Genomic DNA, 243,793 nt, shown 5'->3' on the forward strand with positions numbered 1-243,793 from the left:
ACCCAATAATTGTAAGGCACAGAGGAATGTCGGAGTACAGTTGTTCGATCTGCAAGGTACTCCTTCAGCATCTGGGCAAACTTAGGATTTCTTGTGGCACTACCCCGCACCTCAGGGGCTGTGGTACGTGAGGGGCTGAGAAAACTGTCACACATCTTAAAGACTGTTCCCCTACCTCTGGCGGATTGGACTTGTGCCTCTCTCGGCTGTACGCCTCGGTTGTCCACTGATTCATGACCTATGCCGCTAGCGTTTTGTGAGGGGAATGCTTTGCCTACTTCCGTGACTATGGCCTTCTGGAACTGCTGCATTTTGCCTGACCTCTCCGCCTCGGGAATAAGAGACATAAAGTTCTCCTTTTAGCGTGGGTCTAACAGTGTTACCAACCAGTAATGATTGTCGGCCAAGATGTTCTTAACGCGAGGGTCACGAGACAGGCAGCTTACCATAAAGTCAGCCATGTGTGCCAGACTCTTAACAGCCATCACTTCAGTATCCTGACCGACACGATGACTGAACATGCTGTCCTCCTCCTCCTCATCATCTACCCTGTCCTCTGGCCAGCCACGCTGAACCGAGGATATGACTGCATGTCATATCCTCAATTTGGCCAGAGAGTTGCTCCATGTCTTCATCCTCCTCCTCGTCATAGTCCTCCACTGCACGTTGTGATGAGACGAGGCTGGGCTGTGTGTTATCATCACCCACACCCACTACTGTTTCTTGCTGAAACTCATCGCGCTCCGCCTGCAATGCATCATGTTTGTTTTCTGAGCAGAGACCATTTTAGAAGGCAGAGAAGCGGTATGGTGACGCTAATAATGTCGTCATCGCCGCTCACCATCTTGTTGTAGTCCTCAAAGTTTTGGCGGATGGTGCATAGGTCGGACATCCATCTCCACTCCTCAGGTGTTATGTGTGGAGTTTGACCCATTTCCTGACGGCTTAGGTGATGCAGGTACTCAACAACTGCCCTCTTCTGCTCACATATCCTGACCAACATGTGCAGAGTTGAATTCCAACGCGTGGGGACATCACACACCAGTCTGTGTGCCGGAAGATGCAAACGGCGTCTTAAGGCGGCAAGGCCGGCTGAAGCAGTAGGTGACTTTCGAAAATGTGCAGACAGGCGGCGAACTTTTACCAGCAGATCAGACAGCTCTGACTATGACTTTAGAAACCGCTGAACCTCGAGGTTGAGCACATGGGCCAAGCATGGAACATGTGTCAGCTGGCCTCGCCTCAAAGCCGCCACCAGGTTCCGGCCATTGTCACACACCACCTTTCCTGGCTTTAGGTTCAGAGTTGTGAGCCAGTGATCTGCCTGCTGTTTCAGAGCTGTCCACACCTCTTCTGCATTGTGGGGTTTGTCACCTATGCAGATTAGCTTCAGCACTGCCTGTTGCCGCTTCGCCGAGGCAGTGCTGCAGTGCTTCTGTGTCGCCCTGGACAAGCCAGGGGCCACAGAGCACAACACTTAAACACCCCACACTCCCTGCAGGCATATCATAGTCAAAACACAAAATCCTTGTTGCCTTCCCCAGGGGCTGTTGTCCACACCAGGGTGTGGAGCCAGGCGGTTGGTCTCCACCCACCGAGGAGGAGGGAAAACACAGGCAGTGAGAGTTAAGCTAAGGAAGTGGAAGGAGGAAAGTAGTAGAGAGGAGAAAAGTGACAGCAAAGAGCCTGAAGTTGGTCCGGGTGTGTGGCCTGGACAGGACAGCAAGGTTGGCAGGATGTGCTGACCGTCTGCAGTGGAGGCCGATTGGAGTCTGCCGTAAGGACCGTGGACGGGTGGTGACCCGGCCGTACCGGACCGGTATACAAAGCGAAGCCAGCACCATTGGCAGAGGACTTTCGGATCCCGGCAAGGCTTGGTGTCGCCGTGAATTTGCCAAATCCGTTATTGAAGGGGACCTCAGGGTTTCCAAACAGCCAAGTCCAGATAGAAGGCAACCGTACAACCGTGAAGGGGAGACACAGCCACCGGCAAGGGCAACCGTCTCCCAGGGCCAGCGCCTGTGGGCAAAAGGGGCTCCTCCGGCCCATATCCAGGTCAGGGAGCGGGTTACCGTTGGGAAACCATCACTACCAACACTTAACTTCGGTGCAGGGAGAGACAGTCATCACTAACCTGCAGGGAGGAACAACCGCAGCCGTCCGAGTGACCTGTCCATCCAGCCACTTGTTTTACCCTGAACTGTGTCATCATCATTGGGCTGAGTGAGTACCTCCGTGCCGTGCGGCACAGCGCTGCCCCTGCGACCATGCACTTCATCAGGCCCCGCAACCCGCCTGTCATCCATCTCTACCCCATCACCAGGCCCCGGGACAACCAACCCCCCTACCCACGTAGGGGAGAAATAACAACAAAGCTGCTCCCTGTCACAGGCTCCCGGGATCCCCGTCCAGAGCAGCGGTGGTGTCCACACAATCACCACAACCGTGGGTGGCGTCACGGACAATATCCCCAAAACCCAAACCACCCCTTTTCACTCACGGGCGAGTAGCGCCGCTCGAGTCCCCGGGATCCGGCCATCGCTCGAGCCAACGAGCAGCAGCAGCCGTAGAGCTGCGTCAGCCGGACCCGAGCAGTGGGAGAGCGCACCGTCCCCTCCTCCGCCAGCGACACTTACAGCTTGGGACTGGTGTGGAGGGTAAAGTGGATCAGGATGCGCAGGAGGAGGAGGAGGCTGAGGAGCATGACATTCCGGAGCTGTAGAGTGTGTGTGAAACCCTGACTGAGGTAGGGCCTGCAAAACTTGGTGTGTGAAGGACGTATTCCGTCCCTCGCTCAGACTGGGTCCCAGCTTGCACAATATTAACCCAGTGTGACGTCAACGAGATGTAGCGGCCTTGCCCACATGCACTTGTCCACGTGTCTGTGGTTAGGTGGACTTTGGCTGAAACAGCGTTGTTCCGGGCACGTGTGATGTTTTGTGACACGTGGTTAGTTATGCAATGCGGGGACGGCACACAGGGAGAAATAGTGGCGGCTGTGGACCGAGTAACGTGGGACAGCTGCCACCATCAGTTCGCGGAATGCTTCTGTCTCAACCAGCCTAAAAGGCAACATTTCCAGCGCAAGCAGTCGCGAAATGTTAGCATTTAGAACTGTGGCATGTGGGGTGTTGGCAGTGTATTTGCGCCTGCGCTCAAAGGTTTCCTGAATGGATAACTGAACGTTGCGCTGGGACAAGGACGTGCTTGATGATGGTGTTCTTTCTGCGTAGGCAACTGCAGGTGCAGGAGTGGAGGAGGCTTGTTCGCAGGCAGCATGGACAGGGGATTGGCTCGCATGCACAACCAGCGAAGACGTAGCAGTGACATCAGCAAGCACTGCTCCTCGACTCTGTTGTACTTCCCACAAAGTCGGGTGCTTGGCTGACATGTGCCTGATCATGCTGGTGGTGGTCAGGCTGCTAGTTTTGGTACCCCTGGTGATGCTGGCATGGCAGGTGTTGCAAATGGCCTTTTTAGAATCATCTGGAGCCAACTTAAAAAACTGCCAGTGTCAGAGTTCCTGGTTTTCCAGTTTTCTTTTGAAAGAGCTTGCCCTTTGTTAACATGGAGTTTTCTGTTATGTTGCCCTACTTCCTGTCCATCTGTTTAAAAGCCGCCCCTAAAGCTTAGTCCAGTGCCTGAGTATACTGCTTCCTGTGTGCTCCTGCCCTGCTGCTTTTGGTTCCTGATTGTTATTCGGATCCTCTTGGAAAACAACCGACACCGACTCTGGACTTCATCTGGTATCATCTAGCTGTACCTGGACTCCGTTTGCCGTCTTTGGTCGGAACTTCTGCCCGGTTCCTTCCGTTTAATACCACTCTGGACTCACATCACGTACAGACATTTTTCGACTTACCTATTGCCCTTTTGTGTCCCGGCTGCTGCGCATTTAGGGCTTCTGGGGTGATTGCCAGACAGTCCCTGTATAGGGGTTTGCTGTTGGTGGTCTCCCTGGGGGAGTCCGGTGCGCGGTACCGGGAATTCCCTTTCGCTCAGTCCCTGGAAGGTATTTCCTGTATTTATGTTCTACTGTGTTTTTGTTCCGTTTATGTACATATTTGCTGGTTGCATATTATAAATGTCTTGCACCAAGAACTCGTCTCTGGTTGTCATTGCCCTAACGCAATCGAAATCCTCAATACATACAATAGTATTACAGCCAGACTCGGGAAGACCTAACATTTGTACAGGCACCTTGTGTCGTGTTGTTCCGGGGAACAGTTGACTGACGTCTGCCTGGGGCCACCACTCTGCTTCTTACTGCCTGTTGTGATGCTACGCCTCCCTCCCCCTGTGCACTGCTGTCCTCGCTCTGCATATCCTCCTGCCAGGTTGGGTCAGTTACTGGATCATCCACCACGTCGTCTTCCTCTTCCGCACCCTGCTCCTCCTCCTGACTTCCTGACAATTGTGTCTCATCATCGGCCACCCCTTGTTGAGACACGTTGCCAACTTCGTGAGAACGTGGCTGCTCAAATATTTGTGCATCTGTACATACAATCTCGTCATGGCCCACTTCAACAGGAGCTGGCGAGAGGCCAGAATTTGTGAATGGAAACGTGAACGAACAGCTATTCCGAGTGTCCAAGTGTGGGATCAGTAATGTCCGTGGACGTGTACTCGGCCTGGTGGTAGGAAGGAGGATCAGGTTCTGAAATGTGCGGTGCAGTATCACGGCTACTGACACTTGACCGTGTGGAAGACAGAGTGTTTGTGGTGGTGCCAATCTGACTGGAAGCATTATCCGCTATCCAACTAACAACCTGTTGACACTGGTCTTGGTTCAAGAGGGGTGTACTGCTGCGGTCCCCAAGAATTTGGGACAGGACGTGCGAGCGACTAGATGTGGCCCTTTGTTGTGGCGAAATTAGAGCTTGCACACAACCTCGGTGTCTGCCTGCACCACCATCACGTCCACTTCCTTGTTCGTTGACAACGCCCTTGCGCATTTTGCAATGCTGTGCTGATGTGTATTCACTAGACTTGTGTGTTATATCCAAGTTTGTGCAAAACTCACACAAATGCAGCGGAAAGCTGCCACCAACAGGCACACACGTGCAATTTTTAAATGCAAGCACGGAGGCACTAAGAACCTAACAGGTCTCTATCCAGGGACAACGTAGAGCCTCCCAATGTTTGGCTTCCCTGCCTAAGGGCTATACTATAATACACCCACTTCCTTCCAATGGGCACTTCAGGTTTACAGGCCTTCATGCACGTCTCTATCCAGGGACAACGTGGAGCCTCCCAATGTTTGGCTTCCCTGCCTAAGGGCTATACTATAATACACCCACTTCCTTCCAATGGGCACTTCAGGTTTACAGGCCTTCATGCACGTCTCTATCCAGGGACAACGTGGAGCCTCCCAATGTTTGGCTTCCCTGCCTAAGGGCTATACTATAATACACCCACTTCCTTCCAATGGGCACTTCAGGTTTACAGGCCTTCATGCACGTCTCTATCCAGGGACAACGTGGAGCCTCCCAATGTTTGGCTTCCCTGCCTAAGGGCTATACTATAATACACCCACTTCCTTCCAATGGGCACTTCAGGTTTACAGGCCTTCATGCACGTCTCTATCCAGGGACAACGTGGAGCCTCCCAATGTTTGGCTTCCCTGCCTAAGGGCTATACTATAATACACCCACTTCCTTCCAATGGGCACTTCAGGTTTACAGGCCTTCATGCACGTCTCTATCCAGGGACAACGTGGAGCCTCCCAATGTTTGGCTTCCCTGCCTAAGGGCTATACTATAATACACCCACTTCCTTCCAATGGGCACTTCAGGTTTACAGGCCTTCATGCACGTCTCTATCCAGGGACAACGTGGAGCCTCCCAATGTTTGGCTTCCCTGCCTAAGGGCTATACTATAATACACCCACTTCCTTCCAATGGGCACTTCAGGTTTACAGGCCTTCATGCACGTCTCTATCCAGGGACAACGTGGAGCCTCCCAATGTTTGGCTTCCCTGCCTAAGGGCTATACTATAATACACCCACTTCCTTCCAATGGGCACTTCAGGTTTACAGGCCCTCATGCACGTCTGTATGCAGGGGCATTGGTGAACCTCACAATTTAGGACTGCCCTGGCAAAGGAAAATACTACAAAGACTCACTTCCTCAAAATGGGCACATTAGACTCAAGAGGCCTTCATGTACGTCTCTTCTCAGGGACATCGGAGTGCCACACAATGTTTTCACGTAAAATCTTTCATGTATTGATCTCAAAAAGTAACATACACCAGCTCTATCTCACTATTGGGTATGTGCCCTTAACATTTCCGCCATGAAAAATCATTTTGGGGTCATTTTGGAAGGTTTTCTGGTGAGTCCGTAAAAATGGCGTAAAACGCGGACAAAATTGTTCACAGCTGTGACTTTTGAGTGATAAATGCTTCAAGGGGTCTTCCCCATGCTGTTGCCATGTCATTTGAGCACTCTTCTGAGACTTTTGTGACATTTTTAGGGTTTCTCCATGCTGCCGGGAGGTCATTTCACAAAAATACTCGGGTCTCCCATAGGATAACATTGGGCTCGTTGCTCGGGCCGAGTACACGAGTATCTTGGGAGGCTCGGCCCGAGCTTCGAGCACCCGAGCTTTTTAGTACTCGCTCATCACTAGTGTTTGTATGACAGAGCAGTTTTCTCAAAAATCTGCAAAGTTTGGCTTTGTTCGGTAACTGTTCGCAATTGCACCAATCCTTTTCTTCTACTTTATAATCACTTTCGCTAGGATAGTGGTGCTGTATGACAGGGGGACGTATTTGATGAGAGGAGGAGGTGTGGAGAGGTCAGAGGAGTGGCGGATTGTTCTTTTCTCTTAACTTTGTGTGGATGTTTCGGCAGCCAATCAGGGCGCAGAAAACATCCACAACGTTCAGACACAAGGGCTTGTGTCAATGAATGCCTAAGTTGCATTTCCCTCTGCATATAAAAAGCGCACATGCGGCATTGACGCCATTTTGTGATTGCTACAGCTTAGGGACGGTGCTGCTGCTAGATAGATAGTTAGCTTAGCTAGGGGGTTTAATTTCAGCTAGTTCAGATTGATAGGATCGAGATAGTGCAGAATATGGACGTCCAATGTAGGGAAAGTTGTGTGCTCAAAATCGACATTTCATCAGTGATTGCCAATTATGTGGGCCAGCCCAAAATTGCCATTTCATCATCAAAACAGAAATTGCAAAATCTGTAGTCCAGCCAAAAACTGCCATTTCATCATCTAAATAGAGATTGCTACTTTGTGGTCCAGAAACAAATTGTCATTTCATCATCTAAATATAGATTGCAAAATCTGTGGTCCTAGCAAAAACTGTCATTTCATCATCTAAATATACATTGCTGCTTATGTGGTCCTCTCAGCAATTGAAATTTCAGCATCTAAATTCTAATAGCTAAATCTGTGGTCCTGCTGCCTGCCACAAATAGACATTTCAGCATAAAAATACTGATTGATAATTCTGGGCTCCTACCACAGTATCTCAGGAGAGATAAAAAGATTGGATACTTGTGTGGGCATCCAGCACATATGTACAGTGCTGGCCAAAAGTATTGGCACCCCTGCAATTCTGTCAGATAATACTCAGTTTCTTCTTGAAAATGATGGCAATCACAAATTCTTTGATATTCTTATCTTCATTTAATTTGACTTCAATGAAAAAAAAATTGTCATAAAGCCAAATTGGATATAATTCCACACCAAACATAAAAAGGGGGTGGACAAAAGTATTGGCACTGTTTGAAAAATCATGTGATGCTTCTCTAATTTGTGTAAACAGCACCTGTAACTTACCTGTGGCACCTAACATGTGTTGGCAATAACTAAATCACACTTGCAGCCAGTTGACATGGATTAAAGTTGACTCAACCTCTATCCTGTGTCCTTGTGTGTACCACATTTCTCCATGCTCAAAGAAAGAAGACCAAAGAACTGTCTGAGGACTTGAGAATCCAAATTGTGAGGAAGCATGAGCAATCTCAAGGCTGCAAGTCCATCTCCAAAGACCTCAAAGTTCCTGTGTCTATGGTGCGCAGTGTCATCAAGAAGTTTAAAGCCCATGGCACTGTGGCTAACCTCCCTAGATGTGGAAGGAAAAGAAAAATGTATGAGAGATTTCAACGCACGATTGTGCGGATGGTGGATAAAGAACCTCGACTAACATCCAAACAAGTTCAAGCTGCCCTGCAGTCCAAGGATACAACAGTGTCAACCCGTACTATCCGTCGGCGTCTGAATGAAAAGGGACTGTATGGTAGAATACCCAGGAAGACCCTACTTCTTACCCCGAGACATAAAAAAGCCAGGCTGGAGTTTGCCAAAACTTACCTGAGAAAGCCTAAAACGTTTTGGAAGAATGTTCTCTGGTCAGATGAGAAAAAAGTAGAGCTTTTTGGGAAAAGCCATCAACATAGGGTTTACAGGAAAACAAAAGAGGCATTCAAAGAAAAGAACACGGTCCCTACAGTCAAACATGGCGGAGGTTCCCTGATGTTTTGGGGTTGCTTTGCGGCCTCTGGCACTGGACTGCTTAACCGTGTGCATGGCATTATGAAGTCTGAAGACTACCAACAAATTTTGTAGCATAATGTAGGGCCCAGTGTTTTTTGTTTCATTTTTGTTTCATTCTCTTTTGTGTTTTTTCATTGCAAGCAAAATAAATGAAGATAATAATACCAAAGAATTTGTGATTGCAATCATTTTCAAGAAGAAACTGAGTATCATCTGACAGAATTGCAGGGGTGCCAATACTTTTGGCCAGCACTGTATGTAAACTTCTGACGCAGCGCTCCGCGGTATTTTTGATTCTCAGCGCACGTAAAGCAGCCAGCTAGGGGCTGCCACCCCCATCTACCTGGCTTTACCTTGGCTAGCAATCAAAATATAGGGATGCCCATTTTTTATTTTTTTTTTTTTAGTTATTTAAAAAAATAATTTAAAAAAAATGCGCGGGCTCCCGCTGCATTTTCTATTGCTAGCTAAGGGTAATCGAAGCAGCCACTAGCTGCTAACCCCTACTGCTTGGTGTTACCTTCACTGGCAATGGTAAATCTAGGGAAGCCCTTTTTTTTCATTTTAATTTTTTTGCCAAAAAAAGAAAGAAAAAAAAAAGATGTGCACTTCGCCATATTTTTGTATGCTAGCCAGGTACAGCAGGCAGGTACGGGCTGCCTCCAACACCCAGCTGCCTATTTGTACCCGACTGGGAACCAAAAATATAGGGAAGCCCTTTTTTTAATTATTTCATGAATTTCATGAAATAATTAAAAAAAAATGACGTGGGTCTCGCCCAATTTTTGTGTCCAGCCAGTTACAACTAGGCAGCTGGGGTTTGGAATCCGCAGCGCAGTGTGGTCTAAGCTTTCTGGTACCCCCGCTGTGAATCGCAGTCTGCAGCTGCCCCAGAAAATGGCGTTTTGATAGAAGCACCATCTTCTGGCGCTGTACCCAACTCTTCTAGCGGCCCTGGTGCTTGGTGGCACGCTGGGTGATAAGGGGTTAATACCAGCTTTGTTGCACCAGCTGGTATTCAGCCCAAGATTCTTAATCAAGTTTGACCCAGCCATTAAGAATCTCCAATAAAGGGTTAAAAAAAGACACCACATAGAGAAAAAATACTTTATTAGAAGTTAATACACAGACGCACTTAGGGACTCCCCATCTTTATTACTCCCTCTCACCCCTCCATGATCCTGGTCTTCTGTCTTCTGTCACCGATCTAGCTCTGCTATATCAGAAAGCATGAGAGTAGGAAGAACTCTTCTCCTCCCCGTGCTGTCTAATCACTGAATGAGTGAGCAGAGACTGTGGGTTGGTAAGCGGTGACGTCACCGCTGCCACCGTTGCCATAGTAACCTGACGAGTGGGTTACTATAACAACGGTGATCTCCGATCACCTGATTCCCGGCGCCACTATTCACCGGCTGTTAGCATTACAGTGTGTGGCAGCTAATCCCTGCCTGTGGCTGACTCTGTAAAGAGCGCCAACATGTAGAGAGGGGGAGCCAAGCATGTACTCGAGCATCTCGCCGGTACTTGGCACTCGCTGAGTATCTCGAGTACTGAGATGCTCGGGCGAGCACCGCGTACCGGCGAGCATGCATGCCCATCCCTATCCACTGACACTACAGGACCATGCATGACGTCATAGCCATGTGACCAGTCAGTAACCAACGAGATAATACAAAATTCACATCTTACTGGTCACATGGCTATGATGTCATGGAAGGTTCTTTAGGCAGTGGTGCTTACCGGGAGGGTACAGCGATGATTGGACTCAGAAGCAAAAGCGGCGGGAGACAGAGTCTGCAGGACTTGTCGTGGGACCTGTAAGTATAATGACAATGTTTATTATTAACTGTATTCTTTATTTTACAGCCCTCCCCCCGCCCCATCACATAACTGTAAAGTCCAAGATCGGTGATCGGACGCAAGATCATGGTATCTCGATCCCGATCTCGATCTTTACAAAACGATCGGGCGAGTCTCCCAGATCCCAACCATTGGGGGGAATCACCCATCACTACTCTTGGTCCCAGAAGACTGGCACTACCCACAAGACGCAACTTGGAGACCTATCTTTTAGTCTTCACATTTAAAAACCTTTCAGGCAGATAGTAGTACAGTAGCATCCACTACACCCCTCCCCAATGCGGCTTTAAAATAGCAGGGAGGTATGGTCCATGCAACACACAGGCTGTGGGCCAGAATTAGGATTTGAAAAAGGAAAAAATGCTACAGTGACTGGTGTAGGCCTCTTGGTCCCAGAAGAATTGAAGAAGACCTTGCGTCACCTCGCGTAGGTGCTCAGGAGAAAAATATTTTTAAGAGTTTATGTAGGAACTCCGGCACACTGACTATTACCCATAGAGACTTAGAAAAGCAGAGGACACAATGGTTGATGTCAAAATCCTTTTCTTTTTCTTTTGTGAGTGAAAAAACGTGCAATGAGTGCTGTACAAAAAGTCCGCCAAATAACGTTTCGGCCTATTTGGCCTTCTTCAGGTCAGACAGGCTAGATACAATATTTACAGAAAGGAAAACAAAACAAAAATAAAGGACATCCATCAGTATGGGATATTGGAACACATTAAAGTATAACATGACACATCAGATACAAGGTAATTCATGAGAGACAATAATGCAGTATCGTAGGTGTAAGGACATAGATACAAAAGACGTGGGAACACGTTGTCGTACGAGGATTCAAGGGAGACAAAGGAGAGTTGCACTAGGAATGGTGCCTACTGTGAAGGAGTATTCACTAGTATCCATTTATGATAAAGCTTATACGTGTGTGTGTGTTATAAGCACCGTGTGGCTAACAAGGTAAAGAGGCTCACCTCTTTATGACAGGACACGAAGTAGGTAGATGTGTGCAGTGCACTGTTGCTCGACCTGTTGTATAGTAAAGTTAGTCATGTGTTAGAGGGTGCCAAGATGCTGTGATAAATTGACTGGATGCTATGGGAACATACCATATGTTGGATTGCTGCATGGGTCAACATATGTGGAATGTCAAGCTTCGGGTTCCACTATGAGTGGCGAGTGGTACTAGAGATAAAAAGAGTTTTGTTATATATAGACTGAGGGTCGAGAGTTAGTGTGAATGGTTGTGTAAAAGTATACCTGTTATAAGAAAACGCATCCACTCAAGTATTTAAATGCACATGATAGTGTGATGAGTCAAGGGCATATAGGGAGGGTCAGGGTTTCATCGGAGTCAATCTCCAAGGTGCGTGTCCTGTGTACAATGGTACAGTATAGTCCATAGGGAAGTGGAGATCGTAAAAGTAAAATAGATTGGATTATGGGTTACCTCAATGATATTCAGCATATGGATGAACCTCTGGCGTGGTTAAGGATCAAGGAGTCCCTGAAGACATGTAATAATGCCTAATAAAGGGTATAAAGAGAAGGAACCTAAGTTGGGAAATCCTGTGTCCTGCTGAAATAAAGTGGGGAGGGATGGGCAACAGAGTGCGTCCGCATCTGATATCGGACTTTATACATAACGATCTCCTTTCTCCTACTCTCACTCTGCCAGCCACCTGGATTCCTACCATCATACTCTATGGGGTATATCTTTTCTTTTCTTCCCTTCCTATTACATTTCTATTCTCTTACTCTCTCCCTTCCTCCTTACTATACAGTCAGGTAGTTACCTGGACCAGCACCTGTTTGCTCCATTATCCTCTATGCTCCTGGCCATATTTTTGGCTCCTAGCCCCTGGCTTCTACACATCATTCCAGGTACACCACAACTATTTGTTTGCTCTCCCTCTATTAATCTGTTCCGTTTTCTTATGCCATGTCGTTCATTAATTGTCACATATGTACACATACTCTTTTTTTCTTTTCTCTACCCTTATCTCTCCTTCCTCTTCCCTTTCCTCTCCTCCTTTCCTCCTCTCCTCCTCTCCTTTTCTCCTCTCCTCCTTTCCTCCTCTCCTCTTATCCTCCTCACCTCCTCTCCTCCTCTCCTTTTCTTCCTCTTCTTCCTCTTCTTCCTCTTCTTCCTCTTCTTCCTCTTCTTCCTCTTTTTCCTCTTTTTCCTCTTCTTCCTCTTTTTCCTCTTTTTCCTCTTTTTCCTCTTTTTCCTCTTTTTCCTCTTTTTCCTCTTCTTCCTCCTCTTCCTTCTCTTCTCCTCTCCTCTCCTTTTCCCCCTTTTTTCACCTTCTTCTCTCCTTCTTTCTCTCCTTCTCCACCTTCCTTTTTCCTACTTTCTTTTATACCCTTTATTAGGCGTTATTACATGTCTTCAGGGACTCCTTGATCCTTAACCACGCCAGAGGTTCATCCATATGCTGAATATCATTGAGGTAACCCATAATCCAATCTATTTTACTTTTACGATCTCCACTTCCCTATGGACTATACTGTACCATTGTACACAGGACACGCACCTTGGAGATTGACTCCGATGAAACCCTGACCCTCCCTATATGCCCTTGACTCATCACACTATCATGTGTATTTAAATACTAGATTGGATGCATTTTCTTATAACAGGTATACTTTTACACAACCATTCACACTAACTCTCGACCCTCAGTCTATATATACCAAAACTCTTTTTATCTCTAGTACCACTCGCCACTCATAGTGGAACCCGAAGCTTGACATTCCACATATGTTGACCCACGCAGCAATCCAACATATGGTATGTTCCCATAGCATCCAGTCAATTTATCACAGCATTTTGGCACCCTCTAACACATGACTAACTTTACTATACAACAGGTCGAGCAACAGTGCACTGCACACATCTACCTACTTCGTGTCCTGTCATTCTTAAGGTGAGCCTCTTTACCCTGTTAGCCACACGGTGCTTATAACACACACACACGTATAAGCTTTATCATAAATGGATACTAGTGAATACTCCTTCACAGTAGGCACCATTCCTAGTGCAACTCTCCTTTGTCTCCCTTGAATCCTCGTACGACAACGTGTTCCCACGTCTTTTGTATCTATGTCCTTACACCTACGATACTGCATTATTGTCTCTCATGAATTACCTTGTATCTGATGTGTCATGTTATACTTTAATGTGTTCCAATATCCCATACTGATGGATGTCCTTTATTTTTGTTTTGTTTTCCTTTCTGTAAATATTGTATCTAGCCTGTCCGACCTGAAGAAGGCCAAATAGGCCGAAACGTTATTTGGCGAACTTTTTGTACAGCACTCATTGCACGTTTTTTCACTCACAAAATAAAAAGAAAAGGATTTTGACATCAACCATTGTGTCCTCTGCTTTTTTAAGTCTCTATGGGTAATAGTCAGTGTGCCGGAGTTCCTACATAAACTATTGGTCCCAGAAGACTGGCATTACCTACAAGACACAACATTGACACCTATCTTGTAATCTTGGCATTTAAAAACCTTTCAGGCAGACATTAGCATCAATTGGTCCCCTCCCCATAGGGCTTTCAAAGAGCAGGGAGGTACGGTCCATGCAACACACAGGCTGTGGGCTGGCATTAGAATTGGCAAAATGAAGACATGCTACAGTGACCGGTGTGGGCCTCTTGGTCCCAGAAGACTGGCACTAATCACAAGACACAACTTAGAGACCTATCTTGTAGTCTTGACATTTAAAACCCTTTCAGGCAGACAGCAGTACAGTAGCATCAATTGCCCCCTCCCCATATGGCTTTTAAGGAGTAGGAAGGTACGGTCCATGCAACACACAGGCTGTGGTCTGGCATTTGAATTTTAAAAATGAAGACATGCCTTCGTGGCAGGTGTAGACCTGCTCCTCCCAGAAGCCTGGCACTACCCACAAAACATAACTTTGAGACCCATTTTGGAGTCTCGACATTCAAAATACTTTCAGGCAGAGAGCAGTACAGTGTAGCGGGTACACAAGAGGAGGTTCTGCGGTCAGAGTCCTGTGTTAGAATATTTTTGCTGGTGATGCAGGAGGAGGAAGAAGCAGCAGACGATGTTAATTTGACGGCCGGTGGTATGTTAGGCCTGTTAGTCTGCATTTTATCGCAGTCAGATTCCCACAGTAATGCATGTTGTTTGCGCATGTGCCTGTTCATGAATGTAGTAGTTAACGTATTTGAATTTTTGCTTCTACTCAGTTGTTGTTTACAACGCTGGCAGATAACGGAGGTTGGTTCATTTTTTGCGGTCTCACAAAAGGCCCAGGCTAGGCAACCCTTTCTGTGAGCTACAGACCCGCAACCGCTTGCGGCCACAGCCAGAATTGTGGCAGGGGATGTAGTTCTTCTCATGGTTGCATCACTACATGTTTGTCAGGGAATTGCCACCGTAACATCAGTCGTCATCTGCTGAGCTACTCAGCTATGTGCCTCTGGGTTCACACCAAGTGGGATCTACATCTTAATTGTCATGCTCTATGTTGTCCCCCTCTTCCACTTTCTGACATCACAGCATAGTATGCATGCGCCTCAGGTATCAGAGTCTATTCATCATCACCTCCACTCTGGGGCTTAACGTAAGTTGACGAGGGTTGGGATCCTTCTGGGACTCTATTTTGTCTGAGTCCGGATCCAACTGACAAAGATTTTGGGCATCAGTGCAGATGCTTTCCTTCTCTTCAGTTAGGGAATCTTTGCAACAGACCTCTGATGCACATGGGATAGAATGTGTGAACAGCTCTGCAGACTCGCCCATGTGTGGTTCCCCTAACTCAGTTTGCCGGTTGGAGATTTGTGACATGGGCGCAAATAACTGTAATTGGTTTGCACCTCTGAGGTATGAACTATGTGTGATGTTGAGGTGGAAGAAGAGGAGGAGAGGCCACTTGATGCAGCGCTTGCCATCCACTCTAGCACCTGCTGTTTATCATCCTCATTTCGAAGTTGAAGAGCTGTGCGGCTGCCAAAGAAATCTAGTGGAGTAGGCTGTCCGGTAACAGAAGTTGTTCTCATTGCTATGGGGATAGGATGAGCCGGTGTTTGCTCACTATTCCTTTAATTAACAGAACTGCCCACATGTACACTTCCAACACCCCACCTATTCCCCCTTCCAAGACAACCTTGTTGTGATTTAACACTCATGGTTAATGTACCCTTCCCCTTTCAAGCAGATGTTTTGGAATCCTATGCCCACACCTGTCAGACACCTGAAAGAAAATATAAATTATTTATTTCCTGCCTGAGTTGGCAATATTGTGAAGGCACTAAAAAGTACCACTACCTACCAATGCGGTTAACTTCGTAATCTGGAACAGACACGGTAAAGTGACAAGAAGACCTTTGTAGCTTGTTCAATAGCAAATTTTCAGCAGGCACCCCTAACAATACCTATAAATGTATTTCACTGCGCAATTTTGAGCAGGCAATTAAAGTTGCCATGGAACACTTTTTAGATACTTCCTTAGCACCTTTTTAAGGCCAGGCACTAACAAGTAACAATACCTATAACTGTGTTTGCGGAATTTTGACCAGGCAATTAAAACTGCCAAAAACCACTTTTGAGATAATTCCCTAGCTATGGTTTTAGGGCAGGCACTAACATGTAACAAAACCTATAACTGTATTTTTTAGAATTTTGACCTGGTATTTAAAATTGCCAAGAAACACTTCTTAGATACTTACTTTTTTAGGCTAGGCACTAACAAGTAAGCATACCTATAACTGTGTTGAAAGAATTTTGAGCAGGCAGTAATACGTAGCAATACTTATTTACATGCTTCACTGGCAACTCTTTAGCTGGCACTACAAGTACCAATCCGTATTTCAATGATGAAATGTGCCAATTTGTGGCACGCACACACCTTTCGCTACCCTGCATGTCCTAATTTTAAACCATTGCTCTCCTATCTATCTCAACTACCTAGCATTAAACCCCTAACTATGCTAACTATCTAGCAGCACCTTCCTAAAAATCTGACATTCACAAAATGGTGACGACGCAACATGTCCATGATTTATATGCACCTGTGACTTAGGCAGCCAATGACATAAGTTCTTCTGTCTAAATGTTTTTGGATGTTGGCAGTCCTGTGATTGGCTGCCACAACATCCACAAATAAAATTAAGGAAAAAAAAAAAGCGCCAAGCTCCAAAAGCCTTCTCCCAGTCCACAGTCCCCGCCTCCTCCACTGATTTTACACATCCCACATCACACAGCACCACAATCCTATACAAAAGCTGAAAATGCTATTAAAAAAGCATTTTTAGAAACGCGGCCAGTGTTCGGGGGCAGAAAATGAACAAAAATGGACATTACAGACTTTTGGAGAAAGTCCTCGAGGGTTACCGAGCCCAAACGAACAAACTTAGGTTTGTACCAACTTTGAAATCGGCGAACCTTTACCGAATAGGTTCGCTCATCTCTAAATTGCAACATTTTGCAACTATCCACAAAAATACTTTTAACAATTATGTTTCTCTTCTTTCTAGCACTGTCAGCAGATTTGCAGGATCAAAAGACAGACCGTGATCAAGTCAAACAAATAAAAACTTTAATTTGATGGTAAAATAAATGAAAATGGGATATTTATAGTGGACAAGATTCCTCTAAAAGGGTCAGAGTTTGTCAGTAATGTTGAAGTACCAAGCAACGGGATTTAACCTGCCGGCATACAAGTTTACATACAGTATCTAAAAAGACACATGCATGTTTTTCTCAGTATCTGACATGAAATCAAAATAAACCTTTTCCATTTTAGCTCAATTAGAAACCAAAATTATTTATATTTGCCAAATGTCAGAATAATGATAGAAGTAGAATGTTTTAAAACATTTTTATTACTTTCTGCAAATTCAAAAGTTTACATACATTTCAGTAGTATTTGGTACCATTACTCTTAAACTGTATGACTTGGGTCAATTGTTTTGGATCTCCTTCCACAAGCTTCTGACAATAGTTGGTAGGAATTTGGGCCCATTGCTCCTTACAGAACTGGTGTACCCGAGCAATGTTTGTAGGTCGCCTTGGTCTCACCTGTCCTTTCAGCTTTGAACATAAATTTTCAATAGGATTGAGATCAGGGCTTTGTGATGGCCACTCCAAAACATTGACTTTGTTATCCTTAAGCCATTTTGAAACCAGTTTGACAGCATGCTTTTGGTCATTGTCCATTTGGAAGACCCATTTCTGCCCAAGCTTTAAGTTCCTGGCTGATGCCTTGAGATGTTGCTTCAGTATTTGTCACGGCCAGGTGTACGGGCAGGCCCAGGAGGTGGATCCACTGGACCGAACTCCTAGATGGTAGGAAAGAGTCCGGCAGCTGGAACACTAGAAACAGCAGAACAGTCCTTGCACACGGGAATAGCGGAGAAGTCCCTGGGACCACGGAGTTATGGGTGGTAGTCCGGGTGACGCAGCTCAGGTTCGGAAGCCGAGATGATGTCAGGCGGGGTCCGGAACCTTGGGAGCAAGATGACGGGTCACCGCAGGGAACCGAGATGGTGCGGACTGTCAGGATGGCAGAAGGACAGCGTTCGGGGTTCAGGATACGGCAGACTGGATGGCGAGGCAAGCACGGCTCTACAAAGAGAGATAGGTGAGTACATGCACTGAAACACCAGGAGACCTGACTCCTAGCTTAGGGAACACGAAGATCAGGCCCCGCCCCCTTGGACAATACACCCCTTTATACCCTGTACCTGATTAGCCTCATTACCTGTTAATGGACGCTGGCCCTTTAAGAAAGGGTCAGTGACCGCGCGCGCGCCCTAATGCGCATGCGCGCAGCCCGGGTGCCAGAAGCCAGGGAAGGAGGCTGAGAAGAGGACGCAGGGGAGCTGGCCAGGGCCTGGGAAGCCGTCGGGCGCCGCGATCGGGGACCAGGGGGCCTGGGAAGGACGGGGACCGGAGGCTGGAGAGCGGGGAGCGTGGCAGGTGAGCCGGGGAGCGGGGCTGAGGACCCGGGGAGCGGAGCAGAGGACCCGGGGAGGGAAGCCAAGGACCCGGGGAGCGTGACAGTACCCCCCCCCCCACGCCCCCCTCCCCGCAACCGGGACATGAAGGCACGGATCAGAGGAGTGCCCACGTTCTCCCTGGGCTCCCAGGACCTATCCTCAGGACCATACCCCTCCCAGTCCACCAGGAAGAACTGACGACCTCGAACGGTCTTCATGGCCACGATATCCCTTACCGCATAGATGTCGTCATCGGCAATAGGTGGAGGAGCCGGACAGGCAGCAGCGGAGAAGGGACCAAGGACGACCGGCTTGAGCAGGGAGACGTGGAAAGAGTTGGGAATCCTCATCGTGGCCGGGAGCTGTAGCTTGTAGGAAGGTATCTTCAATCGGATGTACTGGGAAGCAAGCCAGACCAGGTCACCAGGAGAGAAACACGGAGGGTCCAGACGCCTCTTGTCAGCGTGTTTCTTCATCCGCTGGGAAGCGCGTCCAAGGGACGCCTTGACAGAGTCCCAAATGGTAGCGAAGTCACGGGCTACAGTATCAGCCGCAGGGACATCCGAAGAAGGGGATATAGGCAATGGAACGGAGGGCTGAAGTCCGTAAACGACATGGAAGGGAGATTTGGAGGACGACTCACTGATATGGTGGTTATGTGAGAATTCAGCCCAAGGCAGAAGCGTGGACCAGTCGTCGTGATGGGCGTTGACATAGTGACGTAAGAAGGATGTCAAGATTTGATTGACCCTCTCCACTTGGCCATTAGACTGAGGATGGTAAGCAGAAGAAAAGTCCAGAGTCACTCCCAGATGCTTGCAGAGCGCCCTCCAGAAGCGGGAGGTGAACTGAGTTCCTCTGTCGGACACGATGTGGGATGGAAAGCCATGCAAGCGGAAGATGTGATGTATATAGGCTTCCGCGAGTTCCTGAGCAGAGGGCAGTCCGGCCATAGGGACGAAGTGAGCCATTTTGGAGAACCGGTCCACCACGACCCATATGACTGTGTGTCCGGAGGATAATGGCAAGTCCGTAATAAAATCCATCGCTATGTGTTGCCACGGAACTGAGGGTATAGGCAGAGGCAGAAGACGGCCATAGGGCAGGTGTTTGGGCGTCTTGTTCCTGGCACAAGAGGAGCAGGCAGAGACATAAGCAGCGACGTCCGTGCGAAGGGATGGCCACCAGTAATGGCGTACAATCGCACCCCATGTTCTCTTCTGGCCTGCATGACCGGCTGTTTTGGAGGCATGACCCCAGTGTAACACTTTTTGCCTGTCAGTCTCAGAGACATAGGTCTTCCCGGGCGGTATCTGGGCCAGAGTGACAGGGGCCACCGGAATAATCTTGCTAGGAGGGATGATAGGTTGGGTAGTCTCTTCCTCCTGCTCCATGGGCACGAAAGACCTAGACAAGGCATCAGCGCGTACATTCTTGTCCGCGGGTCTGAAATGGAGCTGGAAGTCAAACCTGGCAAAGAATAAGGACCACCTGGCTTGCCGTGGGTTCAGTCGCTGAGCGGACCGCAGGTATTCCAGGTTCTTGTGGTCCGTGTAGATAATCACGGGGTACACTGCTCCTTCCAGGAGGTAGCGCCACTCCTCCAGAGCCAGTTTGACCGCCAATAGTTCTCGGTCACCGATGGTGTAATTACGTTCCGGCGCTGAGAAGCTCTTGGAGAAGAAACCGCAAGTCACCATCTTGCCGGAGGAGGATTTCTGCATGAGCACTGCTCCAGCCCCCGAGGAGGAGGCATCCACTTCCAAGGTGAACTGGCGGTTTAACTCCGGACGGTGGAGTACAGGAGCGGAGGCAAATGCTCGCTTCAGGGAGCAAAACGCGGCGTCGGCCGCAGGTGACCAGTCCTTTGGATTAGCCTCCTTTTTGGTCAAAGCGGAGAGAGGAGCAGTCAGGGCAGAGAAGTGAGGGATAAACTGGCGGTAGTAGTTGGCGAATCCCAGGAACCGTTGGATTGCCTTCAGTCCAGAAGGAGGAGGCCAGTTGAGTATGGAGGAGACCTTCTTTGGATCCATCTGCAGTCCAGTGCCCGAGATGATGTATCCCAGGAAAGGGAGAGAAGACTGCTCAAAGACGCACTTCTCATATTTGGCGTAAAGACGATTCTCCCTCAGTCTTTGCAGAACCAGCTGTACGTTCTCTCTATGGGTCTGGAGGTCCGGAGAGAAGATAAGGATGTCATCCAGATAAACTACGACACAGACGTAGAGGAGGTCCCGGAATATGTCGTTCACCAATTCTTGGAAGACTGCTGGTGCGTTACACAGGCCGAAGGGCATCACGCAGTATTCATAGTGCCCATCGCGAGTATTAAACGCGGTCTTCCATTCGTCCCCAGAGCGGATACGAACTAGGTTGTAGGCACCCCGAAGATCCAGCTTGGTGAACACACGGGCTCCTCTGAGCCGGTCGAACAATTCGGGGATGAGCGGCAGAGGGTACTTGTTTTTGACGGTGATCTGATTTAGACCCCGGTAGTCGATGCATGGGCGTAGGTCACCCTCTTTCTTCTTCACGAAGAAGAAGCCTGCTCCCGCAGGAGAGGAGGATCTCCGGATGAATCCTTTTGCCAGGCTCTCTGTGATGTAGGTAGACATGGCCCTGGTTTCGGCCGGAGACAACGGATATATCCGTCCTCGAGGTGGTGTTGTTCCTGGGAGCAGGTCGATGGCACAATCGTAGGGACGGTGTGGCGGAAGTACCTCAGACTCCTTCTTGTCAAAAACGTCTGCGAAGGACCAATAGGCCGAGGGCAGTTCCGGTAGGTTCTCTGGAACCGGAGGTCGTCGGATAGGTTGTATGGACTTCAGACACTTCTCATGACAAGCAGAACCCCATCGGGTGATTTCGCCAGTACCCCAGCTGACTGATGGTTCGTGTGTCCTCAACCAGGGAAGTCCCAGCAGGATCTGGTGGGACATGTGTGGTAGGACGTAGAGAGCGATGTTCTCGGTGTGCAGGGCACCGATACGCAGTTCGACCGGTCTGGTGACCCAGGAGATGGTATCAGAGAGGGGTCTCCCATCCACAGAGGCAATCACTAGGGGCTTCTCGAGTAGAGTAACAGGCAGCTGGTACTTGTCCACCGTGGCCTGCTGGATGAAATTGCCTGCTGCTCCAGAGTCGAGGTATGCCTCAGCCGTGAAGCGCGTCTCTCCCGTTGACACTTGCACAGTCCACATAACCGGGTCTGAGAGAGTCCCAGCACCTAGGGTGGCCTCTCCTACCAACCCTAGGCTTTGGAGTTTCCCGGCCTTTCCGGACAGGAGCGTAGGAGGTGAGTGTCCTCTCCGCAGTAAAAGCAGAGGCCCTTGGCGAGCCGCTCTGCTCGACGTTGTTCAGATTGCCGTACTCGGTCGATCTGCATGGGCTCGTGGACGGGAATCCCAGCTGTTGATGACTGCGATACGGAGGGCTTCTGTGGAGGAGGGGAATGTCGTACCGGACGTCTCTCCCGAGACAGCTCTTTGGAGCGCTCCTGAAAACGAATGTCCACTCGAGTTGCTAGGGCAATCAGGGCATCTAGGGTGGAGGGCACGTCACGACCCGCCAACTCATCTTTGATGCGACTCGAGAGTCCTTCCCAGAAGGCGGCTGTTAGGGCCTCATTATTCCACCCGAGTTCAGAAGCCAACGTGCGGAAACGGATGGCGTATTGGCCCACCGTCAGTGTTCCTTGACGTAAGCGGAGGAGGGATGAAGCAGACGCAGAGGCGCGTCCCGGCTCGTCAAAGGTGCTGCGGAAGGCCTGCAGGAACTCTTGAAGATCCTTGGTCATAGGGTCCTCCTTCTCCCACAACGGGTTCATCCATGCCAGTGCCTCGCCCTCCAGGTGAGACATGATGAAGGCGACCTTGGCTTGGTCGGAGGCAAACAGATGTGGCAGCTGCGTGAAGTGGAGGGAGCATTGGTTTATAAACCCCCTGCAAGTCTTGGGATCTCCGGCGTACCGGGGTGGTGAGGCCAAACGCAGTCTGGAAGCATCCGAAGAAGCGGCCACGGGAGCGGGGGACGTGGCTTGACTAGTGGCGGCTTGGGATGTTGTAGACGTGACTGCCGCTTGTAGCATGGTCAGGCGGGTGTCCACGGAAGTCATGAAGATCAGCATGCGGGTCTGGACTTCACGCTGGCGTTGGAGTTCCTCTTGCAAGGCCGCTAGTGCTGCAGCGGGATCCATGGCCTGATCTTACTGTCACGGCCAGGTGTACGGGCAGGCCCAGGAGGTGGATCCACTGGACCGAACTCCTAGATGGTAGGAAAGAGTCCGGCAGCTGGAACACTAGAAACAGCAGAACAGTCCTTGCACACGGGAATAGCGGAGAAGTCCCTGGGACCACGGAGTTATGGGTGGTAGTCCGGGTGACGCAGCTCAGGTTCGGAAGCCGAGATGATGTCAGGCGGGGTCCGGAACCTTGGGAGCAAGATGACGGGTCACCGCAGGGATCCGAGATGGTGCGGACTGTCAGGATGGCAGAAGGACAGCGTTCGGGGTTCAGGATACGGCAGACTGGATGGCGAGGCAAGCACGGCTCTACAAAGAGAGATAGGTGAGTACATGCACTGAAACACCAGGAGACCTGACTCCTAGCTTAGGGAACACGAAGATCAGGCCCCGCCCCCTTGGACAATACACCCCTTTATACCCTGTACCTGATTAGCCTCATTACCTGTTAATGGACGCTGGCCCTTTAAGAAAGGGTCAGTGACCGCGCGCGCGCCCTAATGCGCATGCGCGCAGCCCGGGTGCCAGAAGCCAGGGAAGGAGGCTGAGAAGAGGACGCAGGGGAGCTGGCCAGGGCCTGGGAAGCCGTCGGGCGCCGCGATCGGGGACCAGGGGGCCTGGGAAGGACGGGGACCGGAGGCTGGAGAGCGGGGAGCGTGGCAGGTGAGCCGGGGAGCGGGGCTGAGGACCCGGGGAGCGGAGCAGAGGACCCGGGGAGGGAAGCCAAGGACCCGGGGAGCGTGACAGTATTGCCACATAATCTTATTTTGTTATTATGCCATCTATTTTGTGAAGTGCACCAGTCCCTCCTGCAGCAAAACAACCTCACAACATGATGCTAGCTCCCCATGTTTCACAGTTGAGATGATGTTCTTAGACTTCAAAGCGTATCCTTTTTATCTCCAAACGTAGCGATGGTGATTATGGCCAAACAGTTCAATTTTACTCCAAAAATTAAGGTTTGTGTTCTTGTGTACATTTTTAAACACTAATGTGGCTTTTTTATGTTTCTTTTGGAGTAAGGGTATGTGCGCACGTTGCTTTTTACCTGCTTTTTTGCTGCTTTTTCTTCTGCGCTGTTTAATGCCAAAATGGATGTGTTCTTCTATTCAAGCAAAGTCTATGGGAATTTGGGTTTCTTGTTCACACTATGTTGTTCAAAATGCTGCCTTTTTGTGGCAGAACTTTGGTCAAAAACTCAGCTTTGCAGTTCAAAACGCAAATGGCAAAAACAATTGACATGTTGCTTCTTTGAAAAGCTGAGTTTTTGACCAAAGTTCTGCCTCAAAAAGGCAGCATTTTGAACAACATAGTGTGAACAAGAAACCCAAATTCCCATAGACTTTGCTTGAATAGAAGAACACATCCATTTTGGCATTAAACAGCGCAGAAGAAAAAGCAGCAAAAAAGCAGGTAAAAAGCAGGTAAAAAGCAACGTGCGCACATACCCTAATGCCTTCTCTCTGGCAGGATGGCCAATCAGCCCGTGTTGATACAGTACTCATTTCACTGTGGATAATGACACAGTCTTACCAGCTTCTGCCAGCATCTTCACAAGGGACTGTGCTCTCCCTAAGGAGCAATCTCACCCTAACCATGGCCTGAAGTGGTAGCTATACTAAGAGTGTATGTGTGTACAATGGCCTGTGACCTCCTCCTTACCAGGGAATGGGGTACCACACTTCTGGCTGGGGTGCAGTACCTCTGTGTCGACTGGACCCTCAGGGGTGCTGCATGTGCGATCTGTTGGGTCTGCCTGGATGCTGACAGGTGTGTGCTGCTTCCTGAGTCTGCCTGGATGCTGACAGGTGTGTGCTGCCGGCTGGGTCTGCCCGGACCCACTGACAGGTGTGTGCTGCCTGCTCGGTCTGCCTGGACCTGCTGACAGGTGTGTGCAGCTCGGACCCGCTGACAGGTGTGTGCTGCTTCCTGGCTCTGCCCGGACGCTGACAGGTTTGTGCTGCCTGCTGAGTCTGCCCAGACCCGCTAACAGGTGTGTCCTGCCTGCTGGGTCTACCAGATCCCACTGACAGGTGTGTGCTGCCTCCTGGGTCTGCCTGGACCCGCAGACAGATGTGTGCTGCCTGCTGACTCTGCCCAGGCAGCTGACAGGTGTGTACGGCCGGCTGGGTCTTCCTTGACCCACGGACAGGTATGTGTTGCTTCCTGGCTCTGCCTGGACGCTGACAAATGTGTGTGCTGCCTGCTGAGTCTGCCCAGACCAGCTAACAGGTGTGTCCTGCCTGCTGGGTCTGCCCGGTCTCACTGACAGGTGTGTGCTACCTCCTGAGTCTGTCCGGACCCACTGACAGGTGTGTGCTGCCTCCTGACTCTGTCCGGACCCACTGACAGGTGTGTGCTACCTCCTGAGTCTGTCCGGACCCACTGACAGGTGTGTGCTGCCTCCTGGGTCTGCTTGGACCCGCTGACTAGTGTGTGCTGCCTCCTGGGTCTGCCTGGACAGCTGACAGGTGTGTGCTGCGCAATATATCGCACAATTTTCCTTTTGTAGCAGCTCACTAGAGAAGCTCGAATCCTGCAGAATGTCATCATTGCTGGGGTAATGCGCTCACCTGTGCCTGTGCACCCCGGGGAGGACATAGGACGTACCACAAGCCTACGGCAGCCTGCCTCAGCTAGGAAGACTCGGTCCTGGCACCACACGTGTACACAGCTGGATAATTAACCGCCGGCACCGCTGCTGCGCATGCATGGCACCGGGAGCGGAGACTGGGCGCAGATCCAGCTCATCATGGCAGCTGCGGGCAAATGGCACTGTCAGGCAAAACATTCCTCAGAAGGGCCGGGCGCGGCTACTATCTGCGGCCGGGGACGGTCCCGTGCTGCACATTGACCATTGCCCCGCAGCTGCTGTGTAGCAGATAACTCCCTCAATAAGAAGCCGGAGGCGGTGGGCGCCGGGTGAGTGGCTGCAGCCAGGTCTCCATCTATGGAGGATATTAAATACTTTGTTCCACAAACTTTAGCTGTAATGGAGGAGTCTGAACATCAGGGAGTAGTCCGGAGCGCACAGGGCTCCTGCTGTATACAGGCTGGAGCCCAGAGGGTCAGTGAGGAGCGGAAGCCCCCAATCTCCCTGCTCAGGCTGTATACAGGAGATGGTGCCCCAGTGTATAGAGGGTCAGTGAGGAGCGGAAGCCCCCAATCTCCCTCCTCAGGCTGTATACAGGAGAGGGTGCCCCAGTGTATAGAGGGTCAGTGAGGAGCAGAATCCCCCAATCTCCCTCCTCAGGCTGTATACAGGAGAGGGTGCCCCAGTGTATAGAGGGTCAGTGAGGAGCGGAAGCCCCCAATCTCCCTCCTCAGGCTGTATACAGGAGATGGTGCCCCAGTGTATAGAGGGTCAGTGAGGAGCAGAATCCCCCAATCTCCCTCCTCAGGCTGTATACAGGAGATGGTGCCCCAGTGTATAGAGGGTCAGTGAGGAGCGGAAGCCCCCAATCTCCCTCCTCAGGCTGTATACAGGAGATGGTGCCCCAGTGTATAGAGGGTCAGTGAGGAGCAGAATCCCCCAATCTCCCTCCTCAGGCTGTATACAGGAGAGGGGTGCCCCAGTGTATAGAGGGTCAGTGAGGAGCGGAAGCCCCCAATCTCCCTCCTCAGGCTGTATACAGGAGATGGTGCCCCAGTGTACAGAGGGTCAGTGAGGAGCAGAATCCCCCTATCTCCCTCCTCAGGCTGTATACAGGAGATGGTGCCCCAGTGTATAGAGGGTCAGTGAGGAGCGGAAGCCCCCTATCTCCCTGCTCAGGCTGTATACAGGAGATGGTGCCCCAGTGTATAGAGGGTCAGTGAGGAGCGGAAGCCCCCAATCTCCCTGCTCAGGCTGTATACAGGAGAGGGTGCCCCAGTGTATAGAGGGTCAGTGAGGAGCGGAAGCCCCCAATCTCCCTGCTCAGGCTGTATACAGGAGATGGTGCCCCAGTGTATAGAGGGTCAGTGAGGAGCAGAAGCCCCCAATCTCCCTCCTCAGGCTGTATACAGGAGAGGGGTGCCCCAGTGTATAGAGGGTCAGTGAGGAGCGGAAGCCCCCAATCTCCCTCCTCAGGCTGTATACAGGAGATGGTGCCCCAGTGTACAGAGGGTCAGTGAGGAGCAGAATCCCCCTATCTCCCTCCTCAGGCTGTATACAGGAGATGGTGCCCCAGTGTATAGAGGGTCAGTGAGGAGCAGAATCCCCCAATCTCCCTCCTCAGGCTGTATACAGGAGATAGTGCCCCAGTGTATAGAGGGTCAGTGAGGAGCAGAATCCCCCAATCTCCCTGCTCAGGCTGTATACAGGAGATGGTGCCCCAGTGTATAGAGGGTCAGTGAGGAGCAGAATCCCCCTATCTCCCTGCTCAGGCTGTATACAGGAGATGGTGCCCCAGTGTACAGAGGGTCAGTGAGGAGCAGAATCCCCCAATCTCCCTCCTCAGGCTGTATACAGGAGATGGTGCCCCAGTGTATAGAGGGTCAGTGAGGAGCAGAATCCCCCTATCTCCCTGCTCAGGCTGTATACAGGAGATGGTGCCCCAGTGTATAGAGGGTCAGTGAGGAGCAGAATCCCCCTATCTCCCTCCTCAGGCTGTATACAGGAGATGGTGCCCCAGTGTATAGAGGGTCAGTGAGGAGCGGAAGCCCCCTATCTCCCTGCTCAGGCTGTATACAGGAGATGGTGCCCCAGTGTATAGAGGGTCAGTGAGGAGCGGAAGCCCCCAATCTCCCTCCTCAGGCTGTATACAGGAGATGGTGCCCCAGTGTACAGAGGGTCAGTGAGGAGCAGAATCCCCCAATCTCCCTGCTCAGGCTGTATACAGGAGATGGTGCCCCAGTGTATAGAGGGTCAGTGAGGAGCGGAAGCCCCCTATCTCCCTCCTCAGGCTGTATACAGGAGATGGTGCCCCAGTGTATAGAGGGTCAGTGAGGAGCGGAAGCCCCCTATCTCCCTGCTCAGGCTGTATACAGGAGATGGTGCCCCAGTGTATAGAGGGTCAGTGAGGAGCGGAAGCCCCCTATCTCCCTGCTCAGGCTGTATACAGGAGATGGTGCCCCAGTGTATAGAGGGTCAGTGAGGAGCGGAAGCCCCCAATCTCCCTCCTCAGGCTGTATACAGGAGATGGTGCCCCAGTGTATAGAGGGTCAGTGAGGAGCAGAATCCCCCTATCTCCCTCCTCAGGCTGTATACAGGAGAGGGTGCCCCAGTGTATAGAGGGTCAGTGAGGAGCGGAAGCCCCCTATCTCCCTGCTCAGGCTGTATACAGGAGATGGTGCCCCAGTGTATAGAGGGTCAGTGAGGAGCGGAAGCCCCCAATCTCCCTCCTCAGGCTGTATACAGGAGATAGTGCCCCAGTGTATAGAGGGTCAGTGAGGAGCGGAAGCCCCCAATCTCCCTCCTCAGGCTGTATACAGGAGATAGTGCCCCAGTGTATAGAGGGTCAGTGAGGAGCGGAAGCCCCCAATCTCCCTCCTCAGGCTGTATACAGGAGATAGTGCCCCAGTGTATAGAGGGTCAGTGAGGAGCGGAAGCCCCCTATCTCCCTGCTCAGGCTGTATACAGGAGATGGTGCCCCAGTGTATAGAGGGTCAGTGAGGAGCGGAAGCCCCCAATCTCCCTCCTCAGGCTGTATACAGGAGATAGTGCCCCAGTGTATAGAGGGTCAGTGAGGAGCGGAAGCCCCCAATCTCCCTCCTCAGGCTGTATACAGGAGATAGTGCCCCAGTGTATAGAGGGTCAGTGAGGAGCAGAATCCCCCAATCTCCCTCCTCAGGCTGTATACAGGAGATGGTGCCCCAGTGTATAGAGGGTCAGTGAGGAGCAGAATCCCCCAATCTCCCTCCTCAGGCTGTATACAGGAGAAAGGTGCCCCAGTGTATAGAGGGTCAGTGAGGAGCAGAATCCCCCTATCTCCCTCCTCAGGCTGTATACAGGAGAGGGTGCCCCAGTGTATAGAGGGTCAGTGAGGAGCAGAATCCCCCAATCTCCCTCCTCAGGCTGTATACAGGAGAGGGGTGCCCCAGTGTATAGAGGGTCAGTGAGGAGCAGAATCCCCCAATCTCCCTCCTCAGGCTGTATACAGGAGAGGGTGCCCCAGTGTATAGAGGGTCAGTGAGGAGCAGAAGCCCCCAATCTCCCTCCTCAGGCTGTATACAGGAGAGGGGTGCCCCAGTGTATAGAGGGTCAGTGAGGAGCGGAAGCCCCCAATCTCCCTCCTCAGGCTGTATACAGGAGATGGTGCCCCAGTGTACAGAGGGTCAGTGAGGAGCAGAATCCCCCTATCTCCCTCCTCAGGCTGTATACAGGAGATGGTGCCCCAGTGTATAGAGGGTCAGTGAGGAGCAGAATCCCCCTATCTCCCTCCTCAGGCTGTATACAGGAGATGGTGCCCCAGTGTATAGAGGGTCAGTGAGGAGCGGAAGCCCCCAATCTCCCTCCTCAGGCTGTATACAGGAGATGGTGCCCCAGTGTATAGAGGGTCAGTGAGGAGCGGAAGCCCCCTATCTCCCTGCTCAGGCTGTATACAGGAGATGGTGCCCCAGTGTATAGAGGGTCAGTGAGGAGCGGAAGCCCCCAATCTCCCTCCTCAGGCTGTATACAGGAGATAGTGCCCCAGTGTATAGAGGGTCAGTGAGGAGCGGAAGCCCCCTATCTCCCTGCTCAGGCTGTATACAGGAGATGGTGCCCCAGTGTATAGAGGGTCAGTGAGGAGCGGAAGCCCCCAATCTCCCTCCTCAGGCTGTATACAGGAGATAGTGCCCCAGTGTATAGAGGGTCAGTGAGGAGCGGAAGCCCCCAATCTCCCTCCTCAGGCTGTATACAGGAGATAGTGCCCCAGTGTATAGAGGGTCAGTGAGGAGCAGAATCCCCCAATCTCCCTCCTCAGGCTGTATACAGGAGATGGTGCCCCAGTGTATAGAGGGTCAGTGAGGAGCAGAATCCCCCAATCTCCCTCCTCAGGCTGTATACAGGAGATGGTGCCCCAGTGTATAGAGGGTCAGTGAGGAGCGGAAGCCCCCAATCTCCCTCCTCAGGCTGTATACAGGAGAAAGGTGCCCCAGTGTATAGAGGGTCAGTGAGGAGCAGAATCCCCCTATCTCCCTCCTCAGGCTGTATACAGGAGAGGGTGCCCCAGTGTATAGAGGGTCAGTGAGGAGCAGAATCCCCCAATCTCCCTCCTCAGGCTGTATACAGGAGAAAGGTGCCCCAGTGTATAGAGGGTCAGTGAGGAGCAGAATCCCCCTATCTCCCTCCTCAGGCTGTATACAGGAGAGGGTGCCCCAGTGTATAGAGGGTCAGTGAGGAGCAGAATCCCCCAATCTCCCTCCTCAGGCTGTATACAGGAGAGGGGTGCCCCAGTGTATAGAGGGTCAGTGAGGAGCAGAATCCCCCAATCTCCCTCCTCAGGCTGTATACAGGAGAGGGTGCCCCAGTGTATAGAGGGTCAGTGAGGAGCAGAATCCCCCAATCTCCCTCCTCAGGCTGTATACAGGAGAGGGGTGCCCCAGTGTATAGAGGGTCAGTGAGGAGCAGAATCCCCCTATCTCCCTCCTCAGGCTGTATACAGGAGAGGGTGCCCCAGTGTATAGAGGGTCAGTGAGGAGCAGAATCCCCCAATCTCCCTCCTCAGGCTGTATACAGGAGATGGTGCCCCAGTGTATAGAGGGTCAGTGAGGAGCGGAAGCCCCCAATCTCCCTCCTCAGGCTGTATACAGGAGAGGGGTGCCCCAGTGTATAGAGGGTCAGTGAGGAGCAGAATCCCCCAATCTCCCTCCTCAGGCTGTATACAGGAGAGGGGTGCCCCAGTGTATAGAGGGTCAGTGAGGAGCAGAATCCCCCAATCTCCCTGCTCAGGCTGTATACAGGAGAGGGGTGCCCCAGTGTATAGAGGGTCAGTGAGGAGCAGAATCCCCCAATCTCCCTCCTCAGGCTGTATACAGGAGAGGGTGCCCCAGTGTATAGAGGGTCAGTGAGGAGCAGAATCCCCCAATCTCCCTCCTCAGGCTGTATACAGGAGAGGGGTGCCCCAGTGTATAGAGGGTCAGTGAGGAGCAGAATCCCCCAATCTCCCTCCTCAGGCTGTATACAGGAGAGGGGTGCCCCAGTGTATAGAGGGTCAGTGAGGAGCAGAATCCCCCAATCTCCCTCCTCAGGCTGTATACAGGAGAGGGTGCCCCAGTGTATAGAGGGTCAGTGAGGAGCAGAATCCCCCTATCTCCCTCCTCAGGCTGTATACAGGAGAGGGGTGCCCCAGTGTATAGAGGGTCAGTGAGGAGCAGAATCCCCCAATCTCCCTCCTCAGGCTGTATACAGGAGAGGGGTGCCCCAGTGTATAGAGGGTCAGTGAGGAGTGGAAGCCCCCAATCTCCCTTCTCAGGCTGTATACAGGAGAGGGTGCCCCAGTGTATAGAGGGTCAGTGAGGAGCGGAAGCCCCCAATCTCCCTGCTCAGGCTGTATACAGGAGATGGTGCCCCAGTGTATAGAGGGTCAGTGAGGAGCGGAAGCCCCCAATCTCCCTTCTCAGGCTGTATACAGGAGAGGGTGCCCCAGTGTATAGAGGGTCAGTGAGGAGCAGAATCCCCCAATCTCCCTCCTCAGGCTGTATACAGGAGAGGGGTGCTCCAGTGTACAGAGGGTCAGTGAGGAGCGGAAGCCCCCAATCTCCCTCCTCAGGCTGTATACAGGAGAGGGGTGCCCCAGTGTATAGAGGGTCAGTGAGGAGCAGAATCCCCCTATCTCCCTCCTCAGGCTGTATACAGGAGAGGGTGCCCCAGTGTATAGAGGGTCAGTGAGGAGCGGAAGCCCCCAATCTCCCTCCTCAGGCTGTATACAGGAGAGGGGTGCCCCAGTGTATAGAGGGTCAGTGAGGAGCGGAAGCCCCCAATCTCCCTCCTCAGGCTGTATACAGGAGATGGTGCCCCAGTGTACAGAGGGTCAGTGAGGAGCAGAATCCCCCAATCTCCCTCCTCAGGCTGTATACAGGAGAGGGTGCCCCAGTGTATAGAGGGTCAGTGAGGAGCAGAATCCCCCAATCTCCCTCCTCAGGCTGTATACAGGAGAGGGTGCCCCAGTGTATAGAGGGTCAGTGAGGAGCAGAATCCCCCAATCTCCCTCCTCAGGCTGTATACAGGAGATGGTGCCCCAGTGTATAGAGGGTCAGTGAGGAGCAGAATCCCCCAATCTCCCTCCTCAGGCTGTATACAGGAGAGGGTGCCCCAGTGTATAGAGGGTCAGTGAGGAGCAGAATCCCCCAATCTCCCTCCTCAGGCTGTATACAGGAGATGGTGCCCCAGTGTATAGAGGGTCAGTGAGGAGCAGAATCCCCCAATCTCCCTCCTCAGGCTGTATACAGGAGAGGGTGCCCCAGTGTATAGAGGGTCAGTGAGGAGCGGAAGCCCCCAATCTCCCTCCTCAGGCTGTATACAGGAGAGGGGTGCCCCAGTGTATAGAGGGTCAGTGAGGAGCAGAATCCCCCTATCTCCCTCCTCAGGCTGTATACAGGAGAGGGTGCCCCAGTGTATAGAGGGTCAGTGAGGAGCGGAAGCCCCCAATCTCTCTCCTCAGGCTGTATACAGGAGAGGGTGCCCCAGTGTACAGAGGGTCAGTGAGGAGCAGAATCCCCCAATCTCCCTCCTCAGGCTGTATACAGGAGAGGGTGCCCCAGTGTATAGAGGGTCAGTGAGGAGCGGAAGCCCCCTATCTCCCTCCTCAGGCTGTATACAGGAGAGGGTGCCCCAGTGTACAGAGGGTCAGTGAGGAGCAGAATCCCCCAATCTCCCTCCTCAGGCTGTATACAGGAGATGGTGCCCCAGTGTATAGAGTGTCAGTGAGGAGCGGAATCCCCCAATCTCCCTCCTCAGGCTGTATACAGGAGAGGGTGCCCCAGTGTATAGAGGGTCAGTGAGGAGCAGAATCCCCCTATCTCCCTGCTAAGGCTGTATACAGGAGATGGTGCCCCAGTGTATAGAGGGTCAGTGAGGAGCGGAAGCCCCCAATCTCCCTCCTCAGGCTGTATACAGGAGAGGGGTGCCCCAGTGTATAGAGGGTCAGTGAGGAGCGGAATCCCCCAATCTCCCTCCTCAGGCTGTATACAGGAGAGGGGTGCCCCAGTGTATAGAGGGTCAGTGAGGAGCAGAATCCCCCAATCTCCCTCCTCAGGCTGTATACAGGAGATGGTGCCCCAGTGTATAGAGGGTCAATGAGGAGCAGAATCCCCCAATCTCCCTGCTCAGGCTGTATACAGGAGAGGGTGCCCCAGTGTATAGAGGGTCAATGAGGAGCAGAAGCCCCCAATCTCCCTCCTCAGGCTGTATACAGGAGATGGTGCCCCAGTGTATAAAGGGTCAGTGAGGAGCAGAAGCCCCCAATCTCCCTCCTCAGACTGTATACAGGAAAGGGGTGCCCCAGTGTATAGAGGGTCAGTGAGGAGCAGAATCCCCCTATCTCCCTCCTCAGGCTGTATACAGGAGAGGGTGCCCCAGTGTATAGAGGGTCAGTGAGGAGCAGAATCCCCCTATCTCCCTCCTCAGGCTGTATACAGGAGAGGGGTGCCCCAGTGTATAGAGGGTCAGTGAGGAGCAGAATCCCCCAATCTCCCTGCTCAGGCTGTATACAGGAGAGGGTGCCCCAGTGTACAGAGGGTCAGTGAGGAGCAGAATCCCCCAATCTCCCTGCTCAGGCTGTATACAGGAGAGGGTGCCCCAGTGTATAGAGGGTCAATGAGGAGCAGAAGCCCCCAATCTCCCTCCTCAGGCTGTATACAGGAGATGGTGCCCCAGTGTATAAAGGGTCAGTGAGGAGCAGAAGCCCCCAATCTCCCTCCTCAGACTGTATACAGGAGAGGGTGCCCCAGTGTATAGAGGGTCAGTGAGGAGCAGAATCCCCCAATCTCCCTCCTCAGGCTGTATACAGGAGATGGTGCCCCAGTGTATAGAGGGTCAGTGAGGAGCAGAATCCCCCAATCTCCCTGCTCAGACTGTATACAGGAGAGGGTGCCCCAGTGTACAGAGGGTCAGTGAGGAGCAGAATCCCCCAATCTCCCTGCTCAGGCTGTATACAGGAGAGGGTGCCCCAGTGTATAGAGGGTCAATGAGGAGCAGAAGCCCCCAATCTCCCTCCTCAGGCTGTATACAGGAGATGGTGCCCCAGTGTATAAAGGGTCAGTGAGGAGCAGAAGCCCCCAATCTCCCTCCTCAGACTGTATACAGGAGAGGGTGCCCCAGTGTATAGAGGGTCAGTGAGGAGCAGAATCCCCCAATCTCCCTCCTCAGGCTGTATACAGGAGATGGTGCCCCAGTGTATAGAGGGTCAATGAGGAGCAGAATCCCCCAATCTCCCTGCTCAGGCTGTATACAGGAGATGGTGCCCCAGTGTATAGAGGGTCAATGAGGAGCAGAATCCCCCAATCTCCCTGCTCAGGCTGTATACAGGAGAGGGTGCCCCAGTGTACAGAGGGTCAGTGAGGAGCAGAATCCCCCTATCTCCCTCCTCAGGCTGTATACAGGAGAGGGTGCCCCAGTGTATAGAGGGTCAGTGAGGAGCAGAATCCCCCTATCTCCCTCCTCAGGCTGTATACAGGAGAGGGTGCCCCAGTGTATAGAGGGTCAGTGAGGAGCAGAATCCCCCAATCTCCCTCCTCAGGCTGTATACAGGAGAGGGTGCCCCAGTGTATAGAGGGTCAGTGAGGAGCAGAATCCCCCAATCTTCCTCCTCAGGCTGTATACAGGAGATGGTGCTCCAGTGTATAGAGGGTCAGTGAGGAGCGGAAGCCCCCAATCTCCCTCCTCAGGCTGTATACAGGAGATGGTGCTCCAGTGTATAGAGGGTCAGTGAGGAGCAGAATCCCCCAATCTCCCTCCTCAGGCTGTATACAGGAGAGGGTGCCCCAGTGTATAGAGGGTCAGTGAGGAGCAGAATCCCCCAATCTCCCTCCTCAGGCTGTATACAGGAGAGGGTGCCCCAGTGTATAGAGGGTCAGTGAGGAGCAGAATCCCTTAATCTCCCTCCTCAGGCTGTATACAGGAGATAGTGCCCCAGTGTATAGAGGGTCAGTGAGGAGCAGAATCCCCCTATCTCCCTGCTCAGGCTGTATATGACTCGCCCACCCCAGGGCTATGGGACACCCGGTGCCGGGCCGGACTAGTCCGGTGGTAGTCAGTGGTGGCTGGGCCCGGCTCCGTGGCCCTGGTGGGTGTCAGTTGAATGTGTGGCTTGGTTGTTAAAGGGTGTTCGTGACGCCACCTGTGGTATGCGGCTATTAAGCCGCCGCTGCTGTGTGAGGCCTCCGGGATGATGTTATGGCAGCAGTGTTGGTACTGCTCCCCACAGGTGGAGCAATGCCCGGGGCACAGTTGGTGCTTGTAAGTGTCTATGTAGGTGGAATAACAGAGACGAGTCCAAGGTGCAGTTCCAGTTCTTTTACTCACTGTTTCTGTCACACTTGCAAGGACCCTCAGACTGCTGGGACCACTGTCAGGGACCTCCGCCTTCTGGGTGATTCCGAGCGTGAAATCCGGTTCCCTCTCTTTAGTGTCCCTTTTCCTGCTGACTTCACTAGCCTTGCCTTAGGTAGATGGACTTGGCTTGGCCTCCATTACAGCCTCCAGGCTGGGGGGTCACCTGTCGGCTGATTTCCCCTTTTCTGAAGATCTGCTCTGGGTTCTGGCCCTGGGATCTTGCAATTCCCTGGGCCTCGGTTTTTACTGTCTGGAGACTGTCTTTTCACTCCTTCAGTGTCTAGGGACCGTCCCCCTGTCGCAGCTAGTCGCTCCACCGATGTCACTGTGGAACGGGCCACCGCAGCCTGCAGCTACCCGTAGCGCCTCTGGGCCCTCGGCAGCGGTACCCAACAAGGACTGCTCGTGGCACCTTACAGGACTACCCGTGGCCCTGCGACTCCTTCTTCTCTTCTCGTCCTACATGCTCACTCCTCACTCTCCCACTCCCTGAGCGAACTGACTAAACTTCACCTTCCTGTCTCTGTCTGCTCTCTGGCGGCTCCTCCCACCTCCCCAGTTGCTAAGCTACCACCCTATGGGAGCAGGGATGGGTCTTACAGCCCCTCTCAGCATGCAGCATGGGAGGGTTGCCTGCCACTTTCCCTGGTCCTGTGTGTCCCTAGCAATGGGTGTAGTGTGAATTTACCAGGAAACCGGAGTTCACCCTCTTCCTCTCCCAGAATGGGGCATCACACCGCAGATGGGGTGCAATGACCTGTGGCGACGGAAGCCTCAGGGGCGCCACACTCCCCCACAGCAAATCCCAGCACGTCCTCGGGCTGAAAAACAACAAAAACAAATGGGAGACACTGCAAAAACATTTTTGTATGCAATAACATAAACAGTAAAACATTTCTTCCCTTCATGGGAGGCACATATCATGAACGTTGCAAACTTCTTATAAAGAAAACTCTAAGTGTGCACTTCCAGTCCGTTGCACGGTTCAGGCAAATCCCCCATAATTCTGGTAGGGGGCACAACGGGTGCAACTAATTACATTCTTGGCTACTACAAGTCCAGTAGCCCGTCAGTTCGTTTCAAACAAACAAAAGTGACATCACCAACCAGCCATTAAGTCCAATGGCCTGGTTACATAGGACATATCAACAACATACCAGCCATTAAGTCCAATGGCCTGGTAGGACATAAAACACATACACCACACACCAGCCACTAAGTCCAGTGGCCTGGTATGTCAGGACACCTAAACATCACCGGGGCCCACATTCCAGTTCAGTGGCCCGGTAGCACATAACATGGGGGGGGGTGACGTCTTCGCAAAGAATCAGGGGCAGCACAGTAGGAAAGGGTGTCATCTTCGAAAAGAATAAGGGGCAAAACACAAGGGACTTCTTCAAAAAGAATTAGGGGCTATGTACAGTTCAGCAGCTCTTCATCTTTACTCTTCATTGCAGGGGTCCTTCTTTGGCAGGGCCCTGGGCAGCATGTAGGCCATGGAGATCCTGGTCTGCGTTTCTTGCGTGGCTGTCACAGGACCTCTGCTCAGTTCTGTGACCTGGGTCTGCCTTGAGGTAGTGCTGCGGCTGCTGCTGACAGGAGAGACGCCGCACGCTGGCATAGTGCGGCGCCACTCCGGTTCTTCTGAGGCCGTCTCCTCCCGGGCCTCCCGCTCCTGCTGGTACTCCTGCACCAATCTCCGGCAGGTCAGCTCGTTTGCCAGTGCGGTTTCCTTGGGGCGCAGGGGCTTTTGCAGTCCCCTACTCTCTATGGGCGCTGCGTCCCAGTGCACTCCCGGGGATGTCGCTCCCAGGAGACTCACAGGGGGACTCGGTAGGGGGCCCACTAGCTGGTCGGGGTCCACCCCTCCCCAGGCTCCGTCTGCGGGGGTTTCGGGCAGGCCTCCGGTGCCCCACCGAGCATTTGCGGGGCTGGCGGGGAAGGCCTGCGGGACAGTGGAGGGACAGGGCGGTGGCGCTTGGTGGGTCAGTGGGTCCGGACGGGTCGGGGCTTCACATTGCTCACCCGGTCGCTGCTCCGCGGCCTCCATCCTGTGGCCCACACTCTCCGGCACCATCGGTGTTTCACTCCGCCGGTCCACCTCTGCTTGCAGGTTATGCAGTCTCCGAGCCAGGATTCGCATTTCCTCCCGGAGCAGGTCCAGCTCGGGATCCATCTTCCCGGTCCCAGGTGTACACTCCTGCAGCCTCTCTGCCATGCTGCCGACCTGGGGAACGCTTGCTGGATTACTGCTCGGGTGCTCGACCACGCCACTCGGCTTCTCCCTTTCCCTTCTCGGCGGCGGGGCCGGAGGCTGCACTTGCATCTGGCGCCAGACTGGCGCCCAGCCCACCACGACCGGCATCACTCCGCTTGCGATAAGGTACATTTTCGTTGTCTGCTGGTCTGGCTTTTTAAACTCTGTCTGCCAGCCGGCCAGCTTATTTGGTCACCACTTCTTTTTCTTCCGCTTTCTATGGCGGGCACCGCTTCGCGCGCTTTTCTTGGACAAGGGGGCGGGGCTTCTCTTCGCGCCCTTTCTTCTTGCACGCCCCCCTTCTTCTCGCTTTCAGCAGCGCTAATGGCGGCGGTTTCTCGACAAAGTACACAGTTCTTCAGGCGCACAGTACCCGGTTAGACCGGGCACGAAATCCTGTTCGTGACGCCAAAAGTTGACTCGCCCACCCCAGGGCTATGGGACACCCGGTGCCGGGCCGGACTAGTCCGGTGGTAGTCAGTGGTGGCTGGGCCCGGCTCCGTGGCCCTGGTGGGTGTCAGTTGAATGTGTGGCTTGGTTGTTAAAGGGTGTTCGTGACGCCACCTGTGGTATGCGGCTATTAAGCCGCCGCTGCTGTGTGAGGCCTCCGGGATGATGTTATGGCAGCAGTGTTGGTACTGCTCCCCACAGGTGGAGCAATGCCCGGGGCACAGTTGGTGCTTGTAAGTGTCTATGTAGGTGGAATAACAGAGACGAGTCCAAGGTGCAGTTCCAGTTCTTTTACTCACTGTTTCTGTCACACTTGCAAGGACCCTCAGACTGCTGGGACCACTGTCAGGGACCTCCGCCTTCTGGGTGATTCCGAGCGTGAAATCCGGTTCCCTCTCTTTAGTGTCCCTTTTCCTGCTGACTTCACTAGCCTTGCCTTAGGTAGATGGACTTGGCTTGGCCTCCATTACAGCCTCCAGGCTGGGGGGTCACCTGTCGGCTGATTTCCCCTTTTCTGAAGATCTGCTCTGGGTTCTGGCCCTGGGATCTTGCAATTCCCTGGGCCTCGGTTTTTACTGTCTGGAGACTGTCTTTTCACTCCTTCAGTGTCTAGGGACCGTCCCCCTGTCGCAGCTAGTCGCTCCACCGATGTCACTGTGGAACGGGCCACCGCAGCCTGCAGCTACCCGTAGCGCCTCTGGGCCCTCGGCAGCGGTACCCAACAAGGACTGCTCGTGGCACCTTACAGGACTACCCGTGGCCCTGCGACTCCTTCTTCTCTTCTCGTCCTACATGCTCACTCCTCACTCTCCCACTCCCTGAGCGAACTGACTAAACTTCACCTTCCTGTCTCTGTCTGCTCTCTGGCGGCTCCTCCCACCTCCCCAGTTGCTAAGCTACCACCCTATGGGAGCAGGGATGGGTCTTACAGCCCCTCTCAGCATGCAGCATGGGAGGGTTGCCTGCCACTTTCCCTGGTCCTGTGTGTCCCTAGCAATGGGTGTAGTGTGAATTTACCAGGAAACCGGAGTTCACCCTCTTCCTCTCCCAGAATGGGGCATCACACCGCAGATGGGGTGCAATGACCTGTGGCGACGGAAGCCTCAGGGGCGCCACATATACAGGAGATGGTGCCCCAGTGTATAGAGGGTCAGTGAGGAGCAGAATCCCCCTATCTCCCTGCTCAGGCTGTATACAGGAGAGGGTGCCCCAGTGTATAGAGGGTCAGTGAGGAGCAGAATCCCCCAATCTCCCTCCTCAGGCTGTATACAGGAGAGGGGTGCCCCAGTGTATAGAGGGTCAGTGAGGAGCGGAAGCCCCCAATCTTCCTCCTCAGGCTGTATACAGGAGAGGGGTGCCCCAGTGTATAGAGGGTCAGTGAGGAGCGGAAGCCCCCAATCTCCCTCCTCAGGCTGTATACAGGAGATGGTGCCCCAGTGTATAGAGGGTCAGTGAGGAGCAGAATCCCTTAATCTCCCTCCTCAGGCTGTATACAGGAGATAGTGCCCCAGTGTATAGAGGGTCAGTGAGGAGCAGAATCCCCCTATCTCCCTGCTCAGGCTGTATACAGGAGATGGTGCCCCAGTGTATAGAGGGTCAGTGAGGAGCAGAATCCCCCAATCTCCCTCCTCAGGCTGTATACAGGAGAGGGGTGCCCCAGTGTATAGAGGGTCAGTGAGGAGCAGAATCCCCCAATCTCCCTCCTCAGGCTGTATACAGGAGAGGGTGCCCCAGTGTATAGAGGGTCAGTGAGGAGCAGAATCCCCCTATCTCCCTGCTCAGGCTGTATACAGGAGATGGTGCCCCAGTGTATAGAGGGTCAGTGAGGAGCAGAATCCCCCAATCTCCCTCCTCAGGCTGTATACAGGAGAGGGGTGCCCCAGTGTATAGAGGGTCAGTGAGGAGCGGAAGCCCCCAATCTTCCTCCTCAGGCTGTATACAGGAGAGGGGTGCCCCAGTGTATAGAGGGTCAGTGAGGAGCAGAATCCCCCAATCTCCCTCCTCAGGCTGTATACAGGAGAGGGGTGCCCCAGTGTATAGAGGGTCAGTGAGGAGCAGAATCCCCCAATCTCCCTGCTCAGGCTGTATACAGGAGATGGTGCCCCAGTGTACAGAGGGTCAGTGAGGAGCAGAATCCCCCAATCTCCCTCCTCAGGCTGTATACAGGAGAGGGTGCCCCAGTGTATAGAGGGTCAGTGAGGAGCAGAATCCCCCAATCTCCCTGCTCAGGCTGTATACAGGAGATGGTGCCCCAGTGTATAGAGGGTCAGTGAGGAGCAGAATCCCCCAATCTCCCTCCTCAGGCTGTATACAGGAGAGGGTGCCCCAGTGTATAGAGGGTCAGTGAGGAGCGGAAGCCCCCAATCTCCCTCCTCAGGCTGTATACAGGAGAGGGTGCCCCAGTGTATAGAGGGTCAGTGAGGAGCGGAAGCCCCCAATCTCCCTCCTCAGGCTGTATACAGGAGAGGGGTGCCCCAGTGTATAGAGGGTCAGTGAGGAGCAGAATCCCCCAATCTCCCTCCTCAGGCTGTATACAGGAGAGGGTGCCCCAGTGTATAGAGGGTCAGTGAGGAGCAGAATCCCCCAATCTCCCTCCTCAGGCTGTATACAGGAGAGGGTGCCCCAGTGTACAGAGGGTCAGTGAGGAGCAGAATCCCCCAATCTCCCTCCTCAGGCTGTATACAGGAGAGGGTGCCCCAGTGTACAGAGGGTCAGTGAGGAGCAGAATCCCCCAATCTCCCTCCTCAGGCTGTGATCCCACAGTGAGGATTTACTGAGGTTTGGATGGGGCAGATCTGTGTTTTTTCATGCATTTTTAGTGGTTTTGACGCTGCAGTTGTCTCTTCTTGGTATGTCATGTTTTAACCCTTTCACCATCAGGCCATTTTCCTTTTTTCCTCTCTCTTTTCCAAGAGCCATAACTTTTATTTTTCTGTCAATATAGCCATATGAGTTTTATGTGGGAAGACTTGTAGTTTTGAAAGACACCATTGATTCTGCTCCATATTGTTCTAGAAAATGGAAAAAATATTCCATGTGCTGTGAAATTGAAAAAAAAAAGTGCAATTGCACGATAGTTTGGTTTTTTTTATTTACCATGGTCACTATGTGGTTACACTGACATGTCAGTATGATTCCCCAGGTCAGTACGAGTTTGTAGACACCAAACATGTACAGTATAGTTTTACTGTCATCTAAGTGGTGAATAAACATTCAGAACAGAGACCCGCAGCGTTCTCATTTATTCAGATCTGGGGCTCAGTGGTGGCTTATGTTTTGCGTCTTGAACTGGAATTTTTATTTACACCATTTTTGCGTAGATACAATGTTTTGATCGTCTGTTATCGCATTTTATCGCAATGTTGTGGCGACCAAATATAATGTAATTCTGACGTTTTTTTCTCAATATGTCCTTCAATGAACAGATTAATTGATTTGATATTTTGATAGATCAGGCATTTCTGAGTCATCGATACCAAATATATGTATTTTTTATTTTTTTAATTGATTTATTTTCAATGCTGCACAAGGGGGTGACTAAACTTTTACATTTCTTTTTTCATATTTTTAACATTTTTTGTTGATTTTATTAGCTCACAGTGTCCGATCGCTTCTGCTGTACAGAGTGATGCCAGCATTAAAGGGCCAGAAACAACCTTGGGCGAACAGATATGTCCAAGGTCGTAAAGCAAACCTGTCAGATAATTCATGCTGCCCAAACCGAGGGCAGTATGTTACAGCCACTGGCTGTACAATGACAGTCATGTATGTTTAACTCTGAAATGCTGCAGCATCTCAGAGAAAAACATACTTTTAGCTGTTGGGGACTGAGCTACGCTATTGACTTGTCATTCTGGTGGGTCCCTGGCAGCTTCTTCCCTATACACGCATATAGGCAGAAACTTACTGTCAGCAGTCAGGGAGAAGCCGCCAGGGACCCACATGTATGACAAGTCAATAGCGCGGCTCAGTCCCCAGCAGCTACTAAAAGCATACTTTTCTCTGACATGCCTCAGCATTCCAGACTGACACATACCTGGCAGTGATGATACAGCGTGTAACTGATACAAGCCGCCATGACTGTGATGATACAATGTCTGGCTGATACATGCCGCCCTCCTGGCTGTGATGATACAGCATGTGGTTGATACGTGCCACCCTCCTGGCTGTGATGATACAGCCCATGGCTGATACACGCCGCCCTCCTGGCTGTGATGATACAGCCCACGGCTGATACTTGCCGTCCTCCTGGCTGTGATGATACAGCATGTAAGTGATACAAGCCGCCCTGACTGTGATGATACAACATGTGGCTGATACATGCCGCCCTCTTGGCTGTGATGATACAGCGTGTGGCTGATACATGCCGCCCTCCTGGCTGTGATGATACATTGTGTGGCTGATACATGCTGCCCTCCTGGCTCTGATGATGCAGCATGTGGCTGATACATGCCGCCCTCCTGGCTGTGATGATACATTGTGTGGCTGATACATGCTGCCCTCCTGGCTCTGATGATACAACATGTGGCTGATACATGCCGCCCTCATGGCTGTGATGATACAGCCCGTGGATCATGCATGCCGCCCTCCTGGCTGTGATGATACATCTTGTGGCTGATACATGACGCCCTCATGGCTGTGATGATACAGCATGTAACTGATACATGCCACCCTCCTCACTGTGATGATACAACGTGTGGCTGATACATGCCGCCCTCATGGCTGTGATGATACAGCCCTTGGCTCATACATGCCACCCTCTTGGCTGTGATGATACAGCCCGTGGCTCATACACACTGCCCTCGGTTTTGGCAGCGTGTATCAACTGATAGGTTACCTTTAAACTAAGCTGATATTTTTCTTTACTTCCTGACAAGGTTGCCAACTTAGATTTTTTTTTCTGGACGGCTTATCAAAAAATGACTGGCGGACTATAATTTTTACAGATACATTGGAAAGACAGAATAAATCATTATGATTATAAGTGATGCATGACCCCAGCCCATAACTCTGATATGAAGATGTCAGCGGCAATCACTGTAAAATACAGATTATTTTCACTGTAAATGTGGCGCCCTGGACAACCCAGGACGTCACAGGTACTGCAACAACACACCCCACACCCCAGCTAGGCACACTAAAATCAGACAAAAATCCTTGTTGCCTCCCTCCAGGGGCTGATGTCCACACCAGGGGGTGGAGCCAGGTGGTTGGCCCCACCCACCGAGGAGTACACAGTCCTGGAGGCGGGAAAAGGAAGAGAGAGCAGTCAGTGAGTTGAGTTGAGTGGAGTTGAGTGGAGTGGAGCAGACTGACCGTGTCCGGGTACATGGCCCGGGCACATACAGCAAGGTTGGCAGACATTGGTGACCGTCTGCAGGAGAGGCTGATTGACGTGAACCGTAAGGACCGGGGACGGGCCGGTACCGGATCGGGGAGCGAAGAGAAGCCAGCACCATTCGGCAGGGCCTACGGACCCCGACCAGGCTTGGAGTCGCCGTAAAACCGGTCAAATCCGTTAGCGAAGGGAACCTCCAGGGTTTCCCAGAAGCCAAGATCCGATTGAAGGCAACCGCTCAAACCGTGAAGGGAAATACAGTCACCGCCAAGGCTACAGTTCCCAGGGCCAGATCCTGCGGGCAAAAGGGGCTCCCTCAGCATCCATCCAAGCTGGGGAGCGGGTTACCGGTGGGAAGCCATCAGAACCAAGAACATAACACAGGTGCAGGGAAAGGCAGTCACCGCCAACCTACCGGGAGAAAAACCACCGCAGCCGTCTGTGGGACCCGTCCATCCAGCCGTTTGTTTTACCGGAGACTTTGCATTCATCATTGGCTGAGTGAGTACCACTGTGCCGAGCGGCACCGCACTGCCCCCGCGACCCTGCACCTCACCAGGTCCCGTAACCCACCTGCCATTTCCTCCCTCACCGGGCCCCGGGACAACCAACCCCCCTACCCATGGAGGGGAAAACAACATCTAAGCTGCTCCCCGTCATCGCTCCCGGGATCCCCGTCTTGAGCAGCGGTGGTGTCACAACCTCACCACAACGGTGGGTGGCGTCACGGACAATAAATCCCCCAAACCATTCCCCTTTTCACTCACGGGCGAGGAGCGCCGCTCGAGTCCTCGGATCCGGCCCACAGCTCGAGCCACCGAGCAGCAAGCGAAGCAACCCCGAGCCGGACCCGAGCGTGGTGAGCGCAGCGTCCTCCTCCCCGCCCGCGACATAATTTTCATCATAACTTTCTTCAGCTTCAAAAAAATCACAGACGCCTTCAATTGTTTTATAGTCATGGTAAAAAATGTCCTGGAGTTTTTGGACGGTTAGGAACCAGCTTCCTGATATTTGTGTTTGACAAAACGTAATTGATACAGTGACATGTGGATCGCATGCGTTTTTGATGCTTTTCCACCAGGGAAACATTTTCTGCATCTCATGCAGTTCTATGGGGAATTCAGCTGTGTGTCCACAATGAGCGGTTAGTGAGGTTTTCATGTTGCAGAAGTTCTGCAGCATTTCTTTACCTATATTGTAAAATAGGTCACTTGCGTTTTTTTTACGTGCATTTTATTTATTGCATTTTTGTCTCTTGTTCGCGTGTTATGCCTGTTTTTAATTACTTTCTGGTATTTGGCTTTGACAACACTTTACTGATACTGATACTATAATATGTGCAGATTACACATATTTTTATATGTTTATGCGTGTGCTTTTTTTTTAGCTGCAAATTTTCCACCTCTAATGCAAGTCTATGAGAAAAATCTGCACATAAAACTGTGTACCTGCAAGAAATTGACATGCTGTTGATTTCCTTCCTAAAATTTGGGATGTGCGGGCTCTCTGGCGGCTGGTGCTGGGGCAGCTGTGCGGGGTCTCTGGCAGCCGGTGCTGGGGCAGCTGTGCGGAGTCTCTGGCGGCCGGTGCTGGGGCAGCTGTGCGGAGTCTCTGGCGGCTGGTGCTGGGGTGGCTATGCGGGGTCTCTGGCGGCTGGTGCTGGACCGGCTGTACAGGGTCTCCAGCAACTGGTACTGGGGCAGGTGTGCAGGGTCATCGACAGCTGGTGCTGGGGTGGCTGTGCGGGGACAGAGGACCTAAGGAAAATGGCGCCCGAAGAGCTCAATCTGCGCTGACTCCAGACTCCATTTCGTTGAAGCCCTCGCACTGCCACAGCCTGAGCCCCAGCATTGGTGCCGCAGAGCTAGCACAGCTAACCCAGCTGCCGTAGCCTGAGCCCCGACCTCCACCGTAGCCCCAGCACAGCCTATAGTTTCTGGGACACCAACCCCCCTGCCTCCTGTGACTCCGCTCCACCACTGCTGCTGCCCCCTCCGGTAAGACACCACCAGATTATAAAACGGACCCCATTTTTTTTATTCACATTATTTTGCTCTGAATTTGGGGTACGTCTTATAATCCGGTGCATCTTATAAACAGAAAAATACGGTGTTTGATGAGTTTTTTTTACCTCAATATTTGTAGCCAGGAGTGAACAATTAGAGGAAAAGTATAATAGAAACACGGGCACCACTGCTGTATTTTTCACCCACTCCTGGATGTCTCTTAAAAATAATGATGTAAAAACTCACCAAATACTCAACGTGTGACCGTGAACATTTTTCAGGCACATTTTGATTGATGGAAAACTGATGGTAGAAACTGAGACAAATCCAAAACACTGATGAACAATAATCCAAGTTTTTACTGAAAATCATGGATGTCTGAATGAGGCCTTCCAGTAGTAGTAATGTATCTAGGATTTAAAAAAAAAAAAAAAAATCTGTTGAAGAATCCTGCAGCAAAAAATTGCCTCAAATTTTCAATGTTTACATCAAAATATAAAGAACAGATTCTTTGGAGGGCAATTTATTATTAGAGTAATTTGTAAAGTTAGTTTTGCTTGTGACTGTGTTCAGTGGCGTAACTAGAGTTCGATGGACCTGGCCCTTCTCACATGTTGGTCAGATGTATGTATATGCACCTATACAGTAAAGCGGGCTTTACGCGCTACGATATTGCTAGCAATTTCTAGCGATATCAAGCGTGTAAGTACCCGCCCCCGTCGCACATGCTATATCGTGTGATCGCTGCCGCAGCGAACATTATCGCTACGGCAGCGTGACACGCACTTACCTGGTCGTCGTCGTCGCTGTGATTGCCGAACAATCCCTCCCTCAAGGGGGAGGGACGTTCGGCGTCACCGCGACGTCACCGCGACGTCACTAAGCGGCCGGCCAATCAAAGTGGAGGGGCGGAGATGAGCGGAACGTAACATCCTGCCCACCTCCTTCGTTCCGCATTATGGCCGGCGGCAGGTAAGGAGACGTTCCTCGCTCCTGCGGTGTTACACATAGCGATGTGTGTTGCCGCATGAGCGATGAACAACATAGATAAACAACCCTTACCGATTTTTGAGTTTGGGACAACCTCTCCATGGTGAACGATTTTCACCATTTTTGAGGTCGCTAAAGGACGCTGGTAAGTGTCACACGCTGCAATATCGTTAATGACGCTGGATGTGCGTCACTAACAACGTGACCCCGACGATAAAACATTAACGATATCGTAGCGTGTAAAGCCCCCTTTAGCGTTCTAAATCCTATAAAGACATATGAGTTTCTCTCTCCACCATTATGTAGTAATATCCCCCATCCTGGGCTTCTTCCTGGTAAATATTAAAAAGGAAAATTCCAGCACATTTCTCGTAGAGAAAAAGTAAATTTCTTTATTCAAAACTGCATTAAAACATGGTGTTGGGTCACAGACAACTCCTGGTTTATGAGGATGTGCCGGAATTTTCCTTTTTCCTACTTTGTATGATACATCTTGGTGGCTGAATGCATCTGAGCACTCTTAGATGAAGAGAGCGATCTGCAGCAACAGAAACATCAGTAAGCTCAATTTTCCTTGTTTGTACTTTACCTCTTGGTAAATATGTTCTCCATCCAGGTATATATGCTCCCTTTCATGGGTTACTTCCTGGTAAATGCTGATATATGTTCCCCCATGCTGATATATATTCCCTCCATCCTGGCAGATATGTCTCCCATTATGATAAATACATCTCCCATCCTGGTATATGTAGCACCCATCATAGGTGCATCCTCGTAAATATGTCTCTTATCCTATTAGATATGTCCCCCCATCTTGGTATATATGTCTCCATCCTCGGCCACATCCTGGTATATATGCCCCCCATCCTGCTACAAATGTCCCCATCCTAGAATATATGTTCCCATCCTGGTAAATGTTCAACTCCTTGTATATATGTTCTCATCCTGAGCCCCTTCTGGTATATATGTCCCCTCCTAGTATACATATCCACTCAAAACTGCGGAGACGTGTTCGATATTGATCTAAGTGTCTGATCAAAATTGGCAATGCAAGTCTATGGAAAAAAATTGGGCAGCATTCAAATGTCATGCGAGTGGTAGATAGACGGGGGAGACATTTTTATTTGTTGATTCTCACTTGAGAAAAACTGATGAAACTCAACACAGATTCGGTCAACGCTCTAATGAATATCTAATGAAACGCTAAACAAAATCACTGATGAAATTAGAACCCTTTTGTTCATATGTGAAAAAACGGCTGTCTGAATGAGCCCTTAAGGATCATTGAAATTTAATTTTTTTTCTCATATGAGAAAAATAGATGGAATTTCATCAGAGTGTCATTCAAGCTTTGCCTGAGATTCATCTGACATTGGTGTTATTTTCATTAGTTTTTCTCTCATGTGAAAAAAAAGTTTCTAAACATTCTTCTAACAGTTTGTGAAAATCAGATGATGGGATCTGAGTGAAGTTCAATTTTCAGGATTTTGCTTTGTTTTTTGGTTTTGCCAAAAAATTACTAACATATTAATAGCCCCATTCATTATTATAGGTATAATGCTATTCGTGAAAAACATGGATAGCCCTCATAATCAAAAAATGACGTGAATGAGCCCTTGACATAACACTTCTGTCTTTTCTGTGAGACGTTTTTCATTTTTTATGACATTGCATCCTAGAGCAAGAGGTGAGACTTTTTTTGCAGCTGTAGAAAATTTACAATTCATAAATCAGGCTTAAATAAAATAACATAGCTAACAACGCCCAATATAGCGGCAACATTTCTAAGGCTATGTTCCCACATTGCGCTTTTAGTAAATTTTTGAAGCTGAGCATTTTCTCTGCGTCAAAGTTGCATTGTCTTACAGTTTCAGCAATGTGGATGGGATTTATAGAAATCGTAGACCCAAACTCGGCACTGTCTGCTATACGTTGGACCTGCAACACACATCCGTTTAATTTGTACGTGTGCGGTACGTATTTGCACGTACCGGAGACACGTACACACGGAGACCTATGTTAATCAATGGTAGATGGCACACACACGTAAAATCGCACGGAACGTGTGTCCGTGAGGTAAGTACGTGTGTGTGCTTTTCTACATGGACAACATGTCCGTTTTTGGCTGGCAGCATGCAGGCACGGACCCGTTTAGTCTATGGGTCCGTGCCTGCACGTACCGCACACGGAGTATGTCCGTCTTCAGCACGTTTCGTGCGTGTACGTTTTTACACTAGCGATCTTTTTTTTTTTAATTAAATTCAGTATACTTACCTTTTTTTCTGCTGTTCTCAGTCATACTTACATTGGCGCTCGTTTTTTTTCTTCCCCCGGCTCATACCGCTCCCCGATCACCAGCGCGGCGAGGAACAGCTGTGCAGAGAATACGCGGCAACAATTACTTTGAATATGCCGACCGCTTATTAATCAATCTCGTATTCCCTGCTTTCCCCACCCACCGGCGCCTATGATTGGTTGCAGTCAGACACGCCCCCCACGCTGAGTGACAGGTGTCTCACTGCACCCAATCACAGCAGCCGGTGGGCGTGTCTATACTGTGCAGTAAAATACATAAATAAATAATTTAAAAAAACGGCGTGCGGTCCCCCCCCATTTTAATACCAGCCAGATAAAGCCATACGGCTGAAGGCTGGTATTCTCAGGATGGGGAGCCCCACGTTATGGGGAGCCCCCCAGCCTAACAATATCAGTCAGCAGCCGCCCAGAATTGCCGCATACATTATATGCGACAGTTCTGGGACTGTACCCGGCTCTTCCCGATTTGCCCTGGTGCGTTGGCAAATCGGGGTAATAAGGAGTTATTGGCAGCCCATAGCTGCCAATAAGTCCTAGATTAATCATGTCAGGCGTCTCCCCGAGATTCCCTCCATGATTAATCTGTAAATTACAGTAAATAAACACACACACCCGAAAAAATCCTTTATTAGAAATAAAAAACACAAACATATACCCTGGTTTACCACTTTAATAAGCCCGGAAAAGCCCTCCATGTCCGGTGTAATCCACGGACCTCCAGCGTCGCATCCAGCTCTGCTGCATGGAGGTGACCGGAGCTGCAGCAGACACCGCCGCTCCTGTCACCTCCACGCAGCTAATGAAGGCAATAGCGCGATCAGCTGAGCTGTCACTGAGGTTACTCGCGGCCAACGCTGAATAAAGCTGATCGCGCTATTGCCTTCATTAGCTGCGTGGAGCTGACAGGAGCGGCGGTGTCCTCTGCAGCTCCAGTCACCTCCATGCAGCAGAGCTGGAAGTGACGCTGGATCATCCTGGATTACGCCGGACATGGAGGGCTTTTTCGGGCTTATTAAAGTGGTAAACCAGGGTATATGTTTGTGTTTTTTATTTCTAATAAAGGATTTTTTCGTGTGTGTGTGTTTATTTACTGTAATTTACAGATTAATCACGGAAGGAATCTCGGGGAGACTCCTGACATGATTAATCTAGGACTTATTGGCAGCTATGGGCTGCCAATAACTCCTTATTACCCCGATTTGCCAACGCACCAGGGCAAATCGGGAAGAGCTGGGTACAATCCCAGAACTGTCGCATATAATGTATGCAGCAAGTCTGGGCGGCTGCTGACTGATATTGTTAGGCTGGGGGGCTCCCCATAACGTGGAGCTCCCCATCCTGAGAATACCAGCCTTCAGCCGTATGGCTTTATCTGGCTGGTATTAAAATAGGGGGGGGACCGCACGCCGGTTTTTTTAATTATTTATTTATTTATTTTACTGCACAGTATAGACACGCCCACCGGCTGCTGTGATTGGGTGCAGTGAGATAGCTGTCACTCAGCGTGGGGGGCGTGTCTGACTGCAACCAGTCATAGGTGCCGGTGGGCGGGGAAAGCAGGGAATACGAGATTGATTAATGAGCGGCCGGCATGTTCAAAGTAATTGTTGCCGCGTATTCTCTGCACAGCTGTTCCTCGCCGCGCTGGTGATCGGGGAGCGGTAAGTATGAGAGAGGGCTACTAACTTCAGTCACTCGGGGGATTAGCGGTCACTGGTGAATCCTTCACAGGTGACCGCTAATCAGTACGCGGCACACAGACAGAGCCGCGGCATGACAATGAAGTCGGGTGAAGTTCACCCGAGTTCATTCTCATCGCGCAACTCTGTCTGCTGTCAGCCGACATGTATCAACGACATTGTGCAACACACAAACGGACATTCCACACGGACATTCCACGTACACATACACGGGCATTTTACACACAAACACGGACATTTTACACGTACACACGGCTCGCATACGCCATCACACGGATGCCATACGTACCGGAGAAACGCCCCAAATAAACGGAACACAGACCCGAAAAACGGACCGTGTCATACGGATGTTTTTTTTGCGGAAGTGTGTTTTAGGCCTTAGAGATGAGTGGATTGATCCAGCGTCCAGATCAATGATATCTGGTGACTAGATGGAAGGCCCGCAAATCCCTTACCTTCATGTGTCCCCAGTGAAGCTTTTAATTATTCGGGGCTGACGTAACATCATCTGTGCATCAATTTCATCTCTACTTGGAACTTATGGATTTAATTTTTTCTTATTCATAGTTGTAGCAGCCAGAACTTTCTAATTTTATGTAGCTTCACTATACAGTGTGTCCACCCATATACTGTCCACCGCCATTAACTTGAGAAACGGCGGCAGCTATAGGCATAGAAGTGGTGTCTAGGTATAGTAAAGTAGCCATGCGCTATGCAATGAAACCACCTATAGCGCCACCTGGTGGAAAACAACGGAGTTAGCATTTTTATCTCGAAAACGGAACGAGATAGAGAAAAAAAATGAAGTACAAAGTTGCAGAGCATCATCAATTCAATACGAATCAACACCTTAGAATTAGAAGCAGAGGCGTAGTCACACAGCCATATAACTTGTCCGAGGATCACATTGCAGTGCTCAGACTGGCAGGCGGCTCTACATGATGTCTGTCACAGTGTACTAAGGAATACGCTGAAGCTACAAGCAGTGTAGCTTCAGAGTGCAGTTAGCAGCCAAACCACCAGAGGGCAGTAGAGTAGTCAGTAAACCAGGTCAGCAGCGGGAGGTCTCATCAATAGCACAACAATAATCAAATCGTGGTCAGGTGATAGCCGAGGGTTGGAAGCTGGGAAGTCACGTATGCAACAGAGGGAAAGACGAAGCCGAAGTTAGGAACGAGGATACAGGTCAGATGCCGAGAAGTCCAAGTACAAACAATGGAAGAGGACAAACATGTCGGGACTGGAATAAGACAGATAGGTAAGGGTACACAGTAGACAGGAGCGGGTAGTCAGGGACTGAGACAGACAGTCGAACAGAGGAAAGAACAGGGTAGCTGAGAGGAAGGAAAGATCAGGTAACTCACCAGAAAGAGCCAGTTAGGCTATGTGCCCACGGGACATTGTACCTGCGGATATATCCACAGGATATATCCACAGGATATATCCACTACTCAGGTCCCGCTCACCTGCGTGGCTAGCAGGGTGAGCTTGCTTTCAGGGTTCACGCTTGGGATTTTCTGGGCGGTTGTGGGAAGTCCTATCCCCCTCATTGCGCAAGTACCCCGATTCTGGAGCGGGTGGGGAACGGTTCCTGAAGACTCTGTTCCCGTCGGGTGAATTACTGGGCTGCGTGAAGCTTCTTCCAAGCCTAGGGTTCGCGTGCCCCACCGTGCCCTTTGTCACTACCCCTTACGACTGGGGTTCCAGCTCCTTCTGGCCAGGCCAACGTCTGGCACCTGGGACGGGTACAGGAGCCCAGCTCCACAGCGTGACCTGTCTTGTCACCGCTGTCTCACTGCTCAACTACTACTCAACTGACATCTCTGCCCTCTCTCTTTAATCCCTCCATCTGGGTGGCCCTATTCCCTCAGGCTGCCCAATGGGTGTTTGATGGGTGTGGTGCAGAGTGTTCCTCAGGAGTTAGGTATACCTGTTGGTAGCAAAACCAAATTGACAGGAAACGTAACCAAGGAGGAGTGGGTACCATGCAGAAGGGCAGATTGCACGACACCCTTGTGACGACCTGATAGGCCAGGGCGTCACATTCCCCCTTGGTTAAACGTAGCTCGTCCGCGAGCTACAGAACACCAAGCATTTATTTTTTTTGTAAGGAAGAAGGGTTAACATGGACATTTATGTGAACAGGTTCATACCACACAGGGAGGCATTTTCTTAAACCGTTGCTAACTTTTGTACTTTAGGGTTCATCTGCCACAGGGGATGCCACCGGTTTTAGTGGCAGCGGGGACCCAACCTTCCTCGTTGCGGTCCCTCCCTGCGACAGTCCAGTTCCAACTTCCAGGATCCTAACAACTCCCCACCCAAACAACCTGGTTCCCCTGGAAACCTAGATGGGTCTTTGGGCCGGGTTAAGATCCCGGGGTATGTCAGACGACTCTGGTAAGCACAACAGGTGCAGTTTTTTTTACAAGACACAAGTTTGTGTTGGTCACGCCAGTCCTGTGACCGTGGTCCATTTTTAATTAACTATGAATACATGGAAGTCTTTGTAAAACATATCAAGAGTCCCTGTACCGTAGTACAACTGCTGTCAATCTAGGAGAAAATCAGGTTACCTTCCCATGCAATTAGATTTTCATTAATTCTCTCATTTTCTAACATTTTCTATATGGAAAATAAACTGTGGAAAATAACAAACGGAAAACACAGATACCTAACAGTTTTACGGTATCCCATTTTTGCTATGTCAACATTCTTCTTAGTAATATATGGTCGGGTCCCGTAGCCACGCTTCTTTCTAACAGCGTGCTACCTCTGTGTACACGTACCCTTTTTCGTACATGACATGTTTGGTCACTTCCAGGGCATACCAGCCCCTCTCCCCACAATGCCGGGTGTAGTTGACCATTTCTTCAGGCTCCAGGTTGCGGCCAGGATGCTTCCAAGGAAGGTGTGGGGACACGTCCCTCCGGGTCACAAATACCCCCGCTGTGAGGTCTGCTTCACAGATGAAACCCCATCCCTGCTCGGGGTCAAAGCCATCCACCAGACCGCGGCACCGTGGCCCTTTGACACGTGAAGCAGTGCTCCTCACCTGCTCCTTGTCCGCCCTGTTATGAGCAGCCAGCTCCTGCCGTCGCTGTTTTCTGGTGGCAATTTCTTGTTGAGATTCCTGACTGTGTGGCTCCCAGTAGGGGGCGTCGGCGTCCGGCCTCAGCTCCCTAGCTGGTTCTGGTTTGAATTGGACCCGTGCAGCCCCAACAGCCGCCCAGATGCCGCGCAGTAATGGAACCGGAGAATTGGAAGGTTCCACTCCCGCTGCTGGAAGTGGTGGGCCCGACTGCTCCGCAGCCGGGGTTGCAGAGTCTGGGTGCTCCGCCTCTAAGGATGGACCCAGTGATGCGGGTCTGTTCTGGCCGGTGTCCTGATGACCGCTGTTATGACCGGGATGATGATGGACCTTGGGGCTGCCGCTGGAGCTTCATAAAAACAGACTGCAGGTTCCGCTGTCGGGATGGATAATGGCAGCTCGGCGTCCGCCAAGGACGGGGTAGGTGACAGTGGAGTGGTTGCCGCAAGCGGTGGTGGACCAGATCCCTCAGTTGCCATTGCCGGATTATGGTAATCAATAGGGACTTGTTAACCGCTTACCCTTTCTTCACGTGGGATTTCAATGTCACGGGCTCGCACCACCACCGCCAGACTCCTCATCTCTTCCCTCCAGTGGTTTTGTATGAACATGAACTGCATCCGCATTCTCTTTCACAACTGCTCGGTTTCTTCTTCAATCCAGGTCGTGGTCCCGGGAACAGCACGTTCCGATGACCAGCTCCGCTCCACCATCTTGCCTCTGCATTGTCCAGGAACAGTATCGCAGACTCCTGGCATCCCTGCTTCTTTTCCACTTTCGCTACATTCGGGCACGCCCCCTCAATTTTCTCCCAGCACTCTTTCACGCGCTGTGGCCCTCTGGGAACATCCGGTTCCTGTTTCAGGCTGAAGATGAAGGGCGGGGCTTCGGCTTCGCACCCTTTTCCAAGAGGATAGCGTTTTTGGCGCGAAAACAGCGGAAAAATGGCGGACATCGCAGAAAACGGGATTTTGGATTGCGGTTTTCACTTCTCAAGGCGCACGTCACCCAGGTTAGTGGGTCCTGCTCGCATCCTGTTCGTGACGCCAAGTTTTTCCTAAGGTGTGCCGTCCCCGCTACGGGCTGCTCAGACCTGGATCCACAGTGGCTCGAGGGGTCTCCGGATCTGATCTGAGGCGGGGTCGCGCGGCTACCCGGAATAAAAAGGGGGGATGTTTTGGGTGGTGAATGGGATAATGTTCGTGACGCCACCCACGGTGTGTGGTAACGTGAGGGACCATCGCTGCCGTTTATGGGGGAGCCCGTGGACGATGGCGTGGAAGCTCGAGATGTTAACCCCTCTGTGGGCAGGGAGAGTGGTGTCCCGGGACTCGGTGATGGATGGAGTGGGGAACCCGTTGGGGGTGAAGCGATATCGGGTACTCACACAGTCCAAAGTCACTGACGCTGACACCAGGTAAACCAAACTCTTGAATGCTCCGTCTCCATTGATCGAGCACGCTGGGTCTGTGCCCCTTTGGTGTTGCTGGTTGGTCTGAAGCCTTGTCCTTTGGCACTGTGTGTCCTTCGTATGGATCCCTTTCGTCTAAAATTACTCGGGTACCGCTCACCTGCGTGGCTAGCAGGGTGAGCTTGCTCTCAGGGTTCATGCTTGGGATTTTCTGGACGGTTGTGGGAAGTCCTATCCCCCTCGTTGCGCTAGTAAACCGATTCTTGAGCGAGTGGGGAACGGTTCCTGAAGACTCTGTTCCTGTTGGGTGAATTACTGGGCTGCGTGAATCTTCTTCCCAGCCTAGGGTCCGCGTACCCCGTCGTGCCCTGGCCCCTGCCCGGTTGTAACACAAGGCAGCCGGCCCGCTCTCTGTAGCAGCACCGTGCCCTTTGTCTCTACCCCCTGCGACCGGGGTTCCAGCTCCTTCTGGCCAGGCCAACGTCTGGCACCTGGGACGGGTACAGGAGCCCAGCTCCACAGCGTGACCTGTCCTGTCACCGCTGTCTCACTGCTCAACTACTACTCAACTGACATCTCTGCCCTCTCTCTTCCATCCCTCCATCTGGGTGGTCCTATTCCCCTCAGGCTGCCCAATGGGCGTTTGGTGGGTGTGGTGCAGAGTGTTCGTCAGGATTTAGGTATACCTGTTGGTAGCAACAGCAAATTGACAGGGTCCATAACCAAGGAGGAGCGGGTAGCATGCAGAAGGACAGATTGCACGGCACCCTTGTGACGACCTGATAGGCCAGGGCGTCACATTGTCACATTTCCATTTGCAATAAAAATGCATCAAACAAGGGGAAAATGGATAAAAAAGCTTTTCCGTCATACATAGAAAAACAGCAAATAAGCTCTAATTCACAGAAGATTGTGATTGCATTGTGTGAACGGAGACCTGCAGGAAAAAAGCAGTAGAAGACACACAGCATCTACGCTACATATAGACGGCCTGAGCAGTACATTTGTGTTATAGTGCTGCGATATCGATACAGTTGATGCTAATGGTAGCTCTGGGTGGGCTCCTCTGACAGTGGGGCCCCATCTGCCTCCACTACAGTGTACACTACTGGTGCATTGCAAAGATATGCCGCTTTAGGAGGTGGAGCCATGGAGCGATGAAGGCACCGAGTGAAAACATCACAGAGAGTGAGTGAAAGTCAGTGTCCTGACCTGCCGGGACAGTGGGACTGCCTCCTCATATTGCTAGCTATGCACTAACTGAAATATAGTTAGATTCAAGCAGGGCCGGCCTTAGCCTGAATGGTGCCCTGTGCAAAACTGCCCCCCCCTACAGATTTTTTTACCCAGTCTCCAGGAAACAAATGAGGACCAGAGGCCATTTTTTTTTATATCCTAAGAAGATTGATTTCTTCAAATGTACAATAAAGTCCTCCAGATTTGTGCTGGAGAATCTGCTTCTCAAATCCACATTAATTCCACCACATCTTGTACATGCTGTATGCTTGGATATTACATTATGGATGGTACATATGGATCCCCCCAATGGGGCGCACATGTATCTGCACAATGAGGCACTGCCGCTCTTCGTGGAGAGATGTTATAAATTCCTATTCACTTAGGCGGGCTTTGCACACTACGACATCGCAGGTGCGATGTCGGTGGGGTCAAATTGAAAGTGACGCACATCCGGCATCGCATGCGACATCGTAGTGTGTAAAGCCTAGATGATACGATTAACGAGCGCAAAATCGTCGTAATCGTATCATCGGTGCAGCGTCGGCGTAATCCATAATTACGCTGACGCGACGGCCTGATGCTGTTCCTCGCTCCTGCGGCAGCACACATCGCTGTGTGTGAAGTCGCAGGAGCGAGGAACATCTCCTACCGGCGTCACTGCGGCTTCCGTAGGATATGCGGAAGGAAGGAGGTGGGCGGGATGTTTACATCCTGCTCATCTCCGCCCCTCCGCCGCTATTGGCCGCCTGCCGTGTGACGTCGCTATGACGCTGCACGACTCGCCCCCTTAGGAAGGAGGCGGGTCGCCGGCCAGAGCGACGGTCGCAGGGCAGGTGAGTGCATGTGAAGCTGGCGTAGCGATAATGTTTGCTACGCCAGCTATCACACGATATCGTACCTGCGACGGGGGCGGGGACTATCGCGTGCGACATCGCAGCATCGGCTTGCGATGTCGCAATGTGCAAAGCCGCCCTTAGAGCGGCGCAGGTCGTGGTCCCATTGGTGGGATCCTGAGGATAAATGTACCAGATGATACCAGACAAGACACCATGGAGCAGGCAGGCGATGCTGCGTGTACTCTGGACCAAAAAGTCCAAAATACAGATGTTAAAGGGGAATGTAAGAAATTAGAAAAAAACTCTGCTTTATACATAATAAAGAGTCCTCAGGTTATATGTGTCACTGCCTCTCAGCTCCACTGACCAGAACACACTGAGGTGCAGCACCACATACACACCATAAGGACGGGGGGCACTATGCATGGAAGAACTATGACATATATACTGTAATCCCTTTATTAACCAGTCTGGGCTCACCCCATTTGGTAATGCTGCAAATACTTTTGTTGGAAAATTTGTAAGATAAATCCACACCGAGAAATGTAATATTCTGCAGAACTTCAGAACCTCATCATACCTCAGATGCTACAGAACCTCATCATTCACACCTCAGCTGCTGCAGAACCCCATAATATACATCTCAGCTGCTGCATAACCCCATAATACACACCTCAGCTGCCGCAGGACCTCATCATACAAACCTCAGCTGCTGCAGAATCTCATAATACACCTCAGCTGCTGCAGAACCGCATCTCTGCTGATGTAGAATCTCATAATACACCTCAGCTGCTGCAGAACCTCATAATACACCTCAGCTGCTGCAGAACCCCATAATACACCTCAGCTGTTGAGAAACCTCATAATACACCACAGCTGCTGCAGAACCTCATAATACACCTCAGCTGCTGCAGAACCCCATAATATACTTCACCTGCTGCAGAACCCCATAATACACCTCAGCTGCTGACGATGCATCACACTGATAGAATGGCCTTCATAACGACACTAAGGCTAAGTTCACACAGTGCATCTTTTGTTGCATTTTTGAGGTCACAAAGATGCCCCTGCATGCATTTCCTCCTCCCAGCAAAGTCTATGGGATTTTGATTTTGCTGTCCACACTGGGCATCTTTTGTTGCCTGCATCTTGGCTGCGTTTTTCAATATGCAGCAGGTCAATTCTTTTTTCGTTTTTGAACCCTTCCAGTCAATAGATTAGACTTAAAAACCGCATTGGGCAAAACGCGGTAAAAACGCGTCAAAAACACATTGCGGTTTTTTATGCGTTTTTGCCGGGGTGCAGTTTTGGTGCATTCTTGGGACAAAACTGCTGCATATTTGTGGTTAAAAAGATGCCCCTGTGTGAACATCCCCTAAACCATTCCATGTGATGTGCAGACGGCAGTGACGCCATGTAACATATGAGACTCCAATGGTTTTTTGCTACAAGGTGAGGAATTTGACAGCTGATTCCTCCTGCACGACCCCCGAGTGGAAGGAATCAGACACCGCCTCCGTTATTGCAGTCGTGTATATTTTACTCTGATGCTTCCACATTTCAGATAAAACACATATTATCTCTGCCGAGGACGATGCAGTCAGGATGAGGAGCCCGGAGGCTGGTGCCCAATGGCTTCTCCCTGCTCTGCTGCCCTAGACTGACCGGTATCTCCTCTGTGTGACATTCTGCACATTGGCTGGTCGAACCCCAAAAATGTGTAATATACACGGTTAGGATTTTATTTGCCAATTTGAGTGGTCATGTGGTCGCTCACAAGTGATTTGCAGACTCGGGGTCATCTGCAGAATGACGTCTCCTCCTGCTTCTCTCATTGTTATCATTTTCTCATTGTTATAATTTTCAATTTGAGAGAAAAAAGGAGGAGACGTCATTCTGTAGCTGACCACACATTGCAAATCACAAGTGAGTGATCAGGTGACAACTACTCGGCAAGTGAAATCCTAACAGAGTGCACATTACACACCTTTAGGATATGGCAGGTCAATATTCAGAATTACATTATACACTATATGTGACATGTACAGGGCATATGTAGGGTGTATAATCTAATATATAAAGCTGAATGTATATATGTGTGTATGTATGTGAGTATGTCTATTAAAGGAATCCGCACCGTCGCATTTACAATCACAAAATTTTGCACTGACGCCTCATGTGACTCAGGGAACGTCATAGACTATGTTTTGAGGGGAAAATTTAACCCCGCACTTTACAGCTATTTGCCGAAAAACCTGCTTACATTAAAATCAATAGAGCTGGGAGCTACAGGTCATTAATAGGAGCTGTGATTGGTTGCTATGGGCTACAAAGGGCATTCTTAGTATAAGACAGGTAATGTGTCAGATAATGTAATGTTGATAGAGAAACACAGAGACACAGACACACAGACGCAGAGAGACTGATATGGAGACAGAGACACACAGACTGATATAGAGACACAATAGAGATCCATCAAGGAAAAAACATAATCTCAATTAAAGAGAAGGAGGGACCACGGAAAAAAACATCCAAGGCGAACCGTGGAAATGGATGCAAACCACAAAATTGAATTAAAAAACAGGAGGACAAAGTGGATCATATGCAAAGTATTAAGTGTATTTAATAGGTAGTTCAAAAGTTTAAATACAAAAAGGTACCATGGAGAAGATAAAAGGCATGAGGGTTAGCCGACACAAAACACCTTATGGAGATTAATATTAGTACATGGTAACAAACATGGAAGGCTGCACAGGCAGATAGAGTGGTACAGAGCAGTACAATAACGGTAAGTAGTAAACACAAAAACATACCCAGTACAGCCAAAATACCAAAAAATCAAAACATAAAGTGCCAGCAGTGCAAAGGACAAAGGTCTGGAGACCCCCCTAGGAAGGGTAACGCACGTTTCGCGTCTTTGGAGTAACACGCTACATCAGACCGTGAGGGGTAAAGATTCCACTGTTACCGGAACTTATGAATGGACCAGGAGATCGGTCACATGGTGTTCACCAGCAAATGGATGGTGAGAATAGCGGCGCATGCGCAGTCAGCGCGGGCGGCCAGGAGAGCGCGCACGGCGTCAGGCAGAGTGCGCACGAGAGGGGGCGTAGCTCCCAGTCGTGCACGCCGCTACCTTGGAGACGCCGCCAAGCAAACCAGGATGCCAAGCGCAGACCGCGCATGCGCACAGCACACCATACATGTCAGAAAGGTATAAACTGGAGATGTGTACTATACACGTCACTAATTTAAGAGCAGCCGGACATAAGCAGTAAGCCATAAAAAGGTATCATATAGAAAGATAAAGGAAAGTATGAATCCAGTAATAGGCATCATAGTGAATATCCATGGCAATTGTATTCAGAGTCCAAGGCGTTCAAAAATGTTGCTCTCAGGCTGACAATGATGGCTGCATACCGGTCAAGAAAACGGAGGAAATAGACTGTAAAGAAAAAGACAATATGAAAGAATTAATGAAAAATAAGAACAATTAAAAACATGAAATTTTGGGACACATGCCAGTCCTAAAAAAATATATAAAAAATATAAAAAAGGTGAGGGACGGGCATGCGTACCAAAAAGAGGGGGGGGGGGAGGGGAGAACTACAGGAAAGGGGCGAAACTCAGGGACTCATTCAAACCAGCCGGAGTCATAGAGCCCAAAATGGTAATCCATTTCGTTTCTCTTTGAGCAAGAATTTTTCTGATGTTACCACCTCTACTACCGACATGAATTACGTCTATGCCCTTAATCTTAAGGGACTTACTATTACAGTCATGATGGCTACGAAAATGTCGAGGTAACGTTTTGAGAGTAGCAATGTCCACCACTGCCTTGGCCGCACCAATGTCTCTCACATGTTCACGGACCCTGACTCGAAGTTCCCGTGAAGTCAAACCTATATATACCCTGGGACAGCCGCAAGTGGCATAATAGACCACATTAGAGGTCGCACAGGAAATGAAGCACCTGATGTCAAAAGTGCGGCTGCCATCCACAGTTGTAAAAGTCTTGCTGCGAGAGACATTGGTGCATGCGAGGCAGTGGCCACATGGAAAACATCTGCGTAGAGGGGCAATTTGACCGAAAGGATGGGACATAGCTGGAACATAATGACTACGCACGAGATAGTCCTTGAGATTTTTAGAACGCCGTGCCGTCATGAGGGGATAATCAGACAAATGGGAATTCAAGGTAGGGTCACTCTTCAGGATTGGCCAATATTTATTGAGAATATTACGCATAGTTTGCCATTCGTGGTTATATGTGGAGATGAATCGAACCTCTCCAAATCCCCCATCCCCTCGACCGGAAGGCTGCAGGAGCTCCCGTCTATGGGTACCCCGAGCCCGGTTGTAACCCTTCTTAATGGAACGGTGACTATAGCCCCTAGCAACCAATCTAGAGGTGAGATCATCAGCCTGGGCCTGGAAGTTCTCAGGAGTCGAGCATATCCGTTTCACCCTGAGAAACTGACCAACCGGGATAGCCTGAATGGTACTGGGAGTATGAGAAGATGAAGCGTGTAAAAGGGAGTTGACCGAAGTTGGTTTCTTGTAAACATTAGTCTGTAGTTGCCGACACCGGTCAACTCTAATGGAAATATCAAGAAAATCAATCTGCTGTAAATCAAATTTAAATGTGAGTTTGATATTAATGGAATTATTGTTGAGTGTGTCCATGAAAGAAATGAGCTGCTCCGCTGTACCTTGCCACAAAATAAACACATCGTCGATATATCTAACCCAGCACTGCGCATGGGCAGCGGCCTGGATGCCCTCGTCGCCAAAGATGCCCCTCTCCCAAAAGCCGAGGAACAGGTTGGCGTACGAGGGCGCGCAGGCCGCGCCCATCGCAGTGCCGCGTGTCTGTAAATAAAAACAATCTTTAAAAATAAAAAAATTGTGAGTAAGAATGAAGCGGAGCAGCTCAAGAATAAGTTCACATAAATGACTATCCCGGTTGGTGTTGCCCAGAAAGAAGCGGGCCGCTTCCAGGCCATCCTCATGGTTAATGCTGGTATAGAGGGCTTCGATATCTGCTGTCACCAAAAGGGTATCAGAATCCACAAAAATCCCGTCGACCCTGTTCAGGACGCCCGTCGTGTCCTTGGCATAAGATGGTAAGATCTCAACAAGTGGTTTTAAATAATAGTCGATAAAACGACATACTGGATCACAGAAACCATCAATGCCGGACACGATAGGACGTCCTGGAGGGTTTTCGGGATTCTTGTGGATTTTGGGCAGTAAATAAAATGTCGGGATTTTGGGAAAATTTACACTTAAACCATCAAAAAATTTTTTGGTAATGATACCCTCCTCAAAAGCCCCATGCAGTATTCGGTGGAGTGTATCGGAATAGGGGACCAGAGGGCTCGACTCAAGTCTACGATAGGTATGTCTGTCACGTAACTGGCGATATGCCTCCTTCTCATAAAGGCTATTGGGCCAGATCACAATATTACCCCCCTTGTCCGCCGGTTTTATCTGGACGTCATCCAGACGTTGCAGATCCCTAAGTGCTCTCCTCTGTGCATGGTTGAGATTATCATATCTATGTCTCGTCGATAAAACTTTAAATTCATCAGAGACTAGTCTGGTGAAGATCTCAACAGAGGGACAAGGGAGGAAACCGTGTCGATCTTGGTATAATGGAAGGTGGAAACCCACCTTGTTGGTCTACCTGTTGTTCAATGAGGAGGTCTTCCAGAGCCTGGAGAGCTTCCCTGTCTGCCCGATCAGTAGAAGTAAAAGACGAAGGGTTTTTAGAATGTAGCTTTTTCAATAGGACCTTGGGAGAAAAAATATGGAGATAGAGACACACAGGGACACAGAGTCTGATACATAGACAGACACACAGAATCACAGAGACACAAAGAGAAACACACAAAGAGACTGATGCAGAGACACACACATAGAGAGACAGAGACACACAGAGACAGAGACACACAGAGACAGAGACACACAGATAGAGATAGATAGACATATACATAGAATCACAGAGACTGATATAGAGACAGAGAGAGACACAGAGACATACACAGACTGATACAGAGACACACAGAGAGACATAGACACAAAGACTGATACAGAGACACACAAACACATACACACAGAGACTGATACAAAGACACACACACAGAGACATAGACACAAAGACTGATACAGAGACACACAGAAACACAGACACACAGAGGCTGATACAGAGAGACACAAAGACACACACAGAGACAGACTAATACAGAGACTGATACAGAGACATAGACACACAAAGACTGATAACTGATACAGAGACACAGAGGCACAGAGAAAGACACGGAGACACACAGAGACACAGACAGAGACACACAGACATGCAGAGACAGACACACATACAGAGACACGGACACACACAGAAACAGATGCACACAGAGACACATTCACACACAGAGACACACAGACAGAGACACACAGACAGAGACACACAGACAGGGACACACAGACAGGGACACACAGACAGAGACACACAGACAGAGACACACAGACAGAGACACAGAGACAGACAGAGGCAGAGACAGGCACATAGACAGAGATACACAGAAACAGACACACAAAGAGACCCACAAAGACAGAGACACGCAGAGACACAAAGAGACACAGATATAGACACAGAGACACACATAGATAGAGATAGACAGAGACACAGACACACAGACAGAAACACACAGAGACAGAGAGATGGAGACAGACAGACCGAGAGGGACACAGAGGGTGGGAGAGAGTGAGAGAGACAATTACTATCCTGAGCACCGCCAGGTACTACAGCTAGTAAATATATATATATCTATTACCCCCTACACATGCTCTGCACCCACTCTGGCCGCAGCTGCTGGTCCCACTGGCATCACGTCACAGGCTTCCCCTGATGTCATTACACTTATCCAGGACCCCCAGCAGTGCAGAGCAAGGGCTAAACAGAGAGCCAGTGGCCAACTGCTCCTCAATGGTTTTCAACCATGCATCCGAGAAAATAGCAATGGTCCCCATCACCGACAGGCCCAGTCATTTTGCCACTGCATAAATTACACCATATACATGATACACACATAGATACTATTGAAAAGATAGATGGGTTGGACTGGGGTGTCTGGGGTCCATAGGAGCAGTTAACTCTAGAGGTCACACAACAACTATATGCAAATAGCTGCAGGAGCCCCCACACAGCCTGCTACACACAGCAGAAGCCCTCACACAGCCTCCTGCACACAGCAGGAGCCCCCACACAGCCTCCTGCACATAGCAGGATCCCCCACACAGCCTGCTGCACACAGCAGGAGCCCCCACACAGCCTCCTGCACACAGCAGGAGCCCTCACACAGCCTCCTGCACACAGCAGGTGCCCTCACACAGCCTCCTATGCACAGCAGGAGCCCTCACACAGCCTCCTGCACACAGAAGGAGCCCTCACACAGCCTCCTGCACACAGCAGGAGCCCCCACACAGCCTCCTGCACACAGCAGGAGCCCCCACACAGCCTCCTGCACACAGCAAATGCCCCCACACAGCCTCCTGCACACAGCAGGAGCCCCCAGACAGCCTCTTGCACACAGCAGGAGCCCCCACACAGCCTCCTGCACACAGCAGGAGCCCCCACACAGCCTCCTGCACACAGCAGGTGCCCCCACACATCCTTTTACACAGAGAAGGAGCCCTCACACAGCCGTACCCCCACAGAGCCTCCTATGCACAACAGGAGCCCTCACACAGCCTCCTATACACAGCAGGAGCCCCCACATAGCCTCTTATATACAACATGAGCCCCCACAGATCCCATATAGACATAAAAGAAAATTATACTCACCTAATCCTGATTCCCAGCACTGCAGCCTCCGTATTCTCTTCTATGGTGGCCTGCAGAGGCAGCGCTATGCAATGATGTCACTGCACTGCCCTTGTGGATATACGGTCTCCTAAGACACAGGTCTGCAGCGGTCTGTGGCTTAGGAGATAGGCAGTGATAGGGCATGGAGCTCTGTGCTCTGTCACAGGATTGAACTGTATCGCGGTGACACCGACATAGTTCAGTGCGGTAGTTGCAGAAGATTCGGGGCTCTGGCCAAGAAGTTCTGGGCCGGAGCTCCGGATCTTTGATGCCAGTGGTGCCCCTGCTGGCGGGTCCCCTCTATGTCCAGTTAGAGAGCCCTCTGGGGCATTGACTGGTGTCTGTGTGCCAGACCGACGCTGGATAGATGATAGACAAATAGATATCAGATAGATAGATAGATGATAGATAGATAGGTAGATAGATAGGGAGATAGAAATATGATAGCTAGATAGATAGAGGGATAGATAGATAGATGATAGATAGAAAGATAGACAGATAGGGAGATAGATATATGATAGATAGATAGATAGATAGATAGATAGATAGATAGATAGAGGGATACATAGATAGATAGATGATAGATAGATAGATAGGGAGATAGAAATATGATAGCTAGATAGATAGACAGATAGAGGGATAGATAGATAGGTAGATAGAGGGATAGATAGATAGATGATAGAGAGATAGACAGGGAGATAGATATATGATAGATAGATATATGATAGATCGATATATGATAGATAGATAGAGGGATAGAGATACATAGATATAGACAGATATATAATAGATAGGCAGACAGAAAGATAATAGATAGACAGACAGACATTGCACAGTATACAGGACACACATGTTATACATAACACATACAGACAGCACATAATACATTACAGATGACACACACAGCATGTTATACCCACATACAGTCACTTCCTGGGCTGCAGGATTTCAGTGTGGCTGTTGTACCAGCATCTCCGGCAGTGCTGCTGCCCCTCCCCCCTCCCTCTCTCTGGTAAAGACGGAAGGAGAGAGGACACAGAGCCGAGGTCAGGTGAGGGCGCCCCCTGCTGAAGCCTGTGCAGGGAGCCGACAGTGCAGAGCCGAGAGTAGGTGAGGGCGCCCCCTGCTGGAGCCTCTGCAGGGAGCCGACAGTACGCAGAGCAGAGGGGAGGGGAGGCGGCTGTGCAGGGAGCCGACAGTACGCGGAGGGGAGGGGTTGAGGTGGCTGTGCAGGGAGCCGACAGTACGCGGAGGGGAGGGGAAGCGGCTGTGCAGGGAGCCAACAGTACGCAGAGCAGAGCGGAGGGGAGGGGAGGCGGCTAAGCAGGGAGCCGACAGTACGCAGAGCAGAGCGGAGGGGGCGCTCCCTGCTGGAGCCTGTGCAGGGAGCAGTCAGTACGCAGAGCAGATGGGAGGAGAGCAGAGGGGAGGAGAGCAGAGGGGCGGGGAGGGGGGCGCTCCCTGCTGGAGCCTATGCATTAGGAGCAGCAAAGTGAAAGTAAACAGCTGCTCCCTGCGGCGCCCCCTCTGCTGTCGGCCTGCCGACGCCCTGTGCGACCGCACAACTCGCACATGGCTAAAGCCGGCTATGGATTCAAGTCTTCTATCCCTATATCATGTTCAACTCACTAGTTAATAGGTATGTATTTCCCTCTCTCTTCTGTGCACCAAGTCACATTATTTACATGAATTGTATTTTTTTACCTTTTAAAATTATCATTAAATGTTTAGTTTTAGTTAGGGATTGATGCTTTTGCCTATATCATGTTCCTCTGACATTCCATAGGAAAAACCTGCTGACATGGCAGCAGTATTATTGCCGTGCTGTTTAGGATACGTGTTTCTGCAGGTGACAAGGTTACATGTACCTGCAATAACATTTACGACCCACCTTTCCCTCATTACATAACAGGGCAGTGAAAAGGAATTTACCGTTCATTTAGCTCTGGAAAAGCATTGGAACAATCTTGCTTATGAATTGGAATATTTAGGGAAATGTGAATCTGCGGTAACCACATTTATGTCCAATAATCATTCTCTTGCTAGTATATTCTCATAATTTTTGTAACAGCAAACGATATAATACAAACTACACCTACAGTCAAACTTTAAAGTTTGATTACAGTGAGTCCTAACTTTCCCTTCATCTCTCCATGTCATCTAGTGAAATGGTTAATCATCTGCAGAAAAGGAATAAATAGCCATTTATATCCATGCAGATATGTTACAGCTTTTCTACAAATATCCACAATTATGTCAAGTATAAATTTAGTCTTAAAGCGCCCCAATCACTAGGACTTTCCTATATAACCTAATGCCAGTGCTATACTGGCACTATCAGGCTGATTCTATACATATCTTTAGTGGTCAGCTCGGATGTATAGGTTTTAAAATCCAAGAAAGTAAAGTTTGTAAAATCATCAGCTTGTTGAGTGACAGCAGCTGATGATCAGATAATATCTGGGGGGGGGTATTCATAGTTCTCCCCACCCCAGGTTACTTATGCTAATCTAATATATAAATCTCAGTGTATGTATGTATGTGTGTGTGTGTATGTCCGCTAAAGGAATTTGCACCGTGGCATGTACAATCACAAAATTGTGCACAGACACCCCACGTCATAGACTATGTTTTGAGGGGAAATTTTAACCTCGTGCTTTACAGTTATTCGCCAAAAAAAAGTGCCTCCATTAAAGTCAATGTAGCTGGGAACCACAATGCAGCCAGAACTTCAGAAGAATACGCAGTCACGCCCTTGAATGGAATGTTGGTGTGTCACAATCTTTCTCCTTCACTTATACTACCTATAAATAAAATACATATTTTTTGGCAAAGCAAAAAAACGAATCTGCTGATATTTTTTCTACCTCATCTGAATGAGAGTGTAGTGTCTTGTATGTATACCCTGGTGTGTCACAATGCAGCAGGGGAAAAAGACAGACAGACAGAAACAGAGACAGACAGACAGACACAGACAAAGAGACAGACAGGGAAATAGACAGACAGAGACGGCAGAAACAGACAAAGAAAGTGACAGACACAAATAGACAGAAACAAAGATACAGATAAAGAGACAGACAGGGAAAGAGACAGACATGCAAAGAAAGGGAAAGAAAGAGACAGACAGAGAAAGAGATAGAGAGAGAGACAGACAGATAGGAAAGGAGACAGACAGGGAAAGAGACAGACAGACAAAGAGATAGAGAGAGAGACAGACAGACAGACAGAGAGGGAGACAGACCGAGACTGGGAGAAAAACAGACAGTTACTATCATGGGCAACGCCGGGTACTACAGCTAGTTCTATTATACAATCGTTTTAGTTTGTGACTAACAGGACCTGTGCTAATTTCCTACCCATGTGACCAGAAGAGGCGGGGCGTCATCCAACAGAAAAATGTTGCTTCTTGTCAATCAATAAGCTGATCATTTTACAAACTTTACTTTCTTGACTTTCAAAACCTATACATCTGAGCTGACAACTAAAGGTATATATAAAATCAGCAAGATAGTGCTAGTATAGTACTGGCTTTAGGTTGTATAGCAAAATCTTGGTGATTGATGCGCTTTAAGCCATCTTTTTAGTGTTTAGGTCTGTTTTAGAATTTCTTTTCCAGACATGCTATTGAGTCTGGCTAAAATAAATTGAACACTTCCAGAAAAAGGCCAAAAGCTTTAAGGTTTAGACTCCACTCCATTTGCCTAATTTACAGTAAGTGCTCCATTAAGGCATGTTTGAATTACATTATTTTCAGATATATTTTGAATATGGCCTTATTATTTATTAATGTCTTAAAATATTTCTAAAAACTACAAACTGTAATAAACTTTTAGTTGCTTCAAATGTGAAAATATTTGCATCAATTAATCACAGAACAACGTTTGCAAAATAATGAAAAGTTCTAAATGATATCAGAATGGTAACTGCATAACCCATGTGTCCCTCCCTAATTCTTTCTGTGTTTATTCATACAAATCAACACATCTCTTATCTCTTATCTCTTATATGACAACCATTCACACATTGTTTGGCTAAGCTTTGAAAATAGCTCCGCAGCATACTCATTGTGCTGTGTTCGCCTGGATTTTCATAGTATGCAAAAAGGAAATGGTAAAAATAAATATTTGGATATCCCTAATTCTGTATTCAGACCTGGTATATTATTATACTAACAAAATACCCGCGGCTTCGCTCATGGAAAATATGTTAAATTGTAGCTTATGTTTGCTAATGTTAAATTTTCAGTTTCTCCCTGAAGTTGACATCTTCAGCGTTTAACATTTGTTTTTTTTAACTCTTCTTTTTGATTAGTTTGACGTTAAAATTTGTGTATTTTTAAAAATTTGTCATAACACTGAGGCGAATAAAAACTAGTTTTTTAAAAAATATTTATTAAAAAAATTAATTTTTACTCTCCTTTCACAAACACATAAAAAAATTGAAGCTCGGGAAGACAGCATAGTGCAACCCTTCACCCCTTCCCCCAGTGTAACATATGTGGTTAACGGACAAAAGAGTAAAGGCTGCTTTACACGGTACGACCGATTGTGCAATTTCACAATCGATGGTACCCGCCCCCGTCCTTTTTGCGTCACGGGCAAATCGCTGCCCGTGTCGCACAAAGTCAGTAACCCCCGTCACATATACCTCTCGTGCGACCTCGCTGTGGGCGGCGAACATCCACTTCCTGGAGTGGGAGGGACGTTCGGCGTCACAGCGACGTCACACGGCCGCCGGCCAATGGAAGCGGAGGGGCGGAGATGAGCGGGCCGTAAACATCCCGCCCACCTCCTTCCTTCACATAGCCGGTGGCGGCCGCGTGACGCAGGTGAGCTGCTGTTCTTCGTTCCCGGGGTGTCACACGGAGCGACATGTGCTACCCCGGAAACGATGAACAACTAAATTAAATGATATTATGGAGCCTAGCGAGCAGTACACGACTCACGATTTGTGAGCGATAATGCGTCGCTAGGAGGTGTCACACAGGCCGGCATCGCCAGCGATGCTGGATGTGCGTCACAAAAAACGTGACCCTGACGATCTATCGCACGATAGATTGTCTGGTGTAAAGCAGCCTTAAGGCTGCTTTCACACATCCGGTTTTTCCTGTGCGGCACAATCCGGCGCTTTGCAGAAAAACCGCAACCGTTTTTTTGCCGCCGGTTGCGGTTTTTTTGCATAGACTTTCATTAGTGCCGTATTGTGCCGCATGGGCTTGAGTTCCATCCGGTTTTTGCCGCATGCGGTAGATTTAGCTGATGCGGCGGCCGGATGGAACGTTGCCTGGCACGTTTTTTTGTCCGGCAATAAAAACCGCATTGCGCCGCATCGGAGGATGCGGCACGATTTGCCATGCATGCCTATGGATGCCGCATGCGGCGTCCTGCGGCAAACACCGCATCCGGCCGCCGCATGCGTTTTTTTCCACTGTGCATGCTCAGTAGCCTGCCGCAAGCGGCAAAAACCGGTCGGGTCGCTTGTAAAAAACTTCTGCAAAGGATGCGGTTTTGTCGCCGCATCCGTTAAATAGGTTTTAGAGCCGGATTGGCCGGCTCTGCTAAAACCGGAGGTGTGAAAGCAGCCTAAGATAGATTTACAAATACACAGCTGTTTATTGTAGTGCTTTTTGGTAACTGTTTTTCGTTTCACCTTCAGGTGCATACAGTGGGGAAAATAAGTATTTGATACACTGCCATTTCCCCCCCTTCCGAGAAGCATAACTTTTTTTTATTTTTCAATGGACATATCCTAATATTTTGTGGGATGAATTGTACTTTTGAATTAAAACATTAATTTTACCATATAAAGTGGGAAAAATACCATATTTTTCGGACTATAAGACGCACCTGACCATAAGATGCACCCTGGTTTTAGAGGAGGAAAATAGGAAAATAAAATTTTAACCAAAAAATGTGGTCATGACACACTGTTATGGGGCGACGATCTGCTGCTGACACTGTTATGGGGTAATGTCCCCAAATTCTCTACTAAGGTACCCCATTCTGGTAACGATCCTCCTGTCTTGTATATGATCCTGCTCATATACCCCCATCCTGCTCATATAGCCCCATCCATCCTGCTCATATACCCCCATGCTGCTCATATACCCCCATCCATCCTGCTCATACACCCCCATCCTGCTCATATACCCCCATCCATCCTGCTCATATATCCCCATCCATCCTGCTCATATACCCCCATATTGTTATATACCCCTTATCCTGCTCATATACCCCCATCCTGCTTATATACCTCCATCCATCCTGCTCATATACCCCCATCCATCCTGCTCATATACCCCCATCCTGCTCATATACCCCCATCCATCCTGCTCATATACCCCCATCCTGCTCATATACCCCCATCCTGCTATATACCCCCCATCCTGCTCATATACCCCCATCCATCCTGCTCATATACCCCCATCCATCCTGCTCATATACCCCCATCCATCCTGCTCATATACCCCCATCCATCCTGCTCATATACCCCCATCCTGCTCATATACCCCCCTCTATCCTGCTCATATACCCCCCATCCTGCTATATACCCCCATCCATCCTGCTCATATACCCTCATCCATCCTGCTCATATACCCCCATCCATCCTGCTCATATACCCCCATCCATCCTGCTCATATACCCCCATCCTGCTCATTTACCCCCATCCATCCTGCTCATATACCCCCATCCTGCTCATATACCCCCATCCTGCTATATACCCCCATCCTGCTCATATACCCCCATCCATCCTGCTCATATACCCCATCCATCCTGCTCATATACCCCCATCCATCCTGCTCATATACCCCCATCCTGCTCATATACCCCCCTCCATCCTGCTCATATACCCCCATCCTGCTATATACCCCCATCCATCCTGCTCATATACCCCCATCCATCCTGCTCATATACCCCCATCCATCCTGCTCATATACCCCCATCCATCCTGCTCATATACCCCCCATCCTGCTCATATACCCCATCCTGCTCATATACCCCATCCTGCTCATATACCCCCCATGCTGCTCATATACCCCATCCTGCTCATATACCCCCATCCTGCTCATAATATACCCCCATCCTGCTCATAAAATACCCCCACCCTGGTATATGGCCTCTATCCTGTGGCACAGAAAAAAAAATAAACGTTTATACTCACCTTTCCTCACTCCCTGCAGCACTGATCATCTTCCTCTCTGTCTCAGCTGCAGCGCCGCTGTGTGGAGCCGTCACCGTTGTCTGCAGCATCGCGATGTCTTCCTGTCTGTGCCGTTCAGCTGATCTGTGTGGACACTAGTGGTGCGCACAGCGATGACGTCATCGCTGTGCTCACCGCTCTCGACACAGATCAGCTGACCGGCACAGACAGGAAGACATCGCGATGCTGCAGGGGGATGGCTCCACACACGGTGACGGGTGAGTACACTGATTCACTGTCCCCCGCTGTGATAATGATGCACGGGGGCAGTAAATACAGCCGCACATGATCACTCCAGGCTGTAGTTGCCAGGGGTGATCATGCGGCCGGCTGTTAATTATGCGCGCACCCCCCGCCCATCATCCCGCCCACCTGTCAGCGCTGACTTCAGCGCTGAGAGATGATGGGCAGGAGGATGGGCACACGTATATCTAATGAGCGGGCCCATGTGGTCACGGCAGGCGCTGCTGCAGTCTGCTCGGGCCCCCAATGACCCGCTCCACCGCAGCACCCTCATTCCCCGCAGCCACATTATTATTATTATTATTATTTATTTATAGAGCACCATTAGTTCCATGGTGCTGTACATGAGAAGGGGGTTACATACAAAATACATATACAAGTTACAGTAGACAGACTAGTACAGAGGGAAGAGGGCCCTGCCCTTGCGGGCTTACATTCTATAGGATTATGGGGAGAAGACAGTAGGTGGGGTGTAGATGGGGCGGCAGCTCCGCACGGTGGTGGGGCGGCAGCTCCGCACGGTGGTGGGGCGGCAGCTCCGCACGGTGGTGGGGCGGCAGCTCCGCACGGTGGTGGGGCGGCAGCTCCGCACGGTGGTGAAGCAGTGAGGTCATTGAAGGTTATAGGCATTTCTGAACAGATGAGTCTTTAGGTTCCGTTTGAAGTTTGCAAGTGTAGTAGATAGTCTGACGTGTTGAGGCAGTGAGTTCCAGAAGACTGGGGATGTTCGGGAGAAGTCTTGGAGGCGATTGCATGAGGAGCGAATGAGAGAGGAGGAGAGAAGGAGATCTTGGGAGGACCGGAGATTACGTTTTGGAGTGTAGCGAGATATTAGTTCAGAGATATATGGAGGAGACAATTTGTGGATGGCTTTGTAAGTCAGTATTAGTAGTTTGAATTGGATACAATTAAAGATTGGGAGCCAGTGGAGGGACATGCAGAGAGGAGAAGCGGGGTGGTAGTGAGGCGAGAGGTGGATCAGTCGGGCAGCAGCATTAAGGATGGACTGAAGAGGGGCGAGCGTGTTAGCAGGGAGACCACATAGGAGGATGTTGCAGTAGTCGAGGCGGGAGATTATGAGAGCATGCACTAGCATTTTTGTAGATTGAGAATTGATGAAGGGGCGGATTCTGGAAATATTTTTGAGTTGAAGACGACAGGAGGTGGTGAGGGATTGAATGTGTGGTATGAAGGACAAGGACATTCAGACCATAAGACGCACCCCCCACTTTCCCCCAACATTTGGGCGGAAAAGTGCGTCTTATGGTCCGAAAAATACGGTAAGTATTTGATACACTGCAGATTTTGCAAGTTTTCCCATTTACAAAGAATGGAAAGGTCTGTAATTTTTATAGTAGGTACACTTCAACTGTGACAGACAGAATTAAAAAAATCCAGAAAATCACATTGTATGATTTTCAAATAATTAATTTGCATTATAATGCATAAAAAAAATCATTTGATCACCCACCAACCAGCAAGAAGTCTGGCTGTCACAGACCTGTTATTTTTTCTTTAAGAAGCTCTCCTACTCTGCACTCATTACCTGTATTAATTGGACCTGCTTGAACCTGTTACCTGTATAAACCTGTCCACATATTCAAGCAATCACACGCTAACCTCTCCACCATGGCCAAGACCAAAGAGCTGTCTAAGGACATAGGGACAAAATTGTAGACCTGCACAAGGCAGGGATGGGCTACAGGACAATAGGCAAGCAGCTTGTTGAGAAGGCAACAACTTTTAGCGCTAATATTATAAAATGGAAGAAACAAAAGATGACTCAATCTTACTTGGTCTGGGGCTCCATGCAAAATCTCGCCTCTTAGGGTAAGAATGATTCTAAATAAGGTCAGGAATCAGCCCAGAACTACATGGGAGAATCTGGTCAATGACCTGAAGAGAGCTGGGATCACATTGTCAAAATTACAGTTAATAACACACTTCGCCGTTATGGATTAAAATCCTGAAAGGCACATAAGGTTCTCCTGCTGATGCCAGCATATGTCCAGACTTGTTTGAAATTTGCCATTGACCATCTGGATGATCCAGAGGAGGTATGGGAGAAGGCCAGATGAGACCAAAATAGAACTTTTTGGTATCAACTCCACTCCTCGTGTTTGGAGGAACAAGAAGAATGAGTACATCCCCAAGACCACCATCCCAACCATGAAGCATGGGGGTGGAAACATCATACTTTGGGGGTGCATTTCTGCAATGGAGACAGGAGAAGTGAATCGTATTGAAAAGAGGATGGATGGGGTCATGTATCACAAGATTTTGGCCAACCTCCTTCCCTCAGTAAGAGCATTGAAGATGGGTCGTGGCTGGAACTTCCAGCGTGACAATAACCTGCAACACACAACCAGGGCAACTAAGGAGTGGCTCCGTAAGAAGCATTTCAAGGTCCTGGAGCGGCCTAGCCAGTCTCCAGACCTGAATCCAATAGAAAATCTTTGGAGGGAGCAGCAACTCAATGTTTCCCAGTGACAACCGCAAAACCTGAAACATCTAGTGATCTTTATGGAGGATTGGGCCAAAATCCCTGCTGCAGTTTGTGCAAATCTGGTCAAGAAGTACAGGAAACGTCTAACCTCTGTAATTGCAAACAAAGGTTTTTGTACCAAACATTAAGTTCTGTTTTTCTATTGTATCAAGTACTTATTTCATGCAATAAAATGCAAATTAATTATTTAAAAATCATACAATGTGATTTTCTGGATTTTTGGGAGGGATTCTGTCTGTCACAGTTGAAGTGTATCTACGATAAAAATGACAGACCTTTTCATTCTTTGTAGGTTGGAAAACTTGCAAAATTGGCAGTTTATCAAATACTTATTTTCCTCCCTTGCAAAAGGAGATCCAGCACTCGTCAAGATAAAATCAATTCCTTTATTTCAAAAAATCATTAAAAACATGGCCATAAAATAGAACAAGGTACTGGCACCAATACGCACACAGCGGTGTGTTTGGACCTCTAGCCTTGTGTATATGGGCCCCAGCATGTTGTATTTGGACCCCATCCTGGTATATATGAGCCCCCAGCAGTATATGGGCCTCCAGCCTGGGCCCCATGCTGGTATATATGGCCTTTGAGCTGGTATATATGGGCTCCCAGTCTTGGTTTATATGCCCCCCATTCTGCATTAAAAAAAAAAAAAATCACATACTCAAATAATCCAGTAGGTCTTGATTGGTGCAGCGTAGGCAGCGGGCAGGAAATAGCACGCCCTAGACATCAGAGTTCCCGCGCTTAGCGCTTATGTCACCACGCTGGGACTCTGATGTCCTGCTCGTGCACTGTCATCAGCGGCAGTGCAGGGAGATCATGCTTCCAAGCACTATTCCTGTGCACGCCGATATAGTTAACAGTAGTGCAGCTCCGGATGGGCCCCTAATGAACACGTGGCCCAGGGCGGCCACACCCTCTGCCCCCCTGGTAGCTACACTACTGCATAGAGTTGATCAGGTTGTTGATTGTACCCTGTGGAATATTGGTACACTCCTCTTCAATTGCTGTTGTACACGACGATCCAGATCATCCCAAGCATGCTCAATCGGTGACATGTTTCGTGAGTATTTTGGCAATGCAAGAACTGTTTTCAGCTTCCAGAAATTGTGTACAGGCCCTTGTGTGACGCCCTGGCTTATCAGGTCGTCACAGGGTATTGTGTAATCTGCCCTTCTGCACAGTATCCACCTCCTCTTTGTTTACGGGTCCCTGACCTTTGGTGTTGCCAAGAGCAAGCTAATCAAAATCCTAAGAACACTCTGCACCACACCCACCAGACACACCAGTGGCTGACCTGAAGGGAATAGGGTCGCCCACTTGGGGGGTTGGTAAGGGGAGGTAAAGAGTGTCAGGAGACAGTCAGTGTAGTGTTGGAGGTGAAAGTGAGAGGAGGTCAGGAGCTGTGCTCCTTGGTTAACTAGGTGGCAGACGTTGGTCTGGGCCTGGTAGGAGCTGGACCCTGGTCGCAGGGGGATCGTGACAAGGGGCACGGACTGTCAAGGAGGACAGCCGGCAGCCTTGTGCCATCACCGGGCAGGGGACAGGGCATGACGGGGTACGTGGACCCTAGGTCGAGAAGGAGGTTCAAGCGTCTTGACAATTTTCCCGACGAGGACGGAGCCTTCAAGATCCATTCTCCACCCACTCCAAAATCGGGGTACTAGTGCAACGAGGGGGATAGGACTTTCCCACCACATATCCCAGAAAATCACAAGCGTGAATCCTGAAAGCAAGCTCACCCAGTTAGCCATACTGTTGAGCGGGACCCGATAGTTCTATGTTAGAGGGACCAGTTAGAAGTGAAGTGCCACGGAAAAGGCCACAGGCTAACAGGCAACACCAATGGGCACGGGATCCAGGCGTGCTCCCTCCCTGCTGCAGCAGTACTAAGATCTTTGGATTACCACGGTTGTCGGTGTCAGCGTTATTGGAGTGAGTACTACAGTGATCCCTGACCATCCCAACGGCACCTCCCTGTGTCCAACACCGAGTCCCGGGGCATTCCCCCTACCCGTGGAGGGGTTAAACATCTGGCTGCCCTCACCATTGCCTCTGGGTACTCCCCATTGCAGCGGTGGTACTACACCTTACCACGCACCACGGGTGGGCGTCACAAACTGTCCATACAATTCCCCTGTAAATAACCCCCCTTTTAATTCCGAGTGGCCGCGCGACCCCGACCCCCGGGTCTGGAGACCCCTCAAGCCGCGGATCCGGATCCGAGCAGCGGCGGCAGGCTGCTTACGTGGGGGCGGAAAACGTGCAACAAGGAGCCATGCATTATCATGCTGCAACATGAGGTGATGGTTGGGATGAATGGCAAACAATGGGCCTGAGGATCTCATCATGGTGTTTCTGTGCATTCAAAATGTCATCAATAAAATGCACCTGTATTCACTGTCCGTACCTAGGGATATGCTAACCCGAACTGTAAAGTTTGGGGACCGTACTGAAGACAGTGTTCGTGCACATGATCCTGAGCATGAGCTTCCCTGGGAAACTAGTGTTACAGTTCGGGTCCAAGGGCTATAAAAATAAGCATATTATTAAAAAAACATTATAATTATACTTACAGGTCCAGCAACCCGTCCTGCAGACCCGCTCAGCCGCTGTCTCCTGACCGCTTCTGCTTCTGGGTCCGATCATTAACTTTCGGGGGTATTCACTGCACTGCTTTCACTCGGCTGTCTACGGCTTTTCTCGGCGGTGTTTGTGGTGGCGTTAGGGTTCACCCGAGTCCATGGCTCATGGACTATTGAACTTTGACTGTCACTGCGAGTCTTGCATCGATATCCCCCAGCACGGCGCGCAATCTCCTGACAGGAGCTGGTCGGCTGCATGTTTTTTCATGCAACTGAGGCGCTCCTGTCAGGAGAGTGTGTGCCGTGCGGGGTTATGCAACGCGAGACTCGCATGAGTCATACGCAAGTGGAATCATACGCTCAGTGTCAGCCTGCTTCTCGCTCTGTATAGACACTTGTCTGTACAAAGCGATGAAGCAAAGCTGACATTGCACTACCTGTGGAATACGTTACACTAAGGATTTTTTTTATAATAAAGATGGAGTCTCTAAATGTTTGTTTTTGTTTTATTTCTAAGAAAAAAAGTTTTCTGTGTTGTGTTTTTTTACTATTTACTAGAAATTCATACCGTCATGTCTAATTTGTCATGACACCATGAATTTTGGACTTAGTATTAGCTGAGAATACACAGCTGGTATTAACCCCTTTATTACCCAGCGTGCCACTGCCATCAGGGCTGCTGGACGAGCCGGGTAAAGCTCCTGTAAATGGCGCTAAGATACAATGTGCCATTTCCAGGGATGGTTGCAAGCTGTGGTGTTTAGCGTGGGGAGCCCAGAAAGCTTGGGTCTCACCATGCTGAGAATCCCAGTCCCCAACTGCCTGGTTTTACCTGACTGGTGATCAAAATACAGCAGGAGCCCACGCATTTTTTTTTTTAATTATTTTTTTAAATGATTAAAAAAAAAAAAGAATGGGCTTCCCATTTTATCGGGTAAATTGTCAGGTTGCCTGAAGCTACTCCCTGACCTAGGGTCCACGTACCCCATCATGCCTTGGTCCCAGCCCGGTGATGGTGTCAGGCCGCCGGCTGCCCTCCACGACAGATCCGTGCCCCTTGCCACGATCCCCTGCGACCGGGGATCCAGCTCCTCTAGGCCCAGACCACAGTCTGCCACCTAGATAGCTTCCTAGGAGCCCTGCTCCTGACCTCTCTTTTTCACTTCCTAAACACAGCTCCACACTTCTGACACTCCTGACCTCCCCTCCCCAACCCCCCCAGGTGGGCGACTCTATTCCACTCAAGCCGTCTACTGGTGTGTTTGGTGGATGTGGTGCAGAGTGTACCTAGGATTTGATTAGCTGATGTAGGCAACACCATAAAGTTAGGGACCCAAAACCAAGAAGGAGGTGGATACTGCATGGGAGGGCAGATTGTGTAATACCCTGTGACGACCTGATAGTCCAGGGGCGTCACACATACATTTTAGATGCTAGAATGTATGGGCTGGTTTCAGGTTACTGCTCCATCCAATCACAGACACCCACTCTGTGACAGCATCTGTGATTGTCTGTTATTTTAACAGTAAATTAAAACAACAACACAGAGAAAAAATATTTTATTAGAAATAAAACAGAAGACATTTAAGACTCCATCTTTATTACTCAAAAAAACCCCTCCAACGTAGTCCAAATACGGGAGAGCATCTTCAGCTCTGCTACATCTGTGTGAGGAGCAGGGCCGGATTATAGGCGGGGCTCCAGCCCCGGGGCCCCCACCAAAAGAGCTTCTAAGGGGGCCCCCACCACCAGGGTCATACTTGCCACTAGGCACCTGTCAGCATTTTTTTTTCTTCACACCCACTCCCCCTCCGTAAAGACAGTCCAATAAATCAGCTGTGTTTTCAGGGGGACGGCGCACCACCATTTATTTGTATCTGCGTCTTTAAGACGCAAAAACAAACTGCGGGCACAGGACACTGATTGAATCCGGAAGTACCAGTGCTTGCACTTCCGGGGTCAGAGGTGTGCCAATGAGCTCCCTGCTATGTGCTGCAGCCATCATGGGCACACCCAGCGAAGGGCAGGGGGGGAAGCTGCCCCCCCCTAGAAGCGGGGGCACGGTATAGTGGGCCGCTGTATATGCTGTCACCGCCGCGTTCCTCCGCAATGTGTGCATGCATGCCCGACACACTAGCTGCAGCAGGAGGCAGCGCGCTGTGCTGTGGCGGCTCTGCTGTTTGCCCGGCATGTACATACACACTGCAGTATTGATGGGGGGGTGCATTGTATTGTGTGTGTGTGTGTAGGGGGTGATGGGGGGTGCATTGTGTGTGTGTGTGTGTAGGGGGTGATGGGTGGGTGCATTGTGTGTGTGTATGTGTGGGGAGTAATGGCGGGTGCATTATATTTGTGTGTGTGTGTGTGTAGGGGGTGATGGGGGGTGTATTGTATTGTGTGTTTGTGTATGGAGTAATGGGGGTGCATTGTATTTGTGTGTGTGTCAGAGCTGTTTGTGTCAGAGCTGTGTGTGTAAGAAGTAGTACTGTGTGTGTGTTTATATATATGAATTAGAGCAGTCTGTGCGCCCCCCCAGAACTATATGGGTCCCCCAGAGCGCTATGTCACCCATCCCAGTACTATTTAAAAGAAATTCATACCGTCATGTCTAATTTGTCATGACACCGTGAATTTTCTACTTCGTACTAGCTGAGAATACACAGCTGGTATTAACCCCTTTATTACCCAGTGTGCCACTGCCATCAGGGCTGCTGGACGAGCTGGGTAAAGCTCCTGTAAATGGCGCTAAGATACAATGTGCCATTTCCAGGGATGGCTGCAAGCCGTGGTGTTTAGCGTGGGGAACCCAGAACGCTTGGGTCTCACCACGCTGAGAATCCCAGCCCCCAGCTGCCTGGTTTTACCTGACTGGTAATCAAAATACAGCGGGAGCCCACACATTTTTTTTTTAATTATTTTTCTAAATAATTAAAAAAAAAAAGAATGGGATTCCCTGTATTTTGATTGCCAGCCAAGGTAAAGCCAAGTAGCTGGGGGTGGCAGCCCATAGCTGTCCGCTTTATCTGCGCTAAGAATCAAAAATACTGCGGAGTGCTACATCATTTTATTTTAATTATTTATTTTTTACACTACTATATGTGTGAGGGATCCAACAGCCAATCACAGATGCTGTCACGCAGAGTGGGCGTTTGTGATTGGCTGTTGGAGTAACCTTAAATCTGCCCATATGTGTCGCCCCTGTGCCAGCAGCCGAGCTGCTCGGATATGGATCCGCGGTGGCTCGAGGATCTCCGGACCCGGGTCGTGTGGCCACTCAAATGAAGGGGGTATTTACAGGGGGATGTATTAGAGTTCGTGACGCCACCCGTGGTATGTGGTAATTAGGAGTTCCACTGCTGCAGTTGGGAGTACCGGGGGATGATGGAATAGGGCAGCCATTTGTTGTGACCCTCCATGGGTAGGGGGGAAACCCCGGGGCTCGGTGATGGTGGAGGAGTGCCGTTGGATGCAAAGGGGTGACTTGCGTACTCACTCAGTCCTCTCAGGGTTCACGCTTGGGATCTTCTGGTCCGTTTTGAGTGGAAAGTCCTATCCCCCTTGTTGCGATAGTACCAGTATTTTGGAGTGGGTGGAGAGCGAATCTTGAAGGCTCCATTCTTATCGGGTAAATTGTCAGGTTGCCTGAAGCTACTCCCTGACCTAGGGTCCACGTACCCCGTCATGCCTTGGTCCCAGCCCGGTGATGGTGCCAGGCCGCCGGCTGTCCTCCACGACAGATCCGTGCCCCTTGCCACGATCCCCTATGACCGGGGGTCCAGCTCCTCTAGGCCCAGACCACAGTCTGCCACCTAGATAGCTTCCTAGGAGCCCTGCTCCTGACCTCCTCTCTTTCACTTTCTAAACACAACTCCACACTCCTGACACTCCTGACCTCCTCTCCCCAACCCCCCCAGGTGGGCGACTCTATTCCACTCAAGCCGTCCACTGGTGTGTTTTGTGGATGTGGTGCAGAGTGTACCTAGGATTTGATTAGCTGATGTAGGCAACACCATAAAGTTAGGGACCCAAAACCAAGAAGGAGGTGGATACTGCATGGGAGGGCAGATTGTGCAATACCCTGTGACGACCTGATAGTCCAGGGGCGTCACACATACATTCTAGATGCTAGAATGTATGGGCTGGTTTCAGGTCACTGCACCATCCAATCACAGACACCCACTCTGTGACAGTATCTGTGATTGTCTGTTATTTTAACAGTAAATTAAAACAACAACACAGAGAAAAAAATATTTTATTAGAAATAAAACAGAAGACATTTAAGACTCCATCCTTGTTACTCAAAAAAAACCCTCCGACGTAGTCCAAATACGGGAGAGCATTTTCAGCTCTGCTACATCTGTGTGAGGAGCAGGGCCGGATTATAGGCAGGGCAGGCGGGACTCCAGCCCCGGGGCCCCCCACCAAAAGAGCTTCTAAGGGGGCCCCCACCACCAGGGCCATACTTGCCACTAGGCACCTGTCAGCATTTTTTTTTTCTTCACACCCACTCCCCCTCCGTAAAGATAGTCTAATAAATCAGCTGTGTTTTCAGGGGGACGGCACACCGCCATTTATTTGTATCTGCGTCTTTAAGACACAAAAACAAACTGCGGGCACAGGACGCTGATTGACCAGCGCTTGCACTTCCGGGGTCAGAGGTGTGCCAATGAGCTCCCTGCTATATGCTGCGGCCATCATGGGCGTACCCAGCGAGGGGCAGGGGGGGGCAGCTGCCCCCCCCTAGAAGCGGGGGCACGGTGTAGTGGGCCGCTGTATCTGCTGTCACCGCCGCGTTCCTCCGCAGTGTGTGCATGCATGCCCGACACACTAGCTGCAGCAGGAGGCAGCGCGCTGTGCTGTGGCGGCTCTGCTGTTTGCCCGGCATGTACATACACACTGCAGTATTGATGGGGGTGCATTGTATTGTGAGTGTGTGTGTGTAGGGGGTGATGGGTGGGTGCATTGTATTGTGTGTTTGTCTATCGAGTAATGGGGGGTGCATTGTATTTGTGTGTGTGTGTGTGTGTGTGTAGGGGGTGATGGGGGGTGCATTTTATTGTGTGTTTGTCTATGGAGTAATGGGGGTGCATTATATTTGTGTGTGTGTCAGAGCTGTGTGTGTGTGTGTGTTTGTGTGTGTGTCAGAGCTGTGTGTGTAAGAAGTAGTACTCTGTGTGTGTGTATATATGAATTAGAGCAGTCTGTATGCCCCCCCCAGAACTATATGGGTCCCCCAGAGCGCTATGTCACCCATCCCAGTAATGAGTACACCACCAGAGCTGTTTGCCACTCCAGTAACGTTTATGCCCCCTGCCCCTTCTGTAATGTATATATTGTAGCCCCCAGCCCCTCCTGTGATGTATATACAGCAGTGCTGTTAGTGTGCAGTCATGTCTGTTAGTGACAGCCATCGTGAAAAACAGACACATGTCCTGAAGGAGCTGGACGGAAACAAGCAGGAGAGGTGAGTGAGGCTGCTGGCGACTTCCCCATATTAATACCTGTAAGGGCTCATGCGCACGTAACTGCTGAATATTCTGCAGCGATTTGACAGCACATGTGCGCGACAAATCGCTGCAGAAACACTGCATTATGGATGCAGTTTTTCTGTACAAAAAAAGCCAATTTCATGCGCTATGGCTGCTGCCCCCACCATAGACAGAGTGGAAGCTGCATCCATAGCGCAAGGAATAATTGTCATGCTCATTTTATGAACGCACAGATTTGGGTCAACATTTTAGCACCCAAATCGCTGCATTCATAAAAGCAACGTGCACACGTATCATGCACAATCTTCATAGATTGTGCAGGGGACGCAGAATGCATGCATTTACACTGCAGTGCTATACGCAGCTTAAATGCATAGAATTACGCAATGTGCGCACGAGCCTTAATGCGTCTGTGTCTGCATGTATGTCAGTGTATATGACTGTGCATATATTTGTCTGTTTATATGTATTTTTCTGAATTTGTCTTCAAATATGTATATGTACGTATGCCTGTATGTGAATGTGTGTGTCTGTGTGTGGATGGGGTCCACTGAGACTCTTTCACCCGGAGGCCACAAAAACCTGGAGCCAGCCCTGGCTGCCTTAACATTGGGAGCAATAAAAAATATGTGAGTAAAGCCAGCTTTACACGTTGCCATTTCGCATACGATATCGTATGCGATTTGCAACGCAACCATCGTATGTGTGGCACGTTCAATTTGTTGAACGTGCCGCACAAACGATTAACCCCCGTCACACGTACTTACCCGTCCATACGACCTCGATGTGGGCGGCGAACGTCCACTTCCTGGAGTGGGAGGGACGTTCGGCGTCACATCGACGTCACGCGGCAGCCGGCCAATAGAAGCGGAGGGGCGGAGATGAGCGGGACGTAAACATCCCGCCCACCTCTTTCCTTCCGCATTGGCGGCTGGAGCCGAGGGACGCAGGTAAGATCTGTTCAATGTTCCCGGGGTGTCACACACTGCGATGTGTGCTGCCTCGGGAACATTGCACAACCTCACGTTCAATTTATGAGGAATGAACGACGTGTATGCGATGAACGGATTTTCGTTCAATCGCAATCACACGTACCTGTCACACACTACAATGTACCTTACGATGCCGGATGTGCGTCACTTACGACGTGACCCCGCCGACACATCGTAAGATATACTGTTGTGTGTAAAGCGGGCTTAACTCTACTTTTTGTGTGTATGTGACTGCTGTGAGTTATCCTGGACTGTGTCTGTATTGTAGTACTGTAAATCTGAATGGCAGAACGTGATAAGATAAATGTTCATTGGATTTATATCTAAATGCTACAGTTCGCGCTCTACTGTTATGGCTGAAAATGTTAATGTTATGGGGCCGCCACCAGATTTTCTGCCCAGGGGCCCCCAACAACCTTAATCTGGCCCTGGTGAGGAGATAAACACAGGTCTGCTCACATAGACTTAGGGGTGCTTCACACACAGTGAGCTCACTGCCGAGATCGCTGCTGAGTCACGCTTTTTGTGACGCAGCAGTGACCTCATTAGCGATCTCGCTGTGTGTGACAATGAGCAGCGATCTGGCCCCTGCTGCGAGATCGCTGCTCGTTACACACAGCCCTGGTTCGTTTTCTTCAAAGGCGCTCTCCCACTGTGACACACAGATCGCTGTGTGTGACAGCGAGAGAGCGACAAATGAAGCGAGCAGGGAGCAGGAGCCGGCGTCTGACAGCTGAGGTAAGCTTGTAACCAAGATAAACATCGGGTAACCAAGATAAACATCGGGTAACCAAGGTGGTTACCCGATATTTACCTTAGTTACCAGCCTCTGCAGCTCTCACGCTGCCTGTGCTGCCGGCTCCGGCTCTCTGCACATGTAGCTGCTGTACACATCGGGTTAATTAACCCGATGTGTACAGCAGCTAGGAGAGCAAGGAGCCAGCGCTCAGTGTGCGCGGCTCCCTACTGCCTGCACACACAGCTAAGCGGTGTGCGCTGGTAACTAATGTAAACATCGGGTAACCATACCCGATGTTTACCTTAGTTACCAGTCTCCGCAGCTTCCAGACGGCGGCTCCGTGCAAGCGCAGCGTCGCTTGCACGTCGCTGCTGGCTGGGGGCTGTTCACTGGTCGCTGGTGAGATCTGCCTGTTTGACAGCTCACCAGCGACCATGTAGCGATGCAGCAGCGATCCTGACCAGGTCAGATCGCTGGTCGGATCGCTGCTGCATCGCTAAGTGTGAAGGTACCCTTAGCTGAGAGCAGTGAGAGACTTCACCCGAGTGCATAGCTGTGTCCCCAGATAACCATCACTGACTACAGGACCTTCCATGATGTCATAACCATGTGACCAGTCTGTAGCCCATGAGGTAATACAACATTCACACCAGACTGGTCACATGGCTATGACTTCATGGAAGATCCTGTAGTCAATGTTGGTTACCCTGTAGCACAGCAATGATCGAAGTAAAAGTGGCCAGGAGACAGAGTCTGCAGGACGCGTGTAAGTATAATAATAATGTTTATTAATAACTATATTCTTTATTTTACAACCCCCACCACCCTATCACATAACTGTAAAGTCCTAATTCGGGGTTCCAGCACACGTTCGTGTTATCTTCAGCCCCGAACTCGAACTTTACAAAATGTTCGGATGAGGCTCCCGATCATCGTGTCGGTTCGCCCATCACTGTCCATAATATATGCATGCCCATACCATAACCCCACCACCACCATAGACCACTTGATTCACAACATTGACATCAGCAAACTGCTCACCCACACAATGCCATACACACAGTCTGCCATATGCCCTGTACGTTAAAAACTGGGATTCATTCTTGAAGAGAACACCTCTCCAACGTGACAGACACCATCGAATATGAGCATTTGCCCACTAAAATTAGTTATGATGACAAACTGCAGTCAGGTGGAGACCTCAATGATAACGATGAGCATGCAGAGGTGCTTCTCTGAGATGGTTTCTGACACTTTGTGCAGAGATGATTTGGTTATGAAAACCAATTGTTGTGTGGCGCCCTGGACTAGCCAGGTCATCACAGGTAACACACAAAGACCCCCACCCCCACTAGACAGTAACATTAGCGAAACAAAAACCCTTGTTGCCTCCCTCCAGGGTCTGATGTCCACACCCGGTGGGGCGGAGCCAAGCGGTTGGCCCCACCCACCGAGGAGTTCACAGGCCTGGAGGTGGGAATAGTGTCAGATAGAGTTTGGAGTTTGAAGTGTGAGGAGTAAACACTTGGGTGTCTGGGTTTGTGGCCCAGGCACTGACAGCAAGGTTGGCAGACGGTGGTGGCCGTCTGCAGGAGTGGTGAAGCAACACGGAACCGTAGGACCGGGGTCGGGCGTTGGCCCGCCGGTACCGACCGGGGAGCGGAGTGAAGCCAGCACACACAGGCAGGGCCATCGGACCCCGACTAGGCTTGAAGCCGCCAACAATAGTCAAATCCGAGTGTGACCGGAACCCCAGGGGTTTCCTAACAGCCAAAGACCCGATAGAAGGCAACCGCCCACACCGTGAGGGTATACAGCTACCGCCTAAGGCTAGAGACCCAAGGGCCAGCGCCTGCGGGCAAACGGGCTCCTCCGGCATCCATACACCGGGGAGCGTAATACCGTTGGGGATCCATAGTAGTCAAACAAGTAGATCAAGGTGCAGGGAAAGACAGCCGCCATCACCTGTTCGGGGAGAGAGACATTGCAGCCGCCTGCGGGACCCGTCCATCCAGCCGTTTGGTTTACCGAGGACTTTGTGCCGCGCTGTCCCTGCAACCCTGCACCTCACCAACCCTGCCTCCCCGTCACACCACCGGGCCCCGGGACCATCGACCCCTACCCATGGAGGGGGAAAACAACATCCCAGCTGCTCCCTACCATCACTCCCGGGATCCCCGTCACCAGCAGCGGTGGTGCCCATCTTCACCATGACCTGTGGGTGGCGTCACGGACTAAATCCCCCAAACCAACCACCCTTTTCACTCACGGGCGATGGGCGCCGCTCGAGTCCCCGGATCCGGCCCACCGCTTGAGCCACCGAGCAGCAGCAGCAGCGCCGGACCCGAGTGTTAGCGAGCGCGCAGCGGCGGTGGCGTCCTCCCTGCCCGTGAAAGTTGCAGCAGCTGTCCAGGTGACTGGTCTCAGACAATCTTGGAGGTGAAGATGCTGGATGTTGAATTCCTGAGCTGGTGTGGTTACACGCATACCTCCCAACCATCCCGGATACAGTGGGACTGTACCGGATTTGAGCAGGTGTCCCGGTCTCACGATCGTGAGCCATGTGTCCCGTGGCTCCGCCCACCCGCTCTCTCCCCATCTGACTTTCTCCCCCTCCTATCCACATGAGCAGAGCTGAGCGCTACTTCACTGCTCTGGCTCTGTATGCTGCCGCTGTTATGGGTCGGCAGCAGCAGCACTTTCCTGGCTGCCGGCGCTTTAAATCCGGCACCTGCAGCCCAGTGCATTGCTCACTGCTGGGCTGCTTGTGTACAGAAGTGCATGTGTGGGCAGAGCTATCGAGCAACATGCTGAGCTCTGTCCACAGATGAAGAGACTGGAGGGAAAGGAGCTGCAGAACCAAGGAACGCTGTATGTGACCCCCCCCCACCTACCCAGAGCTGTATGCCCCAGTCCCCTCCTCACCAGAGCTATATGCCTCCAGTCACCCCCCTCACCAGATCTGTATGGCCCCCTCACCAGATTTGTATGCCCCCCAGCCCCCATACCAGATTTGTATGCCCCCCAGCCCCCATACCAGATTTGTATGCCCCCCAGCCCCCACACCAGATTTGTATGCCCCCCAGCCCCCCCACCAGATCTATATGCCCCCCAGCACCCCCCAGCTCTGTATGCCTCCAGCTCCATCTAACCAGATCTATATCCCCCAGCCCCCCCTCACCAGATCTGTATGCCCTTGCCCCCCTCACCAGATCTGTATGCCCCAGCCCTATCCTCACCAAAGCTATATGCCTCCAGCCACCCCCCTCAAAAGATCTGTATGCCCCCAGCCCCCCCACCAGATCTATATGCTCCCCAGCACCCCCCAGCTCTGTATGTCTCCAGCCCCCTCCTCACCAGAGCTATATGCGTCCAGTCACCCCCCTCTCCAGATCTGTCTGGCCCCCTCACCAGATTTGTATGCCTCCCAGCCCCCACACCAGATTTGTATGCCCCCCATTTGTATGCCCCCCAGCCCCCACACCAGATTATGCCCCCCAGCTCTGTATGCCTCCAGCCCCCTTCCACCAGATCTATATCCCCCAGCCCCCCCTCACCAGATCTGTATGCCCCAGCCCTCTCCTGACCAGAGCTATTTGCCTCCAGCCACCACCACCCCTCACCAGATCTGTATGCCCCCAGCACCCCCCAGCTCTGTATGCCTCCACCCCCTCCTCACCAGAGCTATATGCCTCCAGTCACCCCCTCACCAGATCTGTATGCCCCCCAGCCCTCACACCAGATTTGTATGCCCACCAGATCTATATACCCCCCAGCTCTGTATGCCTCCAGCCCCTTCCTCACCAGAGCTATATGCCTCCAGTCACCCCCCTCACCAGATCTGTATGGCCCCCTCACCAGATTTGTATGCCCCCCAGCACCCACACCAGATTTGTATGCCCCCCAGCCCCCACACCAGATGTCTATGCCCCCCAGCCCCCCCACCAGATCTAAATGCCCCCCAGCACCCCCCCAGCTCTGTATGTCTCCAGCCCCCTCCTCACCAGAGCTATATGCGTCCAGTCACCCCCCTCTCCAGATCTGTCTGGCCCCCTCACCAGATTTGTATGCCTCCCAGCCCCCACACCAGATTTGTATGCCCCCCATTTGTATGCCCCCCAGCCCCCACACCAGATTATGCCCCCCAGCTCTGTATGCCTCCAGCCCCCTTCCACCAGATCTATATCCCCCAGCCCCCCCTCACAAGATCTGTATGCCCCAGCCCTCTCCTGACCAGAGCTATTTGCCTCCAGCCACCACCACCCCTCACCAGATCTGTATGCCCCCAGCACCCCCCAGCTCTGTATGCCTCCACCCCCTCCTCACCAGAGCTATATGCCTCCAGTCACCCCCTCACCAGATCTGTATGCCCCCCAGCCCTCACACCAGATTTGTATGCCCACCAGATCTATATACCCCCCAGCTCTGTATGCCTCCAGCCCCTTCCTCACCAGAGCTATATGCCTCCAGTCACCCCCCTCACCAGATCTGTATGGCCCCCTCACCAGATTTGTATGCCCCCCAGCACCCACACCAGATTTGTATGCCCCCCAGCCCCCACACCAGATGTCTATGCCCCCCAGCCCCCCCACCAGATCTAAATGCCCCCCAGCACCCCCCAGCTCTGTATGCATCCAGCCCCCTCCCACCCGATCTATATCCCCCAGCCCCCCCGCACCAGATCTGTATGCCCTAGCCCCCCCTCACCAGATCTGTATGCCCCAGCCCTCTCCTCACCAGAGCTATATGCCTCCAGCCACTCCCCCTCACCAGATCTGTATGCCCCCAACCCCCTCCCACCAGATCTGTATGCCCCCAGTCCCTTCTCATCAGATCTGTATGCCCCCAGTCCCCTCCCACCAGATCTGTATGCCCCCAGCCCCCCCATCGGAGCTGTATGTGCCCCCAGAGCTGTATAAGCCCCAACACCAGAGCTATATGGCCCTTAGTAATATCTATGCTACCAGTAATTTGTATGACCCGCAGTAAAGTGTATTTCCCCCAGTAATGTGTATGCCCCTCAGTGAAAAACACAGACATTCTTCACTGACGTGTTAAACATGCATATGTCCCTTCATACTCCGTGATTCACGGCACACAGTGGTTGTCCATGTGCAATCCGTGATACGTGATCCGTACTCCGTGATTGCACATGGACATATACTCACCTGCCCCCACTCCTGCTCTCCGTGGTGCTGAAGAATCCTACGATTCAGCATCCAGCCACCGCTCTCTCACCTCTGCAGCTACTTCCGGGTCGGCTCTGGCTGCATAAATGAATATGCATGCCATAATGAACCAGGCAGGAAGAAGCAGAGAGCAGCTGCCGAACTCAGCATCGCTGGAGAAGGTGAGGTGAAAAAGCTTTTTATTTTAAATGTCCGTGTTTTTCTGGTACGTGTTTCACGGATCACACCATAGTGTGGTCTGTGGGACATCAGTGATGCCAGAAAAAAACGGACATGTTTCTGTGCGGCAATCATGGATACACATGTACGCTGCATGGAGACACGGTCAGTGAAAAATCACTGATGTGTGCGTAGACCCATTGATTATAATGGGTCTGCATAGGTAAGTGATTCTGGACGGAAAAAACTAGCACATACATACCAGAATCACTGACATCTGAAACAGGCCTAATATGTATGCCCCCTCAAGTACTGTCTATGCCCCAAGACCCTCCTGTGATGTATATACTATAACCCCAGCCCCTCCTGTGCTGTATATACAGTAGCCCCAAGCCCCTCCTGTGCTGTATATACTGTAGCCCCCAGCCCCTCCTGTGCTGTATATACTGTAGCCCCCAGCCCCTCCTGTGATGTATATACTGTAAGCCCCAGCCCCTCCTGTGATATATACTGTATATATACAGTGTAATATATATATATATATATATATATATATATATATATAAAAAAATATATATATACAGTTAGGTCCAGAAATATTTGGACAGTGACACAAGTTTTGTTATTTTAGCTGTTTACAAAAACATGTTCAGAAATACAATTATATATATAATATGGGCTGAAAGTGCACACTCCCAGCTGCAATATGAGAGTTTTCACATCCAAATCGGAGAAAGGGTTTAGGAATCATAGCTCTGTAATGCATAGCCTCCTCTTTTTCAAGGGACCAAAAGTAATTGGACAAGGGACTCTAAGGGCTGCAATTAACTCTGAAGGCGTCTCCCTCATTAACCTGTAATCAATTAAGTAGTTAAAAGGTCTGGGGTTGATTACAGGTGTGTGGTTTTGCATTTGGAAGCTGTTGCTGTGACCAGACAACATGCGGTCTAAGGAACTCTCAATTGAGGTGAAGCAGAACATCCTGAGGCTGAAAAAAAAGAAAAAATCCATCAGAGAGATAGCAGACATGCTTGGAGTAGCAAAATCAACAGTCGGGTACATTCTGAGAAAAAAGGAATTGACTGGTGAGCTTGGGAACTCAAAAAGGCCTGGGCTTCCACGGATGACAACAGTGGTGGATGATCGCCGCATACTTTCTTTGGTGAAGAAGAACCCGTTCACAACATCAACTGAAGTCCAGAACACTCTCAGTGAAGTAGGTGTATCTGTCTCTAAGTCAACAGTAAAGAGAAGACTCCATGAAAGTAAATACAAAGGGTTCACATCTAGATGCAAACCATTCATCAATTCCAAAAATAGACAGGCCAGAGTTAAATTTGCTGAAAAACACCTCATGAAGCCAGCTCAGTTCTGGAAAAGTATTCTATGGACAGATGAGACAAAGATCAACCTGTACCAGAATGATGGGAAGAAAAAAGTTTGGAGAAGAAAGGGAACGGCACATGATCCAAGGCACACCACATCCTCTGTAAAACATGATGGAGGCAACGTGATGGCATGGGCATGCATGGCTTTCAATGGCACTGGGTCACTTGTGTTTATTGATGACAAAACAGCAGACAAGAGTAACCGGATGAATTCTGAAGTGTATCGGGATATACTTTCAGCCCAGATTCAGCCAAATGCCGCAAAGTTGATCGGACGGCGCTTCATAGTACAGATGGAGAATGACCCCAAGCATACAGCCAAAGCTACCCAGGAATTCATGAGTGCAAAAAAGTGGAACATTCTGCAATGGCCAAGTCAATCACCAGATCTTAACCCAATTGAGCATGCATTTCACTTGCTCAAATCCAGACTTAAGACGGAAAGACCCACAAACAAGCAAGACCTGAAGGCTGCGGCTGTAAAGGCCTGGCAAAGCATTAAGAAGGAGGAAACCCAGCGTTTGGTGATGTCCATGGGTTCCAGACTTAAGGCAGTGATTGCCTCCAAACGATTCGCAACAAAATATTGAAAATAAAAATATTTTGTTTGGGTTTGGTTTATTTGTCCAATTACTTTTGACCTCCTAAAATGTGGAGTGTTTGTAAAGAAATGTGTACAATTCCTACAATTTCTATCAGATATTTTTGTTCAAACCTTCAAATTAAACGTTACAATCTGCACTTGAATTCTGTTGTAGAAGTTTCATTTCAAATCCAATGTGGTGGCATGCAGAGCCCAACTCGCGATAATTGTGTCACTGTCCAAATATTTCTGGACCTAACTGTATATATATATAAAGCCCCCATCCTCCCTTTTGATACATACACAGCGGTGTCAGTGTGCACTGTGCGTGGCTAGGTCTGTAAAAGTGTTCCCAAGTGATCACATGCTGGAGGAGGAGCTGGACAGAGACAAGCGGGGTAGGTGAGTGTGGCTGCTGCCGGCTTCCCCATGTTATTACCTCCAATGTGTGAATATGTATGATGTATAGATCTATGTATGTCAGTGTAGATGACTGTGTATAGATTTGTCTGTTTATATGTATTTTAAGGAATTTGTCTTCAAATATGTACTGTATATGTGCGTATGCTTGTGCCCACGATCAGGACTCACTGTGTCATGGAGGCAGCGGGTCCAGACCTGCGGGGCTGCACGTCTCCTCCGCAGGAGACCGCAGCTGCCTGTGCCCACGATCAGTACTCGCTGTGTCCTGGAGGCAGTGGGTCCTGACCTGCGGGGCTGCACGTCTCCTCCGCAGGAGAACGCAGGAGAACGCAGCTGCCTGTGCCCACGATCAGGACTCACTGTGTCCTGGAGGCAGCAGGTCCTGACCTGCGGGGCTGCAAGTCTCCTCTGCAGGAGAACGCAGCTGCCTGTGCCCACGATCAGGGTTCAGTGCGCTGCGGTCTCCTGCTGTGTTCTCCCTACGGAGGATGCATGCAACTGCAGCAAACAATTGATATGCTGCAGTCTGGAAAGACGCTCCGCAGGTCAGTGTTTGCTGCAGAAAAAACAAGCACAGTGGGCACAGGATTTCTAGAAATCCCTCTACTGTGCTTGTACTGTTCAACGCAGCGTTTTGGACACAGCAAAAGCACGCTACATCCAAAATGCTGCAAACACTGATCGTGGGCACGCAGCCTTAAACAATGTGATCAGCAGTGCTGAAAAGGATTGGATGTGGGCGTGACAGATTGCAAAATGGGTGTGGTTAGGGGCGTGTCCTAAAATTATTGCGGCGCACTGCGCTCGCCGCAGACTTTGTCCCTCTTTCTCATCTTTAAATGTTGGGAGGTATGGTTACACGTGTTCTGTGGTTGTGAGGCCAGATGGATGTACTGCCAAACTCTCTGAATTGCCTTTGGAGATGGCTTATGCTAAAGAAATAAACATTCAGTTCATGGGTAACAGTTCTGGTAGACACTCCTATAGTCATCATGCCAAATGCACGCTCCCTCAAAACCTGTGACATCTATGGCATTGTGCTGTGTGATAAAACTGCAGATTGTATTGTTGCATTTTATTGTGGCAAGCCTAAGGGCAGCTTTGCACACTACGACATCGCAGGTGCGATGTCGGTGGGGTCAAATTGAAAGTGACGCACATCCGGCATCGCATGCGACATCGTATTGTGTAAAGCCTAGATGATACGATTTACGAGCGCAAAAATCGTCGTAATCGTATCATCGCTGCAGCGTCGGCGTAATCCATAATTACGCTGACGCTACGGTCCGATGTGGTTCCTCGTTCCTGCGGCAGCACACATCGCTGTGTGTGAAGCCGCAGGAGCGAGGAACATCTCCTACCGGCGTCACCGCGGCTTCCGTAGGATATGCGGAAGGAAGGAGGTGGGCGGGATGTTTACATCCTGCTCATCTCCGCCCCTCCGCCGCTATTGGTCGCCTGCCGTGTGACGTCGCTATGACTCCGCACGACCCGCCCCCTTAGGAAGGAGGCGGGGTGACGGCCAGAGCGACGGTCGCAGGGCGGGTGAGTGCGTGTGAAGCTGGCGTAGCGATAATTTTCGCTATGCCAGCTATCACACGATATCGTACCTGCGACGGGGGCGGGGACTATCGCGTGCGACATCGCAGCATCGGCTTGCAATGTCGCAACGTGCAAAGCCCGCCTAAGGCAAACCTGTGCAATAATCATACTGTCTAATCAGCATTTTAATATGCCACACCTGTAAGGTGGATGGATTATCTAGGGAAAAAAAAAGTGCTCAATAACATAGTTTTAAGGCCCCGTCACACAGAGAGATAAATCTTTGGCAGATCTGTGGTTGCAGTGAAATCATGGACGTATTGTTCCATTTGTACACGGCCACAAACCTGGCACTGATTGTCCACCATTTCACTGCAACCACAGATCTGCCACAGTTCTGCCACAGATCTGCCACAGATTTATCTCTGTGCGTGACAGGGCCTTTAGACAAAATTGAGAGAAAAAAAGCCTTTTGTGTACATAGAAAAAGTCTTAGATCTTTCAGTTCAGTTCATGAAGAATGAGAGCAAAAACAAAGATGTTGCATTTATATTTTTGTTTGTGTATATGCATCAAGGTAAACAAATATTCCCAATATTGAACAATTTTTATTACAATAAAAATTCCACACCACAGTGTAAAGCAAACATATGACCAAAAGGTCATGTACATATAAATAATGTCAAATGACAATTCAATATAGAAAGGTAGCAGTGGTTCACAATCAAATTAGAGCATAGGACTTATCTTGTAGGCTGTAATTAATTATTTGTTCAGCACCAAAGAATTTGGGGCATAGCAGTCCATACAGTCCAAGCAGTTATATGCTATTGCTCTTCAGGAGTCCTTATATTAGGAGTGAACCATCAGCCTTCATATCATAAAATAATTGCACCTCAGTAACTCCACCTCGACGCGTTTCCCCACACAGAGAGTGTGGTTCATCAGGAGGCTGTGAGGTAAATACATTATATCAACATGGAGATACGTATAAAGTGCACAGTTTGAAAACATTATCACAATGGCATGAAAAAATGAGAAGACAATAATGGTTAGTACTTGCCCAGAATGATATGGAAATCAGGTGTGCAGGTCCATGGCGTCAGGTAACAGGATCAGCGATGGTACAGTTAATACTGTGCAGATGACCACCACAGTCCAAGTGATCGCCATGGATCTGCACCGCCATGTGTGGTATATATATACCACACATCATTCAATACACCTGAGGGCAAACAGGGCGGATGCTGTCAGAATACCTAGTGCGCATACCCGGTATGGCGCGCGCTTCACGCACGCGCCAAACGGGGGCCTATGAGGATCCAAATAGGCACGCTCCGGGTTTCAGACCGCGCATGCCCGGTATCGCGCGCGCTCTGCGCATGCACCAGACGGAATCCCACAGGAGTCAAACCTACTGGCAAGGAGTAAAGAGCCACCGCGCATGCGCGCGGTCTCCATAGATGCGGCGCCAGCGTCATTAGGAATACAGATCACATGACCCAGTATGAAAAATGTGGGCACGCATGCGCAGTGCCATAAAATTTGGACTTAGATGGATTTTGCAACCGCTGATAAGAATCACTAAAACAGCGGTGTAAAATTACGTTATTAGGCACCGTATCCACGGAAGCTACCACCCCAAACCTCTAGGTATACATAGAAAGATAATATAAATAGTACAGAATCTTTAATTAGATTAGATATCATATAATGTTAGAACATACATGTAGCTTATAACGCAACATAGATAAACAATGCATACATTCCATGTTCTCCACAAAAACCTTATGGGCAAGTACATTACAAAGATAATAATGCAGGGGTGGGGAACCTCCGGCCCGCGGGCCGCATGCGGCCCGCCATGACCTTTTATGTGGCCCCCGGGCAGATTCCCGGGGGAGGCAGTGCTCGTGCTGTCACTGCGGTCTTGCTGCCGCCGGCCCTTTAAATCCACACATTGCTGTTTGTGCTGCAATGTGTTCTCCCGTCGGCCAGTGCCAATTGTGGGCGGGTCTACAGCAGCCTCAGCTTCCAGCCTTGTGTGTCCGCCCCCTGCCCTCCGGAGATCAGTGCCTGCCTTCTCCTTCTGATGCAGTGTGTCCGGCTCCTGCACTCCGGTGATGTGAGTGCAATGCTGCTGTGAGTCCAGCGCCGACCCTCTGCTGCTATGTGCCCTGCCCAATGCTTTGTGCCTCCCCACACCAGTTCTGTAAACCTTCTCCCCCAGAGTTGCATGAAACTCTCAGCGCAGTGTGCCCCCCAATGTCCTGTGTGCACCCCTCCCCCAGTCCTGTGTGCAGCCCCCCAATGTCCTGTGTGCACCCCTCCCCCAGTCCTGTGTGCAGCCCATCACCCAGTAGTCCTGTTTGCATCCCCCCAAACCTGTGTGCACCCCTCCCCCAGTCCTGTGTGCAGCCCCCCAATGTCCTGTGTGCACCCCCACACAATCCTATGTGCAGCCCATCACCCAGTCCTGTGTGCACCCCCCCCCAGTCCTGTGTGCACCCCCCCAGTCCTGTGTGCACCCCCCCAGTCCTGTGTGCACCCCCCCAGTCCTGTGTGCACCCCCCCCAGTCCTGTGTGCACCCCCCAGTCATGTGTGCACCCCCCCAGTCCTGTGTGCACCCCCCCAGTCCTGTGTGTACCCCCCAGTCCTGTGTGCACCCCCCCAGTCCTGTGCACCCCCCCAGTCCTGTGCACCCCCCCAGTCCTGTGCACCCCCCCAGTCCTGTGTGCACCCCCCAGTCCTGTGTGCACCCCCCAGTCCTGTGTGCACCCCCCAGTCCTGTGTGCACCCCCCCAGTCCTGTGCACCCCCCCAGTCCTGTGCACCCCCCCAGTCCTGTGTGCACCCCCCAGTCCTGTGTGCACCCCCCAGTCCTGTGTGCAGCCCCCCCCAGTCCTGTGTGCAGCCCCCCCCAGTCCTGTGTGCAGCCCCCCCAGTCCTGTGTGCAGCCCCCCCAGTCCTGTGTGCAGCCCCCGCCAGTTTTGTGTGCACCCCCCCCAGTCTTGTGTGCACCCCCCCAGTCCTGTGTGCACCCCCCCAGTCCTGTGTGCACCCCCCCAGTCCTGTGTGCACCCCCCAGTCCTGTGTGCACCCCCCAGTCCTGTGTGCACCCCCCAGTCCTGTGTTCACCCCCCCAGTCCTGTGTTCACCCCCCCAGTCCTGTGTTCACCCCCCCAGTCCTGTGTTCACCCCCCCAGTCCTGTGTGCACCCCCCCAGTCGTGTGCAGCCCCCCCCCAGTGATGTCTGTGCCTCCCCCCCAGTGATGTCTGTGCCTCCCCCCCAGTGATGTCTGTGCCTCCCCCCCAGTGGTGTCTGTGCCTCCCCCCAGTGGTGTCTGTGCCTCCCTCCAGTGGTGTCTGTGCCCCCAGCCCCTCCAGTGGTGTCTGTGCCCCCAGCCCCTCCAGTGGTGTCTGTGCCCCCAGCCCCTCCAGTGGTGTCTGTGCCCCCAGCCCCTCCAGTGGTGTCTGTGCCCCCAGCCCCTCCAGTGGTGTCTGTGCCCCCAGCCCCTCCAGTGGTGTCTGTGCCCCCAGCCCCTCCAGTGGTGTCTGTGCCCCCAGCCCTGCGTGTGGTGTCTGTGCCCCCAGCCCCATGCCCCCAGTTAATTAATTGCTTCACCCAATATAGCAGGGTCATTTAAACATTGATAATTTTGTGCGGCCCCCGAAGGTTGGTAGAAATTTCCAAATGGCCCCCGACAGAAAAAAGGTTCCCCACCCCTGTAATAATGGTAATCATATCCATCAATATAGATAAAACCCCTTATAAACTAAGGGGGTATTCTTCCAGAATAAGGCATAATGGAGTTTTTAAACAGTATGAGCCCTGTCTATGCTAAGTGGGGAGGAAGCAGTTGAAAGAAAGCTGCTCATTAAGCCCCCCTGGTGTAAGGGAGCCCAATTTAAATATCCATGCTGACTCCTTCTGCAGAAGAAGCCTGTCAAAGTCTCCACCCCTAGGGCTAGGTTCTACCAGCTCTAATACAGAAAAACGAATATGAGTTGCATCGCCACGATGAATCGTATTAATATGGCGGGAAATTGGTGTATCTCGTCTGTTCCGAATATCAGAAAGGTGTTCTCCCACCCTCCTCCGGAGTTCTCTTCAGGGTCTTGCCAACGTAGTCCAAAGGACACGTGCAAGATGCCCTATAGACAACTCCGGAGGTCCTACAATTGCTGAAATCACGCAGAAAAAATGTTTTGCCAGTGGCCACACTTTTTATCCCCTTGCATTGTTCCATTGATCCACATTACTTGCAGTTACCACAACGGAACATACCGACAATTTTCCTATCCAACCAAGTTCCTTCTGGTCTAGGTGCCTGGTACATGCTGTGAGTGAGTCTATCACCCAAGGAACGTCCCCGCCTACCGTATTTTTCGGACTATAAGACGCACCTGACCATAAGACGCACCCTGGTTTTAGAGGAGGGAAATAGGAAAATAAAATTTTAACCAAAAAATATGGTCATGACACACTGTTATGGGGCGAGGATCTGCTGCTGACACTGTTATGGGGTAATGTCCCCAAATTCTCTACTAAGGTACCCCATTCTGGTAAGGATCCTCCTGCCTTGTATATGATCCTGCTCATATACCCCCATCCTGCTCATAATATACCCCCCATCCATCCTGCTCATGATATGCCCCCATCCATCCTGCTCATGATATGCCCCCATCCATCCTGCTCATGTTATTCCCCCATCCATCCTGCTCAAGTTATTCCCCCATCCATCCTGCTCATGTTATTCCCCCATCCATCCTGCTCATGAAATGCCCCCATCCATCCTGCTCATGATATGCCCCCATCCATCCTGCTCATGATATGCCCCCATCCATCCTGCTCATGATATGCCCCCATCCATCCTGCTCATGAAATGCCCCCATCCATCCTGCTCATGATATGCCCCCATCCATCCTGCTCATGATATGCCCCCATCCATCCTGCTCATGATATGCCCCCATCCATCATGCTCAAGATATGCCCCCATCCATCCTGCTCATGAAATGCCCCCATCCATCCTGCTCATGAAATGCCCCCATCCATCCTGCTCATGAAATGCCCCCATCCATCCTGCTCATGTTATTCCCCCATCCATCCTGCTCATGTTATTCCCCCATCCATCCTGCTCATGAAATGCCCCCATCCATCCTGCTCATGATATGCCCCCATCCATCCTGCTCATGATATGCCCCCATCCATCCTGCTCATGATATGCCCCCATCCATCCTGCTCACGAAATGCCCCCATCCATCCTGCTCATGAAATGCCCCCATCCATCCTGCTCATGAAATGCCCCCATCCATCCTGCTCATGATATGCCCCCATCCATCCTGCTCATGATATGCCCCCATCCATCCTGCTCATGATATGCCCCCATCCATCCTGCTCATGATATGCCCCCATCCATCCTGCTCATGAAATGCCCCCATCCATCCTGCTCATGAAATGCCCCCATCCATCCTGCTCATGATATGCCCCCATCCATCCTGCTCATGATATGCCCCCATCCATCCTGCTCATGATATGCCCCCATCCATCCTGCTCATGATATGCCCCCATCCATCCTGCTCATGATATGCCCCCATCCATCCTGCTCATGAAATGCCCCCATCCATCCTGCTCATGTTATTCCCCCATCCATCCTGCTCATGAAATGCCCCCATCCATCCTGCTCATGAAATGCCCCCATCCATCCTGCTCATGAAATGCCCCCATCCATCCTGCTCATGATATGCCCCCATCCATCCTGCTCATGAAATGCCCCCATCCATCCTGCTCATGTTATTCCCCCATCCATCCTGCTCATGAAATGCCCCCATCCATCCTGCTCATGATATGCCCCCATCCATCCTGCTCATGAAATGCCCCCATCCATCCTGCTCATGAAATGCCCCCATCCATCCTGCTCATGATATGCCCCCATCCATCCTGCTCATGATATGCCCCCATCCATCCTGCTCATGATATGCCCCCATCCATCCTGCTCATGAAATGCCCCCATCCATCCTGCTCATGAAATGCCCCCATCCATCCTGCTCATGATATGCCCCCATCCATCCTGCTCATGATATGCCCCCATCCATCCTGCTCAAGAAATGCCCCCATCCATCCTGCTCATGTTATTCCCCCATCCATCCTGCTCATGAAATGCCCCCATCCATCCTGCTCATGATATGCCCCCATCCATCCTGCTCATGATATGCCCCCATCCATCCTGCTCATGATATGCCCCCATCCATCCTGCTCATGATATGCCCCCATCCATCCTGCTCATGATATGCCCCCATCCATCCTGCTCATGAAATGCCCCCATCCATCCTGCTCATGTTATTCCCCCATCCATCCTGCTCATGAAATGCCCCCATCCATCCTGCTCATGAAATGCCCCCATCCATCCTGCTCATGAAATGCCCCCATCCATCCTGCTCATGATATGCCCCCATCCATCCTGCTCATGAAATGCCCCCATCCATCCTGCTCATGTTATTCCCCCATCCATCCTGCTCATGAAATGCCCCCATCCATCCTGCTCATGATATGCCCCCATCCATCCTGCTCATGAAATGCCCCCATCCATCCTGCTCATGAAATGCCCCCATCCATCCTGCTCATGATATGCCCCCATCCATCCTGCTCATGATATGCCCCCATCCATCCTGCTCATGATATGCCCCCATCCATCCTGCTCATGAAATGCCCCCATCCATCCTGCTCATGAAATGCCCCCATCCATCCTGCTCATGATATGCCCCCATCCATCCTGCTCATGATATGCCCCCATCCATCCTGCTCATGAAATGCCCCCATCCATCCTGCTCATGTTATTCCCCCATCCATCCTGCTCATGTTATTCCCCCATCCATCCTGCTCATGAAATGCCCCCATCCATCCTGCTCATGAAATGCCCCCATCCATCCTGCTCATGAAATGCCCCCATCCATCCTGCTCATGAAATGCCCCCATCCATCCTACTCATGAAATGCCCCCATCCATCCTGCTCATGTTATGCCCCCATCCATCCTGCTCATGTTATTCCCCCAACCATCCTGCTCATGTTATTCCCCCATCCATCCTGCTCATGTTATTCCCCCATCCATCCTGCTCATGTTATTCCCCCATCCTGGTATATGGCCTGTGGCACAGAAAAAAAAAATAAACGTTTATACTCACCTTTCCTCACTCCCTGAAGCACCGATCTCTGTCTCAGCTGCAGCGCCGCTGTGTGGAGCCGTCCCCGCGTGTGGAGCCGTCACCGCGTGTGGAGCCGTCACCGTCTGCAGCATCGCGCGATGTCTTCCTGTCTGTGCCGGTCAGCTGAGCTGGTGGACACTAGCGCCGCTAGTGACCAGATCAGCTGACCGGCACAGACAGGAAGACATCGCGCGATGCTGCAGGGGGGCGGCTCCACACGCGGTGACGGGTGAGTGTACTGATTCACTGCTCCCCGCACTGATAATGATGCACGGGGGGCAGTGAATACAGCCGCACATGATCACTCCATGCTGTAGTTGCCAGGGGTGATCATGGCCGGCTGTTAATTATGCGCGCACCCCCCCCGCCCATCACCCCACCCACCTGTCAGCGCCGTGTTCGCTGAGAGATGATGGGCGGGAGGATGGGCGTGCATATGTAATGAGCGGGCCTACGTGGTCACGGCAGGCGCTGCTGCAGCCTGCTCGTGCCCCCGATGACCCGCTCCACCCCAGCACCCACATTCCCGGCCGCAGCCCTATAGTCAGACCATAAGACGCACCCCCCACTTTCTCCCAACATTTGGGGGGAAAAAAGTGCGTCTTATGGTCCGAAAAATACGGTATATGTAATGCATGGTGATTTTGAAATATGTTTAGACAGGTCGGGGTCAGCCCTCAGAATCCCCCAGTGTTTTTTAATTACCGAGAACACTCTATCAGATTGGGTGTCAAAAGTACCAATTATACGTGTGATGTTAGAGTTGTTATCACGTATCCTCGGAGTCATAAGCGAGTGTCTATTGGTACTTTGGGCATAGGCATAGGACTGCTGTAGGATGCGCCTAGGGTAACCACGCTCTAGAAAACGATCAAAAAGATCTGCTGCCTGTTTTTCAAAATCATCCTCTCTGGAACAATTCCTGCGAATACGCAGAAATTGCCCCTTTGGAATACCTCTTCTAAGAGGAAGAGGATGGTGGCTGTCCCATTTTAAAAGAGAGTTAGTCGCCGTAGGCTTGCGATGTGTGAGGGTCTGGATCTTACCCTTCCCATCTTTCACTATTACCAAATCCAAAAAGGTGATTGAATTATGGTCACACGTGTGGGTAAATCTAAGCCCTAAAGAATTATTATTAAGACCCCCAACAAATTGCTCAAACTTGAAAATGAACCCTGTCCAGAGGATGAGGATGTCATCAATGTATCGGACCCAAAGTCCGATCCATTGATGAGATTCCCCATCCTCCCCCCCAAAAACTACCGTTTCCTCCCACCAACCCAGGAATAAATTAGCGTAACTGGGGGCACATGGGCTCCCCATAGCTGTACCCCTGAGTTGGTGGAAGTACTTGGTATCAAATAAAAGCGTGGTTACCCTAGGCGCATCCTACAGCAGTCCTATTCCTATGCCCAAAGTACCAATAGACACTCGCTTATGACTCCGAGGATACGTGATAACAACTCTAACATCACACGTATAATTGGTACTTTTGACACCCAATCTGATAGAGTGTTCTCGGTAATTAAAAAACACTGGGGGATTCTGAGGGCTGACCCCGACCTGTCTAAACATATTTCAAAATCACCATGCATTACATATAGGCGGGGACGTTCCTTGGGTGATAGACTCACTCACAGCATGTACCAGGCACCTAGACCAGAAGGAACTTGGTTGGATAGGAAAATTGTCGGTATGTTCCGTTGTGGTAACTGCAAGTAATGTGGATCAATGGAACAATGCAAGGGGATAAAAAGTGTGGCCACTGGCAAAACATTTTATCTGCGTGATTTCAGCAATTGTAGGACCTCCGGAGTTGTCTATAGGGCATCTTGCACGTGTCCTTTGGACTACGTTGGCAAGACCCTGAAGAGAACTCCGGAGGAGGGTGGGAGAACACCTTTCTGATATTCGGAACAGACGAGATACACCAATTTCCCGCCATATTAATACGATTCATCGTGGCGATGCAACTCATATTCGTTTTTCTGTATTAGAGCTGGTAGAACCTAGCCCTAGGGGTGGAGACTTTGACAGGCTTCTTCTGCAGAAGGAGTCAGCATGGATATTTAAATTGGGCTCCCTTACACCAGGGGGGCTTAATGAGCAGCTTTCTTTCAACTGCTTCCTCCCCACTTAGCATAGACAGGGCTCATACTGTTTAAAAACTCCATTATGCCTTATTCTGGAAGAATACCCCCTTAGTTTATAAGGGGTTTTATCTATATTGATGGATATGATTACCATTATTATCTTTGTAATGTACTTGCCCATAAGGTTTTTGTGGAGAACATGGAATGTATGCATTGTTTATCTATGTTGCGTTATAAGCTACATATATGTTCTAACATTATATGATATCTAATCTAATTAAAGATTCTGTACTATTTATATTATCTTTCTATGTATACCTAGAGGTTTGGGGTGGTAGCTTCCGTGGATACGGTGCCTAATAATGTAATTTTACACCGCTGTTTTAGTGATTCTTATCAGCGGTTGCAAAATCCATCTAAGTCCAAATTTTATGGCACTGCGCATGCGTGCCCACATTTTTCCTACTGGGTCATGTGATCTGTATTCCTAATGACGCTGGCGCCGCATCTATGGAGACTGCGTGCATGCGTGGTGGCTCTTTACTCCTTGCCAGTAGGTTTGACTGCTGTGGGATTCCGTCTGGCGCGTGCGCAGAGCGCGCGCGATACCGGGCATGCGCGGTCTGAAACCCGGAGTGTCCTAGTTGAGCTGGCCTGCGGGTATTTTGATCCTCATAGGCCCCCGTTTGGCGCGTGCGTGAAGCGCGCGCCATACCGGGTATGCGCACCGGGTATTCTGACAGCATCCACCCTGTTTGCCCTCAGGTGTATTGAATGATGTGTGGTATATATATACCACACATGGCGGTGCAGATCCATGGCGATCACTTGGACTGTGGTGGTCATCTGCACAGTATTAACTGTACCATCGCTGATCCTGTTACCTGACGCCATGGACCTGCACACCTGATTTCCATATCATTCTGGGCAAGTACTAATCATTATTGTCTTCTCATTTTTTCATGCCATTGTGATAATGTTTTCAAACTGTGCACTTTATACGTATCTCCATGTTGATATAATGTATTTACCTCACAGCCTCCTGATGAACCACACTCTCTGTGTGGGGAAACGCGTCGAGGTGGAGTTACTGAGGTGGAATTATTTTATGATATGAAGGCTGATGGTTCACTCCTAATATAAGGACTCCTGAAGAGCAATAGCATATAACTGCTTGGACTGTATGGACTGCTATGCCCCAAATTCTTTGGTGCTGAACAAATAATTAATTACAGCCTACAAGATAAGTCCTATGCTCTAATTTGATTGTGAACCACTGCTACCTTTCTATATTGAATTGTCATTTGACATTATTTATATGTACATGACCTTTTGGTCATATGTTTGCTTTACACTGTGGTGTGGAATTTTTATTGTAATAAAAATTGTTTAATATTAGGAATATTTGTTTACCTTGTCAAACTGTAATATTCCCGGGACTTTTTTGATCCAATCCTATATACTATTTGAATTTCCAAAGTATGGCAGGATTTTTATCAGGGCCTGTTAATACGGCACCCTGGGCTGAGGAAGCGAACCAAGTATTCTCAACTAGTGAATTCTCTGCGGGGAATACAGGTTCGACTCTTAAAGATTCCTTTAAAGAATTATTAGCTAATTATAAAAATAACATACGATCTTGGTGGGAAATAAAGGGTTTGGAGAACTACCTTAAGCATCAGATTGTCCCTAGGGGATTAAGGATTAACATCCATCCCTCCCCGAGGACTGCCTCTGAAAATTTCTTGACCCTGTGGCGAAAGGAATCTATAGCCTCCTCCCTAAGATTAATGACCCTCCTCTTAGAGGAGGAGAAAAAATTATTTGCTGAATCTACCACTATTCTTAATACAGGTATTCATAACATCTTACGCCTTAAAAACGATCCTGACTTCATTAGAAGGGAAGGACTATTACAAACCTCTATAGAAAGATTTCAGAATAATTTGAAAGAGAGGAAACACTCCCAATTTATTAGGGATTTAGCAGAATTCAGGGAGGACAAGGTGTTCCAACCTCCCACTAGACAACCATCGTCAGTATCATCTTCCGACCTTGATACGTCTGATTCTGAAAGACCAAGGACGAGTACTAACCCCCCTGAGATAGCCAGTCGACCCCTACATCTATGGCCAGTTCCAAAAAAATAAAAAAAAAGGAGGGATGGACATTTTGGTTACCATGGGCCACCTCATGGGTCTTCTGGTTCATCTGGCTCTTTTTTGGAGCAGAGACACCTGGGAGGTTACTACCCACGTACAAGAGCGCATCAGGCGAGGGGAGGATTTTAAATCTCTCGGACGTCCCCCTTTCCAATAATGATTATGCGGTTCTATCAAAGGGTTTGGGTTTTATTCCCTCGAACCGTTATGATTGCTTCAGCTGGGTTAAAGATCTGGAGTTATTTGGGAGAAAGCTGAAGTGGAAGCTTTTCTTTGAACATAACACACGGGATCAGTGTAGGACCTTGGGCATTCAAGAGGAAGATTTTGAATGCTTTCAGTCCCTCACTGATCTCCTCAAAGATAATGCTAAGGCAAGGGGAGACGGTCCCTTCACTTGTTTGAAGAGGCCGAGCAAGAAATCTCCACCAGCCAACAACTGCACAAGTGTTGACATCTTTCTTAAGCTTGTGCAGGATGACCTTTTGAAAATTCCTCAATCATCCCTTGGTCTTTATTCTAATCTTACGGAAGGGGAATCCCTGGCACTTGATCGGCTATCAAAAAATGATGGTCTTATTATAAAAAAGTCCGATAAGGGCGGGAATCTTGTGGTCTTAAGTCATTCTAAATATCTTGACATGTGTTACTCTCTATTGAAGGATAGGGGGACATATGAAAGGTTACTTAGTGACCCAACAAAGACCTATGTTGATATTCTTCTCCCCATACTTGATCAAGCTAGGGTCTCTGGCTTGATTTCAGATAACGAATATGAGTTTCTATTACCACAGTGTCCAGTGATCCCCGTTTTTTACGCACTTTCTAAGGTGCACAAGGGCCTAGAGCCACTTAAGGGCAGTCCTATTGTGGCAGGGATTAGTTCCGTATCCCAAAATGTCGGTATTTATGAGGATAAAGTCCTACGCCCATTTGTTACCTCTCTCCCGTCTTACGTCCGGGATACCCCCCCATCTATTACAAATTCTTGAGGACGTGAGCGTGAGCCCAGAGACTATCTTGGCCTCCATCGATGTTGAGGCACTCTATAGCTCGATCCCCCATGAATTAGGTATACAGGCGGTTAATTTTTTTCTTAGGACTAGAGCCGTCGAGTGTGTAAGGCACAGTAATTTCATTGAAGATTTGCTGTCCTTCACATTACATCACAATTATTTTTTATTTGATACCAAGTACTTCCACCAACTCAGGGGTACAGCTATGGGGAGCCCATGTGCCCCCAGTTACGCTAATTTATTCCTGGGTTGGTGGGAGGAAACGGTAGTTTTTGGGGGGGAGGATGGGGAATCTCATCAATGTATCGGACTTTGGGTCCGATACATTGATGACATCCTCATCCTCTGGACAGGGTCCATTTTTGAGTTTGAGCAATTTGTTGGGGGTCTTAATAATAATTCTTTAGGGCTTAGATTTACCCACACGTGTGACCATAATTCAATCACCTTTTTGGATTTGGTAATAGTGAAAGATGGGAAGGGTAAGATCCAGACCCTCACACATCGCAAGCCTACGGCGACTAACTCTCTTTTAAAATGGGACAGCCACCATCCTCTTCCTCTTAGAAGAGGTATTCCAAAGGGGCAATTTCTGCGTATTCGCAAGAATTGTTCCAGAGAGGATGATTTTGAAAAACAGGCAGCAGAACTTTTTGATCGTTTTCTAGAGCGTGGTTACCCTAGGCGCATCCTACAGCAGTCCTATGCCTATGCCCAAAGTACCAATAGACACTCGCTTATGACTCCGAGGATACGTGATAACAACTCTAACATCACACGTATAATTGGTACTTTTGACACCCAATCTGATAGAGTGTTCTCGGTAATTAAAAAACACTGGGGGATTCTGAGGGCTGACCCCGACCTGTCTAAACATATTTCAAAATCACCATGCATTACATATAGGCGGGGACGTTCCTTGGGTGATAGACTCACTCACAGCATGTACCAGGCACCTAGACCAGAAGGAACTTGGTTGGATAGGAAAATTGTCGGTATGTTCCGTTGTGGTAACTGCAAGTATTGTGGATCAATGGAACAATGCAAGGGGCTAAAAAGTGCGGCCACTGGCAAAACATTTTATCTGCGTGATTTCAGCAATTGTAGGACCTCCGGAGTTGCATATAGGGCATCTTGCACGTGTCCTTTGGACTACGTTGGCAAGACCCTGAGAGAACTCCGGAGGAGGGTGGGAGAACACCTTTCTGATATTCGGAACAGACGAGATACACCAATTTCCCGCCATATTAATACGATTCATCGTGGCGATGCAACTCATATTCGTTTTTCTGTATTAGAGCTGGTAAAACCTAGCCCTAGGGGTGGAGACTTTGACAGGCTTCTTCTGCAGAAGGAGTCAGCATGGATATTTAAATTGGGCTCCCTTACACCAGGGGGGCTTAATGAGCAGCTTTCTTTCAACTGCTTCCTCCCCACTTAGCATAGACAGGGCTCATACTGTTTAAAAACTCCATTATGCCTTATTCTGGAAGAATACCCCCTTAGTTTATAAGGGGTTTTATCTATATTGATGGATATGATTACCATTATTATCTTTGTAATGTACTTGCCCATAAGGTTTTTGTGGAGAACATGGAATGTATGCATTGTTTATCTATGTTGCGTTATAAGCTACATGTATGTTCTAACATTATATGATATCTAATCTAATTAAAGATTCTGTACTATTTATATTATCTTTCTATGTATACCTAGAGGTTTGGGGTGGTAGCTTCCGTGGATACGGTGCCTAATAATGTAATTTTACACTGCTGTTTTAGTGATTATTATCAGCGGTTGCAAAATCCATCTAAGTCCAAATTTTATGGCACTGCGCATGCGTGCCCACATTTTTCATACTGGGTCATGTGATCTGTATTCCTAATGAGGCTGGCGCCGCATCTATGGAGACTGTGTGCATGCGCGGTGGCTCTTTACTCCTTGCCAGTTGGTTTGACTCCTGTGGGATTCCGTCTGGCGCGTGCGCAGAGCGCGCGCGATACCGGGCATGCGCGGTCTGAAACCCGGAGCGTGCTAGTTGAGCTGGCCTGCGGATATTTTGATCCTCATAGGCCCCCATTTGGCGCGTGCGTGAAGCGCGCGCCATACCGGGTATGCGCACCGGGTATTCTGACAGCATCCGCCCTGTTTGCCCTCAGGTGTATTGAATGATGTGTGGTATATCAGTCAGTGTAAATATTATTATTATCCTTGGCCAATAAACCTAGTTTGTGTTGCCTTGGACTAAATAGGATTCTTCTATAGATTAATTTGATCTAATAGCCTCAGCCAATGATTCCAGTCAGGTTACGAGGATATATGCCCAGCTTATTTTTTGGGCTGTATATTGTTTGGGATGTGTTTCTGTGGTAAATATGAGTTTATGTACATAAACTATTATATTGTTATAATGAGATTCCCTAAGATAAATAAGAAATCTTCTGGTAATACTAAAAATCTGACAATAAGGCGGGCTTTGTACGTTGCGACATCGCAAGCCGATGCTGCGATTTCGTACGCGATAGTCCGCGCCCCCGTCGCAGGTACAATATCTTGTGATAGCTGGCATAGAGAACATTATCGCTACGACAGCTTCACATGCACTCACCTGCCCTGCAACCGTCGCTCTGGCTGGCGACCCGCCTCCTTCCTAAGGGGGCGGGTCGTGCGGCGTCATAGCGACGTCACATGGCAGGCGGCCAATAGCAGCGGAGGGGCGGAGATGAGCAGGATGTAAACATCCCGCCCACCTCCTTCCTTCCGTATAGCCGCCGGCGGCAGGTACGAGATGTTCCTCGCTCCTGCGGCTTCATACACAGCGATGTGTGCTGCCGCAGGAACGAGGAACTGCATCGTACCTGTCGCGGCACCGGCATTATGGAAATGTCGGTGAATGCACCGATGATACGATAACGACGCTTTTGCGCTCGTTCATCGTATCATCTAGCATTTACACAATACGATGTCGAAAGTGACGCCGGATGTGCGTCACTTTCGATTTGACCCCACCGACATCGCACGTGCGATGTCGCAACGTGCAAAGCCGCCCTAAGCCTCCACAGAATAGGCTGTTCTGTATACTAGTGACATATTTTCCATCCATAGCTGTGCTGATATATATATACAGTATATATATATATATATATATATATATACAGATACAGATAGATAGATATGTATATATAGAGAAAATATTTTTTTTCTTTTTTTCTTTTGTTCTGTGGCATTGTATGTCTTACCCGTTCAGTGTTTATGCGTGGCTATTGCTATAGGTCTGTATGAATATGTGAGCTAATATGTACATATGTTGAAATATTTTTTTTCTCCCTTTCTATACAACCAGTGTTGTGAATTAACCCTTCTGTCTCCTCTGTAATTAGTGTAATTGATCACACCAGAAATTGAGCGAGCAGGTTTGTGTTGGAGGTGTATATAAGATATGTCTGTGGCTACAATAAATCAGATATGAGTAAGGATCTGTTGGATCCGAAAAGCGTCATTTGTTTGCCTTTTAATGGAGTCCTAACCATGGAATTTTAAAATGTGAAATAAAGTCTTGGAATTTTTTATTGTTTGAGATTGGGATTTTTCTTGGAATTTTTTGGATTGCTTCTTCTGGTGACCAGCTGGACTCTGATCTGTGCATCCCTTTCACTATACCAGGTATTGCAGTTGGTGGTGGAGTGGCTGATACTTATAAGTATTTTTTGTTTTTTGATAAAATTATAGACTTGTCTTTGAAGTTTGTTTAACAAATAGATGGGGATTATTAATGAAACAGTGCAAACAAGTATATAAATAACTTCAATCCCAAGCCAAGATGTTTCATGTTTTGTAAATGGTCAAAATGTTTTTGTGTATAGTTTTCTTGTACGGTTGTATGTGAAGCATTAAGGGTTTTTTCTATTAAAATAGCGGTGGGATTGGTCTGTTCTATTCCAAGATAAAGATTATTGCCTTCTCAATGGAATTAAACCTCGCTTTATAGACATTTTGTAAATCTTCATCTTTGAAATATCTTAATATTTTTGATTTTTTTGGAATTGATTTTGTTTGATTTTTTTTTTACTTTTAATATGTTTGAGATTGTTGATAGGGAATATAGTCGATAAGTCACCGTAATTATTATTATTATTATCATTGGTCTATAAACCTAGTTTGTGTTGCCTTAGACTAAATGGGATTCTTCTATACATTAATTTGATGTAATAACCTCAGCCAATGGTTCCATACAAAATATGAGAGAGAAATGGGGACGGGACATGTATGTCTAGTTCTGTTCAAGACTGAAATGTTATTTGAGGATTATTCACAATGACATTAGCTGAAGGGTAGAATACAATGCCAGTACTAAGACTGTGACCTTGAAAGACAATTTTTTAACCCCAATTAATTTTGTTCAATGCTTTTTCTGCTACCAACAGTATTAGGGTAGGAGGGTATTTTTTTAAAATGTAAGAAATCATTATTTCTGTGCAATCTGAGGTTTCTCTGCCATTAATAAAACCCACCTGGTCAGAATGTGCTAATTCGGGGAAACATTTTAATATCTCCAGGCTATCAGTTTAGAATACATTTTGATGTATGTGTTCAGAAGAGAAATTGTCACTAGGCTGAGGCTTCTGGATTTGTTAGGCCCAGGAGGGCTCTGCACATGTGCCTGCCAAAGTCAAGGCTGATGACGGTATGTGCTGCAACCTTTGAGGCCTAGCAAACCCTGAAGCCTTGGCTTAGTGATTGAGACCCCGGGGAGGTCAGCCCTGCAAGGCTGATACAAAGATGTGACAAAGCCCACGGACAAGTGGGAATGAGTAGCAGAGGACATGGATAGAAGAGTAAATGTTTTGTTTTATCCTATTTTTAAAATTTTGCTGAATTTGCTGAGAATCAGTTTATAAAAAAAATACGCATTTTATAGAATTCAAATTTTCCTCTCTAATTTATCCACTCATCTCTAGAAATGATCCATTTATAGTTGCCTGGCTCAACACTTTAGTAAGGAGGGAAAAGAGAGTAACTTAAAATCTGGTAAAATATTAATTTGAAAAACCATCAGGGCCAGAGCATTCTTTTTTTAAGCTTCTTAATGATATTCATCATTTAAGTCTTTAAAAAGAGTGGGAAGATTTTACTTTTTATTAAAAAAATCATCAACCTCTTTTTGGCATGGTTATTTGGTATTCCACTCATCCTGTAAATTATAATAATAAAATATCTTGAGTAAAAAATCAGCAAAGGATTCTACTAGATTTTTTGGATGGAAAGAGATAGTATCATTGGTTTCTCTAATGGATTGTATTCTTGTTTTAATTATGGATAGTTTCATTCTTTTTGCAATTAAATGAGGAATGTTTTTATTGTAATGATTTGTTTTTACCGATTGAATTTATTTATCAAACTTGCCAGAGAAATATGATCTTAATTCAGCTCTAAGTTTAAGTAGTTTAGAATGGTTCTTTTGGATTGTGTTTCATTCCTGAATTAATTCTACTTCTAGTATATGTTTTAGTGTAGAAGCCGAATGAACCTTTCTCTTATAGAAAGCCACCTTCTTTGATTGTTTTATTTGAAAGGTAAAGTAGATTAAAGCTATTTTCCACAACTTGTGTGACAATGTTTACACCTTTTATATACTTGATTGGTGTAAGTAAAGTACAGTGATGCACTACTGCTGCCAGTGTAGTTGCAAAAAATTGATTAACATCACGTGCTACTGTTTTCCACTCAAGATGAATACACGTTTGAATACACGTTTGCATTCACGTGTATTGAAAACTATACCAATATTTCTTGACTTGATGATAGGTCTATAAACGAGGGAACAAATTCAACATGTAGCTGTGGCCGAAAGTGTTGGCACCCTTGAAATTGCTCCAGAAGATGAAGTATTTCTCCCAGAAAATTATTGAAATTACATGTTTTGTTATACACATGTTTATTTCCTTTGTGTATATTGGAACAACTAAAAAAAAAATGGAAAAAATGCAAATTGGACACAAAACTCCAAAAATGGACCAGATAAAACTGTTCACACCCTTAATATTTGGTTGCACATCCATTGGAACAAATAATTGCAATCAATTACTTCCTATAATCATCCACAAGCTTCTTACACCTCTAAACTGAAATTTTGGATCACTCTTTTTTTTACAAACTGCTTGAGGTCTCTCATATTTGAAGGGATTCTTCTCCCAACAGCAATTTTAAGATCTCTCCACAGGTGTTCAATGGGATATAGATCCGGACTCATTGCTGCCACTTCAGAACTCTCCAGCGCTTTGCTTCCATCCATTTCTGGGGTTTCTTGAAGTATGTTTGAGGTCAATGTCCTGCTGGAATACCCATGACCTAGGACATAAACCCAGCTTTCTGACACTGGGCACTATATTGCAACCCAAAATTATTTGGTAATATTCAGATTTCATAATGTCTTGCACACAGTCAAGTGCCCAAGTGCCAAAGGCAGCAAAACAACCCCAAAACATCTATGAACTTCCACCATATTTGACTGTGGGTACTTTTTTTGTAGGCCTAATTTCATGTTGGTAAACAGTAGAATGATGTCCTTTACCAAAAACTCGATCTTGGTCTCATCTGTCCACAGCTTTCCCAGAAGGATTTTGGCTTACCTACATTTTTGCAAACAGCAGTATATTTCCAGTATATTTTTGAGCTATTTTTTTCACTATGAGGCAATTGTGCCTAGCAAATAATTGAATGAGTATTCTCCTAATCAATGCCTTATAGGTGTTATATATGGTGTATATCAAACAATATTGAGAGTTATTTGTCTTAAAATCATTTTTTAAGCTTTGTTCAATCTGAGTTTCATATAAAGCCTTTTTGGATTTTGTATTTTGCATTTTGACCTGACCAGATTATAAGAATAGCCACTGGACCAGTATTAGTTTCACATCAATTACAATCAGCAATGTTTCAAAGCAGTATATCAACACTGCAAAGAATTAGTCATAAAATTTAACTTTTACTTAAATCACTAAAATGTGGTCAGAATCACAATTACAAGACAAACAAACAACCAACATGAATTTAAAAGAATTTTGGCCCCTCCTTTTTTTTCTCTAGGATATATAGTGGCCCAAATTAACACACCGCAAATAGAAATCGGATTTGTCTCACCAATTTTTTCTTTCAGTGAAGTATCTCTTCAGATCCCTTTTGGGTTCTGCTAATGAATGGACCCTATAAACTTCACTGAAAGAAAAAATTGGTGAGACAAATCCGATTTCTATTTGCGGTGTGTTAATTTGGGCCACTATATATCCTAGAGAAAAAAAAGGAGGGGCCAAAATTCTTTTAAATTCATGTTCGTTGTTTGTTTGTCTTGTAATTGTGATTCTGACCACATTTTAGTGATTTAAGTAAAAGTTAAATTTTATGACTAATTTTTTGCAGTGTTGATATACTGCTTTGAAACATTCCTGACCAGATTATACCTGATCACGTAAAAAACAATAAAAGAAAACCGAAAAAGAGGTCTTTATAAATGCATGAATGTGCTTTATTAATTAATTACATCATTAAAAAGTTGCATGGAAACAACGAGGGCATTGAAGAAGGTGACGCCGAAACTTGCATAGGGGTGGGCGTCGCACATAGACTGCTCCTGGTCATGGACATAAGTAAAAGTTTAACTTCATATAGTCTTCCTGACTCTTCCCTACACTATGTTGTCCTATTAAGCAACTGTACAGATACAGCCATTCCTTATGGGCCACTTAGCCTGAGTGGAATTATATATATATATATACACACTTTTTTTTCTTACCATACTGTATCCCATACTCTGTTACTTTCATAGCTGTATTATCTGTAAACTTTTGGTTGACATTGTGTGTGTGTATATTTTTGATGCTATTGCATCTTTGTGTGCTGAGACACACTTGATTTGCCCACTTATGAGTTTAGGTGAATTTTCTTTACAACTACCTACCTCCATGCACCAGACACCGATTTAGTACATGAACATAACTTGATTAACATACTGATCTCTGCTTTTGGTATATTTTGTTGCACAGGCATGCTCTCTAGCAACACTACACTTATTTAGATTTTATTACAAGTGATCCCCTTTGACATCTCTCTCACTGTGGAGTCCTTGTGTGCATCTGTTTTTTGTACACCATCATTAGTGGCTATTCACCTTACAGCACTATGCATTGAATTTTATGTTATCCAGTTGTTTCTTTTTTTGCCACATATCACGCAGTATTTTTATTGGCAATCGTGTATATGTGTGTGACGCTGTCGTTGCTTCCATGCAACTTTTTTGTCATGTAATTAATTAATAAAGCATTCATGTATATATAAAGGAATGAGAAAGTAAACCAGAGCTTTAAGGCTAAACATTTTTATCTTTTAATTTTATTTAGACAAAATTGTTTAAAAAGAAGTTTATAGAAATTCCATACAGAAAACCACAAATAGGTCAGTGCAAAATAGACGTGATAATGATGAGTATGTAAAGGCCGCTTTACACGCAGCAACATCACTAACGAGATATCGCTGGGGTCACGGAATTCGTGACGCACATCTGGCCTCGTTAGCGAAGTCGTTGCGTGTGACACCTATTAGCGACCGCTAACAATCAGAAATACTCACCTAATCGTTGACTGTTGACACGTCGTTCATTTTCAAAATATCGTTGCTCTTTCAGGACGCAGGTTGTTCGTCGTTCCTGAGGCAGCACACATCGCTACGTGTGACACCCCGGGAACGACGAACAACAGCGTTCCTGCGTCCTACAGCAACGAGGTGGGAGTGACATGAATGCGGCTGCTCTATGCCACTCCGCTTCTATTGGTGGCCCGCGGAGTGACGTCGCTGTGATGCTGCACAAACCGCCCCCTTAAAGAGGTTGTTCGGCAGCCACAGCGACGTCGTTAGGAAGGTAAGTATGTGTGACGCGTACCGGCGATATTGTTCACCACAGGCAGCGATTTGCCCGTGACGCACAAACGACGGGGGCGGGTGCTTTCGCTAGCGATGTCGCTGCGTGTAAAGCAGCCTTAAAGCAAGGGGGTAAACCATTTTATATAAACCCACAGCCAGTGAGGAGAGTAGAATAGCTGAGCAGTGATAGAAAGCAGAACCCAATATAAAGATAGTAGGTTAGATCACCACATTGAACTGCATCAGGACAAAAAGTGTTTATAAGTTGTGAGACTTGTCAAAAGAGGTGCTACTAAGATACTAACCATGCAGGGTGCCCAAACTTCTGCCTCTGCAAATTTTCTTTTTTTGTTAATTTAAATATAGAAAAGATGAAAATATATATTTTTTTGCCTAAAATACAAAGAAAGTGTGTCAACTTTAACTTTATGCCTTTAGAGATCTTGTTGTCTTCAACTTGCCTATCTGTTCACAATAACAGTAATTTTGACCAGCAGTGCCCATACTGTTGCATGCCGCTGTATGTATTACATAGACTCTTAATAATTTACTACTATGGTTTTGAATTTTGTGTCTGAACGCTGTTATAGCCGTGTCTTCTGGGAAAGTGATCTAGGAAAACAAATCTTGTTTAAAACACTGCGTTAGTAAATTACTGTAATTTCTGTACTCGTAATTACGTCAATGTTTTATAGTCTAGTGACCTTTGGATCTCACCAGAGTATTCAGATTATAAATGTGTCACATGTAGACATAATCCCTTATTTCATAGGTCACAGAATGATCTCTTAACTACCATGTATTCATTCCCTGCCATAAAAGTATGTTTTAAAAGCAGCATAAACTGTTTCTGCATTATACATTTTTATATCAGCCTATATTACTGACAAGTAACCTGGTTGGACACTTGAATATAAAGCTCAGACAGCCAGTTAGTTAGCCAGTTAGACCCGCTCAACATAACAGCCCTATTATCTTGTTTATGGCTTCTGGAGAAGTAGCGTACATTTTAATTTATTATTATGTGGTATACAGTCATGAGATAAACTAGGTACACCCTTCTTTTATTCTATTGATTTTGTATGAAGACATAATAAAAAAACATCTGGTCCTTAGAATTATATCAATACAGTGTTAGATAAACACATGACAAATTACATTGTATCATTATTTAGAGGGAACCTGTCACATAGAAAAATGCTGTTAGGGTACTTTCACACTTGCGTTTTTTTCCTTCCGTCACAATCCGCCCTTTTGGAAAACAGCGGAATCCGGTAATGGATTCCGCTGTTTCCCATAGACTTGTATGGATGACGGATTGTGCCAAAAAGACCAGCGTTGCTTCCGCTGGGCGACGCTGCGTTGCTTCCGCCGAGCTGGAGGAACGCAGCATGTAACGTTTTTTTGAGCAGCGGAATCCTTAGGATTTCACTGCGCATGCTCTCTGGCTCCCTGCACCCGTAACCAAGGTAAATATCGGGTAACCAAGCAAAGTGCTTTGCCTAGTTACCCGATATTTACCCTGGCTACGTGTACAGGGAGCCCGACACTTCCCCGCTTGGCTTCGCTCCCTCCCGCACTCCACTCCGCATGTACACACGCACACACACACACACACACACACGCATACACGTGCACACACACACACGCACACACACACGCGCGTACACGCACTCACCTGTCCTCAGCGCCATGGCCCCGCTCGGCTCCACCCACCCCGCACTCCGCCCCCCGCACACATTCTCGGCGGCCTAGCGATCAGCTGATCACCCGGCGACCGGCTGCTGTGACGATCAGCTGATCACCCGGCGACCGGCTGATGTGAGCGATCAGCTGATCACCCGGCGACTGGCTGCTGTGAGCGATCAGCTTATCATTCACAATAGTCTGCCTCCGGTGAAACTGTAAAAAAAAAAAAAAAAAAAAGCTGATTCCGTTGTTTTGTACGATCCGTTGTGCCACTATATGCAACACATCCGTTGCATCCGTCACACAATGCAATGCAACAGATGCTGTTTAACTCAAGTGTGAAACTAGCCTTAACGTGCAAATATGGGGATAAGCTGCAGGTTAATAGCATTCTGAACCTGCCTGGACATTGAACCCCACTCCTGGGAGGAAACAAACTTTAATCTTCCCAGCAACGTTCCTGTTTCAGTCATGGGGACGGCAGCAGTATAAATTCAGTCACCGCTCTGTGTAGGGAGAGTGCTGTCTATAACTGCGTACCCCACAATGACAGCCACTCTGTATGAGAGGAAGCTGTCAGTCCTTGTGGGGGACGTGGTTACTAGAGTTGAGCGATGTTTGATTCGAACGGTTCGCCAATTTCAAATTCGAGTGATTTTGGTTGCTGTTCGAGTCGTTCGACAAACTCGAATGATTTGCTTCAATTTCGGTAGTTCGAGTTACGTTCAATAACGGTTCGATCACCAAAAGCGTAGCTAGTTCTAGCTGGCTTTTCACTGTAATAGTGTCAGTCACTGTTAATAATGATATTATCAAAATTCAGCGTATATTGTGCGGGGGGGACGGGGTTTAGATCAGTGCTGCTGAGTGCTGAAAGAATGACGATCGCCATTTTTTTTTCCTAACCACACGTACAGTGGGGCGGGCTAGACTGTCAGCCAATCACAGACACACACACAGCAAAGTGGATTTTTGCCAGAAAAGCAAGGGCATGTGTCATAGGCTGTGCATGTCACATGTCCTTGCCCTATAAGACCCGGACATTTTCCCCTTCGCCGCCGTTATCTCTCTGCTGCGGGTGGTGACAGTCACCGCTTCCGCTGCTGCTGCTGTGTGCGCTATAGACATACAGTGCAATCTACACATCACTTTAGGGATTAGGGACTACTTGTAATTTCAGCCCTTTTCAGGGCTACATTACAGCCGTTCATACCCATTGTTTCTAGGCAGGTCTGTGCCAGCGCTGTGCAGGGGTTTATATCACAGCGTCTGGCTAAATCAACTCAGGCAATTCCTTGGGGCATAGTTTCATTGTCAAGGATAGAAAGTGAGGCTTCCTCTGCTGACAAGCAAGCTACAGCACCCAGGGCCGGATTATAGGCGGGGCAGACGGGGCTCCAGCCCAGGGGCCCCCACCACAAGAGCTTCTGAGGGGGGCCCCCACCACCATCAGTGTGGGCGCCATTTTATTAACGCCGCAGTGTGGTTCAGGACCGCACTGTACCTTTAAAGAATTTCAATCCCGGCCGTCACTTTTCTGCAGACACGCCCACTGCACGCTGTGTGGGCTGCGTCTGCTAGGATGACGTCACCGCGCACCTGTTGCTGCTTCTAAGTTCCTGCCGTAGAGGAGCTTGTGGGAGGACCGGAGGTCTCAGTGGATCCCGGTAAGTATGATGTTATTAATCATGGTGCTGGGCAGGAGGCTGCAGTGAGGAGGGACCAAGACGCCGCTGATAACACCAGACCGGATTCCATAGTGTCAGCACAGCAGCCACTCTGCTATCAGTGTGAGTTATTGCCAGAGTCTGAACTGCTGCAGATCAGGTCGGACTGTCAGTGCTGGGTCATCGGCCTCATCCCTCCCCTGCAATAACCCACACTGATCTCCAGCACAAACATCACTACACAGATCCTGCACTGATGACATCTGAGCCTGCAGCACACATTACACTATATGGCCCATATTACATATAGAATATGTGAGGTCCTGTAGGCCCAGGTGTGATCAGTGCAGGACATTGTATATCTGTGTACATGGTATACCGCATCCAGTGTACAGAGTAGTGTGATATACTGTGTACACACATCAGATGGTATATAATAATGTGTATATTCTATAACATCTGGTGTCTGTATCACAGTAAACCCAGTCAAATGCCGGGGGGACCCACTCACGGTGGCAGGAGTGGCGTAGCGCTAGTCAGGGGGGCACGGTGCCCGCAGCTGCCGATACAATTGAGAGCAATGATGAGATGGAGCGGCGCGCTCTCTCTCATGATTCTCCTCGCTGTGTCTGTCGGCATTCTGACAGCTCTGCAGCAGAGCGTGGTGACGTGATCACTGCGCACCTGCTGAGAGGTCAGAGCAAGCGACAGCAGTGGACGCGCTGAGGAGACCGGAGGAGCGGGGGAACGAGGAGAATGAGTATGTACAATCACTGTGGCCAGACGACCATGGGGGTGCATTAAATGATATGGCGGCTGTATACTACATGAGGGTGCCTAATGCTATCTGGTTCTGCACTGTGCTATATAGGGGCTGTATACTACATAAAGGTGCCTAATGCTAGCTGGTTCTGCACTGTGCTATATAGGGGCTGTATACTACATGAAGGTGCCTAATGCTATCTGAACTGCATTGTGCTATATAGGGGCTGTGAACTACGTGAGTGTCTAATGCTATCTGGTTCTGCACTGTGCTATATACGGGCTGTACACTATATGAGGATGCCTAATGCTATCTGGGTCTGCATTTTGCTATATACGGGCTGTATACTACGTGAGGATGCCTAATGCTATCTGGCTCTGCACTGTGCTATATAGGGGCTGTGTACTATGTGAAGGTGCTTAATATAATTTGGTCTGCTCTGTGCTATATAGGGGCTGTGTACTATGTGAGGATGCCTAATGCTATCTGGCTATGCACTATGCTATACAGGGGCTGTGTACTACATGAGGATGCCTAATGCTATCTGGGTCTGCACTGTGCTATATAGGGGCTGTGTACTATGTGAAGGTGCTTAATATTATTTGGTCTGCTCTGTGCTATATAGGGGCTGTGTACTACATGAGGGTGCCTAATGCTATATGGGTGTGCATTGTACTATATGGGGGGCTGCATAGTGCCATATGGGGGCTGCATAATGCCATATGGGGGCTGCATAATGCCATATGGGGGCTGCATAATGCCATATGGGGGCTGCATAGTGCCATATGGGGGCTGCATAGTGCTACATGGGGGCTGCATAATACTATATGGAGGACTATGGGAGCTTCATAACACTATGTGGAGGAATATGGGAGCTGCATAATACTATACCCCCAGAGTTGTATGTCCTCTACACCCCAGAGCTGTATACCCCAGAGCTGCATGTCACCCCCCCACCTCAGAGCTCTTTGTCCCCCCCACCTCAGAGCCACTGCCCCCCTCTAGAGCTGTATGCCCCCCATTGCTATGTACCCCTTTCCTCAGTAATATGGATGTCCCCAGTAATGTGTATGTCCCCAGCCTCTCTTGTGATGTATATACAGCAGTGTTAGTGTTCTCTATGTGCGGCCATGTCTGTTAGTGACTGCCACCAATCAGCGTGGCACAGACACATGCCCAGGAGGAGCTGGATGGAGACAAGCGGGGAGGTGAATGAGACTGTTGCCGGCTTCCCAATATTAAAAATATAGATAAAAATATAAAAATGTGTCTGTGTGTGCATGTGTGATGCGTATCTGTGTGTCATCTATGTATGTCGGTGTATATGACTGTCTAGATTTATGTCTGTTTATATGTGTTTTTGTGAATTTTTCTTTAACCCCTTAAGGACGAAGCCAGTTTTGTACTTAATGCCCAGGCCATTTTTTGCAATTCTGACCAGTGTCACTTTATGAGGTCATAACTCTGGAACGCTTCAACGGATCCCGGTGATTCTGACATTGTTTTTTCGTGACATATTGTACTTCATGATAGTTATAAATTTAGAACGATATTTTTTGCTTTTATTTGTGAAAAAATCGGAAATTTGATGAAAATTTTGAAAATTTTGCAATTTTCAAACTTTTAATTTTTATGCCCTTAACCCAGAGAGTTATGTCACACAAAACAGTTAATAAATAACATTTCCCACATGTCTACTTTACATTAGCGCAATTTCTGAAACAAAATGTTTTGGGGTTAGGAAGTTAGAAAAGGTCAAAGTTCATCAGCAATTTCCAATTTTTTCAACAAAATTCACAAAACCATTTTTTTAGGGACCACATCACATTTGAAGTGACTTTGAGAGGCCTAAGTGTCAGAAAATACCTAAAAGTGACACCATTCTCAAAACAGCACCCCTCAAAGTACTCAAAACCACATCCAAGAAGTTTATTAACCCTTCAGGTGCTTCACAGGAACTAAAGCAAAGTGGAATGAAAAAAAGCAAAAAATAAAATTTTACCTAAAATGTTGCTCTACCCCAAATTTATTCACTTTTAGAAGAAATAACACAACAAAATGAACCCCAAAACTTGTTACCCACTTTCTTATGAACGCGCCAATACCCCACATGTGGTCAGAAACCTTTGTTTGGACAAATGGGAGGGCTCGGAACAGAAGGAGCAATATTTGAATTTTGGAAAGCAAATTTGGCTGAAATAGATTGCGGGCACCATGTTGCATTTACATGTCCGCTAAGGTACCTAAACAGCAGAAACCCCTCACAAGTGACGCCATTCTGGAAACTAGACCCCTCAAGGCTTCTATCTAGGGGTATAGTGAGCATTTTGGATCCACAGGTACTTCACAGATTTTGATAACGTTACGTTGTCACATTGAAAATTTTCATTTTTTTCTCAAAAATGTTGCTTTAGCATCAATTTTTTCACTTTCTCAAGAGGTAATTCCAAAAATTTGACCCCAATGTTTGTTACCCACTTTTTTATGAGCGCGGTGATACCTCACTTGTGGTCTGAAACCTTTGTTTGGAGAAATGGGAGGGCTTGGAACGGAAGGAGCAATATTTGAATTTTGGAAAGGAAATTTGGCTGAAAAAGATTGCGGGCACCATGTCGCATTTGGAGGACCCCTAAGGTACGTAAACAGCAAAAAAACACCACAAGTGACCCCATATTGGAAACTAGGCCCCTCAAGGAATTTATCTTGATGTTTGGTGAGTACCCTGAACCCCCAGGTGCTTCACAGAAGTTTATAACGTTGAGCCATGAAAATAAAAAAATAAAATTTTACCACAAAATTGTTACTTCAACCAGGTAGCTTTTTTTTTCACAATGGTAACAGGAAAAAAATCACCATGAAATTTATTGCGCAATTTCTCCTGAGTTTGTTGATATCTTGTATGTGGTGGAAATCAACTGTTTGGGCACACTACAGGGCTCAGAAGAGAAGGAGTGCAATTTGACTGCAAAATTGGCTGGAATCAATAGCGGACGCCATGTTGCATTAGGAGAACCCCTGAGGTGCCTAAGCAGTGGAGGTTCCCCACAAGTGACCCCATTCTGGAAATAAGACCCCTCAAGGCTTTAATCTAGGTGTATATTGAGCATTTTGAATCCACGAACACTTCACAGAATTTGATAAGCTTAGGTTGCCATATTGAAATTTTCATTTTTTTCACAAAAATGTTGATTTAGCGACACATTTTTCACTTTTTCAAGAGGCAACAACAAAACGTGTACCCCACAGGTTGTTATCTAATTTCTTGTGAGCGCAGGGATACCCCACATGTGGCCAAAAATCTTTGTTTGGATAAATGGGAGGGCTTGGAATGGAAGGAGCACCATTTGAATTTTGGAAAAGTTGAAGTAAATTGCGCGCACCATGTCACATTAGCAGGGCCCCTTGGGCACCTATACATCAGAAACCCCCCACAAGTGACCTCATTTTGGAAACTGGACCCCTCAAGGATTTTATTCAGGAGTATAGTAAACATTTTGAATCCACAGGTACTTCACAAAACTGTTGCTGTAGCAACAAATTTCTCACTGTTAAGGGGGCTTTACACGCTGCGACATCGCTAATGCGGAGTCGTTGGGGTCATGGAATTGGTGACACACATCCGGCCGCATTAGCGATGTTGCTGCGTGTGACACCGATGAGCGATTTTGCATCGTTGCAAAAACGTGCAAAATCGCTCATCGGTGACATGGGGGTCCATTCTCGATTATCGTTACTGCAGCAGTAACGATGTAGTTCGTCGCTCCTGCGGCAGCACACATCGCTATGTGTGACGCCGCAGGAACGAGGAACCTCTCCTTACCTGCCTCCCGGCCGCTATGAGGAAGGAAGGAGGTGGGCGGGATGTTCCGGCCACTCATCTCCGCCCCTCCGCTTCTATTGGGCGGCCGCTCAGTGACGTCACTGTGACGCCACACGGACCGCCCCCTTAGAAAGGAGGCGGTTCGCCGGTCACAGCGACGTCGCCGGGCAGGTAAGTATGTGACGCATCTGCGCGATGTTGTGCGGCACGGGCAGCGATTTGCCCGTGTCGCACAACAGATGGGGGCGGGTACCCATGCTAGCGATATCGGGACCGATATCGCAGCGTGTAAAGTAGCCTTTAGGCTATGTGGCCATGATCCAGCGACACGGCGTCTAGTACCCAGTGTCAGCCTCCTGCAGAAATGTGAGTGTTGTCCACGGGAGAACGCAGCTCCCCATGCCCACGATTTGGGTTCAGGCTGCTGTGGACTTTAGTTCTATTCTACCTGCAAAGAACACTCATCTCCGCAGCATAAATTGACATCCTGAGGCTCGGGAAGCTGCGCCACAGGTCGATTTATGCTGCGGAGAAAAGAAACACAGTGGGCACGGGATTTCTAAAAATCCTGCCACTGTGCTTCTACTGCACAACGCAGCGTTATGGACGCAGGGAAAACACTCTGCGCCCAAAATGTTGCAAACCCTGATTGTGAGCAAACAGCGTAAAATGCTACAATGGATGAATGGATAGATGTCAAACATATATAACGTCCCACCCCCCTGCATATTCTAAGCTGGCGCCCTTTAGTGCCTTTCATGTGACACTAAAGGATGCCTAGCCTTGTATTTAGCCCAAAAAAAAAAAAAGAATTAAAATAAATGACGTGGGGTCCCCCCTATTTTTGCTAGCCAGCTAGGGTAAAGCAGACAGCTGTAGCCTGCAAACCACAGCTGACAGCTTCATCTTGTCTGGTGATCAATTTGGAGGGCTCCCCAAGCTGTTTTTTTTTTTAATTATTTATAAATAAATAATTAAAAAAAAAAAACAAACGTGGGGTCCCCCCAAATTAGATCACCAGCCAAGGTGAAGCTGACAGCTGGGGTCTGGTATTCTCAGGATGGGAAGAGCCACGGTTATTGGACTCTTCCCAGCCTTAAAAATAGCAGGCCGCAGCCGCCCCAGAAGTGGCGCATCCATTAGATGCGCCAATTCTGGCGCTTCGCCCCAGCTCATCCCGCGCCCTGGTGCGTTGGCTAACGGGGTAATGAATGGGGTTGATACCAGGTGTGTAATGTCACCTGGCATCAAGCCCAGCAATTAGTTATGTCACGGCGTCTATCAGATACCCGACATAACTAATTGACAGTAATAAAAAAAAAAATTGACAACAAAAAAATTTTTATTTGAAAAAACACTCCCCAAAACATTCCCTGATTGACCAATTTATTGAAAAGAAAAAAAAAAAATCCACAATAATCCATTTGGACGTCCCACGTCGCCTCTGGACCTTCTAGAATATGGGGGACACGTTCAGGGAACGTATCCCCCATTTTCTAGGAGGGCAGACCCTCCATTTGAGGAGAGTGGGTGCAAAGAATCTGCACCCACCCTCCCTGGGTCACAGCTGCAGAGTGCGAGCAGCCAGCGTCCTGAACACAGGAAGCTGTCAGCCGCGCTCTGCACATGTGACCGGCAACTGCTGTGAAGGAGCCGGAGGAGGGGGCCGCGGGGGATCAGCGCTCCGACAGGTATGTATGACACCGGGGGACACCGGGGGGGATAGGGGGGGACCCGGCAGGGCCTAGGGAGCAGGTTTCTGTCGTATGTGTTATGGCACATACGACAGAAACCATAGGAACAGTGGAAATGCGGCCGGCGCGCTGCTGTGCTCGCCGGTGCGCGCGGCCATCTTGGATTTTCGGGAGGGGGTTGGGGGTCGGGGGGGGCACTTTGGGGACACCGGGGGACCGGAGGGAACCGGGAAAAAGATTTAACTCCCATCTGGCATGTTTGATCATGCCAGATGGGAGATAAATCATTTTTTACCGGCGCGGTCATTTGCTATAACTTGATGATCGGTATACGGTGTATACTGGTCATCACGTGACTGGGGACCGGAAAAACCGGCCCGAATCATGATCTCCAGGGTCTCAGCTACCCCCGGCAGCTGAGACCCCGGAAATTTTCTGACTCTGGGGGGCGCTAGACCCTTTTTTCCGACCGCCGTTAAAAAGCGGCGGATCGGAAAAAGTACCCTTATTTACCGCCGTTAAAAGGCGTATCGGCGGTCGTTAAGGGGTTAAATATATACTGTATGTGTACGTATGCCTGTATGTGTATGTATCTGTGCATGTCTATGTGTGGATGGGGCCCACTGAGACTCTTTCGCCCAGGACCTACAAAAACCTGGAGCCGACCCTGCGTGTACCAGTCATGTATTCTCCTGTACACTGTACAGGGGCGTACCTTTGGGGGGCATGCGGCATATCTGCCCCTGCACAGCAATCAGGGGGGCACCATTAGAAAATGTGAGGCAGCAGTATGGTGGTAGAAAATTGTAAGTGGAGAGTATTGAGAAAGAAAAGTGTGAGGGGCATAGAATGGAGACTGGGTAGTGGGGGAGGGGGGATAAGCAGTATAGAGAAGGGGCAGTATGGTGGCCAGTGTGAGGCCACAGTATGCTGAGCTGGGGGAATGTGAGACTGAGGTGCAGTATAGAGAAGGGGCAGTATGGTGGGCAGTGTGAGGGCACAGTATGCTGAGCTGGGGGAATGTGAGACTGAGGTGCAGTATAGAGAAGGGGCAGTATGGTGGCCAGTGTGAGGGCACAGTATGCTGAGGAGGGGAATGTGAGACTGAGGTGCAGTATAGAGAAGGAGCAGCATGGTGGCCAGTGTGAGGGCACAGTATGCTGAGCTGGGGGAATGTGAGACTGAGGTGCAGTATAGAGAAGGAGCAGTATGGTGGCCAGTGTGAGGGTGTAGTGGGAGAGCATACCCCCTACAAAGAAAGTTAGTCGACCGGAGTTATTGTTAATAAAAATGTCTTTGTTATATTGTGTTAGGGCACCCCCTAGTGGCCGGGTGGGACGGCTGTCACCACAGTGAGAGGAGGAGCCGGCAGAAACCAGGGGGGGAAGAGAGTGTGTATGTGTGAGGAAGAGGTTGTTGGATCCGGGACGTGAGAGAGCGAAGATCAAGGGGCAGAGTGTGGGGGCTGAATTAAGAGGGGACGCCGGAGAGAACAGGAGTGGACGGATCCTCGAGAGTGAAGCAACCGGTGTGGGTCTGGTGTGTGTGTAACCGACAGTGGGAGCCCGGTGAAGCGGAGTAATCAGGGCACAGCCCCATGGGAGGATTTGTTAGGGCAGGTTGTCCCCCAGCCCAGGAAGTGTTTTCTTGTCTGCAACAGCCGGATTGAGACTACGTGTGTCAAGTGTGTCAATAAATATGTCTTTTGCTTGCATCACACCTTGCCTGAAGACTGTTTGTGTCACTACCGACGACGACATCACCACACTCTGCCCCACCAAGTCAGTCCCCGACATTGAAGTAGTGATGGAGCCAGGGGTGAGCCTTGAATCAACTAAGGCCACGACTACTAGGCTGGAGGCGCCCCTGGCCACTCACTACAAGGGCACAGTATGGAGGACACAGTATGCTGCGGAGGGGAATGTAAGACTGAGGTGCAGTATGGTGACTGGATAGTGAAGGAGGTAGGCAGTATAGGGAAGGGGCAGCATGGTGGCCAGTGTGAGGGCACAGTATGCTGAGAAGGGGGAAAGTGAGACGGAGGTACAGTATAGTGACTGGATAATGAAGCAGGTAGGCAGCATAGAGAAGGGGCAGCATGGTGGCCAGTCTGAGGACACAGTATAATGAGGAGGGGGAATGTGAGACTGAGGTGCAGTGTAGAGAAGGAGCAGTATGGTGGCCAGTGTGACGGCACAGTATGGAGGTCACAATATGCTGAGGATGGGAATGCAAGACTAAGGTGCAGTACAGTGACTGGATAGTGAAGGAGGTAGGCAGTATAGAGAAGGGGCAGCATGGTGGCCAGTGTGAGGGTACAGTATGGAGGGTACAGTATGCTGAGGAGGGGTAATGTGAGATTGAGGTGCAGTATAGTGACTGGATAGTGAAGGAGGTAGGCAGTATAGAGAAGGGGCAGCATGGGGGCCAGTGTGAGGGTACAGTATGGAGGGCACAGTATGCTGAGGAGGGGGGATGTGAGACTGAGGTGCAGTATTTATATCTAAATGCTACAGTTCGTGCTCTACTGTTATGGTTGAAATGTTAACGTTATTGGGCCCCCACCAGATTTTCTGCCCAGGGGCCCCCACCAACCTTAATCCGGCCCTGACACCACCTGTCCATTTTTGCTACGCAATTTTTATTGCAAAAAGTGCTGCCATTTTTAGGGCCATACTTTCATTTTCTTGGATACTACGTGAGGGTTCCTCTGCTGACAATTTTGCTATACTACCTCTGCATTGTACACCACATCTCCATCTTTGCTAAGCTATTTTAAATTGCAAAAAGTGATGCCAGTTTTAGGGCCATAGTTTAATTGTCAGGGATACTACGTTAGGGTTCCTCTGCTGACAGTTTAGCTATACCACCTCTGAATTGTACACCACATCTCCATTTTTGCTACGCAATTTTTATTGCAAAAAGTGCTGCCATTTTTAGGGCCATACTTTCATTGTCTGGGATACTACGTTAGGGTTCCTCTGCTGTCAAGCAAGCTACACCACCTGTGCATTTGAGTACAACAGCCTCTTTATGCAATTACAATAGCCTGGAAACTTACTTGATATCACTAGTACACAATTTTAGTCACACAGGTATTAGGCTAAAAAGTTATATATTTTATTGAAAATTTTTTTTTGACATACAAGGAAAAAACATTTATATTAAAAACAAACACAGAGCTGCTAATATCCATGTGTGGTGGTTAGATTAATTATGCATATAAATGTGGCCTGTTATAATGAAAATGATAATATCAATTAGTATAGCTCACAGTCGGTCACATATAAATGATATGTAGGTTCTAGCCAAGGGGTATCATATATCAAAGGCAAGCTGTATTATTTAAACAATGGTGGTAAGCAGTCATATACAATTGCTAGTTAGTATTAGAATATATAAGGTTTTATATGCCACAAAGGGGAACTCCCAATAAATCAGTGATTAGGTTTAGGGCATAAACAGCCATAAACAGCATAGATATACTACCAGCACAAATGTAAAAGTGCCTACAGAAACAGCATGCATAAAGCATAAACGTAGCAATACGCACACGTGACATTCCTGGAGGCTGTACCGAAGTGGTCACATGAGCGGGTTATGCGGCGCATGCGCATTGCGCCGTGTTCCGTATATGGAAGCGCTAGGCCCCGGATCATCGGAGAGGAGTGTCCGCCGTCGCTAAGCGACCAGCAGACGCACTCACCCCTGTGCGCTGGAGCTCTGCACTTCACGGAAGACAGACACAAGGTAATGCGCTGCTCGCCCATGCTACCAGCACGGTGTTATAGTTCAGCCATCATTTATTTTTAAAGATTAAATAGTATGTTGACAATTATTGAATACAGTGCATTACAGTGTTATATATCACAGATAATGTATTGACAGAAAATCTACTATGCATTCTATAAAATCTATGAGAAAAGTTACATAGCCGCATAACCCACTCATGTGACCACTTCGGTACAGCCTCCAGGAATGTTACGTGTGCGTTCCACCTAATAACTCAGTGGAACACAAGATTTATTAACAGTGCTAATAGGCTGAAACAATATAAACGCCCACTGATAGGAATGTCAGGCTCACATCATACAACCTCCTTGCTGTTTATATTAAGGCCCCGTCACACTAAGCAACATCGCTAGCAACATCGCTGCTAACGAACAACTTTTGTGACGTTGCTAGCGATGTTGCTGTGTGTGACATCCAGCAACAACCTGGCCCCTGCTGTGAGGTCGTTGGTTGTTGCTGAATGTCCTGGGCCATTTTTTAGTTGTTGCTGTCCTGCTGTGAAGCACAGATCGCTGTGTGTGACAGCGAGACAGCAACAACTAAATGTGCAGGCAGCAGGAGCCGGCTTCTGAGGAGGCTGGTAACCAATGTAAACATCGTGTAACCAAGAAGCCCTGTCCTTGGTTACCCGATATTTACCTTCGATACCAGCCTCCGCCGCTCTCACTGCCTGTGCTGCCGACTCCTGCTCTGTGCACATGTAGCTAGCTGCAGGACACATCGGGTTAATTAACATGATGTGTGCTGTAAGTAGGAGATCAGGGAGCCAGCGCTAAGCATTGTGCGCTGCTCCCTGCTCTGTGCACATGTAGCTGCAGCACACATCGGGTAATTAACCCGATGTGTGCTGTAAGTAGGAGAGCAAGGAGCCAGCGCTAAGCAGTGTGCGCTGCTCCTTGCTCTGTGCACATGTAGCTGCAGCACACATCAGGTAATTAACCCGATGTGTGCTGTAAGTAGGAGAGCAGGGAGCCAGCGCTAAGCATTGTGCGCTGCTCCTTGCTCTGTGCACATGTAGCTGCAGCACACATCAGATAATTAACCCGATGTGTGCTGTAAGTAGGAGAGCAGGGAGCCAGCGCTAAGCGGTGTGCGCTGCTCCCTGCTCTGTGCACATTTAGCTGCAGCATACATCAGGTAATTAACCCGATGTGTGCTGTAGCTAGGAGAGCAAGGAGCCAGCGCTCAGTGTGCGCTGCTCCCTGCTCTCTGCACGTGTAGCTGCGTGCGCTGGTAACCAAGGTAAATATCGGGTTGGTTACCGATATTTACCTTAAGCGGGCTTTACACGCTACGACATCGCTAATGCGGAGTCGTTGGGGTCACGGAATTCGTGACGCACATCCGGCCGCATTAGCGATGCCGTTGCGTGTGACATCGATTAGCGATTTTGCATCGTTGCAAAAACGTGCAAAATCGCTAATCGGCGACACGGGGGTCCATTCTCAAATCTCGTTACTACAGCAGTAACGAGGTTGTTCCTCGTTCCTGCGGCAGCACACATCGCTGCGTGTGACGCCGCAGGAGCGAGGAAGCTCCCCTTACCTGCCTCCCGGCCGCTATGCGGAAGGAAGGAGGTGGGCGGGATGTTACGTCCCGCTCATCTCCGCCCCTCCGCTGCTATTGGGCGGCGGTTCAGTGACGTTTCAGTGATGTCGCTGTGACGCCGCATGGACCGCCCCCTTAGAAAGGAGGCGGTTCGCCCGTCACAGCGACGTCGCCGGACAGGTAAGTATGTGTGACGGCTGTGGGCGATGTTGTGCGGCACGGGCAGCGATATGCCCGTGTCGCGCAACAGATGGGGGCGGGTACCCACACTAGCGATATCGGGACCGATATCGCAGTGTGTAAAGTAGCCTTTAGTTACCAAGCGCAGCATCTTCCAAACGGCGCTGGGGGCTGGTCACTGGTTGCTGGTGAGCTCACCAGCAACTCATGTAGCAACACTCCAGCGATCCCTGCCAGGTCAGGTTGCTGGTGGGATCGCTGGAGCGTCGCAGTGTGACATCTCACCAGCAACCTCCTAGCAACTTACCAGCGATCCCTATCGTTGTTGGGATCGCTGGTAAGTTGCTTAGTGTGACGGTACCTTTACACACAGCTGATTAGATGGACATGTGTTATCTAATCGCAATTGTGATTGGCTTAAATGCTCTTTAAATACCTAACATGTGTAAACTAGAACCACTTCTCCTGACGAAGATATTAGCATTGAAACATATGTTGAGGTGACCAGACGTGGTGGGAATACGCTTATTTGTAAGTTGCACAATCCTTATATAGACAGGCTGTAATCTCTTTGGCAGATAAACATATGCTATTGCTACGTTTATGCTTTATGCATGCTGTTTCTGTAGGCACTTTTACATTTGTGCTGGTAGTATATCTATGCTGTTTATGGCTGTTTATGCCCTAAACCTAATCACTGATTTATTGGGAGTTCGCATTTGTGGCATATAAGACCTAATATATTCTAATACTAACTAGCAATTGTATATGACTAGAGTTGAGCGCGGTTCGTGGTTCGAGGTTCTCCAGTTCTAAGCTCGAGTGATTTTTGGGGCTGTTCGAGATCGAACTAGAACTCGAGCTTTTTGCAAAAGCTCGATAGTTCTAGATACGTTCGAGAACGGTTCTAGCAGCAAAAAGCAGGGCTTTTTACAGCTACAGTGTGCAGGAGCCATCGCTGGCAGCCTGCCACAAGCTGGTAACCAAGATAAACATCGGGTATCCAAGCAAAGCGCTTTGGTTAGTAACCCGATGTTTATCTTAGTTACGTGCAGGAAGCCCACACTTCCCCGCTCAGCTCGCTCCGCCCCCTCCTGCCCGCGGCATGTACACATATACACATACACACGTACACATACATACACACACACACACACACACACACATCCCCCCCCTCCCCGCTCGGCTTACCTGCGGTGATGAAGTCCCGCCATCCCGACCTCAGCGCTGTCACTGTCCTCCATGGCCGCCGCTTGTCACATCACCTCTCGCTTCCGACCCGAGACGTCACGGACCTCTCGCGATACTTGATGTGAAGGCGCCGGTCATTGACCTCAGTGACAGGGGCTGTCGGCAGTGCTGGAGATCAGCGCAGGTAATGTACCTCGCTGACAGCAGCACTTGTCATCCCCTGCAGTGACCTGGGCTGACCCATTGATGTTAGCTCAGGTCACTGCATTGCTCTCCCAGTCAATGGGGAACATCCTGCTCTTCATTGACTGGGACAGTGTGGATCGTCATGGCAACCCCTTGGATTACACCAGACCTGGATTTGTTTTTCATTCTAATAAATTGGTTAAAGAGGGAATGTTTTGGGGAGTGTTTTTTCAAATAAAAATGTGGTTGTCGTCTATTTTTTTTTTATTACTGACTGGGTTTGTGATGTCGGGTATCTGATAGACGCCTGACCTCACCAACCCCAGGGCTTGATGCCAGGTGACATTACACATCTGGTATTAACCCCATATATTACCCCGTTTGCCACCGCACCAGGGCACGGGATGAGCTGGGGCGAAGCACCAGGATTGGCGCATCTAATGGATGCGCCACTTCTGGGGCGGCTGCGACCTGCTATTTTTAGGCTGGGGAGAGTCCAATAACCATGGACCTCCCTAGTCTGAGAATATCAGGCCCCAGCTGTCTGCTTTACCTTGGCTGGTAATCCAATTTTGGGGGACCCCTACGTGTTTTTTTTTTTAATTATTTATTTAATTTAAAATAACAGCGTGGGGTGCCCTCAGTTTTGGATTACCAGCCAATGTGAGGTTGCCAGCTGTGGTCTGCAGGCTGCAGCCGTCTGCTTTACCCTAGCTGGCTACAAAACTAGGGGGAACCCTACGTCATTTTTTTTTCATTTTTTTGGCTAAATACAAAGCTAAGCACCCCTTAGTGCCACATGAAAGGCACCAAAGGGTGCTCCAATTTTTTCTCCACTTTTTTCTCCACTTGAGAAAAAATGGAGAAAAAGTGGAGAAAAAGTGGAGAAAAAAATGGAGAAAAAGTGGAGAAAAAGTGGAGAAAAAAATGGAGAAAAAGTGGAGAAAAAGTGGAGTAAAAAAGTGGAGAAAAAGTGGAGAAAAAATGGAGAAACAGTGGAGAAAAAGTGGAGAAAAAGTGGAGAAAAAGTGGATAAAAAATGGAGAAACAGTGGAGAAAAAGTGGAGAAAAAAATGGAGAAACAGTGGAGAAAAAGTGGAGAATAAATGGAGAAAAAGTGGAGAAAAAGTGGAGAAAAAAAATGGAGAAAAAGTGGAGAAAAAGTGGAGAAAAAGTGGAGAAACAGTGGAGAAAAAGTGGAGAATAAATGGAGAAAAAGTGGAGAATTTTTTTCTCCACTTTTTCTCCACCTTTTCTCCACTTTTTCTCCACTTATTCTCCACTTTTTCTCCACTTTTTCTCCATTTTTTTCTCCACTTTTTCTCCACTTTTTCTCCACTTTTTCTCCATTTTGTTCTCCACTTTTTCTCCACTTGAGAAAAAATGGAGAAAAAGTGGAGAAAAAGTGGAGAAAAAGTGGAGAAAAAGTGGAGAATAAATGGGGAAAAAGTGGAGAAAAAGTGGAGAAAAAGTGGAGAATAAATGGGGAAAAAGTGGAGAAAAAGTGGAGAAAAAGTGGAGAATAAGTGGAGAAAAAGTGGAGAAAAAAATGGAGAAAAAGTGGAGAAAAAGTGGAGAAAAAGTGGAGAAAAAAATGGAGAAAAAGTGGAGAAAAAGTGGAGAAAAGGTGGAGAAAAAGTGGAGAAAAAGTGGAGAAAAGGTGGAGAAAAAGTGCAGAAAAAAATTCTCCACTTTTTCTCCATTTATTCTCCACTTTTTCTCCACTGTTTCTCCACTTTTTCTCCACTTTTTCTCCACTTATTCTCCACTTTTTCTCCACTTTTTCTCCACTTTTTCTCCACTTATTCTCCACTTATTCTCCACTTTTTCTCCACTTTTTCTCCACTTTTTCTCCACTTATTCTCCACTTTTTCTCCACTTTTTCTCCACTTTTTCTCCACTTTTTCTCCACTTATTCTCCACTTATTCTCCACTTTTTCTCCACTTTTTTCTCCACTTTTTCTCCACTTTTTCTCCACTTATTCTCCACTTTTTCTCCACTTTTTCTCCACTTTTTCTCCATTTTTTTCTCCACTTTTTCTCCACTTTTTCTCCACTTGTTCTCCACTTTTTCTCCACTTTTTTCTCCACTTTTTCTCCACTTTTTCTCCACTTATTCTCCACTTATTCTCCAGTTTTTTCTCCACTTTTTCTCCATTTATTCTCCACTTTTTCTCCACTTTTTCTCCATTTTTTTCTCCACTTTTTCTCCACTTTTTCTCCACTTTTTCTCCACTTTTTCTCCGTTCTTTTTCTATGGTCGGTCTACCCATTAGCTCTGCCATGCATACTGTAGCTCTACACCTACTGCACATGTTACTTTATGATTGACATCTCTTTCGTACCAGAGCTGTCTAAGCCTACTCTGACCCCATATTTGTCATTACTATATTGTCCTTGTACTGTATTATGACATTTGTATCATGTGTTTCATTTCTTGCTGTGTTGCAATTTTTTTGCTGCATCCCAATTGTACCTCTACATTGTTCGAGTTTATGTTATTGTTCTCTCACTCTTATGTGATACTGATTATTGTCATTTTTCATGATTACATGCAGATAAGTCCAATCTGACGAAGGCTCAGGCCGAAACGTCATTTGTAACTTGTTTTGGACAAAAACATATATGCTTATGAAAAAAAAATTTTCTTAATACGGACCAATAAAGAGTGATTTTGCATTACTATCCATTGTGACTTACTGACTTAGTCTGGGAGATATAGAGTGCCGAGGTTACTCACTAATTTTATCTATTATTACCTCTGAGCACCTATATACCAGTGAGCAGAGCTTCCTCTACAGTAGTTCTCCTGATTAGGCATGCCCTTACCTCATGAGCAGGGCATTGCAGCTTTGGTAGCAACCATTACGACATGGACTCTGCTGCTGTGGACCCGGGGAGAGTGAGTGCAGATTCATTGCACCCACACTCCTCACATGAAGGGTCCGCACTCCTAGAAAATGGGGGATACGTTCCCTGAGTGTCTCCCCCCCATATTCTAGACGGTCCAGAGTCGTCGTGGGACCCCTTTATTTTTTTTCTTACAATAAATTGGTGAAAGAGGAAATGTTTTGAAGACTGTTTTTTCAAATAAATTTCTTTTGTCGATTTTTTGTTTTTGTTAGTACTGACAGTTTATGATGTTGGGTATCTAATAGACGCCATGACATCACAAACTGCTGGGTTTGATCTCAGGTGACTTTACAGCTAGTATCAACCCGATTTATTACCCCGTTTGCCACTGCACCAGGGCACGGGATGAGCTGGGGTGAAGCGCCAGGATTGGCGCATCTAGTGGATGCGCCACGTCTGGGGTGCCTGCGGCCTGCTATTTTTAGGCTGTGAAGGCCCAATAACTATGGACCTTCCCACCCTGAGAATACCAGACCACAGCTGTCCGCTTTACCTTGGCTGGTGATCCAATTTGGGGGGGACCCTACTTTTATTGTGTAATTATTAATATTTATAAAATAATTATAAAAAAGAGCCTGAGGGGACCTCCACATTGGATCCCCAACCACGGTAAAGCTGCCAGCTGTGGTTTTCAGGCTACAGCCGTCTGCTTTACCCTAGCTGGCTATCAAAAATGGGGGGACCCAACGTCATTTTTTTTTTTTAACTATTTTTTAAATAGAAAAAATTAATGGGCTTCCCTGTATTTTGATTGCCAACCAAGGTAACGGCAGGCAGATGGGGGTGGCAACCCATAGCTGTCTGCTTTATCTGCGCTGAGAATCAAAAATACCGCGGAGCGCTACGTCATTTTTTTAAAGATTTATTTTTACAGCACTGTGATGTCCAGCAATCAAAATACAGGGAAGCCCATTTTATTTTTAGTTATTTAAATAAATAATTAAAAAAAATATATATGGGCTCCCGCTGCATTTTTTGTATTGCTAGCTAAGGGTAATCCAAGCAGCTACTGGCTGCTAACCCCCACTGCTTGGTGTTACCTTCACTGGCAATGTAAAATCCAGGGAAGCATTTTTTATTTTTTTTGCCAAAAAACTACAAAAAAAGGACGTGAGCTTCGACATATTTTTGTATGCTAGCCAGGTATAGCAGGCAGGTGCTGGAAGAGTTGGATACAGCGCCAGAAGATGGCGCTTCTATGAAAATGCCATTTTCTGAGGCGGCTGCAGACTGCAATTCGCAGCAGTGGGGCCCAGAAAGCTCAGGCCAACCTGTGGTGCGGATTCCAATCCCCAGCTGCCTAGTTGTACCTGGCTGGACACAAAAATGGGGCAAAGCCTACGTCATTTGTTTTCTAATTATTTCATGAAATTCATGAAATAATAAAAAAAGGGCTTCCCTTTATTTTTGGTTCCCAGCCGGGTACAAATAGGCAACTGAGGGTTGGGGGCAGCCGTACCTGCCTGCTGTACCTGGCTAGCATACAAAAATATGGCGAAGCCCACATAATTTTTTCAGGGGGCAAAAAACTTCTGCATACAGTCCTGGATGGAGTATGCTGAGCCTTGTAGTTCTGCAGCTGCTGTCTGTCTGTATGGAGAAGAGCAGACAGCAGCTGCAGAACTACAAGGCTCAGCATACTCCATCCAGGACTGTATGCAGAAGTTTTTTGCCCACCAAAAAAATGACGTGGGCTTCGCCATATTTTTGTATGCTAGCCAGGTACAGCTGGCAGCCACGGGCTGCCTCCAACCCCCAGTTGCCTATTTGTACCCGGCTGGGAACCAAAAATATAGGGAAGCCCGTTTTTTTTAATTATTTCATGAAATAATTAAAAAACAAATGACGTGGGCTTCGCCCCATTTTTGTGTCCAGCCGGGTACAACTAGGCAGCTGGGGATTGGAATCCGCAGCACAGGTTAGCCCGAGGTTTGTGGGCGCCTCTGCTGCGGATTTCAGTCCGCAGCCTTCCCAGAAAATGGCGCTCTCATAGAAGCGCCATCATCTGGCGCTGTATCCAACTCTTCCAACAGCCCTGGAGCCGGGTGGCTTGTTGGGTAATCATGAGTTAATACTGGCTTTGTTTTACCAGCCAGTATTAAGCCAGAGATTCTTAATGTCAGGCACGTTTGACCCAGCCATTAAGAATCTCCAATAAAGGGTTAAAAAAAAGACACCACACAGAGAAAAAATACTTTAATAGAAATAAATACACAGACACATTAGAGACTCCATCTTTATTACCCCTGTCAGCCCTCCACGATCCTGCTCTTCTGTCTTCTTTCTTTCTAGTGTAGTAGTAGTGACGATTGTAGTGAGGATGAGATTCACCAGCTCATCACTTGGGGCTGGGGAACCTACATCCTTACTACAATCATCACTAGTGTAGTAGTAGTGACGATTGTAGTGAGGATGAGGTGCACCAGCTCATCACTTGGGGCTGGGGAACCTCCATCCTCACTACAATCATCACTAGTGTAGTAGTAGTGACGATTGTAGTGAGGATGAGGTGCACCAGCTCATCACTTGGGGCTGGGGAACCTCCATCCTCACTACAATCATCACTACAATCGTGAAGCAGCGTGCAGCCTTCACTCCGTGAGTGATCAGTGCTGGCTGCTAGCGGTAACGCTGACAGACGCGTTACCATAGCAACGGTGCTCTCGGAGCCGCGGTTAGCGGTGACGTCACCGCTAACTGCGGTGCTATGGCAACGGTGATCTCCGTTAATGACCGGCTGTGTCAGCCGGTCCCTAACGGAACGGGGAGTCGACCGTGTGCTAGAGCATGTCGCCGGTACACGGCGATACACATATGTGCACCGTGTACCGGAGAGATGCACTCGCAGGTCCTACATGACGTGTCATAGTCATGTGACCAGTCTGTAGCCAATGAGATAATAGCCACGTGACTGGTCACATGGCTATTTTGACGTCACGATAGGTCCTGCATCTCTGCTGGCAGTGCAGGTCACCGGGAGGATTCAGCGATCATCGGATGGAATAGCGGCAGGAGACAGAGTGCAGAAGGGATCGCGAGGACCGGTAAGTGTTATGGCAATGTTTATTAACTGTTTGTGTACATTTATCATGCATTTTTATGTGTTTGTGATTGCCTCCCATTCTAGCCTATACGTTCGAGTTCGGTTCGTCGAACGTTCGACGAACCGAACTCGAACGGGACCCCCGTTCGGCGAACCGGCCTCGAGCCGAACCGGGACCAGTTCGCTCATCTCTATATATGACTGCTTACCACCATTGTTTAAATAATACAGCTTGCCTTTGATATATGATACCCCTTGGTTAGCAACTACATATCATTTATATGTGACCGACTGTGAGCTATACTAATTGATATTATCATTTTCATTATAACTGGCCACATTTATATGCATAATTAATCTAACCACCACACATGGATATTAGCAGCTCTGTGTTTGTTTTTAATATAAATGTTTTTTCCTTGTATGTCAAAAAAATTTTTTCAATAAAATATATAACTTTTTAGCCTAATACTTGTGTGAGTAAAATTGTGTACTAGTAACCACCTGTGCATTGTATACTACCTGTCTATTTTTGCTGTGCAATTTTAATTGCAAAAAGTGCTGCCAGTTTTAGGGCCATACTTTCATTGTCTGTGATAGTCAGTGTTGGTTCTTCAGCTGTCAATAAAGCTAGACCACCTCTGCAATCTACACCACCTCTCCATTTTTGCTACGACATTTTAAGTGTCTAATTTGTTCACATCAAAATGAGTGGCAAAAGGACAGATGCTGGTGGAAAGGGGAACAGGCGTGTTGGAAAGGGAAAAAAGTTTGTGTCCGTGGGTTAGGTGGTAAAGCAACAGTAACCCCTGCTGAAGAAAGGCCATCTTCCAGCAAAAGTAAGATGTCTACTACTTTCCGTGGACAATCTGATGTGATCCCTTTTTTACGGAACCGAACAACTCTACCAAAGGTAGATGATGCACAGAAAAAGCACATGCTTGAATGGATCTCAAGTGCTCAATCAAGTAGCTTCTCCTCCACCTCAACTTCAACATCCCAAAGACTCCAGTCCTCTGAGTTGTCACCCCAATCGCCCTTGCTTTCTAACAGGTCTCAAATCTCCACCCTCCCTGCAGAGTATGAGGTAACAGAGATGGTTGAGTCTGCAAAGCTGTTCAGTCACACTATAGCCTGGGAATCAGAGGTTTGCTCCAAAGCTACAGTGAGTCCAGACCAGGAAATGATCTGCAGTGATGGCCAGAAGCTTTGTGAGTCAGATTCAGGCCCTGATGAAAAAGTTTCTGAGCATAATGTAGACCCTCATTCCCAAACTGTAACTCCTCTTGGTGGAGAAAATGAGGAACATTCTGATGATGATGAGATTCAGATACTGGATTGGAATGACAACTGGGTCATCCATGTCAAGTGGACCAGTGGTCCCCACTCGACCTTCTCCGATTTTGCTGAAAATTTATAAGGATGTACATGTATGTTTGAAAAGAGGTTCTATAAATTTTTAGGGCCAGATCTCAAATACATTGGACACTGTTGACCTTTCACTGGAGGTTCCACCAAGCCTGCGGCTTCAGCTAAGAGGATTTTGCAAACTTTGGCACATAGCCATTAGAGTTCTATACTGTCTATGATGCTGAAATTTGGCATACTAGCTCAACTTTCGCTGCTAAACACGATAAAATTATTAGCGGCTATGACAAAACAATATTTCGGCCGCAATTTTTTGTCAAAGTAGCTTGTAAAATGCCTCGCATAAAACGTATGCCTAACTTTGCCCATATATAACTCAAAACCAAAAATCAATAGTAACTGGTGCTTTGCCCTGTACACCAACCATCTACATGACTTTGCATTGCTGCAATATCATGGTCAAAGCATATGTATTTGTGGAAATATTCACACCCACATATGATGACAAACTTAAAAAAAATGAATTTTACCTATTTTTAGGTCAAATTTCTCAAAAAGGGTACCCCTAAAATATATTAATTCTGATATCATTAGAAAGAGCACATTTTTCTCTACAAGGATCGTTGGGTTTTTTTTGGAGTCTCAAGGCTTCTATGTAGGGGTATAGTGAGCATTTTGGACCCACAGGTACTTCACAGATTTTGATAACGTTACATTGTCACATTGAAAATTTTCATTTTTTTCTCAAAAATGTTGCTTTAGCATCAATTTTTTCACTTTTTCAAGAGGGAATTCCAAAAATTTGACCCCAATGTTTGTTACCCACTTTTTTATAAGCACAGGGATACCTCATTTGTGGTCTGAAACCTTTGTTTGGAGAAATGGGAGGGCTTGGAACGAAAGGAGCAATATTTGAAATTTGGAAAGGAAATTTTGCTGAAAAAGATTGCGGGCACCATGTCGCATTTGGAGGACCCCTAAGGTACGTAAACAGCAAAAAAGCACCACAAGTGACCCCATATTGGAAACTGGGCCCCTCAAGGAATTTATCTAGATGTTTGGTGAGTACCCTAAACCTCCAGGTGCTTTACAGAAGTTTATAATGTTGAGCGATGAAAATAAAAAAATAAAATTTTACCACAAAATTGTTACTTCAACCAGGTAGCTTTTTTTTCACAAGGGTAACAGGAAAAACATCACCATGAAATTTATTGCGCAATTTCTCCTGAGTTTGGTGATATCTTGTACATGGTGGAAATCAACTGTTTGGGCACACTGCAGGGCTCGGAAGAGAAGGAGTGCAATGTGACTGCAAAATTGGCTGTAATCAATAGCGGACGCCATGTTGCATTAGGAGAGCCCCTGAGGTGCCTAAACAGTGGAGGTCCCCCACAAGTGACCCCATTCTAGAAAATAGACCCCTCAAGGAATTTATCTAGATGTTTGGCGAGTACCCTGAACCCCCAGGTGCTTCACAGAAGTTTATAATGTTGAGCTGTGAAAATAAAAAAAATATATTTTTACCACAAAATTGTTACTTCAACCAGATAGCTTTTTTTTAACAAGAGTACACGGAAAAATATCAGCATAAAATTTATTGTGCAATTTCTCCTGAGTATGTTGATACCTTATGTGTGGTGGAAATCAACTGTTTGGGTGCACAGCAGCGCTTGGAAGGGAAAAAGTGCCATTTGACTGAACAATTGGCTGGAATAATTAGCGGACGCTATGTCGCATTTGGAAAGCCCCTAAGGTGCCTAAACAGTGGAGGTTCCCCACAAGTGACCCCATTCTGGAAACAAGACACCTCAAGGCTTTTATCTAGGTGTATATTGAGCATTTTGAATCCATGAATACTTCACAGAATTTGATAAGCTTAGGTTGCCACATTGAAATTTTCATTTTTTTCACAAAAATGTTAATTTAGCGACATATTTCTCACTTTTTCAAGAGGCAACAACAAAACGTGTACCCCACAGGTTGTTATCTAATTTCTTGTGAGTGCAGGGATACCCCACATGTGGCCAAAAACCTTTGTTTGGATAAATGGGAGGGCTTGGAATGGAAGGAGCACCATTTGAATTTTGGAAAAGTTGAAGTAAATTGCGCGCACCATGTCACATTAGCAGGGTCCCTTGGGTACCTATACATCAGAAACCCCCCACAAGTGACCTTATTTTGGAAACTGGACCCCTCAAGGATTTTATTCAGGAGTATAGTAAGCATTTTGAATCCACAGGTACTTCACAAAAATGTTGCTGTAGCAACAAATTTCTCACTTTTAGGCTATGTGGCCATGATCCAGCGACACGGCATCTAGTACACAGTGTCAGCCTTCCTGCAGAGATGTGAGTGTTGTCCACGGGAGAACGCAGCTGCCCATGCCCACGATTTGGGTTCAGGCTGCGGTGGACTTTAGTTCTATTCTACCTGCAGAGAGCACTCTTGTCTCCGCAGCATAAATTGACATGCTGAGGTTCGGGAAGCTGCGCCACAGGTCAGTGTATGCTGTGGAGAAAAGAAACACAGTGGGCATGGGATTTCTAAAAATCCTTCCACTGTGCTTCTACTGCACAACGCAGCGCTATGGATGCAGGGAAAACACTGCGCCAAAAACGCTTCAAACCCTGATTGTGGGCACATAGCCTAAAATGCTACAGTGGATGATTGGATAGATGTCAAACATATATAACATCCCACCCCCCTGCGTATTCTAAGCTGGCGCCCTTTAGTGCCTTTCATGTGGCACTAAAGGATGCCTAGCCTTGTATTTAGCCCAAAAAAAAAAAATAAGAATTAAAATAAATGACGTGGGGTCCCCCCTATTTTTGATAGCCAGCTAGGGTAAAGCAGACAGCTGTAGCCTGCAAACCACAGCTGACAGCTTCATCTTGTCTGGTGATTAATTTGGAGGGCTCCCCAAGCTGTTTTTTTTTTAATTATTTATAAATAAATAATTAAAAAAAACAAAACAAACGTGGGGTCCCCCCAAATTAGATCACCAGCCAAGGTGAAGCTGACAGCTGGGGTCTGGTATTCTCAGGATGGGAAGAGCCATGGTTATTGGACTCTTCCCAGCCTAAAAATAGCAGGCCGCAGCCGCCCTAGAAGTGGCGCATCCATTAAATGCGCCAATCCTGGCACTTCGCCCCAACTCATCCCATTGCCCTGATGTGGTGGCAAACGGGGTAATAAATGGGGTTGATACCAGATGGGTAATGTCACCTGGCATCAAGCCCAGTAATTAGTTATGTCACGGCGTCTATCAGATACCCGACATAACTAATTGACAGTAATAAAAAAAAAAATTGACAACAAAAAAAAATGTATTTGAAAAAACACTCCCCAAAAACATTCCCCAATTTATGGAAAAGAAAAAAAAATCCGCTGTAATCCATTTGGCCGTCCCACGTCGACTCTGGACCTTCTAGAATATGAGGGGCACGTTCAGGGAACGTACCCCCCATTTTCTAGGAGTGCAGACCCTCCATTTGAGGAGAGTGGGTGCAAAGAATCTGCACTCACTCTCCCCGGGTCACAGCTGCAGTGAGCGAGCAGCAGCAGCCAGCGTCTCTGAACACAGGAAGCTGAGCTGTCAGCTGCTGTGCACATGTGACCGGCGTCTGCTGTGAAGGAGGAGGGGGCCGCGGGGGATCAGCGCTCCGACAGGTACGGGGGACACCGGGGTGGGGATAGGGGGTGACTTGGCAGGGCCTGGGGAGCAGGTTTCTGTCGTATGTGTTGTGGCACATACGACAGAAACCATAGGAGCAGTGTGAATGCGGCCGGCGCGCTGCTGTGCTCGGCGGTGCGCGCGGCGATCTTGGATTTTTGGGAGGGGGTTGGGGGTCGGGGGGGCACTTTGGGGACACCGGGGGACCGGAGGGAACCGGGAAAGAGATTTATCTCCCATCTGACATGTTTGATCATGCCAGATGGGAGATAAATCATTTTTTACCGGCGATGTCATTTACTATAACTTGATGATCGGTATACGGTGTATACCGGTCATCACGTGACTGGGGACCGGAAAAACCGGCCCGAATCATGATCTCCAGGGTCTCAGCTACCCCCGGTAGCTGAAACCCCGGAGATTTTCTGACGCTGGGGGGTGCTATACACTTATTTCTGCCCGCCGTTTTAAAACGGCAGAAAGGAATAAGGACCCTTTTTTGGTGCCGTTTTAAAACGTAACACGGTTGTAATGGGGTTAAGAAAAGAAAAATGCCACTGAACATGGTGTTGTTTATGCGCATAATGCAATGATTTTGTGTTTGATTTTCAGATTCTTATCACGTTACAGAGTTGTATTGTTGCTAGCAATGTACAGTTAGGTCCAGAAATATTTGGACACTGACACAAGTTTTGTTATTTTAGCTGTTTACAAAAACATGTTCAGAAATACAATTATATATATAATATGGGCTGAAAGTGCACATTCCCAGCTGCAATATGAGAGTTTTCACATCCAAATCAGAGAAAGGGTTTAGGAATCATAGCTCTGTAATGCATAGCCTCCTCTTTTTCAAGGGACCAAAAGTAATTGGACAAGGGACTCTAAGGGCTGCAATTAACTCTGAAGGCGTCTCCCTCGTTAACCTGTAATCAATGAAGTAGTTAAAAGGTCTGGGGTTGATTACAGGTGTGTGGTTTTGCATTTGGAAGCTGTTGCTGTGACCAGACAACATGCGGTCTCAGGAACTCTCAATTGAGGTGAAGCAGAACATCCTGAGGCTGAAAAAAAAGAAAAAATCCATCAGAGAGATAGCAGACATGCTTGGAGTAGCAAAATCAACAGTCGGGTACATTCTGAGAAAAAAGGAATTGACTGGTGAGCTTGGGAACTCAAAAAGGCCTGGGCGTCCACGGATGACAACAGTGGTGGATGATCGCCGCATACTTTCTTTGGTGAAGAAGAACCCGTTCACAACATCAACTGAAGTCCAGAACACTCTCAGTGAAGTAGGTGTATCTGTCTCTAAGTCAACAGTAAAGAGAAGACTCCATGAAAGTAAATACAAAGGGTTCACATCTAGATGCAAACCATTCATAAATTCCAAAAATAGACAGGCCAGAGTTAAATTTGCTGAAAAACACCTCATGAAGCCAGCTCAGATCTGGAAAAGTATTATATGGACAGATGAGACCAAGATCAACCTGTACCAGAATGATGGGAAGAAAAAAGTTTGGAGAAGAAAGGGAACGGCACATGATCCAAGGCACACCACATCCTCTGTAAAACATGGTGGAGGCAACGTGATGGCATGGGCATGCATGGCTTTCAATGGCACTGGGTCACTTGTGTTTATTGATGACATAACAGCAGACAAGAGTAGCCGGATGAATTCTGAAGTGTACCGGGATATACTTTCAGCCCAGATTCAGCCAAATGCCGCAAAGTTGATCGGACGGCGCTTCATAGTACAGATGGACAATGACCCCAAGCATACAGCCAAAGCTACCCAGGAGTTCATGAGTGCAAAAAAGTGGAACATTTTGCAATGGCCAAGTCAATCACCAGATCTTAACCCAATTGAGCATGCATTTCACTTGCTCAAATCCAGACTTAAGACGGAAAGACCCACAAACAAGCAAGACCTGAAGGCTGCGGCTGTAAAGGCTTGGCAAAGCATTAAGAAGGAGGAAACTCAGCGTTTGATGATGTCCATGGGTTCCAGACTTAAGGCAGTGATTGCCTCCAAAGGATTCGCAACAAAATATTGAAAATAAAAATTTTTTTTTTGGGTTTGATTTGTCCAATTACTTTTGACCTCCTAAAATGTGGAGTGTTTGTAAAGAAATGTGTACAATTCCTACAATTTCTATCAGATATTTTTGTTCAAACCTTCAAATTAAACGTTACAATCTGCACTTGAATTCTGTTGTAGAGGTTTCATTTCAAATCCAATGTGGTGGCATGCAGAGCCCAACTCGCGAAAATTGTGTCACTGTCCAAATATTTCTGGACCTAACTGTATATTATAATAAAAAACCTATAAACCTTTTTAGTTATGAAAAGTTATTGACTAATAATAATAACTAATAATAACTAATCAGTGATTGCTCACGACATGACACAGTTGCAGTCCACACTTTGTTAACAGTAATTGTGGAGTATCTCAAGACTCTCATGGGATTCGTCATATCCACTACTTCAGCGATGGATCTGCAGCCCAGTACAAAAGTTTCAAAAACTTTCTCAACTTGTGCCACCACAATGCTGATTTCAATATCAGCGCTGAATGGAATTTTTTTGGTACCAGTCATGGAAAGTCGCCCTGTGATGGAATTGGAGGGACAGCAAAGAGGTTGGCAGCTCGTGCCAGTCTTCAACGCCCAACTGAAAACCAAATACTGACCCTGGTTGATTTATTCAATTTTTGCAACGAGCAACTGCATGGAATAATGTTTGTTTTTTTTTTGTTCCAAAAGAAAATATTTACGAAATAGGGGTAGTTCAAGAGGAAAGGTTCAAAGATGGACATACAATTGCTGGAACAAGAGAAAATCACCAGTTTGTGCCAATTGATGACAAAAAGATTCGCATTTCAAGGGTGTCAAATGACCCATCATCTTTCATTGCCTATGTAGATAGATCTGTCAGATCAGAAATGCCTTTTGTGCCAATTGCAAACCTCCAGCCAGGGCAATACATTGCCTGCATTTACGATAGGAACTGGTGGATTGGAAATGTTTCTGAAATTTCAGTCGACGATTATGATGCATTAATAAATTTTATGCATCCTCATGGACCAGCTAGCTTCTGTCACTGGCCTGTGAGAAATGATACATGCTGCATTCCCGAGCAGTCAATCATTGCAATAATTCCAGCACCAGCTGCAACAGCAATGGGCCGACAATACAGCTTCTCTGAACCGATTATGTTGCAAATTCAGCAACAATGCCAGACCACTTAGACTGAACATTATGGCTTGGGAACCAACAAAAGATACCCAATATTAGGCTTGGGATCCTAGGCAAAGATACCCACCCTCAGGCTTCGGAACCTGCGATAAAGAGACCACCCACGGCTGGCCTTGCACGGCTATCGGCCATGGCTCCTAGTCGATGGGGCTGCCAATTCTCGAAAGACAGCATTATTACAATTCTTAATAGGATTATAATACCAATTCTTAGGGAATTGGTTGTGGTATAACTGTTGTGAATGTTAGTTATGTTTTGGTTGCTGGGAGGCTCCCTCTGGTGGCCAGGAATGGTTTGGACTTGGACCATGTGTGTTGTGCAATGGGCGTTTCCTTTGCTAACTCTCTGCTTATTTAAATCCTGGTCTGATAGCAGGCTATGCCGGATGTCAGTTGTTCTTTGTATCACAAGCCTGCTTCATTCTGCTCCACACCACATCTACCCCAGATAAGTGCTTGCTCTTTATTTATTGTTTGGTTCTTTTGCTCTTATCTGGGTTTGTCATTTGCTGTGGTTGTTTTCAGTTTATTTGCATGCAGGGATTTTTCCCCTCAGTTGCTTGGCTGGGGAACTCCCTGCAGTTCTGTTTGGAGTATAGCTCCTTTGGGTCCATGTGTTTGTGGCTTGTTGAATTTGTTATGATTCTTGTTTTCTGTTCATTGGTATGACAAAAGCACCTGGTATAGGACGGAGTTCAGATCGTGCGATCTGAGGGCCTTTTTGTACTATTAGGAATTTTGCAGGGTTTTTCTCTGGCCACCATCAGTCCTTTTCCTGTCCTTTCCTATTTTAGTCAGTGGGGGCCTCACGTTTTGCTAATCCTGTCATCTATCTGTGTTTTTCCTATATCACCGCAGTATTTGAATGTGGGGGGCTTGCTATTCTTGTCTATTTTCTGAGGCAGAGAGTTATTCATCTTTCCTTCCTTTAGGATAGTTAGTTCTCCGGCTGGGTTCACGGTGCACAGGATGTTAGTTCACCCCTCGGCTACTTGTAGTTGTGATGGTTAGTAAGGTGATGGCGGCCAGATTATTTGCCAATGCTCTTGTCACTTTTTACCAATGATTTGTGGTGGTCTTCCATGGTTCCGGATCATAACATATAACCACCATGGACCAACGCAAGGGTTTGAATAGTGCAGTTACCATTCATTGCATATTAATAAATAACACCAAGTTCAGTGGCATTTTTCTTTTCTTAAACTGAGAGACTCCAAAAATAACCCCAATGATCCTTGTAGAGAAAAATGTGCTCTTTCTAATGATATCAGAATTAATATATTTTAGGGGTACACTTTTTGAGAAATTTGACCTAAAAATAGGTAAAATTCGTTTTTTTTAAGTTTGTCATCATATGTGGGTGTGAATATTTCCACAAATACATATGCTTTGACCGTGATATTGCAGCAATGCAAAGTCATGTAGATGTTTGGTGTACAGTGCAAAGCACCAGTTACTATTGGTTTTTGGTCTTGAGTTATATATGGGCAAAGTTAGGCATAAATTTTATTCGAGGCGTTTTACAAGCTACTTTGACACAAAATTGCGGCCGAAATATTGTTTTGTCATAGCCGGTAATAATTTTATCATGTTTAGCAGCGAAAATTTAGCTAGTATGTCAATGGCAGTAATGCAGATTCCATTTTTCATATTTTCATTCTTACATATAGCAATTGGATTTTTCATGTCAGTATTCACACAGCAGTTTCTGCTTTTCATATATTCCCCTTACATAGTCACTGGTGTGCATACCTTCTCTCCATATAGTGTAGATATTTTAGGTTTTTGCACCCAGTTCAGACTCAGAATGGTGTTCCAGACGTTATTTCTTGATTGACAAGAGACAAGATGTCTGACACATAGTCAACGGCTGGAGAGGATGATACAGGAGTATCTTCAAGTGAATATAGATGCCATGCTTCTGCAACTGGAGCCTTGCTCATTTTGGGCTTCCAATCTTGAAAAATGGCCTGAGCTTGCTACTTACTCCTTGGAGATCTTGTCGTGTCCCGCAGCCAGTGTTCTCTCGGAACGTGTCTTCAGTGCTGCTTGGTGTGTGCTTTCAGATAAGCGCACGCGTCTTTCCAGTGACAATGTGGACAGACTAACGTTCATCAAGATGAACAAGTCATGGATCCGCGAGGACTTTTCTACCCCTGTGTCATCCTGGGGAGAGTAAATGCTTGTGGATTTTTGAATGTGCCTCATGCAAATCAACCTGTCAAGTTTGCAACTGGGGGACAACTGATGCCACTTAAGTTGTGTCTGTGGCCCAGTTTTTGGAAACCAGGGAGACTCTGGTTGGAGTCCCCTTTTTGTTTTTTTTAAAAATGTTCCAAGTCATTGATCAGCAAGGACTTTTCTACCCCTGTGTCATCCTGGGGAGAGTTAAGGCTACTTTACACGTGTTGATTAATCGTGCGTTCGCATGTGCGATCGCACCTGCCCCCATCGTTTGTGCGGCACGGGCAATTTCTTGCCCGTGTCGCACAAAGTCGTAATGCCCCGTCACACGCACTTACCTTCCAAACGACCTCGCTGTGGGCGGCGAACAACCACTTCCTGAAGGGGGAGGGATGTTCGGCGTCACAGCGACGTCACACGGCGGCCAGCCAATAGAAGCAGAGGGGCGGAGATGAGCAGCATGTAAACATCCCGGTCACCTTCTTCCTTCCGCATTGCCGGCGGCCGAAGGTAAACTGCAGTTCATTGTTCCTCGGGTGTCACACGGAGCGATGTCTGCTGCCGCAGGAACAATGAACAACCGGACATTCGATTTTATGAAAAAACGTGTCAACGAGCAATGATAAGGTGAGTTTTTTTGCTCGTTCACACTCGCTCGTAGCTGTCACACGCTACGATATGTCAAACGAGGCTGGATGTGCGTCACTTACGACTAGAGATGAGCCACCCTCTAGAGGCTTGAGTTCGGTTCGGTTCGTCGAACGTAGGCCGCGTTCGAAATCGGTTCGGCGAGCCGTTCGACGAACCTCTTGAACCCCATTGAAACCAATGGGAGGCAATCACAAACACATAAAAACACCTAGAAAACACCTTCAAAGGTGTCCAAAAGGTGACAAACAACTCCCAAGACAACACAAAGACATGGGAAAGTGACAAGGACAAATACTTATGCGAAAGCAAAACAGCTGAACGAGGAAAAAGAGCAGGAGACACAGATCTATGAGTATATGCAAGTGAACATCGACGGCATTACTGTGCAACTGGAGCCTTGCTCATTTTAGGCTTCCAATCTGGATAAATGGCCTGAGCTCGCCACTTACACCTTGGGGATCTTGTCGTGTCCCGCAGCCAGCGTTCTCTTGGAATGTGTCTTCAGTGCTGCTTGGGGTGTGCTGACAGATAAGCGCACGCATCTGTCCACTGACAATGTGGACCGACTAACGTTCATCAAGATGAGGAAGTCATGGATCACAGAGGACTTTTCTACCCCTGTGTCATCCAGGGGAGGTGAAAGTCTGGTGTATTTTTGAGAGTGCTTCATGCAAAGCATCTTTTTAAGATTGAAGATGGGGGACAACTGATGCCAGTCAAGTGGTGTGTGTGTGTGTGTGTGTGTGTGTGTGTGTGTGTGGCCCAATTTTTAGGAACGAGTGAGACTGTGGTTGGAGTCCCATTTTTTTTAAAAAAAAATTAACCAAGATGAAGAAGTCATGGCTCAGAGAGGACTTTTCTACCCCTGTGTCATCCAGGGAAGGCGAAAGGCAGGTGTATTTTTGAGAGTGCTTCATGCAAAGCATCTTTTTAAGATTGAAAGTGGTAGACAACTGATGCCAGTCAAGTGGTGTGTGTGTGTGGCCCAATTTTTGGAAACAAGGGAGACTATGGTTGGAGTCCCCTTGCTGTGTACATGCTTTTAGAAGGGCATGACATGGCTTTGAGGTTGACTTTCAGCAGCTGCAAACATTGGCTACGGAAATGCTGCCTTTCCAACCTTTTTAACTGAGGATTTTCGAGACCTTATGCCCATCGCAGTGCCCCAAGAGCCGATGCCCAGTGGTCACTCCTTCTCCAACAAAGGCGTGTGTCAATCCTTCCTCTGTATGTAGAAGTTCCTACACTGCTTTTGCCTCCTCAACCTCGTCTGGGTCCTCCACCTTCGCCCAAACCCTCTGTGGTCAGGCCACCCGCGTTGTAACTGCGCACAAACAATCCCACACACTTCCTTACTATGGTGGCAACAGAGCTCAACGGCATCAGGCGGTCGACTCTTTACTTTGAAATGTCTGTGAAATGTGAGTCACACCGCTGAGGAGATGTGGACGGTAAGCTCTGGAGAGTAAGACCAAGTTTCATCAATGGTTGTCTCCACTCAACCAGCAGCCAGGGAAGGCCGGGTGCGACAATGATGCAAACCTGGGTGCGTCCCTTCGCCGTGACAATGTGACACACATGCCTTGTATGGCTCATGTGTTGACCCTGGTTGTCCAGCAATTTTTAAACCACCATCCCGGCCTACATGGGCTTCTGCGACGGCCACGCTCGCTATGTGCTCATTTCCACCGTTCACACCCAGCAGCTCAACAACTTGCATCGCTCCAGAAGTCTTTCGGTCTGGCGGTTCACTGCCTGAAATGAGATGTGCCGACACACAGGAATTTTAATCTGCACATGTTGCAGCGTTTGTGGCAGCATCGGCGAGCCCTGCTGCAATACATTATGATTGATAGCCTTGGCTAAAGAGATCCAGAGGTGGGGCAGATCACGCTGCTGTAGTGGTGTCAGATCAGGGACCTATGCACCCTTCTTCGCAGTTTACAAATGTCGACGAAGATGTTTAGCACTGGCGATGCCATTATGAGCATGACAATTCCGGTCATCTACATGCTGGAGCACACTCTAAACATTATTCCGAGTCAGGTGGTGGGACAAGAGGAAGGGGAGGAAGTACAGGAGGAGTCATATGCAGAAGGGATAACAAGATCTACAAGGTCCAGATGGTCAGCAGCACCAAGGCGGGGACAGTGGGGGAGGGGGATTAAGAAGGGCGCATAGTATCAGCAAAACTGTTGAGGAAGGTGCAGGAACCCATGAAGAAATGGAGGACGAACTCGCGATGGGCATGGAAGACTCAGCAGATGAGGGAGAGCTTGCTCACATTTCGGTTGTGCGAGGTTGGGGGAAGAGTGCAGAGGAATGAGGCATGATTCTCACCTCTCTGCCACCAACACAGCAAGGACTTGGTCCTCTTGGATGCGCAAGACAAATGAGCGCCTTCTTGCTGCACTACCTACAACATGACCCTCGGATTGTCCGAATTCGAAGTAATGCTGACTAGTGGGTTGCCACACTGTTAGATTCCCGGTACAAGACAGAATTTGGCGAAATAAGTCCTGCCATAGAAAGGGACGCACGTATGCAGGAGTATCAGCAGAAGGTGGTACGCAATCTTAGATCTGCTTTTCCACTAAACACCATTGCTGCACAGAGTGAATCTCAATGCTTTGTCATGGCTAGGAGGAAATGGTCTTTTACTTGTCCACATCTGAGGGACCGAGGGCTGGCTGCTGTGCTGAGTCGGCGTTGAGTAGGGTGTCCCTGCATAGTTGCAAATTTGGTCATATACAAAATGAGTTGAAAAAGGACTGATGGTGGTGGAAAGGGGAACAGGTGTGTTGGAAAGGGGAAAAACATTTGTGTCTGTGGGTTTGGTGGTTAAGCAACAGTAACATTTGCTGAAGAAACACCATCTGTTACGGGGGGACTGGCAGATTTGGATAAGGTGGTATATACTATGTTAGCGCTATATAAAAAAATAAAGAAGTAAATAAAGAGAAAAGTATATATCCCAATCACCAGTCGGTGTACACTGTGCTCCCAGATGGAAAAGGAGATGTTGGCAACTCGAAGCTTAGGCGGAGGATACAGAGCTGGGTGGCTCTGAAACTAATAGTAGCCTGAACCGAGTTAGACAACACTCGGATCTGGAGACTGGGATCCCTGTTAGCATCACAGGGTCCACACACACACCCAGCCCAGGAACTCCCTGTTAACACAGGGGCCATTGGGTACGCTGTCCGTGTGCGTAGGGGCCACACCTGTGGACAGCAGGCACATCAGCTGCAGCAGCCCAGTTAATGCCACTCGGCCGCACTAGCAGGACTGGTAGGACAGGAGCTGGTCTTAACCGTTCGGCGTTACCAACTGTGGTGGCGGCCTGCACCGACGCCCTATCCCTGCCTACATCTGGCCTAAAGCCGCAATGGGTTCAACACATGGAGGTGTGCTCTTTCTGAGCATAATAGAAGACTGCGCACCTCCTTGTTGGTTCCAGACCCTTTTATAACCTGGGTCCGCCACAACCAAGGGTGGACCACAATGCACCTCCTGGAGACAAAAGCAGAGTGACACGTCATCAGTGGCATAACCAGCGGCCTATTCGGAACCGCAACTTCAATGATGACCTCATGGCAGCCACGACCCAAACACCTCACCAGTCATCGTCTGACCAACAATAATGAGGTGACAAGTCATAGGGGCGGGCCTCTGAAAGCCAGTCCGGAGTGGCCTGGATACATCATCAGGACACCTGATGCCCTGTGGTCTATATGGGCCTGCCACGTCAGGGGCAGGGCCAAAGAGTTCATTACTGAACCTAGCCTCTGATGCACTAAGTGGCTGAGCATGCTCAGTAGCATGAACAACAGTCTCAGAAAAAAGACTATCAGCTTCAGCATGCTGTCTAGGCACAACACAGGACTTAGACACAGCACGGAGTACAAGTACCTGTGCAAAGAGGCTTTTCGCACTAAGTGTGGGAGCATGCGCTGTAGCCCGAACTGAGGACTTAGCCTTAGGAATGGCACAGTCAGGCTGATCATACTCACTAGGCGAAACACTGGACTTAGGCTGCGGATGGGGTAAATCGGCACACGCATGCGCACTAGCAGCTTCTCCACACTTAGACGTGGAGGAGAAAGCTGCCAGCTGGACGACCCGCGGCACGGCCCAAAATGGTAGCTGACACCTGGGCGCAACTGGAACCGCAGCAGGCTGCTTGCGTTTATGGCGGCACCGATTCGTAACAACAAATACCAGCCTAAAGAACAGGTGTACTTCTTCCCGTGGCTAATCTGATATGATCCCTTTTTTCACGGACACGACCATCGCTAACAAATGTAGATGAGGCACCAAAACAGCATCTGCTTAAATGGATCTCAAGTGCTCCATAAAGTGGCCTCTCCTCCACCTCAAGTTCAATATCCCAAATACTACATTCCTCTGTGCTGTCAACCCAATCGCACTTGCTTCCTAACAGCTCTCAAGTTTCCACCAGCCCTGCTGAGTATGGGGTAACAAAGATTGTTGAGTCTGCATAGCTGTTCAGTCACACTATAGCCTGTGAATCAGAGGTCTGCTCCAAAACTGCAGTGAGTACAGACAAGGAAGTTATTATTATTCTTCTTTATTTATAGAGCACCATTGATTCCATGGTGCTGTACATGAGAAGGGGGTTACATACAGAATACATATACAAGTAACAATAGACAGACTGGTACAGAGGGAAGAGGGCCCTGCCCTTGTGGGATTACATTGTAAAGGATTTTGGGGAGGAGACAGTAGGTGGGGTGTAGGTTGGGCGGCAGCTACGCACGGTGGTGGGGTCATTGGAGGTTTATAGTCATTTCTGAACAGATGAGTTTTCAGTTTCCATTTGAAGCTAGCGGGTGTAGCAGATAATCTGATGTGTTGAGGCAGCGAGTTCCAGGACACAGGGGAAATGATCTGCACAGATGCCCAGAAGCTTTGTGAGTCGGATCCAGGCCCCGATGAAGAAGGTGCTGAGCATAATGTACACACTCATTCCCAAACAGTAAATCCTCCTGGTGGAGACAATGGGGAACGTGATGAGGAGACTCAGATACCTGATTGGAACAACAACTTTACTATTCGGTCAGGGCAGAAGGAGGTTGTCTCGGAGGACTCAAGACGAGGGGAATGAAAACACACAGGGTGATGATGAGGTTGGAGACCCCACTTACTGTCAAACCAAAGTCAACCAGTCGATGAGGTCAGCAGAGGAGGTGTAGGTTGATGATACTGACGACGAGGTTACGTTGTGTCTTCCCGGACAGAGACAAAGTACTGGAAGCACGTCAACAACTGAATCCTCGCCCACAACTCTGCCTCTGAGCAGAAGTCTTGGTGGCTCTGCAGGTCGCATGGGTTCTAAGCCTTGCCTAGCCTGGGGATTTTTGACATTGCAAAGGATCACCCAAGTCATGTAATCTGTAAGATTTGTCAACAATCTCTAAGTAGAAGGCAAAAACTCACAACTTTGAGTACTTTGTCTATGAAGTGTCACATGGATATGAATTGATAGCGTGAGGGTGTATTGCTCAGCTTTATCCACTGTCAATGCTACATGCTTATTTGCCGTTCATTGCATGCATTGTTGCTGACTACACACAAGGGGCTGCTGTTTTTTTGCATCTACCTTTTGTCTGTTTGGTCACTATAGCAATAGCAAAACGGTCTTCGGCTGTGGACTTAGAGATGCTGTCTATGAACAGAAGGAAAAGCTAAAGGTCTATGTTACAGCAAGGAGCCACCGCGGAAACACTTCGGTCAATTGTGAGGGGAGTCGTGTTGGAGTTTGGTGAGGAGGACCGTAATGCCTGTGAGCAGCATCCTGTGCCACAGACCGACATTCTTCCGGTGCTGTCTATGCTGTTTACCGTGAGCGGAGCGTAAAGTCTGTATTTTTGGCAATTGGACACCACAGTACCCGACTACGGTAGGCTGGGCACAGACAGTAATGCGTGCACGCAACACTTTGTTTTATTAGCATAACACATATCTGTTCTGGTTAGGCCAACTATATAGACAATAAGACTTGCTGCCTCTGCACTGTCAAATTGTCACTTACAGTTTAAATCATAGAGGGACAGCGACACATGTTTGCATTGACTGTTGCTTTACAAGATATCCATGACTGTGTTGCTGAGCTGTTTGGTTTGCATTCACACTGTTCTTATCTGCCGCCCCACCACCATGCGGAGCTGCCGCCCAACCTACACCCCACCTACTGTCTCCTCCCCAAAATCCTTTAGAATGTAAGCCCGCAAGGGCAGGGCCCTCTTCCCTCTGTACCAGTCTGTCTATTGTAACTTGTATATGTATTCTGTATGTAACCCCCTTCTCATGTACAGCACCATGGAATCAATGGTGCTCTATAAATAAATAATAATAATAATAATAATCTGTGAGGCTTCAGCTAACAAGGGTGTTCAGGGGGGGTATCGGGTTTTGTCAATGTTTAAGTAGATAAGTTGTAAGCTCTTGTGATGCACCCCTGGTAAGTCGTATTCGCACACAGACACACACACACACACACACAAACCCACAATTACTCCTGCTACGCAGAGGTATTACCAGGTAGTAGGCAACTGAATAGATTGTTCTATTCTTTCAGTTTTATGCATGGTTCTTATTGTTTGTTTTGGGAAAGTTAAACAATCATTAATCAACCCAACTGCCTAGAGTCCTTTTCCTGTTGCGTGGTTTCGCTGCATACTGGGGAGCCCAGCCTGTACACGACTTTAAATGAAGCATAAGTCGCAATGGGAATGTCACTGTGCTACAATGCGGGCTAGCGGGGCTGTGCAACCACCGCCTGCCCCATCAAGTGCATCTGCATGCTCTTCATCCTCTGTGACTGTGGGGACAGCAGTCACACATGCTTTTTCACGCTGAACTTCCACCCCTTTACCCGCAACAGGGAGTGTGATTGGCAGGTCGTCAGTTGTTTTGGAAGTGGAAACAGATGGTATTGTTGAGCTCTGACAGACATCGAGAGAACCAGCATTAGATGAAGGCAACATATCCACTCCTGCACCTTCGTCACAGATTGGCTGGACTACCTGCATTTAATAATTGCGTAGCAGAAATGGAGAGAAGTGTAGCATGCACATGTGTTGTACCTTGCTTGGCAGGAAAGGAACACTAACTTAGTATTCCAGACACTTTTAGTATGGCAGAAAAAGTGTCAGCTCTTTGGGCAAATAAAATTGCTTGGCAAAAGTGGGCAGATGGGTACAGTGCCTGGCTTCTGTGGGTCAGTGGACAGGAAAGGAACAGTAACTTAGTATTCCAGACACTTTTAGGATGGCAGCAAAAGTGTCAGCTCTTTGGGCAAAAAAAATTGCGTGGCAAAAGTGTGCAGGTGGATTCAGTGCCAGGTTCTGTGGGTCAGTGGACAGGAAAGGAACAGTAACTTAGTATTCCAGACACTTTTAGGATGGTAGCAAAAGTGTCTGCTCTTTGGGCAAATAAAATTGTGTGGCAAAACTGGGCAGGTGGGTACAGTGCCCGGGTTCTGTTGGTCAGTGGACAGGAAAGGAAAACTAAGTTACTATTCCAGACACTTTTAAGATGGCAGCAAAAGTGTCAGCTCTTTGGGCAAATAAAATTGCGTGGCAAAAATGGACAGGTGGGTACAGTGCCCGGGTTCTGTTGGTACCAGGGCAGGAAAGGAAGCTTCACTTTCTATCCCTCCTAATGATGAAATGCAGCAAGAAATTCCCTGAGCTGAGGTACACAGACTTTGTTATCTAAAGCTGTACACAGCGTTTGCACGGACCTGCCTGTCAGCAGTGGCTCTGAGCATCTGTAAATCAGCCGTGAAAAGGGCTGAAATAACCATCAGTCCCTAATCCCTACAGCGCTGTGTAGCTTGCACTATGTCTATAGCGCACACAGCAGGATCGGCGGCAGCAGCGTGAGCGGTGACTGTCACCCACATGCACAAAGGAGATAATGGCGGCGACAGGGGAAATGGCCGTATTTTATAAGGCAAGGACATGTGCCATTCACAGCCTATGACACATGCCCTTGTTTGTCTGGCAAAAATGCAGTTAGCTGTATGTGTGTCTGTGATTGGCTGACATCCTGGCCCGCCCCACTGCACGAGCGCTTAGGAAAAAAAAAAAATGGCGATTGGCATTCTCTCAGCACCACAGATCTAAACCGCGTCCCCTCCGCACACTATACGCTGAAATTTGATAATAGCGTGAATCACAGTGACTCACACTATTACAGTGAAAAGCCAGCTAGTAACTAACTAGGCTTTTTGGTGATCGAACTGTTCTCGAACGTAACTCGAACAGTCGAGCTTTTAGCAAAAAGCTTGCATTCGAGTTCGATCTCGAGCACCCCCAATAATCACTCAAACATGAAATTGGCGAACCTCGAACATTGCTCAACTCTACTTACGACGTGACCCCGACGACATATCATAGCGTGTAAAGCCCGCTTAAATGCTTGTGGATTTTTGAATGTGCTTCATGCAAATCAACCTGTCAAGTTTGCAACTGGGGGACAACTGATGCCACTTAAGTGGTGTCTGTGGCACAATTTTTGGAAAAAAAGGAGACTCTGGTTGGAGTCCCCTTGCTGTGTTTTATATGAGTTTAGAAGGGCATGACATGCCTATATCTGTGTCTCCTCCTCCTTTTACTCGTCCAGCTCTTTTGTTTCAGCATGAGTATATGAACTTGTCACTTTTCCATGTGTTTGTGGTGTCTTGTGAGTTGTTTGTCACCTTTTGGACACCTTAGAAGGTGTTTTCTATGTGTATACTGTATATGTGTTTGCCTCCCATTGTTTTCAATGGGGTTAGAAGGTGTTCGTCGAACATTCGCTGAACTGGGCCGCCATTCGACGAACCGAACCGAACTCGAACACTAGGGGGGTGGCTCATCTCTAGTGGCTACAGCCGCCGCTCTCCATATACAGAGGTGTGACTGAATCCGTACAGCTGCCTCCATAACTGAAACCCAATCTCTGCCGAGGGAATAAAAGTAATTTCCTCTCATGACTGAAACTGGCAGAGAGGTTTAATATGCAGGTGCCAAGTAGATTCAAAATGCTATTAACCTGCAGATTAACCCCATATCATATTGCCAGGTCAGTTTTACCATGTAGTAAATATGGCAAATAAAAGGTCCTCCCCTTGGGATCAAACATGCACTTGTAAGTAGCTGCAGTGCCGGCATCAGTACCCGGCACACCCGTGCAAGTGCTGTGGTTCTGGACAAATGAGGGGGCCCACTCACCGTCAGCAGGGGTGGTGATCAGTTTTTGTTGTCTGCTGGCCCTTTAAATCCACACTTGTAATGTGAGCATACTCATGCAGCATTCACTGATAAACGCTGCATGCGTGTGCATTAAAGTTCATCTGTGGGCAGAATTAGCACTCCTGTCCCACAGATGAAGAAGAGCCAAAGCGCCAGCGTCCCCAGAGCTGTCTGCCCACCAGCAATGTGTATGCTCCCTACAGCTGTCTGCCCACCAGCAATATGTATCCCCAGAGCTTTCTGCCCCCCAGCAATGTGTATGCTCCCTAGAGCTGTCTGCCCCCAGCAACATGTATCCCCCAGAGCTGCCTTCCCACACTCCAGTAATGTGTATGCTCCTCCAGAGCTGTCTGCCCCCACCTCAGCAATGTGTATGCCCCATAGCTGTCTGCCCCCAGCCCAGCAACATGTATGCCCCTCCAATACAGTATTGCTGTATTCCCACCACCCAAGCGATGTGTATGCCCCCCAGTAAGGTATATGCCTCCAGTGATATCTATGCCCCCCAGTGTCTCCAGAGATATACTTGCCTCCAACCCTTCCTGTGATGTGTATACTGAAGCTCATTATGCACTGTGTATGGCCATGTCTGTTAAAGTGATAGCCGTCACACAGCGTGACCTGCACAGCCACATGCCCTGGAGGAGCTGGACGAGAGACAAGCGGGGGAGGTGAGTGAGGCTGCTGTTGGCTTCCCCATATTAACTATATCTGTAATGTGTTTGTGTGTGTGAATGTATGATGTGTATATCTATGTATCTCACTGTATATGACTGTATAGATTTCTGTCTGTTTATATGTATTTTTGTGAATTTGTCTTCAAATATGTATATGTACATATGCCTGTTTGTGTACATTTGTGTATGTGTGTGCATGGGGCACACTGAGACTCTTTTTTTCCCTGGACTAACAAAAACCCGGATCCGGCCCTGAGTTGCTGGCACAGCTCTCCTGTTCAGGTCTGCTCTGCACCAGCCCTCTACATTCCATGGCGTGTATTTTGCAAGGGGCTTCTGATCTTCATATTCATTCTTTTTGATACCTGATAGCAGTGATATATCTTCTTGCTACACTATTTTGGTTATTGATACTGGTTATGTTGTCTTGGAACTGACATCAGCTGTATATATATATATATATATATATATATATATACATATATATATGTGTGGCGCCCTAGACAAGCCAGGGGCCACAGAGAACAACACCACCACACCCCACACTCCCGGTCAGGCACATCAGAGTCAGACACAAACCCTTGTTGCCTTCCTCCAGGGGCTGATGTCCACACCAGGGGGGTGGGCCAGGTGGTTGGCCCCGCCCACCGAGGAGTTCACAGTCCTGGAGGCGGGAAAAACTAGACAGATTAGTTTTGGAGGTGAAAGAGAGAGGAAGGAGAGTGGCAGTAGAGGAACCTGAAGTTGGTCCGGGTGTGTGGCCCGGACGGATCAGCAAGGTTGGCAGACGGTGGTGACCGTCTGCAGGAGTGGCTTATCGTAGTCTACCGCAAGGACCGTGGACGGGCGGTGGCCCGGCGGTACCGGACCGGTACACAAAGAGAAGTCAGCACCATCTGGCAGGGGCTTACGGACCCCGGCAAGGCTAGGGGTCGCCGTGAATTTGCCAAATCCGTCAGCGAAGGGAACCTCCTGGGTTTCCCAGCAGCCAAGTCCCAACAGAAGGCAACAGTCCAACCGTGAGAGGGAAACACAGCCACCGCCAAGGCTACCGTTCCCGGGGCCAGAGCCTGCGGGCAAAAGGGGCTCCTCCGGCCTACATCCAAGCCGGGGAGCGGGTTACCGGTGGGAACCCATTGGAACCGTTCACAGTACATAGGTGCAGGGAAAGGCAGTCACCACCAACCTGCCGGGAGAAACAACATCGCAGCCGTCTGTGGTACCCGTCCATCCAGCCGTGTGTTTTACCGAGAACTGTGTCCTCATCATTGGCTGAGTGACTACCACCGTGCCGTGCGGCACAGCGCTGCCCCCGCGACCCTGCACCTCACCAGGCCCTGTAACCCGCCTGTCATCCATCCCTACCCCATCACCGGGCCCCGGGACAACCAACCCCCTACCCACGGAGGGGAGAACTAACAACAAAGCTGCTCCCTGTCACCGCTCCCGGGATCCCCTTCTAGAGCAGCGGTGGTGTCACCAATATCACCACAACCGTGGGTGGCGTCACGGACAATAACCAAATCCCCACCATCCAATTCCCAGCCCCTTTTCACTCACAGGCGAGGAGCGCCACTCGAGTCCCCGGGATCCGGCCCACCGCTCCAGCCACCACCGAGCAGCGGCAGCCGCAGCAGCAGCGGCCACACCCGAGCAGTGGGAGAGCGCAGCGTCCCCTCCTCCGGCCTCGACAACTTGGCGTCACGAACAGGATCCTACCGTTCTATCAACTGGTGGAAGTGCGCCTTGTGTGACCGCCGGAGGTGTCCGGCCAAAAAATTTGTGAAGCCGCCATCTTGGGCGCGAAAAATTCCCGCTCGAGCGTCTCCTCGAGTAGTGGAGGCGCGAAGGCCAAAACCCCGCCCCTGTAGAGGAGGAGCCGGAAAGAGACTAAGGGGGACTGATGGCGTCTGGCCGCATGTAGCCCGCGGCTATAAAAGCAGGGACGTCAGGACCCTGCAGCCATCTTGTTCCTGGGAGAGGCCGCCAGCAAGATGTATATGCCGTCCCGTAGCACCGTAGCCCCCGCGCCTGGAACTGCGGCGTGGGTGGAGATCCGGACCGCGCAGCTCCAACAACGGCTGCAGGTCAAGATGCAGCTCCTCTTGGAGGAGTGGGAGGCCGACATGGCGGAGGTTATAGTGACCGTGCGGGGACGCGAAGAGGAGGGAGCTTTGGAAGGGAGGGTGAGTTACCCACGCCCCGGTACCCCTAGTGGATCGGTCATCGTGGCTGCGGGACCCGGTCTGAACCCGCTTGCCCTGCTACCTCCCTCGCTACCCGTATCGGTTGCCATGATCCCGCCACTAGGCCCGCTACCCCCCGCAACCGGTAGCGGTACCCTGCATGTCCGCCCAGGCGGATCGACCTGTAACCGGAGCCCGTGAAAGATCGGAAGTGCTGCCATGGAAAGTGCAGAAGCCCGAGCCGGAGCCGACAGACCACTCCGTGCTGAAGGCCCAGCGGAAGAGGACCCCTGTGCCCATCCCCCACACCTCGGCTGAGGTTGCGCCGGGTTGCCGCTGCAAAGCAGCACCCCAGGCAAAGTCACCGCGGGACCTTCCAGCCAGATTGCCAGTGGTGGGCAGTGTCCAGAAGGTCTCGCGGGACCCGACCCGTGCGCCGGAGCTCGCAGCAGCACCGTATTGGGACTGGGAGCCGACACCACTGGGCCCGGAGATCGCGAAAAGGGAAAGGAAGAAGGCGGAATTGGTGGCCCGTACGATCCGGGAAAAGGAGAGTCTGAGACAAGCAACCTTCCGTGTCCGGGGCCCCCTGTATGAAGGACAGGTGAGGCGGTTTGATGTCCGTCGAGGCTATGGCTTTATATATGAACCGGGCCTGGAGGCCGAAGTCTTTATAGCCCGGCGGGATGTTAATGCCCACCTGCCGGAGGAGCATCCAGGCCGCAATCTGATGCCCGGAGACCTGGTGCAGTATACCCGGCACTGTGGGGAGAGGGGGTGGTTCGCATTGGATGCGAAGCTGAGGGGCAGTCAGGAGGCCCGAGTGTCCACCGTACCCCCTCCCCCAACCGACTCAGAAGAATCGGAGTAAGGGCAGCGGAGTCCCATTGCAACTGTCCCCGTTGGGACCACCAGAGTGCTGTTTAAAGTTCTATGAATGATAGGTAATCAGCAGAAGAAAGTTACCTGATTGTCAGCTTGATTAGAACCGGTCGTTGCCGGCAACTGGTCCCCGTCGGGACCCCCTTTTCAAATTATGCGTAGAAACTACTACGAACAGGCCCGAGAACTAGCAGGGCAACCACAAACTTGTGGCATGTAAATAATAATGTTTTAAGGCTAAACCGTTACCGCCTCCGGAGAGGCTGATTTGGAGGATGGGCCTGGAGGGAAGTGATGGCCCAGGCCCGCCACTACCGCAACTGGTGGCGATCCTCCGGGGGTTTCAGGGGTTCCCCATGGACGTGGGTCCCCTGAAAAGGACAGAACCCGCTCGGGCAACTTGTGCTGGACTGGGGTCAAGGGGTGCTGCCTGTTTGCTTAGGGGCAGCATCAGGGCCAGGTTGCTTGGGTGGGAGAGAGCGGAAGCCGTAACCGTTACGCAACATTTTAAGTAAGAGTACCTCCCGATGTGGGAAGATGTTATTTTACTTGTAATCACTGTTTTACCGTTATCTTTTCAGTTGTGAAAATAAAACCGGTGATGGACGGGCAGCCCGTGGACGGTCTGCATTTTACTAAGGGGGAATGTGGCACCCTGGACAAGCCAGGGGCAACAGAGAACAACACCACCACACCCCACACTCCCGGTCAGGCACATCAGAGTCAGACACAAACCCTTGTTGCCTTCCTCCAGGGGCTGATGTCCACCCCAGGGGGGTGGGCCAGGCGGTTGGCCCCACCCACGGAGGAGTTCACAGTCCTGGAGGCGGGAAAAGTAGACAGATTAGTTTTGGAGGTGAAAGAGAGAGGAAGGAGAGTGGCAGTAGAGGAACCTGAAGTTGATCCGGGTGTGTGGCCCGGACGGATCAGCAAGGTTGGCAGACGGTGGTGACCGTCTGCAGGAGTGGCCTATTGGAGTCTACCGCAAGGACCGTGGACGGGCGGTGGCCCGGCGGTACCGGACCGGTACACAAAGAGAAGTCAGCACCATTTGGCAGGGGCTTACAGACCCCGGCAAGGCTAGGAGTCGCCGTGAATTTGCCAAATCCGTCAGCGAAGGGAACCTGCTGGGTTTCCTAGCAGCCAAGTCCCGACAGAAGGCAACAGTCCAACCGTGAGAGGGAAACACAGCCACTGCCAAGGCTACCGTTCCCGGGGCCAGAGCCTGCGGGCAAAAGGGGCTCCTCCGGCCCACATCCAAGCCGGGGAGCAGGTTACCGGTGGGAACCCATTGGAACCGTTCACAGTACATAGGTGCAGGGAAAGGCAGTCACCACCAACCTGCCGGGAGAAACAACATCGCAGCCGTCTGTGGTACCCGTCCATCCAGCCGTGTGTTTTACCGAGAACTGTGTCCTCATCATTGGCTGAGTGAGTACCACCGTGCCGTGCGGCACAGCGCTGCCCCCGCGACCCTGCACCTCACCAGGCCCTGTAACCCGCCTGTCATCCATCCCTACCCCATCACCGGGCCCTGGGACAACCAACCCCCTACCCACGGAGGGGAGAACTAACAACAAAGCTGCTCCCTGTCACCGCTCCCGGGATCCCCTTCTAGAGCAGCGGTGGTGTCACCAATATCACCACAACCGTGGGTGGCGTCACGGACAATAACCAAATCCCCACCATCCAATTCCCAGCCCCTTTTCACTCCGGGCGAGGAGCGCCGCTCGAGTCCCCGGGATCTGGCCCACCGCTCGAGCCACCACCGAGCAGCGTCAGCCGCAGCAGCAGCGGCCGGACCCGAGCAGTGGGAGAGCGCAGCGTCCCCTCCTCCGCCCGCGACATATATATATATATATATATATATATATATACAGTACAGACCAAAAGTTTGGACACATCTCCTCATTCATATAGTTTTCTTTGTTTTCATGACTCTAAAAATTGTAGATTCACATTGAAGGCATCAAAACTGTGAATTAAAACATGTGGAATGAAATAATTTAAAAAGTGTGAAACAACTGAAAATATGTCTTATATTCTAGGTTCTTCAAAGTAGCCATCTTTTGCTTTCATTACTACTTTGCACACTCTTGGCATTCTCTTGATGAGCTTCAAGAGGTAGTCACCGGAAATGGTTTTCCAACAGTCTTTAAGGAGTTCCCAGAGATGCTTAGCACTTGTTGGCCCTTTTGCCTTCACTCTGCGGTCCAGCTCACCCCAAACCATATCGATTGAGTTCAGGTCTGGTGACTGTGGAGACCAGGTCATCTGGCGTAGCACCCTATCACTCTCCTTCTTAGTCAAATAGCCCTTACACAGCCTGGAGGTGTGTTTGGGGTCAATGTCCTGTTGAAAAATAAATGATGGTCCAACTAAACGCAAACCGGATGGAATAGCAATGCCGCTGCAAGATGCTGTGGTAGGCATGCTGGTTCTTTATGCCTTTAATTTTGAATAAATCCCCAACAGTGTCCCCAGCAAAGCACCCCCACACCATCACACCTCCTCCTCCATGCTTCACCGTGGGAACCAGCCATGTAGAGTCCATCCGTTCACCTTTTCTACAAAGACACGGTGGTTGGATCCAAAGATCTCAAATTTGGACTCATCAGACCAAAGCACAGATTTCCACTGGTCTAATGTCCATTCCTTGTGTTCTTTAGCCCAAACAAGTCTCTTCTGTTTGTTGTCTGTCCTTAGCAGTGGTTTCCTAGCAGCTATTTTACCATGAAGGCCTGCTGCATAAAGTCTCCTCTTAATAGTTGTTCTAGAGATGAGAACGTGTGTCCAAACTTTTGGTCTGTACTGTATCTACATATATAATTGCCAGTTTCTGTAACCCTATTTCAGTATGCACCGCAGCACGGTCAGTTGCGCAGGCGCAGTTCGAACTGCGCCTGAGCAAGTGACATACACGTCACCGCAGCTTCCAGTGAGTCCCCGATGCTGTCCCCACGATGCTCCGGCTTCTAGGTCCTCACTGCACACACAGACATACAGACACACACACGTATACACTGAGCACATATACATACATAGCAGACACATATAGATACACCGAGCACATACACACACATAGCGCACATGCATGTATACACTGAATACACACACACACGTATATGTAGCGATTAACCTACTCGTCGCCGGTCCATTTTGGGTCAGGTCAGGCACTATCATGGGTTTTGCCTTGCCCGGTTCCGTTGCCCTGAGGCATACAGTAAATGGTGGGGGGAAGCAGGGTAGTAGGAAAAGTTTGTCGTACCGCCACCTTTGGTATGCGGCCAGGGAATAGCCGCCACTGACGGGTTCCTCGCTGGGGCAGGTGTTAACGTAGCCGGGATGGTATTGCTCCCCACAGGCAGAGCGGGCTCCGGGTGGAAGATGAGGATAGTAGTGGCCGCTGGCGTCTAAACGCTGGGCGGCGGCGCCGGTAAGTACGAGCCAACACAGTCTCTGCGGGTTCAGGGTGCAGTTTACTCACAACTTCAGCTGCCAGCCTGGTCACACTGGTCACTGCCGTGATGGGCTCTGGTCAATCCCAGATCCAGTAAGGGGGCCACCACCGGTGTTTTGAGAGAGAAGGAGTGAGAGTCTATTTCTAGAGTTTCCCCCTCAGCAGTTAGGTACCCTGGCTAAGCTCCCGCTTAAAGCCCTTGGATGTTTTGCCAGAACTATGGTCCTGACGGGTCTGCATTACTGTGAGTGTTTTGCGCCTATATCTACCCCAGGTGGAACCCACCCCCCAGGTGGCTGGCTTCAGTGACCAGGAAGTCCCATGACCGTTATGACCACCCCCCTGCCTACCCTGAGCCAACTCACCCTATGTGAAAGCTCGTAAACTGTATGCACTGCGTGGATGTGGAACACCGGTGATTAACTCCCTCCTTACCTGAGATAGATACCGCACTTTAATTGAGGCGTAGTACCCTGTGGTGACCAGAGCCTCAGGGGTGCCACATATACACTGAGTACATACACACACATAGCGCACATGCATGTATATACTGAACATAGACACACACATTTCTTCACACACACACACACACACACACACACACACACACACACACACACACACACACACACTCTGCTGGATATTCACATGTCCCCAGCAATGCGGTCCTCGGCATTGAAGTCCCCAATGCTGCTCCAAATTCCAGCTCTCCACTTCAGTGAATATTCAATGAGTATAATGAGTGGCGGTCCGGAGCAGGAGGATACAGGTGAATATAGAAAATCTTTTTATTTCAGACAGTGTTTTCTCTGGTACGTATCACACTGATGTCACACGGATCACATCAGTGTGCGATCTGTGTGACACCCGTGCTGCCGAAGAAAAAACGGACATGTCTGCATGTGTGCGTGCAGGGTCACCTCCCAGCATGTCCAGGAGATAGTTTTGTGTTTTCCATGAAAAATCATACTTTTATTTATCAAATGAGTTGCATAATGAATAGAAAATATAGTTCAGACATTGACTAGGTTAGAAATAATGATTTTTACTTGAAATAATAATTTTCTCCTTCAAACTTTGCTTTCGTCACAGAATGCTCTTTTGCAGCACTTACAGCTTTGCAGACCTTTGGCATTCTAGCTGTTAATTTGCTGAGGTAATATGGAGATATTTCACCTTATACTTTCCCCCTCCCACAAGTTGGATTGGCTTGATGGGCACTTTTTGCGTACCATACGATCAAGCTGCTCCCACAACAGCTCAATAAGGTTGAGATCTGGTGACTGGGCTGGCCAGTCCATTAGGCCTGTTTCACAAGTCAGTTAAAAACACAGACGTTTTTCACTGATGTGTAAAAAATGCATATGTCCCTCTGTGTGCCGTGAATCACGGCACAAGTGGGTTGTCCATGTGCAATCCGTGATTGCATATGGACGTATGTTCACCTGTCCCGTTCCTGCTGTCCATGGTGCTGAAGTCTCCAGCTCTGCTGCATCCAGCCGCCACTGCCTCTGCTCTCTGCAGCTACTTCCGAGTCAGCTCCGGCTGCATAAATGAATATGCATGCCATAATGGGTCGGGTACGAAGCTGCAGAGAGCTGAGGCTGCATAGAGCATCGCTTGAGCTGGGTGAGTTGAAAATGTTTTTTATTTTCAATGTATGTTTTTTTCTGGTACATATTTCACGGACAACACCATAGTGTGGTCCGTGAGACATCAGTGATGCTAGAAAAAAATGGACATGTCTCCATTGGCAATCACGGACATGTGTGTACGTCGGACGGAGACACGGTCAGTGAAAAATCACTGATGTGTGAGCAGACCCATTGATTATAATGGGTCTGCATATGTCCGTGATTCTGGTATATATAAAAAAAAGCACATATGTACCAGAATCACTGTCGTGTGAAAGAGGCCTTACAGATAGAATACCAGCTGCTTGCTTATTCCCTAAATAGTTCATGCATAATTTGGAGGTGTGCTTTGGCTCATTGTCCTGTTGTAGGATGAAATTAGCTCCAATCAAGCACTGTCCACAGGGTATGGCATGGCGTTGCAAAAGGGAGTGATAGCCTTCCTTGTTCAAAATCCCTTTTACCTTGTACAAATCTCCCACTTTACCAGCACCAAAACAACCCCAGACCATCACATTACCTCCACCATGCTTGACAGATGGCGTCAGGCACTCTTCCAGCATCTTTTAAGTTGTTCTGCATCTCACAAATGTTCTTCTGTGTGATCCAAATACTTCAAACTTCGATTCGTTTGTCCATAACACTTTTTTCCAATCTTCCTCTGTCCAATGTCTGTGTTCTTTTGCCCAAAATAAACTTTGCCTTTTATTAGCCAGTCTCAGATATGGCTTTTTCTTTGCCACTCTGCCCTGAAGGCTAGCATCCCGGAGTCGCCTCTTCACTGTAGACGTTGACACTGGCGTTTTGCGGGTACTATTTAAAGACGCTGCCAGTTGAGGACTTGTGAGGTGTCAATTTCTCAAACTAGAGACTCTAATGTACTTGTCTTGTTGCTCAGTTGTGCAGCGGGGCCTCCCACTTCTCTTTCTACTCTGGTTAAAGCCTGTTTGTGCTCTCTTTTGGAGGGAGTAGTACACACCGTTGTAGGAAATCTTCGGTTTCTTGGCAATTTCTTGCATGAAATCTCCTTCATTTCTAAGAACCAGGATAGACTGTCGAGTTTCACATGAAAGTTCTTTTTTTCTGGCCATTTTGAGAGTTTAATGGAACCAACAAAAGTAATGCTCCAGATTCTCAACTAGCTCAAAGGAAGGTCAGTTTTATAGCTTTTCTAATCAGCAAAACTGTTTTCAGCTGTGCTAGCATACTTGCAAAAGGGTTTTCATGGGATTTCTAAACATCCATTAGCCTTCTAACACAGCAAACACAAAGTACCATTAGAACACTAGAGTGGTGGTTGTTCAAAATGGGCCTCTATACACCTATGTAGATATTGCATTAAAAAACAGACGTTTGAAGCTAGAATAGTCATTTACCACAATAACGATGTATAGAGTGTATTTCTGTTTAATTTAATGTTAACTTAATTGAAAATAATGTGCTTAAGGAAATATCTAAGTGACCCTAAACTTCTGAACTGTAGTGTATATATTTATTTTTTTCCTTTTTTAACTGTCTTTATTATCTCTTGGTAGACTAATAAAAATTGTACATTTTTTTTAAATTGAATGAGCTCCTTTTACCCCTTCACGACCAGCCTATTTTGCGCTTTCCGTTTTTTTCGCCATTCTCTTCCGAGAGACGTAGTATTTTTATTTTTCAGTCAATATGGCCATGTGAGGGCTCGTTTTTTGCGGAATTAGTTGTACTTTTAAATGTAATCATGAGTTTTACCATATAGTGTACTCAAAAATGGCAAAAAAATTCCAAATGCGGAAAAATTGCAAGCAAAGTGCGATTGCACTATTGTTTTTGGGATATTTTATTCACTGTGTTCCCTATATGCTAAAACTGATATGTCTGTGTGATGCCTCAGGTTGGTGTGAGTTCGTACACACCAAATATAAATAAGTTTATTTTTATCTAAGGGGTTAAAAAAAATCTGAAGTTTGTCCAAAAAAGTGGCGTATATTTTTCGCCATTTTCCATGACCCATAGAGTTTTCAATTTTTGGAATCTCTGGCTCAGTGGCAGCTTATTTTTTGAGTCTCCATTTTGCGGTACCATTTTTGCGCAGATGCTACGTTTTGGTTGCCTGTTATTGCATTTGTGCAAAATTTGTGGTGACAAAAAACCCATAATTTTGTCATTTGTATTATTTTTGTCGCTACGCCATTTACCGATCAGATTTATTGATTTTATATTTTGATAGATCGGGCATTTCTACCAAATGTGTTTTTTTATTTTTTTAACTCTTTAATTTTTAATGGGACGAGAGGGGGGTGATTTGAACTTTTAGGTTTTTTTACTTTTTTTAATTTTTCAAAACTTTTTTTTCACTTTTTTTAATAGTCCTCTTAGGGAGCAATAAGGATCAGCTGTCTGATCGCTGGTTCCTTTCTCACGATCAGAGCAACATCGCTCAGATCGGGCGAAAACCTCATTTCTTGTAATAAGCAGCACTCGATTGTTTCTTACAGGACCTTAGTCATGTGAGTTACAGGAGTCATTACATGACCCTGTGCTACCATCGGATCCACACCATCATGTCACGTGACTTCCGGTGCCATCCTATAAGTAAAGTTTTAGCGCGATCGTGATTTTAATGGCGCTGTCACATATTGACAGCGCCATTTAAGGTGTTAAAAGGCACAGGCGGAATGCGATTCCATTCGTGCCTGGCAAGCACACATGTCAGCTGTACAAATGTACAATACTGATTGCTGCAGGCTGCTTACAGCAGCTGGTTTGGATTAACACTATGACCACTAGAACGTAATATTTCCGCCTGAGGTCGTTAATGGGTTAATATATGCAGAGTCTTTTTTTCTCCATTATTCCAAAAAATAAGCCATCACACAGCCCCGAATACTGAAAAATGAGAACATTACGGTTCTTGGAAAATGGCGACAGCATTTTGTTTTAGTGTGATTACAAAGACAGACAATGTTTTTTTTTGTTCCCAGGAAATTCCTCAGTGGGCAGCATTGGAGACACACCGCTGACACAGAGGGTGAAACCGTTACTAATTATCTTAACAGCTTTTTACCTAACTTGGAAAACCACTTTAAATGTAGGTATAAAAAAAAAAAAATAATGGGGAGAAAATATCACCTAATTCGAATATGAGGTAGGGAATGTTTCACAGATATCAGACAGAATTTAAAAGATTCATTTATGATATTAGCCCTGTTGATGAGTTAAAGAGCAAATGAAACAGGTGAAAGAAGTACAGTGAAATCTGCAGGTAAATATCATTATAGGTGTCAGTCAGGTGTACTGGAAGTGCGACTACAGGGAGAAAATTAGGTTAAATTCTCCTGGGAGTCACTCATTTTGAGCCTTGCTCCAGTAAAAAAGCTTAAAGTGATTAAATGTTATTTACCTACTGATAAATAGCATTTTTTGGAAGTGACAGGTTCCCTTTGAAAAAGAGGGGCCAAGGTTCATTCTTTTACGCAAAGAGTTTCGATGTTTGCTATGTCCCTATAGTGGAAAATGAATGCCTAATCATATTGCCCGGTTGGTCCATTGTTGTTTCTCAAATTTCTCTATTGAAATAACTGAAAGAATCTAAGAATGTAATCTGATAAAACCTTTGAAAGACTGGCAAATGATGTCAGTGGAATTTTTCCACTTGTTCATGATACTGTATGTCAATAATGCTAGAGTTGAAGACAGATTAACCTCTGTTATATCAGCGCGATATACAGTAGAAAAAGGGTAAACTGGTAGAAATTCAGAACAGAAAATTCCTTTTTAGAAACCCATAAAGACAACTCTCATAAAACAAAATATAATAATTATTACCCGGGTAAAAGTACATGTAAGAGAAAAAGAATTCCTGAAATCAGACAAGATGCCGTCTCAACGGAAGGGAAAGATGTTGGAGATGGGAGCCGTTAAAAGGAATATCTAACAGGATTTAGTATTCTCAGCCTGAGGTCAGCATAAAATTCTTTCCCTATAGGCACTACAATCATAGACGCGCTGCATGTGCCAGTGTGGCATCCAAAATTGGAACTAACTATACGATTGAAGTCGGCTGTGACTGATGTGACCAATAAACGTCGTTTATCTGAAAACATAATTTCATGCACAACGGATATAGTGGTGAACACAAAATCATATACAATGTGACGTAAAGCCCTCCTATTAAATTGGGGCAAGTTTATGACAAACAGAGCAATTTGGCACTATATCCCAACGAATGCAATTGGTCCACATAATTCATCAATGACTGCCTCTCATAACAATACAAAACAAGCTTTTAGATAAATAGTAATAATCATGGAATTATTGCACAAGGCCCCCTCCCAAAATGATACAAAGTATTAAATAATAATATGTAATAAACAGTAATATGCAATAATTCTATGCATATTACTGTTTTTCTAAAAGCTGGCTTTATTATGAAAGACAGTCATTAATGAATTATGTACTTTGTACTTGTGTTATCTTCTTTTGGGCCTTGTGCAATAATTCCATGTTTATTACTGGTTTTCTAAAAACTTGTTTTGTATTGTTATGAGAGACAGTCATTGATGAATTATGTGGGCCAATTGCACTCTTTAGGATATAGTGCCAAATTGCTCTGATGGTAATAAATTTGCCCCAATTTAATAGGAGGGCATTAAGTCACACTGTATATCATTTTATGTTCACCACTACACCGTGTGCAGAATTATTAGGCAAATTGTATTTTAGAGGATTTTTTTTATTACTGATCAACAGCTATGTTCTCAATCAACCCAAAAGATTCATAAATATCAAAGCTTAATATTTTTGGAAGTTGGAGTGTTTTTTTTTTTAGATTTGGCTATCTAAAGGCCCTGTCACACACAGAGATAAATCTGCGGCAGATCTTTGGTTGCAGTGAAATTGTGGAAAATCAGTGCCAGGTTTGTGGCTGTGTACAAATGGAACAATATGTCCATGATTTCACTGCAACCACAGATCTGCCAAAGAAGTATCTCTGTGTGTGACGGGGCCTTTAGGAGGATATTAGTTTGTGCAGGTAACTGTTAATGTGCAGAATTATTAGGCAATTTAATAAAAACCAAATATATTCCCATCTCACTGGTTTATTTTCACCGGGTAAACCAATATAACTGCACAAAATTTAGAAATAAACATTTCTGACATGCAAAAACAAAACCCCAAAAATGTGTGACCCAATATAGCCACTTTTCTTTATGATGACACTCAGCAGTCTACCATCCATAGATTCTGTCAGTTGTTTGATCTGTTTACGATCAACATTGCGTGCAGCAGCCACCACAGCCTCCCAGACACTGTTCCGAGAGGTGTACTGTTTTCCCTCCCTGTAGATCTCACATTGTATGAGGGACCACGGGTTCTCTATGGGGTTCAGATTAGGTCAACAAGGGGGCCATGTCATTATTTTTTCATCTTTTAGACCTTTACTGGCCAGCCATGCTGTGGAGTAGTTGGATGCATGTGATGAGCATTGTCCTGCATGAAAATCATGTTTTTCTTGAATGATACCGATTTCTTCCTGTACCACTGCTTGAAGAAGTTGTGTTCCAGAAACTGGCAGTAGGTCTGGGAGTTGAGCTTCACTCCATCCTCAACCCGAAAAGGTCCCAAGTTCATCTTTGTTCATAGGGGAGAAAGAAAGAACTGCTTATCACGGGAAGCACACCCAGTCAGTATTAAATAGAAGGGTTTTTTATTGAATCACACAAAAAATGTTAAAAACATATTAAAAACAAATACCCCACACCTGGGTATCTCCATATACCATGATTATTTGTGTAAAATACAGCTTGTAATAAATCACAATCACAGTGCAATATAGTCAAACCATATCAACACTTAGTATGGCAGATGAAAACCATAGGTTCACTGGTGCAACCATTATATCAACATATATAGTCCCTAAAATGGGGAGACAGAATATACTTTCCACTATAGAAGCAAATTAGTGCATAGTCCTGATAGATTTGTTTGCAACCAAATAGTACGCCAAACCAAGTAAATCATGGCATGCAAACACTGAGTATTGTGAATGAGGTTAAGTACACCAAAGAGCCCAATATATTAACCCATCAGATAGACAAGCTGAATGAAACAGGGCAGTGTTCCAGGAAGGAACCAGAGGGTAAGGTGCCCTGACCAAATAATAACAAACCGATGGTGGACCCAGTCAGATAAAGTAACCTCACTGCATGGAGACCCCCAGGGATACGCCCCACGCGTATCGCCGCTAGGCTTCCTCAGGGACAGACAATAGTGGTGATTCAAACATCAATCCCCTTATATAGTATACATTTTGTAATTACAATTACATATAGCCCTGTGTCACCTGTGCGCTCCGGTCCGGACCGTTTTGGAGCAAATAGTTCATCATTGATGATACCAGCCCATACCAGTACCCCACCTCCACCTTGCTGGCGTCTGAGTCGGAGTGGAGCTCTCTGCCCTTTTCTGATTAAGCCTCTGGCCCATCCATTTGGCCCATTAAGAGTCACTCTCATTTCATCAGTCCATAAAACCTTTGAAAAATCAATCTTAAGATATTTCTTGGCCCAGTCTTGACGTTTTATCTTATGGTTCTTGTTCAAAGGTGGTCGTTTTCAGCCTTCCTTACCTTGGCCATGTCCCTGAGTATAACACACCTTCTGCTTTTTGATACTCCAGTAACGTTGCAGCTCTGAAATATGGCCAAACTGGTGGCAAATGGCATCTTGGCAGCTTCACGCTTGATTTTTCTCAATTCATTCATTATTTTGCGCCTTTTTTTGCCCAACACGCTTCTTGAAACCCTGTTGTCTATTTGCCATGAAACGCTTGATTGTTCGGTGATCACGCTTCAAAAGTTTGGTAATTTCAAGACTGCGTCATCCCTCTGCAAGACATCACACAATTTTGGACTTTTCAGAGCCCGTCAAATCTCTCTTCTGACCCATTTTGCCAAAGGAAAGGAAGTTGCCTAATAATTAAGCCCACCTTATATATGGTGTTGATGTCATTACACCACACCCCTCCTCATTACAGAGATGCACATCACCTGATTTACTTAATTGGTAGTTGGCTCTCAAGCCTATACAGCTTGGAGTAGGACAAAATGTATAAAAATTATCATGTGATCAAAATACTCATTTGCCTAATAATTCTGCACACAGTGTATATCCGTTGTGCATGAACTTATGTTTTCAGAGAAATGACAGTTGTTGGATGCATCAGTCTAAAGCCTGCTTTACACCTTGCAATTAAGCATACGATATCGTATGCGATCGTACCCGCCCCCATCGTATGTGCGGCACGTTCAATTTGTTGAACGTGTCGCACAAACAAAAAACCCCCGTCACATGTACTTACCCGTCCATACGACCTCGATGTGGGCGGCGGACATCCACTTCCTGGAGTCGGAGGAACGTCCGGCGTCACAGCGACGTCACACGGCAGCCGGCCAATAGAAGCGGAGGGGCAGAGATGAGCGGGACGTAAACATCCCGCCCACCTCCTTCCTTCCGCATTGCTGGCGGGAGCCGCAGGACGTAGGTGAGATCTGTTTATCGTTCCCGGGGTGTCACACACTGCGATGTGTGCTACCCCGGGTACGATGAACAACCTGACGTTCAATTTTTAGGAATTGAACGACGTGCATGCGATGAACGTTTTACCGTTCAATCGCAATCGCACGTAGCTGTTACATGCTACAATGTAACTTACGATGCCGGATGTGCGTCACTTACGACGTGACCCCGCCGACACATCGTAAGATATATTGTAGCGTGTAAAGCGCCCTTCAGCGAACTTCAATGTTATAGTCAGTTCCAATTTTGGATGCTGTACTGGTGCATGCATGACATCTATAATTGTAGTGCCTATAGAGAAAGAATAGGGCTGACCAGGGCCAGACGACGAGGAGCAGGCGCGCCATTTTACTTTAAGGGGTCACATCCTCTTCTGGCAGGGGACTGCCTTAGGGTCTTAAATAGGGTGATTACCCAGACCGCCTAGTCAGTACGCCCTCGTGGATGAGGGCGTGGATGAGGACCATTGGTTCAAGCTATCCCACTTCCCTTAGTAATTTTTGTGTATAACATTATTGTGTCACTATTTGGTGTCTTTTAAATTTACTAATAAAATATTGTAATTTTAAGGGGTTATTCACTCTTTTGTTTATTTTGAGTATTGTAATCCCAGGTTTACTGTTTTGGTTAAACAATAGAAAAATATGTACACACAGTTGCTAAATTCATATACTATGTAAAAGCTGAGGACAAAGAGCGCAAACCAGATATTAAAAGTGCAGTGTGCAGAAGATTTCACTCACCTTGTAGGGTTGTGAAAAGCACAACACTTTTGTAGGCATTGAGATGGCGGCTACCGCAGCCCCACGTGGAGAGATCTTCCTTTTTTAAGGAAAAATGTGTATCTACTTGGGAAGGGACTTTAACCCTGGTCTTCTATATAAGGTCTCTTCACAAGTACCGTAGATACACATTTTTCATTAAAAAATATAATATATACTGTATTTTTCCTTTTTTTCCTTTTCTTCTTTCTTTGTTATATTTTCTCTGTAGTTTTCATTAATTGTATTTGCAACATTTATTTACAACGATATATGTTAATTTATTGATATAAAAAATGTTTTGTACAAAAAGAAGACGTCATGGAAGCAAATGGTTTTACCCGCCAATTTTTTTGAATTGTCTGTAGGTGGTCCTTCTCATGTTGTCATCCTCTGGATCTTCATATATTGTTGATTTTTATCCTTTTTGGTCCTCAAGAAGGGGACTTAATCCCTGAAACGCGTAGACCTATGAATTGAAATACTTTTATTTAATGAATCAACATTTTTCCTCCTTTTTGGCGACAGCGCTGCTTTAACCCTCCTTCTCCTCTCCAACACTGAAGAAAAATTAATTTATTATGACAAGACAACATCAATATTGCACAGTGCAGTGTGACAAAGAAAGATGGTAGCATATCATCTGCCTTTAGTTGGCGCCAAAACAGCAAAAGCACTTCATGCTACGATATGTGAAGCTATTTCCCAATGAGGAGGTATACAATGTGCATCTATAAATTATATCAAATTTGGCATAATAAATGGTTACCTATTGCTGATGATATATTGGTGAATCAAGTGAAGTTGTGGTCCTGGCGTTCTGTAGCCGACGTGTATTCCAGCTTAGTAAGCCTTCGTCAGGGGTGGTGAACATGTGCAGGAAGGAGCGGGTATAACTACGTGTACCACCCAATTGCGGCGAGGCTGTTAATAAAGCATGCATCACCATGACCACCACAGGAGGCCGGCTGGTGTGTCATGAGTCAGGTGCATCCGTGTTAAGTGCATGTGACCCAGAAGCACCGAACACATAAAGACACATAAATCCGGTGGCGATCCGGGGAGGCCCAATGTGCACGCATGCAAGGTCGCCACAACTGAATCATTACATACATGGACATTACAGAGAAAAACTAATACTTGTGAAATATTGTGCAGGTGATGTACTGTTTCCCATGAGTTTATAGTAGCCATGCAATCCATATGATGGATACATCACTATAGGACACATATCTAAAAAAACTGTCAGTACACTAGAATGCAAATAAAAATCCCATATATATGAAATATGATATACATACATCAACAGGCAACATGGGGGTACTAGTACAATTACCATATTAACCAAACATGCGTGGTGCGGACAGACAATATTAATGATAGTATATATCACATTAAAAAAATGATTCTGTATCTCATACCGGTACAATGTTTAATTTATGCATCATAAATTGCTGCGCGGATAGGTAGCCCACATGTAAATGAAATGAAGAATTTCTGAGAAGACCCCATACATTTTCTTGTGTATGTGAATGTAATCCAATCTAAATAACAAAAAATAAAGAAACCACATTTTAGTTACAAGAATTAAGACAATACGATAAAACCATGTACTGTATAGCGGAAGCAAGACCACTTACTCCAAGAGATGTAAGTATCATTTACATGTACATTAATAAATCTACATAATATTACAGAAAGGGAACAAAACTCTCATCTTCATTAAGACCAAATGGATATACTGTACAGTGTTGAGTGTATATCTATCTGGTCTCCAGCTGGGCCAGGCGTTGGCTAATCTGACCCCCCTGTATATTAATCTCCAACCAGCGTCGTACCGGGGTGTCTGGGGCCCACCAGAGGAATTGATTCCAGGGGCCCACCCTACAGCGATATGCAAATACCCGTTAGCCATTATCCCCGTTATAGTGAAGCGCTGACAGTGAAGCACAGCCGGCTCCTGCACATCTCCTGTGCACCATAACTGATGTACAATTACAGTAGTTTGCAGTAAGGGGGATCTGTAGTGACAAGTGATCACCGATCCACAGGTTAGTTAGGTGATTGATTGAATGAATGGATCAGTTAGTTAATGAATGAGTTAATGAATGGATTAGTTAGGTGATTGAATGAATGGATCAGGGGACGAGTCAGACATCAGCTCCACTTTCAAGGGTATAAAAGTTGCACGATCGGTGCTGGTCCCAGCAATCGGTCCCCACAGATGAATAGGTTATCACTGATCCTTAGGCCACGTTCACACGTTCAGTATTTTGTCAGTATCTTACATCAGTATTTCTAAACCAAAACTAGAAGTGGGTGAAAAATGCAGAGGTGTTTCTATTAGACTTTTCCTCTGATTTTACCACTCCTGGTTTTGGCTACAAATACTGAGGTAAAATACTGACCAAATACTCAACGTATGCACGTGGCCTTAGAAAAGGCGATTACTTAGCATATTTGCTACAGTATAATAGTCACATGACAGGGAGGGGTTAAGCATTCAAGTATTTAATCTTTACTGGAAATAATCTTCCCTTTATTGATAGAGAGAAAAAATGTCCTCCAGACATAACACAATCCACTATACCAAGACCATTAATACCACATACAAGGGAGAAATACCGCCACACCAAGACCAATAACATATTACCATCACATAGTAACCGAATACATCCACATACAAGACAGAAATACCGACACACCATAATCAGAGCACATAGTGACCGAATATTATCCCATACAAGGGAGAAATACCTCAACACTATGACCTGACCACATAAATGACCAAATAATACCACATACAACAAAGAAATACCACTACACTGTGACCAGACCACATATTACCACCACACAGTGCCCGAATAATACTACAATAATGATCATGAATACAAACCACAATACTAATAACACTAATATTACCATCAGTGCCATTATACACAGGAGCTCAGTATATAGTGTCAGTGTACAGGTAATGCAGTGATCACCAGTGACATTAATTAGTGACATTATACACAGGAGCTCTGTATATAGTGTATAGTGTGTGTGTACATGTAATACACTGAAAAAAAATCAAAAGACCAGAATTGCAGATTTTTGGCTGCTGCATCAACAGAAAAAAAATGTAATAACAGGCGATCAAAACATTGCATATACTCCAAGCTAATATAAAAAAAAACATAAGCTCGGGCACAACAAGCACGCCGGACACAGCCCCAGATCTTTCAAATTTTAAATGACTCTTGTAATAAGGGGAGGAAAAAACAAAAGTGAAAATTCACCCAATCCTTAAGGGCTGTAAATAAATGATAATTTTCTGATTATACAGTGTCCAACTGCTAGAACTCGTACCAGATCGGAGAACTATAAATAGCACTTGTCAATGGAGCAGAGGCCCAGTATGTGCACGTTTACCCAAATCTTTTTCAATGTGACTGCCGGAGATAGCCAAAAGCTGCACTTGGCTGTTCACCGGCTCTTCCATTAAGAATTATTTGGGCAGCGGTGCGCATGCTTGACCTCTGCTCTTTTCACATGGGATGTTTCAGAGCCTAGTTTTTGGATTCTCGGTCATATTCCCAACAAATGGAAAGTCATCCCTTAGCCTATGGATTGGGGATAACTTTCAAATTGGCACATCCTTTTTAATATCAGTGCCATAATGTGACACACATAAGAAAAATGTAGGCCAGGAACCAGAAATATTTTTTACACAGTCATTTAAAATTGCACATGGATTGCTTTGCAATATGTTTACTAAATTGATGTGTGCCGCCCCTAGTAGGCCTCTGATGTCACAGTGGTGGGTCACACCATCCGATTGAAGTAGTCGTACTGGGCGCGTACGACAGGCTTTTGTGATGTGGGTTAAAATAATATATAAAAATGGGAGAGAAAAATAAACAAATCGTTTGTGATGCCAGTGGGATGTTTAGCTTTGGTATGGCCTGGCACTGCTCGAGGTCCCCATGAGTTAGGCTATGTGCCCACGTTGCGTTCTATTACGCAGCGTGTTAGTCACTGCATGTGCGTCTCAGAACGCAGCCATAAAGCTGTGTTCTGAGACGCATTGTAACTTCAGAATTCCTGCTGAATTCATGCGTTCTGGATGCTTCCAGAACGCACATTTTTAACAGTGCGGTCCCACTCTGTCCAAAAAGACCACACTGTCAAAAAGAGCATGGCTGGCTGCGAGACACTGCCGCGCGATCAGAATGAACTCGGATGAACTTCACCCGACTTCATTGTCATCGTGCGGCTCTGTCTGTGTGCCGCAGCTTGATTTGTGATCACAGGTGAAGGACTCACCTGTGATCGCAAATTCCCTGAGTGACTGCTGTGAGCCGCGTGATCACCAGTGCCATCACTCAGGTTACCCGCAGCCAGCTCGAGTCCTCCACCCGAGACCTGTGGCTGTGGGTAACCTGAGTGACGTCTCCGCTGACAGTGCGGCTCACTTCAGTTTATGCGTGGAGCTGACAGGAGCGGCAGTGTTCTACGACCGTTCCTGTCAGCTTCATGTAGCAAAGCTGGATGCGTCGTGGGACCTCGTGAGGATTACGCCGGACCTGGAGGGGTGTTTGGGGATTTTAATAAAGTGGTGAAAGAGGGTGTTTTTTTGTCTTTTATTTCAAATAAAGGATTTTTTTGGGTGTATGTGTTTATTTACTTTTACTTACAGGTTAATCATTAGGGGTGTCTTATAGACGCCTACAATGATTAACGTAGTACTTAGTGGCAGCTATGAGCTGCCATTAACTCCTTATTACCCAGATTGCCACCGCACCAGGACAATTCGGGATGAGCCGGATAGAGTCCCGGGACTGTCGCATCTAATCGATGGTAGCTGCTGGCTGATATTTTTAGGCTGGGGGGGGCCATAACGTGGGGCTCCCCATCCTGAGAGTACCAGCCTTCAGCCGCGTGGCTTTATTTTGGCTGGTATCAAAATTGGGGGGGACCGCACGCCATTTTTTTAAAATTATTTATTTATTTATTTTACTCCACTACATAGACCCGCCCACTGGCGGCTGAGATTGGTTGCAGTGAGACAGCTGTCACTCAGTGTGGGGGCGTGTCTGACTGCAATCAATCATAGGCGCCAGTGGGTGGGGAAAGCAGGGAATACTAGATTGAATAATGAGCAGCCGGCATTTTCAAAAGCAGGAGAAGCCACTGCAGTGTGACAGCCATGCAGCTGCAGTGTTCAGTTATTGATCGGTGAGTATGAGAGAGGGGGGAGAGGGAGAGACTGACAGAGAGAGAGAGACCGACTGACAGAGAGACCGACAGTCAGAGTGAGAGACCGACATTGCAACCAAAACGCACAAAAGAAATGACATGTTGCTTTTTAGAATGCAGCATCTTGGCAGCAGCCGAAACGCAGCGTTCTAAAACGCAACGTGTGCATGGATTATGTACAATCTTCATAGATTGTGCTGGGGACGCAGGACGCATGCAGTTATGCTGCAGTGCAAGACGCAGCGTAACTGAATGCAAATACGCAACGTGGGCACATAGCCTTAGTTGGTGATGTACAGTGCCAGAGAGGTGTCTCCTCACCCCCCTTAACTAGGGCTGGTTCCTGTGGAAGTTGAGGTAAAGATGGTGCAGCAGATAATAATCAGCCAGAGACAGGACAGGGAGCTTTTATCTTTTACTGAAGCTCTGCAGAAAACAGTCCAGAACCTTCCATACAGCATATACTAGGATGGTGGTCTGACCTGCCCCAATGAAAGTTCAGTTTCTCTGCTGTGTGGTAATGTAATCCTCCTGTTGCTACTTCCCTACCTGGGAAAAGGAACTTGAAGTCCTTGGATTTTCAAGAGGGAAAAACTCTGGATCCTTCATCCCTTCCAGCGAGCAGACGCCTTGAATCCCATAGGGAAACTTACTATTGCTTGTGGAAGTTTCTAGATTCAACGACGTCACTGAGCTCCTGGGCAAATTTACTGCTCCTTATAAAAAGGCTACCAGCAGTCTCTCAGTTTGCCACTGACTTTAAAAGTCTAGATGGCTTAGGGACTGATGCCCTGCCAATTTGCAGCTGGCCCTTCCAAAGGTTTCAAAAGCTACCTCAGGCCAGGAGTGTCTCCATTTTACACTCCTCTCACATGTTCTACCTGACACCAACTGTAACTGACTTTTTCTCACACTAAACTCCTCCCCGTCTCCTTCTAGGTTGAGCACACAAACCTTGTTATCAGTCCCTGGGAACAGCCCCAGTAAGGGAGTGTAGGCAAATGTTTGTGTAGTGAACAGCAAAGAAATCCAAATCTCACTATAGCTGGCAATACATATTATACATATTAAAATACACATGCAGCCATTCTTTGTGGCGACTCAGACACAGGGCGCCACAGAGGCATGCACAGAAAATGATGGATTTACTGTTTTGCAGTTTTTACTATTTAAATGCAGAATCATTATGTAATTGCTGATTGTTGGCATCTGTATAAATACTGGTCACTGCTGCTATATTATTATGCTTGAGAAAAGCTCACTGGACCTGAAACATTGCTTAAGTTTCATTTTCCATGTGTTTGTTTTAATTAAAAGAAAAAAGGTTTGGTACCGTGGTAGCCAGTTGAAAAAAGATTGATTGCTCTCAGTGGGAGATTCAAAATTATAATCTTGTAGTTCTGATACTTTATAATGGCTAACTAAAGTAAAATAAATGAGGTTACAGAGCAAGCTTTTGAGATATCTCAGGTCTCTTCATCAGGCATGGTACAAAGTATCTGAAGAAACAAATATATACACAAACAGAGCAGAGGCATGGTGTAATAAACAACCTGTCACGAACCACCGGGGGGGTCACTCAGAAATCCCCCGCGCTGGCTACCAGTACGTCACAATCGGGGGGTAACAAGTGGGGGTCACCCCTCCTTTATACCTCCCGACCGACAGACAGAGCACGTGACGCGCTCTCTAGCGCCCCTCTTATAGTCAGGCCAATTATGGAATTGCCCGACAATAAGCAAGGAGGCCGCTATACTACTTATGCTGATTATTGAAGGGTCCCCGGTGAGAGTAGGGTATATATTCCCCCGACCTCCGCGGGCGGAATATATAAAACCTCCCCGAATCTCACTGGCCTCCCCACAATAATCCTTGGCACAACTCGCTGCCACCAACCGCTTCACGGTAACTATTAGCCGAACACACAGACGTGGGATTCAAGATCGAGATAACAGAACAGCCCAAGATTAATTATATAATTTAATCAGCCTAAAGCACACTAGAAACTACAATATATACAATAGGGAATCTACAGAATATACATATGTCAGAGTACAGTTACAGATAAAGCATGGTTTACAAACAGGCATACACAGTTCCAGCAGTTACCTTGTGCGTCTGGCCACAGGGGGGCGCTGTAGACCAGGTTTCTAGGATCCTTCCCACAGATGTTTCCTACACGTGACCCCCAGCGAAAGAACACTGGAAAATGGCCGAAGTAGGGTTATCAACCTGGGCAAATCCAGGTCCCCTCCTACCTTCGTGACCTCAGAGGGAGCACTGCTCCACCCCTGGCTGGAGTTATGGACAATATCCACAACAGGGGATATGGCCATAACTTGGCCTGGGAGCGTCGTAGGCGGACGCCAACGCTCTCATTGTGACAGTTATGAATTTAGCTACAGAACGAGAGGACTCATGACTTGTCTACTAGTTCCCCATTGGCTGATATCACGCCTGGGGTATTTCCCCAGGTCCTGCTCCCATAAAAAGGGTGTGCCAGCATCGTCCGCATGCGGAGACACCATTTTTATGGTTGCCATATTTATCGGAAATATGGCTTGCGAGATATGAACCATTTTTTACTGGAGTCGTTCTGTCTGGATAGTTCCATAGCCTTATAATGAGATACAACTCTTGTTACAGGGTGACGGCAGGGGGTCATCCTGCGTCCATTGTTCCCAAGTCATCTAATCTCCATATCAGAGGAGATGGCTGTTGGAGGTGTAAGTGGAACACAGACCAGTTCCTTTGACACCTATCTGCTAAACAAACCGTTTATCCCTGTGGTAAATTTTCTGATTGAAGGAGTTGTGTGAAGGAAAGGGGGGGTGACACAGGAGAGGGCTTCCTGACATAACTTGAATATCATGATTTATCGTCATAGCTCCGGATTTACCTCACACCTCCCCCCTTTTGAGGGCGCTAGGGGGCAGCACACTCCGGTGTTCCCCCGTGCGCCCGTCCGCGACCTCTCCTTGTCGGGACAGCCCGTCTGCGTTACCGTGGTCACGGCCCCTTTTGTGTCGAATGGTGAAGTTGTATTGCTGGAGCGCCAGGCTCCATCGCAACAACCTGCCATTCGTCCCGGAGACAGTGTGTAACCAGCTGAGGGGATTGTGGTCCGTCTCCACGATGAAGTGGCGCCCGTATAGATAGGGTTGCAGACGCTGCAGAGCCCACACTATGGCCAGGCACTCCTTCTCCATCGTGGAATAGGCCACTTCCCTTGGTAACAGCTTCCTGCTCAGGTACAAGACTGGGTGCTCTTGGCTCGCAGAGTCCACCTGGCTGAGCACCGCACCGAGGCCGAAGTCACTGGCGTCGGTCTGTACTACAAACGGCCGCGTGAAGTCGGCTGCCTGTAGCACGGGCGGGCTGCACAGGGCGTCCTTTAGGGCCCGGAAGGCTGTCTCGCAGTCCATTGTCCAATCGACTGCAGAGGGCAGCTTCTTCTTGGTGAGGTCCGTCAAGGGCTTTGCCAGGCTACTATAGCATGGAACAAACCTCCTATAGTACCCAGCGGTCCCCAAGAAGGACATCACCTGCTTCTTGGTCCTGGGGGTGGGCCAGGACGCGATGGCCTCCACTTTCTCAGGCTCGGGCTTCAGTGTTCTCCCGCCTACCCGGTGACCGAGGTACTGGACCTCGCTCATGGCCAGCTGACACTTTCCCGGCTTGATGGTCAAACCTGCATGGTGGACCCGCCTGAGCACCTGTGCTAGATGCTCTAGGTGATCTTCCCAGGTGGGACTGAAGACGGCAATGTCATCCAGGTACGCGGCCGCGTACCCTTCAAGTCCCTTGAGCAGGGTGTTGACCATCCGCTGGAAAGTGGCAGGGGCATTCCTCATCCCGAATGGCATCACCGTGGACTCGTACAGTCCAAATGGGGTAATAAAGGCAGAGCGTTCCCTGGCCTTGCGAGTCAGGGGGATCTGCCAATATCCCCGGCTCAGATCCATGATGGTCAGGTACTGAGCCCCGGCCAACTGATCGAGCAGGTCATCGATGCGTGGCATTGGGTACGCATCGGCGACCGTGACAGCATTGAGCCCCCTGTAGTCCACGCAGAACCGAGTGGTTCGGTCCTTCTTAGGGACGAGGACTACAGGCGAGGCCCAAGCGCTGTTGGATGCCTGGATCACCCCCAGCTTCAGCATCTCGTCAATCTCCTGGCGCATGTGTTGCTGCACCTCCAGGGAGACCCGGTATGCTGAACGCCGGATTGGGGGATGATCCCCAGTGTCCACGTGATGGACAGCCAAGTTAGTCCTTCCGGGCTGGTTGGTAAACAACCCCCGGAAGGGGTGTAGGGTGGCCCACAGCTGGGACCGTTGGTCTTCCAAGAGCTGGTGGCCAACCTCCACATCCTCAATGGATCCGCCTGCCCTAACCTGGGCTAGCATATCCAAGAGGGTTTCCGCTTCTCCCTCCTCGGGCAGGTTGCACACGGGGAGCGCACACGCCTCCCGCTCATGATGTGCCTTCATCATGTTCACATGGAAGGGCTTCCGCCTTCCACGGGCAGGGTCCAGGGTGACCAGGTACGTTACAGGGTTGAGCTGCTGGTACACGAGGTATGGGCCTTCCCAGGCTGCCTGAAGCTTGTCCTGTGGTACGGGGACCAGTACCCACACCTTTTGACCCACTTGGTAGGTCCTCTCACAAGCGTTCTGGTCGTACCAACGCTTCTGATCGGCCTGGGCTTGAGCCATATTGTCGTGTACCAGTTGCGTCAAGGCCTGCATTTTGTCCCGGAAGCGCACGACATACTCGATAACCGACACTCCAGGGGTGGCCAAATCCCCTTCCCAAGCCTCTTTCACCAGAGCCAGGGGGCCCCGCACACGTCGCCCGTACAGGAGCTCAAACGGTGAGAATCCTGTTGAGGCCTGTGGAACCTCCCGGTAAGCAAATAACAGGTGTGGGAGATACCGCTCCCAGTCACGCCCATGGGAGTCGACCAACATCTTAAGCATCTGCTTTAAGGTGCCATTAAACCGCTCGCACAGGCCATTAGTCTGTGGATGGTACGGGCTGGCCACCAGATGTCGCACCTGGACTTGCTTACAGAGGGCCTCCATCAGCTGGGACATGAATTGGGTCCCCCGGTCAGTGAGCATTTCCTGGGGGAAACCCACTCGGGAGAAAATCTCCAGCAAGGCGGTGGCCACCTTGTCAGCCCGAATGGACGACAAGGCCACTGCTTCTGGGTACCGGGTGGCATAGTCCACTACCGTTAGTATGAAGCGTTTCCCGGAGCTGCTGGGGATGGCCAGCGGGCCGACCAGATCCACAGCCACCCTCCTGAAAGGCTCATCGATGATTGGCAGAGATACCAGTGGGGCTTTGGGGTGTGGCCCCGCCTTCCCCACTCTCTGACAGGTTTCACACGAACGGCAGTAGGCAACCACATCGGCCCCCATTTTTGGCCAGTAGAAATGCTGGTTTAACCTGGCCTTGGTCTTAGCGATCCCTAGGTGTCCGGCCATCGGAATCTCATGTGCGATCCGCAACAACTCCGTCCGGAACGGATAGGGTACCACCAACTGTCGGTCCCTGGGCCACGCCTCCGGTGAACCCTGCTGGACCGTGACCCGGTACAGCCGTCCTTGGTCCCAGACCACTCGCTCCGGGTCCGAGTCCGAGGGAGGCTGTGCCGCCTGCTCCTTTAGAGCTTTCAGGCTGTCGTCAGCTTCTAACGCTGCCTGAAACCCCTGACTAGATGTGGCCAGAATCGACGAGACTGTCACATCTTCGGTCAGTACCCCGGGACCTGTGTCCTGGCCTCCACCTGACTCGGCTGCCACTTGGTCAGAAGGGGAAGAGCTATCGGACCTCCGGGAGGCCCCTTGGCTTCCAGCACTCCCACTGCGGGTGACAGCGGCCACAGCTGCTGCGACCGTGGGTCGTGCCTGCTCCTCCTCCGTTCCTGACCAAGTCGCCGGTTCAGGCAGACCTACCTGGCTTCCTGACACCCCGGTTGTGGGGGAACCCTGCACCGAGATCTTACCTGGGAGCACTTCCGCTCCGGGACCGGCCCCAATCTCACCTGCCTGTTCCCCCCCTGCAGCAACAGAACCCCGCTGTGAAATCTCTGGGGACCCCACATTTGCTGTGGTAGCCCCCACCCCACACACTGGTCCTCCCCCTGCAGCACCCTGCTCTCTGCTTATCCCTGCAGAGGGCAACAGATCCCAGCTCACTGGCTGATCACTTGTAGAGGCATTGTCACACCTTTCTCTGACCCCCTCCCCTGTCACAGCTGCAGCTGAGTGTGTGTCTATGGTGTCTATGCAAGCAGAAAAATCAGAGTTCACTCCCTCCTCCCTTACATCATTCATAGATAACACATTAACATTGTCCGGAGGCACGTCAGTACTGGCTGAAGGTTCAGCCCTTGGGGGGGGCCCAAACTGGGAGGTTATCTGCCCCAAATCTGTCCCAAGTAGCACGTTTGCGGGGATCCGATCAGTTACCCCCACCTCCCTCACCCCTCGCCCTGCGCCCCAGTCCACATAAATGCCAGCAACAGGCAGCGCCGGGTCAATGCCTCCAATCCCGGAGACAGCGAGGGTTTTTCCAGGTATCAAGTCTTGGGGGGACACCATCTCAGGCCGCACCAGAGTCACCTCCGAGGCGCTGTCTCGCAGTCCTATGGTCACAGACCGGCCGACGGTGACAGGTTGGAAGCTGTCCAGGGACCTACCACCACCCCCACCCACACAATACACCTTGGGCGGCCCTTGGGACGGGGACGGAGCCGGGGCCTTGGGACGCTGAGGGCACATGGCCTTGAAGTGTCCAGGTAGGTTGCACTGGTGGCACCGTCTTGGCTCTGCCACGGGCCTGGAGAGGGGAGTTGAGGGGGACACCCCCTGCAGTCTAGGGGCAGGTGGGGCAGTCGCAGAATTCATCTTACCCCCTCTCCAGGTGCTGCTGGTGGCTGCTCTCCTGGCCTCAGGAGCCCGATTGTTGGTGTAGTCATCGGCCAGGGCAGCTGTAGCCGTGGACCCCTTTGGCTTCTGGTCTCGGATGAACTGGCGGAGATCCTCAGGGCAGTTCCACAAGAGTTGCTCCGTGATGAACAAGTCCAGGATCTCCGGTCCGGTGGAAAGCTGCAGGCCTTGGGTCCAGTGGTCGGCAGCTCGGGCAAGTGCCCGCCGGTGGTCAGCCCAGGAGTCCTTTGGTCCCTTTTGCAGGGTCCGGAACTTCTTGCGGTAAGACTCCGGAGTGAGGTTGTACTGTTGGATCAGGGCCCGCTTGATTGTGTCGTAGCCCTGATCTGCCTCAGTAGGCAAGTCCCCAAGGATATCCAGGGCCTTACCCCTTAAACGGGGGGTCAGGTATTTGGCCCACTGGTCCTTGTCCAGATGGTGCTGCAAGCAAGTCCGTTCAAAAGCAGTCAGGAAAGAGTCCAAGTCTCCATCCTTCTCCAGCACTGGGAAGTCCTCAACACGGACCTTTGGAAGTTTGGTGTCTTGAAGGTCACGTGTGGCTGATGAGGGCCGGAGCTGAGCTAGCTGCAGCTGGTGGTCACGGTCTGCCTGTTGCCGTCGCTCCGCAGCCTCACGCTCTGCCTGGCGCTCTTCACGCGCTGCCTGCCGCTCTGCCCTGCGCTCTGCCAGGAGTTCCTTGTAGCCCTCCTGGTCTCCAGCCTGGAGAAGGGCCATAGCCATTTGAAGAAGGCTATCCGAGCCTCCCAGGCTCGGTGGAATGGCACGTGGTGATCTGCGGCCCGCTGCGGAGCCTGGTGATTCACTGTCCATTGCAGAGCGGAGGGCTGGCATCTGGCTCGTTGAGGACCCTTGGGTGAGCTGCTCCTCATCTTGTCCATAATTGCCAGGTTGTGCGCTGTCCTCTGCAGAACGGTTTTCTGGCGTCGAGCTCCTGGAGGACTCGTGGGCAACCTCCTCATTACTGTCCACAGCACCGTCCTCCCTCTCTTCGGCTCCTGCTTTAGCATTGGCCAGTTGCATAGCTCTGCTCCTGGTGCCATCAGCCATTCTTGCAGACTTTTGGTCACTGACACAGAACTGACACCTGATGCACCCACACACCTTACAGTATCTGCACTCTGACACTCTAGTGTTGAGCTAGTCTGAAGACCCCAGCAGCCACAGCTGCTGCAGGCAGTCTTTAGTGTCTGGGAGTATGGGTCTCACACTCACACACACTATTATCTCGATCCCACCGCTTGCCACCAATATGTCACGAACCACCGGGGGGGTCACTCAGAAATCCCCCGCGCTGGCTACCAGTACGTCACAATCGGGGGGTAACAAGTGGGGGTCACCCCTCCTTTATACCTCCCGACCGACAGACAGAGCACGTGACGCGCTCTCTAGCGCCCCTCTTATAGTCAGGCCAATTATGGAATTGCCCGACAATAAGCAAGGAGGCCGCTATACTACTTATGCCGATTATTGAAGGGTCCCCGGTGAGAGTAGGGTATATATTCCCCCGACCTCCGCGGGCGGAATATATAAAACCTCCCCGAATCTCACTGGCCTCCCCACAATAATCCTTGGCACAACTCGCTGCCACCAACCGCTTCACGGTAACTATTAGCCGAACACACAGACGTGGGATTCAAGATCGAGATAACAGAACAGCCCAAGATTAATTATATAATTTAATCAGCCTAAAGCACACTAGAAACTACAATATATACAATAGGGAATCTACAGAATATACATATGTCAGAGTACAGTTACAGATAAAGCATGGTTTACAAACAGGCATACACAGTTCCAGCAGTTACCTTGTGCGTCTGGCCACAGGGGGGCGCTGTAGACCAGGTTTCTAGGATCCTTCCCACAGATGTTTCCTACACGTGACCCCCAGCGAAAGAACACTGGAAAATGGCCGAAGTAGGGTTATCAACCTGGGCAAATCCAGGTCCCCTCCTACCTTAGTGACCTCAGAGGGAGCACTGCTCCACCCCTGGCTGGAGTTATGGACAATATCCACAACAGGGGATATGGCCATAACTTGGCCTGGGAGCGTCGTAGGCGGACGCCAACGCTCTCATTGTGACAGTTATGAATTTAGCTACAGAACGAGAGGACTCATGACTTGTCTACTAGTTCCCCATTGGCTGATATCACGCCTGGGGTATTTCCCCAGGTCCTGCTCCCATAAAAAGGGTGTGCCAGCATCGTCCGCATGCGGAGACACCATTTTTATGGTTGCCATATTTATCGGAAATATGGCTTGCGAGATATGAACCATTTTTTACTGGAGTCGTTCTGTCTGGATAGTTCCATAGCCTTATAATGAGATACAACTCTTGTTACAGGGTGACGGCAGGGGGTCATCCTGCGTCCATTGTTCCCAAGTCATCTAATCTCCATATCAGAGGAGATGGCTGTTGGAGGTGTAAGTGGAACACAGACCAGTTCCTTTGACACCTATCTGCTAAACAAACCGTTTATCCCTGTGGTAAATTTTCTGATTGAAGGAGTTGTGTGAAGGAAAGGGGGGGTGACACCAGGAGAGGGCTTCCTGACATAACTTGAATATCATGATTTATCGTCATATCTCCGGATTTACCTCACACAACCATAGTCATTCCAATAAATATTCAAACTGAGCTTAGAAAGTTAATCCTTAATTATTTTAGATTAGTGGTGTGAAAGTTTTATAGTACCAATATCCATGTAGGATCAGAGACCTGGTGCTCTCACTGTCTCTGGAGCAGACCCCTCAGATTTTGTAGTAAGTTATAAATCCTCCTGACAGATTTTGTCCTGTGTGGAGTAGTGATGTGTCGGCCGTGACCTATCCAACATAACCCCAGCTACCTTAACAAAACCCTGCCCATTCATCAATTTAATTGGCTCACTAGACAATTGAATATGGGTGCGGTGCTCGTAAGCCTGGACCCGCATCCAGGTGGAAACTTGAAACAATGAAAAAAGCATCAAATCCAGCATCTGTATGGTTAAAAATTGGGTTTAATGAAAGCGATTTTAATCGTTTTCATTGAAGACAATTTTTAACCAAGCGGATGCTGGATTTGATATTTTTTTCATTGTTTCAAGTTTCCACTTGGATGCGGGTCCAGGCTTCCGAGCACCGCACCCATATTCAATTGTCTAGTGAGCTGTATGAACTTTGTTTTTTGCTTCCATTTAGAATCCAAAGATCCATCTCTTTTTGGTAAATGGAGACAAGTAAGTCGGATCAGCAAGAAGAGTCGGATTGCCACTAGTGGGGAGTCCTGTGTGCCTCTTCCTGTTTTAAGAGACAATTTGCATGTTTAATTTCCCAGGGGAGTATGCAAGGTGTTTAAGTCTGCTCATACTGGCATGCCAGACCTTGCATGTCACTCTCCACAAGGAGAAAACATACCCTTTAGATCCCAGTCTTTGCCCCTCAGAAAGCCAAATCAGATCTCATACTTTGCACTAATGAAGGCCAGTGCCCCGAAACATCATGTTTGCAAACTGAAATTCTAGTTTGTCTTATATATCCTAAGTCATATATCAAGGCTTGTTAAAGAATTATAATAATAAAAATAATAATAATCTTTATTTCTATAGCGCCAACGTAATCTACAGCGCTTTACAATTCAGTGGTTCACATGAAAGTATTCATAAGTAACAATTAAGCAAAATAATTGCAACCCTGCTCATAAGAGCTCACAATCTACAATGGGATGAGGTGGGGGTGACAAGGTGCAGGTGCTTATTTACAACAACGATTCAGCCATCTCAACAAAATGAGGTATAGATAAAGGCTGCCTGAACCAGTCAGCCAATACTTGTGATGCTTTTGGGTGCAGAGGAGTCTGACAGAGAGTTATATTCTGAGAGGTTGTAGAGGGGCTCTATATGGATTGACTTTGATTAGGGAAGGTGATAGGCCACCCTTAAATGAAGAGTTGATATTGACTTTTAGGATTGCCACTTCCAATAGGTGTCACAAGAGGTCAAGTCCTCTTCCTTTCTTAAGAGGCAATTTGCAGTCAGAATCAAACACTGTAATAGGTTTATATTCCTAATACCTTCAATGTTTTTGTGAGTTGGAGTTGCCTTTTAATATGACAACTTTCATGATGTTTATGTTGTGTCCTGGACCACAGAAATGTTTGGCCACAGGTAAATGGTGTTTTTGTCTATAATTGTGTGATGATGAGCCCTGATCCTTGCTCTCAGTCTCTGCCCTCTTTCTCCAACTTAGAAACAACCAATAGGACATATAGTGCACAGGATCAAGTACACCACATTGGAAGAGGAACATGTGAATGTCCCAGGAATCTTATAATCCTGGTATGTGTTGGGGATCTATATTCAGACTTTGGTCTCTGCATTTATTATTTTGTTTCTCCCACTGAGCGCAATCAAACTTTTTTTAACGGTATGTTCTCCTGGAGTTTTTCAAGCAGTTTTTTGGCATGGATTCCACATATAACTCCACATAAAAAAAAAATCTTTAAGGTTACATTCCCACAATGAGGTTATTCTGTCTCTTCCTAAAAGCTGTGAATCCCAACCGCTCTAATTATCAGTCCTTTAGATAACTGTATGATTGTACTCACTCTTCAAAGCATGAACAGATAGTTTTAACTCAGCCCAACGATGACTTGTAGGAAGGCAAGGAGAAACGCTGTAGTTTTCTTCTAGAATCTTGTATTAAGTACAAAGTAAAGGCAGGTGAAAGGAAATAATCTGTACAGGGTTGTAGACATGTCTTCAGCAATGGTTCCTCTCTAGACTAAACTGAAGGAGAAGGGAGGAGCTTTCTATACAGAAGCCAACTAAGGGAGGAACATAGGGACAAACTTCATACAGTCTAAATCTACCTAGTAACAATAAGGAATTTCCTGATAGGAGGAAAAATATGCAATGCAAGAAATATATACAACATGTTCCCATTCATGGGACACAACACTCCCCGTCTGAAATCATCTGATTTCACAAGTCCTTGTATGACATAAGGAGTCGATCCTGTCCCTCGATATAACGAAACCTGTAGCGAGAAAAAAGAGAAACACAAAAAATGCAACGGTAATGCACTGAATTCAAGTCCATGCTTAGTTGATGACGCATAGTCCTTGCGTAAAAATGTAAAAGTAGAAAAATGGAAAAAATTAATCCAAGTTCAACAAACCCATATTCAGATTGGGGAAGCCACAAACATGCCAACTCTTCCTCCAACCCAATAATCCAACGGTAAGTTTTAGTCCAAAGGAAAAGTTCAAGGTTCAATTGGACTCAGACAGTTGTGTCTCAGTACAGCAGGGGTAAGGAAAGGTACGCTCTCCGCCATGGCAGTGTCCAACAACAAAGTTAGTTCATGTAACGTCCTCCTTTGGTAAAAGTATCACTAGAACGGTGACTGAACGAAATAAGATACGGGTTGAACCGCCCTTCGTCACCTTCACTTCTACCTTCCGGGTCTTTTCATCGTCGCTGAGTACAGCCTTGGTGATAAGTCCCATTGGGCACTCGTTGCGATGAGCCTCTCTGTCTTTCAGCAAGACAACATCTCCTACTTGCAGGTTAGGAGATGACTTCTGCCATTTGTGACGGTTTTGAAGCAGATGCAAATACTCGGTCTTCCACCGATGCCAGAACATGTTGGACAGATGTTGTACTTGCTTCCACCGACGTCTGAAAATGTCCTTTTGATTGAAGTTCCCAGGAGGGACTGAAACAGCTCCAATTTTCTGTGTGAGGAGTGTGGATGGAGTGAGAATCATTGGAGTGTCGGGGTCGGATGATACAGGAACCAAAGATCTAGCGTTTATTATAGCAGAAACCTCTGCGAGGAAGGTCACCAGCACTTCGTGGGTGAGAGGAAGTTTGTGATTTAGTAGCATGGAATCAATGATTCTTCGTGCGCTTCCGATCATGCGTTCCCAGGATCCACCCATGTGTGATGCATGTGGGGGATTGAACACCCAGGTACAGCCATTGTCAGCCAAGAAGTTGTTTAGCTGCAGTTCCTTACAAGCCCCTGTGAAATTAGTTCCACAATCGGACCGGAATTGTGTGGCATGTTCTTTGTCGAAGACACCAGGATGATTCACGCACATGTGCCAGCCGTGGCATATTGAAGACTTGTAGAAACAGTGAGCGATGTGAATAAGACAAGCTACGGCTCTTACCTCAGATGACCAACTTGAGAAGCACTCGAAGCGATGAGGTCTCAACTTCTGTTTTGATGTCACTGAAGTGTAGCGAGCGGAGACGATCGGTCTAATTTCCTTGTCGGATTCTGGTTCCACCAGCTTGTACATGTTGCCGGCGTAGTTATCGCAGGTTTCCTTATATAAGATACTTGGAGGTGTCAGCCACATGTTGTCGTCGAGTTTGGACGCAGCAGTGAGTCTCGTTCCTCGGTTAGCTGGGTTTTGTTCGGTGGGAATGGGGTGCCACTGTTCGGCATGATCTCTGTCGAGGATATTTTGCGTAAACTCGACAAAGTGTTTCTCCATCTCTGGTTGTCTTTTCAAGCTGCGTTTTAGAGAGGAGAACTTTGCGGTTGCTTGCTGGGAGTTGTTTGGTAACCTTGGCCTTGGAGACCGAGAGGGTAATGGGGCTACCCAACTGTTAGAGTCATTTTGAGAGAACTCTTTATCCATAATCTTTATGAATTCTTTGTCTTCTCTCATCGGTGCTAACTTGTTGTCTTCATTTGTAGACTCAAACACTGTTGACCCAAAGTTGTCATCCCAGAGATGATGTGCGTCCGCGCAGTCAGGCGGCTGCTGTCGCCACCTGGTGTCGCTCAGCCTCTCTTTCACCCAGTGGAGAAGCGGACATGGTTGAAAGTGAGTGCCGCGACCGTTGGGGAGGAAGTGCGTCTTGTAGGAGGAGATCGCGTTGGGACTCTTCATTCTGCCTACGAAGACGTTTCCTATGATCACCCAGCCTAAGTCGCAGCGCTGAGCGAATGGCGCGTCGTGTGGCCCGTTAATGTGTTGGCATACTTTGTGTAGCCAGAGGATGTCCCTTCCAAGCAGAATCAGGATTTTTGCATTATGATCAAGAGCTGGGATCTTGCTGGCGATAGTTCTCAGGTGAGGGTGGTGAAGAGCTGCCTCAGGTGTCGGAATCTCTTCCCGTTAGCCGGTATATGGTTGAATTCGACGAGTGTCGGTAGAGGTATCTCTACGGTATTTTCAAGAGATGTTACCACGAGACCACTGGTTCTTCTTCCGCAAGCTTCTGAGGTGCCGCTGTAAGTACCTAGTGTGTAAGGGTAGGTATTTCCTTTTAAGCCGAACAAGTCGAAGAGTTCGGACTTGGCGAGTGACCTGTTACTCTGGTCGGCCAGGATGCTGTACACCTTCACGGCCCTTTCTGGGTGACCTTTGGGATATACCCTTACTAGGCATATTTTCGCACCAGACTTGTCCCAGAGATCTTCTCCGCAGACTTCGGTGAACGAGGAAGATACTGTGAGGTGGTTTGTAGCTTGGCCTGTACTCTCCCAGCCATGACTTGTGGTAGGAGAAGGTGTAGGTGCAGGATCATGCTGAGATGGGTGGAGCGCTTGTACGTGATCCGTGCTGTCATACTCCATGCACTTAATTGTAACCTTACAGTCCTTGGCAAGGTGTTCTGTAGAGGCACAACACCTGAAACATACCCCAAACCTTTTCAAGAGTTCCTTTCTTTCTTGAAGGGGTTTCTTCCTGAAGCCAATGCACTTCTTCAGGGGGTGTGGCAGTTTGTGAATAGGACACTGGCGGTTTGAATTTTCCACCTTCCCGCCTTCATTGCCCTTGTCTGGTACTGACATTGGTGTAGGTGGTAAAACATCGGTCTTCTTGACTGATACTGGGCCCCCACATTTTCTGTCATTTTGATGAGTGCTCTCATACCTGGGAGCTGGTGAAGTGGAGTCAGTGGGTTCTCCACAGGTGAAGCTGGGGTCTGTCTTACGTTCCACGATGCCGTTGATGAACTCGCAAAAGTAGGAGAATGGAGGGAAGGAGACTTGGTGCTCTTTTTTATAGTTTGTTCCTACCGTGGTCCACCTTTCCTGCACGTTGTAAGGTAACTTGGCGACTATGGGTTTCACCCCATGAGCGGTGTCCAGGTAGCTGAGGCCAGGTAGGTGTGTGTCTGTATTGGCCAGCTGGAGCTTGGACAGCAGGTCGCTGAGTTCCTGGTACTATGAAGCATCCTTGCCAGATATTTTGGGAAGGTCATATAGTTGTTTCAGCAATGCATCTTCAATTGCTTCACGACTGACAAAGCCTTTCTCTAGTCTGTCCCATGCAGTTGCGAGACCAGTTGTTGGGTCGCTGATGTAGACGGATCTGAGTCTCTTGATTCTTTCAGTAGACCATGGCCCTAGCCACCTGATTTGCAAGTCCAGCTCTTCAGCAGCCGTAATGCCGAGGTCACGCGTTGCGGTTTTGAAGGCACACTTCCACCCTCTGTAGTTTTCGGGCTGGTTATGAAACTTTGTGAGAACGGTGTTGGTGAGTTCTTGGCGGATCATGTACCTCGCAAAGTCGGACATGTCTGATCTTTCCGACATTGGGGGCACATTTGCTGACTGCGTGGTGCTGGTTGCGTGATTCGTAGCTTCTTGGTTCAGGAACATGGGAAAGTACGGAGTGGCGTAGGCGTTCAGACCAGTGATCGGTTTGGTGTGTACAATCTCTGTTGTATACGGGGCCGGAACTACACAGTTGCTGGGAGTGTAGCGCCTTGCCGGCATGTTAGGTTGCATGTAGACATGGGCATCCAGAGGTTGCTGATGCGCTGGGTGTGGCTGTGCATTGGAATATGAAGCAGGTTCAGGCTTGAAAGTCTGAGGTGCATTGGACTGACCTGGAAGGCTGGAAGCTGTAGGTGGATTAGTGTCTTGAAGCTCTGGAGAAGTGTTAGCGCTGACGGGAATGTTGATGGTAGTTTTCAGTTCGTCGGCTTGGCTCAGCACGTAATCTCTTGTACACTTAAGTGAGTCTTCTGTGTCGAGATCACACAAACTGGCGCTGCCTTCTTTGCTCCCACCCAGAGCTTGCTCAAAGACCTTTAGCCTTGCCATGGCCGCCACATGTTCACATTCCTTCTGTAGGGCTTCAATTTCTGCTTCCTTGCGTGCAGATTCTGTTTTCATCTCTGCTTCTCTCTGGGCGAAGATGGCTTGTACTTTTGTTGTTTCTCCTTCAGCGCGTGCCTTTATGAACTGCTCGCTGAGGGTTGAGTACCTTGATGAGCCTGATTTGAGTGAGTACCTTGATGAGCCTGACTTGAGTGAGTGCCTTGAGCTCTTAACAGACCTGGATCTGTAAGATGCTGCTCCTGACATTTGCACAATTTTTGCTTCAGTCTCGCTCACAATGTCGCGCACAGTGCGGTCTCGTTCAGCATTAAGCTGTCGGAAGTCCTGTAGTTCTTTTTGAGACTCAGACGTATTTGATTTCAGCAGGGTAGAGGAATATTTTTTACAAATCTCTTTGTAGGACCGGTATGTTGAGTACAGTTGTTCAAGGGCTCCCTCTGGTGGTAGCTCATGAGCACTGGGCACAGATAAAACAGTCACTTGTTTTTGCACTCTTTTCCACAATAATGTTGTGGATAAGCAGTTCACTTCTGGCTGTTTCTAGGTTCTCTTTAACCTTCCATGTTGGTTTGGTCAACCACTTAGCTCTTTCACTGTAATTTGATTGTGAGTCCATGTCTTTCTCTTGTTACTTTAGAGCAGGTAGTGAAAGGGTTCTCTTTGCCTCCATCAGGAAGGGTGAATGCTGCTCTGCACTGGTTGTCAGGGAAACCAATACAATGTTGCAATCTGAACAGGGAGCAGCCTGTGTTTGCAGAATGTATTTGCAGAGTCTCTGCTGCAGCTTACAATTAGCTTATTATGGGTGATTCTAGGTTTATAGCTGCACACAGTTCTGATAACTGTTTAATACTTTTCAGGGCTTTTTCTCTCTGACGCTGCTATAACGTTTTATGCTGTGGCTTGTTATCAGCCCCTTGGGGTAATCCTTTCTCTGGATTGTATGCAGTATAGCAGTCCTAGAAACAGGTTCTTTACTGATATATGTATACTAATCCCGGTCACAGCTAATCCTTTTCACTATTCTGTCTTCCTAAAAGCTGTGAATCCCAACCGCTCTAATTATTAGTCCTTTAGATAACTGTATGATTGTACTCACTCTTCAAAGCATCAACAGATAGTTTTAACTCAGCCCAATGATGACTTGTATGAAGACAAGGAGAAACGCTGTAGTTTTCTTCTAGAATCTTGTATTAAGTACAAAGTAAACGCAGGTGAAAAGGAATAATCTGTACAGGGTTATAGACATCTCTTCAGCAATGGTTCCTCTCTAGACTAAACTGAAGGAGAAGGGAGGAGATTTCTATACAGAAGCCAACTAAGGGAGGAACATAGGGACAAACTTCATACAGTCTAAATCTACCTAGTAACAATAAGGAATTTCCTGATAGGAGGAAAAATATGCAATGCAAGAAATATATACAACACGTTGTTCCCATTCATGGGACACAACAGAGGTTTTGGTGATTTTTTGATGTTGCAGATTTCCTGCAGTATATACGCACCTATTAACTTAGGTTTAAATGTGTTTTTGAGTGGTTGTTTTTATATCTGTTTTTCGTTTCAGACCCTGGGGCTTTTGTCTCATTTTGGTATGTGATGCTTTAATACCTTCACCTCCAAGATAGTTTTCACCTTCCTGATCAGGCCAAATTTTATAATTCTGACCAGTGTCACTTGACATGGTAATTACTCTGTAACGCTTCAATGCTTCCAGGTGATTCTGAAATGTTTTTTTCATGACACATCATTCTTCATTGTAGTGGTAAATTTTGGTTGATATGATTTGAGTTTATTGATGAAAATAACAACACTTTTACAACAAATGCAAAAATTTAGCAAATTTTAAATTTTGAATTTTTATGTCCTTACCCAGATAGTTATATCACACAAATTAATTTAGATTTAATATTTGCGACATATCTACTTTACATAAGCACTAGTGATGAGCGATCTCTAACATACTAATCGAGCAGGTAAGATGCTTGTACGGTCTCCATTCAAGTAGTGAATATAAGAGGAGTCAGTGGGGAAACTCAAGAATTTTTCCAGAAGACCTTCCCTCCCAGTAAGGCTGAGTGGACTGAAAAATTGCTAAAATGCAGAACAGCATGAGGAAGATGCCTAGGTGCATCTGTGACTCCCAAGTCGCTGCTGGGAACTAACTTAATAAATAACTTATGTATAAAAATGACGTGGGGTCACCCACATTTTTGATAACCAGCCAAGGTAAAGAGACAGCTGAGGGCTAGTATTATAAGGGTAGAAGGTCCATGGATATTGGCCTGTTTCCATCCTAAAAATACTAGCCCACAGCAACCCCAGAAATTGCGCGTTATATTAGATTCGCCAATTCTGGTGCTTTGCTATGCAATTCCCGATTGCACTGGTGCTGAGGCAGTTGGTATTATATTTTTAAGATATGTAATATAAACTTGCATCAAGCCCAGTGGTTAGTAATAGAGAGGAGTCTATCAGTAAGTGAAAAGAAAAAAAGACACAAAAATAGTTTATTTGACTAAAGACTCCCCCACACTATCCTTTATTCACCAATTTATTATAAAAAGTGTTTCCACGAAGCTCCTGCGTTGTAGTCCATGTTCCTCGAATACAGCTCTAGTGACTGTGAATAGCAGTAGAGTACAGCTGCTTACAGGCACTGTGTAGTGAATGGATTGCTGAGCGTTCATGGGTCTCGCTGAGTGCAGCGTTGAGCCAACGGCTGATAATAACAGCTTGCAACTGTCTAGTTTGGGCTGGTTATCAAAATAGGGGAATCCTCACATTGTTTTTTTAAATTAAACAATGTTAAAAACACCCTTTAGTGCCACATAAAAGGCATTAAAGGGTGAAAGTGTACAAACCCTGCTGTATTACATGCTCTCCCTCCTACATAAACTATTCCTGAACTGTTTTCAGAGGACATTATGCTAAGCATCATGTCACAAGGTCTCATATAATACCCAATGATGGGATGCCGTCGGCCAACCACGGTAATGCCAATAGCCAACATGGCTATGGCATTACTGTGTATAACATGCAATCCCTGTATGTTTTTTGTCTGTCTAATAGATGAGCAACATACGGGACAGGGACTCCTCGACTGTGGAGCTCGAAGACCCACAATAGTGAATTAAGTACCGAGCGTGGCCAAACACTCCAATGTGAATATGAGCATTGCCAAGCATACTCACTTATCACTAATAAGCTACAATTTTTGAAAATGTTTTTTTTAAAATGTTAGAAGTGTTAAAGGTTTATCAGCAATTTGTATTTTTTTGCAACATAATTTACAAAACCAATTTTGTTAGGAGCCACATCACATTTCAAGTGACTTTGAGGGTCCGATGTGACAGAAAATACCCAAAACTGACACCATTTTAACTCCAAGTTAAAACCCTTCAAATAGTTAAAAAACACATTTAAGTTTATTAACCCTTTAGGTGTTTCACAGGAACTAAAGCAATATGGAAGGAAAATATTAAAGTTTCACATTTTCTTACAAAAAATTTCTTTACCCCAAATATTTTTCATTTTTAGAAGGGTAACAGGAGAAAATAGGCTATAAAATTTCTTGAGCATTTTTGCCGGACACCCCATATGTGGTGGAAAACTGAGGAGCACTTTTTAAATTTAGGTGCGCCATTTTGGCTGGAATAGATAGTGGACATCGGGTCGTGTTTACAGAGCCCTTGATGTCACTAAACAGTGGAAACCCCCACAAGTCACCCCATTGTGAAAACTACGACCCTCAAGGAATTTATCTAGCTATGTTGTGAGCATCTTGAACCCACAGTTGTTTCACAGAATTTTATAACTTTGAGCTATGAAAATGAAAAAATACTTTTTTACTACAAAAATGTTGCTTTAACCCCTCATTTTTCATTTTAACAAGGCTAACATTAGAAAATGAACCATATACAGTGGAACCTTGGATTACGAGCATAATTGGTTCCGGGAGTGTGCTTTTAAACCAAGTTACTCTTATATCTAAGTAAATTTTCCCATAGGAAATAATTGAAATGCAGACAATTCGTTCCACAACCCAAAAATATTTACTGTATTTATACAAACTTATTACAGTAATACAAAAAATGTACTGCATTGATATAAAATTATTACAGTACACTAATACAAAATACTGTACAGTGCAGTAAAAAACATAAAGCAAATTAAACTGCACTTTCGCTTACAATGGAATTGTTGGTGTGCGGGAGGTACTATAGAGAGAAAAAATGATGTATAAATATGACATCTTTTATTTTAGTACAATACACAAAAAAAACACCCCGCAAATCTATTCTCCCCAAAATAAGGGTAGAACTAATCCAAATGTGGGGTATTAATACTGCTCAGGCAATTACATTACAGTACAACCAATGTGATATACTTGTTAGCAGAAAGAAACTACAGTACTGTATCCACAAATGCAAATTATAGACATGCTATTTAGTATATACTGTACAATGGTATACTGTGTACAATATATATATGTACAGAAAGTTAACTCCAGAGCAGGTCAGAGTGCGGTGAAAAGACGGAACCTGAAGTGTGCACTTTGGGTATTTGCTGTAATTGCAAATCATCGCTCTTAAACCAAGTTACAAATTTTTAAAAAGCTTTGCTTGTCCTGCAAAATTCTCTCAAACCAAGTTACTCTTAATCCAAGGTTCCACTGTAATTTGTTTTGCAATTTCTCCTGAGTACACAGATACCCCATATGTGGTGGAAAACTACTGTTTGGGCAAATGGCAGGGCCCACAAGGGAAACATTGCTAGATGAATTTTGGAGCTCAAAATTGACTGGAATAGATAGCGGACGCCATGTCGCATTTGCTGAGCCCCTGATGTGCCTAAATAGTAGAAATCATTCACAAATCACCCTATTTTAGAAACTAAAACCCTCAAGGAATTTATCTAGAGGTGTGGTGAGCACTTCAAACCAACAGGTGCTTCACAGAATTTTACAATGTTGAGCCGTGAAAATTAAGAAATTAATTTTTATCGCAAAAATGATGCTTTAAGCTAAACATTTTCATTTTTACAAGGCTAAAGGAAAGAATGCAATGTATAATTTTTTCTGAAATTTCTCCTGAGTACACAGATACCCTATATGGAGTGGAAAACTACTGTTTGGGTGCACGGTAGGGTTTGAAAGAGAAGGAGTAATATTTAAATTTTGATGTGCCATAGTGGACATCATGCTGCGTTTTCAGAGCCCTTGATGTGTCTAAACAGTAGAAACGCCCCAAAGGTCACTTGATTTTGGAAAATACATGCATCAAGAAATTTAGCTAGCGTTTTGATGAGCATTTTGAACATTCAGGTGCATCACAGAATTTTAGAATGCTGAGCTGTGAAAATGAACTAATACAATTTTACCACAAAAATATTGCTTTTACCCCAAAATGTATTCATTTTACTAAGGCTAACTTTAGAAAATGGAACATATAATTTAATTTGTTGTGCAATGTCTTCTGAGTACACAGATACAACATATGTGGTGGAAAACAACCCTTTGGGAGAAGGGCATGGCTCAGAAGGAAGGAAGCGCTATTTGAATTTTGGAGCACCATTTAGGATGGAATAGATTGGGGATGCCATATCACATTTGAAGATCCCCTGATAAGCTAAAACAACAGAAACCCCACAAATTAAAACATTCTGGAAAATACACTTCTTAAGAAATTAGGTTAAATATAGGGACCCGTACTTATTATCAAGGGAGTGTTAAATACAAAAAATCATATAGCCCTTTAAAACACAATCTTTATTGATTATTAATTAAAATATCCAAAAAACCCGGTGCAATTATATATGAAAAAAAGGGAGGAAGGAAGGATTCTCACCCTAACCGATGAACCTCCCTCCTGTCCACTACCTACCGCGGGGGTCGGCACCCTGATCTAGACGAAACTGGCGCCCCCACTCAGCGGTGCCTGCCCCTATAGAATCCCTGATAGACCCTCAAACAGTCATGAAAAAATAGAATAGGGAGTCATGGGAAGGGCACATTCACACAGTCATCGGTGCTAACTTGTTGTCTTCATTTGTAGACTCAAACACTGTTGACCCAAAGTTGTCATCCCAGAGATGATGTGCGTTCGCGCAGTCAGGCGGCTGCTGTCGCCACCTGGTGTCGCTCAGCCTCTCTTTCACCCAGTGGAGAAGCGGACATGGTTGAAAGTGAGTGCCGCGACCGTTGGGGAGGAAGTGCGTCTTATAGGAGGAGATCGCGTTGGGACTCTTCATTCTGCCTACGCAGACGTTTCCTATGATCACCCAGCCTAAGTCGCAGCGCTGAGCGAATGGCGCGTCGTGTGGCCCGTTAATGTGTTGGCATACTTTGTGTAGCCAGAGGATGTCCCTTCCAAGCAGAATCAGGATTTTTGCATTATGATCAAGAGCTGGGATCTTGCTGGCGATAGTTCTCAGGTGAGGGTGGTGAAGAGCTGCCTCAGGTGTCGGAATCTCTTCCCGTTAGCCGGTATATGGTTGCATTCGACGAGTGTCGGTAGAGGTATCTCTACGGTATTTTCAAGAGATGTTACCACGAGACCACTGGTTCTTCTTCCGCAAGCTTCTGAGGTGCCGCTGTAAGTACCTAGTGTGTAAGGGTAGGTATTTCCTTTTAAGCCGAACAAGTCGAAGAGTTCGGACTTGGCGAGTGACCTGTTACTCTGGTCGGCCAGGATGCTGTACACCTTCACGGCCCTTTCTGGGTGACCTTTGGGATATACCCTTACTAGGCATATTTTCGCACAAGACTTGTCCCAGAGATCTTCTCCGCAGACTTCGGTGAACGAGGAAGATACTGTGAGGTGGTTTGTAGCTTGGCCTGTACTCTCCCTGCCATGACTTGTGGTAGGAGAAGGTGTAGGTGCAGGATCATGCTGAGATGGGTGGAGCGCTTGTACGTGATCCGTGCTGTCATACTCCATGCACTTAATTGTAACCTTACAGTCCTTGGCAAGGTGTTCTGTAGAGGCACAACACCTGAAACATACCCCAAACCTTTTCAAGAGTTCCTTTCTTTCTTGAAGGGGTTTCTTCCTGAAGCCAATGCACTTCTTCAGGGGGTGTGGCAGTTTGTGAATAGGACACTGGCGGTTTGAATTTTCCACCTTCCCGCCTTCATTGCCCTTGTCTGGTACTGACATTGGTGTAGGTGGTAAAACATCGGTCTTCTTGACTGATACTGGGCCCCCACATTTTCTGTCATTTTGATGAGTGCTCTCATACCTGGGAGCTGGTGAAGTGGAGTCAGTGGGTTCTCCACAGGTGAAGCTGGGGTCTGTCTTACGTTCCACGATGCCGTTGATGAACTCGCAAAAGTAGGAGAATGGAGGGAAGGAGACTCGGTGCTCTTTTTTATAGTTTGTTCCTACCGTGGTCCACCTTTCCTGCACGTTGTAAGGTAACTTGGCGACTATGGGTTTCACCTCATGAGCGGTGTCCAGGTAGCTGAGGCCAGGTAGGTGTGTGTCTGTATTGGCCAGCTGGAGCTTGGACAGCAGGTCGCTGAGTTCCTGGTACTATGAAGCATCCTTGCCAGATATTTTGGGAAGGTCATATAGTTGTTTCAGCAATGCATCTTCAATTGCTTCACGACTGACAAAGCCTTTCTCTAGTCTGTCCCATGCAGTTGCGAGACCAGTTGTTGGGTCGCTGATGTAGACGGATCTGAGTCTCTTGATTCTTTCAGTAGACCATGGCCCTAGCCACCTGATTTGCAAGTCCAGCTCTTCAGCAGCCGTAATGCCGAGGTCACGCGTTGCGGTTTTGAAGGCACACTTCCACCCTCTGTAGTTTTCGGGCTGGTTTTGAAACTTTGTGAGAACGGTGTTGGTGAGTTCTTGGCGGATCATGTACCTCGCAAAGTCGGACATGTCTGATCTTTCCGACATTGGGGGCACATTTGCTGACTGCGTGGTGCTGGTTGCGTGATTCGTAGCTTCTTGGTTCAGGAACATGGGAAAGTACGGAGTGGCGTAGGCGTTCAGACCAGTGATCGGTTTGGTGTGTACAATCTCTGTTGTATACGGGGCCGGAACTACACAGTTGCTGGGAGTGTAGCGCCTTGCCGGCATGTTAGGTTGCATGTAGACATGGGCATCCAGAGGTTGCTGATGCGCTGGGTGTGGCTGTGCATTGGAATATGAAGCAGGTTCAGGCTTGAAAGTCTGAGGTGCATTGGACTGACCTGGAAGGCTGGAAGCTGTAGGTGGATTAGTGTCTTGAAGCTCTGGAGAAGTGTTAGCGCTGACGGGAATGTTGATGGTAGTTTGCAGTTCGTCGGCTTGGCTCAGCACGTAATCTCTTGTACACTTAAGTGAGTCTTCTGTGTCGAGATCACACAAACTGGCGCTGCCTTCTTTGCTCCCACCCAGAGCTTGCTCAAAGACCTTTAGCCTTGCCATGGCCGCCACATGTTCACATTCCTTCTGTAGGGCTTCAATTTCTGCTTCCTTGCGTGCAGATTCTGTTTTCATCTCTGCTTCTCTCTGGGCGAAGATGGCTTGTACTTTTGTTGTTTCTCCTTCAGCGCGTGCCTTTATGAACTGCTCACTGAGGGTTGAGTACCTTGATGAGCCTGATTTGAGTGAGTATCTTGATGAGCCTGACTTGAGTGAGTGCCTTGAGCTCTTAACAGACCTGGATCTGTAAGATGCTGCTCCTGACATTTGCACAATTTTTGCTTCAGTCTCGCTCACAATGTCGCGCACAGTGCGGTCTCGTTCAGCATTAAGCTGTCGGAAGTCCTGTAGTTCTTTTTGAGACTCAGACGAATTTGATCTCAGCAGGGTAGAGGAATATTTTTTACAAATCTCTTTGTAGGACCGGTATGTTGAGTACAGTTGTTCAAGGGCTCCCTCTGGTGGTAGCTCATGAGCACTGGGCACAGATAAAACAGTCACTTGTTTTTGCACTCTTTTCCACAATAATGTTGTGGATAAGCAGTTCACTTCTGGCTGTTTCTAGGTTCTCTTTAACCTTCCATGTTGGTTTGGTCAACCACTTAGCTCTTTCACTGTAATTTGATTGTGAGTCCATGTCTTTCTCTTGTTACTTTAGAGCAGGTAGTGAAAGGGTTCTCTTTGCCTCCATCAGGAAGGGTGAATGCTGCTCTGCACTGGTTGTCAGGGAAACCAATACAATGTTGCAATCTGAACAGGGAGCAGCCTGTGTTTGCAGAATGTATTTGCAGAGTCTCTGCTGCAGCTTACAATTAGCTTATTATGGGTGATTCTAGGTTTATAGCTGCACACAGTTCTGATAACTGTTTAATACTTTTCAGGGCTTTTTCTCTCTGACGCTGCTATAACGTTTTATGCTGTGGCTTGTTATCAGCCCCTTGGGGTAATCCTTTCTCTGGATTGTATGCAGTATAGCAGTCCTAGAAACAGGTTCTTTACTGATATATGTATACTAATCCCGGTCACAGCTAATCCTTTTCACTATTCTGTCTTCCTAAAAGCTGTGAATCCCAACCGCTCTAATTATTAGTCCTTTAGATAACTGTATGATTGTACTCACTCTTCAAAGCATCAACAGATAGTTTTAACTCAGCCCAATGATGACTTGTATGAAGACAAGGAGAAACGCTGTAGTTTTCTTCTAGAATCTTGTATTAAGTACAAAGTAAACGCAGGTGAAAAGGAATAATCTGTACAGGGTTATAGACAGCTCTTCAGCAATGGTTCCTCTCTAGACTAAACTGAAGGAGAAGGGAGGAGATTTCTATACAGAAGCCAACTAAGGGAGGAACATAGGGACAAACTTCATACAGTCTAAATCTACCTAGTAACAATAAGGAATTTCCTGATAGGAGGAAAAATATGCAATGCAAGAAATATATACAACACGTTGTTCCCATTCATGGGACACAACAGAGGTTTTGGTGATTTTTTGATGTTGCAGATTTCCTGCAGTATATACGCACCTATTAACTTAGGTTTAAATGTGTTTTTGAGTGGTTGTTTTTATATCTGTTTTTCGTTTCAGACCCTGGGGCTTTTGTCTCATTTTGGTATGTGATGCTTTAATACCTTCACCTCCAAGATAGTTTTCACCTTCCTGATCAGGCCAAATTTTATAATTCTGACCAGTGTCACTTGACATGGTAATTACTCTGTAACGCTTCAATGCTTCCAGGTGATTCTGAAATGTTTTTTTCATGACACATCATTCTTCATTGTAGTGGTAAATTTTGGTTGATATGATTTGAGTTTATTGATGAAAATAACAACACTTTTACAACAAATGCAAAAATTTAGCAAATTTTAAATTTTGAATTTTTATGTCCTTACCCAGATAGTTATATCACACAAATTAATTTAGATTTAATATTTGCGACATATCTACTTTACATAAGCACTAGTGATGAGCGATCTCTAACATACTAATCGAGCAGGTAAGATGCTTGTACGGTCTCCATTCAAGTAGTGAATATAAGAGGAGTCAGTGGGGAAACTCAAGCATTTTTCCAGAAGACCTTCCCTCCCAGTAAGGCTGAGTGGACTGAAAAATTGCTAAAATGCAGAACAGCATGAGGAAGATGCCTAGGTGCATCTGTGACTCCCAAGTCGCTGCTGGGAACTAACTTAATAAATAACTTATGTATAAAAATGACGTGGGGTCACCCACATTTTTGATAACCAGCCAAGGTAAACAGACAGCTGAGGGCTAGTATTATAAGGGTAGAAGGTCCATGGATATTGGCCTGTTTCCATCCTAAAAATACTAGCCCACAGCAACCCCAGAAATTGCGCGTTATATTAGATTCGCCAATTCTGGTGCTTTGCTATGCAATTCCCGATTGCACTGGTGCTGAGGCAGTTGGTATTATATTTTTAAGATATGTAATATAAACTTGCATCAAGCCCAGTGGTTAGTAATAGAGAGGAGTCTATCAGTAAGTGAAAAGAAAAAAAGACACAAAAATAGTTTATTTGACTAAAGACTCCCCCACACTATCCTTTATTCACCAATTTATTATAAAAAGTGTTTCCACGAAGCTCCTGCGTTGTAGTCCATGTTCCTCGAATACAGCTCTAGTGACTGTGAATAGCAGTAGAGTACAGCTGCTTACAGGCACTGTGTAGTGAATGGATTGCTGAGCGTTCATGGGTCTCGCTGAGTGCAGCGTTGAGCCAACGGCTGATAATAACAGCTTGCAACTGTCTAGTTTGGGCTGGTTATCAAAATAGGGGAATCCTCACATTGTTTTTTTAAATTAAACAATGTTAAAAACACCCTTTAGTGCCACATAAAAGGCATTAAAGGGTGAAAGTGTACAAACCCTGCTGTATTACATGCTCTCCCTCCTACATAAACTATCCCTGAACTGTTTTCAGAGGACATTATGCTAAGCATCATGTCACAAGGTCTCATATAATACCCAATGATGGGATGCCGTCGGCCAACCACGGTAATGCCAATAGCCAACATGGCTATGGCATTACTGTGTATAACATGCAATCCCTGTATGTTTTTTGTCTGTCTAATAGATGAGCAACATACGGGACAGGGACTCCTCGACTGTGGAGCTCGAAGACCCACAATAGTGAATTAAGTACCGAGCGTGGCCAAACACTCCAATGTGAATATGAGCATTGCCAAGCATACTCACTTATCACTAATAAGCTACAATTTTTGAAAATGTTTTTTTTTAAATGTTAGAAGTGTTAAAGGTTTATCAGCAATTTGTATTTTTTTGCAACATAATTTACAAAACCAATTTTGTTAGGAGCCACATCACATTTCAAGTGACTTTGAGGGTCCGATGTGACAGAAAATACCCAAAACTGACACCATTTTAACTCCAAGTTAAAACCCTTCAAATAGTTAAAAAACACATTTAAGTTTATTAACCCTTTAGGTGTTTCACAGGAACTAAAGCAATATGGAAGGAAAATATTAAAGTTTCACATTTTCTTACAAAAAATTTCTTTACCCCAAATATTTTTCATTTTTAGAAGGGTAACAGGAGAAAATAGGCTATAAAATTTCTTGAGCATTTTTGCCGGACACCCCATATGTGGTGGAAAACTGAGGAGCACTTTTTAAATTTAGGTGCGCCATTTTGGCTGGAATAGATAGTGGACATCGGGTCGTGTTTACAGAGCCCTTGATGTCACTAAACAGTGGAAACCCCCACAAGTCACCCCATTGTGAAAACTACGACCCTCAAGGAATTTATCTAGCTATGTTGTGAGCATCTTGAACCCACAGTTGTTTCACAGAATTTTATAACTTTGAGCTATGAAAATGAAAAAATACTTTTTTACTACAAAAATGTTGCTTTAACCCCTCATTTTTCATTTTAACAAGGCTAACATTAGAAAATGAACCATATACAGTGGAACCTTGGATTACGAGCATAATTGGTTCCGGGAGTGTGCTTTTAAACCAAGTTACTCTTATATCTAAGTAAATTTTCCCATAGGAAATAATTGAAATGCAGACAATTCGTTCCACAACCCAAAAATATTTACTGTATTTATACAAACTTATTACAGTAATACAAAAAATGTACTGCATTGATATAAAATTATTACAGTACACTAATACAAAATACTGTACAGTGCAGTAAAAAACATAAAGCAAATTAAACTGCACTTTCGCTTACAATGGAATTGTTGGTGTGCGGGAGGTACTATAGAGAGAAAAAATGATGTATAAATATGACATCTTTTATTTTAGTACAATACACAAAAAAAACACCCCGCAAATCTATTCTCCCCAAAATAAGGGTAGAACTAATCCAAATGTGGGGTATTAATACTGCTCAGGCAATTACATTACAGTACAACCAATGTGATATACTTGTTAGCAGAAAGAAACTACAGTACTGTATCCACAAATGCAAATTATAGACATGCTATTTAGTATATACTGTACAATGGTATACTGTGTACAATATATATATGTACAGAAAGTTAACTCCAGAGCAGGTCAGAGTGCGGTGAAAAGACGGAACCTGAAGTGTGCACTTTGGGTATTTGCTGTAATTGCAAATCATCGCTCTTAAACCAAGTTACAAATTTTTAAAAAGCTTTGCTTGTCCTGCAAAATTCTCTCAAACCAAGTTACTCTTAATCCAAGGTTCCACTGTAATTTGTTTTGCAATTTCTCCTGAGTACACAGATACCCCATATGTGGTGGAAAACTACTGTTTGGGCAAATGGCAGGGCCCACAAGGGAAACATTGCTAGATGAATTTTGGAGCTCAAAATTGACTGGAATAGATAGCGGACGCCATGTCGCATTTGCTGAGCCCCTGATGTGCCTAAATAGTAGAAATCATTCACAAATCACCCTATTTTAGAAACTAAAACCCTCAAGGAATTTATCTAGAGGTGTGGTGAGCACTTCAAACCAACAGGTGCTTCACAGAATTTTACAATGTTGAGCCGTGAAAATTAAGAAATTAATTTTTATCGCAAAAATGATGCTTTAAGCTAAACATTTTCATTTTTACAAGGCTAAAGGAAAGAATGCAATGTATAATTTTTTCTGAAATTTCTCCTGAGTACACAGATACCCTATATGGAGTGGAAAACTACTGTTTGGGTGCACGGTAGGGTTTGAAAGAGAAGGAGTGCTATTTAAATTTTGATGTGCCATAGTGGACATCATGCTGCGTTTTCAGAGCCCTTGATGTGTCTAAACAGTAGAAACGCCCCAAAGGTCACTTGATTTTGGAAAATACATGCCTCAAGAAATTTAGCTAGCGTTTTGATGAGCATTTTGAACATTCAGGTGCATCACAGAATTTTAGAATGCTGAGCTGTGAAAATGAACTAATACAATTTTACCACAAAAATATTGCTTTTACCCCAAAATGTATTCATTTTACTAAGGCTAACTTTAGAAAATGGAACATATAATTTAATTTGTTTTGCAATGTCTTCTGAGTACACAGATACAACATATGTGGTGGAAAACAACCCTTTGGGAGAAGGGCATGGCTCAGAAGGAAGGAAGCGCTATTTGAATTTTGGAGCACCATTTAGGATGGAATAGATTGGGGATGCCATATCACATTTGAAGATCCCCTGATAAGCTAAAACAACAGAAACCCCACAAATTAAAACATTCTGGAAAATACACTTCTTAAGAAATTAGGTTAAATATAGGGACCCGTACTTATTATCAAGGGAGTGTTAAATACAAAAAATCATATAGCCCTTTAAAACACAATCTTTATTGATTATTAATTAAAATATCCAAAAAACCCGGTGCAATTATATATGAAAAAAAGGGAGGAAGGAAGGATTCTCACCCTAACCGATGAACCTCCCTCCTGTCCACTACCTACCGCGGGGGTCGGCACCCTGATCTAGACGAAACTGGCGCCCCCACTCAGCGGTGGCTGCCCCTATAGAATCCCTGATAGACCCTCAAACAGTCATGAAAAAATAGAATAGGGAGTCATGGGAAGGGCACATTCAAATTATGTGGACAGAAATTATAGGAATGCCACATATGACAGTCAGATTCTGACTAACCTCAATTAGTTCTGGTATTATCCTGGGATAATTATAAGGTAAAGGTATCCATGATACTTAGATACATCAAAAAACCAGGATTAACCACCATGATTATGCACACACAGTTAGTGCTCTAATGGCAATCTAGTACGCATATTTGATAAAGTGCAAATGGTCATCAGAATAAAGTGCACAGTGCAATGTAAAGTGCAAGAAGTCCAGTCTGATAATAAAGTGTCAATGCATAACCAAAGTGCAAATGCGTACCAAAAATTAGCCAAAAAATTAATCATAAATCATGAAGAGGTAGTCAAACACTTATCGTGTAAGGAGTCATATGTGCGTCCCAGAGGTGTCCCTGAATCGCCTCAACGCGTTTCTCCAACATTGGATCATCAGGAGGCTTGATAAACAACTTGCCAATAGCTCTCAGGAAAGCATAATGTCTGGATAAAGGGGAGGACCCGATGCCTCATAGGTCTCCTTTTCTATTGTATCTGGTGTGGGCCGCCCCCAGCCCCAACCAATCCAACCACCCCACCCCCCACACACCCACAAACACGCCCCCACATCCATACCGATTCATACCCTCAGTCTATTTGATAACTCATTTTAATCCCCAAGTACATATAATGTAATATGATACTTCCATCTCAAAGTCTGGGGATACCAAATAATAGTAGATATGAGTAAATAGCGCCCCACATTTCATTCACGTGATCCGGATTCCAAGATCACGGGTGATGGCAATAACATTGCCGGGCGTCGCTTGCGTTCCACATACGCGTCATGACGCGAAACCGGAAGTGACGTCACGCGAGTGACACACAAGGCTCCGCTCATGTGATCTTAGATCCGGAGCCCCGTGTGACAGCGCGCGACCGCCCCCCGATCGCATTCATTGGCCGGACACCGCTTGCGTTCCACATGCGAGCCATGGCGCGAAACCGGAAATTGCGTCACACGAGTGGCACATCAGGCTTCGTTCACATGATCTCTGATCCGGAGCCACGTGTGACAGCGTGCGAACATGCCCCGGATCGCGTTCCATGGCCGGACACCGCTTGCGTTCCATAACTGCATAGTGATGCGAGAACGGAAGTGGCACCAAGCGGTCGCACACAGCCAAATGTAAACAATGAAAGTGCGGTAACACTCCATGCCAAGGAGCGTCACCATGACCCGGGTGCTCTCTTGGTATAACAGGTGTCACCCTATGTACTTTTGTAACTTAGTCATCTTACAATGCACAGACCAAGATAAAGGCCATATGATTTCTTAGGAAAACGGCCTCCACCTTTGGATTGTGCAACCCTTACACACTGTCATTATAGTGCAAATATATACGCATAAAGGGGAGGAAATTTCTTTAGTGATAAGAGGTCGGGGGGGGAGGGGCCCGGCGTGCATGGGGAGTAGGAGGGGACGGGGGGGGGGTTCGGGTCAGAGCTGGTCGGAGGGGCAGGGCAATCCACATCAGACACCATTTATTTTATTACCACATTAACCGTAGCATGTATCAAACAGAAATCCTCCCTGTTGCGGGATTCAGACCAACAATCCACAGGAACCAGAAAAATCAACCCGGGGCTTCAAAGGAAGCAGGCATAGGAAATCTGTTCATTCAAACCCCCAGGGTGTACAGACTCCATCCTGAAAATCCATTCACATTATTTCGTGGATCCTACCCCCATGATGAGAGTTCATATGTCTCCCCAAGGAGGTGTCCCGTTGGTTGCGTATATCGCCAAGGTGTTCTCCCACCCTCCTTCGTAGCTCTCTCTTGGTTTTACCCACGTAGTCCATCGGACATGAACATGTGGCCACATTTGTTTACACAAAACAGCGGTATTTACATCGATGAAGTTTTGCGTCCCTTTGTCACCTCCCTTCCGTCCTACACACGTGACACGGCCGATCTACTAGGAAAATTGGATGGTATTGAGGTTGGAGAGGACGTCCTTCTGGCCTCAATTGACGTAGAGGCTCTATATAGCAATATACCTCATGCACTAGGATTGAAAGCAACCGAGTACTACCTCAATACACGCACCAGGGAATATAGGGATCATAATCGATTCCTGTTGAATTTGCTGGACTTCCTATTACATCATAACCTCTTTAAATTCGACGGTAAGTACTTCCACCAGCTCAGGGGGACAGCTATGGGGAGCCCTTGTGCTCCCTCGTATGCAAACCTCTTCCTGGGCTGGTGGGAAGAAACCGTCGTCTTTATGGATGGGGACCACTGGTGGCAACCACATATATTGTTGTGGTCAAGATACATAGACGACATATTTGTCTTGTGGTCGGGGTCCAGCACATTATTCACGAGGTTCGTGGAATCGTTAAATGTGAATGAATTAAATCTTCATTTTACATTTGAGGTAGACATGAATGAGTTACCTTTTCTAGATGTGACCATCAGGAAGGAGCCGGACGGCGCCCTTTCCACAAGCACTTATCGCAAACCTACGGCAACTAATAACATTCTGAGGTGGGATAGCCACCATCCGTTTCCTTTAAGGAGTGGCATCCCCAAAGGCCAATACCTTCGGCTGAGACGAAATTGTTCAACCATGGAGACCTTTCATTCTCAGGCTAAGGACATGACTAAACGTTTTACAGATAGAGGTTACCCCCCCAAAGTGTTGCACTGTGCCAGAGATTATGCAGAAAAACAGGATAGGATGGTACTTCTGCATGGTTGTGGCAGGAAGAAGAAAGAGGAGGATGAAATCACCAGACTAATTGGCACCTTTGACTGCCAGAACGAAAGGGTTCGCAGGGAGCTCAGTAAACACTGGGATATCCTTACTTTGGACCCTGACCTGAGGCATATGATTTCACAAAAACCAAGCATCACGTACAGGAAGGGCAGGTCTCTTAAGGACAGATTGGTCCACAGTTGTTACACCAGACCCAAACATCCTGGTACGTGGTTGGATAGGGGCCTATGTGGATTCTTTAGGTGTGGGGACTGTTCATACTGTAATTCAATGAGACCTGCGAAGTATGTAAGAAGTGCTAAGAACGGGAAGGAATTCTTCTTAAGGTCCTTTGCAAACTGTAAAACGACAGGAGTGGTATATGTGGCCACATGTTTATGTCCGATGGACTACGTGGGTAAAACCAAGAGAGAGCTACGAAGGAGGGTGGGAGAACACCTTGGCGATATACGCAACCAACGGGACACCTCCTTGGGGAGACATATGAACTCTCATCATGGGGGTAGGATCCACGAAATAATGTTTCAGGTCTTAGAGGTGGTTAAGAACAATCCTAGGTGTGGCGATCATGATAAGGCCCTTCTAAGAAAAGAATGTGAATGGATTTTCAGGATGGAGTCTGTACACCCTGGGGGTTTGAATGAACAGATTTCCTATGCCTGCTTCCTTTGAAGCCCCGGGTTGATTTTTCTGGTTCCTGTGGATTGTTGGTCTGAATCCCGCAACAGGGAGGATTTCTGTTTGATACATGCTACGGTTAATGTGGTAATAAAATAAATGGTGTCTGATGTGGATTGCCCCGCCCCTCCGACCAGCTCTGACCCGAACCCCCCCCCGTCCCCTCCTACTCCCCTTGCACGCCGGGCCCCTCCCCCCCCCGACCTCTTATCACTAAAGAAATTTCCTCCCCTTTATGCGTATATATTTGCACTATAATGACAGTGTGTAAGGGTTGCACAATCCAAAGGTGGAGGCCGTTTTCCTAAGAAATCATATGGCCTTTATCTTGGTCTGTGCATTGTAAGATGACTAAGTTACAAAAGTACATAGGGTGACACCTGTTATACCAAGAGAGCACCCGGGTCATGGTGACGCTCCTTGGCATGGAGTGTTACCGCACTTTCATTGTTTACATTTGGCTGTGTGCGACCGCTTGGCGCCGCTTCCGTTCTCGCATCACTATGCAGTTATGGAACGCAAGCGGTGTCCGGCCAATGAATGCGATCGGGGGGCGGTCGCGCGCTGTCACACGGGGCTCCGGATCTAAGATCACATGAGCGGAGCCTTGTGTGTCACTCGCGTGACGTCACTTCCGGTTTCGCGTCATGACGCGTATGTGGAACGCAAGCGACGCCCGGCAATGTTATTGCCATCACCCGTGATCTTGGAATCCGGATCACGTGAATGAAATGTGGGGCGCTATTTACTCATATCTACTATTATTTGGTATCCCCAGACTTTGAGATGGAAGTATCATATTACATTATATGTACTTGGGGATTAAAATGAGTTATCAAATAGACTGAGGGTATGAATCGGTATGGATGTGGGGGCGTGTTTGTGGGTGTGTGGGGGGTGGGGTGGTTGGATTGGTTGGGGCTGGGGGCGGCCCACACCAGATACAATAGAAAAGGAGACCTATGAGGCATCGGGTCCTCCCCTTTATCCAGACATTATGCTTTCCTGAGAGCTATTGGCAAGTTGTTTATCAAGCCTCCTGATGATCCAATGTTGGAGAACCGCGTTGAGGCGATTCAGGGACACCTCTGGGACGCACATATGACTCCTTACACGATAAGTGTTTGACTACCTCTTCATGATTTATGATTAATTTTTTGGCTAATTTTTGGTACGCATTTGCACTTTGGTTATGCATTGACACTTTATTATCAGACTGGACTTCTTGCACTTTACATTGCACTGTGCACTTTATTCTGATGACCATTTGCACTTTATCAAATATGCGTACTAGATTGCCATTAAAGCACTAACTGTGTGTGCATAATCATGGTGGTTAATCCTGGTTTTTTGATGTATCTAAGTATCATGGATACCTTTATCTTATAATTATCCCAGGATATACCAGAACTAATTGAGGTTAGTCAGAATCTGACTGTCATATGGGGGATTCCTATAATTTCTGTCCACATAATTTGAATGTGCCCTTCCCATGACTCCCTATTCTATTTTTTCATGACTGTTTGAGGGTCTATCAGGGATTCTATAGGGGCAGCCACCGCTGAGTAGGGGCGCCAGTTTCGTCTAGATCAGGGTGCCGACCCCCGCGGTAGGTAGTGGACAGGAGGGAGGTTCATCGGTTAGGGTGAGAATCCTTCCTTCCTCCCTTTTTTTCATATATAATTGCACCGGGTTTTTTGGATATTTTAATTAATAATCAATAAAGATTGTGTTTTAAAGGGCTATATGATTTTTTTTTTTTTTTTTTAAAATATAGGGACCCCCATACAGCAGTATGAAAAGTCATGCTGGGCAAACTCTAGCCCAGTTTGGTCAATAAGACCATTGCACAGACTCAAACTAACAATGTAAAAATAGGAGAACTGGAGTCAAAAAGTGCCAATGAAGTGAATGTAATTTTATTAGTTACAATAATGAATGTGCAAACAGCAAAGAAGAGGATAAAATCACAAAGGGGTGTGGAGATGCATAGTCAGGATCAACCGAGTAAGTAATAATCAGGAATGGCCAGTTGGAATAATATAAATAAAGCAGAGGGGGGATGTCAGGGCAAGCATAATGGAAAAAATGTACATATAAAGTGCATGTGCATAGATGCATGTAATAGCCTGCTCAGACACCCCCAAATGCATTAATAAAACATAATTCAATCCAATAAATATTGCAATAAATATAGAAAAAAGTGGCCAATGCGTGTTAAGGTGGCTAGTGCATAATCCCGAGAACGCAAAGAAGAGGCTCCCCCATACCCCACCAACGTACGTTTCGCCTGTATGAGCACCGTGCTCAGATTCGGCTTCCTCAGGGAGGGAGAAGGCAGCGCTATGCTCGTTGCAATCCGGGGGTTTTTGTTATGGAGCGCGCACATACTTCCGCGTACGTCACATCCTCAAGTGACGCGCGCGCACGTCGGCAGCGTCCCGATAGGGGCGGGCCAGCCGTCGGGCGGCAACACGCACGCGCGGGAGCAGGGACGCGTCATCCCACTCCTGCGAGAGCGCGGCAACCATGGCGACGGCAAGCACGCCCACAGCAGGAGGAAACAGACGTGCCACGCGTACGGATGTGAGTGACCATGTGAACACAAGACCAAAGAGGAATGCGCAACCCAGACAGTAACAATAACAATATGGAGAATAAAAGAACAATACAAATAACAGATTCGGTGTCCTCATATGCTTGATTATCGTTAGGTACAATGTATCCGGGGTGGTAAGAAGGTCCAAGGAGGGGAAGATAATAGTCCAAAGACGGAATACTAGAAAAATATACATAAAAAGCATGAAGATTAGTGAACACATAAAATGTGTGCGCTATATGGTGCAACAGAACTAAGCATAGCATATAGAAGAGAGAAAGGGAAAGCACAACAAGAATAAAAAATGGTTAAAAAATAGAATATAAAAAAAACACACAAACCCTAAAAGATAAAATTGAGGTCAATCCTGGTGATGATGAGATGGAAAGTCATGCATGTCAGAGGAACGGGGCGAAACTCATTGTTTCGTTGAGTCCCTTTGGGACCAGCGTGTCCAGGCGGTGGATCCAACGAGCCTCACATTGGGCAAGTGTCTTTTTAAGGTTGCCGCCCCTGGACCTGCTGCTCACCATATCAATGCCCCGCACCTCCAACAATGCAGAATTGCAGTTGTGATGGATCTTGAAGTGCCGAGGCAACGTTTTAAGCAGTGTAATGTCCATAACAGATTTTGCTACCTCAATGTCACGAACATGCTCCCTGACCCTAATGCGGAGCTCATGGGAAGTGAGCCCCACATAGATCAGGGAGCATGGGCACACAGCAAAGTATACCACATGTGTGGATCCACATGTGATATATTTCCTAATTTGAAATGTCTGCGCCCTGTCAGACGAAAAAAACGTCATGCATCGGACTACGTTTCTGCAGGCCATGCAGTGGCCACACTTATAGCAGCCCACAGTTGGTCCTCTAGAGCCAAATGGGTTGCGAACAGGGGGAACATAATGGCTAGCCACTAAAATGTCCCGCAGGTTTTTGGCCCGGCGCGCTGCAACCAGCGGAGCACGCGGTAGGAAGTCCGAGAGCACAGGATCCGATAAAAGCACCGGCCAGTGCTTGTTTAGAATACCTCTCACAGTGCTCCATTCGTGGTTGAAGGTACCAATGAAGCGCAATTCGGGCTCTGAGGGACCCTCCCTGGACTTATATGAGAGCAACTGAGGTCTAGGGGTGTTCCTAGCACGAAGGTAACCCTTTTTGATGGCCCGATTGCTGTAGCCTCGGTCCCGGAAACGACACTAGAGATCGGCAGACTGTTGTTCGAAAGCAGTGTCCGACGAGCAAATCCGCCTCAACCTGAGGAACTGACCAGTCGGCACGGCTCGGATGGTGGAGGGGGTATGTGCAGAAGAAGCATGCAGCAGTGCGTTGACTGACGTTTCTTTCCTATGGACGTCGGTCTGAATGGTTCGTTCAGAACCGACAAAGATTTTAATGTCCAGAAAGTCAACGCAACTGCTGCTATGCTTATGCGTTAATTTGATGTTGAAGATGTTATTATTAAGTTCCCCCATAAATGTCTCGAGCTGCTCCACAGTGCCCTGCCAAAAAATCAAAATGTCGTCGATATACCTTAGCCAGCACTGCACATGGGCGCCAGCCCCCGCGCCATCGTCACCAAAAACCAACCTCTCCCAGAACCCTAGAAAGAGGTTGGCGTACGAAGGCGCGCAGGCCGCGCTCATCGCAGTGCCGCGCCCCTGAAGGTAATACCGATCATTAAAAATAAAAAAATTATGGGTGAAGGCAAAGTGGAGCAACTCGAGGATGAAATCCCCCATCCTACCGCACCGACTGTCCATCCCCAGGAAGAAACGGACCGCTGCCAGACCGTCCACATGTCGGATGCATGTGTACAGACTCTCCACATCGAAAGTGACCAATAATACATCATTTTCCACAAAGATGCCGTCAATCCTGTTGAGGACGTCCGTCGTGTCCTTAACATACGAGGGGAGTGTCTCAACCAAAGGTTTTAGATAAAAGTCAATTAATTTACAAATGGGTTCACACAGCCCCTCGATGCCGGACACGATAGGACGCCCCGGAGGATTGACGGGATCTTTGTGGATTTTTGGCAGAAAATACAAAGTCGGAATTTTAGGTGTCTTGTTGGAGAGTCCGTCACACATCCTCTGGTCTATGATGCCTTTCTCCAGTGCCGCCTCCAGAATGCGGGTCAGTTCTTTAGAATATACAGCTAGGGGGTTACAAGTGAGCCTCGTGTAGGTCTCCCTATCCCTCAGTTGTCTCATTGCCTCTTTTTCATACTTGTCCACTGCTCAGATCACGACGTTGCCCCCCTTGTCCGCCGCTTTGATGATGATATCCTTGTAGGAACGGAGTTCCTCTAATGCAGCCCGTTGTCTATGTGTGAGGTTGTCTCTAGTCCTTCTTGTTGGAATTCTTTTGAAGTCACTAGTGACCAACCTCACAAATATATCCAGTGCTGGGCAAAGGGACAAGGGGGGGAATTTAGTAGATCTGGGCAGTAACGAATCAGGAAACACACCTGTATGTGTAACTGTCTGTTCACGTAAAAGGTCCTCCAGAGCCCGAAGTGCCTCTCTCTCCACAGGGTCCATGGAACTGTCCGCCTCCGTACCCTTCTTATGGTGAAAACGTTTAAGGAGTATCTTTCTGGCAAAGAGATTAACGTCTTTTACCGCTGTAAAAAGATGGAAACCATTAGTCGGTGAGAAAGACAATCCCTTTGAAAGGACCTCAATCTGGGCATCTGTGAGCACACGATCAGAGAGGTTAACAATTTGGAGATGATTGTCAACATACTTGTAGGGTTTTTTCCATGCAGAATGTTGTTTGTGGCGGTCTTTAACCCGGGCGCCGACACTCTCATCCACATCAAGTGTGCCCCCAGATGCCTCGGACGAAGATCCTTCACCAGAAACAACGGAGCGTACGGAGGGAGACCGGTCCCTGTGTGGGGCCCTGGACCACGAGCCCCGGCATCCCCTAGGGAAACCAGAGTGCCACTTGTAGGCACTGTGCGAAACGTAGTCTGCAGTATCCCTGTTAAATTTCCGAAGTTTATAATCCTTAGTCTCCTTTTCAATTTTGGAGAGCTCCCCCTCAATATCTTCATTAATTTTGGACAACTGCTCGGGGGTACATTTCTCCTTAAGGGATTTTTCTAATGTCTCCAAATCAGATTCCATGGTTGTCAGGGACCGACTATTATGGTCTTTAAGTAGTGTAAGAAAACCCTTTGAGCAGGTCTGGGCCAGATCCTCCCATCTATCCCTGAAGTCATCCTCTTCAATGGGAAAAGACGGGAAGATCTGGATCCTCAGGCCCCGGGGGACCATGTTTTTTTCAATATATCTGATCAGAAGTGCTCGGTTCCATGACAACCGCAATCTTTTTTTGAGAAGATCCCTATATCTGGAGACAAGGATTTCTTGAGGGCACATATCATCACCAGGCAGATTGGTATCGCTGGATTTGCACAAAAGGTCATCAAATCTATTGTTCCACGCACGATCACGTGCTCTGAAGTCCATGATTGCCTTAAGGGAGACTGTGGAAAACACAGAAAGCAAACAGGTTAAATATAGGGACCCCCATACAGCAGTATGAAAAGTCATGCTGGGCAAACTCTAGCCCAGTTTGGTCAATAAGACCATTGCACAGACTCAAACTAACAATGTAAAAATAGGAGAACTGGAGTCAAAAAGTGCCAATGAAGTGAATGTAATTTTATTAGTTACAATAATGAATGTGCAAACAGCAAAGAAGAGGATAAAATCACAAAGGGGTGTGAAGATGCATAGTCAGGATCAACCGAGTAAGTAATAATCAGGAATGGCCAGTTGGAATAATATAAATAAAGCAGAGGGGGTATGTCAGGGCAAGCATAATGGAAAAAATGTACATATAAAGTGCATGTGCATAGATGCATGTAATAGCCTGCTCAGACACCCCCAAATGCATTAATAAAACATAATTCAATCCAATGAATATTGCAATAAATACAGAAAAAAGTGGCCAATGCGTGTTAAAGTGGCTAGTGCATGATCCCGAGAACGCAAAGAAGAGGCTCCCCCATACCCCACCAACGTACGTTTCGCCTGTATGAGCACCGTGCTCAGATTCGGCTTCCTCAGGGAGGGAGAAGGCAGCGCTATGCTCGTTGCAATCCGGGGGTTTTTGTTATGGAGCGCGCACATACTTCCGCGTACGTCACATCCTCAAGTGACGCGCGCGCACGTCGGCAGCGTCCCGATAGGGGCGGGCCAGCCGTCGGGCGGCAACACGCACGCGCGGGAGCAGGGACGCGTCATCCCACTCCCGCAAGAGCGCGGCAACCATGGCGACGGCGAGTTTCGCCCCGTTCCTCTGACATGCATGACTTTCCATCTCATCATCACCAGGATTGACCTTAATTTTATCTTTTAGGGTTTGTGTGTTTTTTTTATATTCTATTTTTTAACCATTTTTTATTCTTGTTGTGCTTTCCCTTTCTCTCTTCTATATGCTATGCTTAGTTCTGTTGCACCATATAGCGCACACATTTTATGTGTTCACTAATCTTCATGCTTTTTATGTATATTTTTCTAGTATTCCGTCTTTGGACTATTATCTTCCCCTCCTTGGACCTTCTTACCACCCCGGATACGTTGTACCTAACGATAATCAAGCATATGAGGACACCGGATCTGTTATTTGTATTGTTCTTTTATTCTCCATATTGTTATTGTTACTGTCTGGGTTGCGCATTCCTCTTTGGTCTTGTGTTCACATGGTCACTCACATCCGTACGCGCGGCACGTCTGTTTCCTCCTGCTGTGGGCGTGCTTGCCGTCGCCATGGTTGCCGCGCTCTCGTGGGAGTGGGATGACGCGTCCCTGCTCCCGCGCGTGCGTGTTGCCGCCCGACGGCTGGCCCGCCCCTATCGGGACGCTGCCGACGTGCGCGCGCGTCACTTGAGGATGTGACGTACGCGGAAGTATGTGCGCGCTCCATAACAAAAACCCCCGGATTGCAACGAGCATAGCGCTGCCTTCTCCCTCCCTGAGGAAGCCGAATCTGAGCACGGTGCTCATACAGGTGAAACGTACGTTGATGGGGTATGGGGGAGCCTCTTCTTTGCGTTCTCGGGATCATGCACTAGCCACTTTAACACGCATTGGCCACTTTTTTCTGTATTTATTGCAATATTCATTGGATTGAATTATGTTTTATTAATGCATTTGGGGGTGTCTGAGCAGGCTATTACATGCATCTATGCACATGCACTTTATATGTACATTTTTTCCATTATGCTTGCCCTGACATCCCCCCTCTGCTTTATTTATATTATTCCAACTGGCCATTCCTGATTATTACTTACTCGGTTGATCCTGACTATGCATCTTCACACCCCTTTGTGATTTTATCCTCTTCTTTGCTGTTTGCACATTCATTATTGTAACTAATAAAATTACATTCACTTCATTGGCACTTTTTGACTCCAGTTCTCCTATTTTTACATTCTTAAGAAATTAATATAGAGGTGTAGTGAGCAATTTTAACCCTCACATGATTCACAAAATTGTATAACATAGAGGGGTGAAAGTAAAAAATTACCATTTTTTGCACTAAAATGTTGCCTTGGCCCCAAAGTTTTAGTTTTCAAAAAGGTATTAGGAGAAAATGGACCAAACAGTTAGTTACACAATTTCTTCTGAGTTTATCAATACCCCATATGTGGTGAAAAACTACTTATGAGGCACAGTGCAAAGCTCAGAAAGGAAGGAGCGCCATATTGGAGTTCACATTTACTTGGAATGGTTTGGGAGTGTCATGTCAGGATGGCAGAGCACTTGATATGTCAGAAAAGCAGATAAGTGACATCATCAGAACATTAGAATCCCCTACAAGTGACCTAATTTTACAAACTACAGTATAATCCTTAATGAATTAATCTAGGGGTGAAGTGAGCATATTGACACCACACTTGTGTCACTGAATGTTAAACCATTGGGCGGTGCTGAAAGAATAATAAGATTTATTTTTTTTAACCACTAAAATGTTGTTTTAGCCGAAGTTTTTATTTATTCATTTTTTTTAAATGGTAGGGAAAATAAAATAATTCAACTACACCTCTTGCTGTGTAATTATTCCTGAGTGGGCCAATAACCTACATGTAATCAGAAGCTACTTTTGAGGTACAGTGCAAAGCTGGGAATTAAAGGAGCATCATATTTGACTTCAGAATCTGCTGCAATGGTTTGCGGGTGGCATGTCACATTGGCAAAGCCCCTGAGGTGCCAGAACAGCAGAAATCCCATACAAATGACTCCATTTTACAAACTGCACCCCTCAATGAATTAATCTGGGAGGGCAGTGAACATATTGACAATACAGGTGTGTCACAACATTTTAGACTATTGGGTGGTGAAGAAAAAATAAATATATCTTTACCACTGAAATGTTGTTTTAGCCAGAGATTTCAAGTTTTCACAAGGGGAATAGATAAAACAGGTCCCATAATGGGTTACACAATTTCTCCTGAACGTGGCTATACCCTATATGTGACTGTACAGTATTGTTTGGCCACACAGCAGGGCATCAGAGAAAAGGAGCACCATTTGACTTTTAGAGCACACATTTTCTTAGACTAGTTGTGCACTACATTTGCAGAGCCCCAAAGTACCAGAAATGCAGAAACCCCCTCCAGTGACAAAATTTTGAAAATAATACCTCTCTGGGAAATAATTTACAAATGTTGTGACTATTTTGTCTCTGAAAAACACTCATGGTAAAGCAGTGAATGTTGCAGAGTTGAAAATTGCAAATAGGCCCTTATAGTGCCCAGTACAGTGCAGTTCCTGTACATTGTGCCCAGCTCGTGCTTCTGGAGACACACTCCCCATAAATTAAGCTGGTTTTCCTCACTACAACAATATCAAACATGTGGACATTAACTATGTTTGGTTAATGGCTGCCCACATGCATCTCAGTGCCCTGCTCTGATACACGGTTGCCCACTTGCAACTCGGTCCCTTGCTCTGCTGCAGTCTTCTGATCTCTTGCATAGCTGCCCGTGTCCATCTTAATCCCCTATTCTGCTGCATGGCTGCACACATGCTTCTTGGCCTCTGGCTCTCCTACATTGCCACCCACGTGTAGTGCTCTGCTCTAAGGATGCCCATGCTTGTTTCAGTCCCTGGCTCCCGTCATGGTTCCTAGGTCTCAGGGCCTGGGAAGGCATGTTTGTCTGGTCACTAGCCAAGTGTGTACTTTCCCCATTTCTTTAAGAGACAGCGCACACCTTTAAAAGTTGTCCCCAGCCTATCGCTGGGAGGCACCTGATATCTAAGGCTTTCCCCCTAGTTGGGAGGGGCCTAAGTAACTCATTAGGTTCCTAGCCTAGTCCTGTTATGTTGGTCCAGCCTGTTGCTCCAGAACTATGCCTGTATCCAGCACCATTCCTGCCTTTAATCAATTATCTGTGTCTACTAAGTTTCTGAACTTGTTCAAACTCTGTTCCTGTACCTGACCTGTCAGTGTTCCTGCAATCGGCAATCTTGTGTTCCTGTAGCTGACCTACCCGTGTTCCTGAACCTATCTATCTTGTGTTCTTCTACCTATCCTGTCCATGTTTTTGGACCCATTCAGCCTGTGTTCTTGTACCTAGTTGTCCATGTTCCTGGACCCATCCAGCTCATGTTCCTGTACCTGACCTGTCCATGTTCCTGGACCAACCAGCCTGTGTTCCTGTACCTGACCTGTCCAGTTTCCTTGTCCCGTTCAGCCCGTGTGCAAGAGTTCAATATCCTGCCTGAGTCTGGTGTCCTGCCTGAGTCCAGTCTATCCTGCCTCCGGCATATCCAGAGACCAGCATTTCCATGGTCTGGCATATCCAGGGTCCGGTGTCTCCTGTGTCCTGCCTGTGTACCTATACCAGTCCTGCTTATGCTCCACTATGTCCCGGTACAAGCCGGTGCACGTCCGATATCCAGTTTGAGTCCGGTATTCTGTGTCCGGCGTATCCAGAGACCAGTGTAGCTTGTGCCCTGCCAGTGTACCTGTTCCAATAGGTAGAATGAACACGGCACTTCCGGTAGATGATGGGGCACAAGTAGGATCCAAAGCCATGCAGAGTAAGAAGTGAACTTAGCACGCATATGCAGATAAATCAACAAAAAAACAAAGAATTGTGGTTTAAGGGATAACAATGAATATTTTATTAACTGGCAAATACCATATATATTATGACACTCTTAAAATGCATGTAGGAAACAGGGGTCAAAAAAGTGTATTCAGTATATAGGTAATTAAGTCACATTATTGCTGCAAGAAAATACATGTCCACAAAGGATACAGGGAATAAAGTGTCATGTGCAATACAGTTACTGTTACTACAAAAGCAGGGAGATTACATAAACATTGCACACTGTCCCATATAAAGTGCTATACATATCCTAGTGGATCAAACAAGAATTTTTGCAGCACATATATAACAAGTCAGATAACAGTCATATATATATATACTAGAAGGTGGCCCGATTCTAACACATCGGGTATTCTAGAATTTACGTATTGTGTAGTTAATGTATGATTTTTGTTATATATAAATATATATATATATATATATATATATATATATATTCAGTATATATATATATATGTATATATATATATATATAGATGTTGTGTGTAGTTGCCAGTGTTTGTGTAGGGCGCTGTAAATGTTCTGGGTGTTGTCTGGGTGTGGGGGGGTGAGAGCAGCGTTGTATGTGTGTTGCGTTGTGTGTGTTGCGTTGTTTGTGGAGCGCTGTGTGTCTGCACCGTTCTGTGTGTGTGGTGCTGTTTGTGTTGCGCGGTTTCTGTGGGTGTGGAGTGCGTGTGTGTTTTGGGGGGAGGTATGTTTTGTGCAGTGTGTGTGTTGCGCGGTATGTGCGTATATTTATGTATGCCGCGGTGTTTGTGTGTTGGGTGTTGTGTGTGTGCGGCGTTGTCTGTGTGTGTGTGGGTGTCTGTGTAGGGCGGTGTTTGTGGTTCCCAGTGTGTGTGTGGTGTGTTGTGCAGTGCGCGTGTGGCGGTGTGTGTGTGTGTTTTGGGGGGAGGTGTGCACCCCTAATCGTGCTCCATCCCCCATGCTGCGCACCCCTCATCGTGCTCCATCCCCCATGCTGCGCACCTCCCATCGTGTTCCATCCCCCAAGCTGCGCACCCCCCATCATGCTCCATCCCCCATGCTGTGCACCCCCATCGTGCTTCATCCCCCATGCTGCGCACCCCCCATCGTGCTCCATCACCCATGCTGCGCACCCCCCATCGTGCTCCATCCCCCATGCTGCGCACCCCCTATTGCACTCCATCCCCCATGCTGCGCACCCCCCATCGTGCTCCATCCCCCATGCTGCGCACCCCCCATTGTGCTCCATCCGACATACTGCGCACTCCCCATCGTGCTCCATCCCCCATGCTGTGCACCCCCCATCGTGCTCCATCCCCCATGCTGCACACCCCCCATCGTGCTCCATCCTCTATGCTGCACAGCCCCCATCGTGCTCCATCCTCCATGCTGCGCACCCCCCATCATGCTCCATCCCCCATGCTGCGCACCCCTCATCGTGCTCCATCCCCCATGCTGCGCACCCCTCATCATGCTCTATCCCCCATTCTGCGTACCCCCCATCATGCTCCATCTCCCATGCTGCACCCCCCATCGCGCTCCATCCCCCATGCTGCGCACCCCCCATCGTGCTACATCTCCCATGCTGCGCACCCCCCATCGTGCTCCATCCTCCATGCTGCACACCCCCCATCATGCTCCATCCTCCATGCTGCACACCCCCCATCGTGCTCCATCCCCCATGCTGGGGCCGCCGGGGGCGGGTCCGAGCATGGCAATGTGTGTCGGGGGCGGGGCTGAGCGGGCGAGGCGTCAGCGTATGCCGGCTCCCTGCACATATGTACCGGGAGCCGGTGTACACTGGTAACCATGATACACATCGGATAACTAAGGGAAGCGCTTCCTATAGTTACGCAATGTGTATCATGGTTACCAGCGTACACCGGCTCCGTCACGATCCCAGCATCACAAGGTTATGTTCACCGGGGGTGGGGCTGAGTGTGCCAAAGTGTGGCGGGGGCGAGCGGGTGAGGCGTCAGCGTATGCCGGCTCCCTGCACATGTGTACCGGGAGCCGGTGTACGCTGGAGCGGGGGAAGCGTGCAGAGGGCTGGGGCGAGCGGCTAATCCATGTGGGGGCGGGGCCAGGCCAGGCCAAGGCGAGCGGCCAATCTGTGGGGGGGGCGGGGCCAGGCCGAGCCCAGCGGCCATTCCGACAGTTGTCACTGTAACGACACTAAACACACCAAAAACCACAACAACCATATAAGGCCTCTATTGCATGAAATCAATATAAACACCAAGGAAGAATATGCAGGCCATATTGTATAATGCAAAACACTTCATCTTTATTGACAAGGTAATATTAAAACACGTAACAATAATGGATCAGCCCAGGAGGGACGGATGGAATAATGGGGAACACCAGGCACTTATTGTTCTATTATTAATGGATAACCATATATGGGTAGTATGAAATGTTACTCTGTATCAAAAATCCTTCATAACTGCCAACCTTTCCCAATAGTAAACGCTAAGTAATGTATAAATTGTAACAAGGATACAGTTTGCAGTATCAGTATATTACTCCATGTAACATAACATTACCAATAGTCCAAAAGCGTAGTACTGCCACGGCCTCCCACAGGCACACTGACGCGCGTTTCGCACCTAAACGTGCTTCGTCTAGGAGTGATCTGTAATGGAAACGCTGACCTCTTTATAGGTAGGAAATCCCTCATAGATGTAAAACCGGTGTGTTACTTAGTGACGAAATGTCCGGGTTTAAACATGTGACACGCTCCGGTCACCGTAGCAACGGTTGTAAACAATCATATTCATTCGTGGAAAGCCCGTCACGTAATTTCCGGGATTGAACATGTGACATGCTCCGGTCACCATAGCGACAGTTGTAAACAAGCATATTCATTCGTGGAGAGTCCGTAACGTCATTTCCGGGAACGTCACATCAATATCAGCAGTCGAAGGTGCCATGGAGACGTATCAAACATAGATCTGACACGTTATTTCCGGAGGCACTTCACACGTAAGTATTGGTTGCCATGGTGAGGTATAAACATCAGGACGTCACCTCCAGATCCACATAATAATCCCGGTTTCAAAGGACGCTGTAAAGACTTCCACGAGCATCCACCAGTATAAAACCCTAACATTTGCATCAAACTACAAAAGCATAATAAGGAAAGCTGAGGCAAGGAGAAATATGTAATAATTGTCTATACTCAAAAGATCATGTATATATATATATATGCATCTCGCTATCTGTGCATATATCTATGTTAATCACATATCCCTTTCCATATGATATAATATGAATGTGAACCACAGTCATATAGTTTCCATACTATCCATGTATAATTAAATAACGATAAGTGAAAAATCAATAAATATGAATGCCAACCAGCACCCGTCCGAGGAATCTCGGGCGGGTGGTGGGAGCATAATAAAGTGCATACGTGAAAAAATAATATTTAATATTTAATATATACTCAACATACAAAATTTTTTATAGTTATAATCAATTAGTGATTTTATGTACTAATCAATAATCAATAGTAATAAAATGCCCACAATAAGGGGCCACAAGGGACCCATATAAAGAAAAGAGAGGAAAAGCAGTGACAAATAAGTGAAAGAAGTGACTGGTGAAGTGAGAAAATAGAAAGAGACAAAACTTGAAAAAGAGCCTGTGAAAGCTAAATACATAATCAGTAATTATTTTTCATAAATATATGGAAAAAATATTAGGGAAGGGATAATAGGGGAGAGGGAGGATAAGGGGGGAAAAAAGGAACGGAAAACGGGTAATAGGTTGGGGTATCTCTCACACTAAAACATGATCATAAAATCCAAATGATTCAATACTGATACAATTCCATAAATTCATAATATACATATAAATTTTATAGTAAGTGAGATATATAAGAATTAATTATTAATAATATTAATAAAAACATATGTGATGAATCACTCTATAAATATAAAACATGTAATGAAAAGTAGTATCAGCATCAAAATTTCTAGATTCCATTAATAACAAATGCCCGATGAGAACCACAAAACCAACACGATAATCCAATTAGTATATTAATAAATAATACATGATCCCAATAAATAACAATGATACAATATCCAAAACACACTCAAAATTCCACCTTATGCCAAGGTTTATGCGAATACAATCTACAAAAGACCAACCAAAGTCGGCCCAAGATGAAAAGGAATTTCCGGAGACCCTAAAAGAGGAAAGATTAAAACCATACATTACAACCACATAAATAAATATTAAAATAATATGTTGTATTAAAAACAGAATAAAAGACCAGAAAACCACACTGAAAATTTATATGGGAAGGAAGGCAACAAAACTATTGTGATCGTTCAATCCATTTGGCGTAAGAGTATTCAATTTATAAATCCACATTGTTTCTCTTTGATCCATGAGTCTCTTCCAATTACCACCTCTCATACCAATCAAAATCCTATCTATGCCCTTGACCTGAAATAGAGAGCTGTCACATCCATGTTTTAATTTAAAGTTGCGTGGGATGGTTTTTAGTTTATTAGAATCTTCTTCCTGCTTAGCATTTTCAATATCTAGCACATGTTCGCGGATCCGACGTCTCAGTTCACGGGACGTCATACCCACGTATGCTAATCCACAAGGACATGTTGCTTGATAAACAACCACTTTGGTTGTACAGTTAATACTGTGAGTGATGTAATATGTTCTCTCGTGACTCGAGTCCTCAAATGTCTGGCTATTGCAAATATTTACGCATGCTACACATTTGCCACATGATGTACAGCCCCATTTTGGGCCTCTTGTTCCAAATAATGTTTTTTGTGGTTTCATTTCATGATGACTCCGTACTAATGTGTCTCGGAGATTCTTAGATTTTCTATATGTAACTGATGGATACTGGTGTATATGCCCTGTGATAGTTTTATCTAGCAAGAGGATCGACCAATGCCTTTCCAGGATTCTTTTAAATTCATCACTCCGAGAATTATAATCCAGTATACAACGTACCTTAGAAGAATCTTTATGTTCTGTTTTCATCCTATATTGGAGTAGATCCGTCCTGTTCCTTACGCTTGCATTCCTATATGGCTCACAAATAGTTTTTCTATTGTATCCCCGATCTCTAAAACGAGAACACAAATCCTCAGCCTGTTTTTCATATAGATGGTCATTAGAGCAAATTCTTCTAGCTCTTAAGAATTGCCCCTTAGGGATATTTCTAATAAGATGCTTAGGATGTTGGGATGTGGCATATAGGACTGCATTAGCTGATGTGCTTTTTCTATATAGGTCAGTCTGGATATAGCCAGATTCATCAGTTTGTATGAGGATATCCAGGAATTCAATCTTTTTCTGACTACATTTATATGTAAGCCGAATATTGATGTTTTTATTTAATTCCTGAATAAAAGCTTCCAACTCATCCACCGACCCCTGCCATATCATCAGCACATCATCAATGTATCTACACCAGAATATTACCTTCTCGCTCAGTCTGGTGGCCTCTGTTTGAAAAATACGTCTCTCCCACAGCCCCAGGAGCAAATTAGCATATGAGGGCGCACAAGACGCCCCCATTGCTGTACCCTGGAGCTGTAGGAAAAACATCCCCTTAAAGAGGAAAAAGTTATGGCTCAATACAAAGCCCAATGCTTTAATGAGAAATTTACAAAGGTGGGTATCCAATCCACTTGATTTCAGAAAAAATTCTGTGGCTGTAATTCCATCCTCATGCCTGATGGACGTATGAAGTGACTCAACGTCACATGTTACGAGCCACATATCATCCTCTATTTGGACCCCATCTAGTTTACGAAGGGCGTCGGTGGTGTCTCTAATATGAGAGGGGAGATTTTCCACCAGGGGCTTAAGGTGGTAATCGACGAAGCCACATAAGGGTTCACAAAAGTTGTTAATGCCCGATACAATTGGCCTCCCTGGTGGTACAAGTGGATCCTTATGGATTTTAGGTAGTAAATAAATACTTGACACTGTTGGTTCTTTAATCCATAGGCCATCCCTTTGTTTGCTTGATAAGACACCATCCTCAACAGCTTCATAAAGTAGGGAATCCAGTTCCTGTTGGTATTTGGACAGAGGGTTAAAGGTTAGTTTTTTGTAGCATACACCATCTTTAAGTTATTTAAACATCTCTTTCTCGTATTGACTTGTAGTCCAAATAACTACATTTTCCCCTTTATCTGAGGGTTTTATGACCACTTCTTTAAGCTACATAAGATCCTTCAAGGCACGTCGCTCTGGTAATTCAAGGTTGTCCTTCTTGATGGATTTTGGAATCCTCTCAAGATCACGTGAAACCAGCCTCACAAAAAGCTCAATCTCAGGAAACAAGGAGATAGAGGGAAAATTTTTTTATTTCGGAAGTAAATGTTGGGGAAATTTACCTTTAGTTGTACTCTCTGATTCTCTGATTTTGGACTATTGGTAATGTTATGTTACATGGAGTAATATACTGATACTGCAAACTGTATCCTTGTTACAATTTATACATTACTTAATGTTTACTATTGGGAAAGGTTGGCAGTTATGAAGGATTTTTGATACAGAGTAACATGTCATACTACCCATATATGGTTGTCCATTAATAATAGAACAATAAGTGCCTGGTGTTCCCCATTATTCCATCCATCCCTCCTGGGCTGATCCATTATTGTTACGTGTTTTAATATTACCTTGTCAATAAAGATGAAGTGTTTTGCATTATACAATATGGCCTGCATATTCTTCTTTGGTGTTTTTACTGTAACGACACTGTCACGGTGACACAATTTTGGAGCAAGACAGACAGACAGACAGACAGAATAAGAATTATATATATAGATACCAGTACCCAGAGGTGAAGGGGATTCACACCAGGCCTGAGGGACGTGCATTTCGCTTGTAGCTTTGTCAACCAGGCAAGGTAATTGTCCTACAATATGATACGCCCTTTTATAGTTATTTGGATATTTTTTTGCTAATATGCAGATAAATGTCATTCACTTCAGCCAGGAGTAAAAATGTCCTGCATCCAGAACTTGTGGACCCACATCAGACTTTGTTACCACCATTGCAAATTGGGCCTAATGAAGAACTTTGTAAAGGCAATGGATAAAAATGCAAAAGCATTCAAGTATCTCATTGATACATTTCCAAGGCTTATTTAAACAAGGATAAAGGAAGGAGTCTTCATTGAATCTCATATTTTTAAGCTTCTTCAAGATGAGGAGTTTCTACGTTTGTAGCAGGACAAGGAACAATCTACATCAGTAGTATTCACATTAGTGGTTACTATTTTTGTCGAAAATCAAGAGCAGATAACTATGATGAATTGATAGAAAATCTTCTCAAAACATATAGGGCTCTTGGCTGTAAAATGTCCTTAAAGATTAATTTCTTACAATCGCATCTAGACTTTTTTCCACCAAACTGCAGAGCAGGGAGCGGTAAGCACAATAATAGATTTCACCAAAATGAACAAAAGATATCAAGGAAATCTAAATCTATCAATGCTTATAGATTACTGGTGGAGAATTGTAAGGGATGATCCAACGCAGGAGTACAGGAGACAAGCAAAAAAGAGTTATCACTGAACGAGGAGCAATATTTGAAGTGAAATTTCTATAACTGTTTATAGTTCACAATAGTGATTAGACAGGTTTTAGTTATTTGAATTGTTGCTAAGTTTCCTCTAAATATCAGAAAATTGGCATAAAATATTCTGCATCTTTATACAAGTGCATCTCAATAAATTAGAATACCCTCAAAAAGTTATTTTATTTCAGTAATTCACTACAAAAAGGGAAACACATATATTATATAGAGTCATTACACACAGAGTAATCTATTTCAAGTGTTTATTTCTGCTAATATTGAGGACTATGATTATGGCTTATAGCCAATGAAAACCAACAAATCATTATCTCAGAAAATTAGAATATTATAGAAGACCACCTGAAAAAATCATAACTGAGAAATGTTGGTGCCTGCTGAAAAGTCTGTACAGTAAATGTATTCATTGCTTGGTCAGAGCTCCTATTGCATGAATTACTGCATCAATGCGGTGTGGCATGGAGGCGATCAGCCTGTGGCACTGATGAGGTGCTATGGAAGTCCAGGTTGCTTTGATAGCAGCCTTCAGCTCGTCCGCATTGTTGGGTCTGGTGTCTATCATCATCCTCTTGACAAAACCCCATAGATTCTCTATGGGGTTTAGGTCAGGTGAGTTTGCTGGCCAATCAAGCACAGTGATACTGTGGATATTAAACCAGGTATTGGTACTTTTGGCAGTGTGAACAAGTGCCAAGTCTTGCTGGAAAATATTTCCATCTCCAAAAAGCTTGTCAGCAGAGGGAAGCATGAAGTGCTCTAAAATTTCCTGGTAGATGGCTGGGCTGACTTTGGTCTTGATAAAACACAGTGGCCCTACACCAGCAGATGACATGACTCCCCAAACCATCACTGGTTGTGGAAACTTCAGACTAGACCTCAAGCAGCTTGGATTGTGGCCTCTCCACTCTTTCTCCAGACTCTGGGACCTTGATTTCCAAATGAAATGCAACATTTACTTTCATCTGTAAACAACACCTTGGACCACTGAGGAACAGTCCAGTTGTTTTTCTCCTTGGCCCAGGTAAGACGCTTCTGGCATTGTCTATTGGTCATGAGTGGCTTGACACAAAGAATGCAACACTTTTAGCCCATGTCCTGGATACGGCTGGTTGTAGTGGCTCTATAAGAACTGACTCCAGCAGCAGTCCACTCCTTGTGATTCTCCCCCAAATTTTTGATTGGCTTTTTCTTAGCAATCCTATCAAGGCTGTGGTTATACTGGTTGCTTGTGCACTTTTTTTTTACAACACTTTTTCCTTCCACTAAAGTTTACATTAATATGCTTGGATACAGCACTCTGTGAACAGTCAGCTTCTTTAGAAATGACCTTTTGTGGCTTACCCTCTTTGTGGAGTGTGTCAATGACTGCCATCTGTACATCTGACAAGTCAGCAGTCTTCCCCATAATTGTGTAGCCTACTGAACCAGACTAAGGGACCATTTTAAATTTTTTAAAAGGCTTTCCAGGTGTTTTGTAGTAATTATTCTGATTTTCTGAGATAATGACTTTTGGGTTTTCATTGGCTGTAAGCCATAATCATCAATATTAACAGAAATAAACACTTGAAATAGATCACTCTGTTTGTAATGACTATATATTATATGTTTCCCTTTTTGTATTGAATTACTGAAATAAATTAACTTTTTGATGATATTCTAAGTTATTGAGATGCACCTGTATTTTCGAACATACTATTGATTCAGAATACTGAACCTTAAGTGCATTAATTATATGTAGCAGTAAAAGAAAAACTCTTTGATATCATAGAAACAAGAGGCACCTAAAAGTTTGGATTTTAATTCAGGAGGTCAAAATAATTAAGAAATGGCTCATTTCATAACTGAACCTGAAAACTTTTGAAAATATGTGGACCAGTGTGTAGTAGTACTAACACCCTGATATTGTACAAACTGGGTCTATTGTTTAGTAGGGTTAGCTAATTTGCAACTATTTTATTGACTTGCTTGTAAAAAACGAGTCTGGTACATTTCCTAACTCATTTAATGAAAAATGTGGATTGTGTCACCTGGTACTTTGTGCTGTGATTTACAATAGCATGTTGTCATTAATTAACCACTATATAATAATGAACAATGCAATGCTGATGTTGCACTATATTGTATGAGTCTCTAAATTATTAGAAGTATATTTAAATAAGTGCTATTGGCAGGCACACTGCAGTTGTGATATAATAAATTAATTAAATCACTCCATATTAGATCATGTATATCCAGAATGTGAAACGTATACACACAGTATTCCAAAATTCAAAACTTGGACAATGTTACAGATCAACTTAGTCTGAGGCTCCACATATTATTCTGTATGGAGGACAGTGCCCCACATAGCTCTCCATACAGAATAATGGGCCCTACACAGACCTCCATACAGATTAATGTGCCCCACATAGCCCTCCTGACAGGATAATGAGTGCCACATAGCCCTCCATGCAGAATAATATACCCCAAAAAAAAACGTTGTTCATACAGAATAATGAGCGCCACATAGTCCTCTATACAGAATAATGGGCCCCACATAGTCGTACATACAGAATAATGGGCTCGACATAGTCCTCCATACAGAATAATGGACCCCACATAGTCCACCATACAGAATAATGGACCTCACATAGTCCACTATACAGAATAATGTACCCCACATAGCCCTCCATACAGAATAATGAGCGCCACATAGCCTTCCATTCTGAATAATGGGCATCACATAGCCCTCCATACAGAATAATGAGCCCCACATAGTCCCCCTATACAAAATAATGTGCCCCATATAGTCCTTCATAGAGAATAATGGGTCCCAAATAGTCCACCATAGAAAATAATGTACCCCATATAGCCCTCCATAGAGAATAATGGGCCCCACATAGCCCTCCATACAGAATAATGGGCCCCATATAGCCCTTCATACAGAATAATGGGCCCCACACAGCCCTCTATACAGAATAATGTGCCCCACATAGTCCACCATACAGAATAATAGGCAACACATAGTCTACCATACAGAGTAATGTGCCCCACATAGTCCACCATACAGAATAATGGGCACCACATAGTGTACCATACAGAGTAATGTGCCCCACATAGTCCACCATACAGGGTAATGGGCACCACATACTCTACCATACAGAGCAATGGGCACCACATAGTCTTCATGTCAATAGCGGCTTTAGAAATGTATTTACTTAGAAAATTGGTGACATTTTCAATTCTTATTTCACCCGCTGAGTGTGTATATAGATATAGATGTTATGTTATTTCTTCTCCACATATATTTAGAAAAATTTGAGTTAAAAGAAAATTAAAATATATTGTCGTTGTCCTTACGGGTGTCATTGGCTCATTGTATACATGTGCAGTTACAGTAACTGATTTTAGAAAGAAATCTATAGACTTTGATACTTATTTTTGCAATCGTTAAAAAAAATATCTTGCTGTTGAACACTCAATTTTTCTTTTTTCTTTTTGATTTTCAGCATTGGTTTCAGACATAAAGACATAAAGGCATTGCTGTGATACTGCAAAAGAAGACTCGACATTTCCAACATGTTTTTAAGCAAACGGCACTGCTGCTCCTCATGGCTGAGGCTGAACCCCACACCACGCTCAGTGGCCAAAGGCATCATCTCTGGAGTTGTGACGGCAGCTTTCATCTTCTTCATATTATTGACTGTAAACAATTATAGCTGGTTTCCAAAGAGAGTTAATGTAAATATTTATCCAGCAGATAATCGGATTAAACATAATTTCTTCACAAATCCAAGAAATTTTTCGTATACAGAAGAGAAGCCTGAAATGCCTCCAAGTGTAGAACAAACTGGAGAAGCCAGCAATATGTTTCCTGACATATACCCCTTCAAATACATTATAAATGAACCCAGTAAGTGCCAGGAAAGCAGACCTTTTATTATTCTGCTTATAGCAGTGCAAGCATGGCAGAGCAAAGCACGGCAAGCAATCAGGCAGACGTGGGGTAAGGAAGACGTTGTTCCTGGTGTTCCAACATTGAGGCTATTTTTATTAGGGAAAGAAGCTGCACCCAGTAATGATGCAGTGCGAGCTCTCGTCAATGAAAGTCAAACGTATCATGACATCATACAGCAGGATTATATGGATACCTACAACAACTTAACTCTAAAGACGCTGATGGGTATGAACTGGGTAGCAATATATTGTCCTCAGATTCCTTATGTCATGAAGACAGACAGCGACATGTTTGTGAATACGGAGTATTTAATAAATCAACTGCTACGACCGGACCAGCCATCTCGAAAAAGTTACTTCACTGGATATGTAATGAAAGACTACTTGCCCAATCGTAATCCAGAGAGTAAATGGTACATGTCACCGGAATTGTACCCAGATGAACGCTATCCTGTGTTTTGCTCAGGGACTGGCTACGTGTTCTCAGGAGACCTAGCCGAAAAGATTCTGAAGGCATCAGCAAGTATCACACTGCTTCACTTAGAAGATGTATTTGTTGGGGTCTGTCTACACAAACTGGGGATTTCGCCTGTACCACCTCCTAAAGATTCTGATTTTAACCACTGGAAAGTTTCATATTCTCACTGTCTATATAACCAAATTGTTACTTCTCACTCATTCCAGCCCAGTGAACTGATCGTATACTGGGAGAGATTGCAGAAAAGTAAACATACCTGTGCCTAAATAACAAGGCAAAATGCCATTAAGGTGCTGATTTGTACCAATGTACTGTTTTCTTTATATTTTCATATGTAGTGAGGTTTACAAGGGAATAAATACAGGTACTTGTATATTTTGTGTGTCGTCAGATTTACAAAAATATAAATACAGCTACTTTTTAAATGTTATATCCTTCAATTGAGTCTGACTAATACAGCTCTGGCAAAATGAAGAGACCTCGGCACAGTTTTATAAAAATCAGCTTCTCTACACATTGATTCCTGGGTCAGTTGAATCCAACCAGTGTCCACCTCATTCTACTGCCAGGAGTGGCATAAGATCACCCAAAAGCAGTGTGAAAGACTGGTGGAAAGCATGCCAAGACGCATGAAAGCTGGGATTAAAAGTCATGGTTATTCCACAAAATATTGATTTCTGAACTCTTCCTGAGGTAAACCATTATTAGTATTGTTGATTCTAAATGATTATGAACTTGTTTTCTTTGCATTATTTGAGGTCTGAAAACAATGCATTGTTTTGTTATTTTGACCATTTCTCATTTTCAGAAAATAAATACAAAATTTATTGCTTGGAAGTTCAGAGACATGTTGTCAGTAGTTTATTGTAATTATATTAAATATACCTATAAAGAAAAAAATCAGAAAAACTGAAAATTTTGCAGTGGTCTCTTAATTTTTGCCAGAGCTGTATACCTAATAATGGGATGGAGGGAAAAATATAGACAGACAAACATATAGACTTATAATTGCAACTCCCCCCAACATATAATAACATTGCACCCTTAATGGACAGCTTTTTATAATTAAATAAATAAATTTAAAAAATGACGTGGTGTCCCTAATAATAATAATAATAATAATAATAATAATTTTTATTTAGATAGCACCAACATATTCTGCAGCACTTTACAACCTAGAAATGTACAAATAATTAAAACAAAACAAAGTAACAAATAGTTTAACACCAAGGCCTAAGCCACACGGCGAGAAAATCAGTGCAAGTGGAGTGCGATAAAACATCGCATTCCACTCGGACCAATTCTAGCCTGTGTGTCAGCGCACATGAGCGATTACTTTCTCAGCCCGAATCGGACCGAGAAAACAATCGCAGCATGCTGCGATTGTAATGCGAGTCTCTTTCTCTCGCACCCATTCAAGTGAATGGGGCGAGAGAAAAATCGCACTGCACTCGCAGTACACCGGTGTACCGCGTGTGCGGAGCGAGAATCGCAATAGCCGGCTACGGAGGAGAGAGGGGAAGAAATCCCTCCCTCCCCTCCTCAGCACCAGCCCGCGTGCCTCTTCAGTGCTGGCCCGCCCCCCGCAGCTGAGGTCCACTCGCACAGTCGGACCTCAGTAGCAGGGACACTCGCATGACACTCTGCTCCTGCTGTGCTGCCAGCGTGAGCCGAGTGTCATGCGAGTATCACACTAGTTCCCCTTGTGGCCCAGACCTTACAGGAAGAGTGAGGGCTCTGCTAGCAAGCTTACAATGTATTAAGAAAAATGACTGAATCCTGAGGAACCTGAATAGTAAGGGGATGAGAAGAGAAAGAGGAACCATCAAAAGATACAGTAAAGGAGCGGTCAGATAGGTAGGAGGAGAGCCAGGAGAGAGCAGTGCCATTGAGTGGAGCTCGGTGAGGAGGAGCTGGTGATCCACAGTATCGAATGCAGCAGAGAGATCCAGGAGAAACAGCAGAGAGTAGTGACCATTAGATTTAGGTGTTAGTAGATCAATAGATAAGTTAGTCAGTTTTAGTAGAGTGTATAGAGCGGAAACTGTATTGTAGAGGGTCAAGAAGAGCGTTATCTGAGAGAATGTGGATTAAATGGCAGTAGTCCAAGCATTCCAGAAGTTTGGAAATGAAAGGGAGATTAGAGACAGGTCTGTCGTTAGCAGCACAGTTCTTGTCAAGGGATGTTTTTTGATTAAAGGGCTTATGATAGAGTGTTTAAATGAGGAGGGAAAAATACCGGACGAAAGAGAGATTAAATATTTTTTTTAGGTGGGTAGTGACAGCTGGGCAAAGGGACTGGAGGAGATGTGAGAAAAATATGGTCACTGATGCAGTTTGTAGGGTGAGAAGAAGCAAAGAGCCTGGTCACTTTTTCTTCTGTGTCAGGCTTGAAGATGGAAAGTGGGCTTGAGGTATGAGAGGGGATCCAAGCTCTGAGGGGATTGTGCAAAGATGTCCTGATGGATGTGGTGGATTTTTTTTGTAGGAAATACGTGGCCAAATCGTCAGCATCAGCCCCCTATTTTTTTTTATAACAGGCAAAGGTAAAGCAGGCAACTGTGGGCTGATATTATCAGGCTGGGAGAGTCCATGGTTATTGGGCCCTTCCCAGCCTCAAGATAACAACTTGCAACCACCTCAGAATTGGCTCATCTCATTAAATGCGCCAATTTTGGCTTTTCGCCTCTGCTATTCCTGATTGCCCTAGTGTGGTGGCAATTGGTATAATGGTAGTTGGGGTTAATATCAGCTCTGTAGTGTCACCTGGCATCAAGCCCTAGTGTTAGTAATGAATAGGTATCTATGAGGAACCTATATTACTAACCAAGTGAGTAAAAGAAATAAACACAAACACCAAACTAGTTTATTTAAAAAAACACTCCACCACTCTTTCCCTGGTCCATAATTTTATTAAAAAACAAACAAACCATGCAGCTCCGCGATAGTCCAACGTATTCCAGGGAATGCAACATAGACCAAAAATAGAAGCCTGAAAGACATAAAAAGAGAGAAAGAAAAACAACTCACTGTCTCTCTTTCCCCAATTTATTTGAAAGCAATGTTCCCAGGTTTGTAGTCCACCCATTCCCACAGCATTCCTTGATTGCATAGATCAAAGTCGTTCTCTGGCGGGCTTTGCACACTACGACATCGCAGGTGCGATGTCGGTGGGGTCAAATTGAAAATGACGTACTTCCGGCATCGCATGCGACATCGTAGTGTGTAAAGGTTTGATGATATGATTAACGAGCGCAAAAGCGTCGTAATCGTATCATCGGTGCAGCGTCGGCGTAATCCATAATTACGCTGACGCGACGGTCCGATGTTGTTCCTCGCTACTACGGCAGCACACATCGCTGTGTGTGAAGTCGCAGGAGCGAGGAACATCTCCTACCGGCGTCACCGCGGCTTCCGTAGGATATGCGGAAGGAAGGAGGTGGGCGGGATGTTTACATTCCGCTCATCTGCGCCCCTCCGCTCCTATTGGCCGCCTGCCATGTGACGTCGCTGTGACGCCGCACGACCTGCCCCCTTAATAAGGAGGCGGGTCGCCGGCCAGAGCGACGTCCCAGGACAGGCGAGTCCATGTGAAGCTGCCGTAGCGATAATGTTCGCTACGGCAGCTATCACAAGGATATCGCAGCTGCGCCGGGGGCGGGGACTATCGCGCTCGGCATCGCAGCATCGGCTTGCGATGTCGCAGCGTGCAAAGTACCCCTCTCTGTCCCTCTCACTCTCTGTATATCTATTTCTACCTATTATCTAATCTCTATAGATCAGACACAAAAAAGACTCTTCTGAAATTATTGATGTAAAATCCACCATCATTTTTATATCTGCATTTTTATTGCATCTTTGATTGACTCCATTTAAGTTAATTGGCAAAAACGCTGAAAGAATTGACCTGCTAGACATTATTTTCTGCGCCAAATCTGCAAGTTACAAATAAGCAATGTGTGCATGACTCTTGGAGGATTCTCGTTGACTTTGCTGGCCTCTGGATTCCCTTCAGGTTTTGTGACAAATTTGCACTCAAAAACACATAAAAAACTCCTTAAGAATCCAACATGTGCACACAGCCTAAATGACCGGGACAAATTTTTCAAATCTGACATGTATCACTTTATTTGGCAATAACTCTGCAATGTTTCAACATATTCCAGTGATTTTGAGATTGTTTTATCGTGACGCATTGTATTTTATGATAATGTTAAATTTAGGATGATATGTTTTGGGCTTTTTTTATATCATAAATTTGATTAAAATTTCTAAAAAATAGCAATTTTCATACTTTGAATGACTATTCCTTTAATCCAGATAGTCACACCACACAAAACAGTTAATAAATTACATTCACCTCAACTTTGCTTTCAATCAGCACCGTCTGTAAAATGTTCTTTTATTTTTTTTAGGATATTAGAAGTTTTAAAATTGTAGCAGTAATTTCTTATTTTTTCAATGAAATTTTCAATATTTTTTTAGGGACCTATTCAGTTTTGAAGGGACTTTTGGGGGCCTATATATTGGAAAACTCCCAAAAGTGACAACATTTTAAAAACATGAACCTTCAACATTTTCAAAACTGCTGGCAGATAGAAAAGGGCTGGGACAGGGCACAGCTATAGAGGAAGACCGGACATGACAGAGTTTTGTAAGAACAAGGCACTGGTAGGGTGTAATATACCTGCAGGGTATACGCAGGGTGTGGATGAATCCACTAGGTGTCACTAGCTCCACCTATGGATCCATCTGGGAAAGTCGTGCGAGCCAATATCAGAGCCAGGAGATCACGTAGTACCAGGGAGGAGGCGGAGTCAGAGTCAAGGGAGAGCCAGGTCAGAAGCTGAGGGGTATCGTAAAGGAGTGGACCAGAGGAGAACTAGACCAGAGTCATTAACAAGCCAAGGTCAGGAGCCGGAAGAGCAGGTAGTAGTGGGGAAACACAGAGACAAAACAACAGAGAAGGAGACGGAGGACGGGAGTCAGGGAGGATGGACGCAGTCAGAACGGGAATCAGGGAGGATGGACACAGTAAGGAGGCCGGGAATCAGTGAGGGCAGACAAGGTAGACAGGATCAGGCAAACGTACAGGGACCAGCAAACACACTGCAGAGCAGAACTATAACTGGCGCCGATCCGATGGAAATGACCCCATGATAAGGCGCCGAGATCCTGGAAATGAGGCATATAGGGATAGGCTCCTCCCACCGGCATGTTTCGGAAAACACCAACTGCCAGAACAGGCACCAATGACAATGGCAATAACAGAGATAAACATGAATCATGACATATGGTTAATAGGGTGATTGAGCAGGAAGGGATTAACAGAAGGATTTGCTACTTCATACATCATGGGGTAAGTTATAGGATTTGAGTGAGGTCACATTGTTTGGAGCTGTTATAGGATTGGTGGGAAGTTTGTAGGAAAGGGTGTGTAAAGAAAGGAAGAGTACTTTTAAAACAAGGGTGGGGAACCTTTTTTCTGCCGGGGGCCATTTGGAAAGTTTTATCATTATTCGGGGGCCGCACAAAATTATCAACTTGAAAATTCCTCTGCTATACTTGGTCAAACTAACTGTGGTAGTTGGAGCTGCTTCTCTTTGCTGCGGCTGTAATATTAGGTGATATTGATCTTGTTGCTTCTCACAACTGTTTTTCCAGGTTTGTGTCAGCTGGTAATACTGTATATACATCACAAAGAAGACCCTGAGGGCATAAACATCACAGGAGATGTTGGGGGCATATACATCACTGGAGGGTACAGATATAACGGGTATATACATCACTGGAGGGCAGAGACATAGTTTGGGGGCAACAAAATCGCTGGTGGTATATACAGCACTGGGGTGGTACACACAGCCCTGGAGAGGCTGGAGGGGCACACACAGCCCTGGAGAGGCTGGTGGGGCACACACAGCCCTGGAGAGGCTGGTGGGGCACACACAGCCCTGGAGAGGCTGGTGGGGCACACACAGCCCTGGAGAGGCTGGTGGGGCACACACAGCCCTGGAGAGGCTGGTGGGGCACACACATACCTGGGGAGGCTGAAGGGACACACACAGGCCTGGGGAGGCTGAAGGGACACACACAGGCCTGGGGAGGCTGAAGGGACATACACAGGCCTGGGGAAGCTGCAGGGGCACACATAGGCCTGGGGAGGCTGAAGGGTCACACACAGGCCTGGGGAGGCTGGGAGCACAAACATACCGGTGGAGGCTGGATTGTCACACACAGGCCTGGGGAGGCTGAAGGGTCACACACAGGCCTGGGGAGGCTGGGAGCACAAACATACCTGGGGAGGCTGAAGGGTCATATACAGGCCTGGGGAGGCTGAAGGGTCACACACAGGCCTGGGGAGGCTGAAGAGTCACACACAGGCCTGGGGAGGCTGAAGGGTCACACACAGGCCTGGGGAGGCTGAATGGTCACACACAGGCCTTGGGAGGCTGAAGGGTCCCACACAAGCTCGAGGAGGCTGGGAGCACAATCATACCTAGGGAGGCTGAAGGGTCACACACAGGCCTGAGGAGGCTGAAGGGTCACACACAGGCCTGGGGAGGCTGAAGGGTCACACACAGGCCTGGGGAGGCTGAAGGATCACACACAAGCCTGGGGATCTTGAAGGGTCACCACAGACCTGAGGAGGCTGGGAGCACAAACATACCTGGAGAGGCTTGATGGTCCCACACAAGCCTGGGGAGGCTGAAGGGTCACACACAAGCCTGGGGAGGCTGAAGGGTCACACACATCCTTCTATCTATCTATCTATCTATCTATCCATTATCTATTTATCTATCTATCTATTATCTTTCTATTTATCTATCTATCTATCCATTATCTATCTATTTATCTATCTATCCATTATCTATCTATCTATC

At 47.3% G+C, this 243,793-nt stretch overlaps 1 protein-coding gene across 2 annotated transcripts; it reads left to right on the top strand.

The window, feature by feature from the left end:
• The first annotated feature begins 25,428 nt into the window (after window positions 1-25,428).
• Window positions 25,429-241,193, top strand: LOC142249976 (beta-1,3-galactosyltransferase 2-like). Of its 2 annotated transcripts, none has more exons than XM_075322024.1 (2): window positions 25,429-25,516; window positions 235,987-241,193. In XM_075322024.1, the coding sequence occupies exon 2, from the start codon at window positions 236,057-236,059 to the stop codon at window positions 237,176-237,178; it is 1,122 nt and encodes a 373-aa protein (XP_075178139.1). In that variant the 5' UTR covers window positions 25,429-25,516; window positions 235,987-236,056; the 3' UTR covers window positions 237,179-241,193. The 2 variants fall into 2 exon arrangements, with proteins under 2 accessions (XP_075178139.1, XP_075178140.1); XM_075322025.1 differs by lacking the exon at window positions 25,429-25,516 and adding an exon at window positions 169,681-169,765.
• Window positions 241,194-243,793: the final 2,600 nt, after the last annotated feature.

Source organism: Anomaloglossus baeobatrachus, chromosome 8 (genome assembly GCF_048569485.1).
Source record: "Anomaloglossus baeobatrachus isolate aAnoBae1 chromosome 8, aAnoBae1.hap1, whole genome shotgun sequence".
NCBI classification, from domain to species: domain Eukaryota; kingdom Metazoa; phylum Chordata; class Amphibia; order Anura; family Aromobatidae; genus Anomaloglossus; species Anomaloglossus baeobatrachus.

Excerpts from the sequence above, each read along its gene's own strand:
- LOC142249976 (XM_075322024.1), top strand. The coding sequence starts at position 236,057 with ATGTTTTTAAGCAAACGGCACTGCTGCTCCTCATGGCTGAGGCTGAAC.